This window comes from Miscanthus floridulus, chromosome 2, assembly GCF_019320115.1.
Source record: "Miscanthus floridulus cultivar M001 chromosome 2, ASM1932011v1, whole genome shotgun sequence".
NCBI lineage: Eukaryota > Viridiplantae > Streptophyta > Magnoliopsida > Poales > Poaceae > Miscanthus > Miscanthus floridulus.
The window spans coordinates 172,377,680-172,649,441 of record NC_089581.1 but is presented as its reverse complement, the minus strand read 5'-3'; the positions used below and the strand labels follow the sequence as shown (position 1 = coordinate 172,649,441).

The following is a 271,762-nucleotide window of genomic DNA, read 5'->3' as shown; positions in this document are numbered from 1 at the left end:
AAGGAATGCGGCCTTATGCGCAAATACTTGGCCGGGGGCCTGAACAAGGGGGAGCAGGGGAAGGAGCCTGTTCCCACCACTGACGACATGGAGGAGAAGGACGACACCTTCCCAACTCTACCGGTGCCCTCATGATCTTCGGAGGATCAATGGCCTACGACTCCAGGCGCCGCCAGAAGGTCGCACGTCGAGAGGTCTATACCACTGGACCGGCCACGCCTGCTTTTCTCCGGTGGTCGGAAATCCGCCATAACCTTCGACCGGACCGACCATCCGGATGCCATCCCACACCCGGGAAGGTATCCGCTTGTCGTCGACCCGATCGTCGGTCCAAAGCGGCTCACCAAGGTACTGATGGATGGGGGTAGCGGCCTCAACATCATGTACGCCAAGACACTCGACGAGATGGGCGTCGACCGAACGCACCTCCGTCCCGTCCGAGCACCTTTCCATGGCGTTGTGCCTAGAAGGCAAGCCATGCCACTGGGACAGATTGACCTGCCCGTCACCTTTGGGGATCGATCCAATTACCGGACTGAGACCCTCACCTTTGATGTAGTGGGGTTCCCAGGGGACTTTCCACGCCATTTTGGGGCGACCATGTTACACGAAGTTCATGGCCATACCCAATTACACGTACCTGAAGCTGAAGATGCCGGGCCCCCATGGGGTCATCACCATCGGCACCTCCTTCCAGCGCGCTTACGAGTGCGAGGTCGAATGCTGCGGACACGCATCCGCAGTCATCGCATCCGAAGAGCTCGCCACCCTCAGGGAGGAGGTCATTGAAGGGACACCCGACGCAAAGAAGTCATCTGGATCATTCGAATCAGCAGAAGGCTCCAGGGACGTCCTCTTGGATCCCAGTAGCTTCGAGGGCAAAAAAGTCCAAATCAGGACCGCGCTCTCCTCCGCATAGGAAAGCGCGCTCGTCGACTTCCTCCACGCCAACAAGGACATCTTTGTGTGGAAACCCTCGGATATGCTGGGCATCCTGAGGAAGGTCGCCGAGCATACCCTCCAGATCCTCCTGGGCTCCAAGCCAGTGAAACAACGCCTGCGCCGCTTCAACGAGGAGAAACATAGGGCCATCAGCGAGGAGATAGCCAAACTACTGGCCACAGGCTTCATTAAGGAAGTATACCACCCAGAGTGGTTGGCGAATCCTGTTCTTGTCCGAAAAAAGAGCGGGAAATGGAGAATGTGTGTTGATTATACTAGCCTCAACAAAGCGTGTCCAAAGGATCCATTTCCTTTGCCACGAATAGACCAAATAGTCGATTCCACCTCGAGGTGTGAAACCCTCTGCTTCCTTGACGCATACTCAGGCTACCATCAAATCACGATGAAAGAGTCTGACCAGCTCGTGACATCTTTTATCACACCCTTCGGATCATTTTGCTACATTTCAATGTCGTTCGGTCTGAAGAACGCTGGGGCGACGTACTAGCGCTGTATGCTTAGTTGCTTCAGAGACCTCATCGGGCGAACCGTTGAGGCATATGTCGACGACATCATAGTCAAAACCAAGTGGGCTGACCACCTTGTCGCCGACCTTGAACGCACCTTTGCGAAACTCCAGGCAAACGGCATCAAACTCAATCCCGAAAAATGTGTTTTCGGGGTACCGAGGGGCATGCTACTCGGCTTCATCGTCTCCGAGCATGGCATTGAGGCCAACCCAGAGAAGATATCAGCCATCATGAGAATGGGCCCGATCCAAAACATAAAGGGGGTTCAGCGGATCACAGGGTGCCTTGCCGCCCTCAACCGATTCATTTCACGCCTCGGCAAACGAGGACTCCCCCTTTATCGACTCCTAAAGAAAACTGACCGCTTCGAGTGGACAGCCGAGGCTCAGGAGGCGCTTGACATGGTTAAATGATTTTTAACTAAGCCGCCGGTCCTAGTTCCTACATGCGACGGAGAATCTCTCCTACTATATATATCGGCCACCACCCAAGTAGTTAGTTCCACCTTAATAGTAGAGCGAGAGGAAGAGGGGCACACCTTCAAGGTGCAGTGCCCTGTATATTTCATCAGCGAGGTGCTATCCGACTCCAAAACCCGCTACTCCCAGATCTAGAAGCTCCTCTACACCGTCCTCATCACTAAAAGGAAGCTACGTCACTACTTCGAGTCACACCCCGTGATAGTGGTGACGTCATTCCCCCTCGGTGAAGTCGTTCGTAGCCATGACGCTATGGGAAGAACCGCAAAGTGGGCACTCGAACTGATGGATCAGGGCATTTCTTATATCCCCCGAACGGCGATCAAATCTCAGGCACTAGCTGACTTCATCGCGGAGTGGACCGAGGTCCAGATGCTACCGGCAGCCGTTGATCAAGAATACTGGATAATGTACTTCGACGGATCACTGATGAAGAAGGGCGCTGGAGCAGGACTAGTCTTTGTATCCCCCCTCGGGGTCCACATGAAGTACATGGTTCGGCTTCATTTTCCCTCATCAAACAATACTGCAGAATACGAAGCGCTCATCAACGGCCTATGAATCGCCATCAAGCTAGGCATCCGATGCCTCAACGTCAGGGGTGACTCTCAGCTGGTCGTCAACTAGGTCATGAAGGAATCAGGCTACCATGATACCAAGATGGAGGTGTACTGTCAAGAGGTCTGATGTCTGGAGGACAAATTCGATAGCCTCGAACTCAATCATATCCCCAGGCGCCTCAACGAAGCCGCCGACATGGGCGCAAAAGCAGCATCCAGCCAAGAGCCAGTTCCAACAGGCATCTTTGCCAGTGATCAACACAAACCCTTGGTACGCTACGTGGGGTCGGAACAAACCAACGATGGCCCTTCTAGTCCGACCCCCAAGGCTGATCCGCCAACTGTTCCTCCCGACCCCGAGGTCATGGAGCTTGAGGAAAACCCAGAAATGGAGTCCAATCCTCCCAATGACTGGAGAACACTTTACCTCGACTATCTCCTCCACGATGTGCTGCCGACTGACAAGACAAAAGCTCGATGGCTCACACGACATGCTAAATCCTTCATTCTTGTAGAGGGCGAACTCTACAAATGAAGTCACATCGGAATTCTACAACTCTGTATCCCTGGCAAACAGGGAAAACTTCTACTGAGCGACATCCACAGTGGAGCATGCGGTCACCATGCCGCACCAAGAACCTTGGTTGGGAATGCATTCCGACAAGGTTTCTATTGGCCCACCGCAGTAGCCGATGCCGAGTAAATTGTACGCACCTACGAAGGGTGTCAATACTACGCTCGGCAAACACACCTCCTGGCCTAGGCTCTCCAGATGATCCCCATCACATGGCCCTTCGCGGTCTGGGGGCTCGACCTGGTTGGGCCACTTAAAAAGGCGCCTGGGGGCTTTACCCACTTGCTTGTCACCATAGACAAGTTTACAAAGTGGATTGAAGCTCGGCCAATATCCACAATCAAATCCGAGCAAGCTGTGCTGTTCTTTCTCGACATCATCCATCGCTTTGGAGTACCGAACTCCATCATCATAGACAATGGCACATAGTTTACCGGTAGGAAATTCGTTCGCTTCTGTGATGAACAACACATCCGAATCGATTGGGCAGCCGTCGCACACCCCCAGACGAACGGGCAGGTCGAGCGCGCAAACGGCATGCTTCTTCAAGGCCTCAAACCCAGAATTTTCAATCGGTTAAACAAGTTCGGCGTGCGTTGGCTCGTTGAGCTCCCGGCTATGCTCTGGACCCTAAGGACGACTCCTAGCCGGGCCACCGGCTACACACCCTTCTTCATGGTCTACGGTTCCGAGGCCGTTCTCCCGACGGACCTCGACTATGGAGCACCAAGAATCAGAGCATATGACGAACACGGAGCTGAGGCATCTCACCAAGACGCCATGGACCAGCTGGATGAGGCCCACGACATCGCCCTCCTCCATTCAGCTAAGTACCAGTAGGCGTTACGGCGGTACCACAGCCGATTGGTGCGGGGTCGAACCTTCAACGTCGGAGACCTCATCCTCCGTCTTGTGCAGAGCAACAAGGATCGCCACAAACTCTCCCCGCCCTAGGAAGGGCCCTACATCGTCGCGGAAATACTTCGCCCAGGCGCCTACCGGTTGAAAACCATCAAAGGCGAGGTCTTCACCAATGCCTGGAACATTGAGCAGCTACGTCGTTTCTATCCTTAAAATAAGCTTACACTTTTCCTTATCAGTTTTTGTCTTAACAGAACCCCGATCCTTAGTGACTTCCAACCCCTGCAAATCGCGAGGGGTCAGACCTCACTCGGGGGCTGGCATGTGATCGTAACATATGTCATGTGTAATACAAGTATTACGCTTGCAAAAAATCCTTGTGTTATACTTACAAACATTCTCTAAGTTTTCCATTCGCCTCATAAATGAGTCTCGAGGGCTAAGATCTTGGGAACCAATTCTGAATACAACCGGTAGGACTGCGAGACACCCACGCCCCAGCGGCTGCAACCTCTTTGCTCACCAGTTCAATTAGAATTAGTTCGCCCACGTTCCTAGCTTCCAATGACTTAGACCATGAGAAGAGTTGGAAAGCGCTAAAATTGTTCCTACAGAAGAGAGAAAGATAAAAAATGACTTGCCATAAGCAAAGGATGTAATTTTGTTCATTTTTTGCACAAATTCACCACTTACAAAGCGATGTCATTACAAAAAAAGGAACAATATACTCAGAGGACTATTTACTCGGGGGCTTCCCCACAATGTTATTTCATTATAGTCTTGGCTCAGCTCAAGTTCTACTGTGGTCGCCGTGCCACGCTCTCCATCGGCGACATCTTCGCTGGATCCTCGAAGGCGCCACCATCTATGATGCCTCCGCCGGAGCGTCCGGGGACTATGCCATCGTCGTCAGCCGCAACCCCGGCAGCAACGCCCCCACCATGGCGTCTGGGGACTACGCCATCATCCCCAGCCATAACCCTGACAATGGCGTATGGGCAGGAAACACCTCCCGCCAAGGGTGGAGCGCAGCGAACGACGGCGCAGTCAACGACGTATGACGCCCACTGACGCCTTTTTTCCTTCAGCAGTAGTGACTCCTTAGCAAGGGCCGCGCGCACCATCTTATCTACATTGGATAACCTCCAGCTCGACATCACACACCAGACTCACGAGCAAGGTTGTAAGTTCTCTATCTCTCTCTGGCATTACTCTTCCTCACTCAGGAACTGCCATGACGCACGGACGCGTTCGGCGGAAAGGAAGGAGAGATAGCGGCTCGGAGGCAGAAGGGGAGGTGGGATGAGAACTCCTCTCCCCCTCCCTATTTAAAGAGGAGGTGCTGTAACTAAGGAAAGGCGAAAGGTCGAACAAAAAACCCTCTCCCTTCCCCTTTTTTAATACGCAATCAATGCTGATTGATATCTGAGGGGATACGCCAGAAGTGATGGGACGAACCCCGGTCTACGAGGCGTCCCTCTTTGGTCAAACTGAACACTGCCTGGGTATGGCCCGCCACTGACCCGCTCCGGACGCGGCGATTAAGGCACCCACATAGGCAGACAACTTTTTGCCTCCCTATGCAGGACCACGGACGACCCGATGACGGGACCTTTCAGATCTCCTGGGTCGGCCATTCAGCCCAGAAGACACGACGAACGAACGACCAAAGAAAGATAAGCCTCTCAGCTTTCTCACTTTATGCGTTAAAATTCCTTCGCAAGATTCTGACCCCGTCAAATAGCAGGGACGCGAACATCACTCGGGGGCAGCCAAGGATGACTACCAGTCTAGACATCCTCTTCACCCGACCCCTCTGTACGCTTGAAACTAAGGGCGCGACATATAGGCACAAAGCTTTGAGTAAAACTGGACGAACTAGCAAACCCTACGCCCCGATAGCTACGGTGTTTCTGTTCACCAGAAAAATCCTACTCAACGCCCCTCACGTCTCTAGTTTCGACGTCTGCCTTCTCAAAGAAGGGATTGGAGGGGTCCGCCTATAGAATCTCCCCCAAAGGAGAAGCTGTTAGGCTGCCCAAGTTAATCGAACAGCTCGGATCGTCACCGAGACACAAAAACAAAGAATAGCAATTCTTACGCAGGTTTTTCCAACCTCGTCACAAATGTCAGGGCCCAAACCCATCTGGTAGGAGCTTTTCCGCCACTCATACCACCAAGGTAACATTACCGACCCCACCTTTATTTTCAATTCAATCTTGCATTCAAAACATTACATATGCAGAACATTGCATCCCAACGATTCATGTTGCACCACGAAACGGTTGTTGCCTCATTTGATATAGGCAACCACAGGCTGAGGTTCGAAGGTCGGCCCATAAAGGGCTCGAGGCCGCCTCACGCCGAACAGAGCCAGGGAGAGATAACCGAGATGAGCCCCAGCGGCCCTACCCGACCCCGCTCAGAAGCAAACCGGGACGTCTTGACCTTCTCTCGTTCGATTCTAACCTCAAGCCAAACCCACAGAATCTCCATCGAGGAGAGGCCATCGGGCCCCCTGAGCTTATCGAACGACTCAGGCATCTACCGGGAGGCGGGTTAAGAAGTTGTGGAGTGCCACCAGAGGGCTCTACCGACGCCATCAGCAAATGATGGACCCGGATTCCTCATGAACATACCCGTTAGCGAGCTCGTTGAGCGCGGTACTCAAGCCGTCGAGGCAAGTGTCGTTCACTCAGCCCCTCTGATTGCAAAAACCGAGGACGGGGTAACACGCAAATAACGGCCGACCCCTATTAGAACCTAACAAGGCTCGGGGGCTTGGGCCAAACAATGCAGGGACATAGGTTCGAAGGCCCCACCTTGCCGAGCCCATAGAGTCCCCACTTGGGATTTCTGTTGGAAGACAGGGCGGGGATTATTGCGATGACATCCATCATCACCAAAACCATGATTCCGGTCTCCAATAACACCCGACCCCAGCAAGTGCGGGGGTCGGACCTTACTCGGGGGCTGTTAAGGTACGGCTACCTCCTCAATCTCCTCGCATTATAATCAGCGGCATAATTCAGGGGAACATATTGGTAAGATCATAAAAAATTAAATCACAAAAAATCAAACAAAATGAAATTATTCACATATTACATATAAGTTGTTCTCGAAATTGTTCGATTAATTACTCCCACGGAGGGAGAACCATTTTTTTCAGACTATCTGCTAGGTTCTTCGCAAGGGGAGCGACCATCTTCTCCATTTCCTCTAGCTCTTCATCCTCGTAGGTGGATGGAAAGCCTTCGCTCATCACCTTCAGGTTTATCTCCTTCTCGTAATGGGCGTGGGCGACGGTGAAGGCCTGGGTAATCCCGGCGTGAAAGGCACTCTCCTCAAGTTGGCCCACCCGAGCCGTGATGCCTCCGACACGAGCCGCGAGCGGGCTGGTCTCCACTGGCTCTGTCACATTCAGGGTGTTAAGGACCACCCCGACCGCAGCTTGTAGAAGATCGTGCTCATCGCTCTCAGCCTGAAGGGCCCTTCGCGTATAGGCAGCCTCTTTCTCCAACTTGGTGGAGACGTTCTCAGCACTCAACCTTCCTTTCACCGCGTCACCAAGCTCCGCCCAGAGAGAGCGAACTACCTCGACGTCCTTGTCCACCTTCTGCTGGAGGGCCGTGGCCCTACTCTCAGCCTTCCGCCGGAGGTCATGCTCCATCTCCAGTTCCTTCAGGACTTCGCCGGCCTTCTCATTGGCCGTGGCATTCCTCTGCAGCAGCTCGTCTCGCTCTTTTTGGAGTCTGGTAATCTCTTCTCCATCCAGCTTAGACCTCGTCGATAGGTCCTCGAACATCCCGTGCACCTCCTCCGCATCCTAACGCGCCTGGGCCTCCCGCTCCTAGATGGTAGCAAGCTAGGCGGCCATGTCTGCTCACAGCCGGGTCTCCTCGAAAAGGCGATCCCACTCCGCCTTCTGTTCGCGGAGGAATTGGGATTTATTCCGGCTATGAGCAACAAGAATCTGAGGAGGAAGAAGACTGATATCAGAAATGCGAGAACACAGAAACACACGAAGAAAGAAGAAAGTCTAGAAAATACCTGAGTGGTAGGGATAACGATCTCATGGAGGGCTCCTCTAGCCTGGTCCAGGGCGTTCAGCATGGTCGAGATCCCGATGTCAAGACCCTCCCACTCCATGCTCTTGGAATGATCATCAAGTGAGAAAAGAGCCGACGTCGGGTCCTGAGCAGCCATCCACTGGAGCGGCGGCTCCCCCCGCATAGGGGAGCAGCTTCCTCCCGACAAAGGGGCCGGTGGCGGCTCCCTCCTGACCCTGTGCGGCACCAACGCCGCACTCGAGGACCCTCCGGCTGGACCCTCCTTCGTTTGGACCGCTTCGGGCGCCACGGGCGGATCCACATGGGCACCTGGCGGCGCGGATTGCACCACGCCCTCGGGTGCCACCATGACCGCGCCCGGCTGATCCTGGCTTGGCGCAGTCACAATCACCTTCACCGGCAGTATGCGGTCCTCGGCTGGCTGTTCCACGCCCGCCACGGAAGAAACCGCTCGCTCAGTAACCTCCGCGGGCGTGGGAGCCACCATGGACACCGTCGGTTCGGCCAACGCGGCCCCAACGTCGGCACCACTCCTGCCCAAAACAGGCGTGACTCCAGGCGACGCCATCTGTCCTGCTTGAAGGGCGAGACTCTTCTTGGGCGCCAGCCCCAGGGGGTGACCCGTCCGCAAGAACCTACACAAAGGTAATAACTGTTAAGTCAAAATAAAAATGGAAAAAGGATGAAAACAGAGGAATCAAGAGCTTACGTTGACGTCCTTGGCCGGCGGAAGCATTTTGGGGACGGATCCCCAGATCCCTGCCCTGACTCGTCTGGATGGGACTGTTTCGTGCCTGCCCCCTGCTCCAGGGCAGGGGGTTCATCTCGTCGGGTGCGGCGCCGGAGTCGCTCCCCTCCATCATCTTGTCGGGCGCGGCACCGAAGCCGTCCCCCTCCATTGTCTCGCGGGGCGCAGCACCGGAGCTGCTCCCCTTCATCACCTCGCAGGGCACGGCATCAGAGCCGGGCGCGGCTCCGGTGCCACCCTCCTCCACGATCACCTCAGGGTCGGCGGCAGTAAGCCCGGGGTCCCCCATCCACCGATCCTCGGCTGGCACGCCGTGCGAAGCGGCGGACTCGCCAGCCTCCACTGACCTCATCGATTCACTTCCCTCTGCGTGAAAAGGGAAGGGCCCCTGCATAGGTGGGCGGCCACTTGTCAGTGTTTCCTCATCCTCCAGGACGCCCCAATCCACGTCAACGGCTACCTCGTCGTCGTCGTCATCATCATCATCGTTGTCATCCTCACTACTCACGTCCTCTCCCCGATCCCGTGCCTCCTGCTTTAGTCGTTTCGCCTTCTTCATCTCCTCCTTTGCTTTCTTGTCCTGCTCGGCCGTGAGTCAATTCGCCGCCGCCACAACCTTGTTCTTCGGTAGTGGGGCCGGACTATCCTTGAAGACTAGCCCCCTCAGCTAGCCCCAACATTACAAAAGCAAGTATTAAAAAAGGGAGATTTAGGAGAAGGAAAAGAGTGCAGGAGAAGAGGGCTTACGAATTCAAAGAACCCAGGCTCCGGCCGCATTGGAGGATGCCCGGGCACCAGATACACGATGTCAAGGACACTGCTGGCAGAATCTTTCATCGGCTCCATCGCCTCCTTGATGCGCTGCGCCACTTCTGAGTAAGGGAGCGCCTTATCAACAAGCACCGTCCCCTCGTACGATATCCCGGGCATCATCCGATGCAGGGGAAGCACACGCGCCATCAGGGGTGCCACCCTCCTAGCATGGTAGGCACCGATGATCCCTGTCCCCTTTACACCCTGGCCCTTCAGGGCTTGGAGGGCGGAAAGAAGGTCGGTGATGTGTTTCTTGTCTCTGGACTAGACGCCCTAGCCCCACGACTCCGGAGCATCCACAATAAGACGCCCGGTATACTTCGGTAGGGTGGCACTTGCATCATCCTTAACATAAAACCATTGCGAGTGCCATCCCTTGTTGGATGTTGCTAGACGCATGTATGGGTAACCCTTTGACCGGGTATGGTGCAGATGAATACTGGCACATCCCATCGGCGCGTTCATTTCTTTCCCCCCAATCTTCCTCCTCGACAGACTAATACTAAAGAAATACCGCCACAGATCAAAATGGGGATCGATCCCCAGGAAGCCCTCGCACAGGGCAACAAACACTGCCATATGCTGAATCCCATTGGGAGTTAGATGCTACAGCTCTACCTCAAAGTAATCTAATAGCTCCCGGAGGAATCTATGCATGGGTACCCCGAATCCCCGCTCGTGAAAGATGGCAAAAGAGACGACATACCCTTCGGGCGGCACCGGCTCACCCTCGTCGCCTGGAAGCAACCACTCCTGGACGGCAGACAGTGGGCGGAGAAGGCCACGGCGGACGAGGCCCTCTAGACGCCGAGAGGTGATGCTTGATGTACCCCACAACTCCATTAAAGCAGTAGGGGGGAAGGGCAGGTGTGATCTTGATGGTGGCTGGAATGCGAACACAGGCCGGTCGACGGTGGTGATATGGGCGTGAGAGGCTGGAAAGATTGGTGGCGGATGTTTCAGAACGCAAAGGAAGGGGAGCAAAATACGGAACCCTGGGGGCGAACCCCGCGGTTTTATAAGGGGCGACGGACGTGAGAAGGGCAACCATCTGCCTCGATCTCCGGGCCTGCCACGCGCGCCACCGCATCACGTCGCGGGACACGCGCCCGCAGTCCCTATCTTCTCACCCCAAAAATCTCGGTGGACAGTTCGCCTTCCCTAAGCGAATCTGGACTCTCTACCCACTAGGGAAACACAAGCCGCAAAGGCCTGTTCTTTTCTCTTTGGCCCACCTAGGGCCCAGAAACTCACCGGCCGGCCCAACTAAGAAGGAATCCACGAACGATCCACAATCAAGGGCAGAAGCACCAGTTAGGATAGCCCCGAATCAGTTCCCAGCGAATGGGACGCCACGACCCACTCAGAAAAACATCCAGTTGATAAAAAACTAAGTCCTTCAGCCTTACTCGTGAAGGGGCCGATACAACCCCCCGGGCGACTCTACTCGAGTCACCCGGAGGCTCGAGGGCTACACCCATCGGGTGCGCTCATGCGCACCCTTCGGCAAATTAGCTTCGACGAAATCAAAAACACCCTCCAGGCGGTTCTACATGAATCACCTAGAGTCTCGGGGGCTACTGTCGGGGACCTAATACCAGGGTACCCCAGAAGGTGGAACCAATAACCACCAAATGTGATAAACTTCTGGATGCATAAGGGCGTGATGTCAACCCTTGTTCGAGTGATAGGAGTTCGGTTCCGCCTCGCCCGACACCTTTGGGGCAGGCTTAGTCTCGCCCAAGGGCCGAGGGATTAAACTCCGTCTCACCCGACGCCTTGAGGGCAGGTTCGGTCTCGCCCGAGGGCCGAGGGATAAACTCCGTCTCGCCCGACGCCTTGAGGGCGGGCTCGGTCTCGCTTGAGGGCTGAGGGATGGATTCCGTCTCGCCCAATCCCGGAGGGGCAGGGTCAGCCTCACCCAATGCCTTTGTGGGATAACCCTGCCTCGCCCAAAGGCTCAAGGCTAATCTCCGTCTCGCCCGACGCCTATAGGGCGGGCTCGGTCTCGCCCGAAGGCTAAGGGATGGATTCCGCCTCGCCCGATCCCAGAGGGACAGGGTTAGTCTCGCCCAAGAGATAGGGAATGGTTTCTGTCTCACCCGACGGCCCAGAACGAGCCTCACCCTGATCGATATATATCCCTCATAATGATGGGTACAGGACGAGACAAGATGTTTGGGTCAACCATGGCTCCAACGACCATACCCTGCGCCCTGGCAGGAAAAGGACTGCCAAGGAACAACAGGACTGATGCTTTAGACCCTTCCGGGCACCGCAGAGCTCAAAAGGTATAATAGGTGCGTGCACCTCACCCTGTAGAGTTGTAGGCGTCGCCTTTAGCTCTGGGACACGGAACCCAACAAAGATATACGACAACCGCTACGCTCCAGGAAAGGATTTGCTATCTCCATGGACGACGGATATTCCGTCACCACGCTGTGGACCCAAGGGGGCGGCGCCCGCTTCCCGACCCCTCAGGTCCTCCCAGTCAGAAGGCCTTGGCCACGACGCTACACCGCACCCCGACCCTAAATTCTCCCAACAAGGAATCGTGGGAACCAGAAGGCACACGGAGCAAGGCTGGGAGAGGCTCATAAGTCAAAACCACTGTACTACAGCCCATACCCTACGCGGGGCAGCGCTCTATGACTAACCTGACATCCTATAGAGGCATCGACAATATTGTAAGCACTTATCTTCCTTCGCACTCATTAGAATGGAGGACCTGATTAGGTAGACGTGAGCCACAAGACTAAGTAGAATACGCATCCTGGAGTCCTCACCCTTGTAAAGCCGGCCCCTTCATCTATAAAAGGGGATGTGCTTCCTCCATCAAGGGGGATGGAAAAAAAGAGGACCGAACAATAGAACACACTCATACACACATTCAAGCAGCTACGAAGCTCTTGACCACCTTTCAATCCTTCCATCAGAGACTTGGGACCAGTCCCTCTCTCGGTAGTTTGTATCCCTTACTACAGACCGTTCACGGTGCTAATAACACAAGCAGCAACAAACTAGACGTAGGGACGTTCCGCCCGAACCAGTATAAATCCTATGTCCTTTAGCACACCATCCGAGCCTAACGCGCATTACTATAAATTTACTTGCCGGTGCTTGTACGAAACACCGACACTTCTGCTACTATACAAGACTTGGTCTGTAATAACTATGACTCTGATGTGTTGTAATCTATCTACAAACTATTTGTGAAATATTGTAACATGTGATGTATTATGTTGAATTACTGTGATCTTGGTTGTATGCAAGTTGGTTTGAAATCCTTCGAGGATTTAGTTGACTACCGGGTTTATATGGGCTCAAGTGCGAGAATTTGATCATTTCAGCGATTGTTTTTGTACTTATGCTCTTATAAATTGGATGGTTCTATGACACGCATAACCCAGCAAGCGACGCTTGGGGTCATGCCTATCAAGTCTAGCATAACATCCTATACAGAGGGGATGATCGCCCTTAGTTTGCCCTGGCTATCCAGAACATCGCTGTTGTGGTGATGCTTCTACGTGGCCTCCCTAGGAGTAGGCGATCCACCAGAACCTCCGGGTGCTGGTGGAGACCGCCACCGTTCAGGAGGCGGAGAGCTCCACATTGCGACATGGGCACGTGGCCTCTTGCCTAGCTGGGGATCTAGGGCTGCACCAGTCGAATCGCTTCATCCACTCACCACAGCAGTCGTTGAGCATGGAGCAGGAGGCCGCGACTACGCCGTAGCCTAACTCAATGCTCGCTCCACACCGACCACCTGTACGTGAATGGCTCAGGCCAAACTGTGACGCTCACAGCGTCATCAACAATCGACACCACGCCCAGCGTGATGATGGCGTCCATAGAATGGCGGCGAGAGTAGGCGGCGCGGGCCCTGGCTTGACTATCGAGGAGTGTGAGGACACGCACCCTAGGCATGCTGGCTGACCGAATGACTAGAGTCCTAGCCTAGATGGCTCAGGGCCATGGGCCTTTGGTCACCACATCTAGAAAGCGTTGTTCCCATAGCGCTTCCGACCGCCCACCAACATTGCTAGGTACATCAGAGAGACGAACCTCGGTATATGGCTCGAAGACTTTTGGCTCACCTATCGAGCTAGAGGAGTGGATGATGACTACTTCATCATCTAGTACCTCCCCATCTGCATGGGGAGCATGTTCGAGCATGGATCAAATTCCTTCCAATCGACAGCATCTGCGACTGGGCGGATCTCAAGAGGGTCTTCGTCGGAAATTTGCAGGGGATGTATGTCCATCCTAGAAATTCCTAGGACCTCAAGAGCTGCCAGCAGGAACCCAATGAGTCCCTGTGGGATTACATCCATAGGTTCTCAAAGTAGTGCAACTCCCTTCCTAAGTCATCGACACAGACGTCGTTAGCGTGTTCCTCTTTGGGACAACCTACAAGTCCCTGATCCACAAGCTCGGCTATGTGAAGCCCTGTACCACCTATGACCTACTCGACATCACCACGAACCATGTCTCTTGTGAGGAGGCAGTCAGGGTGATCTTCAGCGATGGTTGGGATAGGGGCAAGTCCAAGCACGAGGACCAAGGCAAGTGCCTCTCCACACAAAAGGGTAAGAAGTGCAAGAAGGATCGGCGCCGACCGGCCAACCCTAGCTTTGGTCACCATGGCCGACTGCACTGGGCAAGCAACCCTAGTAGGGCTAGCCCAACCACTTCAACAAGCTCATGGAGAGTCCATGCACCAACCACGTCTACCCCGTCGAGCACCTCTACAAGGACTGCGAGCTCCATAAACGCTTCCTGTGGCAAGCTAGCAAGCCAAAGGAAGGGAATGCAAGGAGGACGTGGCCAAGAAGGGAGGCATGGCAGGTAAGGATGGAGACTAGCTTCCCTGACCCTAAGGAATGCCTTATGATCTTTGGGGGATCTGACGCTATCCACTCCAAATGCTAGCATAAGGTACTGCTACCGAGAGGCGTGCGCCGCCGAGTCAGCCATCCCCTCTTTCCTTAGCTGGTTGGACTCCTCGATCACTTTTTGATCAGAGAGACCATCCTTCCCATGTTGCCCGACCTGAGTCACTACTGTAATAGAATCGACCAATTATACGAAATTAAGTAAGAAAATCATCCGCCAGAGCAGACGATTTAGCAAACTTAAGCCCGTATAACCCAGTAGTCCGTGAAATCACGAAGGATTTCAAACCAACTTTCATTCCAGCCAAGATCGTAATAAGTTTAGCGGTCACCATCACATATTACATAAAAGTTTGCATCATGGATACATCAGAGTTTCAACATAGTTATTACAAAACCAGTTCGAATAAAAGTAGCGGAAGTCATTTGTTCAAACCACAGACACACACGCGGAGTTCAAATATAGTGCCAGCGAATGATCATCTCCAACAAAAGCATCAGACGAGACATAAGGAATGACCATGCCCATGGTCCTAAGCATCACCCATCGTAGGATAAAGGCAGTTGATACAGTGGCCATAATACATCTGCCCATCTGCAACAAGTGGGAATAAAACCCTGAGTACGAGAAGGTACTCAGCTAGACTTACCCGACATAACCAAAAATAAATGACACCAAGGATTATGAAGGGCTTTATAGTAGGGTAGCTGACTCATTTGCAAAAAGAAGCATTTTTAGCATTTCAAGAACCTTTCTAAAAGCATGATTGCCAAGTTAATTAGTATTAACCTGTCGACTAGGTTTGCACCTATACTAGAGTAACCATGTGATTAAGCAGATAATGATAACCCATGATCATTAAACAACTTCCATACTGTCATATTCATTATAACTATCCAAGTGTTCCATAAACATTTACTACGATGAAGTCACTCAAGTCAAGTGCTCACTATCCAGGAGCGATGGCGATTCGAATCGATTCCTAACCAGCTGGTGATTTATTCCTTACACAAACCTCACTCACCCGCTAAAGTGAGATATTGATCACCGAGTCAACTTTCTAGGTATCTCGAGTTTGCCAGGAACCACATGTACCTGAGGGCCGACCGACTGCACTTTGGTCTTATCATCCCGCCCCCGTGTCCTACCACACCTGCTCCAGCACAGTGCGTTGCGGGCAATCTACTCGGCCCGAAAAATCTCCTAGCTTCACGGTCGGAAGGTACTTTATCCGGCCAGCTAAATGTAAGGCATGCGTTCAACATGACTCGAGGCCCAACAACGGTCGGTCCTTAATCGACACAGACGGAAACACTACAGTCCAAAACTCTATCAAGTCTCCGTCCGGTCTCAACTTCATTTAACACTTAGTTATACCATGACTTCATAGTCATCCAAGCAGATCCAGGTAACCACCTATAGCTCGCAGGTGATAGGAAATCACCCGACTTCTACGGTCTAAGCCAGCTAAGCATTGACTCGACTGCGGGTACCAGGGTAACAAGGATATAGTATAACAAAGGTAAACAAGGTATAATGCAGCAACAGTTGCAAACAACTCCTGAACGTAATGCATCAATTAAAGTAAAGCATTTAATTAATAATTGCAAACTCGGGAGAAAATGCTCCGGGGCTTGCCTCTCTCGAAGGAGCTCGGACGGTGATCGGGGCACTCCGGAAGTTCCTCAACGTCCTCCTCGTCGGCTTCTGGCACTTCCTACGGCTGCACCTCGAACTGCTCCTCGGGCTCCTCGGGTATGATGACGAGGTTCTCGGTTTGCGATCCTGTATGATGTAATGTGCGTAAGTGCTTATGCAATCGGTGCATCGGATGAGATGAAGACAATGAATATGTTTGAATGCAAGGTAGTCAACATCATCCAAGAAAATATACTACAAGCACATGTCATCTACTGCATTCTTTTCTACTACTAATATGTTTAAGTCAACACACCTTATCAAATGCTTCAAAGATACACCAAAGCTATTATTATTAACTAATCTTGTATTAAAGAGGATTATTTTATTTCCTTTTAAACTAGGGCTACAACAGCAATCTATATTTCTGGTGCTTATAAAAATCTGAGAAAATTACAGTAGCATAGTACTACTCTAAGTAGACTACCATCAAATTTTCATGTCATTTAGATAAGTAAAATAGCTTACACAAAAATGACAAGCTATGGCACAAATATGAGCATGAAAATACTTTGCACTATGAAAAGTGTCAAACAACAGGTTTAGTATTTTTCCTATGATCTTCATAGCATACAATCACTGTACAAAAATTATCACATGCATGTTTTATGCAACTTTGGCTCTCTAGTAAAATAATAAAAATCAGCCATTAAAGGTACTTGAACTACACCTCAAAATTTTCCTACAGGACATGCATGACTTCTATTTTTACTGCAAAGTACATCACTCAAGAAGACTAACAAAATTAGAACCATATTTTTCTGAGGTATACTTTATTTACTAGACATTTTCTAAGAAATCAGCATTTAATCAATTTAATTAAAGCTACACAGAAAAGTATCATGAATTGGACATGCAATATTTTTAACAGATAGATCTGGTGATAAGAAACATGACCAAAATTTGTTTCATTAGATTTGGACCAAAAATGACCAAGATATGGTCTTTTTCCAAGCTTTAAACTAAATCTGAAAAATCCTTTTTCTTATAAACGAAAATCGGTTGGATCCTAAACTGTTATGTGCACCCAGATCTGCACCCAAGACTACACCAGAGAGACAGATAGGCGGGTCCCAGCGGGTCAACCGGCCCCACTGGTCAGCCGACCGGAGGCAGGGGAGATCGGTTGACCGGCCACCGCTCGACGACGGCGAGCAGTCCGGTGAAGGGGGTGACACCAACGTGCACAGCACGCTGCCCCACACCTAATGGAAGTATAAAACGGACCCCCTAGCTATAGCGGAGGAGGTCGTCGGTGGCAATGGCGGTCGCGGCGGCGCTGCGCGAGGTACGCCGGCCAACTCCGGCCATGGCGGCCCTGATCTGAGCTTGGCGTGAGCATCAAGGTGACATAGGGAAACTGAGGGAAGGGAGAGGAAGGAGGGATAGAGCTCTGATGGTGGTCGACCACGGCGAGCATAGCCCTGACTCCGGCGGCAATGGCGAATCGCGGCGGAGAAGAAGAAATAGCGCCTACCTTGACTCTCTAGGCTCGGTGGCGAGGTGGAAGAGCTCCAGACGACAACAATGGAGTCGCGACTAGCTGGAGTGAGAAGCGAGGCAATGGCGAGGGTGCACGGGCTCGGCGGAGCAATGGCACGGCGGCGGCTTTTCTCGGTGGCTCCAGCGCGCGCGAGAGAAAGAAATAAAGGGCGAGGACGAGTGGGATGGCAAGCGGGCGCGGCCTTCAAGCGTTCGCCAGCGAGCAACGGCGTCAGGCCGGCCACGGCGCGTGGCGCCACGCGGTGGCTAGGAGCTGTCACCGGTCGGCACTGTGCCGAGTTCAAAATTTCAGCATTCAGTTGAAACAACGAGTTGACTGACAGCGTTACTTGATGGCGCTAGATCTCTCAAATCGTGGCGAATCAGTGCAAATCGTATACATGAAAGTTGTAAAGCTATGTTAGGGCTACAACAATGCTTTAGACTTTATTAGCTAATTCTCAAAGAATAACGAGTTGTATCAAGCCAAAGTCGAGTAGATGAAACTGGACTTTGATTTCTGACTTAGAAAATTCTAAGTGTTGAGTCAGCACCACAATCCGACTTGTGGGCCCAAATTGAACATGTTGTGCTCATTTTCATGAGTTGGTCATAAAACAACTTTTGTTCCTTATAAAATTTGCTACAACTTTGCTTTAGGTTGCTCAGACATGCAAACATTCTAAGCTATACTTTTCAAATAGTCAAACCAAAAAGTCCTAGGGTCAAAACAAGTCAAACCATGATTTGGAACCTTAATTAGGCAAAATGATCAACATGAACATTGTTCCTAATGACTTTCTAAGCATAGCTAAGATGTTTAACAATATATTTAGCCATACTACACATTGGTCATACAAGAATCAAGCACTGAATGTACTAAAACGATGAAAAACAATTGAAATGATACTTTTGTTTCATAATCATGTTTCACATGTTTCAAGTGATATATGCTCATGAATGGATGAATGATGCTCATGATCATGAAATGCAAGTGCAATTAGGCAAGACTAACACCAGGGGTGTTACTAGCCCTCCCCCCTTATAAAAATCTCATCCCGAGATTTGGGTTACGAACCATTTGTTATAAAAATCTTCATAAGCTTTTTGTAGATACTCTCCTGTTTCCCAAGTTGCATCTCCCTCATCATGATGATCCCACTGAATCTTGTATGTTTTCACTACACTATTACGAGTAGCACGTTCCTTAGTGTCTAACACCCAGACTGGTTGCTCATGATACACCAAATCTGATTTGAGTTGGATACCTCAAGGTTCTATTCTTTCCTCTGGAACACGCAAACATTTCTTGAGATGTGATACATGGAAAACTGGGAAAACGGTACTCATTGTCTCAGGTAACTCTAACTTGTAGGCTACTGGACCTCTTCGTTCTAAGATCTTGTATGGTCCTACGAATCTCGCAGCAAGCTTTCTTCGGACTCCGAACCTTTTCTTCTTCATTGGCGTGACTTTCAGATAAACATAGTCACCAACTTCAAACATAAGGGGTCTCCTTCTTCTGTCTGCATAGTTTTTCTGACGTGATTGGGCCACTTTCATATTTTGCTGAATAATATGAACTTTCTTCTCAGCTTCTTCTACAAAGTCAATGCCATAATACCTTCTATCTCTAGGCTCGACCCAATTCAATGGTGTTCTACATTTTCTACCATATAAAGCTTCGAATGGAGCCATCTTGATGCTTTCTTGATAACTATTATTATAAGAAAACTCAGCTAACGGTAACCATGACTCCCATGATCCCTTAGAAGACAATACATAGGCTCTTAACATATCCTCCAAAACAGCATTCACTCGTTCAGTCTGACCATCTGTCTGAGGATGATAAGCGGTACTACGAATCAAACTAGTTCCTAAGCCTTTGTGTAAATGTTCCCAAAAGTGAGCCGTGAACTGTGAGCCTCTATCAGATACTATGGTCTTTGGTATACCATGCAACCTCACAATTTCTGCGATATACTTCTCGGCATATTGAGGTGGTCGATAAGTTGTCTTGACAGGTAGGAAATGAGCGGTCTTAGTAAGACGATCCACAATTACCCAAATCGAATCATGTCCTTTTTGAGTAGTGGGCAAACCCATGATAAAATCCATACTTATATCGTCCCACTTCCAACTAGGGACGGACAAGGGTTGCAACATACCGGCAGGTTTCATGTGAATGGCTTTCACTCGACAACATGTGTCACATCTGACAACATATGCTGTAATTTCTTTCTTATTTTGGTCCACCAATAACGAGATCTTAGTTCTTGATACATCTTACTACTTCCGGGATGGATAGATAGCTTAGAAAGGTGAGCTTCATCCATGAGTTTATTCCTAAGCTCTCGATCCTTGGGAACCACAAGACGGTCGTCAAACCACAACACGCCCTGTTCATCCACTTTAAAGTGTTGAGACGACTTTTCTTTTATTTTCTCTTTGATGTGGAATATCCCCTTATCGGTTTTCTGGCCTTCTATTATCTTACTCTCCAAAGAGCAACTAATCTGAATACTATGTAATACAGCAGGATGCATTAGATCGAACACATCTTCAAGTAATGGCTGCACATTCAAGTAATGTGACTTTCTGCTCAAAGCATCTGCCACTACATTGGCTTTTCCAGGATGATATTGCACATTCAAGTTGTAATCCTTGATCAATTCCAACCATCTGCGCTGTCTCATGTTTAACTCTGGTTGGGTAAAGATATACTTAAGACTCTTGTGATCCGTGAAAATATTGCACACATTACCATGTAGATAATGTCTCCAAATTTTTAGGGCGTCCACAACTGCAGCAAGTTCAAGATCATGTGTTGGATAGTTGACCTCGTGCTTTCTCAATTGTCGTGATGCATAAGCAATGACTCTCCTTTCTTGCATAAGAACACAGCCCAATCCAGTCTTCGATGCGTCGCAAAACACATCAAATGGTTTCTCGATATCTGGTTGTGCTAGAACTGGAGCAGTGGTCAACAGTTTCCGCAAAGTGTGGAAAGCTGCTTCACACTCCTCTGTCCACTACAAACTTGTGATCCTTCTAGTAGGAGACTCGTCATCGGTTTGGCAATCTTTCGAAAAGTCTAGTATAAAGCTGACGGTAATAACCCGCTAGTCCTAAGAAACTTCTAATCTCAGGAACTGTGGTCGGTGCTTTCTAATTCATAACTTCTTGCACCTTACTTGGATCGACTGAAACCCCATTCTCTGACAGAATGTGACCAAGGAAAGGAACTTCCTTCAAGCCAGAATTCGCATTTGCTAAACTTAGGCATACAGTTGATGATCCCTCAGTCTGGTCAAGACAGTTCTCAGATGCTCTTCAGTGATCTTTCTCATTCTCGGAGTACACCAGAATGTCATCGATGAACACTACCACAAACTTATCCAATTCTAGCATGAAAACTATATTCATCAAAAACATAAAGTATGCAGGAGCATTTGTCAAGCCAAAAGACATGACAAGATACTCATACAACCCGTATCTGGTGGAAAATGCAGTTTTCGGTATATCCTGTGGCCTAATCTTGATATGATGATAACCGGATCTCAAATCTATTTTTGAGAACACCTTGGCCTTGGATAATTGGTCAAACAGAACATCAATATGTGGCAAGGGATATTTATTCTTGATGGTCACAGCATTAAGTGGCCTATAATCTACGCACATTCTCAATGTGCCCTCTTTCTTCTTCTTCACAAATAAGGCGGGGCATCCCCTATTCAGACTTGCTTGGTCGTATAAACCCCTTTTTTGATAATTCTTCTAATTGCTTCTTCAGCTCAGCTAACTCATCTGGAGGCATCCGATAGGGTCTCCTTGAAATCGGAGCTGTTCGGGGACTAGCTCAATTCCAAACTCAATCTCCCTATCTGGCGGAAGACCAGGTAGCTCATCCAGGAATACATCTAGGAATTCACACACTACCAGAATCTGATGAATAGGAATGACTGTCGTAGCACATGTAACACTTATCAGGTCTGTTCTCCGAGGTAATGGTACTTGGAAAGTACCCTCACCCAGGGGATCCTTAAGGGTAAGTACTCGACTTCCAGTATCTATGACTGCTCCCCAATCCTTCATCCAATTCATCCCTATAATGACATCTAAGACTAACCCAGGCATAACTATCAAGTTCACTCGGAACTTCCTGCTACCTAATTCAAGGGTTGCCCCTCGAACCATCCGGTTGGTCAAAACATCAGCCCCTGCTGAACTTATACGGTACCCATAACCCAATTCTATGCATAGTTGTCCATGTTTCTGTGCAAATGCTTGACTCATAAAAGAATGCGATGATCCAGAATCAAATAGAACAACTGCAGGGTTTTTGTTGATAGGAAACTTACCAGCAGTGACGGGCTCTCCCTCTGGAATTTCATCCACTGTCGTACTATGCACTCTAGCATTATAAGTCTGCTGCTTCTTCTTGGGTGGGTACGGACAAAACCTCGAGAAATGGCCGGGTTGATCACAGTTATAGCAGGGTCCTCTCACTGTCCCGGCAGACCCCATAGCTCCCTTGGAACTGCCTTGTACGCTAGTTGCGGCTGCTTTGTTGGGCTATACTGCCATCTTGTATGGCTTCTGAGGTCCACAGGAAATTCTGACTTCTTGGCTGAGGTGGCCGGAACCTAGCGCCTAGGTGCCGATGGGCGATATGGAGGATGACCTCCCATAGGTGCTCTAGCTTGGGACAGGACCACCTTCAAAGGCTCTCTTACGTGTCTTGGCTATGGTGCTGGCGTTGTTATTCTTCTCCTGCTTTAGGCAGTCGCTGATGAAGTCGTTGAATCTGACATGGTTGTTGGTACCAACATGCTTCATCATTTTTAGATTGAGACCCCTCTTAAAACTGGCTATTCTTTTAGCATCTGTGTCAACCATGTTGGGAGCATAGCGACACAAGTTGTTGAAGGCATGCAGGTATTGCGTCATGGTCTTGGTGCCCTGGTTCAATGTCAGAAACTCTCCCAACTTCATCTCGGTCAGCCCGGGTGGAATATAGACTCCACGGAAGGCCTCAACAAACTCTCTCCAAGTAATCTGAGCATTTGGAGGGAAGGTGGTGCGATGGTGCTTCCACCACATTCCTACTGGTCCTTGCAACTGAAGTGCAGCATACTCTGTTTTTAGAACCTCAGTCATCCTCAACACACGGAATTTATCTTCCATCGTGTTGATCCATTCCTCAGCATCGAGTGGCTCTGTTGCTTCCTTGAATACTGGCGGCCTGGTGTCCATGAAATCTTTGAAGCTGCTATATTGGTTCACTCCCATGCCACCACCTTGATTGTTACCACGTTGAACGTTGTTGGCGATGGTACGTAGAAAATCCTCCATGTTCTTCTGGGATTGTTCCGCGTTGCGCTGACTCCCGAGCAGCTGTGCGAGGAACATCTCGGGGGTAAACGGGGGAGGAGGTGGCAAATGCGGTTCATGGGGAGGTTCATTGTTGTTGCCGTGGTTTCCACCACCACCACCAGTCCCCGCACCGTTAGCACCGGTCTCAGCGGCCTCATACGTGGTTCGGTGAGTGTTTGTCATCTGCATATTTCAGCAACAAGTAATGATTGAGTGAAGCTGTAATAATTGCGAGTGAAGGAAAAATTATGCCGTACTAAATTTACTGGAGAGAATAAATTCATACAATAAAATAGAGGCACAACAATCGCATCCCAATTAAAACAACAGCACTTAATCAAATTACTTCAACGGCAAACATCGCGTCCATACAACCAATTTGCCAGCATACATACACTAGACTTTTATGCGTTCAGATATCACATTCGAAAATCAGTTCCAACCACATGCCAAGTCTCATACGTTAGAAGCAACATACAATAGGTTACATGCCAACAAAAGAAAGGTCATCACGACATGACCTAGATACTAGCGCAAGGCAACTAGCCTACTCCTCGGGGCCATCATCGGGATCGGAGATGTCACCATCGCCCCTAGGTGAAACTACAGGCTCATCCTTGTTGTCGTCGTCGATGTCCATGCCAGCGGCGTCTGGTGGAGCATATGGGCCAACCCCATTGTAGAGCGCGTGAAACTCCTCGTGCAGGTTGCCTGTTGTATTCCTCTAGCTCATCGACCCTCTACAGCAGAAGGTCCCTCTTGTCCCAGGCTTCATTCCTTTCCTGAACCAACTGTCCAATCATGCGGTCTGCATTGTTGTTGGCTTGAGTCAACAGTATGCACCCGCTGCATAGCTCTATCACCTCTCTCAACCGCCTGATCTCGCTATAAGTTCATATCAGCCAACTGCTCCTGCAAGCTAGCTATAGCACGTGCCTATCTCTTCTTCTACTTTCTCCCCTTGAGCTTATCCTCACTACAGCAAGCCAGTCAAAGTCTAGTAGGTACTCTCGAGACCCTCATACGCTCTGATGGCAGGCGAACATAGCACTCATTGCCTGGTTGTCGCTAGCCTGCCCTTTAGCTGGACCTCTGACCAATGCACTTCCCTGAGGCTGAACCCAAATGGCATCACGAGGATCATCCCTAGGAAAAGTGCCAGCTAGAGCTGCTGCAAGCTCACTGGGAAATCTGCTCATAATGTTCCTGATGACACAAAAGGCTGCTCCCTCTGCACCCTCAGCTAGAGTGCGACCCTCAAACTCCAAATGCCAACCATCCCAATCTGGAGCATCACCGAGAGCAGGAACCGTGATCTCCACCACTGCGAGTCCATCCTCTGCTAACTGGCTCTCATTCCAAGAGTACACCGGCTCTTGACCCTCTGGGTACCCCACATCATGGAGCACTCTCCAAAGCAAAGTTGGCATGCCAAACTCGCTCAAGAAGGTGTCTATGGTGCGGTGCTCCCTCAGGGCCAATGGACGTCGAGGTGCTCTTCCTCCGATGGACTTACGGGCGGTCTGCTTCGTGCGGGCCATCTGTAGCAAAAGTTCTTTTATTACCTCGGGGAAACATATTTTAGGTGATACAACTTTTATCAAAATGAGATAATCAATTTATAAGGGGAGGAATGCATGACATGAATGAAATGCACAAGTAACATGATGTATGTACGTGCCGTACGTTCTCACAAACTTAGGAATAATAATTTCTAACGACGAATTCGGTGGCATACAAACGATCTCTCAAATACGTAACTAATACGTTCTACACGATAGCGTTGTTATGTACCTGTAGAAGATTCATTTCAGCCCAATTCCCAAGGAATGCATAAAAGCAGTAAATTTTATCTACATGCTCTACACGAATCCCTAGATACGTGTACAACGGTAGTAACTACCCGAACCATCATCCTATTGACGGCATCGCCTCAACAGACAGAAGACCCATACATGAGATGCCTTTGTAAAACATGCGTAGAACATGTAATTATTCTAGCATCATATAAGCATTCACCCTAGATCGGCGGTGTATCCGATCATGCTCTCACAACTCACACTTACCGAGGCGTAGAGGCAATTGATCCATACATTACCACTCAAACAAGTGGCACTCATACAATAGCACGCCGTATGAGCGACTGAAAGAGAAATATGATGCAAGAACCCCAGTCAGTACTTAATTAAGCCACCTAAAGTCCTTAACTGGGCATAAGGATATGACCACTGGCACACTTTATGGTTTGGAAATCACGTTTTTCAAATGCCTTTTTGTTTTAAATACACTTGTGAACAGTAACACGCTAAACCATGCTCTAATGCCTAGCTGTAACAGAACCGACCAATTATACGAAATTAAGTAAGAAAATCATCCGCCAAAGCAGACTGATTTAGCAAACTTAAGCCCGTATAACCCGGTAGTCCATGAAATCACGAAGGATTTCAAACCAACTTCCATTCCAGCCAAGATCGTAATAAGTTTAGCGATCACCATCACATATTACATAAAAGTTTGCATCACGGATACATCAGAGTTTCAACATAGTTATTACAAAACCAGTTCGAATAAAAGTAGCGGAAGTCATTTGTTCAAACCACAGACACACACGCGAAGTTCAAATATAGTGCTAGCGAATGATCATCTCCAACAAAAGCATCAGACGAGACGTAAGGAATGACCATGCCCATGGTCCTAAGCATCACCCATCGCAGGATAAAGGCAGTTGATACAGTAGCCGTAATACATCTGCCCATCTGCAACAAGTGGGAATAAAACCCTGAGTACGAGAAGGTACTCAGCTAGACTTACCTGACATAACCAAAAATAAATGACACCAAGGATTATGAAGGGCTTTATAGTAGGGTAGCTGACTCATTTGCAAAAAGAAGCATTTTTAGCATTTCAAGAACCTTTCTAAAAGCATGATTGCCAAGTTAATTAGTATTAACCTATCGACTAGGTTTGCACCTATACTAGAGTAACCATGTGATTAAGCAGATAATGATAACCCATGATCATTAAACAACTTCCATACTATCATATTCATTATAACTGTCCAAGTGTTCCATAAACATTTACTACAATGAAGTCACTCAAGTCAAGTGCTCACTATCCAGGAGCGATGGTGATTCGAATCGATTCCTAACCTAGCTAGTGATTTATTCTTACACAAACCTCACTGACCCACTAAAGTGAGATATTGATCACCGAGTCAACTTTCTAGGTATCTCGAGTTTGCCAGGAACCACATGTACCCGGGGGCCGACCGACTGCACTTTGGTCTTATCATCCCGCCCCCATGTCCTACCACACCTGCTCCAGCACAGTACGTTGTGGGCAATCTACTCGGCCTGAAAAATCTCCCAGCTTCACGGTCGGAAGGTACTTTATCCGGCCAGCTAAATGTAAGGCATGCGTTCAATGTGACTCGAGGCCCAACAACGGTCGGTCCTTAATCGACACAGACAGAAACACTACAGTCCAAAACTCTGCAAGTCTCTGTCCGGTCTCAACTTCATTTAACACTTAGTTATACCATGACTTCATAGTCATCCAAGCAGATCCAGGTAATCACCTATAGCTCGCAGGTGACAGGAAATCACCCGACTTCTACCGGTCTAAGCCAGCTAAGCATTGACTCGACTGCGGGTACCAGGGTAACAAGGATATAGTATAACAAAGGTAAACAAGGTATAATGCAACAATGGTTGCAAACAACTCCTGAACGTAATGCATTAATTAAAGTAAAGCATTTAATTAATAATTGCAAACCGAGAGAAAATGCTCTGGGGCTTGCCTCTCTCGAAGGAGCTCGGACGGTGATCGGGGCACTCCAGAAGTTCCTCAACGTCCTCCTCGTCGGCTTCTGGCACTTCCTGCGGCTGCACCTCGAACTGCTCCTCGGGCTCCTCGGGTATGATGACGGGGTTCTTGGTTTGCGATCCTGTATGATGTAATGTGCGTAAGTGCTTATGCAATCGGTGCATCGGATGAGATGAAGACAATGAATATGTTTGAATGCAAGGTAGTCAACATCATCCAAGAAAATATACTACAAGCACATGTCATCTACTGCATTCTTTTCTACTACTAATATATTTAAGTCAACACACCTTATCAAATGCTTCAAAGATACACCAAAGCTATTATTATTAACTAATCTTGTATTAAAGAGGATTATTTTATTTCCTTTTAAACTAGGGCTACAACGGCAATCTATATTTTTGGTGCTTATAAAAATCTGAGAAAATTACAGTAGCATAGTACTACTCTAAGTAGACTACCATCAAATTTTCATGTCATTTAGATAAGTAAAATAGCTTACACAAAAATGACAAGCTATTGCACAAATATGAGCATGAAAATACTTTGCACTATGAAAAGTGTCAAACAACAGGTTTAGTATTTTTCCTATGATCTTCATACCATACAATCACTGTACAAAAATTATCACATGCATGTTTTATGCAACTTTGGCTCTCTAGTAAAATAATAAAAATCAGCCATTAAAGGTACTTGAACTACACCTCAAAATTTTCCTACAGGACATGCATGACTTCTATTTTTACTGCAAAGTACATCACTCAAGAAGACTAACAAAATTAGAACCATATTTTTCTGAGGTATACTTTATTTACTAGACATTTTCTAAGAAATCAGCATTTAATCAATTTAATTAAAGCTACACAGAAAAGTATCACGAATTGGACATGCAATATTTTTAACAGATAGATCTGGTGATAAGAAACATGACCAAAATTTGTTTCATTAGATTTGGACCAAAAATGACCAAGATATGGTCTTTTTCCAAGCTTTAAACTAAATCTAAAAAAAATCCTTTTTCTTATAAATGAAAATCGGTTCGATCCTAAACTGTTATGTGCACCCAGATCTACACCCAAGACTACACCAGAGAGATAGATAGGCGGGTCCCAGCGGGTCAACCGGCCCCACTGGTCAGCCGACTAGAGGCAGGGGAGATCGGTTGACCGGCCACCGCTCGACGACGGCGAGCAGTCCGGCGAAGGGGGTGAAACCAACGTGCACAGCATGCTGCCCCGCACCGATGGAAGTATAAAACGGACCCCCTAGCTATAGCGGAGGAGGTCACCGGCGGCAATGGCAGTCACGGCAGCGCTGCGCGAGGTACGTCGGCCAACTCCGGCCATGGCGGCCCGATCTGAGCTTGGCGTGAGCATCAAGGTGACGCAGGGAAACTAAGGGAAGGGAGAGGAAGGAGGGATAGAGCTCCGATGGTGGTCGGCCATGGCGAGCACAGCCCTGACTCTAGCGGCAATGGTGATCCGCGACGGAGAAGAAGAAATGGCGCCTACCTTGACTCTTCGGCTCGGTGGTGAGGTGGAAGAGTTCCAGACGACAACAATGGAGTCATGGACTAGCTGGAGTGAGAAGCGAGGCAATGGTGAGGGTGCACGGGCTTGGTGGAGCAATGGCACGGCGGTGGCTTTTCTCGGTGGCTCCAGCGCGCGCGAGATAAAGAAATAAAGGGCGAGGACGGGTGGGATGGCAAGCGGGCACGGCCTTCAAGCGTTCGCCAGTGAGCAACGGCGTCAGGCCGGCCACGGCGCGTGGCGGCCACATGGTGGCCAGGAGCTGTCACCGGTCGGCACTGTGCCGAGTTCAAAATTTCAGCATTCAGTTGAAACAACGAGTTGACTGACAGCGTTACTTGATGGCGCTAGATCTCTCAAATCGTGGTGAATCAGTGCAAATCATATACATGAAAGTTGTAAAGCTATGTTAGGGCTACAACAATGTTTTAGACTTTATCAGCTAATTCTCAAAGAATAATGAGTTGTATCAAGCCAAAGTCGAGTAGATGAAACTGGACTTTGATTTCTGACTTAGAAAATTCTAAGTGTTGAGTCAGCACCACAATCCGACTTGTGGGCCCAAATTGAACATGTTGTGCTAATTTTCATGAGTTGGTCATAAAACAACTTTTGTTCCTTATAAAATTTGCTACAACTTTGCTTTAGGTTGCTCAGACATGTAAACATTCTAAGCTATACTTTTCAAATAGTCAAACCAAAAAGTCCTAGGGTCAAAACAAGTCAAACCCTAATTTGGAACCTTAATTAGGCAAAATGATCAACATGAACATTGTTCCTAATGACTTTCTAAGCATAGCTAAGATGTTTAACAATATATTTAGCCATGCTACACATTGGTCATACAAGAATCAAGCACTGAATGTACTGAAACGATGAAAAACAATTGAAATGATACTTTTGTTTCATAATCATGTTTCACATGTTTCAAGTGATATATGCTCATGAATGGATGAATGATGCTCATGATCATGAAATGCAAGTGCAATTAGGCAAGACTAACACCTGGGGTGTTACAGCTACCCACTCATTATTGACCCCATCATCCACAAGAAGCGCCTCACCAAGGTGTTGATGGACGGAGGCAGCGGCCTCAACATTCTCTACGTCGACTCCCTTGACACCATGCGCATCCCTTGGTCGGAGCTCTGCCCAGTGAGCTCTCCCTTCCATGGCGTGATCTCGAGGATGCAGGCATACCCACTCAGGCAGATTGACATGCCCATCATGTTTGGCGACCACGCCAACTTTAGCTTGGAGGTCCTAACCTTCGAGGTAGTGGACTTTTTAGAGTCCTACTATGCCATCTTGGGGTGGCCATGCTACGCCAAGTTCGTGGCGATCCCCAACTACACCTACCTCAAGCTAAAGATGTCAGGGCCAAACGGCATCATCACCATAGGTAGCACCTTCTTGCACGCCTACACGTGCGACCATGAGCATTATTAGCTTGCCACTACCGTCATCAACTCCACTGAGCTCCTAGAGCTCAAGAATTCAGTGACTCCAGTAGTCCCCAATCATAATGGGTAGACCTCCTCAAGCACCTTCCATCTAACCAAGGAAACCAAGGTGGTGGAGATCAACCCTAGCAACCCAACCAAGATAGTGTGGATCAAGACCAAGCTCCCAGCCAAATAGGAAAGCGAGCTCGCCAACTTCCTATGCACAAATCATGATGTCTTCGCATGGAAGCATTCTGATATGCCAGGCATACCGAGGGAGGTCACCGAGCATGCACTACATGTCATTCTAGGCTCAAAGGCCACCAAGCAATGACTACGTTGCTTTGACGATGAGAGGCGCAGAGCCAAAGGCGAGGAGATCACCAAACTTCTGGCAGCCAAATTCGTTAAAGAGGTATATCACTCCGACTGGCTAGCTAATCCTGCTCTTGTGAAAAAGAAGAATGGTAAATGGAGAATGTGTATTGACTATACTGGCCTCAACAAGGCATGCCCAAAGGACCACTTTCTTTTACCATGCATTGATCAGATAGTCGACTCCACCTCAGGGTACGAGATGCTCTCCTTCCTAGATGCCTACTTAGGCTACCACCAAATCACGATGAGAGAGTTTGACCAGGTCGTGACTTCATTCATCACCCCATATGGTTCATACTATTATGTAACCATGCCTTTTGGTCTGAAGAATGAGTCCCTATGGGATTACATCCGTAGGTTCTCAAAGCAGTGCAACTCCCTTCCTGATGTCATCGACACAGACATCGTCAGCGTGTTCCTCTTTGGGACAACCTACAAGTCCCTGATCCACAAGCTTGGCTATGTGAAGCCCCGTACCACCCGTGACCTACTCGACATCGCCACGAACCATGTCTCCGATGAGGAGGTAGTTAGGGTGGTCTTTAGCGATGGTCGAGATAGGGGCAAGTCCAAGCACGAGGACCAAGGCAAGTGCCCCTCCACACAAAAGGGCAAGAAGTGTAAGAAGGATCAGCGCCGACCGGCCAACCCAGCTTTGGTCGCCATGGCCGACCGCACAGGCAAGCAGCCCTAGTAGGGCTAGTCCAACCACTTCAATAAGCTCATGGAGGGTCCATGCACCAACCATGTCTACCCCGTCGAGCACCTCTACAAGGACTGTGATCTCCATAAACGCTTCCTACAGCAAGCTAGCAAGCCAAAGGAAGGGAATGCAAGGAGGACGTGGCCAAGAAGGGAGGCATGGTGGGTAAGGATGGAGACAGCTTCCCTGACCCCAAGGAATGCCTTATGATCTTTGGGGGATCTGACGCTGTCCACTCCAAACGCTAGCATAAGGTACACTACTGAGAGGCATGCGCCACCGAGTCGACCATCCCCTCTTTCCTTAGCTAGTCGGACTCCTCGATCACTTTTGATCAGAGAGACCATCCTTCCTATGTTGCCCAACCGGGTCGCTACCCGCTCATTATTGACCCCATCATCCGCAAGAAGCGCCTCACCAAGGTGCTGATGGACGGAGGTAGTAGTCTCAACATTCTCTACGTCGACTCCCTCGACACCATGCGCATCCCTCGGTCGGAGCTCCACCTAGTGAGCTCTCCCTTCCACAGCGTGATCTCAAGGATGCAGGCATACCCACTTGGGCAGATTGACCTGCCCATCATGTTTGGCGACCACGCCAACTTTAGCTCAAAGGTCCTAACCTTCAAGGTAGTGGACTTTTTAGAGTCCTACTATGCCATCTTGGGGCGGCCATGCTATGCCAAGTTTGTGGCGATCCCCAACTACACCTATCTCAAGCTAAAGATGTCGGGGCCGAATGGCATCATCACCATAGGTAGCACCTTCTTGCATGCCTACACGTGTGACCACGAGCATTATGAGCTCGCCACTGCTGTTATCAACTCCACTGAGCTCCTGGAGCTCACGAATTCAGCGACTCTAGCAGTCCCCGACCGCAATGGGTAGACCTCCTCAAGCACCTTCCATCTGACCAAGGAAACCAAGGCGGTGGAGATCGACCCTAGCAACCCAACCAAGATGGTGTGGATCAAGACCAAGCTCCCAGCCAAATAGGAAAGCGAGCTCGCCAACTTCCTATGCGCAAATCATGATGTCTTCACGTGGAAGCCTTCTAACATGCTAGGCATACCGAGGGAGGTCACCAAGCATGCACTACGTGTCATTCTGGGCTCAAAGGCCGCCAAGCAATGCCTGCGTCGCTTTGATGATGAGAGGCATAGGGCCAAAGGCAAGGAGATCACCAAACTTCTAGCAGCTGAATTCATCAAAGAGGTATATCACTCCGATTGGCTAGCTAATCCTGCTCTTGTGAAAAAGAAGAATGGTAAATAGAGAATGTGTGTTGACTATACTGGCCTCAACAAGGCATGTTCAAAGGACCACTTTCTTTTACCATGCATTGATTAGATAGTTGACTCCACCTCAGGGTACGAGATGCTCTCCTTCCTGGATGCCTACTCAGGCTACCACTAGATCGCGATGAGAGAGTTTGACCAGGTCATGACTTCATTCATCACCCCATATGGTTTGTACTATTATGTAACCATGCCTTTTGGTCTGAAGAATGCTGGCGCCACCTATCAACGATGCATGCAGCGATGCTTTGCTGACCAAATCGACCCGCTCGACCAACCTAACCAAGTTGAGAGGCCAAAACCAACAATCGTCATCTATGTCAATGACATAGTCATGAAAATGGCTCAAGCTAGCGATTTGATCGCAAACTTAGCCGACACATTTGCAAACCTCCAAAGGTTCAGCGTTAAATTGAATCCTAAAAAATGTGTTTTCAGGGTTCCAAAGGGGAGGCTACTCGGATACATCATGTCCGAGCATGGCATCAAAGCCAACCCCAAAAACACCACACCCATCTCCAACATGGGCCCTATACACAACATCAAGGGCATAAAGAGGCTCATCAGCTGTTTGGTCGCCCTGAGCCGGTTCATCTCCCGACTAGGTGAATAGGGGATGCCTCTCTATAAACTTCTCAAGAAGACAGATGCATTCATCTAGACAAAAGAGGCACAACAGGCTTTAGAAAGCCTCAAAGCATCACTGACATTAGCCCCAATCCTTGTCGCTCCTGAACGGAGAGAATCCCTCCTTCTATACATCATGACAAGCAACCATGTTGTGAGCGCTGCCCTCATCGTTGAGAGGGAGGAGCCAGGACACCCCCTGAAGGTCCAACGACCGGTGTACTTTGTCGATGAGGTACTCACCGACACCAAAATTTGCTACCCCCGGGTTCAAAAGCTTCTTTACGCCGTGTCGATGGTGACCCGAAAGCTCCTACACTACTTCATCAATCACGATGTCATGGTCGTCACCTCGTACCCACTTGGGGAGGTCGTCTATAACCACGCCGCCACTGGCTAGATCTCCAAGTGGGCTCTCGAGCTCATAGGCCACGACATCAGGTATGTCCTCCGGACCGCTATTAAGTCTCAGGCTCTTGCTGACTTCATCGCCGAATGGACAAAAGTCCAGCTCCTGACCCCGGACGTCACCCATGAGTACTGGACGATGTACTTCGATGGGTTGGTCATGGTGCCTAGCTTTGGGGCTGGAGTGGTTTTAATCTCCTCAGATGGGAGCAGGCTCCGCTATGCGATCTATCTCCATTTTTTAGCCTCAAACAATGTTGCAAAGTATGAGGCCCTCATCAATGGACTGCGCATCATCATCGAGCTCGGTGCCACACGACTATATGTCCATGGTGACTCAGAGTTTGTTGTCGACCAAGTCATGATGGAGTCCACCTGCAAGAGCCCTCTCATGGTGGTGTACTACCAAGAGGTGCACAAGCTCGAGGACAAGTTCTGAGGGATCAAACTGCATCATGTCCCTCAAAAGGACAACAACGCCGCTGACTTTCTCACAAAATTGGTGGCTAGATGGGAACTATCTGTCAACGGGGTCTTTGTAAACGACCTCCATGAGCCATCTGCCCGCATCCAAGAGGATCTGACCCATACATGCTCTAACACCAATCTGGCACTCGGGGCTCTGACCCCCCGACGTGCCCCAACCCCAACCAAGCATTCGGGGGCTCTGACCTTGGCACCTCCATGGCAACATCGCTCACTGACATCACTGTGATGGCACTCAATCCGGTTGACTAGAGGGCACCACTACTCACCTACCTCCTCAAGGAGGTTCTCCCACTAGAAACGGCTAAAGCACAATGATTTGCTCAACACGCTAAGACATTCGTCACCATTAGTAACGAACTTTACAAGCGAAGTCCATCGGGAGTGTTCATGAAGTGCATCCCGACCGACCAGGGGAAACATCTTCTCCTTGAAGTCCATATCAGAATCTATGGACATCATGTGGCCCCAAGGTTGCTGGTCAGGAAAGCCTTTTGCCAAGGTTTTTACTGGCCCACTATGCTACGAGATGCAGAGGAGGTGGTCCATAGGTGTGAAGGATGCTAGTTCTATGCTCGACAAACTCACCTGCCGACGCAGGAGATTTAGACCATCCCCATCACCTGGCCATTCGTGGTCGGGGGCCTTGACATGGTCAAACCCCTCAAAAAGGCCCCAGGTGGCTTCACTCATCTACTCTTGACGGTGGACAAGTTCACCAAGTGGATAGAGGTGAAGCCCATCACCAATATTCACTCAGAAGAGGCGGTCAAGTTCTTCCTCGACATCATCTATCAGTTTGGTGTCCCTAACTGTATCATCACCGACCACAAAACAAATTTCACTAGGAAGAAGTTCCTGGACTTCTATGATGCATACAATGTTAGGATTGATTGGGCCTTGGTTGGACACCTGCGTACTAATGGTCAGGTCGAGTGGGGCAATGGCATGGTCCTCTAAGGACTCAAGCCCTGCTTCTTTGACCAACTCAAATAGTATGTTGGATGATGGGCTACAGAGGTCCCAATGATCCTCTAGAACCTAAGATCGACTCAAAACTGGTCCACGGGGTTCACCCCTTTCTTCCTAGCATATGGAGCCAAAGCAGTGTTGCCATCTGACCTCGATCACTATGCCCCAAGAGTAAAGGCTTTCGATCGAGACCGAGCCATGGAGGCTCAGCAGATGTGGTCGACCTGCAAGAGAGGCTCATGAGATGACCGTCATCCACTCTGCTCATTGCCAGCAAACTCTTCGCAAGTACCATGAAAGAAAAATCAGGGGGAGGATCCTCAAGGTCAGTGATCTCATACTCTAGAGGACCCAATCAACCAAGGACAAACATAAGCTCTCTCCACCATGGGAAGGACCATACGTAGTGGCTGAGGTGATCTAACCAGGCGCCTACCGGCTGAAGGATGATAACGGCTACGTTCTCACCAACACATGGAACATCAAATAGTTACATTGTTTCTTTCCCTAAAGCTCGATCTTACCGTTTATTTCCATTCAATGCTTGCTCCTATAGTGCCCCAGCCTAAGCACTCTCGGCTTGGTTGCTCGGGGGCTCCATGGGGGTGCAATACGACCTCCTTTTTTACTATCATGTAGTAACACTTTTTCCCCAAATAAAAGGGCATCGCCCAAACAAAGGGCATCCTGTTCCTTTCATTACCCCACATAACTTGCGCTTTAGCCTCCCGACCGATCACACCCCACCATGACCTATGGTTACGAGCAACTGAGCCCCACGGGCCATGCTCGGGTTCTTAAGGTTGCAGCCTACGGGTCAACAGGCAGGTGCAAAAAAGAAAGGATAAAAACAAAGCTACGCAAGGATAAAAATAAGGGCAGATGGGATAAGCTTCCCCTCACGAGTGATTTCATCACAAAACAAACTTAAAATATTCACGAATATAAAACTGTTCACATGGGGGCTCCCCCACGAATTCATCTTTTACATAAACTGACCATTTCTACTCTAACTCTATTGTGCCCCCCAGCGGCATTGGTTGACGGTGCGGTTGGCGAGGATGGAGGCAGCTCAGTTGTGGTCAGGACGACAACGCTCAACTTTGTTGCGGTCAGGACGATGTTCGGCTCGGTTAGGGGTGGGATGATGCTCGCCTCAGACCCAGCCTCCATTGCATCCATAGGCTGGATGACATCTTCTCGGTGCACATCTATGGCCATGATCGAACAGTGAGCCTCCATCACCCACGGCGCGATGACCTACTCAGCGACCACTTATATGTGTGGCACCAAACTTTCCCCCAGCGCATGGATCTGTTCTGTGCTTTACCCATCAGCATATCATCTGTAGATAGCTGTGAAGTCTAGATCAGGGTAGTGGGTCACCACCGAGGTCAACACCCCCAACATCCTATAGAACATGCCATTGGAGATGCGCGCCCAAACTTCATTTAGGACCTCCACCAGCTAGACGACGGGCGTACTAGTGCTTAGTCCCGACTCGAACACCTCAGAGACCACCACCTACGCAATGTTGCAAAGCTGGTTGAGCTCTCCCTCGAGAGCACATCACTCCTCGAGGGACTAGGCTAGCACCTCTGTGCTCCAACCGACCACCGCTTTGACCATCTCCAGCTCTTTCTCTAGAGAGCCGATCTTTCCACCCAGTTCTAGAAATGGACGACAAATTCAGGAGCAAGGAAAAGAAAAATTCAAGGCATTAACCGAGGGTACAACAGGTACATACTGAGGTGGACGCTTTTGAGAATGGAAAGCCCTTCCTCTTGACTGGTCACCCTCTTTGAGCAGCCAAGTGTTTGACTCCTCTGCCTTGAGCATCTGCCCCCGGAGCACGATGACCTCCCAGTCGGCGTCAGACCGAGCCTTCCACTCTGCTTCTAGAGCCTCTAGGGACTTCTTGAGCGCCGCCTTGGTCTCCACCAAGTGGGCCTTTATTGTGTTGAGTTTCTACTCGACAGCAGTCGCCCGCTCGACAACATGCAGCTCCACCACCTGTGCTCCCATCGCCTCAGCCGCCCAGTCTTGGGACTCATAGCGGGTGGACTCTAGCTTGTGCCTGAGCTCATCGACCTATCACAACGTCACCGCTTCTTGCTCCATCCAACCATGCTCCTCTTGGAGAAACCAAGACTTGCAGATCAACATCATCTCTAGGTCCTACGAGACAAGAAGCAGACATGTTGAGACAACCGTTTAAATGCCAAGGAATCAAAGACAACACTAGGAACATAGAAAACTTACCTCTACAAAATATGGCAGGTCGACAGTCATGGCCTAATGGATGAGCTCAACCCTCTCCAAGGCCTCCTTGAGCTTTGCCTTGGTAAGGGCGAGATCGAACTCCATCGACAGTCCTCTCTCCCTGGACAGGTGCCAAAGCTTCACCTCCTCCTCATTATGAAGGACGAACCAGGCCTTTCCTGGCTCACTAGGGCAAGGCCACACCAGCTCGTGGGTCACCCCCAACCTGCCAGAAGATCTAGCCATCACAGTATTAAGCGACGACCGGATCATCACCAACTCCTAGGACGGTGGGATGGCTGGCAGCTCCACCCTGGTGTATTCCTCGTCGTCGAAGGCGATGTCCACCACTAGGACTCCATGGCTCACCAGTGGCTGCTCTACCTCTAGCCTGGCTATGGCCCCTTCGGCTCCCCCTAGCTATGACCAGGCGAGCGAACCATGTGCCCCTCTACCGGGCGAGATGGGGAGCCCAATTTCCCTCCTCTCCTCCCCCATAACTGGCTTGGGAGGGACCACAAGAGTCACCTCTGACTGGGTATAGGGTCGAGATGGTAGACTAGAGGGGGGTGAATAGTCCTTTCTAAAAATAATTACGTCAGCTAACCGAAACAAGTGCGGAATTAAGACTATCGGTCTAGTCAAGACTACACCCTGCTATTTATGTTCTCTAGCACCTTCCAAAGATACTAATCAAGCAACAAAGGTGCCGAGCTAGTTAAAGCTCACCTAACCAATTCTAAGAGCAAGGTCATACAAACCTATGCCACTAGTACTCTAAGCAACAAGGGAGCTCCTACACATGCTAGTAAGCAAAAGCACAAAGCCACCTACGCTCACTAGCAATGCTCAATAACAAGGCAACCAATGCCAAATTAGAGAGCATAATTACTTAGCTACACAAACTAAGCAATGTGACTAACAAGGTTACACAAACCAAATTAGCCACGCAAGGGAGCTACTTCTATGCTACACAAACAAGAAGGTAACTAGCAAGCTACACAAGCCAACTAATTACAAAAGCGACAACACAAGCTCAATGTATATGAAAATAATCGTAAGCTTGTGTAACGGGAATGCAAACCAATGCAAAGAACAAGGTTGACACGGTGATTTTTCTCCCGAGGTTCATGTGTTTGCCAACATGCTAGTCCCCATTGTGTCAACCGCTCACTTGGTGGTTCGGTGGCTAATTGGCATCACCCGCCAAGCCCACACGTCGAGCACCGCAAGAACCTACCCCGGAAGTAAGGGTAGCTCAATGACACGCTTTACTAAAGTTGCTCTTCGCGGCTCTCGCGGGGCGAGCACAATGCCCCTCACAAGGCACTTCTCCGGAGCGCCACATAAGCTTCTTGCGGGCTTTGACAGAGACCACCACCAAGCCATCTAGGAGGTGGCAACCTCCAAGAGTAACAAGCACTACCGGCTTGCAACTCGATCACCTAGTGCCACTCGATGCAACCTCATGATGCAATCGCACTAGAATCGCTCGCTCATATAATCGGATGATCACTATCAAGTATGTGTGAGATGGAGGGCTCCCAAGCACTACCACACAAGCCACCAAGGCTCTAGTGTGCTCAGCTATCAGCTCAAGGCCAACCATGGCTTCTATTTATAACTTCATGAACAAATAGAGCCGTTACCCCTTCACTAGGCATTTTTGGGTCGACCGGATGCAGCACCGGATGCAGCACCGGACGTACCGATCATGAATACTGGACATGTCTGGTCGCTATACCAAACGTGTCTGGTAGCTACCAGATAGCCATGTGTCCCACTGTTGTCTCCAATGGCTCTCTGACAAGACAACTAGATGCACAGTTCGAAATGACCGGACACTCAGCACCGAAATGACCAGACGCTCAGCCGCTGCTTTCGGTCGAGTCCAATAAGCCTCCAGGGCCAACCAGATGCGTCTGTTAGAAGCTGACCGGACGCTGAGCCTCAGTGTCCAATCAAGTATAGTAAGCACCCATGCTTGACCGGACATGTTCAGTCACTCCGGACCGGACGCTGCCAGCGTCCAATCAACAGATCTACCGAACACCATCTTTGCGGATTCACACCGGACGTGTCTGGTGTGGCGATCAAACATTTCCGATCGCTGAGTACGTCGCCAACTACTAGACTTGTCCGGTCACCATACCAGATGCATCCGGTCACTCTATAACCAGCGTGACTAACTCATTTTCAACTCTATCTTCTTCACCCTTGCTCAAATGTGCCAACCACTAAGTGTATCACCTTATGCACATGTGTTGGCATATTTTCACAAACATTTTCAAGGGTGTTAGCCACTCAACTTGCCACGCCACTCGATCCTAGCGATGATGCAAAGTTAGATCACTCAAGTGGCACTAGATGATCGATATGCAAACAAGTTTGCCCCTCTTGATAGTACGGCCATCTATCCTAAACCTAATCATAAACTTCCCAACACACCTATGACTGGTGAAATGAAATGCCCTAGGTTATACCTTTGCCTTGCGCATTCCATTCCATCTCCTCCAATGTCGACGCAACACATGCACCAACACGATCAACAATGATATGATCCACTTCATATCATCACATGATCATATTGGTTCATCGATCTTGACTTCACTTGCTTTTCACCGTTGCCTTCGTCCATCGGTGCCAAGTCTTGCTCAAGCTTCACCGCCACATGGTCCATCGCTCTAAAGCCTTTGACTTGCCCTTCACGCTTGCAACCGGTCCATCAAGCCAAGTCATGTCTTGATCTTCTCTACCTTTGATCACATGACTCAATGTCATGTCTCATGTGCAATGAGCTCCTTCATCATCACATGTGTGAGCTTTGCAACATCTCCAAGCCATTTTCACCATCATGGGATATGTTGCTCACACATATGTACCTATGGACTAATTACCTATGTATCTCACATAAACACAATTAGTCCACCTAGGTTGTCACTCAATTACCAAAAGCACACAAGGACCTTTCACTAGGCCTTCACTGTCACCATGGGGATCGCTACCATCACCACCGCCGACATGCTCACAACCGGTCAGGAAGATGCAACCCCCATTAAGGAAGGTCACGCCGCCACTAGCCTATTTCCCCCTTCGCTCATTGCAACCTACCATAGGCTGGGTCTCCACTCTTCTCACATGGGAGGTGGGGAGATCCCTAGCCCCACCGACTCTTGGCCGCTGCAAAAAGACAGAAGCGCAGGGGGCCACTAATAGAATCTCCATTGAGGAGAAGCCAGCTAGTCACCCAAGATTATCAAACGGCTCGAGTGGCTACCGAGAAACAGGTAAGGAGCAGTGGTATGCCCTATGCAGGTTATGCCAACTCCATCACGAATGATGGACCTAGATTCCCCTCGGACATATCCGATAGAAGCTCCCCAAAGCGCGTCACTCGAGCCATCAAGACAAGTGACGTTAGCTCAACCCTCCAGTTGTAGAAACTGCGGACGGGGTGATGCACGAAACTAGACCGAAGCTGACTCAGGAATCCAACCGGCCAGGTAGGTCGCGGGCAGGACAAACACAGGTGAACACCCCAATCGGTAGGAACATAGGAGACTATGGCCCTAGGAAAGAGTACTAAGGTGCTTAGCCTCTGACTGACTCACCAGTCAGTTGCAGGCTCGGAGGCTACACCCACCGAATGCGCTCGTGCGCACCTGACAGAAGACGAACTACCGATGAGTTCCTCCCCTTTGAGGACTAGGCACCTATGTCTACTTGGCACACCTCGGCAGCCTTTGCCAGTCCCCTTATCAGGGGTTGGGTGCCAATATCCTCCATGGCGCACCTCTGTGGCCTTCGCTAGTCCTCCCCGTGGAGGTGAGGTGCCTAAATCCTACTTGGTTATCGTATGTGGTACAACAAACCAAGGGGGAATATGCCAAAGTTGTAATAAACAGCCCACCTCCATGGCGCAATGGGCATAGGAATTACAAAGTAAATACAATCTTTCATTAAGCTGAAGACAGAAGCTCTAGGCTTTTACAATAATAGGCAAAGCATGTGTGAACAGCCCTGAGACTGCTCCGCACCTTGGGGCATGAAGCGAAACAAGGGAGCCAAGATCCTTGTTCTCCTGCTACAATGCTCTCCTCCCTCTCTCCGTCCTCTGATCTAGAACCTAGGACAGGGGCCCATTTGTAACACCCCGGTGTTATGATCTTATTTAGCACCACGATTTAGGCCTAAGAAAAATTTTTGAAATAATTTTTCTTAGATTTTTTTATTTAAAACGTACTTGTCGTGATAAGGGAATCGTGTATGATTTAATTTTGTGTACTTGAATCAACGCCAAGTCAAATTACTCTGTGTGTAAAGATATTCAGGAATGTCGAACGACGATTCTGCCGAATGATTTGTTCTATTAAATTATGCATGAAAAGTGACTTTTATAAATAAAATAAATCCATTAATAAATAGAACGATATGTATATATACACTCATGGGTTTATTTTGATAAGCACGAACTGACGAGAGAGAGAGAGCGTAGCAGTTTCATTTATTTTCCTGACGTGCAGTGTACTTGACTAGCATTGTAACTATGCACCATCTCGTCCATGCCACTATGTCTTATGGTCGGTGCCTTGTGTGAGCGTCTTTGTTGCTGCTACGCGGCCGCTGTCTCTTTGCATGCCTTGCGTAGTCTCATCCTTGCCTGCCTCTATTGTCCCTGCGTTGATGGAATTGGCTAAACCCTCACGTTGTTTGCATGCTCTGTCTCTGATTGTCCTTGCCTATCGTTGCTGTCTGCCTCTATGCTGAGCCGAGCCAGACAGGACTCTCACTCCTTCTCTTTTTCCTCTGCCACAATGAGCATTCATAGCATCGCCACCTAGCCCCGTACTCCATCACCTCGGCCTCGCTTTCCTCGCCTCGCCACCGTTTGGGTGTGCGCCGGCCACAGCTTCGCGCCTCCATGCTATTGCCCTGCGGTACCTGTTGTGGCTGCTACTGTCGTTGCACCCTGCTATTTCCTTCCCTGTGCTGCCCCTCGCTATAGCGCAACCACCATGGCCGTGTCCACTGCTGCCGTGCCTGTGTGCCCACAACGTTGCTTCTCTTTGTCATGCGTAGCTCCGCCTTGCTAACCACCCGACGCGCTGGACTCGCTGCTCCGCAGCGTTGCCCTCCTAGGCACCTCCTCCATAGTCTATGTGCCTTGTCTGTGCTAGCGTGCTACCACGTCACGTGTCTCGTCCGGTCACGTCCACAGTCACTGCTCTAGGCGGCCTTCTACAGCACCTGAGGCCGCTTTCTGTCGCCACGCCACCATGCCCTAGGAGCGCCGTCACTTTGGCGTGCCCCTCGGCACGTCCGTGTCATAGCACCATCCCTTCCTTCCCATAGAGCCATGCACGGCTTTGCCTCGCTTGCTCCATGGCGCCGTCCTTCTTAGGTGTCTCCTCCGCCTCCGACTTGCGCCCTCGCCTGCCGCCGTGTGCGCTATGGGCCCATGCTACATGGTCCCGCGCCATCCTCGCTGTGGCCGTGTCACCACAGCACCTCGCCGTGCCTGGTCCACTACCACCGTGGCTGCTTCCATCACCACCACCACAGTGTGCGAGCGCGCCAGGCCCACCCGGAGCCATGGAGTCGTCCTATAGTGCTGCCTTCCCCTTCCCTACCCCGCAGCATCTGCTCAGGGCCACGCCTGCCATTGCTGAGCCACCACGTCATCGTGTTGTGCCTCTTGCCGCCGCTGCCGGTGTGCTCGCCTCCTTGGCTCTCGCGGGTGCCCGTGCTACTCGTCGATCGGCTTCCCGCGATCGCCATGTCCTTCCTGGCTAGGATTGACCGCCGACCGGACCTCCTCTACCGTCCTCTGCTCCTCTGTATGTGGAGGATGAAGAAAAGGGTATAAATCCAAGCAGAAGTTTTATACAGGGTCCTTATTGTGAAATACTTGACTCGTTTGAATAGTGAGCTAAATCATAGGTTGATTAGCTAAAAACCGGGGGTCTTTTCTACAAAAACACACACCGTGACTGGGCCATGCCGTGTTGGGCTGGCCTGATGCTGTCTGGGTCGCTCACGCCCCATCGCACGTTGGGCCGTGCCTAGGCCGAGTGCGCCGCGCCTGATCCGTCCGCGTCGTTCCATCGCCGCGGGCCACGCTCTGGCTAGGCCAGCCTGCTGCCACTCACGTCCATGTGCGCCTAGGCCACGCTCGTCAGTCTTGGGCCGCACTGGAGCCACGCTCGTCGTGGGCCTTTTGGGCCGCGATGTTCTTTTAGTTTTTCCAACGAATTAGTGAAGGTTTCTAAAATATATTTTGAGTTGGTTTTGTTATTTAAATATAAAATCATATAGGAATCCAAAAATAGTAAAACTAGTTTTGTTGAGTTCCTAAAATCATGATCTATCTAATAGTGTATTTTGTTTACATAGATTCGATATGTTTTTAGGGTAGCTCTAATTATTTTAACATGCTTAATAATTGTTAAAAGGTGAACTTATATGAATTTCCATGATAAATTGGTAATAGTGTTGGATCTAAAATTTCTACAATAGGTTCCTAGAAATATTAGGTACTCACTGTAAATTTTATAGTTCCGGAATAATTAGTTTGCTAAATAGATAATGATGTTCGATTGCGAATAAAGATTAAACTGATAGAAGAGAATAAAAAAACAACTTGGGTTTGTATAACTAAAATATTGGTTGGGAAGTAACACCTTATTTGACAACATGGATATGTAGACTAGCGCATTAGAACTATCTCGTTAGCTTGTGAGACGTAATCGGATTTCTAAGCATTTCGGTTGTCGTCGCTTATTTACATCTATGCATTTGCATCAATGCATATTATATATGTACGATGATGGATCAACGGATCAATTGAAGGATGATTAGGAATCCAAAGGTGGTGTAATGGTATTCTCTCCAGGAGTTGATGCAATGGGATTTCTATTCAGTTGATGGTGGATGATCTGAAGATGCAGATACTAACTTTTTAATATATATCTTAACTAGGCAAGCCTCGTTGCATAACCACTACTTTTCTGCAGTTTAAATTATATTTGTGCATTAAGTTTTAAGAAGTTGAATGAAACCCACTTGCATATATATCTTTATCCTATGAGTCTTACTAGTATGACAGGATCATATAAATTGCTATGCTGCAGGACTCCGGTAGAAGTCGAGTGATTGTCTGTCACTCGTGAGATATTGGAAATATATTACTGTATTATTATCACTTGGAATATATAAAAATGGTGGAAAGAAAAAATGGTGACCGAGCAGGGATATGGTTTGGGTATTGGTGGGTGTAAGAGGTTGTGTCGCCGTGGACGCAGGACATAGCTTGGTTACATTGTTTTCTCTGTCTGTGTCAATTAAGGACCGACCGTTGCATAAGGCTCTAGGAAAGTCACAGATTTATTATCCCGAGCACATACTTGGGTATGGCACTTGGAAGACTTGTTGTTCTCTTGTCGTGGATCTAGCTCTTTTCAAACCGGCTGTTAGGGTTTTGTTTTGGTGGAAGAGATCCTTGCACCGCACTGAGTTTGGGACTCAGGGGCAGGGGCTTGGAGTCCTAGTTTGGACGGGGATCTGGACACCCAGGATAGAAGGGTGATGGGTTGGTCTAGCTTATGCCTTGAATACAAGTGGGGCATGTGTTTTTGGGGTACCCAGCTGGAGGCATTGATTCGCGAATCGCCAGGCAATCCGGTATGACTTGTCTACGGTTTAGCATCGTAGTAAGAACTAAAAGATGAAAGATGGAAGATGGAAGATGGAAAAAGGAAATCTGATTTCTTACCACCTGCTTGAAAGTAGTACAGGTGCTTACATAGAATGGTTAGTTAATGAACCAATGTGGCTATTAATAAAAATTGAATATAAGAACGCACGCTTAGTAATGCTTCCTACAAATGCAATAAACCCACAGCTAGATAGCTTTGCATATCCTTGGAGTCTTTTCTTTTCTCCTGACGGATAAGTCTTGCTGAGTATAATTGAGTACTTAGGGTTTTATTCCCCTTATTGCAAGTGACAGGTGGATGCCAGAGCTGACCCTTGTGTGTGGATACCTCCTGGTAGGCTCAGCGAGGATTCCTTTACGCTACGATCATTATTGTTATTTATAACTCTCACCAAATGCTTTTATAAATGAAAGTTTCATAATCTATTGTTATAGTTTATATATCAATACTTCATCATGTCCTGATTAGATATTTATTTCTGCTGTAATTTTGATCACATGTTTATATCTCGCTGTCAATTTAAATTGTTCATAACTCTGATATTATAATTAAATTCCATTGTTACAATAATAAATATTATACTCTAATGTTGTATTAAAAATGATGTAAGAAATGGTTAAGAATGATGTAAGCTTTATTCTCTCATTTGTGATCCTGATGGCAAAAATGTAGATTTTCAGGTTCTCCCCTGGGGTGTGCCCGATGAAACCAAGTAATTTGGTGTTCTCCTTCGAGTGCTTAGTGTCTAATGGAAAACAAGTGCTCCTAGGAGGCAATAGATTAGGTGGTTCTACCACACCATTCGAGACGTACGATGCTCTCTCCTTACGAGAGATCTTCTAGCATCGTACTCCCGTGTGCCCTCAAAAGCAACAATTCAACAGCCCCTTCATGGCTTCATAGAAGCCCCAAAGGGGCTTGAGGGCTCCTGTCGAGTTCATAAACCCAGGGTCTTCAATGGACCCGCTTTCCTGCAATACTTGGCCCAGCAGGCGGTGTTGCGAAAGCGCGTGTCTAGGCCGGTCCAGATACACAATAATAGGCCAAGACCAAGATCCGGTCCCCAACCGACACCTCCAAGCAGGAGACCTGGTCGAAGCCCTAACCAGAAGGCCTGGTCGAGGTGGGACCGTAGTCTGACTCTGACCCCATTCCACTGACTGAGGATATGCTGGACCTTTGCTCGCCTCTCTTTCTCAACCGACATGGTCAGGGCCGACTGGGAATGACCAACTAGGATGCCTGCTCGGTGTGGGCCTAGGGAGCAGGCGAAGCAGATAAGGTAAGATGCTCAAGTCAACCATAATACCGAGGACCACACCCTACCATACCCTGTGCACTTGTAGGATGGTGCCGTCAGGCCATGTCAGACGGACACTATATAGCCTACTAGACGTGGCAGAGCACAAACAGTATTGTGGGCGCCGTCGTTTGCCATCCAAGGCGAATAATGTGCAGCCTACCAGGTCATGAACAGTAAGGTGGGCGAACGCTGTGTAGCCTTCCAGGTCATGAACAGTAAGGTGGCGATAGCATGCCATACCCGACGGCGTGGGCAACAAGACTAGGTAACACTCGCACACACTCTCTCCCTTTTCGTCTTTGACTTATAAGGCTATCCCCTTCATCTATAAAAGGGGATGCACTCTCCTAACAACAAGAGAGCTCGATGGCTACACAGTCTACATGCTCTCAATAGCTGATAAGCTCGGACACACAGAGTATATGCTCTAATACTTAGCGTACGTTTGAGCATCCATCACTCTCTTCCACTCGGTTCAGAGTCCAACTGGGCCTCTAACACCCCCTTCTTATTCCTTACTCGTTTGTAACCCCACAGCAAACTTCGAGCACCTGGGCTCAGGAATAAAGTCACCGACCGACTAAAACTAGATGTAGGGCACGTTGCCTGAATCAGTATAAATCCTATGTCATCGTGTGCTAGGCCACATCCGATCACAACGCATGGCAAAACTACACATATTTACTTGTTGGCCGCATTTTGCACCGACAACACTACTAGCACCTGAACGTCCAGACAGACGTTCACCCATGGCTGTAGTCTGTTTCTGCGCTTGACGCCAGCATCTACTGCTCCTCGGAAACTATGCCCCCACTTCACGCCTATGTCCGAATGCCTCCGCCCTCACTTCGCGTCTTTGTCCGGACTCCTGTGCCCCCTTCGCTTTCTACCTGGGCCCCTCCGCTTGTTGCACCCGCATGCTACGCGGGGATCGACTGCGCCTGCCGCCATCGCCCTTCGCTTCCCATGCTTGCTGCTGAGCAGCGCTCCATCCCTCTGCTCCCCCACGTGCATACACGTCGCCCAAGCAGCTGGAGCAGGCCGTTGTGGCAGGATGGGTCACATTACAACACGTGCAACATCTCGATCTACTTTTGAAACATACAAATGAAAGTTTCAACATATATATGAAACATCTGAAACACTTATAGCATGCGTCTGAAACACTTGTAAAACACTTGAAAACTCTTGAAAACATTTGCAAATATATGCAACATTCAGATAAAACACTTGCAACACATGTGTGAAACATATGCAACATTCAGATGAAACACTTGCAACGAACGTCTGAAAAATAGTTGAAACATTTAGAACATACCCTTGAAACATACGTGTATAGTCACTGCAACATGTGCAACATCAAGATCTAATTTTGCAATATCAAGATTAAACACTTGCAACATCCAAATGAAACACTTGAAACATAAGCTTGCAATATGCGGTGCGCAAATGTCACCTTGCTTCTTGGTGAGGTACTTGAGCAGCACGGGCACGCCGACGAAGGAGAGCGCCATGGTGGCCAGGAGCTTCCAGATGCCGAGGTCGAGGTCCCCGCCAGGGAGGTCTGCATTGATGAGCGCCCAAAGGAGGTCGTCGTTGTCGCCCCCCGCGCCGCCAAAGATGTTCGACTCGTCAACCACGCCAGCGTCAACGAGGTTCTGGAGGAGGAGTGGGCGTGGCGTGGCGGCAGATGCGGCACGGAGCGGGATGGGGCGTCGCGGCACTTGCAACGGTGAGGCGGAGTGGGGTGGGAGCTCGATGCGGTGAAGCCACGAATTTCTATCGGTGAGGGTTCTATCGCGAGATAAAGATGGAGAAGAGAGTGTAGAGAGAAACATGGCCTGTTGGCCTGATCGCTGCGTAAGTCCGAGAACGAAGGCGTCCGGACACACACACACGCTCGGGCGAACGCCTTGATCATAGCATTACAGTGTGTGGCACGTTCCAAGATGTTCCTTCGATTTGGGACGCTTAATCACGTGCACGGTCAGACGTTGCCTTGGAAGTCATCCAAATAGCCCCTCGTGGCCGACTGACTGACTGAAGACCCATTTGAAACGCATAAAGTTTTGCCGAAATAATTTTTTAAAACAGTCAGTTTTAATTTTATATAGGAAAAAACATAGAAACATGTAAAAATTTTGCAAAACAGGATCTATCTGCCTCCTGAGCAAACAGGGCCATGAAACGGGCCCAAGCTGCTGCAGTCGGTGGTCGGTGCTGCAAGATCTGGGCCGGCCCATGTAAATCTACATGGGATCTTATCCTCCCGCTCCACTATCCCCTCCCGGCTTCCCCAGCGTATCGCCGCCCTAAGCGTCTTCGTCGAGCCCGTCGCCGGCGACGAACAGCCAACAGGTACGGCCCCCTTCCTGCCCCCCTCCTGTTCCCTTCCTGCCGTGCGAAATACAAAAACCGTAACCTAAGCGCTCTTGTGTCCGGACGCTGCTCGCGCAGCGGCGCAGGGAAGGGGAAGGGGAGGAGGAGGATGGGCGAGTTCGACGACTACTGGGCGCGGGCGTACAGGGGCGACCCCGCGGTCCCGCACTCCGACCCGCAGCGGCTCATCTCCACCTGGACCGGCGCCTTTGCCCTCGGCGCGGCCGCCTGCGTCCACCACCACGCCTCCGCGCTCGCCTCCCACCTCAAGTCCTTACCGGTGACGTGAGTCCCCGACCCCCGTATCGTCTCTCGGTGTCTCTGTTGCTCTGATGCTCTCGCTTAGGTTTTGTACCAATTCCCGCTTCTCGCTTGCGAGTCAGACCATGTTTGTACCAGGCATTGCAATTCGTTGATAGATTGATATGCTTGGGCCTAGTCTTCATGTGTGTGCGATTTTATGTGTGTTTGTACCAATTCGTTGATAGATAGCAGGGATTACTGCAGACTGAGTGCTGTGTAGCGTGTAGCCTCTTAAAAAATGATCTCAAAGTTTAGTTTTTAGCTTGCGTCTTTATTAATGCACCTGAAGCCAAAAAAAAAAGTTCAATTGGAACGGAAGGGAGTAGTATTTTCTCTTGTGCCAGTCACCATGTTGATTTGAAAATCACAAGGTCAGTCATCAAAACCACCCAAAATTACTCTTACTATAGCTTAACATGATCAGTGTCGGCTCGAATTGATGAAGAGTGGGACTTCAACACTTTCTATATTTAGCACTACTTGAACCATATAAGATATCCAAATACTGTTCACTCATCTATATAAATGTTTTCTACAGTACAGAGACATTTAGAGAGCTTGCATACTGACACCCCAATATGCCGCACACTTACTATACTCCTCCTAATTGACTTTTATTGTTTAAAATGAAATTCAGAGTATTAGTAGATTAACCAATATAGGATTGCCATATGAATTGTTGTCTTTAAAAATCGGAAAATTATAAGAAAAAAGGTTGTCATAATTTCTGTAAATTATTTTCACTAGTAACCTATTTATAAAACTTGCATGGTTTTTGTAGCCTATCTATAGGTTTTACAGAACCTTATGCCATCAAGTTGCGATGTGTATAAATGTTTGGATGGTCTCTTCTGGATTTCAATCTAATTCTTGTTATGGTACCTCTCTGTTTTTTTTTTAAAGTCCCCAACTTGCTTGGGACTGAAAGGCTATGTTGTTGTTGTTGAACGGGGGAAGAGTTTCCCCACCTGATTTTATTAGAAACAAGAGCTCCGATCAAAGCGTGGAGTTTGTCGAAGAGATACAAGATGACAGGAACAAGCGCCAGTGACTAAGTTTAGATACATCACGATCGACTTTCAGCCGTGTTTACCAAATAACTAGATCATCACAAACTCTAGTAATAATACGTCGGCTTGATGACGGCTCGCTTCCGAAGACCTCAGCATTCCTAGCATCCCATATCCGCCAAAGGATAGTAAGACTAAGAAACACAAATGGACAGACTTTTGCATCCAAGTGGGGGAGAGGACATCCAGTCCATACATTTGCATCTGCCAGTTCAGCAACACTGCTCAACTGGAGCATTCGCCATAGCTCGGCACTGGAAGTGCAGTCAAAGAAAACATGCTGGCGATCTTCAACACAACCAGAGCACCGTTGGCAAGCATCGTCATCCAGCACATGTTTTGCGAAGAGATTGCCCCTCGTGCTTAATCTGTCCTTGAAGTAGAGCCAGGCAAAAATCTTGACTTTGTTTGGAAGTCGTGTACCCCAGATATGACGCCCATGCACGTCTGGTGTTTCTGAACGGCGATCAGGTGTTGCGTAAGCATCTCTGGTGGTGAACACTTTGCCAGTATGTTTCAGAAGCCGCTCATCAGCTCCGTCGCCGAGATTGGTTTCCTGCAAGCATAAAAGGAGGTCTGCTAGCTGGGTTGCAGCAGCATTTGTCAGTCTGGACCGGAGGCGCAAATCAAACCTAGCTTGGAAAACATCCTGAACCGATACGTTAGGCCTAGTAGTGTGAGAGAAAAGAGCAGAGTGGGAAACATAAAGAGGGCCAGCAGGGAGCCAATGATCAAACCAAAAAGCGGTAGAAGCACCATCATGAACTTTCACATAAGTAATTGAACGATAGGTAGTAAGTTCATTAATGATCCGCCAAAGATATGAAGTCGAACTGTTAGAGGGGGTGTCAAAAGATGCAGCATCTCGGAGAATCCATTGCTTCCACGGGGCAGGTTCATTGGAGAAAAGCTTATTAATGAATTTCATGAGCATGCATCTATTTTGAAGCTCCAAATTTTTAACTCCAAGCCCCCCATCATTCTTACTGATAGAAACGTTTTCCCAGGCCACTAAACACTTAGAACCATGGCAGACATCATCCCCTGTCCAAAAGAAAGCACGTAGACGTCGATCTATAGCTTTGATAGCTGTTTTGGGGATATTCAGAGCTGACATGTAGTGGAGGGGCAAGGTGAGGCGGGTACCTCTCAAATTTCAGGCTCATGATCTGAGTCTTAGGTGTTGGGACTTGAACACTATTTTCATCTTGCATTATAAAGCATCTTGTAATCCGAATTTGCTAAAGGCCTGTTTGGATCCCATGAATTCATACCAATATCTAGAAAGTGCTTCTCCATTTCATAATTAGATTATTTTTCAATTCCTCTCAATTCCTAGGAACCAAACAGGGCCTAAGATTTCATGGACCATTATTTCATTCTTATAAGGAATTAATAGTTTTCCATTCTTCGTCGTGTCTTTTCAACTGTTTTAATTCTTAGCATCTGAGATGCATAAGAAATGTTTTTCCTCCATTGTGAACGAACAGTATATTTGCTTATAAAATCTCTCTTTGTGTTATGTCTGTAAGTAGATGTACGAAGTCCCTTTTATTAACATTCTGCTGTTTTCCTTGCCCAATACATGTTGATTGACATATAATACCATTTATCTCAGTTGGCAAGACATGACATTGGTCCTTGATCAAAAGCGATGGAAGAAAGCTCTTGAGAAGAAGCAACAACAGGCCTAAGGTGAGCCAATCTCACCTGCTACACTTACATTTCAGTTAATGGTTGGATCAGCGGAATTAACTTTTTATCAGATGATGACAGTTGACATTGATCGTTTCATGTTCTAACTTGCTTATGTTTCTTCTTGTTTGCTACAGCTCATTATTCTTTCCAACTCCTTGGGCCAGTTGGATGAGCATGTGTCTGGTCATCAATTGTGGCGCATGAAATTTCAGAGTTTTCTCTCTCTATATAATATATTGACTAAGGTTCTACTTGATTGTGTTAAGTTGTCCCTATTTTTGTGTTTGCTCCATCTCAGATGACATTCAGAATGATTTGTCCATTCTTAAAATCTCCATGATCTTTTTAACATGCTACTCCCTTCGTTCCAAATTATAAGTTATTCTGGCTTTTTTAGGTACATAGCTTTTGTTGTGCATCTAGATGTCTAGATACATAGCTTTTAATATGTATCTAGAAAAGCTAGAACAACTTATAATTTGGAACAAAGGGAGTACATGATATCTTGCATATGCAGCATTTGTGTGATTGTGTACTCCAAATAAACTCAAACCTCTAGTATAGTATCTAGTCAAACAATCTCGAGTTTGACCAAGTTTATATAAAAAAAATCAATATTTTAATACCAAATAAATATCATTGGACTAGTCTTGAATATGTATTTTCATAGTATACCTATTAAGTATTTTTTTTAAAAACTTGGTTAAACTTAAGATACATTGGCTAGGAACAAAGCTAGAATTGCATTTTTTTTGTGTCAGAAGTCATTTTGCATTTTTTTCTGATGGAAGTAATTTTTCTGACGGAGTATAAGTTATAAATTTTTTTTGGCCTTTCTTTAGCGGAAAGGAAGAAACACACATATGACTGCATGTATGCCATTACATCGGGCTGTGCCCTATTGCTATTTGAAAGACAGCTTAAACTCGACTCAAGTCGACGAGTACTTCTCTTGCTTTGTGCAGACAAAACAGCTTGCCCCCAAGCCCCAAAGCGGTACAACGAGTATATTATTTTGAAACAACAACGAGCATAAGAGAGCTACAGGAGATAATTTATTTGCTTATCTATCAGCAATAACTGTTTGGCTTGCCCCCAATGGCCCTGTTCGGCTTGCTGAATCTTGGCTGAAATTGACTGAAAACACTGTTCTGGCTGAAAAAAAAAATCAAACAAGCCAGATATGGGATAAGCCGAACGGGGTGCGTATCCAGTTCCAAAAGGTGGAGCAGCGCTAGTTGACGACGTGGCAGTCCAGAAAACATGATTTGCTGCTAACTGATAGACATTTATTAAAAAATAAGTGTAGGGGCACAAACAAGACAAGCTATAACCTAAGAGCAAATTATTAGAACAAACTGTCAACTCGAGGGACAACTTATTATATAACCAACTATATGAGCCGGGAAACATGACTAGCCGACAATTGGAGGGACATTTATTAAAAAGACAAGAGTTACGACCTAAAATAAAACAAACTACACTTTGAGAGACAAATTATTAAAAGAAGCATTGCATAGCTACCAACTTAGGGGTAAGTTATTATATAACTGATATGTAGGTTTTAAGAAGGCATTCGAACTTGAAGGGGAAAATGGAAAAAGAAACTCATAACTCATTAAACTAAAACTAAAATAAACATTGAAACAAAAAATGAAATATTTAAAAGCAGAAGTTGAACCACTGAAATAGCTAGCGGAAACTGAAATTGACAAGCATGAAATTAAATTACAATTGACAAATAAGTAGACATAATGAAACATAAAACTAAAACAAGACAAGCATATGAGAGCTACAGCAGAGAATTTATTTCCTTACAGTATCTAATAACAGAAATAATCAAATATAATGCATATCCAGTTCCAAAAGGTGCTGCGCCCGTTAGTTGACGACGTGGCAGTTCCGCCTGATCTCCCCTTGGTTGCCGGCGATGACGCCGAAGGCTCCCAACTTCTGGATGGACGCGGCGAAGGCGGTGAGGAACTTGCCTTGGTCGTGCATCTCGTCGACGAGGCGGGCGGCCTCGTCGTCGTGCAGCAGCACGGCGTCCGTGAGCAGCGCGCCGCGGTTGGCCTTGACGGTGGCGTAGTAGCTGGTGTCGAACGTGAACTCGCTGCCGGGGTCCAAGGCCACCTTGCCGAGCGACGACGACGACGGCGTGGCGGGGCACTGCCGCATGAGCTCCCGCGCGTAGCCCGGGTCGATGAACGGGTCCACCCCGCCGTTGCCTTGGAAGGTGTAGAGCCTCGGTGACACGAACTGGCAGTCCGTCTGTCCCAGCGTGTGCGCGCCGGAGAGCGCGACGAGGTCGCGGACGCTAAGCCCCCGCTTCGCGAAGGAGTCCCTGAGGAGCTTGAACACAAACTCCGGGCTGGGCAGGTCCGTGGCGTGCGCCTCGTCGGAGAAGCGGGTGTCGCGGCGGCCCGTCTCGACTTGCCACAGCGATCGGCGGGACTGGAAGGAGACGGCGTCGCGGGCGGCCAGCGCCACGACGTCCGCGCACGACACGGTGCCGGGGCAGGCCACCTCCAGCGCCGCCTTGGCGGCGTCAACGACGTCCAGCCCGCCCAGCGACTGGTTCGGCGGCGCCGCCTTCTCCGTGCCCCGGCCGTCCAGCAGCACCGACGCGTCGCACCCCTGCGGGAAGCAGTCGTGGAAGTAGAGCCGCAGCAGCTTGCCCGCCAGGCTCGGGTCCGCGGCCGCCCGCGCCCAGGTGACGTTCTGAACGATGGACTCCGCCTGGGGGCAGGTCTGCCGGTAGAAGCCCACCTGGAGGCCGGCGGCGGCAGTCGACGACGCGACGAGCAGCAGCGCGTGGACGAGGAGCAGCAGGCACAGCGACGGCGGCTTGCTGCCGGCGGTGCGGGTACCAGCAGCCATATGCATCTGCTCTGTGCTGCGTCGACTGGGCTGACGACGGTGACTAACAGCTAGCTGATGTTCCCTCCTGTCGCTAGACAAGATCAGATATCAGACTACAACTCACAAGTGCCTCTGTACTCACCGTCACCGAGTGAAACTGCAGTTCCAGTGCTAGCTAGCTATTTATACTACTGCCACTTCACTGGAGTAAACTTAGTAGTACATAGAATATGGACCTCGTGTTTGCGTAATCTCAGCTTTGTTTAGACATGGCCCGGGTTTCCTAATGGAGGCGTCGATGAATTTCGAGAAACCATTCACGTTGCGAGATCAGGACGTTGCTCTTGAAACAGCAAACAGATGCGGTAAATTTCTTTGGAATTCCGCGAGCCTCGATCGCTGGCAACTCCAGTTTTCTGGCCCGCGTGCGCGTTTACCAATTGTACCATGGTGTCGGCTGCAGTTAGATGGGCATTGTTTAGCCTTTCTTGCGACATATCGGTGCAGTGATAGTCGTCGGTATGGCAGACGAAACGTCGGTGCTGCTGCTGCTGGTGCCAGTGCTGGTGCAGGTCGTGCAGGTGCAGGCGAGAGGGAACAACGTCCAACGGCGACGGCGAGTGAGGGCCGCCGGCCTGCCTGCGCTCGCCGCCTGTCTCTTGTGCTGTAATATTCCCTCAAGAAAACAGAGGTGCTGTGTTTCTTTCACTCAAGAAAACAGCATCATGTTTCACCATGACCTGATTCTCTGAATGAAAATTTGTTGCCTCAGGCCAGAATGCTCAGGCAAGTATAATTGCCACAGAGGAAAGCATGTTTGCCACCAGCTCAACTTGTGGAGGTGCAAATGTGCCATGGCAGCAAGCCAGCAACTCATACTCCATGCATGCCTGATGCGTAAGTAAATGAGACTTGAGGCGGCTGGGAACAAGAGCGGCCTCTACAAACTGATTTCTAGAGACGGCTGAAAGCTTTAACCGTCTCTACAAATAGGTTTAACACAGGCGGCTGGGGATCCATTTGCCCTTTCCAATCGCCTCTGATATATTTCCCTCCAAGATTTCCTCTAATATTTCCTGGCAAGATTGAAACTGTGTTTGTGAATTAATAGGCATACACTTGTTCAAACGTTTGAACATACCCCACATTTGGGTGCCAATCATTCATTAAACGCGCTCACTTGGATGCACGGGGACGTTTGATAGTATGAGATAATACACACGTCCATAATAATTTAAATTAAGTCAGTACAGTCATTAAACATCAAACTCGTGTTTGCGTAATCTCGTCTTTGTTTAGACATGGCCCGGATTTGTTAATGGACACGGTCGATGAACTCCGAGAACCATTCACGTTCACGTTGCGAGATCAGGACCCTGCGCTCTTTAAACAAGAAGCAGATTTGCGCGGTGACAGCAAACTTCTTTAGAAGGCAACTCCAATTCCTGCGCCAGAAAGCGTGCGCGTTTACCAGTTGTTGTTTCCATGGTGTCGGCTGCAGTTAACACCTCGAGAGCTCGTGGAGGGTGAACCTGAGCAGGCACGTGGCCGTTCGTCGGTGTGGCAGACGACATGTCGGTGGCGGTGCACCGGCACTGCCCTCTACGCCGTGCAGGCGAATGCTTTCGGCCTGGACCTTTCCGCCGCCCGTTGGCAGTCCTGCGGCCCGCCTGCGCTTGCTGTTGCTGCCTGTCTGTTGTGTTGTAATATTCCCTGCAGCAATGCCGGTTTCACTGAACAAGACAGCACCATATATATCATGTTTGGTTTCATTTCTTTTTCCGAATCTTCAGGCCACAAGCGCAGGCAGCTACTCTCCATGATTGATTCTCTAAACGAATAGGAAGGAGTATTAGTTATTGCCTGCCTGCAGCATCCTCAAGCAAATTGCCAGAGAGGAATGGACAATGGAGTGCTGTCCACCGCTCACAGATACAAATGCAGCACGGCCCAGTGGTCACGGGGAGGTCGGGAGGAGGCCTGAAGCCCTAAAAGTGAGGCCCGTTGGGCGTTGGATTCATGGACAGAGCCGGTGGCGGCACATGGCAGAGCATTCAACAAATCGAATAGGGGCGCGCCTTGCTCGTTTTGGTCCGTCAGTGCGCGCCTGCAGACGGAGCGGTTGAGATGAGAGCGCGCTGAGATCGGCAACGAGCACGTCGTCGCTGGTGCAGTGAAGGCCGCCGCATTGAGGTGCGCCACCAATCTCCGTGACCTCCGCCACCTCTACAAGCCGCCCGCGGCGCCTGCACTCACGCAGTTGGCGCATCATGAATGGTGATCATCGTCGTCGCGGCGACGCTGACGATGGTCCTCGCGGGCCAAGGCCAAGCAGATGTTGGTCCGGTGGCGCCACCGCCGCCAGAGACGGGGATGGTGTCGTGCGGCGACGCGGTGAGCGCGCTGATCCCGTGCGGTGCGTACCTGATGGGCGCGGGCGCCGAGTGGCAGCTGCTGCCGCGGCGCGCGGGCTCTGCGCTGGATGGCCAGCACCCCGCGGCGCGCCGCGCGGTGTGCAGCGCAGGTGCCTCGAGCAGTTCGGCCCGTCTTTGCCGTGCTCCCCTACGACCGAACCGATGTGTTCTTCTGTTATCTTGCAAGTTTGGTCATGTAATAGCATAATTTGTAGCAAATTTTAGCAATATTTTTCTATTTAAGGTACAAATGATAATACAACATATAAATTAAACAACGTGATAAGAGTGATAATTGATATAAACTCACTAAAATGTATATTACATCACTAATAATAGTCTAAAATACACATTATGTCAACAAAATCCAAATATTCTTAGTTCGGTTATCCGAGGCATATAACCGAACTAACCTTAAAAAAATTCGGGTAGCATGGACTCAAGACCGAACTAGTGACCGAAAACTTCGATCTCGATCACTTCAGTCTCGGTCGATAGGGGCGGATGCGCAATAGGTGCATGGGGGTACAGTTCTACACCCAATTTCTTTAAAAATAACCAAGTATATGTACCCTTTAATACCTCTTATATGTATAATACATTGTTAAATATAATTACTAGTCTGCCTAGCCCATACAACAGCCGCAACACTCTACGTTCGTCGCTTTCTAGGCCCAACAACAACCAAATTCCAAATCGCACTCCAATACTTAAATGATTGTTTGATCGCATTTATTGAGTGTGACTTCGTGTAAGCAATAAAGATATCCTTAAATACTTGCAAGCCATGGCAGAACCACGTGTGAAGCTTTAGTTTCTATTATACTATAATTTATAAGATTTAGTTGAAACTTGTAATGGAAAACATGTAACTTGTTCCATTTCTATACAATCACAAATATTTTATCATCATTTAGTGATTTGATTATGTCACATGTCAATGTTGATGAACTATATCGTTCTGATCTAGTACCTCGTGATTAAAATCCTAGATCTGCCACTAGGTCTCGGTCACTAGTAAGTCCAGGTTCGGTCTTGGTCTTTCGCTCAATTATACCCAACCTTGTCCCTGATCGTGCCCGTCAACTGCCTGACGCTACCAGTGTCCCCCAGTTAGCAGCCTACACAAGGGCAGAGCCACCCTAGGTGTGTGGTGGGGCGGCTACCCCAGCTACCTACGGCGTTGGTCCAGACCCCTAGACCCTCTCCTTCCTTACCATTCGGCTGCCAGAGTATGTCGACCAAGCATTTGCCTGTGACATGGCAAGGAGTAGCGCCGATTAATAGACATGCTGAGTATGTCGCAGGCGAATACTTGGTAGGATTATTAATCGGGCATTTCTATTATTGTCGTTTTAGTTTGTCAAAAATTTAATGACCGCATTCTTTTAACTTCATGGTTATATGTTGTTCAATGAATGTTTCTTTTATTTTTCTGAACGAAATTCGTAATTTTTAGAATTTTTAATGAACTTCCTCTAGTAGCATGCATGAATACACCAACGAGGGGTCGTATCCCGTATCATATACACATCTTCATGGTCAATTTATAAAATTATTATTATGTTGATGTAGTTTTTATTGATTAAACTTAATTCTGTTCTTATAATGCTATTGTAGTAGTTTTTATTGATTAAACTTAATTCTATTCATTCGAAGCAAAGCAACATAGCTAAAATTGTTGTAATGTTGTAGTTAGTATGGAGTCTGGTGATGATTCCAAAGGAAAGAAAAGAAAAGAAAAAAAACCTAATGTATAATATGATCTTAATTTTTCATATAATAGATGGTATCTAATAGTTCAATTAGGATCCTAAGTATTTTTATGGACAGAAATTTAACATTGAATTCAAAGTCATTAAGCATGAGGTTATATTTCTTAAGAACACTACTACTTGAAGCTGTTGAAACCGGATGATGAACCATGTGAAGTAGGAGTTAATGATTATCTAAATGTTTGCATTAAAAGAGATGACACTTCAAATGTTACTGCTGGCAAAGAGAAAGACTGGTCGCATTGCGGGACCTTGTTGTGCGATATCTTGGTCCTACTAGATAACTAGATTTGATTTTCTAATATTTGATCAATCTACTCTTTTAAAATCTATGTAGAGAAATCATTGATGGGATTGGCTGCTTGAGAAGGAATGGTTTCTATCACTGGTAACTTAAGTTGGGAGACTACACTTTACAAACATTCCCACGTTGTAAAACTTTGTAACTCCAAAATCAAAAGTTTAATTGTGTATTCACTATTTCTTTAATGTTTAAATTGATATAGTATTTTGTACTCGAATATAAGTGCTAGTTATTTTTAGTGATATGTTACTTGAGATGAAATATATTATTCTAGTAAAGGTCTTCTTCACAAAATAAAAATATCAAAATTCATGTTGGTCTTAGACAGAACATAAGAGAGGTGAGAGCGGAGAGAATGAGAGAGACAAATGAGTGAGAGGCCAAAGTCCTCCACCGCCTTCCCTCTATCCTCTATTATAGGGGAGATGGGAGGGGAGGTTTTTATTATTTCCTCTAGGTGGGGTCTGTATTTACAAAAGAGTCTCTATGGGATACAAATGGGCCCTAAATATTATCTCATAAGTCCCTTGGGCTCTGAACACAATTATGGGGTCCCTAACATACTGATACACCCCAACAGTAGCCCCTCAGGTATTTGGTTTTGATTGGAAGTACAAGATCTAATATCTGAATACAACTAAGTGTAGGAGAAGCCCCTCGCTGAAATGTTGATGAAGCCATAGTCGATGACACCGAAGTCAAAGTCGAATCCCATCACCGAGATGATGGCGTAGGCGATATCGGTGACACCAAAGCTGAATGGAGAACCCCTTGGCCAAAATGTTGGCGAAGGCATTATTGATGATGCCGAAGTCAATGGCAAAGCTCCTCACCGAAATGTTGACAAAGTTGTAGTCGATGAAACCAAAGTCTAAGTCGAAGCCCATCACCGAGATGTTGGCATAGGTGAGGTTGATGTTGCCTATCGTGGGTTTAATTCCACAGCAGTAATCGAGTTGTTCGACCCGGGTCGATGTGTGGGTCTCTGGTGTCTTAAGAACTCAAACATAAGAGATTTATCCTGGTTGGGGGCATCTAAGCCCTACATCCAACAGTGATGTTCTTCGTGTTAGAATGCTCAATCAAGTTCTTACAACAGAGAGAGAGAGAGATCGAAGGGGAAGCGCTATGCTATGGTTACAAGGATTAGGCCGCTTGGGTGATGAGCTTGCCCTAGTGCTCTCTACCCTGGGCCTACTCCTCTCTAGGTTTGTCTTTAGGTCTTTGTTGATCTAATTCGTTCTATAGGAGCCCATGCTCGGCCTTATTTATGGGGGCGATGGGAGTACATGTTACATGGTTGCAGGGGGAGGGGGGTTCTCTTGGGTTTTGGGTCCTATGCTTCATGTCTTCTTTTGGATGGCGCCACACGGTGTCCTTTATCATGTAGCTAAGGACTGATAATGCCCCAACTACCCCCTGACATCGCCGTCATTAGGAGCTGACAGTTAGGCGTTGTCTATTATTGTGCCTTCTTCGGGTTTGCCTTCTCACAACTTCCTTTGCATGCTAGGGCTCCTCCATTCCATGGAGGGAGGCTGCTATGTGGGCCTAAGGCTGCCCACACTATGGGTGCATGGCGGCCCTTGTTGCAACATGTCACGACCTGAGCATGACTCTGTGCTGGAGTGGCCAACATGGACTCACATGAAGGGGAAAATGGGGCCCTAGTGGGGCATGTCACCTTGTGACCCTACCCGTTTGCTAGACTCTGAATGCCTGGTAGGTAGAGGGGAATAATCCTATGGTTGGTTGGGGCTAAAGCTCATTCGGGCTAAGGCTAGGGTGAGCCAAGCGATGCTTTGCTTGGCGGTGGTTCCCCTAGGTCAGGAATCGCTCTAACTAGTCGAGCCCTCGAGCCAAAGCGATCAAATGGGGACTTGGCCTCTTGACCCTTCACCTGGAGTTGCCTTCCTTGGTTGGTACTAACCTCTGGCTCTAAGTGAATATAAGATAGGTTGGCTTTAGATAATTGATGAAACACTAGGTACTAACTTCTAGCTCTAAGTGAATATAAGATAGGTTAGTACACACCAAGTGATGGAGCAAAGATGAAGTCGATGGAGGTGATGATGGACATGTGATGATGGTGATCAAGCTCTAAACTTAGAAAAGAAGAAAGACAAAAACAAAATAGCTCAAGGCAAAGGTATAATTGATAGGAGCATTTTGTTTTGCCACTCAAGACACCAAGTGGGTGTGAGTGGATTTAGGATAGATAGTCGTACTATTAAGAGGGGTAAAACTCATTGTGAAATCTAGTTATCAAAGTGCCATGAAATGTTCTAACTCATTGCATATGCATTTAGATTCTAGTGAGTGCTAACACTATTGAAAATGCTTTATGAAAATGCTAACACATGTTGACAATGGTGATGCACTTGGTGGTTAGCACTTGGGAGCAAGGGTGAAGAAATTGGAGAAAAAATGGAGTTGTTTTAGGGGATCGGACTCTACCTGCCGACAGGACTGGACCCTGAGGGGAGAGTCTGGTCCAGACTCCTCCCCAGGACAAAGGCGCAGCGCTCGCATTGGACTCTGGTCGTGAGAGTGACCGAACCTGATGCTCTCGGTCTGGTTGGGGCTACAGCATAGCATGGAGGTGATGTGGCATTTGGTGGTGCACTAGACCCTAGGTTAGAGTCCAGTCATGAGCACCGAACACGGTCCGGTTGTAATTTGGCGTTCTGGGAGCTCTCGGTGTGATTTTGAGCTCAACCGGACTCGCATGATGTGCAACGACTGGACCCTAGCATTAGAGTCCGGTCCAAAGGTTTTGACTGTTGGCACAGTGCACTCAGACATAGAGAAGGAGAGACCTGGACCCTGCTGGGTTAGAGTCCAGTTCGGAAGCTGTTGTTTGCGCGGATGTTCTGACCATTGAAGATGAACGCTCTTCATTCAAAGGGGGGCACGTGGCAGTCATCTGGAGGACCTAGACTCTGTCTAGACTAGATGCCTAAGGGTTAGGTCAGTGGGTCTAGGTTGCCTCATAGACTAGCCTAATAATAGAGCCAACGGACTCTATTTGTTTGGGACCTCTATAAATAGTGGTTGGCCGGCTTAGGCTCACTCTCTTGGTTATTTCTATTGAGAATACAACTTTGTGAGCCTAGCCATTCCTCTTTAACTCATCTTGCTTGCTTGATTCATTATTTGGTGAGATTGGAGAGCATCCAAGTGCATTGCTTTGAGTGATCCCATCTAGATACACTTGGTGATTGTGTTTCAGCTGCTGATTTCTCTTATTACTCTTGGTGTTTGCCTGACACCTCACTACTACACCTGCACCTTTCACAGTCACGTCGTAACCCACATCACATTCCAATTTTGGCATCGGCAGTAAGTTGTGGGCAGTGATACTCATAGCCATCACCATCGGTATCTGAGACCGACTGGGGTGTACACTACACCGCCATATTGTCTTATCATCCGTCCATGATAAGGTCCTTACTTCTGTCGCATTGGAGCATGACCAATGTGTGTGGGTATGCACTAACACCGCCGCATGGCTTATGCTCCATCCATGATCAGATCCTTATTCTGTTGCATTGGAGTGTGACCCGCCTATGTTGAGGCGAACATCACCATCACTTCAGCATATGAACCGTCTGGTCATAGGGCATTGTCATCGTCGCGCTGCAATACAATCTGCCCGTGATGATCCTTTAGTCGATGTCGAGTTACTAAATAATTTGGTGGTGATGCACTACTGACCCCCGCTACATCAGACGAATAGCGGTGGTGATGGCCGTCTGCTTCACCAAAGGCGAGTGGTACGGCGGTGATGACACAACAACCAACGACCCTTACATCCAACGGTGATAGAATTGCATTCGATTTTCACAATGTATTTACTAATTTAGCTAGGTCTTAATAACTTATTGAACACACATCATATAGATATAATCATTACACATCATTCATCATGTCCACAATGAGGAGTACTTGTTATAACCACAATGCTAGACACTAACAAAACAACTGTGTCAACTGATGAATTGACACAAGCAGGTACATAGATAGCATAATAAAGGTTCTGCTCCTGTCGGAGTCATAACCTCATGGTGTCTCAAGACACCGATTAGTTAGCAAGCCGCACGGCCTACAACGCAATAGTCAGCAAGGGCCCAAATGACTGAGGCCTAGCGAAAGCCGAGCAGAGCAGGCCAGGCGCTGAGGCTAGGGGTGTTCACGACCCCTTCCTCCAACACAGGTCACGCGATGCTCAGATGCGTGACCTCTCCCATGTCACGACCCCTAAAAGGGATGGGGAGAGGTCAGGGCCCTATAACACCCCTAGGTGTTATGAGCTTCTTTAAGCACCGAGATTTAGGTTCGAGAAGGATTAGCCTAACAAGTTTTCGGGTTTTAAAAATTTATAATGTGCATGAAATGATAAGCGAATCCTATGTGACTCACTTTTGTGGTTGAGAAAAATCGAAAATACATAGTGTTAACTAGTGCTCTTGGGAGCTCAAAAAAATCAAATTTGACGTCAAGATAAGCTCTTTTCATTAAGTCGGCAAACACTTGAACTCTTGTTAAAATACCATTTTGGCGAATTATATTGAGCAAAATAGTTAAATGATGCTTAAATATTTTGCTCCAATGGGTTAGTATAAGGTATGGACTATTGCATGAAGTGTTTGTTGGTTAAAGTTAACAAGGTTTAGACCTATTAAAAATTGATGACAAAAGAGTCAATGGTTACTTAGCCCCAACTGAAATCCTTAACTTTTCTAATTATGGAAGGGTAGTAGGCAATGACATTTTGGAAGGGTAGTAGTCACCGTGTGGATGCTCCCGCTCATTTAACGTAGCCTTGGTCAAGGTTGTCCGAGCCTTGAGACCGCTGCCCCCGTCCACCTTGCCGCCAACGAAGTCGCGCCGCTTCACAAGCTTATACGCGCGGTTCATGATACCCCGCCTCGATTTAGTGCTCCAGCAGCTAGGATTGGAGGCTCACTAGCAGCCCGACCCTCACTTTGGTGCAACTGAGCACTACTAGCCACCAATTTGGTGTTTTCTCGCCGCCATCCAGGTGCACTGTCGTGCTAGTGAAATTATGTTAAGGTCTGAATGGGTTCAATTGTTTGTATCCATGAGCTAGCTAGGAGTTCCTTGAAGTTAAGTTTTGGCCTTCTAGTTCTTTGTTTGTCACGGCCTTTACCTCCATCAACTTTATGGGCATCCTTCTTCTCCCCATCTTCATAGACATGCACCAAAGAAGGATCCTTGGTGTAGGATCGAGATGGTAGACTAGAGGGGGGGTGAATAGTCTTTTCTAAAATTAATCGCGTCGGCTAGCCGAAACAAGTACGGAACTAAAACTATCGGTCTAGCCAAAACTACACCCCTCTATCTATGTTCTCTAGCTAAAGCTCACCTAACCAATTCTAGGAGTAAGGTCACATAAACCTATGCCACTAGTACTTTAAGCAACAAGGGAGCTCCTACACACGCTAGTAAGCAAAAGCACAAGGCCACCTAATGCTCACTAGCAATGCTCAATAACAAGGCAACCAATGCCAAATTAGAGAGTGCAAATACTTAGCTACACAAACTAAGTAAAGTGACTAACAAGGTTACACAAACTAAATTAGTCATGCAAGGGAGCTACTTCTATGCTACACAAGCAAGAAGATAACTAGTAAGCTACACAAGCTAACTAATTACAAGAGCAACTACACAAGCACAATGTATATGAAAGTAATTACAAGCTTGTGTAACGAGGATGCAAACCAACAGGAAGAACAAGGTTGACACGGTGATTTTTCTCCTGAGGTTCACATGTTTGCCAACACGCTACATCCCCATTGTGTTGGCCGCTCACTTGGTGGTTCGGCGGCTAATTGGCATCACCCACCAAGCCCGCACGTCGGGCACCGCAAGAACCTACCCCGAAAGTGAGGGTAGCTCAATGACACACTCAACTAGAGTTGCTCTTCATGGCTCCCATGGGGCGAGCACAATGCCCCTCATGAAGCTCTTCTCCGGAGTACCGCACAAGCTTCTTGCGGACTTCAACGGAGACCACCACCAAGCCGTCTAGGAGGTGGCAACCTCCAAGAGTAACAAGCACCACCGGCTTGCAACTCGATCACCTAGTACCACTCGATCCAACCTCATGATGCAATCGCACTAGAATCGCTCTCTCACACAATCGAATGATCACTATCAAGTATATGTGAGATGGAGGGCTCCCAAGCACTACTACATAAGCCACCAAGGCTCTAGTGTGCTCAGCTACTGGCCTAAGGCCGACCATGGCTTCTATTTAAAAACCCACAAACAAATAGAGCTGTTACCCCTTCACTAGGCAAAAGTCAGGACGACTGGACGCTTTGGTCCAATCGACCGGATGCTAGACCTCAGCGTCCGATCATGCGATGCACACCACGTGTCCCCTGCTTCAAATACTATTTGCCCAATCTCAACGGTCATCTATCGACCGGACATAGCAGCTTGAACTGACCGGACGTAGCAACCCCAGCGTCTGGTCGTTTCTAGTAAGGTACCAGATATGACTGGACATGTCCGGTCGATCACGATCGGACGTAGCACCAGCGTCCGGTCACTCTCTGGCCTTTCTGCTCTGCCTGCGTCACCACACGTCACCCTGATCGGATGCACACAGCCAGCGTCCGGTCACTTCCAGCACCAGCGTCCGATCGATGACCGATGCCTGCACGCTGTCTATCGCCATTGACCAGACGCAGGACCCCAGCATCCGATCACTATGTGACCAGCGTCCGGTGCACTCTATGAGGCCCTATCTTTTTGGAATAGGGCACCGGAATAGGGCGCCGGTGGAGTTTCAAACCCTTCTCACCTCTGTTCCATCGTCGAGTTGATCCATATCAACCCCAACTTCATCTCCTTTATAAATGTGCCAACACCACCAAGTGTACACCACTATGTGTATGTGTGTTAGCATTTTTCACAATCATTTTTCAAAGGATTAGCCACTCAACTTGCCACGCCACTCAATCCTAGCGATGATGCAAAGTTAGATCACTCGAGTGGCACTAGATGACAGATATGCAAATAAGTTTGCCCTCTTGATAGTATGGCCATCTATCCTAAACCCGGTCATCAACTTCTCTACACACCTATGATCAGTGAAATAAAATGCCCTAGGTTATACCTTTGCCTTGCGCATTCCATTCCATCTCCTCCAATATTGATGCAACACATGCACCAACATGATCAACAATGATATGATCCACTTCATATCATCACATGATCATATTGGTTCATCGATCTTAACATCACTTGCTTTTCACCATTGCCTTCGTCCATAGACGCCAAGTCTTGCTCAAGCTTCACCGCCACGTGGTCTATCGCTCTAAAGCCTCTGACTTGCCCTTCACGCTTGCAACCGGTCCATCAAGCCAAGTCTTGTCTTGATCTTCTCCACCTTGATCACATGACTCAATGTCATGTCTCATGTGCAATAAGCTCCTTCATCATCACATGTGTGAGCTTTGCAACATCTCCAAGCCATTTTCACCTTCATGGCATATGTTGCTCACACACATGTACCTGTGGACTAATTACCTGTGTATCTCACATAAACACAATTAGTCCACCTAGGTTATCACTCAATTACCAAAACTACACAAGGACCTTTCAATTTCCCCCTTTTTGGTAATTGATGACAACTCTACAAAGATATAGAAATTAAGCTCTTTTGGATTTATGTTGCTTGCCCAAGCAATTTTACTATGTGTAAATGATTTTGGACAAGTACCACAAACTCGAAATGGTAGTATTAGCTCCCCCTACATGTGTGCTAGAGTGTTTGATTTGAAATTCACACATATGCATAGATTGGAATTATGGGAGAGTAGTTACTACCAAATGATGCTAAGGTATATAGAATAAACCTTTGAAGCATGTACTAATCGGAGTTGCACCTTCAAGTTCATCCTTAGCACCATGGTTAGCTAGATATCACTTGGAAATAAAAAGCACTAGATACCTTGTGAGATCAACATTAAAAGCAAGGTACTAGCATTACTTGAAAAGCATACCAAGTGTCTAGCTAACATCCTATGCATGCTAGTTATCAAATCATCATTCAAGTTCTACAACTAGCATACACCACACAAGCATGCATATTAAATTTGAAAGCTTATGCAATGCAAGCAAGTACATGAATATGCACATATCTAATGCAATCAATCAAAGTTCATGAGCTTGCTCCCCCTACTTGTGTGCTTCTCTTGTCCAAGAATTTTGATCCATTTTTTTTCTTCAATGTTGCTTCCTCTTTATCCATGTCCATGTCCAACCTCTATTTCTTTGAGCTTTTATATCTTATCTCTCCCCCTTGTACAATCTCAATCTCAAAGCTTTCATATCTTTGCACAATCTCTCCCCCTTTGTCATCAATTTCCATAAAAGGTGAGCTTCTCATTGATTCAAAGGTATACGTTTGGGGTAGATTGTTGAGGCTTGAATCTTGCATTTTTTATGGACATCACTTGATTGTTGGAATGACACCACTTGTAGATACCACTTGTAACTTGTACCACTTGTATCTTGTGTAGGGCTTCTTAAGGTACCACACATAGGATCTTTGATCTTGATACCAATTTGTGTGACACCTCCCCCTATGTGATAGCATAGGTCATCCATTTGATACACTTGAGCTCTTGTAGGTGAGGGATGTATTCTTTATTTGATGATCACTTAAAGTTGAGGATTACTTGTGGAACCATTTTCTTGCATGATTGATATTATGTGTAGATGTGATATCACTTGAAAGAATCTTCTAGTATGGAACTACTTGTTGGATTTTTCAATAAAAACTATTTCTTGAACATTTGCTATCTTCATGAGTACCACTTATTGGATATCACTTGTGAGTTGATCTAGACATCATTTGTAGATTCTTGATAAAATACTTGAGTCTAGATACCATTTGAAATAAATAAACTAGATATCCATTTGCATTGTTGTCTTGTGCTTGTACACTTATCACTATCATGAGCTTCTATGATTGACTTGAACTAAATTGATTTGCCTAAGCTTCTAAGTCCGGTTTGAACCAATGACAAGCTTCTTCACACCTCTTGCAAGGGTTATCTTGCAAATGTTGTACTTGTCACTTGTTAGCAATCCAAACTGAGTCAAGTACTTGGGTTCACTAGCTCATGAACAAATTTATGTACTAACAACTAGATCAAGTAATCATTCAAACAATAGTGGTAGGCTATGAATTTAAGCATTTCATTTGTTATGCATGATCCTATGAAGCATGTACTATATGCACTAACTGCATACTAGTAAGGGATGAAATGATCATGCACATTACAATGATACCTTTGCTATGTTGGAGTAGAGGATAGTCATATAGATTTCAATTTATTACTCCAATAGCAATGTGAAGTCCAATTATAAGCTTGGTGAAGACCAATAGATACTATGTTGAATTTCATTCTTCACCCATATGAAATGAATACCACTTATGATCAAGTGCACTTTCTTGTTGTGGTTGGGTTGCTTTATCTTTTGATCTTTGCTTGCATGAGAGCATCAATTTGAGAATACCACTTGAAATATCATGACTAGCTCTCTTTTGGGTGTTGCTTTCTTTTCTTGATCACCCTTTTGATTGCTTCAACTAAGCATCTCAAATGTTCCTTGGATCACCACTTCCATGTTAGTCTTTCAAGTACCACACTTGGTTCACCTACACATAGGCGGCAAGCCCCTACACTAGAGAGAAGTGACCTCTCTCCAAGAATCATTCTTGATACTCACTTGAAATGACTTGATTAATTGATCCAAGTGATGGACTTAACTTAGTGGGTAACCTTGATATCTTCTTTAAGTTCTTTTCTTTCTTCTTATTTAAGTCCTTTTCTTTCTACCAAATGATTTTCAATAGTCACTAGAACTTAAACTTCAACTTTATCTTGAGTTTGATCTTGATCTTCCAATTTGAGTACCAAATATATGCAAAGTACACTCCACAATCAAATGGCCTTGTACTCTTTGCTTGTCATGCTTCTAGATCATCTCAAAACCAAACTTAGGTCCCTCAAACACCTGTAAACATGTTTTCAACTGGAGGACCTTGGTTAGCTCATGATTATCCAACTTGCAAGCTTCAACTCAATTATTTGTAAACCATCAAATATATCCAATAAATTACCAACAACTTGAATTTGACACTTGTATGTTGTAGCATATTTGGACTTCACTCAATTTGTCATGACATTGGGACAATGATCATCACTTAGCAATACTTGGCTCAACTACATAATCAACAAGATGAATATCATTTGAACCAAGCCTCCAATGCCGATGGTACCTACAAATAATTATCCATTTTTTGATGATATCCAAATAACTTTGGGTTCTCTCAAGTTAGGTGCAACATACTTAGGCATAGCCTTAGTATGAATAATAGGATATTTTGCAATAGCAACCATAGAGGTACCATTACCACCCTTCCTAAGCATAGAATCATCATTAATTGAAATAGGCTTAGGGGTGTTACCTAGGGGATATGAATGTGCCATGTGTCTCCTTTCTCGGCATGAGTGGCACTTTCTCTTTGATTGAGCCTTCTCTTCCTTGCTCATATGGTGCTTCTTATTGCCTTGCCTCTCATGGATTGCTTGATCCTTTTTCTTAAGCTTGGTAGGCACTTAGAGGCAAAGTGTCCCATACTTCCACACTTAAAGCACTTGATGTGAGCATTATCTTTCTTCTCATCTTCATTCTTGCTCATCATCTTAGCATCTTGAGTTTCCATTGGATGCCTTGCCTTTCCACTCCTTCTTGTTTTCTTCTTCTTTATCATCAAATCACCACCATATTCATGGTTGATCTTGATTTGCTCTTGGGGTGTCTTCTCTTGCTTAACTTGTGGCTTTGGTTGAGGCTTCACTTGTTGCTTCACCAATTGCTTGGTTGGGCACATTGAGGTAAGATGACCCCAAGTGCGACACTTGAAGCACTTTACATGCCTTAGCCTCTCTTCTTCTTTCTTCAACTTGAGCTTTTCTTCATTGGGGCAACCATTTGCAAGATGTTCTACTTCATGGCACTTGAAGCACATGAAATAAGAGAGCTTCTCTTGTTCTTGCTTCTTCATCTTCCTTTCTCTCTTTCTTTTACCCTTTGTCATCTTCTTCTTGAAGCCAAGGCCACACTTGTCACCACAGTTTGTTTGAGTTTTCAACATGTGCTCAAATGTGACTTTTGAGTTGTAGCACCTCTCTAACTTGTTGCTCAATTTCTTCACTTCACTTTTGAGCTCAATGTTCTCCTTCAAAATGTTAGTCTCACAAGACATGAAAGTAGAACAAGCATCTATATGTGAAGAGTATGGCATATCTAATAAATCATCACAAGAGGTGGATACATGCTTCTTGCCGACATCACAAGGGTTAGCAACAATTTGTGATTTATCATTTTATCCATGTGATGAGCTCTTATTATTTTTAAGTTTCTTTGTAAACATTTTAATGAGAGAAGCATGTTGTTTAAATAATTCATCATGAGATGCAAGTAGTGTCTCATGATTTAATTTTAGCTCATCATGTGAAGATTTGAAAGCATCAAGTAATTTCTTATGTTCTTCATAAGAGTTTTTTAGAAATGAGTTTTTGTTTTCCAATTTCAATATTTTAGCTTTCTCATTTTCTAAAGACATGGTCATGCTAGCAAGTCTACTAACAAGCTCATCATATGAATCAACATGATCAACCACATTATCATTTGATACCTTGGTGTCACCTTGTGACATAAAACAATGTGGTGTAGTAGAAGAGCTTGTAGTAGCATCATCATCATGGCTTGAGCATGAACCAACATCGCCATCAAGTGTGCATGGGATAGCATCATCATTTGCAACACTTGTGACATTGTCATCAGCCTTATCAAGTGATCTTGTAGTGTGATCATCATCATCATCACTTGACCATGAGGTGGAGCAATCTTCCACAATTACCAAATTGTGGCTATGCTCAACACACTCATGCGCCTCCTTCTTGGGCTCATCCTCCTTTTTGAATTTGCCATCATCCCATGTGGAGGAATCACCGAAGGTGTCCTTGATGGACTCCCATATCTCATGAGCGGTTCCCGTGTAGTTTACTTGTTTCATCAAATCAAAACTCAATGCATCCATTAGAAAACAACAAGCATGTGCATCAAGTTTATAGAGAACTCTTTGAGCTTTGGTGAGATTTCTATGGTCCAAGACATGAGTGAGACCACTAGTGACAATCCACCAAAACTTAGGCCCTTTGCACAAAAATGATCAAGCATGTGTTTTTTCCAAAGTGCAAAGTTGTGCCATAAAAAATGTGTGCCTCACAAACATCTAGCCCACTAGATGCCATCCTCTCAGGTCGGTGAAGACCACAAATGAGAGACCTAGCTCCGATACCACTTGTAGGGTCGAGATTACGGACTAGAGGGGGGGTGAATAGTCTTTTCTAAAATTAATCGCGTTGGTAGTCAAAACAAGTGCGGAATTAAAACTATCGGTCTAGCCAAAACTACACCTCTCTATCTATGTTCTCTAGCTAAAGCTCACCTAACTAATTCTAGGAGCAAGGTCACACAAACCTATGCCACTAGTACTTTAAGCAACAAGGGAGCTCCTACACATGCTAGTAAGCAAAAGCACAAAGCCACCTAATGCTCACTAGCAATGCTCAATAACAAGGCAACCAATGCCAAATTAGAGAGTGCAAATACTTAGCTACATAAACTAAGCAAAGTGACTAACAAGGTTACATAAACCAAATTAGCCATGCAAGGGAGCTACTTCTATGCTACACAAGCAAGAAGGTAACTAATAAGCTACACAAGCTAACTAATTACAAGAGCAACTACACAAGCACAATGTATATGAAAGTAATTACAAGCTTGTGTAATGAGGATGCAAATCAATAGGAAGAATAAGGTTGACACGGTGATTTTTCTCCCGAGGTTCATGTGTTTGCCAACACGCTACGTCCCCATTGTGTTGACCGCTCACTTGGTGGCTCGACGGCTAATTGGCATCACCCGCCAAGCCCGCACATCGAGCACCGCAAGAACCTACCCTAAAAGTGAGGGTAGCTCAATGACACACTCAACTAGAGTTGCTCTTCATGGCTCCCGCGGGGCGAGCACAATGCCCCTCACAAAGCTCTTCTCCAGAGCACCGCATAAGCTTCTTACGGGCTTCAACGGAGACCACCACCAAGCCATCTAGGAGGTGGCAACCTCCAAGAGTAACAAGCACCACTGGCTTACAACTCGATCACCTAGTGCCACTCAATGTAACCTCATGATGCAATCGCACTAGAATCACTCTCTCACACAATCGAATGATCACTATCAAGTATATGTGAGATGGAGGGCTTCCAAGCACTACTACACAAGCCACCAAGGCTCTAGTGTGCTCAGCTACTGGCCCAAGGCCAACCATGGCTTCTATTTATAATCCCACGAACAAATAGAGCTGTTACCCCTTCACTAGGCAAAAGTTGGGACAACCGGACGCTCCGGTCCGATCGACCGGATGCTAGACCTCAGCGTCCGGTCGTGCGATGCATGCCATGTGTCCCCTGCTTCAAATAATGTTCACCCGATCTCAATGGTCATCTGTCGACTGGACGTAGCAGCTTGAACTGACCGGATGCAGCAACCCCAGCATCCGGTCATTTCCAGTAAGGTACCAGACATGACCGGACACGTCTGGTCGATCACGATCGGACGTAGCACCAGCGTCCGGTCACTCTCTGGCCTTTCTGCTCTGCCTGCGTCACCACACGTCACCCTGACCAGACGCACATAGTCAGCATTCGGTCACTTCTAGCGTCAGCATCCGGTCGATGACCGACGCCTGCACGCTGTCTATCGCCATTGACTGGATGCAGGACCCTAGCATCTGGTCAATGTGTGACCAGTGTCCGGTGCACTCTATGAGACCCTATCTTTTCGAAACAGGGCACCAGTGGCACCATTGGACTATCCGCACACTACGGGCGGACACTCCACCGGTGGAGTTTCAAACCCTTCTCACCTTCGTTCCATCGCCGAGTTGATCTATATCAACTCCAACTTTATCTCCTTTATAAATATGCCAACACCACCAAGTGTACACCACTATATGTATGTGTGTTAGCATTCTCACAATCATTTTTCAAAGGATTAGCCACTCAACTTGCCACGCAACTTAATCCTAGCGACGATGTAAAGTTAGATCACTCGAGTAGCACTAGATGACATATATGCAAACAAGTTTGCCCTCTTGATAGTACGGCCATCTATCCTAAACCTAGCCATCAACTTCTCTACACACCTATGACCGGTGAAATAAAATGTAGGTTATACCTTTGCCTTGCGCATTCTATTTCATCTCCTCCAATATTGATGCAACACATGCACCAACATGATCAACAATGATATGATCTACTTCATATCATCATGTGATCATATTGGTTCATCGATCTTGACATCACTTGCTTTTCACCGTTGCCTTTGTCCATCGGCGCCAAGTCTTGCTCAAGCTTCACCGCCATGTGGTCCATCGCTCCAAAGCCTCTGACTTACCCTTCACGCTTGCAACCGGTCCATCAAGCTAAGTCTTGTCTTGATCTTCTCTACCTTGATCACATGACTCAATGTCATGTCTCATATGCAATAAGCTCCTTCATCATCACATGTGTGAGCTTTGCAACATCTCCAAGCCATTTTCACCTTCATGGCATATGTTGCTCATACATATGTACCTATGGACTAATTACCTATGTATCTCACATAAACATAATTAGTCCACCTAGGTTGTCACTCAATTACCAAAACCACACAAGGACCTTTCACTTGGCCAATTCCCCTTGCCCAATGGGATCAATCAGCCTTTGCTTTGGTTGGAGAGATTTCACCTGCCCCCATTGTCTTCTGGAACTGTGATAACTTTGTTGTCCTATGGAATATCTTCTATTTGCAATTCATCAACAAACAACCTTGTCTTCACTTGAGGGCTCCACATCTCTCTTAGGCATTCAAGCTTTGAGCTTTGAGTGAATCGGCTAATGCATGCCAATTTGAAACCTGTTTGCCATCAAGACCAATTGAATCTAATTGGTCCATCTATTGAGCTTTAGAAAATCTCAATCGTCCTTTATCAATGGCTGATTAGATCACTCGACAAAACACATTGCAATCAGAAGTATTATGATAAAATGAGTTATGCCATTTGCAATATATAAGCTCTTATAAGTTGTTAATAGATGGCAAAGTATTATGATCAATGATTCTAATAAAATTATTCTTGAGCAAGATATCAAAGATATGATCACAAAAAGTAAAGTCAATGGTGTACTTTGATTTGTTTAGCCAATTTTTTTGTGGAGTCGGCTTTAAAGCTAGGCAAATGAATGGATTAGATTTATTATCAATCCATTCGGCCACACCTTTGCAATTGCTTATAGGAAGCTTTAGCTTTGATGAAGTACCACCATCGGCCTTGCCATATGGCACAATGTGTTCGCCGATAGAATCTAAATTTATTTTATCATTAACAAATAAAATGCCATTCTCAATCGGTCTTTTGCAACTACTAGCAAAGATATCTCTAATAGATGCAAAAATTGATATAGTATGCCCAGATTGGAATTTGAGCAAAATATTTGTATTTTCTACCTTGTCGATCATGTTGTTGAAATGCACGTCCTTGATTTGAATGATGTTGCTCTTTATCTCTAGAGAACGGTCAACAATAGGTGCCAAAACATTCGAAGATGCATCGGCGGCTGCTAGAACCAACAAAGTCGGCTAGGCTGACTGGAAATCGGCTAGGCTGACTGGGAAGTCGGCCAAGCTGACTCAGGGCAGGTAGGAATCAGCTTAGCTGACTTCAAAGTTGGATCAGTCGATTCTGAGCAGGCAAACAACCCTCCTTTGTTGCTTGCAGGGGTTTGATCTCCATCAATGATGCGGTAATCACTAGATAAGTGTACAACCCCTTTAACTTCTAAAAAATCAAGTCAAGCTATTTTCTTGCGCTTCTCATGCTTTTCTATAGCAAGACTTGTTTCTTGATATGTGATTGATTCAGAAAGGATATTGTGTTGTTCGGCTTTTATAGCCAAACCTTTGCTCACATCTGAATCAATTTCTTCTTTCATGCTCACTAGCAATCCTCTTTTGGCCGATGACTCAACTGTGATCGGTCTTTTCTCATTGGTCTTTCCAAAGTATTCATAGAATTGCTCCTCTAATTGAGACCATGAACCAACAATACATTGGGGCAAAGGTGCAAACCATGCAAAGGCAATACCGGTAAGGAGTAAAAAAAATTTATAGTCCCATATAGTCTTCTTTACCAGTAAAACCCAACTATGAGAGATATATACTAATGTGTTCCACAACGGTTTTATCATCTTCACCACTAAACTCATAAAAAACAGGTACCCACCAACCATTAGGAGTTTTCAAGTAATCAATGTGTAATAGGTATGGTCTATAATACGCGGGCACCTTCCATTTAGAGGAGCCATATGGATTTCTAGTATGGTCTCAATCTTTATTGATTTGGCTTGATTTGAGAGCAACATATAAAGCCAAATCACGACTGTTTGCTGGTGCACACGTTGCTGAATTTTTATTGATTCGGCTATAATTATTAGCAACATGTGAAGCCGAATCATGAGAATTAGCACTTGAATGCCTTGCTGAAATTTTACTAATTTGGCTATGGTCAAGAGCGAAATATGAAGCCAAATTGTGGGCATTAATCTTTGCATAAGGTGTAGAATTTTCATTGATTTAGCTATGGTTACTAGTAATACGTGAAGCCGAATCATGAGCATTAGCACTTAAATATGCTGCTGAATTTTCATTAATTTAGCTCAAGATGGGAGTAACATATGACGCCGAATTATGAATATGAGCATTGGCATATGATGTTGAATTTTGAGAGCAATTGGCTAAATAATTTGCATTGTCATAGCCAATTCTCTTATTCATCAACATGTCTTATGGTGAAACCACATATTGTGAACTTATAGCTGATAAATAAGGATTTACATGTTGCATGTTGCTAGTAGCATCAAAACTTGAAGAATTTACAATTGACATCGACTCTTGACCATAATATCCATAATTATGATGGATGAGGAGCATTATCAAAAGAATCAGCCGATGCAACATATCTAGTATCACTATGACTAGCAACATCAACATGAGAACTCATAGAACTTGCAAAATAACTATTGGGATCATAAGATGCATTTGCAAGTTGTACCTCGAGGTAATTGTAGTAGTTTTGTGATGAACCACCTTGGTACTCCATGATTTAGAACTTGACCGCATTACTGAATTTTCCAATAAGCAGCACAAGTTCTTACAAAATTGCAAATAAAATCATAAGGGGTCAAAACTAGATGCGATCGGCCTTTTAGGCTAGATGCAACGGTAATGCCGAGCACGAGAAGATAGATCAGCGAGGAGTAAGCCTAGGTCACAAACATTGGCTAAAAGTGTGTTGATATCAGAGGTGCTCCGAATCACACACCAGCAGGGCCTTGGACGTCCGAGTCGCTACGGATTGAAGAACGCAATAAGGATGACACTCTTTCATGGTGAAGAACAGAGAGGTTCACAAGCAAACCACCAAAGGATAACCAACATGCTTGTGTGACGAAGAATCAACTAGTTTTTAGGCAAACTAGCAAAGAAACCGTTGAATCTCTCGTCCAGGAGGAATCCTATGAGGACAAGGATGTCGTTGGGTTGCGCTAGGTCGGCTGGCAAGCCTAGGACGCCATCCTTGGTCGTGGACCAAGGGATGAGAAGCATGGAGGTTAGAGAAGAGGGTAAAAGGGAGTTTGTAGATTAGTTTGTATGATGATTGGATAGTTGAGAACACAATCAGCCATGATCATCTCGTATATATAGAGGGGATGGTGTTATCCTAATAGAAAACAAGTCCAAATCGTAATCTCCAAGTTTTCCACATCCAAAACAGGCCCAAAACTGACTTGGGGGTCAAACCGGCTCAAAAACAGCAGAAAAGTCAGTTTAGCCGACTTCCATGGGCCCATGACATTGTTTCTAAGCTGAAAACAGGGGGAGTTGGCTTAGCCGACAGGGTGACTCGGCTAAACCGACTAGTTACTGGAAATTTCGGGTGAAAAGCTTCCAAAATTCATAATTAATTCATCTGGACTCCAAGTGAAGCAATCCATATATATTTTTCGATCAGCCCGATGAGAGAAACACAATGGTGAAGTCCATTCTTGCATTTGAGAAAGTTGGTCAAGTCAGCTTAGCCAACTTAGGGAGTCGGCTAAGCCAACTCTGGCTGGTTCATCACCGAAAAGTTATTTTCTTTCGCCTAAGCGCCAAATATGATGATCCAAGTGTGCTTTTAGGTCATCTTAAGGACAGAGGCAGTGATGGTGATGTCAATTATGCACTCTGGACAATTTTGGGTGTTAACAAGATGTTTCATACAATACCATTGTGAGCTGCAAAGCTATTTTGCTGCTACCTTTAAATGAAGGGTGGGGAGTACAGTACTTCTCCCCTCCGTTTCCATCCATAAAAACAATATAGCACTTAAAATGCTTAATTCATGTTTTTTCGACTGAGATTGTTCCAACTAGTGTTTAGTTTAAGAGGACCGAACCATCCTTGTTTTCTCTTTGGTTGAGCTCCTTGAGTCAAAAGAGATGGATGTAGTTTTTAACACCGTGATCTATAGTTGCTACGGACCCACCTATCAGAAATGGACCCCTAACACCCAGCCTCATCGGTCACCGCACATCTCTTCTCCTTAGTTCTTCTTGAGGACCCGCACGTCTATGTTCGCCACCCATCCGATCTAACCCTGTCAGCCCGCTTGCATCGCTTGCTGTAGCACCTCCCCCACCATGCCGCTTGCTGAAGCAAAAGCTTGCCTATGTCATAGTCGGAGCACCTCTACACCATGCCATTGCTAAAACATCAGCGTTGCCCCCACCCCAGCGATAGATCTAGCGGTGCCCAAAGCGAAAGCTACAGACGGACGAAGAGGGCATTGACAAGGGACAAGTCTATCCCCTTGTTTTGGAGGGATGAACTCGCCTCGAATATTTAAGGACTATGCCTCCTAGGGACGGTTTCATACTCTACCATTTCAAACCCAAAATCATGGTTTTTGGGACTGCCATCCCCAGTGAGCCCCTTGACTAGAGGCACGCTAGGAGTATCCGAGAGACTCTCCCATCCATCAAAAAACATGTGCTAGTGCCATACCACATCCTACCTAGGCCATGCACGTTTTATCACGGCACTTGACATTTCACACGCACAACTCAAAGCGTGTGCTCGTGGCTCGCCTTTCACGTCTTTCAAGCCTTCATGATATTAGCAACACCTATGGGCTTAGAAAGAACGAACCAAACCACCTAGGCAATAGGACAAGAGAAAAACAAGTGAGAGATTGTTTCTTCTTATCACAAAAATAACACTTTGGACACCTAATCCAGTTTTTTTTGCCATGTTTCCTTTTTTAAGAATTGTATTATTTTGAAGGAACCACATAAAGATCTTTACCTTAGGAGGAACTTTTCGTTTCCAAATCATGTTATGGTTTAGACCTACACCATTCGATGTTAAGGCATTATAAAAAGATTTTACTGAAAACTTGCCATTTTTATCCAAATTCCAACTAATCAAATCCTCATCCTCATACAGAGCAAAGTCATTAACCTCAGACATAACATACTCTCATAGTTGTCTTAGCTCATAATATAGCCGTCTTCTAAAAGAAAGTAGGAAGTTCAAATTCTTATATCATAATATGGCCTCATCCGATATTTCTTGATGTTCACATAAACAAAAAATGACAGTGTAGATTTTTGCATCATGCATACAAAGATCTCTCCAAAAGCGTGTACTGCAACCGTTTATGATCAATACTTTCTTTCCTTATAAGTAGATATTCTTAATCTTAAGCAAGTTAGCACAGACAGGAGAGCCATTCTGTGCTACGATTCATAATAGACTGATTCACAAGATACTTTTGCTTTACAATATCCTACCAAATCCTTTTTCCCCTTTTAAGTCTCTACCACCGTTTTCACAAAATTCTAATATTTTTTTATATCCTTAATACCCAGACTGCCTTTCGTCTTACTCTTATAGATGTTGGTCCATTTGATCAAGTGATATTTTCTTCTTCCATTGCCTCCTTGTGAGAAAAAATGTCTTCTTTGTTCAAGTTTTCAATAACCGACTTTGTGAAGCAAAAAAAAATGACATATAGTAAACTGGGGTGTTCGTAAGCCTGGAATTAATAAGTGTGGTCCTTCATACATGAACATAGTCCCTCCTCTTCACATGTCTATATGAATGTTTTGACATTTTTCTCCTCCGATGGTAGCCAACCAATGATACGAAGCCTACCTATGCTAACAAGGACCCCAGATATTTTATTTTGCCATCCGACATTAAATTGTGGCCTTTGAGTTCAATTTTTTAATTAGAATTTGGCCAAGCCCAAATAATAAAGGAAAAAGTCCACATTATCTAGTCAACCTTCCGCGAAAGTCCAGTTTTCCTCCATGAATTTTCAAAACTGGGCAAAACATCTCCCTCAACTTTTAAAACCGTTCATCTTACCTCCCTGGTCCTGTTATAAGCAGTTTTGAAGATGGTTTTGTCTTATTTATTTATTTATTTTGGCTGAATCTTTGAAAAAGCATAGTAAATCACAGAAAAATCTTAAAATATAAAATCCAATTTTTTTGGACTCCACATGAGCAGAACTACACAATGAACATATAATATGGTATACTTTAGTACAAAGTTTTTGTTGTAGGCTTTAGATCTATGATTTTCTGTAATTAATTGGAATAATTCATAACTGCAGTTTCTATGGCCCTATTATGGTGAAATTTTTATGGTGGGATAATTATTGTATGATTGAACTGTAGTAAAATTTTATACTCATTGGATCATGTATAGCTTAGTTATAGATTTATTTATATTTAACAAGCATAAACCTAAATAAAATATATAACTAAGTTATACATGATCCAATGAGTATGAAATTTTTACTAAAGTTTAATCATACAATAGTTAGCCCACCATAAAAATTTCACCATAATTGGACCATATAAACTGCAGCTATGAATTATTCCATTTAATTACAAAAAAGCATAGATCTATAGCCACAGCAAAAATTTTGTACTAAAGTATACCATATTATATATTCACTGTATAGATCTACTCATGTGGAGTCCAATAAAATTGATTTTTTCATTTTATGATTTTCTATGATTTACTATGATTTTTTAAATATTCAACCTAAATAAATAAAAAAAGAAAAAGACAAAACCTCCTTCAAAACTGCTTATAACAGGGTCAGGGAGGTAAGATGACCGATTTTAAAAGTTGAGGGAGGTGTTTTGCCCAGTTTTGAAGTTTAGGGAGAAAAAACGGATTTTCGCAAAAGTTGAGGAGAGATAATGTAGATTTTTTCCAATAATAAATCCAACACTAACATAGACACATGGTGACCGGTCAAGGCAGCCAGGCTCCATACAAACGAAGTGGGCAGCGAGTCACAGAATGGGTTACCGCCCAATGGGCCTGGAGTCTCTTAGCGCGGGGCGGTAGCAGTTCTTTCTGCAACTGGAGGCCCAGCAAACACTGAGCGGATATATATGCTGTGAAGTAGTAACCCTAACCGAAGCCCCCGCCTCCCACACACGTGAATAACCTGTTGGGCTACCGCCGCCGCCGCCGTCCTTAGCTGATATCATCGCCGGCGAAGAGCGCCCCAGGTATCAACACCCCCCCCCCCCCCCCCCCCCCCCCCCCCCCCCCCTTCTCTCTCTTTCCTGCCCGCTGTGCAAAACCGAATTCTCAAACTCTTAACCTCAAACTATTTGACTATTTGATCCCTACTAGCTTCTAACTTTTTGCAAAAAATTATCGGTCCTTTTACTAGATCCGCCGCCCCTGCTATGGAGTCCGCGGTGAACCCGAAGGCGTACCCGCTGGCTGATGCGCAGTTGACGATGGGTATCCTCGATATCATCCAGCAGGCCGCCAACTACAAGCAGCTCAAGAAGGGAGCTAACGAAGGTACCGGACCAATCCCTTGTGCACGTCTTCTGGTCTCTACTCTGTTAATTCTGGGGCTTTCTTATTCAATTTGTGTCTTTTGTGTTTGCGTGCAGCGACCAAGACCCTGAACAGGGGGATATCGGAGTTCGTAGTGATGGCGGCGGACACGGAGCCGCTCGAGATCCTGCTCCACCTCCCCTTGCTAGCTGAGGATAAGGTACTGATTATTTGCCCTTTCCCCTTTTGTTTTGTTTCGCGTACACTAGTGCTTTATATAAAAAAAAATCATATATAATGGTAGAATTAAAAAAATATATCTCTTGAAATAGATCATATATAAATCAATAAGTCTATTTGGCAATCTAATCATGGCTTGTTCGAGTAGAATATGTCACCGAGGAACTTTACACTTGCACAAAATGCATATCATCTGCAGGGAAAAAAAATCCATATAGTTATTTCTTAAGCAACTATATGTCGTTTTATCAGCTCAAATTTACTTTCAGAAAAATAAATTTGACATTGCACAAGAGTTAGTAGCCGCTGACAATGGAATCTAAAATAGTTCATCCTATACACAGTATCTATTCCTAATCCTTCACCTTTCTGCTGCTGCTAGCCGATTCCATGCTTGTAGGAATACATTAGTAGAACTCAGGTTCTAACCTGCTGCCTGCAGCTACAAATCAGTAGCTATACAAAAGAATACCCAATCAGGCTACTCAAGAAAAGAACAGTGTCGTTAAGATACTTCCCATTTTTTGATCCAGAATATCATGACAGGTTAGAAAGACCCCGGATCTAGGCATTCATATTGTTTATGTTTATTTACTACCAATTTGTTATTTTACTATTCTATAAAAATATTTTCTCATGCATTCCTAGAAAGTTTTAGTTAGTAAAAATTTGGTGGCCGTGACTGTTGTTACATGTAAATCAATTATAAGCTGAACAGACAACAGGCAAAACACACAAATGGATGTTTCAAGGAAAATACATATCCATACCACAGAGGTTAATACACATATAGAAAAGGATCTGGTTCACCTAAATATGGGCACATAGCAATAGCATCCAATGTAAAGCATGCATCTAAGTCATCCTTAAAGCCTACAAGGTTCTATGAGAACTGATAATGGACCTGTTCTTTGGTCTTAAGTTGCGCTTCAAATCAATTGTCCTTTTCTTCCTCGGCGTTGAAATTTGTATTATTTAAAGTATAGCCAACTGGAACACCATAGGATCTTGAGTTACCAGCATCCACATCCTACAGTAGTTGAGGTAAATAACGATATGAACCCAAATAATCGGAGAAACTATTTGAGTGTCATCAGAAACACAAGGTGTCACAATATAACCCTAAAATCAATGATACAAAAACTGGCTGAGAGGAATAGCTCACCGTAATTTTGTTCTTTTCCAATTCTGAGTCCCTTCTCTCCTCTGGCACTGCAGTCCTGTTAGCTGATTTAGCTTGCGTTTAGTTAGTTGTACATGCTTCTTTGCGCTCCCTTATCCTGCTTGGTTGATGACATGAACTACATGTATACATCACTTCTGTTAGCAGGCTTCTTAATGAATAAAATTGGCAACATTTGGCTAATAAATTTGCCCTATGCTATTTGCAGAACGTGCCATATGTATTTGTTCCATCGAAACAAGCTCTTGGCCGTGCTTGTGGCGTGACTAGGCCAGTCATTGCTTGCTCAGTGACCAGCAATGAGGGTAGCCAGCTGAAACAACAGATACAGGGTCTCAAGGTACTTAATATTGTGTCTTTTAGTAGTTGTTAATACTTGATATTTTACTATATATATATGTGCATATTATGATTCTGTAATATTTATATGCTGTTTAATAGTCTTTGTTATCATGTTCCTGTATGCATATCTCTGTAGATTAATCAAATTTAATGAATTGCAGGACTCTATTGAGAAGCTTCTCATCTGATTCACCGAAGACCTTTCAGTGTGATGGGCCTCGAGGACACATTTTTCAGAGGCTTGGACTGGTGATGGTGTCTTGTTTACTAGATTTTACGCTTTGCAAACTATGTTTGAACACTGTTAGGTCGACCCTACTTGAATTGTGCTGTGCCTTTATATTTGTGACTGTCATGTATTCTCAAGATGCCTCTCCATCCTGGTGGCTTGGTTTCTGTTGAGATTCTGACCATCATTGTAACGGTTGATTACGATGGGTTTGAGAATTGGATCGATTGGATGGTTGCAACTTCCATGTGACCACTTGCAGCACAAATAAAATCGCAGTGATGTTTTGTCTCAAGTTTTCTGGGATACTACTTTTGCATAGTTTCTGCCATTGATGTATTAATTGTTTTTCCTTGTTCTAATATTTGGATTTTTGTGGTTAAAATGTTGGTCTTCTTTTACGCTGCATGACCTCTAAGTCCAGTCATGTGTTGCTAGCAAACGTGCCCGTGTTTCTTTGGCACGGAATCCAATAATTAGAAACCGTGCTGCGGTATTGGTGTTGTAATTATGATATAGTTTGTTTTTTAATATTCTAGCTATCTTTGCGTGCATTATTATTATACTATTATAAGCACCACATACAACAATTAAGAGAAACATCACAAGAATACTATGTAGTGTGGTTTTTGCGCGCTCAATTATATGACATGGCACTAGCAGCTTTTCATAAAAACGACATGATACAATGGATTAGGACAAAGACACTACGCTGGTGATCTGCTAGTGCCAAGCATTCAACTCACACAGTTTGAATTTATTCCAAACATAGGATACGGCTACTGAACTACTAGCTCTATGATGACTCATCCTAACCAACTGGGATGCCACCAAAGGCACCAAGCGCTCGCCAGCCAAAAAAAAAAAAAAAAAAAAAAAAAAAAAAAAAAACCCGATCTATAGCTAGCAGTCTAGTCCTAAATCCTAATCCTGCGCGCGCACGCGAATGCATCCAGCTGCCAGCCCAGATGGCGAATGGGCGGCCCTCCTCTTACGGCTCGGCGGCGCCCGTCTCGGTCTCGCGCGACATCTCCTCGAGCGACTTGCCCTTGGGCTCCGGCACCAGGAACGTGAGCAAGAACCCCAGCAAGCTGCACCCGGCGAGCAGCAGCAGCGAGTTGCGCACGCCGAAGCCCGGCGGGTACCCGTGCGCCGTCTTGGCCGGGTCCTGGCTCTGCGCCAGGTACAGGAACCCGAAGGAGCCGATGATGGCGCCCACCTTGCCCGACGCCGCCGAGATGCCGTGGCACGTCGCGCGGAGCCGCGCCGGGTAGATCTCCGCTGGCACGATGAAGGTCGTGGCGTTGGGCCCGAAGTTTGCGAAGAAGAAGGTGAGCGCGTACATCACCACGAACCCCGTCTGGTTGCCGGGGCGCGTCCACTGGCTGTACGGGATGGCCAGCCCCAGCATGAAGACCGCCATCATGAGGAAGCCCACCGCCTGGATCGCAAACCGCCCCACCACGTCGATGAACGCCACCGTGAACCAGTACCCGGGCACCGTGCCGCACAGCGCGATCAGCGTCTGCGCGCGCGCGATGTGGAACAGCTCGTCTAGCGCGCTCATCGTCTCCGCCGCCGGGATCCACCCCACCGCGCTGAAGATGTCCTTCTGGAACAGGTTCTGCGAGTAGTAGGCGATGTCCAGGAGGAGCCACGTCGACGTCGTGCCCAGCAGGTGTTTCCCGTGCCGGTGAAAGAACTCGCAGGAGAAGAGCCCGAACGGCGGCGGCCCCGTCGTCGTCGCTTCTTCTCCCGGCCGCTCCTCCTTATCGGCGATGTCGAACTGGAGCACCCTGGACATGTCGGCCGCGGCGCGCTCCGCGTTCCGGGCCACCAGCGCCGTGTACCGCGCCGTTTCGGGCATCTTCATCCGCGAGTAGAAGGTGAGCGCCGCGGGCACGGCGCCGAACATGAGGATGATGCGCCACACCAGGTCCGCCTCCGCCGGCGTGGACGCCGCGGGGTCGACGTCGTACGCCGGCGCTGGGAACCGGCTCCGGAACAGCGCGGTGACGCCGATGGCGACGGCGCCGGCGGACAGGATGCCGAACCCCTGCATGGCGAAGACGGCGGCGACGAACGCACCCCGCGTCCGCTTGTTGGCGTACTCCGACATGATAGTCGCCGACAGCGGGTAGTCGCCGCCGATGCCGAACCCGAGCCAGAAGCGGAAGAAGCAGAGCGTGGCCATGACGCAGGCCGGCGAGTGCCCGAACGAGAGGCCCGACGCGACGGAGCAGATGATCATCGTCAGGAGCGTCATCCCGTACACGCTCTTCCGGCCCACCCGGTCGCCGAGCCAGCCGAAGAAGAGCTGCCCCGATAGTGTGCCCACGAACGCCACGCCGTTGACGGCCGCGGACACGTGAGGCGGCAGGCTGCCCGGCCTGGGCGAGCCGTCGACGGTGTAGTAGACGCGGCCGATGAGCTTGGTGACGAGGGAGATGCAGAAGAGGTCGTACGCGTCGGTGAAGAAGCCCATCCCCGCCACCACGATCGCCGTGACGTGGTACCACTGCGTCTTGGCGCCGTCCAGCGCCGAGAGCACCTGCATGCTCTGCCCGCCCGCCATTATATTGCCGCGCCGGCCGGGGCGATCGATCGCTGCTGCTCCAATCGAATCCGGCCAACTATATGGTAGTTGTCTTCTCTTGAACAAAAATAGTGGAGACTGAAGTACGCAGCCAATGTATAGTGAGGAGGAAGTGAGAATATTCTCGGCGCCGAGTCCTTCATTCCATGGATGCCAACTTCTTCGGCCACAAACTCTCCCTGCTTAACGGCTTCTTCCATGTTCCATGCAAAGCTTTGACGGGCTCCACCGTCCTAGTTCCATGCGGCACGGGGGACTCGGAACTCGGTGGGGAGCAAATGGAGGCTCAATGGGCCTCGTTTTCGTTACACATAAATAACAAGGGCCTCTTCCTTGGGACAGCAACGAGGCGGGCCGACTCCGGTATTTCCAGAAAAGGCCGGCCCGATGGCCCAACAGAAACTTTGACCTTTGACCTCTCTGACCGAGCACTACCATCAGAAACTTCTCCCGAGGCCAAAGCTCGCGCCGGCCCGATGGTCCAACGCGGCGACGCCAGAAATACTTGGCAGCGGCCAGCGGCTGCCGTCCACCTCCTCCTCCCAAAGAAACCATCCCCTTCCCCTCGCCAAACCACAGGAAGAAGCGAGCAGCCCACCCAGATCCCACCCTCTCGAGCGATAGCGATGGCGATGGCGATGGCGATGGCGATGGCGTCGGCGCCGGCCGCGTCCTCGTCCTACGGGTGCGCGGCGTGCGGGGCGGACCTGAACCTGTCGGCGGCGCACCTGTACCCGGCGGACTTCTACTTCGAGGCCGGGAACAAGGGCACGCTGTCCTTCTCGTGGGTGGACGAGTCGCGCCTGCGGTTCGCGCCCGAGGACCGCATCAGCCCCTTCTTCGAGACCCTCAACTACTGGGGCATCCAGCTGGAAGCCGATCAACAGGCCATTAGCTGCGACGCCTGCGGCGGCCTCCTCGGCTACGTCTACGACGACGGACCGCCGGTCGTGCAGGGCACTGGGCAGTTCGGGATGGGGCCCAGCCAGGTCATCCCACGGCCGCCCCAGGTACCGCTTCAAGATCAAGGCCGTCGCCGCCAGCTCCTCCGCGCCTGCCGCCGCCGCCGCTTATGGAAAGTGATCCTCCGTAGATTTTCGCATCTCGTTTCGAGTCTGGTTGCGTACTTGCGTGTCCTGTTATCCTACCTGCTGTCGTGCATTGGTTCCTGTAAATTCGTATCCTGAGGGAGTGTTTGGAACGTATGATTATCACAGAAATTTTACAGAAATCAGTTCAATTTCACTAGGAAAAAATGGAAGGAATGAGAAAAAAAAATCCCGCATTCTAAACAGGCCCTAAGTTGTTTTTCATCTTGTTCCTATATTTGTTTTTTGGAGAATTGCAATTTCAAAGTAATCTTCGTAATGATTCTCAGAAGTCAGAACATAGAAGTAAAGAAAAATGATTGGAATGACATGCGATTGAAATACTGCCGTGAAGTTACAAAAACTAAGTGTCGGGTACCTTAGAACGGGGTACTCCGAGCGAACATCAAAGGGGTCACTTAAGCCCCATCAAAAAACAAAGTTAGAAGGTAAGTTGTGGACCCCTCACCCGCCACGTCCGAGCCCACTAGGTTCTCTGCTTCACCTCGAACCTCGCGCAGGAGGTCTCAGCGTCCTGACGCAATCTCCGCCTCGCGCGAGCCTCTCGCGGAAGGCCTCGGCAAGGAGTCCGATCTCCGTCTGGCGCGAGGCCTCATTCTCCGTCTCGCGCGAGGCCTCATTCTCCGTGTCGCTCGAGGCCGGTTCGTCCGCAGCCCGTCGCCTCCCGCCTCGACCGACCCTCCCGACAGCGTGTCATGTCTCATTAATACTTCAATCACTCCCGTAATTTCAGTCGGACGATGGCTCGACGCCACAGAATGGCCGACGGGACCCGAGGTCGCATCAGCGCCATACCGGCTGGGACAGGGCACGGCGGGGATTATCGGCCACTGTGTTCTGACAATGTGCCCATGATCAGCGCCCACACTGGACTGTGTCCCGCGATCCCCGCCTCGAAAACAACATCGCACGGACAACTTGGCCCGGGTCATCACTACCTCCAAGCCAGCGCACCAGATCAGCCGCCCTCTCAGGGCCTCGGTACTGTGCACCAAGGACTCGGCTATCTCGGGGTCTGTGCCCGCCGAGACCCCCCACTACGGTGCAGCCTCGGCGCTGACCAAGCCTTAGCCTCGTGAGCAGTCCGTCTACAGCGGCTTGCACGTCCACCACCGCACCCACTCCGAGGCAGTCCCGGGGCTCCCACGATGCGTAGGATTGGATGGGACTAGCACGCCGCCCCAGTGCTCTAAGGACGGACCACTTCGACGACCACGCCGCTACAGGAACAGGCCACAGGGCTTGGACACACCGCTCCTGTTGGCACGACGTTGTATAGTTAACACATGTACTGTCCTTGTCCTCCCTTCAACTATAAAAGGAGAGGACTTGGGCCACTTAGAGGGGGACTGGAAGAGAAGAACACCTTGTAACACACACGCACACATCCTAGCCGCCTGAGAGCAACGTCTCAAGCGGCCCACACGACACCTTGCCGAGACCTGGGACTAGCTCCCTCTCTCCCTAGCTTGTAACCCCCTACTACAAGCACTTCGGTGCAAGGAATACAAGATCGATCTCTCAGACTGGACGTAGGGCATCGATTGCCCGAACCAGTATAAACCTTGTGTCTCTTTGCATCACCATCCGGGATTAGGGGCACGCAGTTCAAATTCACTGGTTGGTTGAGGACCCCCGGTCCGAAACACCGACACGAAGCGTTTGGATGGTACACGTGAATCCTCTAAAATTCATATAGCTTATTCCTAGGAGTTTCAAAGAAATTCGTAATAATTCAATCATTTGTTCCAAAAGCTCTCATATAGGAGAAAAAATCCCTATATAGGAATTCAAAATCCTCCGAAATTTTCTTCACTTTTCGTCCGTTGCAAAGGGGACTAACTTGCGATCAGGCTGTGGCTTGCCATTGCCATGAGTTCAATGAACATGTCAGGTGGCAACACCTCTAACCCCCGTTGAAATAAAAACACCCAATCAAAGACAACTCGTGCACAACGGCACAATCAGGCACATATGATTATCGCACGAGGAAATTAGAGGAATCGCTGCATTGTACTGCAGAGTGGATTGTTGAGTTCAGAAGGACTTTCGGGGGAGGAAGAAATCAATGAATGGGAAGAAAGACTGCTAGATTTGCTTAAGCAGGTTCAGATGAACGGGGAGATCAATGATGAAAACTTTTAGGGGAATAGTAAGCAAAAGGAAAGAAAAAAAAACTCCAGAAAAATAGGATGCCTCTGAAATTGAAAGTTTTCATTTTGCTAGTTGTGCAGAACAGGCTGCAGACAGGTGTGCGTGTGCCTGTTATAGGAGGTAAAAAAAGTGAAAAGGCAATGCGGTTTGCTCTATCTGCTGTACTCTATAAACAGTTGACAACATATTCAATCCTGCTCTCGCTACATCACTTGGGAGTTGGGAGTACATCATCGAGGCTTTGGATTGGGATGAAACCCCAGGTTTTACAGGATATTGTACAGGCTTGGCTTCCTTCGGCCTTGGGGTGTACTGATTACTGATCACGATCTGAAACTCTTCCTTCTGGCACGGAACAAAATGGCTATATAGAAAAGAGTTTCACCCCAAAGCTCCTGTTTTGTTTAATAGCCTTCTGGCACGGAGCCAAGTTGGATAGCCTCGCAAGAACAGTGACGCACCGGATGAAGAATTTCATGAAGCACCGCAAGTTCTCTTCGGCTGCTGAAGAGTTTATTTTGTCTCTGTGGCCTTGGGCCTGTTGGTGCTGTTATTAGCTCTAGTGCTAAATCGCTCGATTTGCTAGCGTGTGTTGGATGCTGTAAAACGCATTATTCGCTTTCTTATCAGCACGGCTACCATTGCACACGCAATGGGAGTTTTGCACAAACCTGCTGCTGCATGCAGCAAGCTCTGTTGGACGATCAGAACGAAGCAAGTGTTAAACAAGCAGAATTTCTTCGTTATTCAGTAAAGGCATAATCATACATATACAATATCATTGATAAACTCTGCTCGAGCAGCAAAAACATGGAATTACATCCGTTTTCTCCTAATTGATTGATCTACAGGACGAAAAACCAGGAAACAATTCCAGCTTCAGACAGGAGCAGATCAGAAGCACATGACCCCGGCGGCAGAAGCCGCGACGTTGTCCTTGAAACCGCCGCTTTCTTCCAGATCCACCTTCCTGAGCTTGGCGCCGTGATCGCCGTCGTCGGAGCCGGACCCCTCCACGCCGGCCCGCTTCTTGTTCCTGGCCGCCTCCGCGGCGGCATCCGCGGCCGCCATGTCGATCAGGTGACGCGCCAGCTCCATGGCGGCGGCCAGCCCCGGGACCTGCTCCTGGAGCAGCCTCAGGGCGTCGGGGCCGTGTCCCTCCAGCAGGCCCACAATCTCCCGCAGCTCCCGCGCCGACCGCGCCGCCAGGAACCGCGTCACGGAGTCGGGCGGTGGCGCCCCGGCGACGAGCGACGCGGAGTGGACGGCGTCCTCCAGGCCGACGGGCTCGTGCTCTCCCAGGGCGCTGGAGCCGCCGCGGCGGCCTGCCCGGCCCGCGAGGCCGACGCGGAGCTCGCGGCCGCGCAGCGCGTGCCCGTGCAGGTTGCGGCACGCGCTGCGCGCCGTCTCGTCGTCGGGGTACTCCACGAAGGCGTAGCCCCTGCGCTTCCCCGTGCCCGGGTCGGCGGCGAGGCGCAGGGAGCGGACGGGGCCGATCAGCTCGCACGCGTCGCGGACCTCCTTCTCGGACGCGTGGAATGGGATGTTGCCCACGTACACCACGCGGCTGCACCGGCAGTTCGCGGCCGCCGCAGCAAGGGACATGCCGCCGCCGTCCATTCTCTCTCGGATGGAAGAGGAGGCTGCAGATGGGTAGCTGCCGCGGCGGCCATCCGCGGTTATAAAGCCGGCAATTCTACGTGGAGTCGGAGTCGGAGTCGGTATCCGTTTCGCGGTCGATTTTTCCTTATTTTCCTACCTGGGTGTGCGCTACGTTGCTTACGGTAGATGACGTCAGCGACAGCCACGAGCCCAGACCGTTCCGCCGCTAACTGACGCACACCCACCCGCGGAACCGCCCTAGCCCGTCCCAGATCGGATTCGGGCTCGACCCAAACAGAGAGGCCGGGAGCGGAGGGCTATGGCCGTAGCCGGACGCGGCGGGCGCGGCACCGCGCTCCTCCTGCGGGCCCTCTCGGCGCCGAGGCCTTGGCCGCCGGCGGGAGCGCGGTGCATCCACGAGGGGCCGGACACCATCGAGGAGCTGCTGGACCGGCACCTCGTGAAGAAGCCCGCGGCGGGCCCGGACGAGGAGTCGGTGGAGGCGCGGCGGAGGCTGACGAGCTCCAGGCGGGAGGCGCTGGCCCTGTACCGGGACATCCTCCGGGCGGCGCGGCTCTTCGCGTGGCCCGACGACCGCGGCGTGCCGTGGCGGGAGGTGTTGCGGGCCAACGCCAGGCGCGAGTTCGAGGAGGCCCGCGGGGAGGGCGACCCGGAGGTGGTGGCGCGCCTCCTCATCGGCGGCCGCGACGCCGTGCAGCAGGCGCTCGACCGCCTCGCCGACGCCTCACGCCGCGCGATCGAGGCCGAGGATGCCAAGCGCCGTGGCGGGGCGTAGATTTGGAGCTGGACATTTCAAACCTACGCGTCCTGTGTGGCTGTGTTAGCATTTGCTTAATCTTGTTGTAAGCGACGATCTCTAATTCTCAATATGCAAATGGTTTACAAGGATCAGGCTATCTTAAGCAATACTACTATGTATGTTTGATTTTCACTTTACAAGAATCTGAGAGAGAGAAACACTTCAGTTTCTAGCATTTGATCCGTAAATGATGTGTCGAGTGCCGTACAATGAATACAATCAGCTCAGCATTTTTACTTTGTATATAAAGGGGAAAAAACAACTTTGTACATCGTCCTACTTTCAATTGCTACAAAAAGTGGTGCTTGGTTCTTGTCCAACGTGTGTAATCAGTTATGGGTTAGAATTCCCCCCCAAAATTGTCTGAAAACAAGAAACAGAAGTTCCTGGAGCATCTGCTAGAGTACCAGGGAATGGGTCTCTCCAGTATGTGTCCTCAACTGAATACATGTTGTAGTAGGCTGCAATCGTGCCTTGTGTCAGTTTTGTGAAAGCCCGGGTGCTATCAGAACACTCTGCATCCAGGTGTCCTGCTCTAGCAGAATCTCATTGAGTTCAGGGATTCCATCATCAATGTTAACTGTTCACCAGTAGTCACCACAGCAACAAGAGCCATCTGAAAATATGTGGTATATCTTTGTGTCACCAACTACAATCTTCCGTCCCGAATATTTTGATATCAACTTCAGTGCATGATGGCAGTGGTTGCATACACGCACATTCTTCTTGACAAGAACAGGGATCCCAGCCTCAGATGATATCAGACCAAAGGCAACAGCCAGCCTTACACTATGCTTATTTGGAAGTACTGTTGTGCCTGAAGCAAAAGGATCTGAATCGCGGAGATTACTTGAGCTATCTAAATCTTCTCCGATATTTCTTGATAGGATATCAGAGAATTCATGAATTTTCTCGCTCTGAGGGTGAGACATGTCCCCATTGACAAAACTGCACTCTTTATCATTAAGCTCGACAAGGCTTCTTGCCTCTGTCCTTCGGAGCCCCTTCTCCTTCATCAGAGATCTTATCCTCTCCACATCCTCCCATCTCCCGGCATCAGCATACATGGAAGACAGAACAACATAACAGCCTGTGTTGTTGTGTTCCAGTTGGAATATCCTCTCTGCTGCATATTCTGCTATATCAATATCATTCTTATTTCTGCTCGCTGTCAGCAAGGAACCCCAAATTCCTGGATGTTGGAGCTATTGGCATGTTTTCGAATAAACCGCAGCACCTCTCTGAGGTCACCTGCCCGGCCCAGAAGGTCAGTCATGCATCCGTAGTGCTCAATCTGTGGAATCATACCATACTCCTGATTGCATTGAATTGAACTCCTTCCAGCCCTCAGCCTCCAGGCCATGAAACACTGCAAGCAGTCAACACAGAGACAAAGGTACTCTCATTTGGTTCCATACCACTTACACTTCATCTCATCGAACATTTCCAATGCAGTCTTTCCCTGTCCGTGAATTGCATATCCTATGAATGATTGTATTCCAGGAGATAACATCCTTGCAGGGCATTTTGCCAAAGATTTCCCTTGAGGCCACAGTATCGCCACACCTTGCATACATATGCATAACGGCATTCATAATGAGAGTGCCTGTCTCTATAGCCTAACTTGACAATGTAGCTGTGCATTTGCCTGCATTGTCTTATTGAACGTAGCAAGACGAATGCTGGTACTACTGTTGTCATGGTGAAATAATCAGGATAAAGAGGTTGATTCAGTAGCTCCAGGAACAATGCGATGGCTTCCTGGTACATTTCCATGTACATGTAAGCAGCAATCATATTATTCCATGATACCAGAGTTTTATCTGTAATCTGACCAAATATCTTTTCAGATGATTCCACTTTGCCAACCTTGCCATACATCTCCAGAAGAGCAGTCTCAAGCACCACGTGAGGAAGAAAATGTCTCCGAACCACATAAGCATGAACACTCCTTCCGTACAGTGAGCTTTCAGTTTGAGCACAGGCGGCAAAGCAAATTGATAGCAGTGACCACTTCCACCTGGAACCCCTCCGCTCTCATTTGCACGAAGCAATCGAACGCATCCACAGGCTGCTCATTCAGCGCATAGCCACCTATCATACAATTCCATGTCACCACGGTCCTCAGCAGCATCTTTGCAAAGACATTCTCAGCAAAGAAAACATTGCCACATTTGCAGTACATGTCAACAAGAGAAGTTCCCACCTTGACATCCTGCTCGAGCCCGTGTCTGACGGCATAGCCATGTATCTCCCGCCCCTGCGCCAGGGCCGACTCCAGGCAGCAGGCCAGCGAGGGCGGCGATTACCCCGACGCTGTCATGCCCCACCCGCAGCTCGTCCTTCATCTCCCGGAAGCACGCCAGCGCCAGCGCCCCCATCCCGTTGGACACGTACCCGTCCACCATCGTGTTCCACGAGACGATGTCCCGCGCCGGCATTCCGTCGAACACCCGCTCGGCGTCCCCGACCAGTCCCAGCTTGGCGTAGAGCGCGACGAGCGAGTTGGCGGTGTACACGTCGGCGCCGAGGCCGAGCTTGATCACAGCCGCGTGCGCGGCGCGGCCCTCGCCCAGCGCGCCGGCGCGCGCGCAGCACTTGACGACAACGGGGAAGGTGAAGCGGTCCGGGCGAGCGCCGGCGGCGAGCATGGCGCGGTACGCCGCGACCGCGTCGAGCGGGAGGCCCGCGTCCGCGAACCCGCGGATCATGATGTTGTGGAGGAACGCGCCGGGGCTCCTGACGCCAGCGAAGGCGTCCGCGGCCTCGTCCATGCGGCCCGCCGCGACGTGGGAGAGGACGAGGGACTTGGGACGGGAGCCGGAGCCGGGAGCTGGGAATGGGGCGGGGAGCCCCTCCCTCGCCGTGCTTGGGCCGCGCGCGGGGCGGAGGCTCCTTGGAGGTGGCAGCAGTGAGGTGCTGGGAAGCGCAGGTGGTGGCGGAGGCGGCATGAGCTGCGCGGGAGGGGAGGAGCAGCGGCGTGGCCATGGTGGGGCGCGTGGGGCGGGGCGGAGGGAAGCGAGATGTGGATATTTTTCTGCGTCCGGGTTTTTGCTCTCGCGGTTTATCGAATCAGGGAAGGGAGAGGAGGGAAGGAACGTGTCGCCGGGAGGAAGTCCTGCGGAACAGGGGCGACTGAATCATGCTGCGGGGTGCTGATTTAGCGTTCGAGAAAAATATTATTTTCATTTCTAAAAAGTAAAGTTGATGCTCGAGCGAACAGGGCCGCACTTCAAATGGCAAACGCGTCTGCAGCAGCTGCCGTGCCGTATTCATGTGCAGTATATATACATCCAAATAACAACTACGTACGAGACATCGCAGATCTGACCGAGTGTAGAGGCGCCAAGCACCTAAGATGAACGAACCAGTTCGTGCGTTTTTTTTTTCAAAAAAAAATAAACATAATTGCATCACAACAGGTTATATAGATAGGGGCCACGTTATCCCAATCAAAATTTCGTAGCATATGCTTGATATTACAAGTTGAAGATTAAGCAAGTGTCTAGCTTCTTGCTTGATGTCCTACTTGGTTTCTTTGCCTGAGTGCTTCGGGGTGTTTATTTGGTTTCCTTGCGTGAGTGCCTCGGGTGTGTGTATTTGGTTTCCTTACCTGAGTGCTTCTGGGTCTACGCAGGCAAAGATTTGGCTTGCTGGCCAGCTACACTGTAACATGATAGAACGCAATGAGTTCAGCATGATAGAACACAGAGTCCACGGTGACACAGCATAACAGCAAGCACGGTGAAGGCCAGTACCTTGTTGTCAGTTAACAGATACTGTAACCTTGTTGTCAGTTAACAGATACTATAACATGATAGAACGCAATAGTACAGTAGTACACGGTGTTAACAGAGTTGCATCCTGGAGATCAAGGAAGCCAACTTTGCACAGAAAGGAGTATGTGAACTTCAGCCTCTTATTAAAGGGTTCCAAGACCTAAGCAATTGCTACCTAGAAAAAAGAAGCATTGGAAATACTTCCAAAAGGTTGAAAGAATGAAAACTCCAAATTCCAGTTTGGTTACTTGCAGCAGAATTTTTAGAGTCAACAAAAGGCATCACAAAGAATCCTAGGTGTTGAGAGAATGAAAACTCCAAATTCTAGTTTGGTTGCTTGCAGCAGAATTTTGAGTCAACAGAGGCATCACAAAAAAATCCTAGGAGCACCGTGAGGGGACCAATTTTCAGCAAAAGATGTGTTGCACCATGTCTTGACAGGACATGCATGAATTTGTGGTTACAAACTATTCATACATACATGGTACAGTTTGTACAGCTACCAAAAAAATGATCTGCCGTTGCGCCGTTGCTATGATTCGGAGAACATTATCTGCGACAGACTCGAACTAAACGAATGTGTAGTTCAGATTTCCGTAACTCGCGAACCATCTCGATCCTCAGATGTTTTCTGCTGTGTGACATGTCATATACATAGTACCGAATCATGCATCAGAAAAAAGCAATTAACCACATTGTTTCCTTTTCTGGGCCTGCGAAATGGAAAAGCATCTATTAGTTCCATGTATTTGAAACATTTTACGTTATTGTCTATCATATAAAGCAAATACAAAGCTACTGAATTCTAAAATGGATCCTTTATTGTCCACAAATGGAGGCACACTACCAATCACAAGTCATAGCTAATTACCTCTTGAAGTTTTCGGAACACCGACGCTTCCAAATCATTAAATCCAGTTCCATCAATATTGCTTGTCCTTGATTCATGTGTTTGTGTTGACCTCGCTGATAATCCACCCGATTCTTGAACAGGAGCAACATTTAATGGAAACAGAGAGAAATGGTTCTGTATTGCTAATAACTGTAAAAAGAGAAACAAGTATTGGTCATTGCACAATGCAAGTAATATAATTCAAAGACAGGAAATGTCATTCAGTAATTATCCCAAATATTTAACAGAGGGGAGGACCCTACTATGATCAGATAAATAAAAACAAGAGCATATGCACAACCATGGAAAGAAATAACATAGTACAACAAGAAGAACCTAGTTGCCTGGTAACTTTTTAGAATTTGGTTTGCTCTCTGGATGACCACTCCAAACTTGTTCATTGAATTCTCCATGCTATCAGCATAAAGATGCATAATTATTAACTTATGCAAGATTACAAGTAATACATAGTTATGTAGCCTTGTGCATTAAACTGGGAATATTTTCCAACAATCCTATCTTATTATGAGTTTTTGCATGTCACTTTCCTGGGATAGTATGAGATGCATATTTGCCCCTACCAACCATTGTAAGATTCAGATCAAAGTAACACTAACACAAAAAGACATAGCTCCGGTAACTGACATAAGTCAAACTATTCTTAGTCAAATATGGAATGCACTCAAATGATAAAGGGTAGAGAAACAGGAATTACTGCAGCTTCTTTGGAGCCCATTACTACAATTGCTGAGCCCTTACTCCTTGATTTCCTTGTCTTGATAACAATGTCTTCAACTTTGCCAAATTTCTGGAAGAGATCCTCCAACTTTGCCGCATTGTACGAATCAGCACTCCCATCCCATGAAACCTTCAAGATCTTGCCCTTGTCCGTTTTCACTCCGTCCTGTGGGGTTCCACCCTTCTTATCTCCATGCGCCTGAACACATAACCAAATTGTGGAAATTGTTAACCAATAAATATCAATGACTCTGTTGGACAACCTCTTGCTTAGCCTTAGCACGGACTAGATAGGTACAGCTACAACCAATTTCCCCTCTGATCAAACTACTCAACAATAGCCTTGAAGAAATGCGATGCTTCAGGTGAACCATAATGTAAATGAGTCACAATTCAGGAATTTTCCCAACACCCAGGATCCAGAACATATTAATTTCTAATCCAATGAAATGGAAAAACAATAGCATGGCAACTGCATTCTATGCAATTCCCAGCCTCTTGCACGTCTTAGCATGGACCAGATAGGTACAAGTACAACTACAACCAATTTCCCCTCTAATCTAATCACACTACTCACCAATAGTCTTGAAGAAATGTGGTGCTTCACGTGAAGCAATATGTATATATGAAACACAATTAAGGAAATTTCCTGATACCCAGGATCCGAACTAGTAATTTCTAATCTAATCTAACTAAATGCAAAAATAATAGCATGGCAAGACGCTATGCATCCTGACCAATTCACTCAACAAACTAACTGAACAGTTTTCCAGAGCACGAAAAATACGAAGGAGAAATCGTTCGAGACACTTACCGAAGTCGATGGGGCACCTGATGCAGAAGCCTGCTTGGCAGCGCGGAACGCTGCGAGCTCGCGCTCAATGTCGACGGCCATCCGCTTGGCCTCGCGCTTGGCGAGCTCGTCGGGGTCGGCGGGATGGCCCGCGGCGGCGGCGCGCTCGCGCTCCTCGAGGTCGGAGACGGCCTTCCGGCGCTTGATGCCCGCGGCAGCGGCGCGGGCGGCGGCCTCGCGGCGTCCGCGGAGGCGCGCGTCGAACTGGCGGCGGAGGGACTCGTCACGGAGGAGCTTGTAGGAGCTCGAGAGGAGTTGGAAGTCGGCGGTGGCGTTGGGGTTGTCGGGGCGTTTGTCGGGGTGGCGCAGCCGCGACTGCGTCCGGTACGCCTTCTCGATCTGGTCGATGGTCAGCGCCGCGCCTTCCTCCCCCGACGGGAGGCAGAGCACCTCGTAGTGGTCGATGTCATCCTCGTCGTGCCCCGTCGCCGCCATGGCGCCCGAAGAGAGACGACGCCGCGGGCCCTAGATTCCGCTTTGTGGGATGGAGGCGCAGGGTGAGGGGTCGGCGCCGTGAGCAAGCGGAGGGTGCCCAAACCCTAGATCGAGGTAGAGAAAGGCAGACAGCCGATGGGGAGTTGCCGAGCTGGGGGCGCGCGTCGGGCTCACTGGCGAAGCAGTAAATTAAGGACGGCGGGACCCGGCCGGCGGCAGGCGTCGGCGGTCGCGGGAGGAGGCTCGGGCGGCGGCGCTGCCAGGTCGCGACTTGCGCCCCTCGTCCGACTCGTGCGAGTCGCGAACAGGCAGACGAATTCCACCCAATTCAATGAGATTAATTAGGAGGAGGGGTAGTTGGTCTTTTCCCGTGTCCTCAACAGATAATTAGTCTGGCTGGAATTATAAAAAAACAGATAATTAGTCTGGCTGGAATCATAAACGAGACAAATCCTTCGTGATGCCAAATATCAAAAGAATTTGAGAGCTCAGGGTTAAGGGTGCGTTTGGAAGCCTGAATCGTTTCCGTTTCTAAGAGGAATCACCAGAAACGGTGCCACACGGTTTCCAGCGCAGAGATTCGGATTGGAAACGTTTCGACCTACCTGGCGCCCAGACGCCCGGCTTCAGGCGCGCGTTCGAATGGACCTCGGGTCCTCCGAGTGTCACGCCCTCCGCACAGAACAGAACGTCGGTCCCGCACCGAACCTCGTCTCGCCCACCGCACGGGAACGGAATAGACTACGGAACCCGTCCTTCATCCGCTCCCCAATGCGCTCATGTCGCCGTTCCCAAACGCAACCCGTTCCCCCGCCGTGTCCCTGTCCAAAAAAAAACATGTAACACTTAAACTGCAACTTTGAAAAACATATGGAAAACTATATAGTGCAACATCGGGTTGTAAATACTGCAACATCAAAAAAATATATATTGCAACATTAAAAAATATACGCTGCAACATCGAAAAATATCTACCGCAATAACAAAAAAATATCTACTGCAACATCGAAAAATATGTACTGCAATGTTGAAAAACATGTACTGCAACATCGAACAAACAATTCCTGCAACATCAAAAAAATATGCACTGCAACATCGAAAATTATGTCCCGCAACATCAAAAATTATGTACTACAACATCTCAAGCAATAGTACTGCAACCTCGCAAAAACATCTGTTGCAACAACCAAAAAAAATCTCATTGCAACATTCGAAAAACATCTGTTGGAACATCCAAAACACCCATTGCAACACGGGAGGAGAAATAGGGACCCTGAACTCGCCGGAACCCTAGCCACCGCTGCACCCCTCAGATCCAGAGGAGGAGCGCTCGGATCCAGAGGAGGATGAGGGCTCAGATCCAGAGAAGACCTGACCTACTCATCGGAGCTGCCGCCGTCGTCCTCGTCTCCGGTGGGGGTCGCATGGAGGTCGCGGAGGGAGAGGGAGGGAGGGGCAGCAGCATCCTGCCGCACGGCACGCGGCGTCCGTCCCGGGGCATATGAGGCGAAAGGAGGAGGAGAGGCAGAGGAACCCAGCTCCCGAAGCGGCCAAGAGCAAGAGCTGCACGACCGCCGAGAAGGGCTGACACGAGGCCCGGAAGGCGAGGAGGAAGTGCGCGGTGGCGGCGCGGCAGCTAGTGGGCGCGGGGGAGAGCGAACGAGTAGGGAACGGGATGTGTGGGTCTATGTGGGTGAGGAACGAGAACGAGCGAACGGCTCGGTCGAGTATGTGCGGGTCTGTTCGGCGGATGCCCGCACAGTATCGTTGTTGGAAACGTTTCGCTTCCGTTCCCGGAACGGTAATCGCGTGGTTTCGCACCGATTCACTCCGTCTTCCGCTGCCCACCGTACATGATTTGTTGAAAATTACAACAACTGCCACCGCCTCCCTGGCCGTTTTTCCATAGAAAAATAAACTAAGATATACAATAGAAATACAAGTATACATATTTTGGCTGTTTTCCTGTAGAAAATAAAACAAGAAATACAATAGGATACCAGCATACATACTTCGGCCATTTTCCCATAGACAAAAATCTATTACCAGCTAAAAATTTCTAAACATATCGTCTGCGTCCGCCCGTCCCCCCCCCCCCAAAAAAAAAAAGTTTCCGAAATAAAACATATACAGCAAAATAAAAAAAACGTTCCTGAAAAAAAAAACTATACGGCAACAAAAAATATACAGCAAAAAATTTAAAAAAATGTTTTGAAAAAAACCCCGCCCTAGACGGCAACAGAAAGTATACGTCAAAATATAACATTTGGCAAAAGTGGACGGTTCTAGGTGAAAAATGCAAAGAAATATAAACACAAAATAAATAGTAAAAGTGAATCGCAAGATTTACATAGACTTCATGTTCCCAATACAAAGTGTTTTGTTAGTTTTTTGTCTTTTTCGAACAATGCACAAATTGACTGAAACTTAAAAAAACTATATAAAATAAAAAACAAATACAAAAATTATAATTCAAATTTATTCAAGTTCCTTTCAACCCCGAGTGCGTGTGAAATATAAATCAAGCCTAAGAGCATGTACAACCAAATGACAAAGTTAGTCTGAAAAGCTTGAAAATTGTCAACTCAAAAGTCAGCATTATAAATCCGTATGTGCGGACCAAAAGAGACTCAATGTGAGGGTCGTAATCAATCTGGAACAAAAGAATTGGCATACACGTGAATTATTACGAATACAATCAAAAAGCCTAAATACATTTGGAAATAGTTTAGGTTCCTCATGCAAAATTATTTAATAGTTTTTAAATATTTTTTTTAAAAATGATCGAATCCTTCACAGTAGACATGGACAAACAAACGTGACCCCGTGTAACGCATAGACACATATCTAGTAAAACAGAAAATATACAATAGAAATACCAATAGACATATTTCAGTCGTTTTTCCATAGAAAAATAAAACAAGAAATACAATAGTAATACCAATGCTCATGTAGCAACTCAAGAAAACCTCATCATATATAAGAGCACTTTGATCTATTCCACCACATTCATCTCTATTCAGAATCTGAAACCAGACAGCCAGCCAAACGGTTCCAACAAGTGATTCTCTCATATCTGAATCCGAAACGTTTCTCCTAAAATCTAGATCCCTACCAAACGGATTCTAAATTTTAAAAGACCTGCAAATTGAATGTCAAATATTGAGAGGCACACGAACTTAGAGTTAAAAATCAAAATTTCTCTAAATTAAGGCGATGGAAACACAAAATCTCAAATCGTAGTCTGACTGTTCTCGTGCGGCTTCCGTCGTTTCCTATAATTATCTTTGCCAAATTTACTGACTTTTTTCTTTTGCAGCAGCCTTTTTCTGACTCAGGTTATTTTGAAAGCACAAACTAGTCTCCAAAAGGCTGAATGACAACCATAAGTCTTGACTTCGTCTAAATTTGTATTAATCCCTTTTCAAGTTTTCCTGGCTTAAATTTTATTGGTCTCTCTTTTATGTTTTCCCTAGAGCAATATCTTGTTAGCTTTTATATTTAACTCGGGAACATAAAAATTGGTCACTACTCCCTCTAGTAAAACACACACACACATCTGACTTTGCATGATTTTCAATATATATTTTGACCACTATTTTCTTCTAATACGGAGTATATTCCAACATCCTTCCAATTCAAGTGATTTTGTAATTAATTTAAATAACGTAACTTACACATTTTCTTTCTTTTTGAACATGGAAGGATTCTCCATTACTCATAAACTGCCGCCAAATCGTCGGCAATCAGTACACGAATACAAATTGGAATGCTGTCCATAATCAGACCTGCACCCGAACTCAAACTCGCCCCCAGGGCAGCGAGGCCATCAGCGGCCATATTACCAGAACGAGGAGTGTGAATTACATCATGGAAAGCAAAGTTGCTAGCTAATAAATCTTTCAGCTCCCTGATGAGGCCGCTCGCCGAAGAGCGCTCCAACTCCGCTGATTTTGCTGCTTGCACAACCATGGAAGCATCCGTTTCCAAAAGCACCCTCTGAATTCCCAAATCAGCCGCTCTTTGAAGAGCTTGTAGGCAGGCTATAATCTCAGCATGAAAGGCTTCTCCTATGTTTTCCAGCTTTCCGTATCCTGAGCTGATCAAGCCACCGTCACATTCACGAATCAGGTAGCCCCATCCACCAGATCGCGTGTTTTTTGAGAAAGCCCCGTCACAGTTGATTTTCATGGTATTTGCCGGTGGTGGCCTCCATGATTTCTGGACCTGTGCTTGGCTTCCCGGTTCCTTCACTGGCTTGAAAGATGACCACTCCGCTGCATATGTACTGGTCAGGTGTGCCAGGCGTCCGCTATCCCGCTGTTGTTCACCTTCCCTCACCACCAAAGATAGAGTAGGGTGATCACATGTCTTTGCACCTCATGTTTCATCTTCAATATTGCCTCCACTGTCTCTCTTGCTGATTGTAGACTCGCCAGCTCCTGCCGCACCCCCTCGAGCTGCAGTTCTGCCCATACATGCCGAACACATTTGCACTTGAAAAAAAGGTGTGCTCCATCTTCATCGAAGCGTCCACACATAACACATGCTGTGTCTAGCTTCATTCCACGTCTTTTCAGGTTAATCCGCAGTGCCAAGCTGTTATGCCCCAAACGCCAAAGGAAGTGGATCATCTTTTTTGGACAACTTAATTTCCATACCTGCTTCCAGAACAGATCATCAACTCGGGCAGCAGTCGCCGAGGCTGAGCCCCCTCCTCTGCGATCTATGCTTTTCTTTTTATCTGCCACAAAGACTTTATATGCCGATTTAACCGTGAACTACCCATTACTATTGAAGTGCTAAGCTGCCAAATCATCCATGCCTTCATGCACTGGGATGCAAAGAATACAGTCAACATCCTCCTCCCAAAATGTGTCCCTGATCAGTGCCTCATCCCAGGAGCCTGCGGCCGGATCTATAAGCTCATCAACACGTGAAAGTAGATTAGAGCCCCTTGGGGTGAAAGGTCTATGTGATTCATCCCTTGGAAGCCAGCCACTCATCTTCCCATATACGGACATTAGTTCCATCTCCGATGTGCCAAATGAGGCCCTTCTTCATCAGATGCAGACCAGATAGTATACTACGCCAAGTGTATGACATATTTCTCTTTGGTTTGGCTTTAAGAATATCACCTTCTGGGAAATACCTTGCTGCAAGCACCCGAGCACACAGTGATTCAGGGTTTGTCAATAGTCTCCATGCTTGTTTTGCTAACATGGCCATATTGAAGGCATGTATATCCCTAAAACCGAGGCCACCATCCTCCTTTGCCTGTGTCAGTTTGTCCCAGCTTAACCAATGCATTTTGTGATCATTGTCTTGCTGGCTCCACCAGAATTTAGCAACCATCGAGCTTATCTTGTCACATAGCCCCTTCGTAAGGTCGAAACACCCCATGGCGAAGGTTGGGATGGCTTGCGCTACCACTTTTATCAAGATTTCCTTCCCTGCCTTGGACAACATCTTCTCTTTCCACCCAAGCATCCTTTGCCGAATTCTATCTTTTAAGTAATTGAAAGTACCTGACTTGGACAGACCGACGTGGACCCGCAGTCCCAAGTATCGATCATTCACAGCTTCATTTGGAATTTGCAAAGTTTCCTTCACAGCCAGCCGGTCAGCATCACTAGTATTGGCACTAAAAAGCACATCAGATTTTCCTTTGTTGATAGTTTGGCCTGACACTTGTTCATATAGGTTTAGAATTCTCTGGATCTGCACTGCATTGTCTCGGTTTGCCCGGACCAGAAGAAGGGAATCGTCTGCAAACAGAAGGTGGGATATACTTGGGGCATTTTTGACATATCCGTACTCCTCTAATCCAACCAGCATTTTCAGCTTCACTTAGCAATGCACTGAACCCTTCCGCACACAATAGAAAGAGATAAGGGGACGGTGGATCCCCTTGTCGCAAACCTCGACCAGGTGCAAAGCTTGTACCGATGTTACCATTCACCTTGACTCGGTAGGACACTGAGGTCACACATTTCATGATCAAGCTAATCCATTCTTGACAAAACCCAACTTTACCATCATTACTTGTAAGAAAGACCACTCCGCAGCACTAGAAGTGTGTAAGCTCATAAGCTATCAATATATTGTCACTGATTCGACGACCCGGGACAAAAGCACTTTGATTCTCTGAGATTATGATCGGCAGTATCTTTTTCAAACGATTTGCTAGGACCTTGGATATGATCTTATATAGCACATTACATAGGTTGATGGGTCGGAGATCAGTCACCTTATCCGGGTGAGGCACCTTTGGGATTAGTGATATGATAGTTTCATTCTAGTGCTGCGGCATTTCTCCCCCGTTGAGGAATTGTATCACCTCTGCCGTGATCCTCCTCCCTACAGTATCCCAAAATCTCTTGTAGAAAACAGCCGCCATTCCATCGGGTCCCGGGGCTTTTAAATCGCCAATGCTGTCCAAAGCACCTTTAATTTCTTCCTCCGTAAAATCCGCCATTAGATGTTCATTCATTTCCGGCGTCACCCGGGTTTGGACAGCACGTAGGAGTTGTTAGGCACCACCATTTACATTTGATGTAAAGAGCTGCAGAAAATAGTTAGTAATAAAATCCTGCTTCTCTACTTCTCCTTCCACCCAACCCCCATCTTCATTTTTGATAGGCCCTATACTATTTCTCCTCTTTCGATCTGAGCAGGCCGCATGAAAAAATTTGGTATTCCTATCTCCCTTCTCTAGCCACCGAGCATGCGACCTCTGCTTTCACAAGATATCTATCTGCTCCTCTACTTTGTCTAGCTGAAATCTAAGCACCGCCTCCCTCGTCACCCCCTCCTCTGAAAGAGACCGTCGTCTACACAACTCCAGATCCTTTTTTATTTTTTTCCTCCGCTTCTCCCAGCCCACTAAGACATCTGAACTCCAACACGGCAGATTACTAGCCACCTGACCAACAAGCTGCTCAACCGTGGAGAGTCCCTCATCTATTCCTTGCTCCCAGCCCTCCTTCACAACCTCCGCACATTTCTCCTCCTCCAGCCAACCGGCCTCAAAGAAGAAAGGTTTACTCCCCTGGACTCTCCTTTCGGCCCTTCTCTCAGTTGAGATGATGACCGTACGATGATCTGAGTGTCGCGGATCACCATTCACTACTTGGACAGTTGAAATTTTATGAGCCAATCCATGTTAGCCAGAGCCCGGTCCAGACGCTCCCTGACATACCCTTGCGCCCTATGATGGTTATTCCTCCATGTATATACATCACCCTCAAAGCCCAAATCTTGAAGATCACAGTCCACGATGACCTCTCCGAATCGGTCCATCTATGACTGTGGTCTCAAGCTACCTCCCTGCTTTTCATGTTGGAACAAGATCTCATTGAAATCTCCTGCACACAGCCAGGGCAAAGCCTCTTGTGAATGCAAGTCTCTCAACAATGCCCAGGTCTTATGTCTATCTTCTGTTTGTGGGTAGCCATAAATACCCGTAAACCGCCACTTGTACCCATCATCCTCCAAAACGTCAACATCAATGTGATTCACTTGTACCCATCATTCCTCCAAAACCACATCAATTATCCCCCGCAGCCAAAACACTATCGCAGCAACCCCCCCCCCCCCCCCCGAAGCACTCCATTCTTCGCTTGTCAAGCTTTGTTTCTGACAAGAAAGGAATATCCGCACTCTCCGTCTTCTGGAGCTTTAGAAGACTACGAACTGTCGGGCGGTTTCCTAGACCCCGGCAGTTCCAAGCAATTAGCTTCATTGGGTCCCGCAAGACAGGTCCGCCGGCCCCACGCTCTTAACAACATTGTCCTGGTACAACTCCGACACCTCTGCCCCCTTCACTTTCTTCACTCCAGCCTCCTCCGGTACCTCATCTATGTCCATCTTCCTCTTTTTCTCAAGCTTCTCCCCCTTCCCACCATCTCCCTTCGCTGGCCTGATTTTGTCCAGCCGCTTGAACTTTCCATTTTTTCCACCTTTCTTCCCACCTTCCTCATCTCCTTTCGCAGCACCCCCACCATTTACTGCAGCAGCAAAATTAGGGTCATTCGGCTGCAACAGCAAGGCCTTCTTAGCCGGTAATTTATCCCCAGTTCTATCCTTCGGACGTCCTATTTGGGGGTGTGATGGTGTATTGACAACACTGTTGTGTAACTGAGCCCTGACCCCTAGGGCGGCGGCGGCAGCAGCAACAACAACAAAGCTTTTAAATCTAAAATAAGTTAGGGTAGACTAGAGTTGAAACCCAGCAGAAACAATCAAGGTTCAGGCATGTGAATAGCTGTCTTCCAAGCACTCCTATCTAAGGCTAAGTCTTTGGGTATATTCTATCCTTTCAAGTATCCTTTTATTGCCTCTACCCAAGTCAACTTTGGTCTTCCTCTGCTTCTCTTCACATTACTATCCTGGCCTAGGATTCCACTACGCACCGGTGTCTCTGGAGGTCTCCGTTGGACATGTCCAAACCATCTCAACCGGTGTTGGACAAGCTTCTCTTTAATTGGTGCTACCCCTAATCTATCACGTATATCATCGTTCCGAACTCGATCCCTTCTTGTATGACCGTAAATCCAACGCAACATACGTATTTCCGCGACACTTATCTGTTGAACATATCGTCTTTTCGTAGTCCAATATTCTGCACCATACAACATAGCAGGTCTAATCGTCATCCTATAAAACTTGCCTTTTAGCTTCTGTGGTACCCTTTTGTCACATAAGACATCAGATGTTTGCCGCCACTTCATCCATCCTGCTTTGATTCTATGGCTAACATCTTCATCAATATCTCCGTCTCTCTATAGCATTGATCCTAAATATCAAAAGGTATCCTTCCTAGGCACTACTTGACCTTCCAAACTAATATCTTCCTCCTTTCGAATAGTAGTGTCGAAGTCACATCTCATATACTCAGTTTTAGTTCTACTGAGTCTAAAACCTTTGGACTCCAAAATCTCCCGCCATAACTTCAATTTCTGATTCACTCATGTTCGACTTTCATCAACTAGCACTACATCGTCCACGAAAAGCATACATCAAGGGATGTCCCCTTGTATGTCCCTTGTGACCTCATCCATTACTAAGGCAAACAAATAAGGGCTCAAAGCTGACCCTTGATGTAGTCCTATCCTAATCGGAAAGTCATCCGTGTCTCCATCACTTGTTCGAACTCTAGTCACAACATTGTTATACATGTCCTTAATGAGCCCGACGTACTTTGTTGGGACTTTATGTTTGTCCAAAGCCCACCACGTAACATTCCTTGGTATTTTATCATAAGCCTTCTTCAAGTCAATAAAAACCATGTGTAGGTCCTTCTTCTTGTCCCTATACCGCTCCATAACTTGTCTTATTAAGAAAATGACTTCCATGGTTGACCTTCCGGGCATGAAACCAAATTGGTTTATAGAGACCCGCGTTATTGCTCTCAAGCGATGTTCGATAACTCTCTCCCATAGCTTCATAGTATGACTCATCAACTTAATTCCCCGGTAATTAGTACAACTTTGAATATCCCCTTTATTCTTGTAGATCGATACCAATATACTTCTCCTCCACTCATCAGGTATCTTGTTCGATCGAAAAATATAGTTGAACAACTTAGTTAGCCATACTATAGCTATGTCCCCGAGACATCTCCACACCTCGATTGGGATACCATCCGGTCCCATCGCCTTACCTCCTTTCATCCTTTTCAACGTCTCTCTGACCTTAGATTCTTAGATTCTCCGCACAAAACGTCTATTGGTGTAAACATTAAAATTTGGAGCTAAAAAATAGCCCTAGCCCCTAGGGCAAAGCTAAAAAAATAGCCCGGGCCCCTAGGGCAAAGCTAAAAAAATATAAAAACAGTGATTATGGTTAAAATTTTATCATATATTAAGGCTGGACGAGAAACTCGAAGCTCGTTAGCTCGCTCGGCTCGTGGCTGGCTCGACTCGGCTCGGCTCGGCTCGTTAAGATAACGAGCCGAGCCAAGCCAAGATTTTAGCTCGTTAGCTATAACGAGCCAACGCGAGCCGCTCGCGAGCTAAACGAGCCAAGCTTCCAGAAAAAAAAGTATTATTTATGATAGTTAGATGCATGAATACTATAGTATTTTATTATACTTGTATATATATTAGCGCATATTAATTTTTTTATTCGATTTAAGGTTGTTAGATTCATTTCTTTTGTATTATTATTATTCTCAAACTTTAGATAAATACAAATATTATATTTTGTATATTTTTTATACCTGGCTCGCGAGCTTAACGAGCCAGCTCGAGCTTTTAACAAGTCGAGCCGAGCTGGCTTTCTGGCTCGTTAGAGCTCGGCTCGTTATCTTAACGAGCCAGAACGAGCCGAGCCCAAATGAGCCGAGCCGGCTCGTTATCCAGCCTTATCATATATGTACCCTTAGATCACAGGGCTATGCCCTCACAAGACAAATGCAGACCTATGTCATCACAAGAATACACCCTAGATCACATGCCTATGCCCTCACAAGGCAAATGCACTCTGTACACTCTCTATCAAGTTGCTCTAGCTTCACAACGAGCTTTATTGCCCAGTATTTCCCTTCTGTTTTTTTTTTTTTCGTATGGAGCAGCTCCAGATTTTGGGGCCTGCATGACAGTTTTACACCCCCTCAGTTGCTTCAGGGTCATTACCAGTCGCGCATGACGTGGTAAGAGCCAAAATACACTCACTGTAACAATCAGCTTTCGTAACAATCGTTTCAAAATTGCTTGAAGCAAATGGAATAATGGCTTCACCTGCCAAAAGGTTCGTAATACAAATCTCAAACAAAATCTGCTCTTCGATTGTTTGCAGTACTAATTTGAGTACCACCAGATAACAAGAACAGCTTTGAACTGCATCAGTGTTAAGAACTAGTGTCATTTACAGCATGTGAAATCATGTACCGAATGTATATTCAGATATTGCAGAAGTTGACGTATTATTAACATAGCGTCTTAAAGAAGGCAAGAGGTTACTATCCCATCCTCATGGCGCTCCATTTCACTAAAATTTCAGACAGCTCACTCTGATATACTCAGAGGTTATTATAAGTACTCCTCAAAAATGGGTTGTGCTAAACAAACCATTTACACCAATTACGATTCACCGCGTCGCAATCCTCTCAATGGTACAATCTATTGTTCCGCAATCTTTCTGGTGACATATGGTAGAATGCCACCATGGTCGTAGTAAGCAAGCTCCACCTAGAGGTGATCAGTAACGGAAACATCAATAACCAGGATACATAGGCAGCATCAGCGGGTAATGCATGGAAAAGAACAATCATACCTCAGTGTCGAATCTGAGTGTGCAAGTGAACGACTTCCCATTATCAGTTGTCACGGTAACATCTTGGCCAGGCTTGATCTCACTCACATTGGTTGGAAGGTGGACAGTGTAGCGCTCATGGCCGGTTAGGCCCAGGGTGTCTGCATCCTCCCCTGCTTTGAAGCATAGAGGGATGATTCCCATGCCAGCAAGATTGCTGCGGTGAATCCTCTCAAAGCTCTTCGCTATCACAGCCTTCACTCCCTGAAGTCAAGTGAAGTAATCCCGTTACCCATTAGTGAGACTCAGAAGGTTAGTTAGGCTGAAGAAACTATTGTGGAAGCAACGTTACCTGCAGCATTGGGCCCTTTGCAGCCCAATCCCGAGAGCTTCCACTCCCGTACTCGGCACCAGCCAGGATAATAGTGTCATGCCCTTCATTCTTGTATTTCTGTGGCAAGCACCAAACAAAATTAGAGGAAATGGAAAATTAGATGTTACTAGTGCATAGATGTAGCTTGTATCACTGGAGTAGAAAATATGAGCTAGAATTATATACCATAGCAGCATCAAAAACTGCAAGTTTCTCCCTAGATGGAACATGGATTGTCTTGGGTCCAACCTCACCCTTCAAGAATTTATTCACAAGACGAATGTTGGCAAAGGTTCCCCTAGCCATGATCTCATCATTTCCTCTTCGGCTACCATATGAGTTGAAGTCCTTCCTTTCAACACCACGCTTCTTCAGATATTTTGCAGCTGGGCTGTCTGGGTGAATGTTTCCGGCAGGTGAGATGTGATCAGTTGTGATACTGTCACCAAAGTTCAGAAGGCAATATGCATCCTTCACTGGCCGCGGGCCAGGAGGAGTCATTGTCATATCCTTGAAGTAAGGAGGCTCATGGATGTATGTAGATGATGGATCCCAGGGGTAGAGAGTGCTTGTTGAGACTGACAGCTCATTCCACATAGGATTTCCTTTGGTGATGGACACATATGTGCTCTTGAACATGTCAGGGAGCACACTTGACTTGACAACCTGGCAGAATTAAAAGCACAATCATAAAGCCTATTCTGACTATATAAAAGGCTGTTCTGACTATAAAAGGTTTTACAGCACAAGTTAAAGGAAATATAGTCAAAGTTACAGTGTTGGGTGCTGACCTCGGCTATCTCTTCTGTTGATGGCCAAACATCCCGGAAGTAAACCTCTTTCCCATCTTTCGATATGCCAATAGGTTCTTTCTCAAAATCAATATTAACCTAAGCAGAAGTTAAAATTTACAAGTTACAAGCAAATGAAAAAAAAAATAAGGAAAAAAGGAAACATGGAAGTTCAAACATTGACTTGGAAAGTAAAATATTTTTTTGATGAAAAAAAAAAACTAAAACTAACTACATGATGATGAATTATTGGAACATAAATAGTAGGTGCATATACAGCTTTGAAGTTCCATTGATTAGTCTGATTCAACTACAGAAGTTGTATTTCTTAATTGTATTATAACAGCATTTCATTTAAAAACGTGTAGGATAGTCAAAACAACAGTGAGCAAGATTCAGTAAATCAGCATTTTTATTCTACTGAAACTACATAAAGGATAATCGAACACTAGAACGAGAACAACATACCGTGCCAGCCAAGGCATAAGCCACAACAAGAGGAGGGGAAGCAAGGTAATTTGCTCTGGTTAAAGGATGCACACGTCCTTCAAAGTTCCTGTTTCCGGACAATACAGCAGCAGCAACAATATCTATACAAAGAAGAGGAACGATAAGCAATGTACTCTATTTCATAACTTTAAACTTGAACCAGCCAATGACGTTAGAAATTACCATTCTCAGTAATTGCAGCAGACACGGATTCATCAAGCTCTCCGGAATTTCCAATGCAGGTTGTGCAACCATAACCAACAATATGGAAGCCAAGCTGGTCGAGATATTTCTGCAAACCACTGCGAAAAACAAAACAAAGAAACAGTCACGAAGCCTAGCCTGGCAGCACAAGAAATGAATTCAATTCAAGGAACCAAGATTTACCTCTTATCCAAGTACTTCTTCACAACACCGGAACCAGGTGCAAGGCTCGTCTTAATCCATGGCTTTACCTGATTGACACAAACCAGCGTTACTAAAGGATGGTTTCCATATAAAACATAGAGCAAAAGCAGCAATGGTTTTAAAATTGTCATGGTAATTGCCAGAGAATTTTAGCCACAGACCACCAAAAAGGAATATACCAAACCAACAAAGAAATTTAGTTGTGAACCAGTGTATCAATATTTTAGTCATGTTGGAAGATGAAGTCCAGAACCAAACCTCCAGGCCTAACTCACAAGCCTTCTTGGCAACCAAAGCAGCTCCCAGCATTACATTAGGATTTGATGTGTTTGTGCAACTGGTTATTGCTGCAATTACAACATCACCATGCTTAATCTTTGCAGGAGTCCCATGGAAAGAAAATTCTGCAACTTTGCCCTGTGATTCTTTGGGGACAGCAAAACCCTGCAATATTGTTGCAGTGAGCATAGCAAAAAGAAACTGGGAAATAAAGTACAGAACAATATCGAGTATAAACTGATTGGATCTATATCCTACTCCATCCATTACAAATGTCCTAAGTTATCTAACTTTGACCAAGTGTTTAGAAAAAAAGCATCAAAATCTACCATATCAAATTAATTTCATAAAATTCTCCATAAGAAATGTCTTGGTGGTGCATTTATTTTAACTTGTAGATGTCAATATATATTTTCTCAAACTTGGTCAAAGTTAGAGAAGTTTGACTCATAGAACAAAGCTAAAGTAAACTATAATTTGGAAAGGCGGGAGTGCTATTCAGTGCAATTGATTAACTTACAAGAGCAAGGCTGTGATTCAGCACATACACAATAAGTTGCAATCCATAAAGGAAAACCTTACCTTGAATCCTACATCGCTGTCCAAGCAAGAAAGCCAATCAGACTTCATATTCTTCAATGTCACTCGATCATGAGGCCTGTCAATAAAGTTCATCAAATTTAATACTAGATGAGGATAAAGATATGCTGATAGCTGAATAGTGTGATTTAATCAAGAACATTACCGTTTTGGTCCCGATAGACATGGTTCTACCTCTTCCAGGTTAAGTTCTAGATAGGAAGAATATACTCTTTCAACTTCAACCTACATCCAAGACAAACTTTAGGTAAAACAATATGCATATACTGAATTATCCGCTTCTGCTCAACATATGAAAGACAAGAACCTGGCTGTGATCAACAAACATCTTATTCGCACGCAGGTAGGACTCAACCATGGCCACCTAAAAATTGAAACAGCAAAAAAATTAGAATTAAGTGCTCAAGACTCAAATTGAATATATACACTCCAATTAGCTTACCGTATCATCACTTCGGCCAGTAAGCTTCAAATAGTCCAGTGTCTTTCCATCAACTGGGAAGAAACCCATAGTTGCGCCATATTCTGGAGACATATTTGCGATGGTCGCCCGATCAGCAAGTGACAATTCACTCATGCCTTGCCCTAAAATATAGAAGTTCAAATATATAATATTAGAGAAGCTCTTAATATAATGAAATCTAGAAGCTCTTAATAGAAGATGTTAATTGCAAAAGGTAAAAATTATGGTTACCATAAAACTCAACAAATTTCCCAACAACGCCATGTTTCCGAAGAATTTGAGTTACTGTTAGAACCAAGTCTGTGGCTGTAACTCCATTTTTCAGCTTGCCTGATAACTTAAAGCCAACAACACCTGGCAAGACCATGCTCATTGGCTGCACAAAGAAACAAACAACAATCAATATGTACGTATGCAGGTTACTGAAGCAGATTAACCAAAAAATAGGCCATACTATAGAGAACAGTACTTGTGCATAATATCTCTGAAGCTCAAGTTTGCGAACATTTGTTCTTTTCATTGAACATAAACAAAGATGAAGAAAACAAATGCTCCACAGTGTCAGAACCACTCTTTAGATATCAAAATGTACTTCACCTGGCCAAGCATTGCAGCTTCCGCCTCTATACCACCAACTCCCCACCCAGCAACTCCAAGACCATCTATCATAGTTGTGTGAGAGTCAGTGCCTACGACGCTGTCAGGGTAAAGGATCCCACCATTGTTAAACACAACCCTGGCCAGATATTCAAGATTCACCTAACAAAGTAAAATGGTGGATTATAAGTTTTCAACAGATAAAATAACCTTGACTGGATTAAGTTATTTAAAAAACAATCAAATGACCAAAATACCTGGTGGACAATGCCAGATCCAGGTGGAACAACAAGCATGTTGCGGAATGCAGAGGACCCCCATTTCAAGAACCCAAACCGTTCCTTGTTACGATGGAACTCAAGCTCCATATTTGCCTGAGCAGCATTTGCTGATCTTGCGACATCGACTTGTACTGAATGATCAATAACAAGGTCTACAGGTACCTGCAACCAGATGCCATATAATATCCGTATCAACAAAAATAAGCAGGTACACACTAACAATATCTATATGCATGCAAGCTATCTTAAGGGAATGAATGGAAAAGGAAGCATTAGAGGCTAAGTTAACAGGGTGGTAAATGGCTTCACAGAATTACTTTCAAAAATGAAAACATTAATAATTTACAGGAGGGTTAAAAAGCTCCACAATCAAGTGAATCAACTTAACATCCAGAGCCTGCCTTCATTGTGGGGGAAGGCCCACGACAGGACGCGCATGGCGAATGCAAACAATGTGGGCGCATGGTCAACCCCAACTGAAAGCAAGACTAACATTTTTCTCGAGCATGCAGGAGAGCTGTGTGTATCATTGCCTTAATACAAAAAGAGAGTTCACACACACACAGGAATCACATTTGTGTCTGAGCAACATAAATAAAGGATAACCCGACCTAGAATTTATCTACTGGAGCTAGGCGCTGTAATGAAAGAGAGTCCCTTAGGATCTGCCATATTCCAGAGCTGTGATTCCTCTCCAACGAGAGATGACTGTGGATAGGCCCTAACTAACTAACATGACACACAGGGGCGGATTTGGGCCTAGGGCCACTAGGGCCACGGCCCTAGGCGTGGGCCAAATCTCCCTTTATAGCCTCTTAATTTTCCCATGGCCCAGGTTGCTATTCCCATGAAATGCCCTAGTCTTGGCCCATCAACACATCAGCGAAGGCCTGCGTTTGAAGCTCAGCAGCTGCCTGCCGGCCTGCTTGCGGCTTGCGGCCCACTGGCACAACCAGGAAGGAATCGCATAGTGGCCCACTGGCCCTAGGCGTGCAAATTGGCCAGCTCCGCCACTGATGACACAGCAAATTTGTTAGCTATACCAGACTCCAGGCCCACCAGAATAATGATGTAGGAGTAATATGCTTGGCACCAACCTAAAAGGACATCAAGAAAGGCTGGCAAATAACGTAAATGCATTAGAAATTTATCAAATCTTGTCTCATATTAAAAAGGTGACACCTATTGTTGGTAACTGCAATAATAATGACAAAAATTATTATTATTAGCTAATACAAAGTCTCATAAACAAGCAAGATTCTTCCAGTCATGGTTCATAGCAGTTCATGAAAAGGGTTTAGCAGTCTACATAACAGGTAGTGTCCACACTGAAATATCGATTATGTCATAAAGCAAAGATTCATATAATAGTAATTGATGGTATATTGAGGGAAAAATGTGAAGCACGTCAACAATCAACACAGAAGAAAGAAACTAGGACAAATGGCAATAAGGAAAATAACATGAATGGCTAAAGAAAATGACAGACCAAATCAAAGATAAGATTGTCAATATCAGCATTGTGCTTAACTTACCAGAGGATTAATTTTGTTTGGGTCACTGCCAAGTTTGCTCATAGCATCCCTCATGCATGCAAGATCAACAACAGCCGGGACACCAGTAAAATCCTACCATTTAGGAAAAGTGAGAAGACTGAGTCATCAGTCAACTAGCCTCAAAGACAATATGATAATACTCCAGGAAGTAGAACTTTATTCCCATCAATTACAACTCGACAAGAAGTAACGCCCAGACTTATATAATCAACTCAACATTAAGAAATATATATGGGAATGCAATAATGCCACCTACACCTTCTGTTGTTGGCTACTATATATTTTTCATTAAACAAGTCAACAAATAGTACCAGTCAGGCACCCTAGAATTGGTGCATGGACAAAAGATAAATCATGGGGAACTCCACTTTCTTGATAGGATAGGAAAGTGGAACTCCAATTGCAAGATTCCTGCCACAAAGCCATTGACAGGAATATTGCCAGCTCACATTTATTCTATCCACAGAAGTTCGACAAAATGGAATAAGAAAAATTGAAAACATGTTGCACGATCAGTACCTGGAGGAGGACACGGGCGGGCTTGAACGGGATTTCAACTAGCTTCGGTGCACTTTTCTCCCAATCCAAGATCTTCTCAACATCGTTCCCGGTGACCTGGAAGTCATCGCAGTTCCTGATTGCCGACTCGAGAAGAATCCTTATAGAATATGGGAGCCGATCTGACAGAAGGAATGGCCAAATACATGGGTCAAATCATCAGTATTTTCAGCTAACTGAGACATACAAACCTACAAAGCTATATGGGAAAAAAAATAATGCGCTCAATGGATACACCAACATCATCGTCTCAGACAATTCGTGCATCCCAACATTAATAGAGATCAGAGACTGTGGGCCTGTGAAACGAACCCACCAATTCATCCACATTACACGCAACTGAGGCAGGAAAACAGATCGGAGGAGACAAACCTCACCAAATTTGAATTCAGCAACAAAAAATCATGATGAAACCACTCACTGCTACCAATCAACTAAGTCACCAAAATTGAGGACGGGAGCGTATCGAAAAAACATCCAAACTAACTCACCAATCCGCGGATCGGAGAGCGCAGGCAGGCTGTAGTACTTGCCGAACTCCTCTCCGCCTCCTGGCCTCTTGAGCCCCGTCAGGATTTCATCGTACGAGTTCCTGGTCGCTGCAGAGTGAGAAAAAAACAAGCCGAGACAGAGACGTCATCAGATGGCGCGACCCAGACCCGATGCGATGATTTGACCAGCAATCCCGCCCAGGTCGTCGCAAACCATACCAGCTGAGGCGAACCGGCGCTCGAAGACGGCGGTCGCAGACGACGCGGAGCGGGCGGCGGCGCGGTGGCCGCCGAAGAGGCGGCCCGCGAGGCCGGACGCGAAGGGCGACGCCGGGCTGGGGCGCAGCCTCGGGGTCGGGGTCGAGCGGGCAGGCGGGGACGAGGAGGAAGGGGCGGCGTCCGCGGCGGGCCTGGAGATCGCAGCGGCCGCCCCCACGCCGCGGGCGGTGGAGCGGGAGAGGAGGGAGCTCGTGAGGGGAGGCATGGCCGCTGAAGCCAAAAAGGGAGGAGGAGGGTGGGATGGCAAAAGTGGTGGGGGCGGGTCTTATATAGACGGCCGCGAATTTTGGGAGACGCGTGGTGGGAATGCGCGGCGCAAGGCGAGCGTGCGAGCTCCCGGTAGGGTTGCTGGCCTTGCGGAGATGGGTTTCGTTTCGTCTTGGGCTCGCGCGGGTTGTGCGGGTCTTCAAGGCCCCGCCGCCGCCGCGGTGGACAGCCGAGCTGAAGCTTCGCTGCGATGTTTTCTTGCAGACGGGGCCAATCGCCGAATGTGACGGTGACGGTGGGAATCTCTTTCGCTCCAAAGTGGGCGAATCCCGTAGGCCCGCGTGGCAGAGGCCATAGACGCTGGGACGGGCCCGCTGGTGCATGGAATTGGCAAGGCCACCGCGAAGCTTACCAGACTATGCGAAGTTGTGAACCATACGTATCCGTCATTATAACTCCAAAGGAAGATCTATTTGCACCTTGATTTTACCTTTTTAAGAAAAAAAAATGCTATGCTATACTGTGTCAGGGTGAAGGTTTTTCTCCCTCAAGCTATTTTTTTTTTATGTTTCATCTATTCCCTTCTCTGATGTATTATACAACTTCGACGGGGTTTGAGGGCTAAGAATATTTGCAAGGAGATATCCGTCTTAGAGGGAGGTTCATCGGCGGTAGGGTGGCCGATGGCGTTGGTGGACACATAGCGGAGCGGCGAGACGATGGTGGTAAGGAGGTCGTCGGATGTGGAGAAGGCTGTAACACCCCGGTGTTAAGCCTACATTTAGGCACTGCAAATTATGCATAGCATGCATCATAAAGCATATTAATCATACATGCCTAATCATGTAAATAACAACTGAAACACTGTTTCGAAACATATGAGACACGCTCGTGAAACATGAATGTTGCATATACTTGTTTAGAATTGTGTTTGCCCGAATTTCTTGCTAGATTAGTAAAACATGGTTGGCTACTATTGTAAATCATCTAGCAATGTTTAGTTCAAATTTTGGAGCAAGGTTTGTATTCAAATTAATTCAAAATTTGGCTTCAAAAATAAATTCCCAAAAATTAGGGTTTTGAGTTAAACATGGACTTTGATTTTTCAATTCAAAATCTAGAAAGAATTTGGCTTTGGTCATAAAAGCAAAGTTGTAGAGAATTAAATTCTAAACAACTTTCATTTTTGGTACATTTTCAAAAGAGGTCATTTTCTTGCTCAAAATAATATTTGAAGGAGGGCATTTAAAAATTTCTTGAAAATATAATTGAAAAAGGATTTTTTCTCCTTCGTGGGCCGCCGCCTCGCTTCTGGCCCACGGCCGAAGCCGGCCCAGCGCGCCAGCGAACCCGCCCGCGCGCGCCAGCCCACCTCGCGCACCGGCCCACGCGTCCCCGCCTGCCGCGCGTGTCCCGCCTCGGCCCAGCTCCCGCGCTGGCCCGCTCGTCCGGCCTGCTTCGCGTGCGCCGCGCCCGTCGCCGCGCCACGCCCTCGACCGCGTCAGGGCTTGCCCGCCGCGTGGCGCCACCCGTCGACGGCGGCCTGACACCGCGTCCACGCGCTGCGGCAGCTCTGGCACTGCTGGCCACTGCTTAAGCTACCGCAGAGCTCGCCCGGCATCGCATTTCCTGCTCCTCCCTTCGTCTCTCTCTCGGACAGCAGCAACGCGCACGCCCGCCATCGCCACCGCGCGCCGCACCTTGCCGGAGCTCGCTCGCCCGGCCATCACAGCTCGCCGGTGACCACTCCGTCTCGCCTAAAGCTCCGCCGTCACCCTGCGCACCCCGTGCTCTCGCTACTTCGCCGTGGTAAACATCCTGTCCTTAGTAATTGCTCGCCGGAGCACGGCTGAGCTTGCTGGTGGGCTCCGCTCCCGTGGATTCCCCCTTTCCGCTCCTCTTCCCGCCTTTACTTCGCGCGCACAAGCACCGCACGACGACGTTGAGTCTCCCGAGCGCCTCCTTTCACCATGCCGTGGCCGGAGATGCTCCACCGGCGACGACCCGCGCCGCCGCTCCGCCATTGCCGTCGCTGAGCCTCTCTCCCCTGCACCGCCCCTCCCTGTTCACCCCTAGCTGACGCGGTTTACCATGGAGAGCACGTTGGTGCCCTCCGTTTCGCCGGGGACCTCGCCGTCGGCGAGAGCCGGCCGGTCAACGGCGGCCCTGCCTTAGCTCCGGCTGACGCGTGGGTCCGGCTTGACCGCGGGTCCCGCATGGCAGCCCCTCTGGGTGTGCAGCACCGGGTGCACCCAGCAGTTTTGTCAGTTAATTTTTTAAAAGGGTTTAAGAAATGATTTTCAGAATTCTGTTTAAGTGCTTTAGAAAATGGTTGTGTACTCATTTTGGCTCCAAATCTGTTGGAACAAATTTTGCTAGGTTCCTTATCATCAGATCTACTTGGAAAAATTATTGCATGTCATTTTTGGGATACTTTTCCGTAGGATTTTATTTAATCATGTATATTGCTGATAACTTGAAAAATGTGTAGAAAAATCTATAGGCTTCAGAAAAATATGATTTCAAGTTTGTTAATCTTCTTATGTCATTTACTTCCTAGGAAAAATATGTTTCATGCATGTACTGTGGGAAAAGTTTTAGGTGTAGTTCAAGTACCTTTAATGGCTGATTTTTGTTATTTTTGCTAGAGAGCAAACTTTGTATAAAACATGCATGTGATAATTTTTGGACAGTCATTATATCCTATGAAGAACCTAGGAAAAATATTAATTCTGTTGTTTGACACTTTTCATAGTACAAAATAATTTCATGCTCATTTTTATGCTATAGCTTGTCATTTTTGTGTAGGATAGTTTACTTATCCAAATGCCATGAAATTTTTATGGTAGTTTGTTTAGGATAGTATTATGCTACTGTAATTTTCTCAGATTTTTAGGAGCATCAAAAATATATGTTGCTATTCAAACCTATTATTAATTAGGGTTTAAGCAAATGTTGCTTTAAGTGTGATTAAGAAATTAGTAAAGCTTTGGTGTATCTTTGAAGCATTTCATAAGATATGTTGACTTAACATATTAGTAGTAGAAGAGAATGCAGTAGATGACATGTGCTTGTAGTATAGTTTCTTGGATGATGTTGACTGCCTTGCATTTAAACATATCCATTGCATTCATCTCCTTAGATGCACCGTTTGCATAATCACTTACGCGCATTGCATCATACAGGATCGCAAACCGAGAACCCAGTCGTCATACTCGAGGAGCCCGAGGAGCAGCTCGAGGTGCAGCAGCAGGAAGTGCCAGAAGCCGACGAGGAGGACGTTGAGGAACTTCCGGAGTGCCCCGATCACCGTCCGAGCTCTTTCGAGAGAGGCAAGCCCCGGAGCATTTTTCTCCCGGTTTGTGATTATTTAATTAAATGCTTTACTTTAATTGATGCATTACGTTCAGGAGTTGTTTGCAACCGTTGCTGCATTATACCTTGTCTACCTTTGTTATACTATATCCTTGTTACCCTGGTATCCGCAGTCAAGTCAATGCTTAGCTGGCTTAGACCGGTAGAAGTCAGGTGATTTCCTATCACCTGCGAGCTATAGGTGGTTACCTGGATCCGCTTGGATGACTATAAAGTCATGGTATAACTAAGTGTTAAATGAAGTTGAGACCGGACGGAGACTTGCAGAGTTTTGGGCTGTAGTGTTTCCGTCTGTGTCGATTAAGGACCGACCGTTGTTGGGCCTCAAGTCATGTTGAACGTATGCCTTACATTTAGCTGGCCGGATAAAGTACCTTCCGACCGCGAAGCTGGGAGATTTTTCGGGCCGAGTAGATTGCCCGCAACGCACTGTGCCGGAGCAGGTGTGGTAGGACACGGGGGCGGGATGATAAGACCAAAGTGCAGTCGGTCGGCCCCCGGGTACATGTGGTTCCTGGCAAACTCGAGATTCCTGGAAAGTTGACTCGGTGATCAATATCTCACTTTAGCGGGTGAGTGAGGTTTGTGTAAGGAATAAATCACCAGCTGGTTAGGAATCGATTCGAATCGCCATCGCTCCTGGATAGTGAGCACTTGACTTGAGTTACTTCATCGTAGTAAATGTTTATGGAACACTTGGACAGTTATAATGAATATGACAGTATGGAAGTTGTTTAATGATCATTGGTTATCATTATTTGCTTAATCACGCGATCTTGGTTGTGATGTTGATTTACCGAGGTCTTTCGGGACACTCGGCGGACTACCGGGTTTATATGAGTGAAAGTATGGGTGTGTCAACGTGTTAGCGGGGACAACCATACTTGATCTTGTATAAATTGGGCGGTTCTGTCACAAAGGCTAGCTGGGTAGGTGATACCATGAATCGATGGGTCGACGTGGGAGTGGGAGTGGGAGTGGGGGGTTCCGTGACAGAGACAAAGAGTGGAGCATGAGCAATGTGGGATGGAGAGGTTCGCCATTGCCAAATTTTATTAAACAACATGTCTTGAAGAGGGGGGGTGAGGCGGAGTATATTTAGAATGTTTCGGTAGCTCTTCAATCTAAGATGCGGCGCTCGATTCATCCACCAAACTTTTTAGCGTCAGTTTCTACTGCACGCTACGATACTTGCAACCATGGTTTATGGCACGTCCAACTTTCGTGCAAGCCAAATGGCAAACTAGATTTGTACACGGAGATTTCGGGATGCAATCCAAATACACCCCAATGCTTCAATGTGCTTTGAGGCATATAAGGATCGTATAATAGCACGATATACACCATATATGATGACCGACAAGTAAATAAGACGGTGCCTAACGTAAGAGGTATTCGTTGTTGAAAATTTCATGATGTGTGGCACTAAAAGCAAATAATAAATGGATCCCACCGCAATATAAAAAAAAGTTAACAACCAAATATGGAGATACTGTGCTGCAAAGAACAGAGACTCGATGTTTTATGTTTCTTACAACCAGATCATGGTACTATTGTCTATTATTTATTGCTTACTTGTTTCATAGTTCCACAACATTATTATCCCGATACGATAATTGCATTTATTTACTCTCCCCTACTTGGTGATTGTTTCATTAATTGCATCTATGTATTCTAAGGATGGGTGATTCCATTCTACTTTAGGGCTTTGGGTGCACTGGCGTCTATCTTGGTGCGCGGTCACATTCTGAAGATTTTTTTGAGGTGAACTTATTCAACACCTGAGAAAATATATACCTCGGCAACAAAGTAAGCACCAGGTATATTAAAAGACATCCACCGGAAGTTTGACGATCGTTCGCGAGTTTTCTCTGGTGCAATAAAAATGGTGCACGCAGGTAAACTTGTGCCTCGGCATCGGCGGTGTGGTATGGTACCCTAGCCATGTGAATGTCGCTAATGCGTGCTCTATGTTCTCTTGCTTGGCTTCTTCCGATACCCTTTTTCAGTTTTTTTTTCTGTACCCATTATCTGGGAATCGTGTGCGCGCCTTGCTCTTTAGTCTTGAGGCACAATTTATTGACTTCTGTTCACAACATAGCCGCGTCACATCGACGTCATATAGGGAAAAAACGTCACAAAAAAGAATTTGCCTTTTGTACGTACTCCGGCCATTTTGTTCTAAATGTTATATACCCGGGAAATTAAATACTATACTGTATCATGGAGCACGGAGCACGCGTCTAAAAATCTCACCGGTTTGCAGTTTCTACTTCTACCGAACGGTAAGCTTACGCCCTATTCGTTTGGGCTGGTTTGGCTTATAAGTCATGACTGAAAGTACTGTTGGTTGATTTGGTGTGAGAGAAAAATATTATTCGTTGGCTGATAAACCATGACCTATAAGCTAAATACGACCGAGCGAACAGACCGTTAACCGGAACCCAGACGCTGGCAGATCCAACGCTACAGTGATAAATCGGTCGTAGGGCCATAGAGAATATGTTCTGCTGACGATGAATGGTGAGGAAAGCAGGCCAGGTCAATCCGCTGTCTTTGCAAGTTGCAACAGTTGAAAAATCAAGGCCATTTGATCGAATGATTTCGAACACAAGTAGTACGTGCTTCACGAGACGCCTTTTTTCGTTCCTGCTTTTAAAATTCAATAATATATTGTACGGTTGCCAATAGATTATTCCAGGCCAAACGGCGATTCCCTCTCGCTAGAGAAGTTTCGGTTGCATAAGAAAACCGAGAGCAGAGGAGAACAAACTCTGTTTCGCTTACTCGATGCCCCAATTCCAGTTGTAGAGGGGATGCAGTGGACTCTCTCTATCTTCTGCTTCCGTTCGTTCCACTGAATTTCTGGTTCCAATTCCAGTCCAAAAGGGGATGTAGACATGCAGTGGACTCTATCTTCTGCTTGCAGCTTGCGTTCGTTCCTCTGAATTTCTGGCTCCGAATTGTCAACGGTGAGTTGCGCGCGGCATCGTATTTGCCCCCCTTTTTTACTGGAGCTGGGAAGTCTATTTAATGGTTGAAATCAATTGAATTATTTGAAGACTGACAATGTGCAGGATCATCTTCATTTAGTTGTCCTGCTTGTCCTTTTGGTCAACCAATAGCCAAGTCAACTGTACTCCTCGGAGGTTATAAAAATATAACGGAGGTGCTAACCATCAACCGGTTGTTTTGGAGCTCCAAAACAACCGGATTCTGGGCCCTTGGATCGTGGAGAAGAAGGTCATCGACATGGACGCCACAGGCGTGCTGGAGAACGACAACTGCATGCTGGGCAACGCCGCAGGGCTGGGTACTGGTCCGCGACGCCGCCGCCTCGTCCACGTACCTGCTCGACCCTCACGACCGCAGCGCGAGGATCCCGCTGCCGCATCTACGGGAGGACGACCTCCCTTCCTTTCTGCACCTGCGTGCTGTCCGACTTTCCAGATCTCGCCGACCCAGGGAGCTGCCTTGTGCTCGATGATGACGCTGGACCTGGACGAACGAAGAAGCCTCCGGGCGGCTGCAACGCGGACTCGCAGTCGCAGAGTGCCGGCACGATCGAGCACGGCATCGGCTTTATCCTGCAGCGGCACTACATGCACCGAGCAAGCATGTTTTTTTTTTTGAAATTTGTGAAGAATTTGTGGAGAATTTGACATGTATTTCTCTTATATTTGCAATCCATAAAAAATTTGTAAATTTAGCTTATATTTATTTGAGATCTGTAATTATGCTCAAATTATATCACTCTATCCAATAAATTACACCAAAAAAATCATTGTGAATTTAATAATAAGGCTATGTAAATATAGCCATAAGACAATGTAAGTGTATAGACAAAAATCTAGTTGTTGGAAGGGACTAAAACAACCGGTTACTAAGTAGACAAACTCAAATATAAATGTCCCTTTTGACATCTCGGTGACTCAAGCCATAGCTGTTTTTCCTTTCTACTTGCAAAGACCCATACACGTACAAACGGCGGCAGCATGTTGTGGCACGCTTCGTACTGGGCCGTCCCGTGCGTGCAGCACAAGCACAGCCTTAGCTCCACGAAACTGTCCATGGACCTGGAACTTCACGGCCCACCATTTAGCCGCCTCCATTGACCAAGCAAAAAGTTTATATTACCTTCCTCAACTTTCTCGAAAGTCCATTTTTCCTTCTTAAACTCCAAAACCGAACAAAACACCTTCCTCAACTTTTAAAACCGTTCATCTTACCTCCCTGGCCCTGTTATAAGCAGTTTTGAACGTGATTTTGTCTTATTTATTTATTTATTTCGGCTAAATCTTTGAAAAATAATAATAAATCACAAAAAAATCATAAAATAAAAAGTCCAAATTTGTTGGACTCCACATGAGTAGATCTACACAATGAACATATAATATGATATGCTTTAGTATAAAGTTTCTGCTGTAGCTTTAGATCTATGCTTTTTTGTAATTAAATAGAATAATTCATTGGATCATGTATAACTTAGTTATAGATTTTATTTAGGTTTATGCTCGTTAAATATAAATAAATCTATAACTAAGATATACATGATCCAATGAGTATAAATTTTTTACTGCAGTGCAATCATACAATAATTAACCCACCATAAAAAATTCACCACAATAGGACCATATAAACTGTAGCTATGAATTATTCCAATTAATTACATAAAAGCATAGATCTAAAGTCACAGCAAAAACTTTGTACTAAAGTGTCGATGTTTTACCACCGATAGCCTGCCACGGGGATACCCGAGGCAGTATGTTCGGGCTTCAGCGTATGCGAAACTCGACGGTGAACGCAAGAGACAGTCGATTTATCCTGGTTCAGGCCCTCGATCGTGGATCGAGTAATAACCCTACGTCCAGTCGGCGTTAGCCTTTGCGTTGGATTGATTGTGAAGTGTTGTGTTGTACAATTGTTGTTCTTTTTTCTGTCCAAGAGCCCTGCTCTCCTTTATATAGTCAGGAGGCCAGAGTCCTAGTCGGTTTACAATGAGAGTTTCTAGTAGGATTACTGAATAGTACTACTACTAGGATTACAAGGGAAGAATCCTAGTTAGACTAGATCTTCTCTCTCCTTTGTGGGGTATCCTGTGGGTCCCGTATCGATAAGCCCCCGAGCACTTCATGGTTGAGCTCTGAAAGTCTCATTTTGCTTCTTCAGATCTTGATGAGTAGAAACAAACGTCATCCGAGTGCTTTCTGGAGTGAAACCTTATAGCGCTTCTTGGGACCTTCGAGTGGTGAGTGCTTTTTTGAAGAAAAAGTACATCCATCTGGTTATAGCCCCCGAGCCTCTTGCTATTTGGAACAAGGAGCTGGAGGATCTTGTCTTGAAGTTGCTCTGTTTGTTCGTTGAAGTTTTATAAAAAAGAACTCGAATATGGCTCGTTCCGGGTTCTTTTTGTCGTAATGTCTTGAAGTAGTCTGCGTTGAGGAAGTCTTTTGGTGACGTGCGCTTTTTCGAAGAAAAAGGGCACTCACTGAGTGTAGCCCCCGAGCCTCTTGCTATTTAGAACAAAAAGTTGGAGGGTCTTGAATCTTTATATTGTTTAAAAATTTATGTTCTGAAGTAGTTCCTGAGAGTTGGATTATGTCATCATCTGAGTAGTTTTGCGACATCTTTCCGAAGCAGCCCTTTAGTCTTGGATTAAACCATCATCCGAGTAGTTTCGTAGCATGCAGCCTCCGAGCGTATATCTTTGTTGTTTTGTTCAGGAAGAACTCAGATGCGAGGTCTTGGCGTATTCTTTGATAGTCTGCTGTTGTCAGATGTAGTTGTATGGTGGTGGTTGAGTGTAAATGCCTTTTGTTCACGGGTTGCACTGTGCTGGTATATTCTTCCGAATATGCCCATCTTCGAGTACTGTTCCCTCTCGCCCGAGTCATCCATTATTGAGTCATGTCTTTTCACTGTGTTCTTTGTTAGGCTTATTTCATTGGTACTCCTAGTCCATGTGCGCCGCTCCTTTGATCTATAAATACTGTCTCAGAGTGCTTGTTTTCATCCATTGGACATTCTGTTGAAACCTTCGTGGTCATGGACATGGTAGTTTGTGAAGTAGAGCAGCCCCCGGGCATATTTTGTAGTTCCTGTATGTCTTGTCGTAGCTGGAGGAAGTCTTGTGATAGGGATTAGAGGTAGGCTAATCCCGCGACAGCATTGTGCTAGGATGTACGTGGCGGTAGTTGGAGGAAATCTTGTGATGTGGGCTTCGTTCCTTCATCTGGCAATTCTGGGTTGATCCTCGTCGCCTGTCTTGAGACTATCCGGTGCAGATCAACACCATATCCAGCATCACATCGGTCTTGGGTAGACAGATGCCCACCGGCCTTCTCTGCTCCATGTTGCCTTGCCGTGCTGCCAATTTCCGCCTTGGATGCACTGCGTCCGTCCTTTGAAGAAAATAGTATAGCTAATGGTGGTTTGTCCTTCCGAGTAGCAATTTGGGACACGTAGTCGTTCTAGAGCCTAGCCGTGTCCGTGTTCCTCTTTACTACTTTGCTTTTCGTAGTACCGAGTTCGTTGAGTCTTGTAAGATTTGTAATCTTCTATTTTTGAAGCCGCTTGTAATGGAACGAATCTTGTCTTCTGAGTTGTCTTTTACTTTTCTACTGTGATCCCTGTCATTCATGAGATTACCGAGTTCTTTCTTAAATAACCGGGTTTCTTTGTTCCTTGCGAGGTAGCCCTTTCTTTCTTCTTGGTTTGATGAGTTGTTCTTGTAGCGATCTGATAACCCTGCCGTGGTGCTGGACGGATAAGTCTGAAATCTGCCCGTTGATTTGTACCGTTGTGTGGATTTGTGCCCTCCGTCGTTTTAGCTGCGTCGGTAAATGGACCGTTGCGTTCTCACACTATGTTTTAACGGGCCTTGTGGGCCATTTTTATTACTGAAAAATCTATTTAAAGACCTTTTATCTTCCTTTCCTTTGCTGCCCAGCTCTTGCCTTTAAACCCTAGCTTTTAGAAATCCGCCACCGTCATCGTCGTTGTCACCTGAGCACCACCATCCTAGCTTCATCTTCCCTAGTGCCTTTTTGCTTCCGCTAGTTCATGGGAAAGAAGAAAACCGCAAGCAAGTCCCAGGTGACCTTCATGGACGAGGAGTCATCCCTTTCTTTAATCGAAAACTAGGAGTTCGTGGCCATGAGGGCTGCTCAGAAGGTTTGGCCGGCTCCAACAACAAGTGAAGATCAGCTGCGCGAGCTCATCAGCGACGGCTTGATCCAAAGCAAAGTCATCGCTGAATGGAGAGTTCCGGGCGAGCATCGGGTTCCAACTCTAGGTCCTGGTGAGATTGTCCTCTTCGTTTCCTTTGTCCGCGCTGGACTTTGCCTTCCTGCTTCCGCCTTCCTTCATCAGTTTCTTGGTAATTTTGGGGTTAGTCTGAATCATCTAACCCCTAATGCCGTTATCCTTCTTTCCGTTTTCGTTCATCTTTGTGAAGCTTTCCTTTGAATCCCTCCTTCTCTATCTCTTTTTCGCTTTTTCTTTCGTCTGAAACCTCAACCCCACCGCGAAGAAACCAGCATTCTTGGCGGTTGTGGGATTCAGTTTCGCCAGGGTCTTAAGATTAAGTTTTTTGACTATGACCTGGTCGATTCTATAAAAGATTGGCGTGCCGAGTGGTTTTACGCTGCCAATTTAATCCCTTCCCTTATCGTTCACTCTGGATCTGGTCCTATGGTGAATGACCGATGGGATAAGAAACTTGAGTCACCTACTGAGATTCAAGTGATCCAGCCACTCCTTGATAGGATTAGTATGCTGAAACAGCAGGGTTTAACCGGCTTCGGTATTGTTTTGAGCTTTCTTCGTCGCCGAGTTCAGCCTTTGAAAGAGCGGGAGCACCTTGGCTTCGAGTATTCTGGGGCCGAGGATCCTTCATGCATGGTCCCAGCTCTTGAGCTGACCGGTGAGGAGGTACTCGAGCGTCTCCAGAAGATGTTGAAAGGAGTGAGCGTTATTCCTCCTGCTATCTCCGAGTTCTCTGCCAACAACCCGCCCCCAGCTGTGAGTTGTCTATCTCTTCATTTAGGTACTTTATGTACTCTTGCTGCATCTATTTTTGCTTAGCTTTTCCTTGTCTTGGTGTTTTATCCTTTTTCGTAGGAGCTTGGGCGGAACTTTGTTGACCCGATCCCTCTTGATGTTCTCTCCGCCATGGCGGAGACTGGGGATAAACTTGCTGGAACTTCTGCAACTAGTAAGTCCCAAACCTCTACAGCCCTTCCTAGGGTTTCTTTCGGATTTGTTGATGTATATGAAGAATATGTTCCTCGTCTAGTCCCTCGCGGTCCTCGCAGTGTCCCAAAGAGGGGGCGAACGGATGGGTCTTCATCTGGCCTGCCTGTCTCCAAGAAACCTCGCAAACCAAGTACTCCCTCAGGTACTCCAGTTGTTGCTAGCATGCTCTTAGGTGAGAACATTTAATACTCTTTGTTCCTTTGTTTTCCTGTTTCTCTCTTGAACCGAGTAATTTTTATTCTTTTTTCAGCAGGTGCTCTGGTTTCCTTGGCTGAGGGAGAGGAGGATGGTGAAGTACCCCTCATCATGCGGCGGTGAGTTGTTTTTCATATTCCTGTTGCATTGAATTTCTCTTCTTTGTCTTGACTTTTAGTCTTGAACTTTTTGAAGTAATCGAACATCGGGTATGAGTTCTTCTGAGGCTCCCGCGCCGACTTCTTCTGAAGCTCCGGTGTCGAGTTCTTTGGTAGCCTCGGTACCGAGCTCTACTGCTCCTCCAGTGTAGAGTTCTTCCACGGCTCCAGCCCCGGCTTCTTTCGTGGCTCCATTATCTGCTATCCTGCTCCTGTCGTCGGGTGGCGGGGACGTTTTCGCCGTCATGGTTCCTCCTGCGAGGCCTTCTTTTGGCTTCACGAAGAAGAAAGTGGTTGGGTGAGTAGATTCTGGCTTCATCTTTTTTGCTTCTATCTTCCTTCTTTTGGTTCTCATCGGTGCTTCTTTTTATCAATTTTTAGTGTTTCGTCTTCTCTCGTTTCTTCATCGACTTCTTCTCAGCCTTCGCCGTGCCATCGAGTTTCGAGCCTCAGGACTCACAACATACTGTTGATGAAGTTGCTACGGGGGCTTCGGAGCTACCTGGCGAAGTTACGGACTTGGCCGCCCTGGAGGTGACTGTAGCCGTCGCGTCGGGTCCTTCTGAGGGATTGGCTCCGGCTTCCCTAGAGGTTGCTTTGGTCGTTCCTTCTTCGCCCCAGCCAGCCTCTCCTTCCCCTTCTCTTGCTTCCGGCAGTCCCTCTTTTACCAGTGACGTGGTGCAATAGTTCGATGACACCCATCGGCTATCGGAGCTGACCACAGCCTGGGGGAGCTTGTCGACCCTCGCGACTTCTTTTGGTGAAAAGCTCCAGGTGAGTTTTACTATCACTCCTCTTTTTGCATGCTCGTTTTTCTTCTGTCCTTACGCCTTATTTCTCTTTGTCTCTTTTTGCTCAGTCTTTCTCTCATGATCATTCTAGCTTCTTTTTCTCATCTGAAAATGAGAGAAAGTTGTCTTCTGAGGTGAACGCTCTGAAAGCCGATCTTGACCTCCTCCAGACTGAGTTGGAGACAGAGCGTCAAATGCACCAAAAGGAGGAGAAGACCCTTCATGCCCGGGTAGTAGAGACGGAGAAGCAGAGGGATGTCGCGGTGGAATCTGCGAGAAAGAATGCAAAGGTGTCGTGGGTTCTGCTTGTTTCTTCTTGTATTTTGACTTCTTTTTTCGCTGACTTGTTTTTCGGTGTCTTGTCTAGTTCTCTGAGTTGAAAAGCAGAAGCTCTCGGAGAGTATCGATGAAATGAAGGCTCTTGTCCGCTCTAGCCATAACAAGGCTGAGGAGGTAATTACTCATGCTGAGGAAGAACTCGCCCTTGCTAAGCTGATTAGGCGTGGAGCTGACAGAGATCTTGTGCAGGCCCAAAAAACTATTGAAGGCTTGTCCGGGAAGCTGGCGACGGCTACTGAAAATTAGAATGTTTTGTGGAAATCTTTTCGTTCAGTAGCTGATATTCTCTGGACTCCAGCGGATGACGGGCAATCTTGGGCTTAGTTCATTCCTCGGATTCCGACTCATTTCCAAGAGTTCGCGAAGAAGTGCGCTCAAGTATGTACCAAGAATGTGCTGGCCTAGGTCCGGGTCCTTGCTCCAGAGGCGCCTCTGTCCAAGATAGCGGAGGAAGCTGATAGTCAAGAATACCTTGATGCCATTGAGAGGATGGAGCCTGAGGTCGAAGATTTAGCCAGTAGGGTTGTAGATAGTCTTAATATTGATATTTCCCTTCCTGATGACAATGCCTGATCCAATTGACCAGCCTCTTGTAATATTATACTCCTCTTCAAATGAAGATTCTTTATTTTTGTTGATGTATTCTTTGCTTCGGTGTGGTCGGAGTTACTTGACTTGCTGAGTACTTTGTCCCGTTTTCGTCTCTGCTCTGTAAACAACTCTGCGCGTTATCCTGACGAAATCCCTCGATTTGTCGAGTACTCTTCTTTTCTTCCTCTTTTGTGACCCATCGAGTGCTTTGTCCGTGCAATGACTTGTTAGATGTAGATCTTTGTGTTGACAACCTTTCGTCTGCGCTATGTAAAACGACTCGGCATGGAATGTTGCTTTGACAAACTTCGGCATCCGAGTGCTTTTTTGAGTGGCGCTTATGCTTTTCTAAGGAAAAGGTATTCCTATCTGGATGTAGCCCCTGAGCCTCTTGCTTTTCGGAACGAAGAGCTAGAGGGTCTTTTGAAGCTCAATTTTGGTCGACTAGTTTTAGGTGTTAGCTTTTAGCTACCCTCATCGGCGTGCTCAAGCGTCTTTTCAGCTATTTTGCTCTCAACTGGGATGCTCAGGCATGTTTTCAGCCATTTTGCTTTTTATTTCAGGTGTTAGCTTCTAGCTACCCTCATCGGTGGGCTCAAGCATCTTTTTAGCTATTTTGCTCTCGGCCAGGATGCTCAGGCATGTTTTCAGCCATTTTGCTTTTTGTTTCGGGTGTTAGCTTTTAGCTACCCTCATCGGCGGGCTCAAGCGTCTTTTTAGCTATTTTGCTCTCGGTCGGGATGCTCAGGCATGTTTTCAACCATTTTGCTTTTTGTTTTGGGTGTTAGCTTCTAGCTACCCTCATCGGCGGGCTTAAGCATCTTTTCAGCTATTTTGCTCTCGGCCGGGATGCTCAGGCATGTTTTCAGCCATTTTGCTTTTTGTTTTGTGAAAACAACTCGTTGAAAGTCATGACAAGACATGCTATGGATGAATATCATCTTTATTGATCATGAATATAAACTAATACATATGTTGTCGAAGAATATTGTCCTTCGTCGATTGTGAACGTTGGTCCCTTGTGGCTTGCATATCTGTTTTTTCTTGAGTTGTTTTTATGCGTAGAATCTTCTTAGCTGGCTGATGTGCCATGTATTGCTAACTTCTCTTCTATCTTCGGTTATTAACTTGTATGTGCCTGGTCCGGTGACTTTTGCGACAATGAACGGACCTTCCCATGGACTGAGTAGCTTATGTCGTCCATCAGTCTTTTGTATCCTTCTTAGCACTAAGTCTTCGACTTGTAATGATCGAGGATGGGTACTCTTGTTGTAGTGTCGTCTTAAACCTTATAGGTATCTGGCTGACTAGAGGGTAGCGTTTACTCTGACTTCTTCTGAGCTATCGAGTTCTAATCTTCTTGTGTGTTCTGCTTCTCCTTCCTCGTATTGTTCTATCTTTGGTGATGTCTAGATCAAGTCAGCAGGCAGTACGGCCTCTGACCCGTAAACTAGGAAGAAGGGTAAGTAGCCTGTTGCTCTGCTTATTTGAGTTCATAGCCTCCATACTACTTTAGGTAATTCTTCAATCCATTTGGACCCATAGTCCACTAGTTCTTCGTATAACCTTAGTTTTAATCCGGTTAGTATGAGTCCATTAGCCCTTTCTACTTGTCCGTTGGTTTCTGGATGTGCAACAGACGCATAGTCTATACTGAAACTATAGTCTTGTGCCCAGCTTTTTAATTTCATAGCTGTGAAGGGGGAGCCTAGATCTGTGATGATGCGATTGGGCATGCCGAAGCGGTGCATAATGTCTTGAATGAACTCGACTGCTTTGGCTACGCTGTATTTCGTGAGTGGTTTGTATTTAATCCACTTGGTGAACTTGTCGATTGCTACAAAGATGTACTCAAAGCTGCCTTTTGCTTTCTTCAGAGGTCCTACTTGATCCAGCCCCCAGCAGAAAAAAGGCCAGGCGGGTGGGATGCAGATAAGATTATGAGTTGGCACATGGGCTTATCTTGCAAACATTTGGCAACCTTTGCATTTTCTGACAAGTTCTTCTGCATCTTTCAAAGCTGTTGGCCAGTAAAATCTGGTGCAAAATGCTTTGCCAACCAGTATTCTTGAAGCGGCATGATTTCCACAGCAACCTGAGTGTATTTCGTCTAGGATCTCTTTGCCTTCTTCAAATGAGACACATTTTAGGAGTACTCCTGATGATGCTACTCTTCTGTAAAGTCTATCTCCTACTAGAACGTAGTTTTTGCTTCTGCGAATAACTTGGGTGGCTTCTGCTTTATCTGCTAGCAATTTATTTTCTTTGATATAGTCGATGAAAACTTGGCTCCATGAAGTGTTGATTACCAAGATATGAATGCCTTTAGCCTGAATTTTAGGGGTTGTCTCACCGGGTTGTTTGATAGAGGGAACTGATAGCTCTTCTATGAATACGCCGGGTGGAACCTTCGCTCTGTCTGATCCGAGCTTAGCGAGGACATCTGCTGCAATGTTAGAATCACGCAGGATGTGTAGAATTTCTAATCCTTGAAAATATTTTTCAAGTTTCCGTATTTCAGCACAGTAAGCACCCATGTTTTCTTTGGTGCAATCCCAATCTTTATTAACTTGGTTGATGACTACTGCTGAATCGCCGTATATGAGTAATCTCTTTATTCCGAGGGTAATTGCCACTCGTAGCCCATGGATGAGGGCTTCATATTCTGCTTCGTTATTTGTAGCTTGCCACAATATCTGAAGGACGTACTTAAGTTGTTTCTCGTTTGGAGAAATGAGGAGAACGCCTGCGCCGGCTCCGCCTAGTTTGAGTGACCCATCAAAGTACATCTTCTAGTGGTCAAGGGTTGTATCTGATAAAGGCTGTTGAATCTCTGTCCACTCAGCCACAAAATCAGCAAGGGCTTGAGATTTGATTGCTTTCCGCAGGGTGAAATCGATGTTAAGAGCTCCGAGTTCAACTGCCCACTTTGATATGCGTCCCATCGCATCTCTGTTGTGTAAGATGTCTCCGAGCGAGAAGTCTGTCACCACTGTGATCTGGTGGCTTTCAAAATAGTGGCGAAGCTTGCGTGAAGTGATTAATAGGGCGTAGAGTAGTTTTTGTACATACGGGTACCATATTTTTGATTCAGATAATACTTCGCTGATGTAGTATACGGGTCGTTGTACTTTATACACGCGTCCTTCTTCTTCTCTTTCTACGACTATTGCCGTGCTGACCACAGTAGTAGTCGCCGTAATGTATAGTATCATATCTTCGTCTTTCCTTGGGGGTATGAGAATTGGTGAGGATGTGAGGTATGCCTTAAGTTTCTTGAAAGCTTCGTCGGCCTCTTTTGTCCACTCAAACTTGTCTATCTTCTTTAGTAGTTTAAAGAAAGGTAACCCCTTTTCGCCGAGTCTTGATATGAAACGGTTGAGGGCCGCCATGCATCCTGTTAGTTTCTGCACATCTTTGATACTTCTAGGTGGGCCTATTTCTGTTATAGCTCGAATTTGCTTGGTGCTGGCTTCAATCCCGCGCTGACTGACTAAAAATCCGAGTAGTTGTCCTGAGGGAACTCCGAATACACATTTATTTGGGTTCAACTTCCATCTCCATCTCTTCAAGTTTTTGAAGGTTTGCTTTAAATCTTCAATCAGAGTGTCTGGGTTCTTTGTTTTCACCACTACATCATCCACGTATGCCTCCACATTTTCACCGATTTGATCCCCAAGGCAAGTTTGGATAGCTCTTTGGTATGTGGCGCTGGCGTTCTTTAGTCCGAATGACATGGTCTTGTAACAGTAAGCACCGAATGGAGTAATGAAAGACGTCTTGCTCTGGTCTTGTTCTTTTAATGCGATCTGGTGGTACCCTGAATAGCAATCGAGAAAGGATAATAGTGCAGACCCTGCTGTTGAGTTGACTATATGGTCAATGCGTGGTAGCCTGAATGGATCTTTTAGGCAATATTTGTTGAGATCTGTGTAGTCGACGCACATGCGCCACTCGTCCATGTTCTTCTTCTGCACAAGGACTAGGTTTGCTAGCCAGTCTAGATGAAGGATTTCTCTGATGAATCCGGCTGCCATCAGTTTTGTGATTTCCTTTTTAATCGTTGTCTTTTTGTCGGGTGAGAATCGTCGTAGCCATTGCTTTACAGGCTTGGAGCTTTCATTAACATCAATTCTGTGCTCAGCCAACTCTCTTGGGACACCTGGCATGTCGGCCGGCTTCCAAGCGAAGACATCTTTGTTGTCCCGAAGAAAATTGGTGTGCGCGAGTTCCTATTTTGCCGAGAGGTGAGCACTGATGGTTGCTGTCTTGGAGGTATCGCTAGTACCCAAGTTGATCTGCTTGACGTCGGCTTCTTTTGGTGGCGTGATGATGCTGGGCTTTTTAGCCGGTATTTCTAATTCTTCTTAGCTCATCTCTGCAGCAATTGTGGCTATTTCTTTTCTACTTTGGTCATCTTGTGCTCTGGCTGCAATCTGGATTGCTTGAACATCGCAGTCAAAAGCGCGTTTCAAGTCACTTCAGAGGGAAAGTACTCCATTAGGTCCTGGCATCTTGAGCAGCAAATACAGGTAATGCGGTATCGCCATGAATTTTGCTAGTGCCGGTCGTCCGAGAATTGCGTGGTATGATGACTCAAAGTCCGCCACCTCAAATTTGATGAATTCTGTACGGTAGTTTGAGGGTGTTCCAAAAGTGACTGGTAGAGTAATTTGTCCGAGCGGCATGGCTGCTTTGCCAGGTACTATTCTATAAAAGGTGTGCTTGTTGGTGTGATCATCCCGGCGAGTTATAGTCTCATCTTCCTTAGTGTTTCCGAAAAGATGATGTTGAGTCCGGCTCCCCTGTCGATTAATACTTTGGTGACAGTCATACCAGTAATAGTTGGATCTAGAACTAGTGGATAATGGCCTGCGTTTCCCACGCTAGTCCATTGGTCTTTTCTGGTAAATTGGATAGGATACTATGACCAATTGAGATATCTTGGTGTAGCCGGTTCTGCTGTCATGATAGTCCGTAGTGCTAGTTTTTCTTGATGTTTGCTTCTGCAATCTAGAGCCCCTGAGAAGATCACTGCTACCGTTCCCCTGGGTTTTTGGAATTGTTTGTCCTCGTGGTTGTCTTCATCTTTTTTCTGATTATCCTCTTTGGTGTTCTCCTTACTATCTTTTCTTGTGTATCGATTATTGAAAGTGTAGCAATTTCCGATGGTGTGTCTCCCATTTGGGTGCAATGGGCAACGTATGTTTTCAATGTCATCATATCTTCTGGGTTTGGAAAACTTCTTTGATTTGTCGGCCATTGCTACAGTATTGTCTGGTCTACGTTTTCTTTCTTGATGTCTGCTATTTCGATGATTTTGCTTATCCGGGTTATCTTGGTTGCTTCTATCCGGGAACCTCTCTCGTATTTTTTTCTTCTGCAGTAATCATCTTTTCTACTGTTCGTCTGAATTCTTCATTGTTTCTCGGATTTTTCTTTACAGAAGTCTTGAAATTGCCACCTAGCCATGATTCCGTGAGAGAAAGCTTCAATTACTTCTCGTTCGGTGATGTCATGCACTTGAGCTCGTAGTTCGCCGAATCGTCGATAGTAATTTCTGAGACTTTTGCCTCCCTTTTGCTTGAGTCCTTTTAGTTCTACATGAGTGATTGGGTGTGTAATGATTCCTGCAAAATTTTCACAAAAAGCTCTTTGCAAGTCCTCCCAATTTCTGATGGATCCTGGATTTAATTTATCGAACCATTGGAGGGGCATAGTTTCTAGTGCCATGGGAAAGAATAGGGTTTTGATATCATCGTCTCTTCCGGCTAGTTCAATTGATTATGAATATATTCTGAGCCATTGCCTTGGTTCAGTTTTGCCATCATACTTGGAGTGGTTAGACGGTTTGAACTTATGAGGTAAACGTACTGATGCGAGCCTGTTCGCGAAGCAGGGGAATCTGTCGTGTGTTCCAGCTTCTTTGAATTCGGATTCGGCACCTCCTTCTGGCCAACTGTTGTTTTGATGGGAATAATTCTGCGAGGCTGTCTGAATAGGCACCCTACTCCTGGTCTTTCTTGGTTGTTCAAATTGGTGGCCTTGATTATGTTCCTTCCTACTTTCTCCGTTATGGCTTCCACCTGGCCCAAGTCTTTCGAAAGCGGACTTCCTTTGATTTTGATCTTCTTGCCTGTGGGTTGTTGTTCTGGCGGGTAGTCTCGATCGGGCTCTCTCTTCATGCGTTCTTGGGATCGTCGACCGGAGCAAGTCCTAGAGCTGTTCATACTTCTCTCCGGGATGTGAAGTTGCCCTGAGTTCTTCTAATGCTTCTCGAATCTTATCGTAAGGCGTATTCGTCGTGCGTCTTTCTTCGACTTCTTGTTGTGATTTTCTTCTGTCGTATTCAGCCAAATCTGACTTGTATCTGATCCATGCTTCCCTGTGCTGCCTAGCACGGTGTTGGCGCCCTTGCTTCAACTTGTTTTTCCTTTCTCTAGCTTGTTTCTGACTCTCGGTTTCTCCATCGTAGCCCTGGGCAAAGGGTGATATGTTGGATTCTGATTCATCTGATGACCTGACATCGGGTGCTTCTGGGGGATTTAATGGTGACCGAGGACGTCGAACCATGAGTACTTCTCGTGCGTGAGCCGCTCTGTTATTGGTGTTAGTTTTTATACTATCAGAGTTGCTATTGACTTCAGTAGATGCCTCGATGTCGCAGATCGAGTCTCCTTCTTGGTAAGGTAGAATAGTTGTTGTTGTGCCAACTAGTTGGGTTCCGCTATCTTCAGGAACGGAACCTGGCCAGTGGATGATACAGTCTTGCGATGTTATCGTTAGCACGAGGCCCTCCTGGGCTCCTGTCAGTGGTATCCCAAGCATTAGATTGAAAGATCTTTTGAACTGTCCCTGATAAGATGTTGCCATGTTTAGGAGTCCAAGTGGAGGAAGATCCGACTTCTTGAAGGGATTCTGCGCATACTCCGAGTTGTATTCTTGATAGGTCAAGGCCGCGTTCTTAAGTCCCATCGGAAAAGAACTCGGTTTCCCGAAAGGACTCGGATAAGACTCCAACTCGAATGCGGAGCTCGAATTCGAGTCGGATGCACAAAGCTGTAGAACCTGAGTTGAATCAGACACTATGAGCTGCGCAAATCTTCTGGAGATTTGATCTGTCGTGGTCGTCGGAATAGAATCGTCTTCATGATGTTTCGAATCTTCGAGGAGACGACTTTGGAGCTTGCCATTGTTGTCCGCCTCGTAGATCCATGAGCCGAAGATGAAAGTGGATCCCGTTGAGAAGATCATGTTGTTGATGTCCATCGAGCTCTCGGATGCTAATTCGCCGAAAGCCCCTACCTAGCGCGCCAGCTGTCGATGTTTTACCACCGATAGCCTGCCACGGGGATACCCGAGGCAGTATGTTTGGGCTTCAGCGTATGTGGAACTCGACGGTGAACGTAAGAGACAGTCGATTTATCCTGGTTCAGGCCATCGATCGTGGATCGAGTAATAACCCTACGTCCAGTCGGCGTTAGCCTTTGCGTTGGATTGATTGTGAAGTGTTGTGTTGTACAATTGTTGTTCTTTTTTCTGTCTAGGAGCCCTGCCCTCCTTTATATAGTCAGGAGGCCAGAGTCCTTGTCGGTTTACAATGAGAGTTCCTAGTATGATTACTGAATAGTACTACTACTAGGATTACAAGGGAAGAATCCTAGTTAGACTAGATCTTCTCTCTCCTTTGTGGGGTATCCTGTGGGTCCTGTATCGACATAAAGCGTACCATATTCTATGTTCACTGTGTAGGTCTACTCATGTGGAGTCCAACAAAATTAGATTTTCTATTTTATGATTTTTCTGTGATTTACTATGACTTTTTGAAGATTCAGCCAAAATAAATAAAAAAGAAAAAGACAAAACCGCCTTCAAAACTGCTTATAACAGGGCCAAGGAGGTAACATGAACGATTTTAAAAGTTGAGGGAGGTGTTTTACCCAGTTTTGGAGTTCAGGGAGGAAAAGCGAACTTTCGCGAAAGTTGACCATTCTGCGACAAAGAAAAAAGAACTCTCGGCCCATGTATTGCAGGCCTCAGCCAGACACGTGAGACGGCGTACATATGTTCTTGCCCCTGTTTTTCCCTGCTAAAAAATGTTCTTGCCCTATTATTTAGTTCTCCATTTTTATCGCAAAATCTAATACGGGACCTGAGCGTGACCGCATGACGGGGCCAGCCCACCAGTCCTCCCCCACCCCACCCTCACGGCCGACGTCGGAGACGGGTACCTCGCCGGCGTTAGGGTTCCGACATCTCTTGCTCCCACGCTCTCCCTCTTTTCTTCTTCATCTCCGTCGGGCTTAGAAGGAAGTTTTGGAGGAGACGGCCGCAACACGGGGCTTAGAAGGAAGTTTTGGAGGAGACGGACACAACACGGCAGCAGGGCAGTGCGGCTAGAGAAGGCAGTTGGACGGAGGCATCATGGCGGAGCCATGGTGACGGCGGGGAAGGGGGTGAAAGGAGGGCCGCTGGCGCAGCAAGAACTCGCCAACCGTGGAGCTCCAGCTAGACCCTACCGTGCCGTGCCGCGGCGATAACGGCGGCGGGGGCGAGGACGAGGGCAGAGCTGAGCCCTTACAGAAATCCTTCGTGTCAAAGTAATAAAACTACTACACAGAAATCCTCAATTGTCACAATTCTCCGATCTGATTGCCCTTAGATAACCCATGTGGACATATTAGATGTAAACCTGAAGAATGAAGTGCGCAATCATTTGATGGCCATTAGGCAAACTGATCTTATACACGACCCCATAAGCTTTACTTGTATCCAAGTGCTTGTATGTGCTTTATGTACAAGGACACCATAATTACATGGAGTACAGGTTAGCACATCCGTTATGTTATCTTACAACAGCACGAGCCCCTCACGCATGCATCAAATCCGCATCTGTTGGATACTCGTATCAGCAGCAAACAGCTCACTTGGACAATATAAAGCTCCCTCTAGAGCGAAATGCAGCATTGGAGGTTCCTTCCTAACCAACACAGCAAATCGTGGAAGCCCTAACATACCCAGTTCTACATGATCGATGGAATCGAGTCATTCTTATCTGAGAAGAATGACAGGTTTCGAAATGCATCGAGGCTATTTGCCATCAGGCGGTTCCAACTATTTTGACTGTCCCCTATCAGCATGTCATCGGCTTGATATCTCACAGACGGTATGTCCAAGTCCAGTGGTCCGAGTGAATCAGGCTGCCAAGAAAGGAAAAAAAAAACAAGGTAAGCTCAGCTAAGATAATGCCTGTACAAAAGAACATTATGATTTCTTCAAGTACCCAATATATGTCAGCTAAAGATTGATCCTTCAACTCATTAGTTTCATCATTTCGAGGTGGTGATTTAGCACACAACTCCTCTTCGTCTTTGGCATCATCGTTATAAGGATTATCAGCATCATCCTCTCCAGTCAAGTCCTAATAAATGAGAAGACACATAAATAAACAAGGTCAAAAACAAAAACATATAAACTTATTTTGCTTCTAGGAGAACCCAAAAGATGTCAGCAGACCTGAAGAAAACCTTGAAATCCTTCCAAATTTGAGGGATGAACTTCATTGTCAGTATCAGGAGAGCTGCTAGGAGTGTTTGAGCCTTCTTGCTTCCTGGAGGCTGACAAATTAAAGGTGAACTCATCACATGTTTCTTCTGCTCCCCATATAGTTGAATGGGGAGCATGGGCTGGCTGCTCGGATGCTTGATAACGAGAAGCATGAAGGGCAACAGCAGCATCAAACGAGTCATAGCTGCATGGGTTCTCAAGAAACAAAGGATTCTTTACACTAGTCCCTATGCAATCCAAATGAGGGCCTTTGGATGCTTCTGTCAGTAAGTGCCCAACACTGATATCTGTAAGGGTGTCTGCCCACTCTACTTCAGATATTGCCACGCAATTCATTCCCTGATCACCCTGAAGTATAAATGCATACTAAGTTATAATAAGAGAAAGGAAGATCGCCCATAGAAACATTTAGTTGTCACAAGGATGCAAGAGACAAAAAATATAACCTCAAAAGCTTGGGTTACAGGAACCTGCACTTGCTTTTGGCTGCCAAACTGAGAGGGGGGCACATTAGCTGGCTGATCTGGAAGCTTAGAGTTCTTGCCTGTACTAGATGGTGTCATATGCAATAACACTGAACTACAAGGATATTGCTCATGAGTGCAATTACTGAGCAAAGTACCATCCTTTTGCACACAAGCCTTATCTCCTGATGGCGATTTGACTTGGATGACTTCTGGTATCATGCAATCCTCAAAATGGGTTAAAGATATTTCACTTACTCCTGCTCCAAGCTCAACAAGGGAAAACCAACCATACCTTAACAACAAAATGTTGACACAACAATTAGCAATCATTATGTAAGTGACCCATTAGGTTGATTTTCTATCAATCAGAGAAATAATATACCTTAAACGGAAAACAGAAGGGCTATTCACAGAAAGAAACACATCAGCTACTGCAACAGTATCTCTTGTTGTCCACCTCTGATATGTAGCCAAATCCTCTTGATTAGCACAATACGGAAAAAGAATAAGCTCTCCAGATGCGATGTTTGAGTTACCCCATTTTCGGTTTAGATGTTCTAGCACAGATGATATTTTCTTCCTAGAGCTTAATGTGAGCTCTAGATGAGGATTATGGTCATCCTGATAAGAGGAGAAAAAGCACCATGTGATGTTCAAATTGCTCAAAGATTGGAGAACTGAACAGAACAACTCAGACCCAAACCAAATATAAAGAAAATTTTTTTGAGCAAAATGCAAAGGGTCACTAATCAAGTTATCTATTCATCATCTTTCATCTATAACATGCATGAATTTGACAACAAGAACCTGAGTGCTTGGTCAATAATTCACCAGTAACAACTGACATGTTAAAAATACAGTGACTGAGGGAAATTGTGATTCATATGCAGTTTGCTAGTAGCAAGAAACCATGCTTTACCTTCTCCAATGCCTTCCGAGTAGCTTCATTTATTGGAAATAACTGTAGCTTCAGCTTCACAGGTGCTTGTGAATCTGCTTCCTTCATATGATTTGTGCTGGTGCCTGCAAATGCAGAATAAAAACATCAGGACAATAGACCTGTATCTGCTACTGTTAACTTCAACAAGTGTGTTCAGCAAAGTTCAGCAAATACAAGAACTAAAATCCAGTTGCTAGAAGCCATACCATCAGCAGTAGAAAGTCTGTCTGATGGTGAAGTCAGTGTTCTTGCATCAACATTACATAAAATGCCTGGGTTAATTGTGTTGCGCTCGAGCTCCTCAGCTGCATCAGCAACTAAAGAAACACCAGCCATGGCCGCTCTCTCCCATTTTTTATATGCAGTAGATGCAATAGCGCCACCTAAAACACAGGTCACCAGCTATCCACATTAATGCAACAAAGGTTCACCATGAGAGAGATCCTCTACATGCTAGTTTTAATCATCAACAATTTCAACAAAAGTCAAATCACACAGATTGTGTGACAATAAGCAAGGCTAGGTCATAACAAAGGAAAAGAGAAGATGCGCACACCTGCCTTCCTTTTTTGTTTCACGGTTCTTGTGGCGGAGAGGTCCCCTTTAGTTGTTCCTGACTTGTTAGAAATTGGTTCAGCAACCCGCTTGAAAATTGTCCCTTTAGGAGATGCTACTCTGCTACCATTTTGAGCATCTACTGACAGGAACTTTACAGGAGGAGTCTCATTTCCAGGAGCCTTGCTGATAATTGGAGATGGACAAGGTAGGCACATATCCACTCGTGAACGCTTTCTCCTGGACTTATTTCTGTCCTTTAGCAGTTGTTTTCCCTAGCAAACAAAAGGAGAGACATAGCATGAGAAAGAAGAAACAAACTGACAACATTTTATAGTGAGAAAAAAAACATGGGGAAAACGCAACTCACCAATGCTTCTACAAATGTTTTGAACCTCCGAGGCTTCAGATGCAGCTTTGATGCACTGCAGCTAAATTTCTCAAGCAGAGACCACCTGCATCAAAACCAGCTAATATTGAACTGCCAGCAGTCGAGCAAGCACATCCTTAAATGAAATTGTCATTATTTATTCGCTTTCTACAAAAGCTAAGTTACCTGTTTTCACAAATTATTAAGAAAAGAGTTCTCTAAAGAAGGGAGGAGCCGTATGAGATGAAACCTCATGTACAATTTGGAATGGATTTTTTAAAAAAAAATTGAATGCACAGCCAAAATGGATGTTGGCTTAATCTAAAAGAAATGATGCAGAAGCATTGCACAATTATTATGAAGCTAAACGACAAGAAATTGAATTTAGTTCGTGTATGTAACACAAGAGTAAGCCAATCACGTCAAAATCAGTAGAAAGGTCCACAACAGATCAATAAATATGACAAGATATCCACTACATAACGGAACTATAATGAGTGGTAGTCAGAGCCTTCAGATATCATAGATGGCTACAATCTACCATCATGATCTGTAATAGAAAGACAAGATGTCCAAATTCCTATAAATATCATATGCCAAAGAGAGAACTCAGAAAATATTACAAAGTAACCACTAGTTTTTGCTCCTATGGTGTATAAATAAAATCAACAATGAACTATATTTTCAGGCAATTTACAGATGATAAGATATATTCAATTACCAGCGAAGCATAGCAGCAATGGTATCCTTGGAGTTTTTTGCATCAAGTGAGAACCTAGGACCCAATAGCTTCTTCATGCGTCGAACAAGACGGTAATAGTAATGCCTGACCTGTATGGCACGTAAAGCATTGAATCTTTTTACATTAGATTCATATACAACAGAATTAAACTTTTAATATAATAAGATAGGCTAATGTTGCAAGAAAAAGATAAAACATATTTATAGTAAAATAATAAAATATAAACTCTAATCATCATAGAAACAGGAACTCCTTAGGACAACTCATACATAACTAAAATCCACGGCCTAATGTGTATCCGAACATCTTGGTTGAAAAATAAATACCTGATCCTTGTTTTTACTCTGAACACGGTGTGTAATCTTGTCGAAGTTCTGGCGGAAACAATACGGGATTATCCATCAATCGATTATTATGTGCTACTTAGATTGCAAATAGCAGAAGAGCATTGCATCCAGAATTTATGCCTCTTACTTTTCCTACTTGCCGCAGTGCATTGAAGAAATTCTCCTCCTCTTGGTGTGTCCACGCAGCCCATTGTCGAGTCTGCTTTTTCGCTATGAAAATCAGACACGGAGCAAAAACTATCACGCAAAACCCAGAACTGTCATAAACAGGGAGTCTAGAAAAAATACAAAAATAGTTCACGAAAACGAACCAGGTTTCTTGTTGGGATCAGAAGGCTCAGGGGCGGACCCAGTGAAGGACATGGGTGTACACATGTACACCCAATAACTTCTGCAAAAAAAAAAAAAAAATCGAATTTATTAGGCATATATATAAACTTGTAATCAGGGGCGGATCCAGTAAAGGGACATGGGTTAAATAGCTTTAGGTTAGGGTTTCGTTGCTCAGCTTGAAGGAAAGGGAAGAGAAGGGGTGGGAGTACCTGGTGGGTGCTCGTCGCCGGGAAGAAACCAACTACTGCCTCAGCACCTGGCTTATGGCGGCGGCCCACCAGTCGTCGGAGATCGAGAGGGGGAGAGAGAGGCAGACAGAACGCACGAGCAGGGATGCAGTCATGCAGCGGACGGAAGGGGAACGCACATTAGGTAGCGAGAAAAAAAAAAACGCACACACCCGAATGGGCCTTCTTCTGGGACGTTTTCTTTTTCACAATTTCTTTCTAAATTTCTGTTTTCTTTATTTTTCTTTCTCTCCCTTTTATTTTTTTTTATTTTTGTTGACTTCATATGTCTTCTCGTCGTGGGACACTATCAATGGCTGATTGGCTGGTACACCATTTGTTTTAAATAACAGAAATAATATTGATATTTATGAGTATATAGTAAATTGTAAATAAGTAAAAAGAACTTTTTATATTTTATCAAGGTTGAATATTTTTTCATAGAAGCTAGAAGCCATTTCACAAATTCACAAGAACATATAACAAATTTCACAACGATTAAATGCATCGGCGGCATATGAACTTAGAAGCATGTGTGACATAGGTCCATAAACTTTGAAAATGTATTTTTGTTTTCTAAACTTGTTAGACAGTGCACCGCAGGTCTATACTAGCCATGTGAGCATTTCTCACTGATGTGGCATGCTAACGTGGCTTGTATTTTTTATTTAATCTCTCCTATTTATTTTTCTCTTGAGAATTAGATCCTCCCTTCTCCTCTCTCCCCTCCCGCAGCGGCACCGAGGCTGCTCTCTATCGTGCCAACGACAGAGTCAATCGGTCGATGTTGCATTATACGCTAAAACCAGCTGAAGGACCTAGAGCAATTATCTGCCAATTTGTTCGTCGATCTATCTAGCTAGGTGGTTTTTGCGGAGTAGCCGACTCCTGGAGTCGGCTTAGCAGGTTTTTGCAGTCTTGAGCACTACTGCTCGTCCGGCACCAGGGGAGTCGGCTTAGCCGACTGGACCAGTCAGCTAAGCCGACTAAATGGGGGAGCCGGCTAGGCCGATGGCTCGCCTCCTTCTCCGCATGTTTTCTTCACTATTTTGTTGCGCCATTTGATCTCCAACATGTCCAAGACATTTGTAACTTGTTGGAGATACCTACGAACCACGTCGAGACATTTTTTAGTGTCAACATATTCTTATACACAGAACTTCTCTCACATGATTCTACATTTTGAAGTTCCTCTGAAACAAAACTTCTAAAGTCGGATTATTCTGATTGTGGGAGATGACAAATGGTCCGATGAGAGAGGATGTCATCTTGTCATAAGCTGGTCTTGTCACTGTATTAGCACGTTCGCTTGTTGGTTTCAGCCTGGCCTTATCAGTTATGGTACAATATTTTTCTCTCACAATAAATCAGTCGTATAAACGAACACAAGCGACTTATCGAACCAGCGAACAGGTTGTATATGGTTTGGCTGTGGCCAATATTTTCCTAAACGGTAAACGGTCTTTACACGGTCAACTTTCGTTTAGTGTTTAGGTTGTTTATACAGTGTTTAAACGAAGTTAAACGGTCTACACGGTTTTGTACTTTTAAATATATATATGTGCATGCAAAAATTCAAGTATTTTAGCATTTATACATATTTATCCGAGTAAAAATCAATTATTTTGGTATGTATATATATTTATGTATGTGAAAAAAACAAATATAGATATTTATGCATGTAACATATCAAATGTACATATTTATAAATATAATAAACTTAAATATACGAATTTATCCATACAAAACTGAACTAGATTTGCTTAAACAGTCGTTTAAACAGCTGTTTAGTCCATTTAATACCGTTTATCTCCGTTCCATTTAGACCGTTTAGACCGTTTTTCCGTTTTTTGACCGTTTAAACGGTCAACTGTTTAATTTCCGTTTATCCCTAAACAAAACAGTTTACCGTTTAGTGGTCGTTTAATCGGACGTTTAGACCGTTTAGACGAACACCGTCTGTGGCACAACATAACAAGAAGCAAGTTGGAGATGCTTTTTAAGATTTTGTACCATCTCTAGAAAGCCCACTTGTAATTGCTGCCATGGAGCCAGTAAGGCCTTGTTTAGTTCCTCCTAAAAAATTTACACCATATCCTATCAAATGTCTGAACACATGCATGGAGTATTAAATATAGACTAAAAAATAACTAATTGCACATATTGCGACTACTTTGCGAGACGAATCTTTTAAGCCTAATTAGTCGAAGATTTGACAATAAAATGCTACGGTAATACATATGCTAATGATGGATTAATTATGCTTAATAAATTAGTCTCGCGGTTTACTGACAGATTCTATAATTTGTTTTTTTATTAATATCCGAACACTCCATACAACACCCGATGTGATATCTCAAAATTTTACACCCTGTAACTAAACAAGGTCTAACTTCTTTCTTATGTATGGCCACGTTATTTGTTAGCATGGCGACGATAAGTTGCAATTTGGTACATTCGGATTCACAAACCTAAAATTCTGATCCATGTTGCCTATCGATATGTTCAACAGAGCGCTCTTGTGTATAGCAGCAGCGGAAGATGATGCCTGACGGAACAAAGGCGAAACATCTACGTCTGGCTTGTTCGCTTGAACTTATCAGCTCGGCTTATCAGCCATAATATAGTATTTTTTTCTCACAACAAAACAACATCAGTAGATTTATCAGCCGTAAAAACCATTAGCTGGCTAATCTAAACTCGAAACAACCTGGCATTAGGGCCAGTTTAGTTCCACCCCATTTTGCAAAAATTTTCAAGATTCCCCGTCATATCGAATCTTTAGACGCATGCATGAAGTATTAAATATAAATAAAAAATAAAACTAATTACACAGTTTAGACGAAATCCACGAGACGGATCTTTTAAGCCTAATTAGATTATGATTGGACACTATTTATCAAATAACAACGAAATGCTACAATAGCACTTTGCCAAAAATTTTGGCATCCAAACGGTGCCTTAGATGAGCAGATGTACTATGCACTATGTTCTGTTTCCTTTTCTGAAAAGTAGTAGAAGTAGCAGAAACTGTCTGCATTGGGTTTTGTTTTTAACAGCTTCAAGTATGAAAATTTTGCCCACCACCCAGGCGGATTCAGCCTTAAAATTCGTTGCTGTCCACAGACTATCCATTGCATCCATGCGTCGCCGAGCATGGAACAGGGCATGCATCAGGGCGATCGATGACGACAGCGATTAGCGAGGCAAAAAAGCCGATGAATCAGCTGCTGGCAGTCTGGCACATCATCACAGCGATCGCCGATCGATCAGCGCAGCGGTAAGCCGGCGGAAATGCGCTCCGCGGGTCTCCACCCAGAGTCCCTACCCTGTAACCGCACAAGCCGCACAGGGATGGCTGTTGGCAACGAATAGGAGATGTCGGAAAGGAGAGGAACAAACGACCCTAGCTGCTTGCTTGCTTCCCATCACAAGTACACACCGTGCGTACCTATAGTTTTGCTGTGCTGTCAGCAGCCCACCTTTGCGCCGTGGGGGGTGAACGGCGCGCGACGATTGCAACGCAGGTACTCCAGGATGCAGCCGTGTCCGTGTGTCACGATCGCGTCCACAGACCATTGAGCACTGTTTAGCTTTTCTGTAATCTTCTGCCATATTATATTGCTAGGTAGCGTGTTCTTGCGTTGCTACGGAATAATTAAATTTTGTATACTAAAAACATACGGATCACACGATAAGATAACAATACTGTTAAATTAAATACTGATATCAAAGTGGCATTTAATTCAAAAAGCAAAGTTCATGAAATTAACACAGTCACAGAGAGCACGATGTTGCAGGCTCACAAACTCTATTGTATAGACTTTTTCGTGATACAACTAAGATAATATTTTATATCGGCAAAAAGAATTCTACGATATCTATTTCTTTCGTGCGTCAATAAATCTATGAATAAGTTCCGCTGCATCTCTATATAACCATGTACACACATGTTCGAGTATATATACAAATAGATTCATGCCCATGCGTTGCTACGGGACAGCAAAACATTTGTACTAAAAACACATGGATCGCACGATAAGATAACAATACTGTAAAAGTATATGACCGACGTTAAAGTGATATTTAATCTAAAAAGCTAAGTTCGTGAAATTTACATAGTCACATAGAGCGTGGCGTCGCAGGCTCACAAACTCTACTGTGTAGATCTTTCCGTGATGCGGCTAAGATCATTTTTTATACCGGCAGGAAGAGATTTTCGATATCCATTTCTTTCGTGCGCCAATAAATTCACGAATAAGTTCCACCACATCTGCATACCATCCTGTACACGGCGCTAGCAAGCGAATTAGCCACAACTTATGTAATTATGTTTATAATTAGCTCATATTTAGTCCTCCTAATTGATATCTAAAAATTCAATGTGATAGAGACTAAAGTTTAGTCTTAGGATCAAAACATTCCCTAACTCTCGACTCCTACTGGCTGCTCACTTGCACCACCATGTCTATGTGCCTGCACATATATACTCTAATGTCAGAACGTGTAAGATGGTATTTATTGTCCACTCTTTAAAAAAATCGTAACTTTAAGATTATTATTTGTGTATGCTGTAGGATTTAGATGCTTTGCACTCATCCATGAGAGTCGAAATTTTTGATACCATTATGATATCTAAGCTTACCAATCATACAAAAACGAACTTGATTGTTAAAATATTTTCAACACTGCTTTCATATACTCCCTCTGTCCCAAGATAGAATTTATTCTTGCTTTCTGATAAGTCAACTTTTTTAACTTCGACCAATTATATATAAAAGAATATTAATATTTATAATACATATTTAGTATCATTACATAGACCATTGAATATATTTTTATAATAAACTTATTTGAAGATATAAATGTTGCACGCATTTTTTATAAATCTAGTCAAAGTTGAGAAAGTTTGACCTGCATACATACCATAACGACTTATATTTCAGGGCGGAGAAAATATATGCTAATAGGAGTAGTCAACTGAAAGTCATTATAAACACAATAATACTTTTATATTATATGCTAATGGGAGCATATAATATACGCGGGGAATGGATCTATATACTAATGGTGGGAATATTCGTTTAAGAAATTGCAGAAGATTCACCAGTCTTACCATGTATAACCTGCACATCTTTTATTTGGCACCACTGATGTTCTAAAGAAGCAGCCACTTTTTAATTTTAGGTCTGCATGCTGGAAACACTAAACGTAATGACCAACCTCATTGAGTCGTCTTGCTTGATCTTTGCCAATTATCTTGCTTGAGCTTTGTGAATAAATTATACCATTGACAAAGACTAACACATAAAGAGGTAGAAGTTGCAAGAATAAAGCTAGGTGGCCTACTATGCACCCAGCCTAAATTTAATACCCTTCAAATTATGAACAATGCCGAGCGAGAGAGGGGCACCGCATGATTGTTTTCTTTCATGCATGTGGTCTCAGGTGATCGATTTGTTTCCTTCAAAGCTGTCGGGTACCTTAGAACGGGGTACCCCGAGCGAACAATCAAAAAGGTCGCTAAAGTCCCATAAAAAATAAAGTCAGAAGGTAAGCCGTGGGCCCCTCACCCGCCACGACCGAGCCCACTGGGCCCTCCTCCTCCTCACCTCGAGCCTCGAGCAGGAGGTCTCGGCATCCTGACATGAACTCCGCCTCGCACGAGGCTCTCTACGAAAGGCCTCGGCAGGGGGCGCATTCTCCGTATCGCGCGAGGCCTCTCGCTGCATGCCTCGGCAAGGAGTCCGATCTCCGTCTCGCGCCAGGCCTCATTCTCTGTCTCGCTCGAGGCCTCATTCTCCGTCTCGCTTGAGGCCTCATTCTCCGTGTCGCTCGAGGCCGGCTCGCCCGCAGTCCATCGCCCCCCGCCTCGACCGACCCTCCCGACAGCGCGTCATGTCTCATTAATGCTTCAACCACTCCCACAATCTCAGCCAGATGATGGCTCAACGCCACGGAATAACTGACGGGACTTGAGATTGCATCAGCGCCACATCGGCCGGGACAGGGCACGGCAGGGATTACCGGCCACTGTGTCCTAACGCTGTGTCCACAATCAGCGCCATACCGGTTGGGACAGGGTACGGCGGGGATTACCAGCCACTGTGTCCTAACGCTGTGCCCACGATCAGCCGCCCACTCGAGGCCTCGGCACTGTACACCAAGGTCTCAGCTATCTTGGGGTTCGCGCCTATCGAGACCCCTCCACTGTGGTGCAGCCTCGGCACCGACCAAGTCTCGGCCTTACGCACAATCCGTCCACAGTGGTTTGCACGTTCACCGCCGCACCCACTCCGAGGCAGTCTCAGGGCTCCCACGACGCACAGGATCGGATGGGACGACCATGCCGCCCCAGTGCTCTAAGGACGGACCACTCCGACGACCACGCCGCCACAGGAACAAGCTACAGGGTCCGGGCACGCCGCCTCTGTTCACACGACACCGTATAGTTAGCTCATGTACCGTCCTTGTCCTCCCTTCAGGCTATAAAAGGAGAGGACTTGGGCCATTTTAGAGAGAGGAGAACACCTAGTAATACACACACACACACATCCCGACCGCTGAAGAGCAACGTCTCAGACGGTCCACATGACACTTTGCCGATACCTAGGACTAGTTCCCTCTCTCCCCTAGCTTGTAACCCTTTACTACGAATACTTCGGTGCAAGAAATACAAGATCGACCTCTCAGACTGGACGTAGGGCCTCGATTGCCTGAACCAGTATAAACCTTATGTCTCTTTGCATCACCATCCGGAATTGGAAGCACGCAGAACAAATTCACTGGTTGGTTGAGGACCCCCCGGTCCGAAACACCGATAGTTGGCGCGCCAGGTAGGGGCCTCTGCGTGTTAGTTTCATCATCCCAACAAGTTCCGGATGGCATACCCCGTACGACCATTGCGTCTCAGCACCGTGGTCTGGTTTGGGAGCCTAGAGTTCATGTCTCTAGGGCATGAGTACGACATGGTACTCCTCACTCCTCGAGCCCCACTGTCCGATGATGAAGTTACGCACCGGCAGCCTAGGCGCAGGCGGCGCCCGGGCAGCCGCTCTCGCCGTGCTCGCCAGGCACGACGCGAGCAAGGCCACCCCGATGCTACGCGAATCTAGGGCGGCACGCCACTCCCCGCCGATATCCTACGATCAGCTATCGGCACAGGGTCCCTAGTTGGGGACCTGTCTAGCCTGAGCTTGGACAAAGGAAAATCGCCGGTGGCACACGGCGATGCCCAGTCGTCAAGCTTCGCTCCACCACTCCCTGAAGAACCGACCCCGACGGAGCAGAATCTGGCGACGGCACCATCCCCATACCCCTTTGGGTTGAGAAATGCCGCCGCCTCTTATGCCTACGCTTACACTGCCGCTCATGAGGATCCCTCGGAACGCCGCCAGTGCTTTGCTCTCGACCTGAGCACCCACGCCGACTCCTCAGATGAGGACGAGTCATGGCCCAGAGTGGATTTCTCCGGACTCCACGACCCTAGGGCTTTTGTGCCAGTTTTTGGCCGCAAGCGACTACTGCCTCGGCTACTCTGACTCCAACGACGAAGGCACCTACAACCCCCACTCGCGAGTGTTTTCACATCGGGCTCGGGATGCCAAGGGCGGGCAAAGAGGACAAGGCGGTAGGTAGCCGTTCCCCGCTTCACCCAGGTGCGAGCGCCGCCACACCTCCACGCACTGTCCTACTGGCCACACGAAATGAGAACGTCGCTCTTGCATGACCTCAGCGCCTAGACCTAGAACAGCTCCGTGAGCTCCAGGCCAAGGTCAAACAAGACCAACTCCTTCTGCAGCAGCTTCGAGACTCTCTCGAACAAGAACAGCGAGGTCGCGGCGAAGGCGGAGGAGCTCGACGGAGGGCCCGCGATGTGCATCACCGCATCTATGACGATGAAGGGAGTGAGCAACCCCCAGTCTTCAATCGCGCTAGCCAGAATGTCACGGTTGTGGCAATGCTGGTCCACGCAATGCCCGAGCCTTCTACCATGGAGGGGTGGTGGGTCTGCGGCAAGCTCTGGGATCTCCTAGAGACCGCCGCGGTTCAGCAGGCCGAGAGTTCCGCCTCCCGACGGCACGGGGGTGCCTCAAACCTGCCCACGGCACCGCCTCGGCAGGACAGGGAAGCCCTGGCTCATCCTGAGCCCGACCGAGCGCCGATAGCCCACAGGGTCCCCGTGCTTCTAGACCGCCTCGGCAATCGACGCGAGGTACAGGGAGACCATGAGGTGGTCAGCAGGCGACGATGCCATGACAACGAGGGGCCCGCTCGGGGCTACCACCCACACCGAGGTGATCGCTACGACAGCGGGGAGGACCGTAGTCCTTCCCCTGAACCGCCAGGCCCTCGGGTCTTCAGCAGGGCCATCCGTGCTGCTCTTTTCCACGCCCGGTTTCGGCAACCAGCCAATCTCGCGAAGTACAGCGGCGAGACCAACCCTGAACTCTGGCTTGCCGATTACCGCCTGGCCTGCCAGCTAGGTGGCATAGACGATGACCTGCTCATCATCCGCAACCTCCCCTTGCTCTTGTCAGACTCAGCGTGAGCCTGGCTCGAGCACCTTCCTCCCTCGTAAATCCACGACTGGCGCGACTTGGTTAGGGTCTTCATCAGGAACTTCTAGGGCACATACGTGCACCTTGGGAACTCCTAGGATCTTAAGAGCTATCGCCAGAAGCCAGACGAGTCTCTTCGAGACTTCATCCGGCGCTTCTCCAAACAGTGCACCGAGTTGCCCAGCGTCGGCGACTCAGAGATCGTCCAGGCTTTTCTCTCCAGCACCACTTGTCGGGACTTGGTTCGAGAGTTAGGTCAGAACGTGCCGTGCTCTACTGCCGCGCTCCTCGACATCGCCACCAGCTTCGCCTTGGGTGAAGAGGCTGTTGGAGCCATCTTCCCCGACACCAACACCAAGGGTAAGCGGAGGGACGAGGCCCTCGAGGCCTCAACCTCCCACCTCCCCAAGAGAAAGAAAAAGGGGCGCCTGAGGAAGCAGGAGGTCCTGGAGGCTGATCTGGTTGTGGTCGTAGAACACAAGAACCCCTAAGGCTTCAAAGGCCCTAGGCCCTTCGACGACATGCTCAAGAAACCCTACCCTTACCACTAGGGCCCGGTCAAGCACGCTCTCGAGGATTGCACCATGCTGTGGCATTACTACGCCAGGCTCGGGCTCCCCGACGACAACACCAAGCAAAAGGGTGCCGGCGGCCGGGACAAAGACAAGGATGATGGGTTCTCCGAGGTACGCAATGCCTTCATGATCTTCGGTGGGCCCTCGGCATGCCTTATGGCGCGGCAGCACAAGAGGGAACACCGAGAAGTCTTCTCGGTCAAGGTGGCCACCCCCCAGTACCTCGACTGGTCTTGAGAGGTGATCACCTTCGATCGAGATGACCACCCTAACCATGTTTCGAATCTCAGGCAGTACCCACTAGTTGTCGACCCGATCATCGGCAACACCTGACTCTCCAAGGTGTTGATGGACGGAGGCAGCGGCCTCAACATCCTCTACGCCAACACCCTAGAGCTCTTGGAGATCGACCGGTCGAGGCTCCGAGGCGACGTCGCACCCTTCCATGGCATCGTGCCAGGGAAGCGCACACGACCCCTCGGGCGCATCGACCTTCCCATCTGCTTTGGCACCCCCTCCAACTACCACAAGGAAGTCCTTACCTTCGAGGTAGTCGGGTTCGGGGGAGCCTACCACGCCATTCTGAGGCGGCCATGCTATGCCAAGTTCATGGCAGTCCCCAACTATACCTACCTCAAGCTCAAGATGCTAGGCCCCAGCGGTATCATCACGATTGAGTCCACATACAAACATGCATACGACTATGACGTCGAGTGCATCAAGTACACCGAGGCTCTTGCGGAGGCCGAGACCCTCATCGCCCACCTTGACCAACTCAGTGGCGAGGCGCCTGACTCCAAGCATCGCGCGAGGGCGTTCGAGCCCGCCGAGGCCATCAAACTCATCCCGGTCGACCCCGCCTGCCCCGACGACCGAGCACTGAGGATCAGCGCTACCCTCGACATCAAATAAGAAGCCGTGCTCATTGACTTTCTCTGTGCAAACGCCGACATATTTGCATGGAGTCCCTCGGACATGCCGGGCATACCAAGGGAGGTCGTCGAGCATGCCCTAGACATCTAGGCCGGATCTAGACCTACGAGGCAACGCCTGCGCCGCTTCAACGAGGAAAAGTGTAGGGCCATCGGTGAGGAGATACAGAAACTCTTGGCGGCCGGGTTCATCAAGAAAGTGTCCCACCCAGAGTGGTTGGCTAACCCCGTGTTAGTCAAGAAGAAAAATGGGAAATGGAGGATGTGTGTAGACTACATCGGTTTGAACAAAGCCTGTCCAAAGGTCCCCTTCCCATTACCTCGAATCGATCAAATCGTTGATTCTACTGCAGGGTGCGAGACCCTATCTTTCCTTGATGCGTACTCTGGTTACCATCAAATCAAGATGAAAGAGTCCGACTAGCTCACGACTTCTTTCATCACACCATTCGGCATGTACTGCTACATGATGATGCCCTTCGGCCTCAAAAATGCAGGTGCCATGTACCAGCGGTGCATGACCCAGGTCTTTGGCGACAACATTGGGCGGACCATCGAGGCCTACGTAGATGACATCGTGGTCAAGACCAGAAAGGTTGAGGGCCTCGTCGATGACTTGAGGATAACCTTCAAATGCCTTAGAGAGAAGGGCATCAAGCTCAATCCCGAGAAGTGTGTGTTCGGGGTCCTCCGAGGCATGCTCTTGGGATTCATAGTCTCGGAACGCGGCATTGAAGCCAACCCAGAGAAGGTCTTGGCCATAACTGGCATGGGACCAATCAGAGACCTCAAGGGAGTATAGAGGGTCATGGGATGCCTTGCGGCCCTGAGCCACTTCATCTCACGCCTCGGCGAAAAAAGTTTGCCTCTGTACCGACTCTTGAGAAAATCCAAGTGTTTTTCTTGGACTCCCGAGGTCGAAGAAGCCCTCGACAGACTCAAAGCACTACTCACAAATCCTCCCATCCTGATACCCCCGGCCATGGACGAGACCCTCTTACTCTACGTCGCCGCAACAACCCAAGTGGTCAGCGCTGCCGTAGTGGTAGAGAGGCAAGAAGAGGGGCATACTCTGCCCACCCAATGACCTGTTTATTTCATCAGCGAGGTGCTCTCCGAGACCAAAGCACGCTACCCCCACATCCAGAAGTTGGTCTACGCCGTGGTCCTGGCCCGGTGCAAACTGTGTCACTACTTCGAGTCACACCTAGTGACTGTGGTATCATCTTTCCCCCTGGGTGATATAGTTCATAATCGGGAGGCCTCGGGCAGGATAGCCAAATGGGCTGTCGAGCTTATGGGGGAAACCTTGACCTTTGCGCCTCGAAAAGCGATCAAGTCTCAGGTCTTGGCCAATTTCGTGGCTGAATGGACAGATACCCAACTACGACCTACTCAAATTCAGACGGAGTGCTGGACCCTGTACTTCGACGGATCCCTGATGAAGACTGAGGCAGGCGCGGGTTTGCTCTTCATTTTGCCCCTCGAAGTACACATACGCTACATGGTGCGGCTCCACTTTGCCGCCTCCAACAACATGGCCAAATACGAGGCCCTCATCAATGGCTTACAAGTCGCCATCGAACTTGGGGCGCGGCGCCTCGACATCTGAGGCGACACGCGGCTCATCATAGATCAAGTGATGAAGGAGTCAAACTGCCTCGACCCCAAAATGGAGGCTTACTGCAAGTTGGTACGACACCTAGAAGATAAGTTCGACGGTCTTGAACTAAATCACATCACGTGGAAGTACAACGAGGCCGCCGACGAGCTGGCAAAGATGGCCTCGGCATGGGCCCCGGTCCCCCTGAACATCTTCGCTAGAGACCTCCACAAACCTTCCATTGGATACACCTCGGCAATAGAGGAGGGCCCACCTGTGGAACCCACGGCAAAGCTTGATGCCCCCTCTGCTGTCGAGACCCCCTCGACCGAGCCTGAGGTCATGGAAGTCAACGTCGAGCCTCCGTAGACTGATCAGGACGTGGATTGGCGAGTCCCGTTCCTCGATTGGCTTGATCGGGGGGGGGGGGCTTCCTGACGACAGAACCGAAGCGCGACGGCTTGCGCGCCAAGCCAAGACCTACGCCCTCTACAATGACGAATTGTACAGGTGAAGTCCCTCCGGTGTCCTCCAACAGTGTATCAGTGCCGAGGCGGGCTAAGCTCTGCTTTGGGACTTACACGTAGGTGCCTGCGGGCACCATGCGGCGCCTCGGACGCTCGTAGGGAACGCTTTCCGCCAAGGAATCTACTAGCCGACGGCGGTCACCGACGCTACCAAGCTAGTATGCTCCTGTGAAGGATGCCAGTACTACGCTCGGCAGACACATCTCCCGACCCTGGCCCTACAAACCATCCCTATCACATGGCCATTCGTCGTGTGGGGGCTCGACATGGTCGGGCCTCTGCGAAAGGCCCTTGGGGGCTACACCCATCTACTGGCATCAATTGATAAGTTCTCCAAATGGATCGAGGCTCGTTCGATCAATTGAATCAAATCCGAGCAGGCGGTGTTGTTCTTCACTGACATTATCCATAGGTTTGGGGTCCCCAACACCATCATCACCGACAACGGGACACAGTTCACCGGCAAAAAGTTCCTGACGTTTTGTGATGACCACCACATCCATGTGGCTTGGTCGGTCGTAGGACACCCAAGGACCAACGGCCAAGTAGAGCGTGCCAACTGCATGATCCTACAAGGCCTCAAGCCAAGGATTCATAACCGGTTAAAAAAGTTTGGCAAGAAACGGCTCGCCGAACTCCCGTCGGTCATCTAGAGCCTGAGGAACACTCCAAGCCGAGCCACGGGATTCACGCCTTTCTTCCTAGTCTATGGGGCCGAGGCCATCCTCCCCACCGACTTGGAATATGGTTCCTCGAGGCTGCAAGCCTATAACGAACAAAGTAACCGCACCACCCGAGAGGACGCCCTTGATCAACTAGAGGAAGCCCAAGACGTCGCACTACTACACTCGGCCAAATACCAGCAGAGCCTACAGCGCTATCAGGCCCGACGTGTCTGAGGCCGAGACTTAAAGGTAGGCGACCTGGTGTTGAGGCTAGCACAGAGCAACAAGGGTCGCCACAAGCTGACCCCGCCATGGGAAGGACCGTACATCATCGCCCAAGTGCTGAAGCCCGGGACCTACAAGCTGGCCAAAGAGAAGGGCGAAGTCTTCACCAACGCTTGGAACATAGAATAGCTACGTCGCTTTTATCCCTAAATTTCCAAGCATTGTATATGTCGTTTCTCAAAATACAATTAAAAAGCGTTCTTTAGTTGGTCTAATTTTTTGAGAAACCCCCCGAGCCCATCGTAGGCCTCGGCAATATAGTAACATGGTAAGGGAGACTCGGTTCTACCTCGGCAGAACCAAGCTTCCCTCGGGGGCTAGATAGGGGACCCCCCCTAGGTGTCCCCTAGGTCCCACGCACCATTCTTCAGTTGTTTTCGCAAAAATTCCTACACCAAGTCCCTAGCAGGCTCTAACAAATCAGTTGTAAAAACTCCTTGGACTAAGGTCTGTTACCTAAGTAAGAGGCTGGTAGAGTCATGAGACGGCCTACGCCTCTGGGCTACGGCACTCCCTCACTACCTCTCGCTCATGGGACAGCTTAGGGCCCAAGGGGGTGTTTTGCAAACGAAATCTGATCAGGAGCAACAGAGGGCAGAGGCTCGGAAACATAAGAAAAACGACTAAGAAACGCAAATACTTCAAAAATAAAGGCCTCGATAGCCACAAGCGTTACGATACAAAAAATAACCCCTATTCTATTTTTACATAGCCCTCGGGGCCCAGATCAAGGCTCAGGGCCTTCAGCACCGACAGATGGTAGGGGAGGAACCACCTCCTCTTCGAAGAGCATCACCAGCGCCGTGCCAGGGCCTTCCACTGCCTCCATCAGCTTCGTGACCGCCACGTCGACCACCTCTTCATCATCAGGCAGAACATAGCCATCACTGATGGCCGGGAGGTCAACACCAAGGTAGTGAGAGGAGATGATGGCCAACGCTCGCTTGACACCCGTGTGCAGCGCCCCTTGGAGCCGCTCGCGCATCTGGCTGCTCAGCGCAATCAAGCGGCTCCCAAGGGAGCTGCCTGACTGAACTCCCTCGACCTCCAAGGCCTCGCAGGTGGAAAGGGCAGCACGTTTCAGCACCTCGTGCTCCCCGATCTCGGTCTCGAGCACCGTCTGCACCGCGCTAGAAGCCTCAGTGGCCCGAATGATCTCCACCTCTGACTCTGCACCACGGAAAATGGAATGAGGTTGAGCGAGAGAAAGAACAACCTAAGTTAGGGACAGAAGCCCATGGAACTCACCCTTGGCCTTCTACTCCCAGCGTCGGGTCTCGGCCTGACAGGCCTCGGCCTTCTCCTTCAACCGCTAGGCCTCGACCCGAGAGGCCTCGGCCGCCCTAGAAGCTTCACTTCCTAGCTCTGCGTCATACAAGGAAGTCAGGGAGCGAACATAAGGAAAAGGAAACAAAACAAGGGGACTGGAACTCATCGTCGACCGTCCCCTTCAAAACCATAGCCTCGATTTGCGAGGCCTCAACCGTAGCAAGGGCCTCGTTCAGAGCGCCTTTTTTCAGCCAGTGTGCACTCTCCTCTGCCCCTAGCTGCCCGACGAGGGCCTTGCCTGAGGCCGTTGCTTCTTTGGCCTAGGACCTAAAGGCATCCTGATCGCTGACCGCACGGGTAAGCTCCTCCTCTAGCTCCTTGACCCGTGCCGCCAAAGGGGTGAGCTGCGTCTGGGCCGTGGCCGCCTCGACCTTTGCGTCAGCACAGCGAAGACAAAGGTCCTCCACCTCCATGCTTCGCGTCGATAGAAGCTCATTAGCATCGGCAAGAAGGCCCTTCTACCGCTGAAGCTGGTCCTAGATGCCCCTCTCCCACCGGAGAAAGACTGACTTCCTGAGGGATCGGGTGTCGAGCTCCTAAGGAAGCAGAACAGAGGTCATCGATTGCGACAAAACCGTGAAAAGAACGACGTCACGCGAGAAAGGAAAACGCGAACCTGGGCGACTTCGGGCAGTTCGTCGACCACCATGGACAAGGTCATCCGCAGCGACCGCTCCACCAGCTGGCGGTATTGCTCGAAGGTGCCCCAGCGCCCGCCCTCGGCTGCGTCCTTGAGGGCAAATAGAGGCTCCCCCTTAGGGTCATCCCGGCTCTACCACAGTACCCACGGGTGGTCCCACCCGCAAGGCTCGGGTCGCGCCTGCACGAGGGCTGAACTTCCCTCGTCCAAGATTGGGGCCTGCTATTCCACGGCACCAGCATCCTCGGCGTCGACCACCTCCTGTGCCTGGGAGGTATCATTGGAAGAGATTGGATAGACCTCTACCTCCCGGGCGCTCTCTCGCAACAACGGCGGCCCCTGAGCCAAGGGCACCACCGAGGCCTCTGTCGCCTTCATCTCCGCCTCCTGGACGGACGGCCCCACCGCCATTACGATGGCCTTGGTGATCTCGGGGGCTCCAGCCCCCACAATTATGGCCTCAACGGCCTCGGGGGCTCCAGCCTCCGCCATCGTGGCCTCGGAGGACGTAGAAACACCGGCCGCGGTCACCGCGGTCTCGGCGGTCTTGGGCGCCCTGTCCTCCATCACCTCAGCCTCGAAGACCCCGGGGGCCTCGACAACCAAAGGCACGCCGGCCCCATCCAACTCGTGAGCCCCACCCCCATGGTATGGGAGCGATCCCTCTCTCGTCAGTGTAGGGGCCGCCTCGGCAGCCCCTCCTTGGGCGGTCGGTTCTTTCAGGTTGACCCTCACCGACGCCGCGCTGCGGTGGATGGTGGCTTGTGCCTCCGCCACCCAGGGGGTGGAGGAGCCTGGGCTCGCCTTAAGCGCCTTAAGGGGCGCCATGGGAAGGTCGTCCGTAGGCTGCTTTCGACTAAGGAAAATTAACCTACAGGGTCAGCGCAAGACCAAAAAAGCGAACGGAAGGCACTATGACCCTGTCAAAAATACACTTACTTTGAATGGGGTGGGAACCGCTTCGCCACGACAAACCTCATCTACAACGGCAGAGGCGGTGGCAGAGGCGTCGCCTCCGTATCCATCGGCACCGGTCGATCCTCAGCGGACCTTGGCGCCCCTTCGGTCCCCTGTAGGGGCGGGGGCGTCGCCTCCACCGCCACCTGCTCCACCACGGCCGCCGAGCCTACCGGGCTGATGGCGCGTTTGCCTAACGCCCATGCCTCGGGCGTGTCGGCCTCAGCCCCGGAGCAGGCAACCGCCGTCCTCGAGTCCGCTTCTCCGCCCCCTCCTGGGGGTGCCGGACTGCTTGCCAACGCCCCAGGCACCACCTCCACTACGTCAGGGAGGTGGTCCAGGGGACCTCGCCCCCCTCGCCCTCGTCATCCCCGTCCAAGGCCTCCGTCGACAGCGATAGCGATGGGGATTCCTCCAACAGGAGGCCATCTTTCCTTTGTTGACGGCGGCGCTAATCTAACCCTTCGCGCGTGAGAATTTACCTCATGCGCTTCGCCATCTTGGCGTCCTTCCGTGTCTTCTACGCGTCGGCGTGCGCCCGGTTGATTGCCCGCCACCTCACATCCTCGGGAACGAGCGGCGGAGAGGAGCACACGTCCCTCATCCCCTGAAGGAACGACAAACGCGCATGAGGGAACAAGGGGTAAGGGGAGACTGAGGAGGTTCAGATGCTACAGCGGCACACGACTTACCAGCGAAAGGAACCCCCGCGACGGCCGCATCGCGATAGGGGTCAAGTTGCCGCCCCTCAGCTTCGCCTCTACCATCTTCCCCACCCGACGAAGAATTTCCTCGTCGGAAAGGGCAGAGGAGGACATCCGGGTGCCCTCAATGGGCTCACCCGGCTTCATCTCGAACAGCTGCCGCCGCCGAGCCATCAGCGGCAGCACCCTCTGGCAGTGGAAGGCGGCCATGACCACAGCCACGGTGAGGCCATGGCCCCACAGCCTCGCCAGCCCCTCCAGGAGCGGCTCCAGCTTGGGCTGGTCGACCTTCGGGACACCCCACTTCCATCTCTCTGGGCAACTCCCCACAATCCGCCTAGTGTAGGGGGAAGCCCTCCGTCGTCGTTGTAGAGGTAAAACCAACTCGTGTACCACCGGCGGTTGGAGGACGTGAGTTGGGCTGGGATGTAGAGGTGCAGGCGGTCCTAACGCACTTAGAGAGTGCAGCCTCCGGCCCTTGCCACCTTCCTCTTACCCGACGTACCCGTCGGCTTGGTAGTATGCCCCACCCGGAATAGATGAAGCCACAACTCCTAATGGGGAGCGATCCCTAAATACCCCTCGCAGATGGCAACAAAGATAGCCGCCTGAGCAATGGAGTTGGGATTAAAATTGTGGAGTTCCACGCCGTAGTAGTGTGGGAGCGCCCGCATGAACCGGTCCGTCGGGATGCTGAGGCCGCGCTCGTGGAAGGAGACGAAGCTCACGATGTAGCCGTCGCGAGGCCTCGGCTCCGGCTCACCGTACGGAGCAATCCACTCCGACCTGGTGGGGTCTGTCACCGGGCGGAGGAGTCCACCGTCGACAAGCGACTGGAGCATCTCCTCGGTGACGTCCGACGGATCCTAGTGGTCTGCCTCGACAACAACGATGTCGCCGGCCATGGGTGCAATGGAGGAATCAGGTGCGGCGGTGAGTTTTTTCTCTCTCTCCCACGCTCTCGCTTTTTTCTTGCTTTCTCCCTAGGCTCGCTCCTCTCTCCTCTTCTTCCCAGCACTCGCTGCTCTAGCGACGGCTCGATGGAGGCGTTGCTAATGCAGGCAAGGTAAGACGAGGAGGGGCGAGACTCTTTAGGTATTTATGCTGGGAGGAGGAGAAACGAACGGGCGACAAAATCAAGGAGGTTTTCCCCTGATCTGGCGCAGTTAACCACGAGCCGATTTCGCCAGCCCACGCGCCCACGTCTCCCGCATTAAATGCGAGGATAGTTACGTCCCATCCACCATGTCACGCTTGGCCACTACGGCAGCAGGCGTCGTTTCGACTCCCCCTGAAACCGCCTCAAAAGGCGCGCCGCCTGTGCCGAGCCAATAGGGAAGATATTCCCTATGGCCTATTTCTTTCGTATGAAGGAACCGGGCTCTGAACCTATTACGATTCAGGGGTTCGAAGGCTGGGCCCCAAAGGGCTTCGACTGCCGCCTCAGGATAATAGAGTCAGGGGCGACCGCGGGCGAGCCCATATGGGGCCGAGGCCCAAGCAAGCGAAATGCTTGGGACGCCCAAAGTCGTGTCTGAGACCGGAGGAAAGTCTCCGAATGGGATCCCATCGTAGGGAGGCACCGAGCCACCAAGGCCCAGTGAACGGCCTCGGCACCCACTAGAGATATCCTCTGGTACTCTTGGAGTGTGTCTCTGGACCGCTAGCCGTCCCCTAGTGAACAGGGTTCGGGCCTCCAGTTGGACTACCCGATAACAGCTCACTGGAAGTGCCACCGCTCGTGCCCGCCGAGGGTAGCGAGGCACATTCCACCCCTCCTTCCGAGCGAAAAGGAAGCGTGAGGGTCGCACAAAAAGTCAGGGGAACCCCTGATAGCCTTCTCGTTTTATGCAGAGGCTAGGGGGCTCTTCCTGCAACCTTACCGAGACCCAGCGACCCCAGCTCGCACTCAAAGGGGCTCAGCAAAACAAACCCTCATTTCGAGCGAAAAGGAAGCGTGAGGGTCGTACAAAAAGACAAGGGAGCTCCTGACGGCCCTCTCACCCTGTGCAGAGGCTAGGGGGCTCTTCCTGCAAATACGCCGAGACCCCACAACTCAGGCTCGCGCCCAAAAGGGGCCTCGACAAACAAACCCTCACACGCGAGGGGCGTATAAAAAGTCAGGGGAAATCTCGACGGCCCTCTCGCTCTGCGCAGAGGCTAGGGGCTCTTCCTGCAACCTTGCCGAGACCAGAATGGGCTCGGCAAACAAACCCTCCGTCCAAACGAAAAGGATATGTGAGGGTCGGATGAAAAAGTCAGGGGACCCCCGACCGCCCTCTTGCTCCAGGCGGAGGCTCAGGGGCTCCTCTTGCACCCGAAGACCAAGACAAACAGTCCAAGCCCACGCTAGATGTTTCATTACAAAACACGATAAAGGGCACCGAGCCCGTTACGGTCCAGGAGTTCGAAGGCTGGGCCTCCAAGAGGTTTCGACAGCCGCCCCAGGGCAATAGAGTCAGGGACGACTTGAGGGCGAGCCTACGAATGGCCTAGGCCCGAGCGAACAGTCGCTCGGGGCGTCCTAAGTCGTGTCCGAGACCGGTAGGGAAGTATCCGAATAGGATCCCACCGTAGGGAGGCACCGAGCCACCGAGGCCCAGCGAACGGCCTCGGCACCCACTAGAGAAACCCTTTGGTACTTTTGGAGTGCGTCTCTGGACCGCTAGCCGTCCCCTAGCGAACGGGGCTCGGGCCTCCACTCGGACTACCCGATAACAGCTCATCGGAAGTGTCCACGCTCGTGCCCATCGAGGGTAGCCTAGCATATTCCACCCCTCCTTCTGAGTGAAAGGAAGCATGAGGGTCATACCCAAAGTCAGGGGGCCCCCTGATGAACCTCTCGCTCTATGCGGAGGCTAGAGGGCTTTTTCCTACAGCCTCGCCGAGACCCCCGCAACCCGAACTTGCGCTTAGGGGCTCGGCAAATGCAATAAGAACTACTCGTTCAAACACAAAAATAAAAAAGCCCCTGGAGGAGTAACTCCACTCCTCCAGGGCCTCGGGGGCTACACCCGGCGGGTGAGCTCGCGCGCACCCACCAAAACCCCAAGATACAAAACCCAATTCCTACAGGAGCGAGTACGAACCAAGCCTAGGCGAACCCTCAGGGAGAGTGCACGCACTCCCTCGGAGGCTCAGGGGCTACTATCGGGTACCTTAGAACGGGGTACCCTGAGCGAACAATCAAAAGGGTCGCTAAAGTCCCATAAAAAAATAAAGCCAGAAGATAAGTCGTGGGCCCCTCACCCACCACGACCGAGCCTACTGGGCCCTCCTCCTCCTCGCCTCGAGCCTCGAGCAGGAGGTCTTGGCATCTTGACATGAACTCCGCCTCGCGCGAGGCTCTCCACGGAAGGCCTCGGCACGGGGCACATTCTCCGTATCGCGCGAGGCCTCTCGCGGCATGCCTTGGCAAGGAGTCCGATCTCTATCTCGCGCGAGGCCTCATTCTCCGTGTCGCTCGAGGCCGGCTCGCCCGTAGTCCATCGCCCCCTGCATCGACCGACCCTCCCGATAGCACGTCATGTCTCATTAATGCTTCAACCACTCCCGCAATCTCAGTCGGACGATGGCTCAACGCCATGGAATGACCGACGGGACCTGAGGTCGCATCAGCGCCACACCGGCCGGGATAGGGCACGGCGGGGATTACCGGCCACTGTGTCCTAACGCTATGTCCACGATCAGCGCCATACCGGCTAGGACAGGAACGGCGGGGATTACCAGCCACTGTGTCCTAACGCTGTGCCCACGATCAGCCGCCCACTCGAGGCCTCGGCACTGTACACCAAGGTCTCGGCTATCTTGGGGTTCGCGCCTATCGAGACCCCTCCACTGCGGTGCAGCCTCGGCACCGACCAAGTCTCGGCCTCACGCACAATCTATCCACAGTGGTTTGCACGTTCACCGCCGCACCCACTCTGAGGCAGTCTCAGGGCTCCCACGACGCACAGGATCGGATGGGACGACCATGCCGCCCCAGTGCTCCAAGGACGGACCACTCCGATGACCACGCCGCCACAGGAACAGGCTACAGGGCCCGGACACGCCGCCTCTGTTCACACGACACCGTATAGTTAGCTCATGTACCTTCCTTGTCCTCCCTTCAGGCTATAAAAGGAGAGGACTTGGGCCGTTTTAGAGGGAGGAGAACACCTGGTAATACACACACGCACACATCCCGCCCGCTGAAGAGCAACGTCTCAGACGGTCCACACGACACCTTGCCGAGACCTGGGACTAGTTCCCTCTCTCCCCTAGCTTGTAACCCCCTACTACGAGCACTTCGGTGCAAGGAATACAAGATCGACCTCTCAGACTGGACGTAGGGCCTCGATTGCCTGAACCAGTATAAACCTTGTGTCTCTTTGCATCACCATCCAGAATTGGGAGCACGCAGAACAAATTCACTGGTTGGTTGAGGACCCCCCGGTCCGAAACACCGACACCGGCGCTCCGATCTGGCCTCCACTTCCCCTCTCTTGCGCTTCAATCTCAGCATACACTGCGCCTTTGAGCACCGTGAGGGCCCCCTCTGCTGTTTCCTTTGCTCTTGGTTGTTTGTGCCCTTCAAGTGCTCGATGAAATGCTCAAAGGGCTCTGCTTGCTAATTTTGTATCCGTTCGGCCAGTCATTAGCTTATCATACTGTCCCGTACTTGATCATTCAGCTATTTATGGAGTAGTTTCGTCGGGTGCAGCCGAAGGCTCCAGGCGGACACCTACTCATGTAAATCAGTCACATCACACGGAGGTAATTTTGTCATTACTGTCTCCATGTCTTCAGTATGCATGTACATAAACATCCATTAGTTTTGCTTTCTGGCGTAGGTAACGTTACCAATAAATAACCAGACAACGCTCAGCCCTTATTTAGTTCGCGAAATTTGGGATTTTGGGCTACCGTAGCACTTTCGTTTTTATTTGGCAATTAGTGTTTAATCATGGACTAATTAGACTCAAAACGTTCGTCTCGTAATTTCCAACCAAACTGTGCAATTAGTTTTTTTTTCGTCTATATTTAATGCTTCATGCACGTATCGTAAGATTCGATGTGATGGGTACTATAGCACTTTTTGAGAAAAGTTTTCATGAACTAAACAAGGGCTCAGTCCTCTACCTCAGCTTTGCATTTATCAATGCCGATTTTCAGAAGCCCTGCGCGTCAACATATAGGTTTTACTGTCGGCTTCGCATTTATGGATGCCAATTTCAGAAACCCTGAGCCAGTGGTTCAGCGATGCATGGTTTTACTTACGTCACTTTGTTTCAAAGTAATATACCAAATAGGTTCATGATTTGTTTTATGATTTATTCATTCAGGGACTCCATCGGGTTGTTTATCGTACTGTCCTTGGCCCTCCAGCTGCTGCCAGAGTAGTTCCTTCAATTATGGATAAACGCCGCAAGCGCAGAGCTACTCATATACATCAGCCGCAAAGAGGTGATGCTGTTACCGTCAAGGCTCATGATTACATTTATTTTGCTGCTTCAATGCCTGCCTTCAGTATGCATATACATAAACTTTCATTTGGGCCATGTTTAGTTCACCCTAAATTTTCAACTTTGACACTAGATTCCCCGTCACATCAAACTTGCGGTACATGCATGGAGTACTAAATGTTAACGAAATCAAAAACTAATTGCACAGTTTGGTTGTACTCTGCGAGACGAACGTTTTGAGCCTAATTAGTCAACGATTAGACAATTATTATCAAATCCAAACGAAACGCTACAGTATACTACAGTGTTTTTGGCGGCGCCAAATTCAGGCAACTAAACATGACCTTGTTTTCCTTTGTGATATAGGCAGCGGTACCAATGAACAACTACCTGCCATTGCTTCATCCGCGTCACCTTCGGATTCAGGTCTCAGAACCCCTGCGGGTCTGGCGACGGCTAGGTGATTCCGTATTTAGATATTTAGCCTCCTGTGATGTTGCCTACCGCTATGTCTCTGATGTCAAGTTTTCAATATCCATAAAGCATTAATTAACATTGACGAAAGTAGGTTTCTACCTCTACCCAAACAATCAATAATTTGGCCCTGCACCTTAAAAAGTTAGCACATCGGTCCCATGTGTTTACAGCAGCCTGCTATAATCCCATATTGTACACGGTTTACTGAAAGCTCATGCAGCCTAAATGTTCATTCCGTTTATGTCTATAATTCTTGCTGGCCTATAGATTAGTGTGGAGCCTCCCCTGCATGTTCCGCCGTATCGCAATAGGAATGCTATACAGGTCTACAACCCATTCTTTGAAAATGGTCACGAAAAAAAGAAAGAATTTCAAGCCACTTATATATCGGATTTACCCATTACTTTTTCCTCCATGCTTTCTCTCCTCAATGTTATTTTGTTGGCAGTCCTGCTTTTTTAACCACTGCTATGAAGCTCACTATATGTATTTGCGACATGGTATAGCCTGACAGGACCATATGGCTCATGAAGCGACTTAAATATTCGAGTGTCTTTTTACTGCAATACAGAGTCTTATCGGTCCATCCATGTTTCTGCCTCCGTGCTCCGTCACATGGTGTCATGGTCAGTGTACACCCAACCAAATATCCGTAAGTTTAATGTGTAACTAATCTCATCAACATGAGTCGCACTACAATTATTAATTTTTCAGATCGCTAATCTTCAGAAACACTGTTTTTTATTGGGTGCATGATCAAAGCATGCTTGCTGAAAAACATATCCTATTTCAGCTTCAAGGCTGGCTGTGACAAGGTAATGATCTGAGCATCGTTAATTTCATAGTTCGATGCTTTCCTCATTAGGATTTCAGCAGGCGTATCATCATTTTTTCCCTGTTGCTATAGAACAATTGGAAGATTCTGTTGTCTTAAAAAACTACGATGATCTCTTTGGTTGCCTCTTTCCTGTATGGTTCCGTAATTGGAAGATTCTGTTCTCTTAAAAAACTATGATGATCTCTTTGGTTTCCTGTCAAATGTTTGCCACCACAAACTGTGCATGTACTTCTTAGGCCTCGTTTGGAACACGGGAATAACGTAGGAATTTTACGGGTACAGGAATGGTAGGAAAGGAAACAAGATTTGTCGTTTGAAACGAAGGAATGTAACCTTCCGTTCCGGAGGAAAGGATTCCATTCACGCACAAAACACGAGAACCAGAAAATCCACTCCGACCCAAGGGAACAGAGGGAACGCTCGGCCGCTCGCTCTCTCGACTCTCCCGCGCCCACTGCCTCCCTCCCGCCACTGCCTCACCCTCCCGCCATGGCCTAAACCCTAGGCACACGGGAGCACGCCGACGCACTCGCCGCCCTCCAGCTCGCACAGATGACGAATCCGCGACTTCAAAGTGCATCTGGGGGACAAAAACGGACTCCACCCCTTCCGTCTGCAGCACCAGAACATGGTCTTGGCGTTCCCCAGTCTGGAGGGGATGGCGAGATCCCACAAGAACAAGGTAGTCAATTTGATAATTTTACTTTGTGACTGTATTGCCGTATTCGTGTATCCCGACGGTAGCCGGCCAAGGCAGCCAGCCGGCCAAGGCCCCGCCCGGTGAGGTCGCGAGCGCGGGCCACAGGCGGGCGCAGCCTCAGCGGGGTGCGGGCGCGGCCGGAGCTCGCGTGGCTGGCGCGGCCATGACTCCCACCCGCGAGGAGCTCACATGGCTCCCGAACGGCCATGGCGGGACGGAGCGCAAGGACGGCGGAGTGGGAGAGCACGACCTCGCGGTGGACAACGTTTGGTTTTCTGAAATACTGATTTTCTGATTTCCCCCCAATTCAAGATTGCATCTGCTAGTTTGGTGTAGCATTCTGAAATTTATTTGCCATCGAAGACATTGCCTTTCCTTCTTTGCATTTTTTTAGTCCGTGGCATTCATCTTTCCCAATATTTTGTTAGGCACCAGAAGAGCTGTTGGTAGAGCAAACTGGAACCACCAGAGGATCCTTTATCTTATTGGACTTTTAAAACAACACGATTTACCAAGATTTCGGACAAACAATGCATGGAGCAAGGAAGCATGGACTACTATGGTTGATCAGTTCAATTTAAGGTTTTCTTTAGCATTCACCGTGGGTCAAGTAAAACAAAAGGAACAAGATTTGAAGAAGGATTTTCGAGCTGTAAAGGATTTGCAAGAAGAAAGTGGTTTTGGCTGGGATTCTAATAGAATGATGGTGACCGCACCAGAAAGTGTCTGGATGGGATTGGCGGAACGTCGAAACAAAGACAGTCTTCTTCGATGGCGTGATAAATCATTTCCATACTTTGATTATCTGTATGCTTTATATGATGGTGAGTTTCAGTTCAGGGATCTAACGGCATATATTTTCATTAAATATTGTTGCACCTCATTATTGTATTGGTCGTCTCCTTCTGGTACATCTTGCATGTTATTTTGATTGATATCTTCGGAGGCACCATGCGCCAATGACATATGTCCATTGTATAGCCGTATAAAATTATGAGTTACACAACAGGCTACAGAGATGTCAACTTGTGTGTCAATATCATATAATGATGCAGCCTTCAGTATGGGGTACCTCATTTTCAATATGCCAATAATTCTCTCTATATGATTTTGAAGTTGAGCATGTCGTAGATTGAATAATTCCTTGTGATTTTGTGGTTTTTGTCTAGCTCTGTCCTGTTCTTGTAGATGGTACCTAGTTCCTCGATATGGAGCAAGAAATTATGGTGTGTTAGCATAGCCTGCATCTACTAGATAGAATTTACCAGGAGGGACACTAAAGCCATGGTTAAGTGCATCCTAGAGAACTCTTGCATCAGAAGCAGACCCCTCCCAACCAGCATGCATGCGCACAAACTTTAGATCAAAGTCACATGCCACCATCATGTTTTGTGATAGACCTTGTTTTCTATTTCTATATGGCTCTTGTTGTCCAAGAGGAATAGTCATAGGAATGTGAGTGCCATCAATGACACCAATACAGTTCTGCATGTATTTGTATGCTTATTAATACTAAAACCATAAATAAAATTAATTTTGCTTTAATATACCAAAGAAATACATTACCTGGAAGTATGGAGCAAATTTAGGTTGTCTTAAGATCCGATGCTGGTGCAGAGAAGGTAGCCGTATGTAGTTGCATGTGAGTTGTGTAAGTGCATTGAGCACTGATCTGAAGTGGCGGCTAATTGTTTCTCTGCTACGCTGAAATATATCTTGCAATGTAGTATTGCTTGCATTTTTGGATATGGCATAAAGGAATATGCCTAGCTGCTCTTCCACGGATACATACCTTGAATCACCAAGAAGGTTATTTTCACGCAATCTGTGTACAAGATCTTGAAAAATCTCTCTTTCCATGTGGAACCGCCTTTTGCATAGGGCCTCATGCCCCGTTAGAGTTTCATGAATAAAGATGGCTCCATTTCGGATAGAATTATGTATTGGTTTCTTTTTGGATGATTGGGATGAGGTGCCTTCTTCTAGTGTTGTGTGGATGAAGAAAATGAAATCATCTTCATTTTGTGATCGTCGGCGATAGTTTGGATCCATAGAAAGGGAAGCACTTCCTATCTCTACAAAGATGGCTGCTAGCATCAGGATGACACATACAGTGTGTTTGTGTGTACTACTTGTCTTGCTAGTCTGCAGGTCCAAGTTATATAGTGACGAGAAGCAAGCAACGGGTAGAATTTTTCAGACCAGACAAGCAAGTAACGGCTACTGGCTTGCATGAGCATCAGACCAGGAAAGAAAGCATCGGCTACTTTGCCATTGGAAAATATGAAGATTCAAATCTATTTCCTGCAATCCAAACAGTCCACATTTTTAGTTCCTATGGTTTGTAATCCTGTAGTTTTTCGCTTTTTGCTTTCCTCCATTCATGCGTTTTCTATCATTCCTCTGTTTTGCATTCCTTTGTTCCAAACATGCCCTTATACATGATCATTGCAAGATCATATTGGAAAAAAATAGTCTGTCTGTGTATTATCAGCAGTTCCCTTCATCGCAATAAACTGGGCAATTAAATTGCGTCGTACATGTAATTATGCTACTGTGATCAATTCTTGGTACACCTAACTTTGTATTTTCCAATGATTCTATAAATTCTATTTTCCTATGTTACCTATATTTAAAATAATGCAGCGTTCGCCATTATGAAGTCAGCAGATTTTGTGGCCATGAATAGTGCTGTACAAATATATGGTCTGCAAACGGAATCCTTCCTTCCAAAAAAATGCCACTTTCTGTTTTTCTTTATTTATTTACATTTATCTTCTTTTCGTCTATCCAATAACTAAATGTTTATTTTCTAACTTTCGAATTTCTCATTCCAATACAAGGTTGTGCGGCAATAGTCTAATAAATTGCACCTCACCTGCTGATTGTACTGCACTATCATACCCCATCGTCACGATTAGTGTCCAACATTGATCTTTTTGCCATTTTAAATTTAAGGAAAAACGGTGTTTTTGCTTCTGTCCAGTAATCTAATTGTGATTTTACCCTTATTTCTTTAACTTTGTGATTTTGCCATCATTATTTTGAAACGAAGGCTCCGTTCGCGCCCTGGTTTGGATGTCCGTTAGATTGGTGTGAAATAAATTAATTTTAAAAACATAATCCATAAAGAATAAAGAGAAAAGACCAAATTGCCCCTTATGTGGAGGTCCTTCCCCATCCGACCAGAAAGAACAAACGCGGTCGGAGTCTCTCGCGGGCGGCGGCTGAAGGTGCGGGTCTGGCGGCGGCGCATCTGGAGGCGGGGGCGCGGCTGCTCGATCCGAGTCCGGACGCGGCGCATCTAGATGTCAGCGTCGGTGCTTCTAGAGGCGTCGGCGCGCGGGCTTGGGCCAACGCGGCGAGCGGGGCGCCGGGGCGCGTGGCAGGCATGCGCCCATGCTCCCATGCTCAAAGAGATCCGGCTCGAGCGAGAGGGCTTGGCCAACCTGGGCGTCTTCTTCAAGGGAGGCTCGTCGCCTCCTCATCATGTTCATGCTGCCGCGGCCATAGCTGCCAAGGCGATTTTTTTAATTTTAATATTTTTTGAAAACTAATTTTAAAACTAACACTTTTGGTCGTGCCTATTGCCCTGCGCGGCCAAATGCCTGTGCCGCGCCATGCATGGTGGCATGGTAGAGGGCTGACGTGGCGGTGGCCGGAATCGCTGACCGCTGACGAGCAGGGCCTGTCGTACCACCGATCTTGGCACGGCACTGCCGCGTCACGGCGCATGGCGCGGCGGTACCTGGACGGTTTACCGCCTCCACCATGCCTCGTGCTTGGAACTCCGACACTTGCCGCGGCCACGCGCCCATCCACCTATTGCGCCCACTACCGATGCCTGTGCCGCCAATGAACTTCGCACCGACGACCACCCCGTCACTCCATGGCATCGAACTCTACGCCGGCGTCGAGCTCCGTGTTGACGAGCCTTTTTGCAACCGGATGTTTCACGCGTTTTAGATGTATGTTTCATGTGTTTTTCCTTTCAACGGCCGCCCATATTAACCACTGTAATGACTGGTCTTCAGTTCCCCCTTACACGCCTCTCGCGTTAATTATAGGTGAGTCAATCGATCACAAGCACTCGTGGCTCGTGGTGTTGCTCCTTAACAACTCATAGGATATATACGTACGCACTCATCGTGCAAGTTCATCAGATGCTTTCGACTTCTGGCCTCCTCTCTGTCTATCTTTTTAGCTCCATAGAATAGATAGAAATGCAACTATAAAGCTATAATCCTCAATTGTTATTCGATGCTCATCTGTTGTGTAGTATCTTGGGATGCCAGGAAAGCTAATCATGACGGCAGTGCTGCCGCGACGCATAGAAACAAATATGAAGCAAATAAATGAGGTCCGTGCATAAGTTGACCGCATAACATTTTTATTGTTTGACATAAGTTTAACATAACATAACTAAATAACCCCACAAGTTTCGGATGCCAATATTCGTTTGACCTAACAAACTAAGACCTAAGAGTGTAAGGATCCCTCGGACGTCTTTGTCTCTTCGGATTTATTGGCAACACATTGGGAGTGTAGCCAACGTCGTCATGGTCGCGTTGACGGTGCATATGGCTCGTACCCTGCAAGTATATGATACGCATGATTACTTATAATTCTTTATGATCGTTAGTTCATGGAACATACGTATTTAAAGAAACTACCTTTGTTAGTACTTGTGAGGCTCATTGGGTAAGCGGGGCACCACCTAGCTAAGACATGTTGATCTCGTCCTGCGCCCAATCGTCCCACTGGTCGTGCTATCTGTGGAAGCCCGAGGGGTCATCCTCGTCGTCATTGTCGTCCTTGGTTGCAGGGTTCTTCCCAGCGCTATGATGTGGTGGTGTACGCACCGTAGAAGTGGCACCTATCATCTACAGAGAAGAGCCGGCTGGTGTCCTCAAAGAGGCTGAAGATGTGCCACCCGATCACGCCGGGAGTGGCGGTTCCTCATAAGGAGTGTCCATACAGCTCAGCTTTCGAGCTAGCTTCCTGCAGCTCTTCTTCACCTTCTACATAAGTAGACGTTAAAGTTAGTGCATTTCTCAAATGCATATACACTGAACAAATATTTTCGGAACGGACAAGTTTATGTTTACCTCCACAAAAGCCACGAGAACACGTCTGGCCCTTGCCCTCTAGACTCGTGAAGCCGAAACGTTATTTTATTGGACAACCTTGACAATTGTGTCGCCTGGGTACAAAAACACGATTGGACAATTTTAGTACACATACTTAATACAAAAAAGATAACAAAGTGTACCATTTAAGTATCTTACCACATATCTTTGAAGTGGGGCTCTCTGTAGCTGTGTGTCCTCCCTAGTGGTAACGTCGTATACATCTTCGATGACATCTTTCTTCGAGTCCTTGTCAATCGCCTCCTCAGTGTACGGAGGCTTGATATGTGTCCTCGTAGACCTGTGAAGCAACCGTAGGTACTCGTTGAAGGTGTGCTGGTCGTGTGGAGGACCTACATGGATCGGATGTCATACCTTGTTCTAACACAAATGGATGTGCGCGTTGTGTGTTACGCGCCAATCCTTGGTCTTGTACCTCTTTCTACGGTTATACCTGCAACAAAACGATGTTAGTTGTACCACACACCTCTAAATTATAGCTTTGTTAGTAATCGATAACACACCCGCGCAATGCTTAGTTGGTGGAGTAAAGCGGTGGTGGGTAGCCTGTCATTCTTCCAAACTGTCTATAGACCCTGATGGGTAAGTGAATCTCGACTACATGGAAGAAAATAAGAGGGACGTCGCAACGATACTCGTCTGACTCGTCTCTAGTGACAGGACTGAGATAGTACTGGAGCTCTGGAGCATCCTAAGGAGTCCAAGCACCTAAAATTTCGTAATTGAGTTAGGTTGTGATATAGTGTACATCGAACAAGACACAAATATGATAGTAAAGAGAGCGTAACCTGGTGCATGTGTTAGGACATCAAGACCGTCCATGTACTCCCTGTACTTGCGCCTCGCATTCCCTCTAACTAACTCTGCTTCTGTCCAAATATACATAGCTGTAGGGAGTGTATTATGCCCGTTTCATTGCTGCATTGAACACGATAATAAATTAGCCATTAATAATCTCATCATATGTAACTGCCTCGAAGAATATAGTGAATCAAAGTACTTACCGGTAAACTATTATTAAGGGGCCTCCTAACGGGCCATCGTTCCCAACACAAAATCTGGAGTAGGTAGGAGCAACCCCCAAGGTTTGCATATCCTGAGGTGCGACGGCAGGCAACGCATAGCTGTCGATATGTCTATGCTAGGACTACGCTATCCCAGCTGTATGCCGCTATGTTCTCCCATGACTGGCGTAGTATGTCAAGGAAGATTTAGCTAATGGTGTTGCCCGAGGCGTCTGGAAAGAGAAAAGCATCAAGAAAGTGCTAGAGCCACACTTAAGCGAACCTGTCGATCAGAGCCTCCTCAGCCTGTGGGTCCAAGTAATCAAAGCGCTCTGTGATCCAGGACGACAAAATACCGGAACTTTTCCTAAAATTAACCAAAGAAAATAAGACCCGATGGCTGCAGAAAAGCAATACAAATATTAAATAGGCTTGAATTACTCACTTATTTTTTTGGAAGCCTCGTCGTCCGGTGGAAGAAAGCCAATAAACCGAGCCACCAGCCCCCTCTAGTGATCGTTGTTAAATATCCCTGTCACTAGAAATCCCCCCAACCGAAGGCCAAAAGTAGCCTTCACATCCTGCATGGTCAATGTCATCTCGCCACAAGGTAGGTGGAACATGTGGGTCTCAGGCCTCCACCTATTATAAGAATAAAACGACGGTTAGTTGCCTTAAATTTATTACAAGAAAGTTTACATACAAAGAATGCGCTCGCACCTGTCTACAGCTGCAGTAAGTAGTGCTGGGTCAAGGGGCGGAAGACCGTGGTTGACAACACGGACAAGCTTGAGGGAGCCGGTACGCCGTATGTACGACGCGTAACGCTCGTCCCACTGATACGCCCTGATATGCATGCGTGGCCTCAAAGGAGGCTAGGCCACCTCTGCGTCCTTGTCACTCAAAATGTATGCTCGGTGAGGTACAACGGGTGCTGCGTGGGGGGCCATCCTGTTACAAATTGATAAACAAAGGATAGAGCGTTTAAATTAACAAAATTCAAATTAACATTATATAGCATTGCAAAATTTGAACTACTTGTTATGCAATATGAAAGCACATGTATATATTTAAAGTAAAATTAACAGACATATCACGCACTAGTAACATAAATAACTTCACTAGAAATATAAGCATTTAACGAAACTTCATAAAATCATCAAAATCGACGTATCACACACTAGTAAGTACCGACATTTGTAAACTAGTATCTATACCCAAAATCTCAAACTAAATAACTAACTATAAACTAAATAATAAATACCTAATCAATCCCTAAACCCAAAATCCTAACCTCAAACCTAAAAACTACCTACGTAAATCATAAACAATTTCACTAACCTAACTATCCTAAATCACTAACTATCATAAATCAATAACAACCCTATATTACTAATTATCCTATATTCACTGACCTAACTATCCTAAAACCCTATCTATCCTATATTACTAATTATCCTAAATTATTAATTATCCTAAAATAATAATAATCAAAATAACATGAAATCGTACCTTAGGAGCGGGCGGCCTTGACGCGCCGGCGTTCGTGGCACGGCCAGCGCGGGCGCTGGCGACGGGCAGGTGCGGATGGGGGGCTCGCTCGCGATATTTATTCGGCTCTGCCGCGCCACGGATCAGGGCGCGGCAGTGCCGCGCCAAGATCGGTGGCGCGGCAGGCCCTACCCCGTCAGCGGTCAGCGATTTCGATCGCCGCCACATCAGCCCTCTGTCGCGCCACCATACATGCCGCGGCACAGGTATTTGGCCACGCCAAGACAATAGACGCGGTAAAAAATGTTAGTTAAAAAAACCCGACCATATTAGATTTAAAATTAATTTTCAAAAAATGTTAAAATTAAAAAAAAATCACTAAGGCCACGCGGTCGACGTCCAGCACGCCGCCGCGCCGGCAGGGCCCGAGCAACAGCAACAGCTGCAGGTGTAGAAGCATCTCTGCCATCTACCACTCGTCCAACAAGGTCAAAGTCGCCCTTTGGCTGATGTTGCTGAACTCGATGGATATTATTTTTCAATATTAAATCTGATGCATTTTGGATAGAGCTAAAAAAAGGTACTCGATGGATATTTTTTTCAATATTAAATCTGATTTAAAATAATTACAAATTGTGTCAAATTTTGACCAAATCTAACCATTATCTCTAAATCTAAATTAGGGGTAAAATCACAAATAGCCAAAAAAACCAAGGGCAAAACCATATGGGCATATTTGTCCTTTTGTACAAAAGTTAACACCGTTAAGGGAGGATGACGGAATATGGTCAAAATGGTGCTTCGTTTTGAAAACATAGGGGTAAATTAATAAAGTAAAAAAAAACAGGAACAAAATCACAATTTTGACATAAAACAGGGGTAGGAATGCAAGAGCCCGGCCACGCTCAATACACATACACTTCATTTATAATAGTTACATATACGAGCCTACACTGCCACAACAAAGCACCTCTTTTGATTTCCAACTATCAGCCTGTTTATTTGGGCTGGTTTGGCTTATAAGCCATGTCTGAAAGTACTGTTGGCTGGTTTTATGTGAGAGAAAAATATTGTTCGTTGACTGATAAGCCATGATTTATAAACCAGATACGAGTAAATGAACATGCTCTATATTGTCGACTGCAGCGATATGTGAGCCGCAGGTTCCATAGTTTTGCCAAATTGCATTTTCCCAATGCCTCAGTAGTAGTGAGCTGCAGGTTGCATAGTTTTGTCACCCTTATGTCCATTTCATTTTTATGTGCTTATTCTTTGTTAATTGATATTTATCTTATGCCTTACTCTTTTTGCTACAGTACCTTCAGTTCCCCATATGTTTTACTTACGGCGTATTCCAGATTGGCTAAGCATGAGCAAGAAGTAAAGAAGTGTTTTTAGTTTACAACAACCACATTGTATTTAATTATGACAAGATTGTGCAATGTGATTAAATGTCAGAGGTGCCTATATTCAAGAGCTCCGATGTCTAATGTATTCTACTGTTTCTAATGACAAACCTTATGTGTTAGGCCTTGTTTAGATTGCAAATTTTTACAATCTGGACACTGTAGCACGTTTCATTTGTATTTGACAAACTTTGTCCGATCATGGACTAACTAGGCTCAAAAGATTCATCTCGTGATTTACAACCAAACTGTACAATTAGTTACTTTTTTTATCTACATTTAATGCTCCATACATGTGTTGAAAAATTGATGTAATAAAAAAAGAGTGAAAAAACTTGGAACTTTAAGGTAATCTAAACAAGGGCTTAGCTTGCCAGGCCGCGCAGTCGCGCGGGGTTCCTGTTAGTAATAAAGATGACGCCCGTGACGCGGACGTACGCTGTTGCCTGCAGGCCACGCCGCACTGTTGGGGTACAGACCATTGACTCCCCAGGCCGCCCCGTCCAAAGGAGAACGAGATCGTCTCCTTGGGGCAGAGCCGCAGAGGCATGCAGTTCCTCCTCAGGCCAAGCCCCCTCCCTCTCAATCCCAAGTCTGAACCGAACTGCTTCGAGTTGATGGGTTGACGATTTCAAAGTCTGTTCAGTTCCACCCAAAATCTCAAAAAGTACGATAGTACCTATCAATCAAATGTTTACGATCATGTATGGAGTATTAAATGTAGACGAAAAAAACTAATTACACAGTTTGGTGAGAAATTGCGAGATAAACATTTTGAACCTAATTAGTCCATGTTTGAACACTAATTGCCAAATAAAAATGAAAGTGCTACAGTAGCCCCAAATTCCAACTTAGTAGAACTAAACACACTCTGAATCGAAATCATCAAGCTCAGGCCCCATTTAGTTCCGGAAATTTTTAGTGTTGGACTACTGTAGCACTTTCGTTTTTATTTGGTAAAAATTGTTCAATTATAAACTATTTAGGCTTAAAAGATTCGTCTCACAATTTCTCGGCTAACTGTATAATTAATTTTTTTTCGTTTACATTTAGTATTTCATGCATGTACCGTAAAATTTGATGTGACAAAAAATCTTAAAAATTTTTGGTTTTTGGCTTACTAAACGAGGCCTCAACGCCTCAACCCCGCCCCTCACGAGGGTCAGCAGATCTCGGCTACGTAACGCGCCGGCGCCAGCACCACCTACTTATCATCAACGTCGTCATGTGCGCGTACGTACACCGGTACACGACAAAGAGGAAGACCGCCGGCAGGTTGCTACTCGCCTAGTACTCCACTCCCCCACGCCTCACTTAGGTCTCGTTTAGTTTCAAAAATTTTCTCAAAAAGTATTATATTAGTCATCACATTGAATCTTATAATATGTGCATAGAACATTAAATATAGACGAAAAAAAACTAATTGCACAGTTTAATTGAAAATCGCGAGACGAACGTTTTGAGCCTAATGAGTCCATGATCCTGTTTGGATACTCTAGCACAGCTAGAGGTTAGAGTTAGTTTTTAGCTCAGGACTAGCCCTGAACTAACTCTAGCCTAAGAGATGTTTGGATACAAGGGTTAAAATGATAATAAATGTGCTTTCCAAATCATTGGTGTGGGTGAAAGTAGAGAGAAAACAGTGGACCTCACCTCAAATAGCCCCAACTAGCCCAAATAATCACCTCTTTGGGGGATAGTTTTTTAGGGTGGGCTAGTTGCAAATAACCCACTCTAGCCCTCCTATTTGGCTACTTTAGGGCTAGTTGAGCTCCAACTAGCCCAAACTAGCTTTAACCCATGGATCCAAACAAAGCCCATGATTGAACACTAATTACCAAATAAAAATAAAAGTGCTACAGAAGCCAAATTCCCAAATTTCACCCAACTAAACAATGCCTTATCTATCTATCTATATATATACCCACACGTATGCCAGTGCTACTGAAAAACGTTCAGTATCACTCAGTACTACATCCAACACCACAAAATAGTGAAATGTGACTACTGAACGATACTGAATTATGTTCAGTATAGCAGTTTGGTGTAGAATAATTCTACACCTAAAATATAGAATAGCGCGTTATTTTTATATATATATATATATATATATATATATTTGTATGTATTACCCTGGGTGGGTGCTGAATAATAATCGGTACCTAAGTCGTATATTCCAATAATCCGACCCAGCCTGGCAGCCTCGTCTGGTCCGACAACCGTCCAGCGTGCCTGTCGTGTCCAGGTCCACACTCCACCTGCCCACAACCGGCCATGGCCCACTAATCCCATGATTCCCATTTTTCTCGCAACCAGCTCGTGCTCGACCAAACCAGCGCCGCGCCGCCGAGCCTCCGCCGCCTCCTAGATGTCGCACCTGCGGGCCGCCTCCTCGATGTCGCACCTGCGCGCCGCCTCCTGGATGTCGCACCTGCGGGCCGCCGCGCCCTGCTGCCCTCCATCCTTGCACCGCACTCGGGTAGAAGAGAAGAATCACCTCGAGCATGCCGGGTTCAGCGCCGGCACTTGAGGTGCCCATAGAGCTTCTCCATGCCTTCGAATCAACTAGCCTCCTCCATTGGTACTTCGATGCCCCACTGCTCCCTTCCAGGCAACTAGAAGGGATCTCGTGCAAGGTGTCTTGGCGGGCGGATTCCCTAGACAAGCGGCCGTGGTGTCCCGAGATTTACCGCCCGGCGAGGTGATTCCTGACATCACGCTCGTCCCCAATGTGGTGCGGCAGCCCCAGCTCTTCCACTACCTCAAGGGATTCAGGTGATTTTCCTCCCGTTTTACTCCTTGCGCTAGTACAGCAACGTTGACCATGACCCCAGCTGGCGTTAATCATATTGTTCTTCTCATTTTGGGAGGAATTAGTGCAGCAGCTATGGAGAAGGAAGAGGATTAGGGAAGCTTATGATTGCCAGCTGCCGTGAGGATAGGTAGGGCTCCTGGTCACTGCGATTTTGGAGACAGTGGAGGGGTTCAGGACCCCATGCTTAGAGGCTGCTTGCTCGGTGGAAAAAAAGAACAGAGAAAATGGAAATACTTGGTGACAGTTTATTTTACAATTGATTTTTTTGCTTATTATCTTATGGTAATCCAATCATACTTATGTAGATCTTTAGAAAACATCCACATGAATTGCATTTGCGTCCATGAAAATATGCTAGCGGCTTCATAGTCGTTCTACAGGCAGTTGGTAGCCTAATCGAACCTTTAATCATGTGTCTAGAGATGTTAAATGTGGTGGATATTTTGGGAGAGCAGCAGGTTTGCGGTGTAGTTTGGAAGGATTCACGGAGTTGTTAATCTAATATTTCTTATCTTCTTGCAGGTACATGCCAGATGTAATTAAAAGGGATATGGACTCGGTAAGGCCAGAAGTGATGGAGTATATTATTCTAATTTGGTAACTACTGTATTTTTTATATGTAGCATTCTTGGTTGAAAATGACAGGCTCATGCTTGGTAGCTGAACCATATGTCAACGTCTGTGTAGATTGAGAACATAGAATTAGTACTTATGGATTCTTCATATAATCCAGAGTCCATTTTTTTTAAATGAATGAATGTGTGACAAATTGGTGATTATTTCAGCTCTGAATTCTTATTTTTCTTATTCTAATTTCCATATTTGATTTGGCGAGTCATTAATCTATTGCCACTACTAATTTGCATGCAGATGGGAGACCCTTTCTGTCAAAGGACTTTCAGCACGCAGCACTGCTGGACTACTCATCTATAAGGTCAATTCTTCCACAATAGTTTATCCTGCTACGCAACATACTAAATCAGAAAGCAGCTGTCATGCTTCCAATCGATCAAATTGGGCATATCCATCACTCCTCATTTGAGTACATGGGAAATTATGCTACATAAATAGGCAAACAGCCATAACCACAAGGTTTGTCCTTGCTAATCATGAGTTTGGGAAGGACCTTAGTCCTTTGTGTTCTTAAGATTTTTCTGTAGTAGATTATTATAGCCTTTATTCTCTGGTTTCATTACAACCATATACAGTTGTAGACCATTGCCCTCTTTTATCTTACCAAATAATATATATATTTCAATATGTGTGCTCCTACTGGTTGTCTATACTTGATTATTATTGCCTTTGTTCTCTAGTTTCATTACAAATATATATTTTGTACAACGATATTTAGTTAATACATAATTATTTAAAACCTGAAATTAAATTTAGAATTAAATAGGAGCTTTTTTTTGTGCAGCCAAGATGTTCTCGAGCAGAGGCTTCTCTGCTTCCCATGAGCGGCGGCTCCTCCCCTCCTTGACCGATGGCTGCTGTTGCTCCCATTATCTAGAGAAGCGGCATCAGATTCTCCCTAACTCTTTACAGGGGCTACCGCTCCCCATCATCCCGAGAGGCGGCGTCGGCTGGTCCCCTATTTCTCGATTGGCAGCGGTGGCCACACAAGGGTTTGGTGGCACCAGCAATCCAAATCTTGTTTGGTACAGTTGTTCCTCCACAATGTGCTGGATTTCTTCGTATGAACTTAAAAAATGGAACTTTGTCAAGTCAGGTAGCCTGCTACCCTCTCCTTTATTCGACTCTCCTGTTCTGTTTTGTTGATGATCAACATTGGTGGCGACTGTTTGTGGTTATCGATTGTTTGGTGATGCTGATGTATGCTCCATGTTTGTGTGAATGTTACTATATTGAGGTCTCTCACATGGTTGGTCCAAGAGTGAGTTTTTTTTTTATACATTGGCAGATTGCTTCTAATATTAAATTGCATGTTTACATAGGAAACAAAATCCACAAAGTTGTCATTAATCCATTTAGATAGTAATTAGGATTTATCCAAATGATAGCATATCCGTTTTCAGTATGTGATTCCATCTTGTATAGACTTCTGTTAGTTGTGTATCTCTCCCATTATTGTTCTGAATTTTCATTTGACATGACTTGGCCTGAAATTGGGGACAGAACAGATATCTTTTTTTGTAATAATGCAGCACAATTATCTCTGTTCTGATAGTTTGTGAGACTGCATTGTTACACCAGTGGAGTTTTAGCTTGTAAGCTGGTATCCCGAAGACAAGGTTTAAACTCACATTTGCTTTCAATGTAAGCACAACGTTTCCAAAACATGAAATGTTCCTGGTTCAATCTTTAATTCAATTTTGTTATTTAAAATTCAGTGTAGTCTGTTTCAAAATAGTCTCATGTCCTGCACTCCTCCGGAAATGGAAATTGTGAGCAAGGGATTGTGATATTCATGTATGCAAAACCTTCTCCATGCTCCTCTCAAGCAGTCAAGCTTATGTAGTTTTTACTGATTATACAGTGGAACTTTTATTTTCTTTTCTTAGCTATCCATTTAATTTGACAGTTTCAAGAATGTTACTCCTGATTCAGTTCAGATCTTACTAGATAGGAACATAAGTGGATATTGTATTTTTGTAACTCCTTGATTTTTTTAAACTTATTATTTACCATATTGCTTTGATGCTTCTGTTTGTGGGTACAGGTATGAACTAAATCTGCTGTCAACTAGCTTTTTCCCCAATTGCTTGTTTGATCATGTAATCCACTGCTGATAATACAACACATATATGCATGCTTACAGCTTACTGAATAGAAAAACATTGTCAGTACTTTTGAAATTGTGTTTGCCACCTGATGAGCAAGTTAGTACTAATGTTTTGGGGAATATTGTCAATTACATGTGGCAGTAGTTATCCACTGTCTATCAGCTACTGAGTAGTATCTTGTGGTTCAGATGACTCGCTGATGAGCCCGTCATTGTGGAGGTTGGGTGCTTCTTCCTGTTGCGGAAATTCATTGGCGTCTCCAGGTTGGCTTTATTTGAGGCTACAATTTATTGGTAAGTCCTTTGTTTCATTGTTTATTCTTTTCTGTTCAAGCTATCTTTTTCTCGATCAATGTTCAGGTTTAAACTCTGTTATTACAAACTCTAGTCCAACCAATATTAGACAGAGCAAACCCTTAAAGGAACTTTGTTTGTAAAATGTTCACACAAAGTACAAACATGGAAACATTTATTTAGCAATATTGAGTGTCCTTCATGTGTTCTGTCATAATGCTTTATACAAATTGTTATGTAGTTTCCCACTATTGTTTTCACCTTTTAACAAATATTTAATGATAGAGATATTAGCTACTTTGCTCTGAGTGTGCTGGTAATTATTATTCAAAGTCCCTGGGTACTGAATACTATTCATTACCCGAGTCACCCCGCCAGCTATCGACTCCGATCCTCCGAGCCACCAACCCAGCGCGATTGACCCCAACTTCCTTTTCCCCCACGATGCCTGCCGGGTTTTTTTCTCTGCCTTTTGTTTCTTTCACCTGTTTATTTTTGTTCGTGGGGTGTTCCTCCTTTTTTTCCCATCGTGGGCAGCAGCAGTTCCTCCTCTGCTCAGCGGTGTGATGGCGCCCTCTGCCCCCTCCGCAACTGGCGACGAGCCGGCGACGTCTAGCTCCACCCACTCCCATCCTCGATCCGCCTCCTCAGCAGTGCTCCTCTGCCCCGTCCTGCTTCCTGGCGTTTGACGACTTGAGCTTTCATCCCCGCGCTAGCAACCGATCTAGCATAGTAGGCCTAGGGAGCAGCTGATCCCCATCATCCAGTCCTCCAGGTGCTCCAGGTTGTCTTCCCTTTTGTTTGCTTTCCTCGGCTTGTTTGGACATGCTGTTGATTCAAATTTTAGTTCCGTTACAGATTATAGTATCAAATCAATTTCTTTTTTGTGTAGTCACATCTATAAATTCTACCTGCCTGTCATCTATGTCAGATCCCAGAGATCTCCATCCTGTTTTCAAAATCCACTTTACTCTGAATATTTTATTAATTATGCTTCCTGATTAGAGCTAATAGTTTCATCAGTGTTATTTATCCTCTTTTTTTCTCTCTTTGTTTTTTGTGCAGATCCCGGTCGCTCGCTATCAAAGCATCCTCCTTCAGCTAGTCCCCATGATTGCTCACATAGTTAGTTTCTTCTACTATTCCTGATTTGTTTTTGTGGCTAATTATGCTTGAAAATTTACAAGAGTATAAATTTTGCATTTGTTTCCATTGGAAATTAGGTTCTTTTCGAGCCTTGCTAATTTTCCAATTTTACACATTTAATTTATTATGGCTTCTTTACCTTCCAAATCATTAGCACTAGTTTAGGCTGTTTTTGCTAATTTTAGTTAGCCTTCTTCACCAGTAGGAGACTTTGGCTTCATCTGCACTCCATCAGCAACAGTGGCGTGCCGCTAGCATGATAAAGGTATACCAAATATTGCTCTTCACTTGTTTGGACTGATCGCTGTCTCCACCAGGCATAAAATTTGGCATTGATTTTATCTATCTTGATCTATGTATGCACTGGTTGGTATCACAGATTTAAGGTTTCTGACTGTTACTAATTGTGGTATGCTTTCGACAACTGCATGTGTGAGCACCTGATGCTCATATGCTCTTGAATCCGAGACCTGATCATTGTTGTCCATATGCTCATGTATTCTAAAATTTGTGTATCCTATTATGCATGCTACTTTGCTTCCTGCAAGACCATTTGTATATTGTTCATATGCTCATATTTAAATATGTACATCACTGCTGCAGGTTAGTTTCACCTTACAGTTAGAATTTGTTTTTTATTTTTACACTGTCAGAATGTTAGTTTCTTTGTTTTTACATGAATTCTACTACCACTTGTTACGATGTTTCTCCACTAGCACTCCCGCGCTTTATGCAGAAACAGCAGTAGCATTGGGCCGGTAGTAATTTAGATGCATTCTTTGCTTCTACAATGAAACCAAATTTCTTCAATTTGCCTATGTCTCGCCTTGGAGGATTTAGTGGTCAGGTCATATTGCCCTGGATTTTGCACAAGGTGAAACAGTGCTCAGTTTGCTTAATTTTTAATATGTTCAATTATCAAGCTACAGACATTATTGTTGTTGTTGTTTGGGACTTAAAGGCTTTGTTGTTGTTGTTGTTGTTGTTGTATCAAGCTACAGACATTATTAGTAGTCGAAAAATCTATTGCTTGGACATATGAAGTGGTGTATCAGCTTACCTTTAACCGTTTCCATTGGAATGTGAGAACATTTGCATTGCAGTCAATTGTGATGATTATTGGGGATTGGGAAATACGTAGCATGATAGTAGGTTTCTCTGATCTGTTCAAAGTCTGATGCATCCTTCTAGAAAATAGTTGAATAAGTTAAATTAATCTGGTACTGCAGTTGCAAGATAACTTCAACATTTAAAGCTGGACTACAGCTAATTTGGCATAATGGATCACACATGTTCTCCTAATTCAATTTAACTTTGCTTAGAGACCACACTTGAACTGCATGGATAAATTAGTAACTGAAATAGTTCCTACGCTTGATTCCACACAAAATTGAGGCCCCATAGATGATGTGCTAGCTAAGCTCAATTGGTGCTAGTATTTACTCTTTAGAATGCTATGACTGCAAAACCTAAGATGTTTTTATGGTCAGAAGGATTTGTGTTGAACAAATGTTTCTTTATGACTTCAATAAAACTGTGTCCAAGGAACCTCGTACCTAAATGGGGAATCATCACACTAACAACATATGATCCCTTGACACAATTTTACATAACAATTAATATGTATGTATTTTTTATTTTACGAGCCCAAATTACCAGTATTCTTTCATTGCACTTCGTCTTATACTTATCTTTCTCTCCTTTTAGATATACGTACTCCTCCTTAGTCAATTATCACTGTTCAGCATGTTTTTCTGAAAGCTCGTAATACTCACAATTTTTTTTGGCCATAGAATCAAAGCAGGGTGGATGAAGTGGCGGCAAGCATCTGGTGTCCTATGTGACAAAAGGGTACCACAGAAGCTAAAAAGCAAGTTTTATAGGATGATGATTAGACCTGCTATGTTGTATGGTGCAGAATGTTGGCCTACGAAAAGACAACATGTTCAACAGATAAGTGTCACGGAAATGCGTATGTTGCGTTGGATTTGCGGTCATACAAGAAGGGATCGAGTTCGGAACGATGATATACGTGATAGATTAGGGGTAGCACCAATTGAAGAAAAGCTTGTCCAACACCGGTTGAGATGGTTTGGACATGTCCAACGGAGACCTCCAGAGGCACCGGTGCGTAGTGGAATCCTAAACCAAGATAGTAACGTGAAGAGAGGCAGAGGAAAACCGAAGTTGACTTGGGTAGAGGCAATAAAAAGAGACTTGAAAGGATGGAATATAACAAAAAAAACTTAGCCTTAGATAGGAGTGCTTGGAAATTCACGTGTCTGAACCTTGATTGCTTCTGCTGGGTTTCAACTCTAGCCTACCCTAACTTGTTTGGGACTTAAACGTTTTGTTATTGTTGTTGTTGATCTACCTTGGTTACAGCCGGAATTTTCACCTTTGTTGTTTATTATTATTTTTGGTTCTTTCCTTGTGTATTCAGATCCAAGGCATTCCCCTTCTAAGAACCTTGCAACAGCTACTTCCCAGGACCACTCGTAGAGAAGGTATTGTTTTTGCACATTATGATCCTTTTGCATACTCTTGCAGTATCGCTTACTAAATTCCTCTCCAATATGTCAATAACTAATCACCGTTTTTTGAGCCATATGTGTACTTTTCTAATTGGTCAATCTGATTGTCCTTTCAATTAACACTTGAGTCATGCAAGACCTAGTTTGTTGACTGTTCTGTTGCCTTTTCTATTCATCCTACCCACGGCAAAGGAAGCAGCATTTTCCGGATACCGCGGAGCTATCTGGATGGGGTGTGCGATTGACGCGCAAAGGAAGCAGCATTTTCCGGATACCGCGGAGCTGTCTGGATGGGGTGTGCGATTGACGCTGGCCAACCTCTCATCTAAATGCTCTTGGTTGTGAGTTCGTAGCCATCTTAATTAAGCCGAAATGAAATGTGCTCGTAAATTTGGTTGAACTTTCAGATAAGCAGTTTCGGCTGAAGCTTTTAAACTATTGTTATTTCTCACAGCGGCGGATCCAGGAAATATTTTAGGGGGGACTGAACAATACCGCTGCTTGATCTTAAGTCTCAGCCCCTCTATACTATATAACTTTGCCTAAAAATTCACGGGGCTCCACAGGAGGTTCCACTGTTTTGGTATGGGTAGGGGGGCTTGAGTCCCCCGCCCCACCGTTGGATCCTCCCCAGATTCCTCAAAATAGCCACAAATGCATGCATGTTTGCTTTCCATTTACTACCTTGAAATTCGTTGAACCAAATATATTATCAAATGAGAGATTTAGATTCTGTGTTGTCAAGTTTGTTGGAAACTTTTGCTCTTCTTGTTTGAGAGTGCTGGAAGCTTTTGCTCATTGTTGTTTGTTTTAGCCTTGTGGAAAATTCTGTTTCTGAGGATCTAGAGATATAATGTGCTAAGAGAGGTGGTGGAAGGTGGTGTAGTACATAGGTCAAACTTTGATGCTTTTTCCTTGCTCAATTACCTAGCATTGCCTAATTTCTAAATGTGACAACTAATGCGTCGAGCCATAATTCAGTACATATTTACATCTAGCGTAGAGTTTACATTTCTATTTTTTTTGGGTAAAAAACCAATTAATTAACTTCAATTAACTTAACAATGGTTATAAGCTTGCACAATACATATGGGTGATGCTAAACCTGCAGGAAGTTGAAGGTGGTTTATGTAGCCTATACACTAGGTCATATTTCTTTCTTGGACTCTTTTGTTCGCTTGCTCAATAAAATGATTAGCCTCTTTTCAGTGAAAATTTTGTTACACTCCGCAATGTCTGTAGGCAGTAAAAGACAAGTATGTGCAGATCCATTCTTTTTCTGTTGATGGAACATATATCTTTGACTTCTCAATGGCTATTGATCGAGTAAGCCATACACTGTTAGATACTTTTGGTAAAAAAGATAGGGAAATTTTTAATTATTTAACGCCAGATCGAATTGTGATAATTTGTCATGGTTTATGTTTGAGATCTAATAGATATAGCTTTCCCTTGTTTTTCTGATCATGTTCTGCTACAGTCAACCTGGGGCAAATGTACCATTCGGAGTCGGCACCATTCCAAAATCGTTGGTACCAATTGCATCGACAAGTTCTACGAGTACTAATATGAACTGTAACAGCGACCACTGCGCAACAGAGCCTGCTTGGAGTCATGCTCCCCCCCCCCCCCCCCATTCTCTTTTATTTTTCAACCATCTTCCTTTCCATTGTAAATGTATTTTTTCCCATTTTAACGCTATCCGTTTTCAATCACGGATATCACTGGTTCATATTCATTGCTTGTAATTTGCACTGTCGTCTATACAAAAAACAGTGGAGGAAAAAAAAATCTTAATCGCAGAACATGACTTTGGATATTTGCAAAACCTGTTTGTGTGAAAAAAGAGAAAAAACCTGTTCACGTGAAAAAACAAAAAGGACCAGATGCATATTCTGTTCACGTGAAAAATAACAGAGAACAATAGAGACGGCGTGAAAAAAATGCAAAAAAAAAACCCAGAGACGGAATAACTGAAAAAAGATATGGCGTGAAAAAAAATGAAAAACAAAGACGGAAAAACTGCAAAAACGGAATGAAAAAAATCAGAGACGGTCGAGGAAAAATCTGTCGCTGGAGATGTACGGACTGTCAAAAAAACCGATGGGAGGAGTCGGGGGTGCCTCGGTGCCGGATACTGATTATTATTTACTACCTAGATACCAATCAGCGTATATATATCGACTATCCTGTGTTTACTATAAAATAACTTATTCTGTAGCCCTTTGAGTTACGATAATTACTATATTAATTTACGAGATTATAGTAACTTCTTACTAAGTGATTTACTATAACGTCATGTTAAATATTCCATGTGTTATAGTAACCCAACTATCATAAATATGTATTGATATTATCGTAAATTAGTATATAAAATTATTATAAATAAAGATGGCTACAGAATAATTTATTTTATAGGTCGCTACTAAATATACTCTCCGCATATTTTATAGCGCGCGCGTGCGTGTGCTTGCGTGTGTGTGTGTACGTGGGGGTTCATCAGCGTTATCTACTATCTTAAAAGGAATGCTTCATGTAGCATGGACGGTTGGACGGGCAGACAAGGGACAAGAAGAGCAGACGATCAGGCAAGGGCAAGTGGCAAAGTTAGCAGTTTCGGAAATGCATGCGCGCGATCCCGAATATAACTTAACGCTGCCCGGCCCGGCCTCAACGTCAACGGCCGGCTAAACTAAATCAGCCTGTTCGGGAGGCCGTAAACAATCGTGGATTATTTACTACTGGCTGATTTGATGTGAGAGAAAAACATTGTTTCCGGCTGAAAATTTACGATCGTTTACGAGCAAACGAACAGACTGAATATTCGCGCGCCCACTTGCATTGCGGTGTTGCTTGTGAATTGTTATAGAACACTCGCACCGCGTGCGCCGTGCGGTGACGCGGCGGCGGCGGCGGCCAGCAAGCAGCGAAAACGCGCCTAGTAGGCATCTCAGCCACGTACAGCCTCTTCGAATAGCTGTAGATCTCTTGTGCACTACAATGTGTATGTGAGTCTATGTGCGTGAATGTGTATGTGAGTCTATGTGCATGTGATGGTGTGAGTTGGTGCGTGAGTTCAGATGCTACGAAGAGTTGAGAAAAAAAAAAAGCTGGTGGTGATTGCCGCTGGCCGAGGCTTCAGCAGCTGCGGCTGATACATGATGCATTGGCCTCATCTCCTATACTTCTTTGCGTATCCAATGCAAATTCCAAATGTACTACTAGTAGTCAAATATGACGTCCATAATATTTTTTTTTTAAAAATTGCTCTAGTAGTAGTTGTCTAGTTGATGATGTGAAAGGGAACTATGACACGGTTTTTTTTGGAAGGCAATATACTGGGGACTGGGGGAGGGCTCGTCCGAGGAAGCGGGCCGCTGCGGTGAACAGTTACAGCGATCCGATTCATATTATATGGATACTTTACTTTCCATCTCTATCTCCAATATTTTACTTGAGATTTAAGTCACGGTGCACTCTATGCGTGATTAACCCAAGAGACCGAATGCAGTGGTTCATCGATCCACATTATTCGTCTTCTCACACATGAACTTACCTTGAGAGCAGGATACCTTAGTATTGGTTTTCAAAACACAGTGTAGCGCACACTTACCCCTATAAATATACATGCACACATTGTACTTCTATATATAATCATCTTCAATTTAAAAACTACGTTAATAGATCTCGAGATTAATAAAGTCATCATAAACGCCTCGATATCAGTGGGCATTGTGACTTACTAGTTACCACGGTAAATAACATTGTTAAATCTTAGCATAAATTCAAAAAAAAAAAGGTACGAGTACACACGTCTAGAACTTGAATAGGAAGACTTCACCGTGATGGCGTAATGGACCTATTCGCGAACTCAGGGAACGCATATATACATACAAGTATACAAAGAGGAATAAAAAAAAGAGAGGGGCCACCACCAGCAGTATGCCTTGGCATGCAAGGCTCTTTTTGTTTGAGTTTTATAAGTCAGAATCAGCTCTATTTTTTCAGTTATAAAATAATATTTTTTTCTCACGATAAATTAACCGCAGCAACAATAGGTCATGCCGAAAAGAGCTCAAAGCTCTAGTACAGGTAGGGTCAGATGGCTGTGTGTTGATTGCCCCCGCCCCATCGCGTATTATTCCCTATGCACTTATCTAATCGTCAGATCTCACGAGGTCATCATATCAATATAATCCACATCTGCTCAGGGGAGGATCGATCGGTCCCGGTGCAACGCACTTGTGCACATGTGGCGGATGTATCAGCAATGCGTGCGAGCAGCTGGGTTTATTTCTCAGCGGGAGTTGACAAAGTATATATAGGAGCGAGGCACACGTACTGACATACTAGGACGAGACGACGGAACTTATTTTTTTACGTACGCCAGTACTAATCAAACTAGCTGCTACCCAGTGCCGGTTTAGTTTCCAAAATTTTGCAAAATTTTTCAAGATTCCTTATCACATCGAATCTTTGGACGTGTGCATGAAGCATTAAATATAAATAAAAAATAAAACTAATTACACAGTTTAAACGAAATTCACGAGACGAATCTTTTAAGCCTAATTAGACTATGATTGGACACTAATTGCTAAATAACAACGAAAGTGCTACAGTACTATTTTTCAAAAAAAAAATTGCCAACTAAACAAGGCCTTACTAGAGAAGAAAATGTCATGTAGCTGGAAAATGTATGGGCAGGGCCAACTTGCTGTGCTGCCTTGCTGGTGCAAACGAAGCCTACCAACTAGGCTCATAGTGTATGTCATATGCCAGCGTTCTTATATATGACCCCTGTATCCCCGACTATCCATGGTCCCTGACGATCGAGCACGATCCATATGCACTCTTTGGAGCGGTGGCTCCTCTCTTGGCGCCGGCAACCCTCTGCTGATGGCGCCTCCCACGCCTCCCAACAACGTCCGCACCAGCCCCTTGATTCTCTCGTATCTAGCACTGGAATTAGTCTATCTTATCTTGTGTCCTGTCTTCTGCTGCCTTGGTTGGTCCATGAAAGAATCAATTCTTGGAGCAAAAATTGTCCACAAATAAGTCGATTCCCGGAGGATGACAGGCCATCGGCCCATTTAATACTCCTCGTATTCCCATCCTATTTACTGTCCCGTTGGCCAATTTTGCTTCAGCCGGTCGGATGAGTAGTAAATGATATGACTAGCGCGTAACCCAAACACCGATTAGTGTGCAACTTAATGGTGGAGCTCAAATGAGTGAAGGGTAATATAGTCATTTGATAGCTATATTAATCTGTCTGAAACTTGCTAGGATGAATCTATTTATTCAGGGACAGATGAAGTAGTATTTTGACATGTAGCTTTAAAAATGTTCGGTTCAGTAGCTCTACGGGATTTGTGGAAGCTAAGAAAATAATGTACTTTTCAATTGATGTTTGGACTCCCTGAACCAATTCAATCGGTTGTTTTCGTTTTTTTTCTTCGGAAGCAGCAAGCTCAAGACCGGAGATGGTTGAGATGGGTGGTCCCTAATCATACAAAACACGTAAGTTTCAGTGCTCAATTCAGTGCTGTAGAAATAGCTTTGACAAAGCACAATTACCTTTGATAGAATTAACTTTGGATTTAACGTGACGTGTACGATTAGCACGGACAAGAGCACCTTCTGCGCATGGAGGGTGGCGTTGGCAGCACGCGAGTGGCATTTGGCCGCGAGACAGCGGCTACGACGAAGAGTAGCTGATGATGGCGAGCGGCGAGACCGACGTCAAAGCGGGACCTTGAGGACCGGGGTTTTCAACGTTGCCGTGACGCACCGTGCAAACGCCCGGGTGAGGGCCAAGGGGGAATCTGGTAGCGCAACCTCGGACCTCCGACGACGCCTCTACATCCAGGGCGTCCGTTCCAGGGACAGCCGAGTCCGGCTCCGTGCCCGGTGCCGCGCCTTGTGTTGTGACACCCCAAGCACGACGGCCTTTTGAGGAGCCGTCCATCTCGTCAAGGGCCCAAACACCAGCTAGATCGCCGAGGTGAAAACATTATCATCTAATGCTACTCTGTGGATCCGACCTTTTGCGCCTCCGTCCGCCTCTGTCATGGCCGTGACGTTTCATGCCGTTCAGGTAAGGTTTGGGCGCGTTGGCCACCACGCGAGGCTGAGTGAGTGAGAGAGCGGAGATAGGGGGAAAAAAATTAGAGGCGATTTCCTTACCCCGCACTGATGGCGGTCGGATCTCAGCAGGTCGATCGCGTAACCGTATAGCAAGCACGCAACACGCCACCGCCTAAAGCCAGTTTTGATGCCAAAATTTTTGGCAAAATGCTACTGTAGCGTTTTCGTTGTTATTTGGTAATTAGTGTCTAATCATAGTCTAATTAGGTTTAAAAGATTCGTCTCGTGGATTTCATCTAAACTGTGTAATTAGTTTTATTTTTTATTTATATTTAATGCTTCATGCATACGTCTAAAGATTCGATGTGACGAAAAATCTTGAAAAATTTAGCGTTTTTGGCTGGAACTAAACAGGGCCCTAGAGTCCCTACCCAGTACGACAGGGATGGTGCTTGGCAACGAATAGGAGATGTCGGAAAGCAGAGGAACGAACGACCCCAGCTTGCTTGCTTCTCATCGATCACAAGCTCAAGTCACACCGTGCGCGCGTGCCCAACTGCCCATCCTGCAACTGACGTCCCGGCTTCAATTCTGCTGTGCTGTCTGCAGCGCAGCTCGGCCGTGCGCTCCTCTATTAAATTCAGGCGGGTTTAGTTCCCAAATATTTTCATCATAAACTATCATATCGAATCTTATGGCATATACATTGAGTATTAAATATAGACGAAAAAAAACTAATTACACAATTTGGTTGGAAATCGCGAGACGAATGTTTTAAGACTAATTAATCCATGATTAGCCATAAGTGCTACTGACATGCACTAATGATGAATTAATTAGGCTTAATAAATTCGTCTCGCAGTCTTCAGACGAGCTATGTAATTAGTTTTTTTATTAGTATCCGAAAACCTCTTCCGACATCCCCGAAACATCCGATGTGATATGTAAAAATTTTCATTTCGCGAACTAAACGCAGCCAACTCTACCTTTTTCATCCCCCCATAAATATGTAGAGTAGATTATATACTATACAGTACTCCTAGGCAGCCTAACAGTGCTGCTGCGCGCTCCGTCCTATTCGCTTGTCTGATAAGCGGCTGAAAAAATACGGGAGCCATACGTCCTATTCATTTGGGCTTGTTTGACTTATAAACCGTATTTTTTCAATTAACAAATAGTATTTTTCTCACACAATAAATCAACTAACGGTACTTCTTGCCACGCAGCCAAACGACCCAAACGAACGGCGCGATAGACTTCACAGTTCACGCACGCACGCACACTCGTACTGTAGAGCGGCCGATGGACGGTGGCAGCAAGGACGAGCCGGTCGTCACGTCACTGTCCGATTCTGATTCTGTTCGCAAGCTGGTGGAGCACGCAGGCAGGCACCCACCCGCGCTGCCTGCCTGGGAGGCCGGCTTTCTCGGCGTCACCACCAGCCTGGAAGGCCGGCCGACGGAGAAGATTCCCTCGCGAGTCCCGACCTGCTGTCTGTTTGTACTGCTCGTGTGCCCGCGCAGCTAGGGAACTAGGCACGCAGGCGCTAGCTACGTTCCCATCCAGCCGTGGTTGGTATCGATCACATTCACATCGCGTACGTCGACCTTCCAGAAATAATAATCAGCCGGATTGACTCATCATATGTCTCCATATACGCTCGCACACATCTAGAAAGGCGGCGTCGTGCTCTGGCTCTGCTCTCCATTTACGAGGTGTGGCATGTAGCTGGTCGTCTCTGAATTCCTAAAATGTACGCAGTGTTCTCCGCTGTCAGGAGTAAAATACGCATATGGGCTTAGGCCCTGTTTAGTTACAACCCAAAAATCAAAAATTTTCAAGATTCCCCCGTCACATCAAATCTTGCGGCATATGCATGGAGTATTAAATGTAGACGAAAAAAAAACTAATTACACAGTTGGCCGAGAAATCGTGAGACGAATCTTTTAAGCCTAAATAGTCCATAATTGAATAATTTTTGTCAAATACAAACGAAAATGCCTACAGTAGCCAAAAGCCAAAAATTTTTGGAACTAAACGCGCCCTTATCTATAAAAATGTCTGTTGTACGCATATTGCGTGTGGTGCGGACCGCGGACTCGCCGCGCTGCCGGCCCGGTGCTCTGACCTTTTGTTTTTTTTGTAGCAGCAAGCAGCGCAGCCAACTCGCTGCCCGCCCGGTGCTGACTGCTGACACATGGACAGCGTAGCAAGGCACCGTGCTATGGTCATGCGCCTTTTTGGTAGTACAGCTGCTCAGGGCGTTCGGCTGGTAGATAGGAGCACTGTAGCTCAGCTGATTTTGGATGATTAAATAGTATTCTGTGAGAGAGAATAAGCTAAAATAAGCTGAAACAATCCAAGACCATACCAGCCGAACGCCCTGGCTATCAGCAAGCAGCCAAGCCAAGCACCACCCTATGCTAGCGCTGGTAGTGGTAGGGTAGGTCAATGCTGTAGGCTGCGCCGTGCCATCGGTTTGTCCACCCCTCGCACGCATCACCCATGCCAATTTCCAACCACACACACACCCATGCTCGTCGTCTCTGCCGTGCCGGCGGGTTCGTGGAAAATGCCTCCGAGCAGTGCTCCCACAGCGACAGCCTCTCTTCAGGGTGTCACCCCTGACCTGTACATTATTCCATTTCCAGACCTATCGATATGTCTCAGCACGTAGCCCGCTGCCCATAGTTGTGCTGTTCTCTTAGTGATAAGCCATGGCTGAAAGTACCATTGACTAATTTGTTGTGAGAGAAAAATACTATTCGTTAGCTGAAAAAATACGGTTTATAAGCCAAGCGGGTTGATCAGGAACGCATTTTTCTTTCAAGAACGTGTAAGTGTTTCTCCAATCCTCGACCCATCATCTGACATGGAGGCGGTTGCCTCGGCCAGCTTTTGTTGCCCAATAGCTGGTCCCTCTGCAGCGTCCAGTCCAGCCTTGCATTGCACCTCGGCCGGCGTCCCTCGCTAGGAGCCTCGGACTAAGGACAGTAGGACCCTTGCATCCGTCCATCTATGCCACGGGCAGCATAGCACGGCAAGGTGAAGGTGTCATGTGTAGGACACCTGCTGGCATCAAGTCACAGCGAGGCCACAGGCCAGCCACGCGTGGCCGGTGCCGGCCGCGAGCAGAGCGACGCCGGCTGGGGCCTGTTGGGGCCGGGTCCAGCGTCCGTGAGCGGCCGAGAAACCGGGAACAGCGCATGCGCCTCCCCTGTCGCCGTGCCGCGCGATCGTCGTCTCGTCTCCAGCGCACGCACGTTTTACATGGACGGACGAGAGAACGAGCGAGCCCTACGTACGTCGGTACGTGAGTTATGACTGGTCGACGGCGACGCGGGTCAGGCTGGCGCGGTGGCCGGTAGCGGCGGCAGCCGGAGCCGGTGTAGGGCACCCGGCCGGCCCCGGAGGGCCGGTCCCGGCGTCGACGGACGGCACCCCGTGCATGCAAATACGACACGGTGCCGGTCCGTGCGGGCGCACGGCGACCGGGGCGGGGACTAGCTGGCGCGGAGCCAAATGGAATGCCGCCAGCACCACCAACCCCGGCAGGCAGAGGCACCTCGGCGCGGCGCGGCGGCACCCCGACCCCCACCCGGCCCGGGCGTCCGACAGGCGCAATAGTCGGCTAGGTGCGCGATTAGGCCAGGCCAGCCATCCGTCCGTTCGACCGGCGCGGCTGGGGCCGGCATGCACGAGCACGAGACGAGTCTACCAGAGGCGCGAGCTGGGTTGGACTTGTGCCGGGCGTTGGGGGGTGGACCACGCCGCACTGTCACGACCTAATCTGGTCGCTCTCGCCATCAAATCCCACGCCTTTTTCTTTCCTTTTCACCCCCGGAACCTTTCCACCCCCCCAACCCATTGACCCCCGGCGAGACCGGCCCTGGTGCTGACCTACGCACGCAACGCAACTCACCGTCGTCGTGGCCGCGTCGATCCAGTGCTTTATACTATTATTACCTTTACTTTACCGCTGCCTGCGTGCGGGCCTTCGTCTAATCGTCAATCTTTAGTCGCGCTCGGTCGCCTGGGTGCCTCCACTTCCACTCCAACCGGATTTGACAACGCAAGGTTGGTTTTTGACTCTGGTGATACGTCGTCGTTCTGCGGACCTAAATTCTAGATAAGCTGGAGGCTTGAATTGGTCTACTACAAATGTTTTGCGTTTTGATTGGTACTAGCAACTATTTCAAACGTAATCGGTTGGTAGCAATTGACTGTAATATGTAGTAGCACTCATATGAAAACAGATCACGAGTACATGTAAATTGTAATTTATCAGGGGAAAAAAAAACTACACTAGGTTACGCTGCTATCTAGTGAGTGCAACCACTCACTCGCTCACACAGCTCGCTGCTCGCAAATGATTTCCGGGCTTGTTTTTCAGCTAGAAAGTTTTTCCACCAAACAACTGAGAACTGGTAGGGGTACTAGTACAGAGGAATGCGATAGGGACCGCAGCGCACACACCTCTGTCTGACCCGTCCAAAGGCCCCCCCGGCCCTGTCCTGTCCGGAGCGAGTCACCATTGCGTACGCGCCCTAGTCATGTTGTTTGGCATCTCCCGGTTCATTCTTATCATTCCCATGCATTCCAATAATAATCCGATGCTTAATAACCATAGCCCGGCTAGCTAGCTCTCTTTTTACAGCAGCAAGTGCCCTGAAATGACACGGGATCGTTCAGTTGTGACGATGAGTGTTTTGGAGCCTGTGCGATTTGGTGTTTGCTAAAAAAGATGTATCCACCCACTTGCCGTTCTGAAATATGTGAGGAAGTACCAATGGCAGTATCATCATAGTACAGAAAGCAACCCTTTAACCTAATTATTAGAGCCTATGCAATTTTGTTGTCTTGCTAAAAGATGGAACCGCCCATTTGCCCTTCTAACATGTGTAAGGAAAGGTTTTTCAAATATAATCGATAGCATCGTACTACAGAAAGCAACCCTTTGACCTAATGCTCAGAGAAACAACATATCATCTGAAGATACTCTCAAGTTGTTTGTACCCTCGTAAATAGTAGAACAGAAATATCTTAATGGTCTATTTTGATTTTTCTCTCTTTTTATAAGCTGCAGTAGTTGCGGAGCTAGCTCATGAGCCCTTTTTATATCTCTACTAGTGGTCGGATAGTTAATATACGTACTGTTTGTATCGGTTACAACTTACCTTGAACTATGTTGGAATACAAAGTCCTGAGAAATGTGACAAGAGAAAGAAAAGCTGATCGGATAACAATAACTCTCACTAAGACCCTTTTTTGGAATACAAACTTACCTTGAACTATGTTGGAATGCATCTGATTTTCTGCAGTATTTGCTAAAAGAGCCTATATGTTACCCCCAGCATCTGATTTTCTGCAATACTATCTGTTAAAAGAGCCGTGAATGTAGGAGTACTATTATGGCAGTGCAAAAATAATACTGCCAGCACCATCAATCAAAATAAGATATGTGAACGCTCAAATCAAGGTGGAAGCGTACACATCAAGTTTTGGAGCAAAGGCCACACTACAGCAGGTGTAGTCTAGGATCTGGGATATCCCAATAGATCAGAGATCCATTAGGACCGTTGCAAAGGTTGGTGGATTGGTTGGCAAGGTGCTTGAGATCGATGAGAAAACAAGATTTAGGCATGACTATGTAAGGGCAAGAATTGCTTGTAGAGATATCACCAAGGTTCCAAGGACTACTGAGAGTTCTCTGGGACTAGCAGTGCATGATTTTCATTTTGAAAGGGAGGTGGAAGTTGAAGGCCCTGAGAAAACTCTTAAGAGTGGAATTAAGATAACTGAAGGTGGCTATCCCCCTCCCCCCAAGAAATTCAAAGCGTCTGAGACTAACAACAAAGAATCTGGCCAAACCAATGGGAAAACCATAACACTTGGAAAGGGTACAGCTGAAGAGAAAAGACTGAGTAACAATGTTACTATGTCTGCACCATCAAAGATTGGTGGGAAATATGGAACTGGGGGAAATCTGGTCATATAGACAACTGTGGGGGATGATCTTGGTGGTAAAGTGCATATTCCAGACTCATTTGAGAACTCTGATTCTGACAGTAAAACTCTTAGTGACCGAATCAGAAAGATTGATGGCTACGGGGATCTTGCACAAGGTTGTTCCAAACAAGGCAACGGTGAAGGCTCTCACCAAATCTGGTGTATGGATAATACTGCTATTGGTGAGAACATCAAACAATATCAATGCAACAAAGAAGACTTGGAGACTTCTATTCCTGCTCTTCTGGATCAAAACAAGGATGTTTCTGTTCCTAGTCAGCAAGTGGTTATCCCTGCTCCTACTGAAGTAGAAATCTCTGAAGATGCTATAGTGAATACTCAAGAGAGTGTGATATCTGGGAAGGATACTGTGGAACAAGATGGACCGCTCAAGAATCTCTCGCAGAATGAAGACGATGCAAAGCCCAAATGAAGATGCAAGGCGAAATCAGGAGGAGTGAACGCCTCAGGAATGACATCACGGTTACAACCAAGGAGAAAAATGAGAGGATGGCCAGGAAGAGAAACTTAGAAGGTAACCCCCTTGCTACCAACATGTTTTCTGATCTTCCTGTGGAATCTATCAATTGTCTTTCTGCTGATATGGGTATTACAGTAGATAATATTAATTTTGGTACTTTCAATATGCTTAAGGACCTTGAGATTGCTAGACACAATCTTCATATTAAGCATACTAAACATGTTGTTAATGAACAAGATGAAGAGGTTTTAGAGGATAATGACCTACATGAGAGACTGATTGAATGGCTGCAGGATGAACCCTCTGAGACAGAGAGTGATATCCTTGCACACTAAAAAAATCAGAGAAATTATCAAAAAGAAACTAAAGATTTCTCCAAAAATAGTAAAAAAAAACAAGTTCAGGAAGATCCTGGCTTGGATAAGAGGGGAGATGGAGGTAAAGTTGGCCTTCACTCGTCCAAACAGAAAAAGAAAAAGTTAAAAAATGGCATTACAAGCTCTAGTATGGAACTGTAGAGGCCTCAGGAAAAAAGGGGTCTCTACATTTCTTAAAAATCTCATCTCCCAATATCAGTTTGATTTCATTGGTTTGCAAGAAACTATGGTAGTTGACTGTGATAATTCTCTGTTCAGAAAGTTTGACAGCCTCCAGCAATATCTCTGGGAATGAATTCCTTCCAGAGGGAAATCTGAAGGGATTCTAGTAGGCATTAAAATGAGTAGATTTGATGTGGGATCTTTTAAAAAGGGTGATTATATTCTACAAATGAATCTTTGGGACAAAGAAATTAGAATGAAGTGGAATTTGATGATTGTTTATGGTGCTGCCCAAGAAGAACACAAAATAGACTTCTTGACTGAACTTTCTAGATTCTGTGATGTTAGCTCAGAGCCTTATTTGGTGGGAGATGACTTCAACATAATAAGGTATATTAAGGAAAAAAGCTCCAATCGGCGGTCCACAAACATTCTGGAGTGTTCAACTCCATCATTCATTTTTTCGAGCTGAGGGAGTTAATTATGAGTGGGGGGTTGTTCACTTGGACCAACAATCAAGATCCTCCCATCCTAGAGAAATTGGATAGAATTCTCGTCTCTAAGGACTGTGAGGATTTCTTCCCTCATGCTATGGTTAAAAAACTTCCTAGAGAAATTTCCGATCACAATCCACTGATTATTACTTGTGGAATGTCAAAGAATCCTCCTCACATTCAGTTTAAATTCGATCCCAATTGGCTAAATAATCCAGAGTTCTTCCCTCTCGTGGAGAAAATATGGACTAAGCAATGTAAAGCTCAAACTACACTCGACAAAATCCAGTAAAGTTAAAATTGTTTAAGCAATACTTTAAGGGGTGGGGATTCAATTTGCAAGGTGAGCTCAGGAAGAAAAAAAAGGAGCTGCAAATTGAGCTATCTACACTGGAAGAATTGGAAGAGATCTCCACTCTGTCCAGAGGTCAGATCATGAGAAAACAATGGGTTATTTGTGAAAACCTTAAGTTGCTGGAACAAAAGGAAGTGTATTGGCTCCAGAGAAGTCATGAGACATGGCTTCTCAAAGGATACTTTCACAAATGTGCTAACGGTAGAAAGAGGAAAAATCTTGTTATATCATTAGAAAAGGATGGGGAACTTATTGAAGGTGATGAAAACTTACTAAAACATGCCTTAGAATACTACTCCGAATTGTTTGGCCCTGTACCTCAACACGATATTCACATGGACTGCTCCATCTGGAATAATACCTTCAAATTATCTGAAACAGATAATGAAACATTGTGTCGGCCTTTTTCTGAAACTGAAATTATTAAAAATCCAATCGAAATTATTTGTCATGCTGCGGCCCTAATGCGATTTTGGACAGGCCTGTTCCCAGAGATGGACAGGGACATGCTCGTTGATGGCGCCAACACTATGCTCAAGGTGGCAACTGAAATCTTCATAGCTCAGAGTGTGGCAGGAAACAGGGTGAAGCGTCTGAAGATTGAAGATTGTCAGGAGGACGATACCTCACATCCTTGAGGGAGAACTGGAGTGCTTCACCAAGAGCGTGTTTGGTTACAGAGTAAGCCTTGAGTCACGATGGCTAGGCTGTACAGGACCGAAGAAGTCAGGTTGATCTCGTGCAGGTGGTCGTATTTGGTTGCCTTTGTTATTGGTTCAGTACGAGACGGGGTTGTGTTTGGTTGTATGCATGCATCAGTATTTTGGGTGTCTGACGTATGGGTCCCTGTATCCTGGATGAATCAAGTCATCCTGCACCATGAGGGAAGAAGAAATCCAGAATACTAAGTCGTGCAGGATGGAGGGGGGCAGATGAATGAAAGGATACAGGCGAAAGGTACGAGTAGGACAACCAAACACACTATATGAATGAGGTCAGACAACTAAATGGTACGAGGCCAACCCGGTTCGGCCAACCAATCACGTCCTAAGATTAGCGTTAGGATATCTGATGCATGCGATGCTCTTTTTGTGCTCGTTTGATGCGAGTAGCTTAACTGGAATCTGTTTTGAAGTTGTCTTTTCTCTCGTTTATGGCTGGTTGTCTAGTAGTCTCTCGCAAACTATGTTGCCTAGTAGTCTGTTGCCTCTGAGTCAGAGTGTAGGTCTACTAGTGTTTCTGGGCCCTTATCTTTCGTTATCTGTTCTATTCAAACAAACTCATGTATTTCCGTTTCTCCGTAAATGAAAATAGGGTTCGACCTCGCGTTGAAAAAAAATCAATCAAAATAAGAAGGGCGTAAAAAAAAGTGCTTTTGTTGCAGTGGGTGAACCCAATGTGGAAACTGATTTAGGGACACAACAAAGGGTAGGCCGCCCTATGCCACCACCAGTCACACACAAATTAGGATTGGTAGAGCCCATCCCTGCGCGCTGCGCCCTTGCCTTGCTGGCTCTGACCTCTCCCTCCCCTCTCTCTCCTCTTGTTGCTCCCCCTTCTTTTATTGGGTTTTTTTTTGTCTTCTCGGATTTGCGCTTGTGCTCACCTGGGCGCATACTAGTCCCTGCATCAGAGAGGAGAGACCTCCGAGCCGGGGCTCTTCAAACATATAGATTGGGCAGAGCCGCCTGCCCGCCTGCCGGGTGAGAGTGAAGGGGGGAGAGAGAGCTCACGGTGGGGGCAAAGGAGAATTTTTTTATCCAGCGTCTTAGCTTGATCCTCTTTGATCCCGGAGAGCAGCCGCCAGTCCAACTAATCCTTGCTGTTGGCGTGCCGGGGCTTTGATTGCTCTCCAGATCTGAGGCACCTGCTCGGTGGATTCCAGGAATCCGAGCACGAACTCGACAGGGGTGTTCTCAGGGAAAAGGTGAGCCCCTTTTCCTTCTCCCTCCTCATCCGCCCACCATTGCCAAACTGTCCGTCCACCACTGGAGTAATCGCGTAGTCTTAGCTCCGATTGTTAAGCTTCAGCTGTTGCCTCTTGATCTGTTTCTGCTGCCTACACTGTACGACGCTTGATGCATACGAGATAATGAGTTGGCCGCAAGTTTTCTTTGATCCTAGCATACGATCCACCAGCTCACGCGCGCACAAAAATTATAGACTTTTTTTTAACTCGCTTTGATTTGATTGCATCTGTTGTTTCGGTTGCGCAGGGGAGGAAGGAAGAGGCTGAAAGGGCGGTGGAGATAAGACTATAAGCGCGAGCTGGGTCCTCCCTTGAGGATGCCGTCAAGAAACCGCGTGGAGGGGAGGGCGATGAGATGAGGGATGCTGGCCGCGGTGATGGACTACTTCAGCTCCTGCTGGGGCCCGCGATCTCGTGCCGGGCACCGGGGCAAGGGCTCCGACGCCGCCGGCCGGCAGGACGGTCTCCTCTGGTACAAGGACGCCGGCCAGCTCGTCACTGGGGAGTTCTCCATGGCCGTGGTGCAGGCCAACCAGCTGCTCGAGGACCAGAGCCAGGTGGAATCCGGATCGCTCTCCCTCGCTGACCCCGGGCCCGCAGGGCACCTTCGTCGGCGTCTATGATGGCCATGGCGGCCCGGAGACGTCCCGGTTCATCAATGACCACCTCTTCAACCATCTCAGGAGTAAGGGCTCTCCATATCTGACAGTTACTGCTGATTGATGATTCCTCTTTTTTTTTTTGGCTGCTTAGTTTTAGAGGTACTGATGATGAAGCAATGATCAAGTCCCAACTTTTTCGTGTTGCTTTGATTCTGGGTTGCATTTCTGTGACTATTGGCATGATGATGATGCTGACTGTCTCAAAAAGTGCATTTGTACTTATTGCCTTCAGAATAGAAATGATAATTGGTTTGGTGGATCTGATTGGTAAGCTTGCATATGATGATCGGATATTGGATGCTAGTTGGAGTTGTATTATGGTTATCCCAGAACAATGAAACACCGATTTATTTAATTATCTAGCTTGCTTCTGATACTGACTCTTGACTCGAGTGTGTTACATTACTTATTCTTAGTTTTCTTATTAATCTGTTCAGGTGTACTAAAACTATTTAGTTTTTTCCAGAATTTGCAACTGAGCACAAGTGTGTGTCAGCTGACGTGATCCGGAAAGCTTTCCAAGCAACTGAGGAGGGCTTTCTTTCTCTAGTAAGCAAGGAATGGTCTATTAAGCCTCAGATTGCTTCAGTAGGCTCCTGCTGCCTTGTTGGTGTAATCTGTGCTGGGACATCTCTATGTTGCAAACCTGGGCGACTCACGTGCAGTTCTTGGAAGGCTTGTTAAGGCAACTGGAGAGGTTGTGGCCATGCAGTTGTCATCGGAGCACAATGCGTGCCATGAGGAAGTTAGACAAGAGCTTCAGTCATCACATCCTGATGATCCACATATTGTGGTTCTCAAACACAATGTTTGGCGAGTGAAGGGTCTCATCCAGGTAGACAAAAATCTGTACCCTAGATCAGGTTGCTAATTTTTCACTCTATGGTGTACACACGTCTAGCCAATTAATCTTTGATTTTTTTTGAACTTTTGACGTCATCTATTGAAGGGCGGGCCTGGTGCAAGCGGTAGAGTCTTACCGCCTATGACCGGAAGGTCTCGGGTTCGAGTCGCGGTCTCCTCGCATTGCACAGGCGAGGGTAAGGCTTGCCACTGACACTGTCATCTGTTGCTCTCATCGTAATCCCACTTTCCTCTTTGTGGGGAGAACGAATAATGTCTTTTATATATGCATTATTTCTCATAAGTTAGGTATCAGGTAAGTTTTCGTTTCTAGAGCTAAAGTTGTCTGCATGCTTTATAGTTATGTCATCATAGGGTCCATCATCAGCTGTCAATAATCAGTGGGATACTTGTCATATATCTCAAAATTTATGGGTGTATGGTAAGATGTAACTTGTGGTTCAATATATTATGCCACTCACTAATACTATCTGTCCCCCCCCCCCCCCCCCCCCAACCCTCATTGTCCAGGCTTTCACTTTAGTGAAAGGTTAGTGCACCAACCATAAACAGGAGAAAACGATGTATTTAGTGCTGCTATTGTTTATTTCTTCATTCACAAAACCATCAAACTAGCTTGCACCCTCAGGTTCTATTGTTGGTTCTTATTCATGTAATCGTGTCAATATACTTTCTATGATATTACTTATGAGGTGAGGTCATATCTGCAGATCTCAAGATCCATCGGAGATGTATATCTAAAGAAACCAGAGTATAACAGAGAACCTCTTCATAGCAAGTTTCGGCTTCGAGAAACCTTCCAGAAGCCGATTCTTAGTTCTGAACCTCAAATTACTGAACATCGAATACAGCCAAACGACCAGGTTTGTTATATTTGCTTCTGATGGTCTATGGGAGCACCTCAGCAATCAGGAAGCAGTTGACCTTGTCCAAAGTAGTCCCCGTAATGTATGTTTTCTTCTCCTGCACTACAACTTCTATGAGTTGAAATCCACTTTTCTTTCAAGGCTTAATGCTGTTCCATCTAATTGGGTCTTTGATGGATATGTCCTGAATTATGTTGTGCTTTTATTGAACTATGTAGTATTTTTATTGATAGCAATTTTCTTAAATTGAAAGAACGGATTTAATTGATACTGTGATGATCTTTTGTGCAGTAAGTGAAATATATAAATCAACTGCAGATTCAGCTTTTCAAATACTAAGTTGACTGAATCGAGTCAAAACCTGGATGGTGGAATAAAATAGATAATTAAAATGTGGATGTAACTCACAGTTTATGGCATGCAAGCTATTACATAATTTGATTGCAAAGCTTAAGCATACCTGATACCTGTGGAAGTATATTTGATTAGTTTGTTCTTGTGAAATCACCCAGTCACCATTGCATTGCAACACCTTCAAGTTTCTAACTGTCCGATCTGTCAGCATTCTTTCGCCTATCGTTCATTTTCTAGTGTTCTTTTATTCACTTCCTCTGAAGCTGTAATTTCCTTTTCCCCCAGGGAATCGCTCGGAGACTAGTGAAAGCCGCGATGCAAGAAGCTGCCAAGAAGAGGGAGATGAGATATTCAGACCTCAAGAAGATCGACCGAGGTGTGAGAAGGCATTTCCACGACGATACAACCGTGGTTGTGGTGTTCCTGGATTCAAATGCCATGAGTAAAGCAAGCTGGAGCAAAAGCCCCTCTGTTTCGATCCGAGGGGGCGGTGTCACCCTTCCCGCGAAATCCCTCGCACCTTTCTCAGCTCCGGCCCAGTTGAACAGCACCTACTGAAGTTGCTACTACTCTTGAAAGGAAGAGCACAATGCAGATCTGCAGGGAGATATGAAAAGCAGCGTTACAGTTATACCTGCTGTGTTGTTGCTCTTTGCAAAACTACTGTCTAGACTCCGCCTGGTAATTAGTGTACTGATAGCGAGGTATAAAAATTAGATTATTTGTTAGCGACGCAAATCCTTCTCTCTTTTCTTTCTCTCTCTCTCCCTTATTCTTATCCCTTTTCTCTCATCCTTGAGAGAACAGGTGGTTGTAAATTGTCCAGAACATGTTTTCCCTAATAGTCCATATATCCCCGCTTTTTTCGTGTTGATATGAAGGCTGGCAGCATCACTGCTAAAGATAATGTTTGGGGGTGCATGATTTGACCAGTTCCGATCAAAGCTTTTGATGATGTATTGTAGCAGCACGTTGCTCTCATGAAGGTAGGTACTGAGCTGCAGGGTTTTCATTTTTCTTGACAATTTTTTGAATGGAAGATCTAGGACGCGTGGCTTGCCCATTCATAGGTTGATCCGGTTCGTGATTTCGCCGAGAACAGGTAGCAGCGTCAGTGATTTGACATTTAAGGAACAATCGCACGGTGCCCACCGATTTTGTGACCCTGATGGCTCAGTGGCAGCCTGGCAGGTCGGCACACGACACTAGTGTAAAGGATAGCCATAAGTGAAGCTGTTTTGCTGATGGAATCGGGCTCGCTCGTCCTGTTCTGCAACACTACTACAGTCCTTATAGTGAACGAATAGTGTTTTCCTCTTACACATTTCAACGTAAGCATCAGCATAAGCCAAAATTTTAGCGAAACTCATAGGACAGTGATCCACAAGATTAGGATCAGCTCAATCCAAAGCCAATAGATGTTCCTTATAAAAAATAGAGGTAAAGAGGTTCCTTATAGGCTTGTGTATATGTGGAAAAAACAATAACAAAAAAAAGGTTAAGATGTTACTTTTTTGAAACTGGGTAGACTTTCATTACTCAGGTGCTAATGAATCATGAGCGACAATTACAGCGACGCATTCAGGGACTAAGCTTGATAATTGCTCATCCCCTTCAGCTCACAAAGACCCCAGCACTGCTAACTTATGCTGTGTGTGTAATGTACGTTGTATGCAACGTTTCAAAAAAAAAAGTTTGCACGTTGTATTCAGCAGGTTGTAGTTTAACATAAGCCCACAAAGGTTGATGCACGAGGAACTCGAGTCATGTGACTTGGAGCCATTCTCGGAGGGCAGCAAACATGATAAACTCTTAATATGAAAGACAACAGACTAACAGAGGCAGAGCGGCAACTGTATACAAAATTCATGTAAAGGGGCTGCCCAATGGCTAAGGTCTCCAGCCAGGAATCAGTACATTCCAGACTCCAGAGTATTAATCCAAGAAATTACATTCCACATTCTGCAATCCATATAGGCTTCTTTCAGAAAGATTGACATCGAGCTTGAGAGAACTAGATACAGATGATCTTTACAGGTGATCTTTATAAGGGACAGAGATGTCCATGTATTGTTTGCTATACACAGCTGCTTTCATCTTGAGCGGAAAATAAGCATTTCCCTGACCCTTTTGAAGTTTGAGCACGATCCATTTCAGTTAATTACATGCCAAGTTGACAGCTTGATTTCAGATCCTACCTAACAAACAGTGATACCAACAATTGGGAGAACAGAATAAATTCACTGACAAGGACGGCAGGGGAGTGGATGCCTAGAAAGGGCACGATATCAACCTGCAGGAAATTCTCCACTGCAGATCCGACAGTCGCACCAGCTGCAAGTCCCCCGACAGTGATCAATGCAGCCTTACCTGGATACAGGACCACAGAAAGTGTTGATTGCATGCTAAATGTACACATGAAGATTGGTAGAAGAGCAGCATTAACCTAAATGTTGAACCAGATTTCCTCTCATAAGCAAACAATGTCATAATAAGCACAAAAGCAGGTAGGGGGTTTCTGGACTTATATGACAGCGAAACCCACATGCTCACCCCACTGTCAGCACTCTATCTACACATGCAATTCATAATCAACTCCAGAGTACAGTAACATTAAATGGCTGTGAGATCAAATATTGAAAGGACTATAGTGCCAAGGTGCTAAAGGATTATTGCAGACATGTGTAGTTCTGTATACCAGAAATCTGACATACTTTCTATTACCGTAACTGAATATCTGTATATGTTTCTGACGGGCTAATACTATGTGCACCATTAAGATTAGCTAACTTTTATTTTCATCAGGAGCCCTTATCTCTTTGAACCAAATCTCACTGTCACCCAAAACTAGGGACACACACAAGGATAATGCCGCCTGTTTGACTTGGTTACCTGTGTATATCTTGGGAAAACCATGCACCTTATCCAAAAGGCTGACATCGCATGGGGCAGACTAGCATTGAATTATGATAGGAATAGCACCCTTTTGTCAATTATATAACCTGATGCGAGCAATCTCCTCTTAATCGCCGCTATAGCCAACAAGGATTAAGTGGTGGATCTAAGTGGCACCTTTCTTAGTAGTACTGTGGTAGAATCTCTGTGTTTTGTTACTATATCAGAACAAAATGTCTCCAATAAATTAAATGCTTGATAGGCAGTATTAGTTTGTATGAAAACTACCACGACAAAACTGCTTCAAAAAGCAAGGGGTAATATAGGTTCCATATATGATGAACAATGCACAACTTTACGCTACAGGCTACACAAGTATTGCATCAGAGTATTGGCAAAAAGGTGAATGATGTGACTGACTGTCACAGTTGATATGAATTAGGAACCCTTGCAGCTTCAACTTTAGAGAAACATTCTTATGCTTCTACAATAGGAATTGTGCAGGTTTAAAAACAGTGGCGTATAGGTTCCAAAACAGATGCCCAAATGTACCAACATAAAGCACTGGATAACATAGCTATAGATAAAAGTGGTGGATCAATTTACCTAAGTTCATATTTTTCTTTGCCAGGAAGTACAGTGATGCACCAAATCCTGTTGCTAGGATAAAACCTGGCACATCAGGGCTAGTGTACGCAGATGGCAAAGACGTTGAGCTTCCACTAGCATAGGTGAAAACCATTAGTGCACCATAAACACATGACTGGATGCCCAAGCTGCTCGAAGATGGAGTCTCGAATGTAATAGGTGCATTCTTCATTGTTGCCTGCATCCACTTTGGGACTGTCCCAGCTCCTGCACTCTTTACAGGTTTAACATCAGCATAGGGGATGTTGTTATTAGCAACCTTTCCAGCCCTCCGCTGTGATAAGCTCTGCATAAGCAACATGTCATAGGCTGCTTCGACCTGAAATGAAGAAGGAAATGGAAGTCAAATATGGTACCAGAGAAGCGTATGAGATTGGATGACTGTTCATTTGAGAAACAGCCGTAACTACTTGTAAAACTGTCTCGAAATAGACAGTTCAGAAATCAGGGAAGGATCTGAGGAACAGCCACAAGCAAGTGTAGTTATCAAGAGTACGACTTGAAGAAGAAAACAAGAAGGAAATAGAGCTAGTTTATTGGAACAAGAAAGGCTATAAATAAATGTCATAAAATAACAGTAAGATTGCATAAAAAAAAATGAGCACTAGGAACATGCGAAAACAAAGTTCCCAAATTTTTTATACTACCTCAGAATATGGCAATTCATATATGACCGTGAGACCATCTCCACCATGGATATGCAAAGATCAATACCTCTTTAAGGGTTAAGCTAACCCACTGCATAGCCCTTTTAGATATCACGCATGATGCATCGCACATCCAAAACGCACGAACCAATGAACAGCCAGTCCATCACCAACCTAATGAGCTATATAAATTCATCATCCTTTACCTCCACTGTAGTACGAATTGCTTTCATAAACAAATTTTGTTTCTGCACTTGGAAAGTACTACGTAGAATATATGGCAACAATCCCCATCTTTTCACACATTCCCGAATGATCCAGGCGGCTTCTTAATAAGTTAATACTAAATTAGCAACTTCAATCGGAGGTACCAAGGACGCAATAAAGAATCGCCTTATTAGTTTTATTCCCCTAGCGGCTGAGCACAACAAAAGGCGGGCGCGAATGGAAGAACAAACGAGTGGGGGGAGGGAGAGTCTCGGGGACCTGGGCGACGGCGTCCTGGTCGTCCTTGCAGGAGGCGAGGACGGAGTTCTTGGCGCGCAGGATTTCGTCGAAGGACGCGCCCTCGGCGATGCCGAGCAGCTTCAGCGCGCCCTCCACCGTCATCTCGAACGGCGCCGGCGAAGAGTCGTCCGCGCGGGAGGCCGACAGGCGCGGCGTCCTCCACCGCGAGCGCGGGAACGCGCAGCACCGCCCCGAGGCCAAGGCCGCGTGCCCGCGGAGCAGGGGAGTGCCGCCGCCGCCGCCGCTGAGGGAGAGGGCCGTCGCCGTGGCCATTATTTCTCGGCTGCGCTCGCTCGGAGAGCCGCTAGTCTGGCGTGCGTGTGCCCTGTTGCTCTGCGCGTCGGCTTCTGCCGTCGCGGATGATTTTTTTTTTTCAAGGCCCTCGGGATAATTTTGGGCCTTTTTTGGCAGGAAGTTTGGATAAGCTTTCCAAGTTCCAAGACGGGACATCATTTTATTCTACTCTAATAATTGCCCTTGGATGCCACTTGGAAATATTCTTCTCCTTAAAAAACTTGAATTGCTCCTTTTTTTTAATTAACGCGGGATAATGTACTAACAAGTAACAACAGTCCAGGAACGACGTAACGTTGATAATTTGCTAGAAATGTGCCACATAAACTACAACAATGGTGATAATAAAATATGTGATTCTGAAACAAATTTTCATAAAGCAAGAAAAAAGGGTATGGGCTTATTTTGTGATATTGAGAAGTTTATAATATGAGATGAGATACTCCATCCATCCAGGAAAACAAGACTTATTTTGAGTGAAGAAAAGACAAATTTTTACCAACAATTACTCAAATTATGTGTAACTATAAATCACCTATTATAAGTTATGTGTCCTAAACTTTTTTTTAGACACATAACTTATATTAGTTGATTTATTAAAAATATATTGTACGACAAATTAATGATAAAAATCCATTTTATATGACTTTTTGTTTGTCAAAGTACCTCTTGCACTTCTGGACGAAGGGAATAGGAAATACAAGGCATAGTTCCTCGGATACAGGGACTAAAGTTGGGATTATTTATATATTTATCATCATTATGATGTGAGTGGTATAAAAAGTACTATGTCAGTGACTCATATGTTAGTTACACAGTGTAAGATGTCATCCGTAATAATGGTAAATATGTAAATACCCCCTAAAGTTGGAGGTGTCACGTCGGGTGTTTGATATTAATTAGAAGAAATAAATATGAGCTAATCATAAAGCTAATTACAAAAAGCCTAGACTAATTCGAAGGACTAATCTATTAAGCCTAATTAATTCATCATTAGCACATGTTTAGTGTAGCACCACATTATTAAATCATGGACTAATTATACTTAATAGATTCGTCTCGTAAATTAGTCTCAATCTGTGTAATTAGTTTTATAATTAGTCTATATTTAATACTCCAAATTAGTGTCCAAACATCTGATGTCAAGATTTAAATATTACAATCATTCATCAATAATTTATTAAAAAATAATTATTGTAATATAAATTGGATATGGTTAGATTCCTAATTGATGTGTTTATAATAATAAACAATATAAATAAATGAATGATTAAAATATAATTTTGAGAGGTTGTGCCATGTCAAATTGTGTTTTATAAACAAGACTAATCAAGAGAGTATAACTAATATATGTTTCCCTTTCAGCCGAGAATTTATATATGCTCTATCCATTATTTATTGCAAGACTTGTTTTGACTATATGTGGGCATATCAGGTTAAGGTCGTCATTTAACCCCACAAAACCCCATAGCTCCTGAGATAGAAGCCGTATCTACGTCGGCCTAAATTTTTCCGTTCGTTGGATCTCCCAATCCTACGGCCAAGGGCCCTGCCCGCAAGATCTTTCTGGAGTCGGCTTCTGATTACACTGTATGAATTCACCTTGCTCTTCGCCGCTTCCTTCTGTGTTCAGTGTATACAGTAGGCTTCTGTGCAGTAACAACGGTCCAGCATATATATACCTAGGATTCCAGCTTCTACCGTCCCTTCCCTGCTCTTCTCGTTGTTTCCGTCCTCATCCGATTCCTTAGAGCCGCCACCTGCCTCTGCTCGCCGTCACCGACCTCGCTGGTTCTGTACCCAGCTCAAGCTGCCGTCTGCCACCCTTCGAGCGTCGTCCAAGTTGTTGGCCGGGGGGGGGTGGCTCCCGCTTCTCCCCCCTCCTCTATCTTCCTCGCTCTCCCTTTTGCCCTCGCTCTCCCACACGGGCATGCGCGATGGCGGCTGCTGCGAGCGGTCCACGGCGGCGCCTACCCTCCTCCTCCCTCCCTCTCCCTTTCTCCCCTTCCCTCCTGAGGCGGCAGCGGGCGCGAGGCGGCGGCGCCCCCTATTGGCGGCGCGCAGGAGCCCGACGGCCCCCTTCGTCTCCCCCATCGTCCGCGCGGTCTCCTCATTGCCTCCTCCGGTCGAGGAAGCATGCTCTCCTATGGTTGGCGAAACCCTAGCATGGCATAATCGTCCAATTTAATCTAATCACAAGTGTACTTGTCAACCATTTCACACTAAATACGCAAGAGATCAAGTTAAGCCCGGTAGTCTATCGAGTACACCCAACGAGAGAACTCAAAAATCCATGTTTTCATCAGGATCATAAATAAGTGAATAAACCTTACAACATTCTTAACCATTTTATACATCACACTTACAAAAATCAGAGTTTGACAGAACTGATAGTGACCGTGACGCCTAAGAGGAGGGGTGAATTTGGTAACTTCAAACTCTAAATCTAAACTATGGCCTCTTTTTCTAACCTTAGCAAAACCTATACAAAAGATAAATTATATAAATGTGCAACTACAGTTTTGCTAGTGTGTTGCTATTTCTACCGCGAAAGGAGTTACGCAAACAATGTAAATGCGGAAGCTAAAGAGTAAGGTAGAGATATGCAAACCTCCGTCGACGATTCCTGTATTTTTACCGAGGTATCAAGAAGCGCGTAAGCTTCCTCCTAGTCCTCGTTGGAGCCTCTCATAAGGAATCCTTCACAAGGGCCAAGCTCCATGTTGGGCAACTCCGTGGATAGCCCTAGGCCTTCCCCACGCGCAAGTGGGTTTCCGGTGTGCCTTCTGGCAAGCCTTTCCCGGACCGCTCCCCGCCGTCTTCACTATCAAGCTTCCGGCCGAATCGCCGTGGGCCTTGTTCCCTCTGGTACATGGTGACAGCCACACCACAAACGAGGTTGGTGTGATCTCACAAGATTATAAGCCCCTCCGATGTACAACAATGGTGCGCGTAAGCACCGAGTGGTAAGAGGTATGCAAACCTCATTAAACACTAGGCCTAAACCTAGAGTAAGCGCATAAGCGGTGGTCTAATCAATCTAAACACTTCGCAAAGCACCTACGCTAATCATCTAATGAATCACTAAGTACTATGCAAGTAGAGATCACTAAAATAGTGTATTAACACCCTTGTTATGTTTTCTCAGCTCTCCACTCCTCAAATGGCCGGTTAGGGGGTCTATTTATAAGTCCCACTGAGAAAGTAGCCGTTAGGGACAAAACCTAGCTTTCTGCTACTGACCGAACGTTGATCACGTCCTGACCGGACGCGTCTGGTCGTCCCAACTGTTGGAGCGCACGCGTTGATCGGACTTGGCTCAGAGTCTGGTCATCATCGTCGCGCTAGCGCCGCTCTAGAATCTCTCTGGACTTGATCAGATGCTACGCTTCATGCGTCCGGTCGTCCAATCTGCTGCGTCCGGTCATGCTAAAAACATTGCCGTGATGATGAATAGTGTCACCAGTGCATCCGGTCACTTTTAGTCCTCAAAGTCTGGTCACTACTACTGACGCCTGCTGTTGCTGAGCATGTTGATCAGACGCATCCGGTCGCTATAAGGACCGCGTCCGGTCACCTCTGTGAAGCTCGTTTCTTCATGATCTTGCGCCCGGCTTGGTTCCTATCTTCGTGCTTGGACTTTGCTTGATATCTTAGATCCTCTCTTTTGCTTCTAGGGTCTTGCTTAAGGTGTTGATCATCAGATCATCATGTCGCCTTCGTCCAAGTCATATCTTGCACCCTATTGAGCTAAAAAACAATTACTTATAAATTCATTAGTCCAATTTGGTTGTGTTGGTCATCAAACACCAAAATCCAAAGTAAATAGGCCTAGGGTCCATTTTCCTTACAATCTCCCCCTTTTTGGCGATTGATGACAACACGACCAAAGCAAGCAAATAATAAGAATTTTGGAATTTAAAAACTAACTACTTGCTAGGATGCAATGCAAAGGGCAAGGTTATATGATGCTAAAAGATACCACATGTAAACATCTTTGGAAACTTATCTTGCCCTTGCAATTGTCCCCATGTGGCATTATGGATTTAAGCCTCACCCTAATTCCATAATTCACTATCCTCCCTTTCTTGGACCATTACCACTTGTATACTATTATGACCGGGCTTGCTTTTGGTCCTACAAATTAGATCGGGCTTGCTTTTGGTCCTACAAATTCCCCCCTTTGGAATCAAACACCGAAAAGGAAGACATTAGTAGCACAAGGGAGGGTCAAACTTTATGATCCTTTGTATGTGAAGTGAAATAGGTCACAGAATTTGACTCTCACATTACATAGACTAAGCTCCCCCTAAATATATACATACATATGATGAAGAATGTAGTTTATGCATAATTGGCAATTTAATGCTCAAGGGAGTTTAATCTATATAATGCATGGAGAAAGCATATAAATACCAAAGTGAAATCAACATGATGATATCGATTTAGAAATACCACATGTGGTAGGTGATGGATATTTGAAGTATGATGCTTAACTCCGAAAACTCAATTTTCCTTGCAATGAGACTACTACACACATGATAAGCTTGAAAAGGTGTTAGTCTTAAGGCATCCAACTTGTAGAGTAACCTCCCCCTAAATTTGTGCACACAAGTATGGAATACTTGTAGGAGACATGCACATTGATTTTAGAATAAAAAATACCACTTGAAAGATGACATCACATGAATGTGAGAATCATTTTCGAAGGTGATATTCAGAAAAAAATATCTATAATTTGGACTTTGGCACATATTAGATGAACAATTGTAAAACAAGCTATGTGTCGTGCTCCTAAACAATTTAAACCATGTAGGTTTACTCTAAGGGTTAAGAGTGAGGCCGAGCAAGCCTACCATAAGATATACCTAGTATATGCATGATAAAGGATTTAAACATGCAAATGCAAACCTAGGCATGAAAAGAAACTAGATGCTAATTGAAATTGCAAGAAATAAAATCTAGTTACCTAACATGGAAAGGGGAATTTGGGTCCATAGTATTCACTAACCTACTTGGCAATTGACATGATCCAATGTGATGCATCCCATAAAATGCACCCATACTTTGCAAGTCTCCAAATTCCCCGAAAGTCCATCGGACTTCTTACTTCTCTTTTGGGATCCAAACCTTCTTGGTGTTCTTCATGTTGGAAATGATTTCCTTTGGCACCTAAATGTGTTTGGCCCCATTGTTGCCTTGCTTGTTCACCTTAATGGCCACCACCTTGTTATTTTTCTTCTTCTTCAAGAGATAAGGTGTGGAGGCCTTTTTGTCCACCTTGTTGGTGTAGGTGTTGGAGAGCTTACTTGTTTGCCTTTTGTTTTTCTCTGTCTTCTTTTCTCCTCCCCCATTCTTCACCTTGCACTCATAGGATTTGTGGCCTTCCTTGTGGCATACGTAGCAAACCACGGTTTGTCCTTCATCAAGCTTCTTCACTCCCTTGACGGTGTTATCTTGATGAAGTTAGGCTTGCTCCATCTTGCCTTTCACTTGTGTCAAGTCCTGGGTGAGGCGAGCCACTTCTTGCTTGAGTTGCTCATTCTCCATTGTGACCTCTTGTGTGCATGTTTCTACAACAACTTTCTTAACACAAACTTGGTTGCACATGGATGAGTCTAAACATAAATTATTACAAGAAGTAGAGGCATCCTTTTTAGGCATGTCAAAAATTAAACCTTTCTTTTTAGGTGCCTTGGTGGGTGTTGTACCGACGGCTTCAAGATTAGCAACTTTATTAGTTAACTCATCACAATGTTTGCACATGGTTTCCATTTTAGTGAGCAAACTTTTATAATCATCTTATGAGCTAGCTAACTTTTCCTTTAATTTTACATTTTTCTTTACAAGTTGCTCATCATTGATTGTGCAATTATTTGTGTTTACACTAGTCTCAAGTTGCTCAATTTTAGTAGATAGCTCCATATTAAGATTGGCAAAAGTTTTATATTGTTCAAGCAAAGTAGCATAAGCTTGTTATGAGATATCTACTTTTTCTTTTATTTTTTCAAGCTTCTTTTGTTGACTAGTGCAAACTTTAGCAAAGTTAAGATTTTCTTGCACAATTTCATCATAAGTAGGTAGCTCATCATCACTATCACTATCATTGTCACTATCACTAGGGATAGGCTTTTTTGTTACCTCGTGCCATAAGGCACACATGTGAAGTGCTTGATGATGAGTGCTTGTGCCTACGCCTCTTGTGGTGGTCTTCTTCTTCACTTGAAGAATCATCCCATGACCTTATTGATGTGAGAGCTTTGTTCTTGTATGCATTCTTCTTTGTCTTGGGTGTGGGCTTGTTTAGACAAACTTCCACAAAGTGCCCCAACTCGCCGTATCCATAGCATCCTTTCTTTCTTTGCTCATTTCTTTCATTGGTGAAGATGAAATCTTGAATTTGGATGGGCACACCCTTGACATTGAGCCTTTGGACCATCTTCTCCACCTTGTTGATAAGTTTGATTGATTCTGCATCAAGGTCGGAGGTTGTAACACCTCTGGTGTTACGAGCTTGTTTAGCACTGAGATTATGGCCTGAGAACTAGATCTATAAGTATAGTGAGTTAGTTTAATCAAATGTGATAATGAAAAACCTAATCCCTAGTTATATGGATAAGTTAATAGTTTGACTTAAAAAGTGATTTTTTATAAAGCAATAATGATATAGAATGTGTGTTTGGGGTTTTAAATGAAATTTGAAGTGCAAGTTTAGTAGATAAAAATGCAACCGTTGATTTGGTGAATAGATGTTGTTCCATGGTATTTCTGATGACTCAAAAATCGAATTGGAAATTAAAATTTGCCCTTTTCGTTAAATCGGAAAAAATTCAAAGTTGTGTTGAAAGTACACTTTTTGGTGATTTATAAAATGAAAAACAGTTAAATAACGCCCTGTTGTTTTGGTTCTATTGTTTGGTATAAAGCGTGTGCTATGTCGTGAAATGGTTGTTGGTGAAGTTTGATAAAGTTTTGACCATTTAAAAATTCAACCAAAAGTGCTTAGGAACATTAGTTCTAACTGAACCCTTGAATTCTTTTAAGTATGAAACAATAGTAGACAATGCCATTTTGGCATTTGATTTCCAACAAAAATGGCTAAGCACTACATCTATGTTTTCGCATGACCGGTTGCAGTTAGGTGTATATTATGACGTGGTGCAGCTCGTAGTTGCGTTGAGGGTTACGATGCTCACTCTAAAATTAGCCAAACTTTGCTAGAATGCATTGGAAGCATGCGATCATGAACCAGCGTTTCAGTGATGAGCTCACCTTGGCACTCGTTTATCTTTTTCTCTAGTTACTCTTTGAGCATAATGAGTGTGTTGTTAGGAATCAGGTAGCAAGAACTATCGATGAATTCAAGTGGTCGCACTTTAGGCAAGGTAATTAGCTGTTTTCGCTTAGCTTTAAAATCCATGCTCATCATTTTTGTGCTGGCTCAGCCATGGGCACGATCACCACACACCCATGTGCGCCGTTGTCGTTGCATGAGGCCACGGGTCGGCGCGTGTAGGCCGTGCCGTGGGCTATCATGCTGCTGCCGCGGCCGCTGCCACTGCCTTATGGTGCTGTGCAGTGCCCATGCCTGTGCCGTGCGTGCTAGGTCATGCTGCTGCGCTGCTGTGCCGCTGCACGCGTGCTGCCGCACGTGAGGCCGCCGTTAGGGTGACATGGCATTTTTCTCACTGCATGAACTACCTACTCATTGAGTAGCCGCCTATCTCCATTGTCCCATAGCATAGCCGCCTTATCACTCTCATGCCAGAGCAAGTCAAATCACGCCCTGTGTCATGCACTGCTACCCGCTATGCCCTGCCGCACCCTCATGCTATTGTCTGTGTGCGCCGTTCAAATTCATGATGCATGGGCCTTCTCAGGTCAATTCTTCGCATCAGTAGCTAGGTCATAGAGCTAGCCAACCACCTGACCCGCATTTAGCCACAATTGTGCTTTAGCGATGTCCAATTTTTGAGTTCCGTCGCCGCTGGTCAGCTCGCCGTAGGAGTAGAGCGTGATTGGGGGTAAGGCTCTAACCGTTGGTAATGGTTTGATTGATGGCACCAGTAGTCGTGATTTGATCCGCTCTATTGGGTGCTCACCCTCCTTCGGCTAGGATTCTCATCGGCAACGTGGTGATACGGCCATGTCCACCTTGGAGCGCCGCTGCCCTGGCCGCTTGCATGTGGCCGAGCCGACTCAACTGTCCTTCGCTCCAACCGTCTCCATAGCGCAGACCGCGGTGAGCCCCTACTGCTTCTCCGTCGTCTCTACCTCTCTGTTAGTATCCTAGGATGCCAACATGCTCGCACCACTGTGGTAGGTGGCTCAGTAGCGCAAATAGAGCGCTAGGACCATTGTTTATCTCCCAACCGCCATCTAGGAGTTCGTCTTGGCCCCATAGAGCTCGTCGGCTTGCTCGAGTAGCCGGTGCCCTGCTCTACTGACTAGCGTAGGTGTGCTGTGCCAGCCGAAGCCTTGCTGCCACGCACTGGGCGTTGAGGGCCGACTTAGTGAGAAGGTAAGGTTCTTGTGGGTGCTCAATGAAAAATGGGTCTCTAGTGTAATAGTGCATGGAGTCATCGTGTAAAAACTACGTAGTACGGGGACACTTCTGCAAAATCGCCGGTGCTCACACGGGCTCCGCACCATGGGCCACTCGCTAGTCCGGCTTGCTATTGTGCGTGGCCGCTCCACGTGGGCCACGTTGGGGCTGCTGGGCCGCTTAGCGGTCGTCAGCCCTTTTCGTTCTAGAAAACAATTTTCTAATTTAGTTTCAAGGCAAAAGTGTAAATTCAAGATAAATTTGTGTAGATAACAAAAAATTATGAAACCAATTTTGTTAGTCTCCTAAAATCATGATCTATTTGATAGTGTATTTTGTTCACATAGGTTTTGTAGGTCTTTAGGGTTGCTCTAATTATTTTAACATGCTTAATGTTGTTAAGACATAAACTTGTAGGAATTTCCATGATAAATCGGTGATAGTGTTAGCTCTAAAAATTTTATAGTAGGTTAAGACCGACTGTTGCATTGGGTTCTAGGTAGGTCACAGACTTATTATCCTGAACACATACTTGTGTATGGGTGTGGGAAGACTCATTTCTCTCTTGTCATAGGTTCTGGCTCTTTCTAGACCGACTGATTGGAGGCAGGGATGGTAGAGGTCTAAGCACCGCACTGAGTTCAGGACTTAGGAGTGGGGGCTTGGAGTCCAAGTTTGGATGGGGACTGGACCCCATGATAGGAGGGTAGTGGGTTGGTCCTGCTTGTGTCTGGGGTATAAGCGGGGCGTGTGTTTCTGGGTACCTAGCTAGGTATGGCTTGTCTACAGTCTAACAACATAGTAAGAACTAGAAGATGAAAGATGGTAAAATGATTCTGATTGCTTACCACATGCTTGAAAGTAGCATAGGTGTTTACATAGAATGGTTAGTTAATGAACCAATGTTGACTGCTAATAAAATCAAATATAAGGACACACTTTTAGTAATGCTCCTGTAGATGAAATAAACCCACAAGCCAGATAGTCTTGCATATCCTTGGAGTCTTTTCTTTCCTCCTATCGGATAAGTCTTGCTGAGTACAATTGAGTACTCAGGGTTTTATTTCCCCCTGTTGTAGGTGACAGACAGATGCTAGAGCTAACTCTTGTGTGTGGATCCCTCCTAGTGGGCTTAGAGAGGATTCCTTTACGCTGCGATCATAGTCTTTATTCATAACTCTCACTAAATGTTTTTATAAATGGAAGTTTCACAATCTATTATCATAGTCTATATATTAATGCTTCATCATGTCATGAATAGATATTTATTTCCGCTGTAACTCTGATCACATGTTTATATTCCGCTATTAAATTAAATTATTCATAACTCTGATAACATGATCATATTCTACTATTATAAATAATAAATATTATACTTTGATGTTACATGGAAAGTGATGTAAGAAATGGTTAATAATGATGTAAGCTTTATTCTCTCATTTATGATCTTGATGAAAAATGTGGATTTTTGGGTTCTCCCTTGGGGTGTACTCGATGGAACTGCGTAATTTGGTGTCCTCCGAGTACTTAGTGTCTAATGGAAGACAAGTACTCCTGGGTGGTATTAGATTATGCGGTTCTACCATAGAGGTGGAGGAGAAAGATTGATCATCATCACTTAAATCTTCATCATCATCATGATCATCATGATCTTCTTCATCTTCACTTGAGGAGCTTGAGTTTGAGCTTGTCTCGACTTGCTTGCCCTTCATCTTCTTTTTCTCACCAAATGTGAGAACTTTGCCTTTGCTTGATGAAGAGGCTTCTTCTTGACCCATCTTGCGTGACATTTTAAATACCACTATCTTGCCAATGACTATGCCCAGAGTCATGGTGCTCAAGTCCTCCATATTGTGAAGGATGGTGATGATGCTTGCATATTTGTTTTGTGGTAGCACGAAGATGATCTTCCTCATGATGTCCGCATCATCTAGCTTTTTTAATCCTATTGAATGGAGCTCATTGATAATTTGATCAAATGAGAATACATATCATGAACAAGCTCATTATCATTCATTGTAATGGATTCATAATTTTGTTTAGCTAGATAATGTTTTTGCTCATAGACATTAGTTGTGCAGTCATGGTGCTCTTGGAGTTTTAACCAAATTTCATGTGTCGTATTTAAAGTAAACAATTGGTTAAACACATCCATGCTAAAAGATTCAAACAAGCAATTTTTAGCTCTAGCATTGAAATGAATTTATTTTTCTTCACTCTTCGTGGGTTTATCGGGATTCTTAATGGGTTTCATCCCATCACAAGTGACTCTCCAAACACCCAAATCTACCATCTCAAGGTGACAAGCCATTCTAGCTTTATAGTAGGGGAAGTTAGTGCTGCCAAAGTGTGGAGGCCTAGAGATAGCCATCCCAACCACTCTAAATAGTGTCAGCTCAATGGCGGTGAAGTCAAAAGTCCAAATTGAGCTAACTTGGCTCTGATACCAATTGATAGTGACCGTGACGCCTAAGAAGGGGGCGGGGTGAATTAGGCAACTTAAAACTCTAACTCTAAACTATGGCCTCTTTTTCTAACCTTAGCAAAACATAAACTATCTAAATGTGCAACTATAGTTTTGCTAGTGTGTTGCTATATCTACCACAAAAGGAGTTATACAAATAATATAAAAGCATAAGCTAAAGAGTAAGGTAGAGATATGCAAACTCCTATCGATGACTCCTGTATTTTTACCAAGGTATCAAGAAGCGCGTAAGCTTCCCCCTAGTCCTCATTGGAGCCCCTCGCAAGGAATCTCTCGTAAGGGCCAAGCTCCCGATCGGGTAACTCCATGCGCAAGTGGGTCTCCAATGTGCCTTCTGGCAAGCCTTTCCTGAACCGCTCCCTGCCGTCTTCACTATCAAGCTTCCGGCCAAACTGTTGTGGGCCTTGTTCCCTCTAGTACACGATGGTGGCGACACCACAAACACGGTTGGTGTGATCTCGCAAGATTACAAGCCCCTCCAATGTACAACAATGGTGCGCGCAAGCATCGAGTGGTAAGAGGTATGCAAACCTCACTAAACACTAGGCCTAAACCTAGAGCAAGCGCATAAGTGGTGGTCTAATCAACCTAAGCACTTCACAAAGCACCTACTCTAATCCCCTAATGAATCACTAAGCGCTATGCAAGTGGAGATCACTAAAATGGTGTATCAACACCCTTGGTATATTTCCTTAGCTCTCCACTCCTCAAATGGCCTATTTGAGGGTCTATTTATAAGACCCACTGAGAAAGTAGCCATTGGGGATGAAACCTAGCTTTCTGCTACTGACCGAATGTTGATCATGTCTTGACGAGACGTGTCTGGTCGTCTCGACCGTTGGAGCATGCGCATTGATCGAACTTGGCTTAGGGTCTGGTCATCATCGACTGGACGTGTCCGGTCGTGCTAGCGCCGCTCTAGACTCGATTGGACACTGCACTTCGTGCGTCCGGTCATCTAGTCTACTGTGTCCGGTCACACTGAAAACACTGCCATGATGATGAACAGTGTTACCGGTGTGTCCGATCACTTTTAGTCCTCAACGTCTAGTCACTGCTGCTAACGCCTGTTGTTGCCGAGCACCTTGATCGGATGCGTTCAGTTGCTATAAGGACCGCATCCAGTCACCTCTATGAAGCTCGTTTCTTCATGATCTTGTGTCTAGCTTTGTTCCTATCTTCGTGCTTGGACTTTGCTTGATATCTTGAATCCTCTCTTGTGCTTCTAGTGTCTTGCTTAAGGTGTTGATCATCGGATCATCATATCGCTTTTGTCCAAGTCACGTCTTGCACCCTATTGAACTAAAAAACAATTACTTGTAAATTCATTAGTCTAATTTGGCTGTGTTGGTCATCAAACACCAAAATCCAAAGTAAATTACTCTAGGGTCCATTTTCCTTACAAGGACAATTTCATAAAAGTAGCGAAAGAAAGATCTTTTTATAAAAGCAATGGAAGTTAACAATTTTGAACGTTGAGACAGAGGTAAAGATGTAAGAGTAAAATTACTATGATTGTAGCAGAAGGATTTCCTCGCTGAGCCCACCAGGAGGTATCCACACATAATAGTTAGCTCTAGCATCCACCTACTACCTGCAATAGTGGGATAAAACCCTGAGTACACAATGTACTCCACAAGACTTACCCGACTAGGTGGGAGTAGTCTCCCGACTCTCAAGGATATGCAGGGGTTATTTGGCTAGCTATTTCACTATTTCTGCATAGAAGCATTACTAATAGTGCACCCTTATATTCAAAGTTTTAGCAGTCACATCAAGTTCATTACTTAACCATTCTAAGTAAGCACCTGATCTACTTTCAATCATGTGGTAAGCAATCAGGACATATTTCATAATTCGGCAGTAGCCTCATTATCATCTCCATGTTCTAATTGCATTAACTATGATAGCAGTGGTGCGACAAGTGGTATCCATATCTGAGGAGGGCGGTGATTGCAATCCATGTACATTGAGCTAGGCAATCCCAAACACATGCACGTACTTCTTGAAGGAGCAAGTACGAGGCTATCTTTCCTCTCATACGACCCAGGTCTAAAAGTGACCCGATCATCCTGGGGAACCCACCCTATGAGGCCCATCTCGCAAACTGGCGATGGGTTTCCCCCTCATATGTTTTACCATGGACATCCCCTGCCTCCAAACAACTCCTCAAATGGTTAGTGTAACACTCCAACAAACTTTTTAGGGGCCCTAAGTCATTGAGAAGTACTTAGCTTCATGGTCAACTGTAACTCAGGCCCTGTTATGTGTTCGGTACCTTCAAACTTGCCACATCGCTACTAACAGTACGGTCCATAATCGACATAGGCGGAAAACGTGTACCTAGGGCCATGCCCTGTTGTACTCACCAATTCCCCAACAAAAATCTATTTTTTCCACATCCCGCCCGGTCTCCAATTATTATCCATCTCTGAATCCGTGTGATAGTAGTAATATTATAACCATCACCTATTTCTTGCGAGTGACCGTCCATCACTCGACTTCTACCATAGCCCTATAGCATGGCATACTACATGATTCCTGTCATACTAGTAGGACTCATAGGATAGAATATTTATGCAGGTGGGTTTCCAGCAACTCCTAAAACTAATTAATGCACAAGCAACATAATAATAAGTGCTTTAAAAATATGAGTTATGCACCGGGGCTTGTCTGGGTAAACCATCATTATACTATGTTAGTATTCTTCCATCTTCATGACATGATCAACATCCTCCATCTTCTGATTTGACCACCATTACACCAGCTTCTGGTTGTACTTCATAATCCACCAATTGATCCATCAACCATCATCGACCTAAGTGATATGCATAGATGCAATGCATGCTTCAGTCAAACAAGCATAACAAGATATTTACAAAACACTACAAGACAAGCAACACGTCATCACGGTGAAGGGTAACTAAATGTTGGAGGTTTGACTCTCATCCTCTCCTAGCGACCTACTTGCGAGTTACTATTATCACACAAGCGAGCAAAACAACCATTTGCATTTCAAACATACAAGTGAAAGCTTATCATAACATGCCAAACACACTTCTACTTACAAAACACACTTTGCCTAGTCATCATGTAAAACAAGTAGTATAGACAACGTATATTAACCCTAATCTAAACACTTAACATATATAAAAGCTTTAATAATTATAAGCAAGGAATAAAATGGTGATGCACCAATCATCTCTTTTGGACATAAAAAAATTATGGGTGATTCATTTTAACTAAACATAACTACTGCATAAATTTCATAATGTTTGTATAAGCAGATTATTTACTAACAGTTGATTAAGATTTAATGGTAATAAAAGCGTGTGACACATGATAAATCAATAACTCAGTAAATAAACATTCATTGGACATGAAATTTTTACCAGAGCACACACACATCCATACTAGTTTACCATAAAAATTTCATTGCATTTGCACTACCCAAACATCCTCTATTAATTATACACATAAAAACTTAGATTATCTATACAACAAAAACCTTACACTAAAGCATGCGATATTATGTCTAATGCATAGATCTAGTCATGTGGAGTGTAACCAAACTAGTTTGACATTTTTATGTGATTTGCTATGAATTATAGAAGTTTCATCCTATTCACGCATGAAAGAAAAAGAAAACATGAAAAGGAAAACACGCTTTGCATCAGGAACACTGGATTTTCTTGAAATCTATATTTGCCCTTCCAACAAAACTTTGTCTCTATTACCTTAACAACTGGAACCCTGGCCTTCTTTCCATTTCTCTTCTCACGCCCTTCTTCTTCTTCTTCTTCTCGATTGCACAGAGTAGAGGACCCGCTCGGGCGGCTCGCCTTCGGCCGGTGGAGCTCCGACGGTGGTGACTTGATGGTCGAAGAGGCGCTCGGGGGTGGCGATGGTCCTAGCCATAGGTGCAGGAGGCCATGGCATGCCCAACCATAGCCCATAGTGATAGGGCCACGTGCCGCAGCGAGCGCAGCGATGGCGGTAGGCGATGGCGGTGCTGCCAACGGCGGTGGAGCAGCCGGCAGGCAAGGTCGTAGTGCTTGCGAGGTCCAAGTGGTAGTGATGCATGGCTAGGACCATGGCGTCAGGTAGAGCATGGCTTCTCGAGCTCGTGCCACGACGGTGGTGGCACGACAGCGACGGTGTGGAGGGACACAGCTGCCCTCTAGCTCATGGTGGCTACGCAGCGGTAGTGCATGCACATAACGAGGAGGCAGAGGGGGTGCCATGGTTGAGTATAGAGTAGGGCAGAGCGGCAAAAATGACAGTGGTAGGAGCTCAAGCTAGAGCTCAGCGAGGCCATGGCAGGTGCTTGCGAGCAGCAGAGCAAGGGAAAGGCGAAAAGGCAGAGGGAGGGAGTGCGATAGAACCGCCTAATCTAATGCCTCCTAGGGGTGCTTGTCTTCTATTAGACGCTAAGCACTCAAGGGAGAACACCAAATTACATGGTCCCATTAGGCACACCCCAGGAGAGAACCCGAAAATCCATATTTTCCCATCAGGATCACAAATGTGATAGATCATGATTTAAAGCTTACATCATTCTTAATCATTTCTGTTACCTTTACAACTTAATGCACAAATATAATTTAAAGTGCAGAAAAGTAGGGGTTATGCACCAGGGCTTGCCTAGGTAAGATTTAATCAGAAGTTAGTATTTGCATCTTCAGATCATCCACCATCATCTGAATAGAAAAGCCCATTGCACCACCTCCTGGAGAGAATACCCTTACACCATCTTCAAATTCCCACTCATTCTTCATTTGATCCGTTGATCCATCATCGTACCTATATGATATGCAATGCAATGCATTGCAAGGACGTAATTAATCGACTACAATCGTGACCCATAAAAATACAATTTATGCCTCTCAAGTTAACGAGCTAGTTCCAACGATGACCGCACTTAGGCTACATATCCATGTTGTCGAATAAGATGTTATGTCCCAACAAATGTTTTAGTTATACAAGTTCAAGTTGTTTCTTTATTCTATTCTATCAATTTAATCATTATTCGAAATAGGGCATTAGTATCTATCTAGAACCTAATTATTCTGGAGCTACCAAAATTACAGCGAGCAACTAATAATATTAGTAATTTTCTATAAATTTTTAGAGTCAACACTATCACCGATTTATCAAGAAAATCCCTTCAAGTTCACCTTTTAACACTATTAAGCATTGTTAAAATAATTAGAGCAACCCTAAAAACATACCAAACCTATGCGAACAAAATACACTATTAGATAGATCATGATTTTAGAAACTTAACAAACTTGGTTCACCATTTTTTGACACCTACGCAATTTTATATTGATTTTACAAGTTTGCTTATAAGCTAACTTAGAAATTGCTCTACAAATCAAAACAGGCCGGCATCAACAACCTTGGCCCAATGCAGAACGAGCACATGCAGTCCAGTAGAGCCGGCAGCCTAGACAGGTGGGGCGCGCGGTCACGGCGCGGGTGGCCCAAATGTGCAGGCAGCAGCGCAAACAGGGGATGGGCGTGAGCGGCCTAGCCAGAACAGCCGACAGACCAGCGACATCCCACGCGTGGCGCAGGTGTGATGGTGGCAGGCCGGCCCAGTGCAGATGAGCCCACAGGCGCGACGCGTATTTTGTAGAAAGGACCGCGTGCTTTTCTCAATTCAACCCGAGATCCACAAGCACTATTCATATGAGTTACTAATTTATGCATCGAGAACCTTGAAAGAGTGCCTATTCTTATACTCACCCTTCTCTCCCTCCCAATCAGTAGAACATGGAGCAGAGGAGCACCGACCGGCGGTCAAACCCAACCAGGAAAGTCACGATGGCGGTGGGAAACCCACCGGAGAGGAGCACAAAAACCCACGTGGCCAAGGGCTGGCCGTAGAAAGACCCAAGTCGGCCCCCAGCGGCCTGCCCATGTGAGCCGATGTGGCAAGCATGCCGGCTATGGGGACACTGACCAGGCGAGGATGGCGGGACAACGTAGATGAGCGATGTGCGCTTGTAGTGCGCCTTGACGGCGGTGGGGACGCTGGCATGTGGGGCATAGGATGAGCTATGGGAGGGTGGCGCTATGGAGTCATAGGGCGGCTTCTTCGGCACTAGCGATAGGGCGCGCGACGACGGTGGGGATGCGACATAGGGCAACACAGAGGACTGCGGCTAGAGGTGGAGCGGCGCGGGGAGGTGCATAGACTTGGTGCACACGCGTGCCCATGTGAGATGGGGGAAAAGCTAGCAACGATGGGCAAGAGGTGTGGCACGGCAACGCGGTGGCTCGGGCGACTGCGCAGCAGGCGCGACTAGAGGTGGCTAGGTGCTGCGGGGTGTGAGAAGGAGTAGCACGGCAACATGGGTGTGCTCGCGAGAGGGGAGGAAACCAGTCCAACATGGTGGCGTGGAGTGGGGAAGGGAGGGGCGGCACTGCAGGCCATGCGTGCGTGCTCGCACGAGAGGGGGGGGGGGAACCAGCGTCCAATGAGAGGAGGCATGGCAACGGTGCTGCAGCGTGGAGGAGAGGAGGCAACGTGGAGCCACACACGGGCCTCGGTGAGTGGGAGGAGAGCGGTGGCGTGGGGAAAAAGCAGGAGCTAGGGCAAGGGTACGGGCACTAGGGTGCAGGGCACGAACGCTAGGGTGCCAAGCACGGTGGTAGGCGAGGGAAAGAAAAAGGACCTGCTGTAGCCAGAATGCTCGGTGATGTAGTAAGGTACCTGCTCGACTAGCGCTCGCATTAAAATTTTGGACATGACGCAAGAGAGGGAGAGAAGGTCAGGAGCGTAGGCAAACAGACACGCCAGGGTGCAGAGCATGCATGGGCATCAACGTGGGCAGTGCATGCAGGGGCACTAGGCGGGCCGGGCACTATGGCAACAGTGAAAAGCGACAGCGGTCTGACCAGAGCTAGACGTGGCCAAGGCGAGAGTGCTCTGCTGGTTAAGTCGAGGCCGAGTACATGCGAGAAAATGATGAGGCACCACCGCCCCTCAAACTAGTGCATATTCGGGACGACTCGAACCTGGCGGGACGCGAAGGCAGCTAGCTCGGCAAATCATCCATTAAAGCGCTCTCAAGCAAGGATGTGAGGGAGCACGCTACAACCAAACACATGGGCAGTTGCGTGGCTCAGCTGGCTACGTGCCTTCGCATGAGACGACGCGATGCGAATGCGAACAACGATACGTTGCTGACAACTCTAAAAGATTTAAATCCCTGTTGACTCACACCAATGAACATTTCACGTGATAGCTCATACTCCATACCAAGCCATGGAACAAATATTAGGGTGGTACATAATTATTTTGCGCAAAACAAATCGCCACAAACAACGCTTTAAAATATAATTTCTGATTTTTACCGTTAACGCGAGAAGCTGGTTTTTAAATTTTAATTTTGATTTTTGAGCTATCAAACATACCGTGGAACAACATCCTCACACCACATCAACAGTTGTATTTTTTAATTACTAACTTGCACTTCTAATTTTTATTTAATTTCTAATTATAAGTTATATTTTATTTTGTTTATAAAATTGTTTTCATGCTCAATCTAACAGAACAAGCCATTCACCTGTTTACTTGCTAGAATCATTATTGGACATTCCTAAATATCTTTACGCACCGAGTAATTTAACTCAGATATTTAGTTTAGTCCACAAAACTTGCGTCACATAGGATTGACCTATCGCTTCAAGTATGTTTTAAGTCAAAATCCGAAGAAAGTCATTTTGGAAATTTTTTTAGGCCTAAATCTCGGTGCTAAATAAGATCGTAACACCAGAGGTGTTACAATCAACCCCCCTAAAAAGAATCTCGTCCCAAGATTCAAAGCAAGAACCAGAAGAGGGGAAACACGATTACATCTCATAGATCAGAGATCACCCAAAAGATTACACGACTTCGAATACTAAACCACATGGGGATTTAGGGATACATGATTAAGAGCAACCTAATACAACCGAGATTTAATCCAGAAGTCGAGATAGACGAGGACAATGAAGAAACAATAGGAAGATGATTATCCAAATCATGGCGTAGGTCCAACAGATCCAAAAATAGGAGACTGAGAAATCAAACATTGTGAACCCTAAGACCAACTAACCAAAGGGAACTTGAACTTCTTCGGAAACCAGATCCTTTCTTCTTAGATTACACCATCACCTTGGATAGACGAACCTAGTTCCACAATGACAACTAGATCATGTAGCTCTGTGTTGGGTTTGAAGGGATGGGAATGGATAAGAAGAGCAAAGACCAGGGGTATCTTATAGTGGTGAATGGAGGTGGGGTGCAACACACTAGAACTAGAGGCGACATGAATGGCATACACGGATGGTCATGCTATGGGGATAAACTCAGCCATGATGCACTTCCTTCGTGAGCGGTAGAGGGGAAATAAATGAGAGGAGAGGGGGGGTCTACTTGGCGAGGCAGGCGTGTGGGAGGCCATGTGCCCAAAAGAAGAAAGAAGGGAGGGGGAAGGGGGGTTCGATATAGGGGATGGGGCATGGGGGTCAAAAGCCAACTGGGTGCTAGGAAATGGAGCAGCGCACAGTGCACGAGAACGACGAGTGTGGCACTATGCCATGGCCATGCGAGTATGGGGTGCTAATGGACCCGACAAAGACGGTGTCCATAGGACATGTGGAGATGGTGACCCGGCGTGCATAGTGCGGTCAACTAAACATAGGGCTTGGGACATGATGTCCACTCAGGCTTTTATAATCACTACCGACTACCCATGGCTAACTCTCCTTATTACTCTTCTTTTCCTTCCCTTCCTTGACCACAATATGTACCAACCTTTGTATGAACTAAGATCACGACATACACGCTTCCTCCAAAACCACCTCCTCTTGTTTACTTTCAGAGAACACTATTTCATCAACCCGTTGTGGATTTCCCATTTGAACACCTGAATATTTCCAAGAAAATATTTTAGCAAAAGTGGTATGGCGGTGTAACTTGGTAAAGGTACTTGGTCAACAACCTCGACACCAGCGCATGCCGAGCAACATCACCATGTGGCAGCTATCTCACAGGGGGCCCTCAATTTCGTTGAGGCACCATAAGCTATTAACCATGCAACTCCTACCAACTTACATGCAATAAAGGTGGTGGGAGTCAGAGACCATAGAGTAAGAGGAGTATTGCAAGGGAAGATTCAAACAACAAGGGTTCCCTTCACAACAAGGGACAAGGAATTCAAATCCAACGATGAATTTGTTTTAAAGAGATTCAAGTGTTCTACTGGGACATCCACAATTAGTCGATACAATGTACTATGTTATCCAATCATGGCTGGTCTACTGGTATCTGAATGACAACTTCTCTTATAACCCACTTAACATCGCCCTTGAAAACCCTAAGCACGTCTAATGGGACTTAAAGTAGATTGACATAATAAACACAGTGAAATAAACAAAATGCATATTCCGAACTGGTCTTATATGGGTACAACATATAGGCATTCAGTCTCCCATTCATGGCACATCATTTACCTTCCCTAATGGTGGATGATCTCAACAACTACGAACAAAGAAAAACTGGCAAGAGTACAGTACCGGAGGACAGCGACAAAAAACACTACTACTTCAGGCATAGCATCCCAAGGCAACTAATCTACTCTAGACCACGCATCTTCATTCCTAGGCTTGGCAGATTCTTCTACTGCCCTGGCTATGGATCTACCTCTTATCTTGGCACTGGCTAAGTGAGAGGAATCAAGGGTTCTACTTCTAACATTTCTGAGGAGGTGCTGGCAGCACTGCAACACTGGTTCTTCTTCTTTCAGGTGGGTGGGCAGGGATCCCCTCCAAGATCAAGGAATCCTACCCTTCAGTAGCCAGCGTCTTTCGCTTGGCCCTGGTGATAAGATAGGCCTCACCTTAGCTAATGGACATGCCGGTCTTCAGCCTCCTTTAGAGCTTCCGACATGGCAGTCTCCTGACTCTCCACGGTTGTCGCACTAGCATGCGCTTCGGTGAGCAGCACCTGGAGCATCCTGAAGAAGATCTTGGCTTCCTTGGCATGTAAGAGGCACGTCCTCAGCTCCGAGGCTTGCCGGTCATACTGCTCATCTAGAGCAAGCATGTACGTGGTCAAGTGCACCATGGTAGGACTATCTTCTTGTGCATCCCGCCCTTACAAAGCCTCCATGCGAGCCCTACATGCCCGCCAATTTTTGTCCAAAGGTGGAAAGAACCTCATGGGGGTATGGGCAATGGGCTCTTCATAGATCTAGCATAGATATCACAAGGCTTTGCGTGCCACAACCTGGTAGGTGTCGATGAAGCAAAACCCGATTGCGGTCACACTCCAGGCTTTAGTGAGGTCGGGGAACTCTTCACTCTTCCCGATGTAGATGGTAACCTCACACCGCTTGGTGCCATGCTTCTCATACTCATGGCCCTCATACTTAGGACGATCTTTGACTCCAAGCTTTTACAGAGTGGCATGCAGGATTCTAGGAAAACCCTCAACCTTCAGGCAGTAACTACTAACCTAGGCGCCTACCATCCCTAGCAGTGGTGGTGAGGAAGGACTGAGCGAAAAGCTTGCTCAAAGGAAAAGCTAGACAACCTAAAGTGCGTTGAGTTGTGGTACCAATGGCTAAGTCAAGCTCTGCTTATAAAGGCAGAGCATTCAGTGGTCCTGGCATGGTTCACCAGGGTTCCTGAGCAGGGATCACTATGAATGAATCGACCAAAATTCTATGTGTTTGAGGCAAGCGATGTTCGAGGCCATTACTAACTAGTATGACGGTAGGGCAAGTGTCTGATAAGAGCGTAGAAAAGAGTATGGGGAGACATGGGTCACGACTGGCATGAACCACAGGCGAACGTGGAGCACGAAGCCATAGTGCAGAAATAAATCTAGAACAGGAACGAGTCAGTCGTGCATAATACAACACGCGTGACACCTATGGAGGGCGTATCTACAATCAATATGGGCACTACAATGCACAAACAAGGTATGCATGAATGCATGTCCTATATGTCCTTCCACTGTTGCCAACATATAGGGCAACCGTTCTTAGATTTTTGGCACATCGTTCTCTCCCTGTAGCTAGTCGATACTATCGAACTATGCTTGGGTCAGTGTACCTGTAGAAAAATTGATTAAGCCTACCTAAGTCAATAGAGTGCCATCTATCCTCGATACATAACCATAGTAATAGGGCTACTTATATAACTTCGCATAAAGACGTCCTAACTTTTTGAAAAGAATTTGTTATCAAATTTTATTTTTGGAAAGGTTTTCGAAGCTTTATTTCCTCATTTATGCTCTAATACCGTCTGTGGTAGAACCACCTAATCTAATGTCTCCCAGGGGTGCTTGTCTTCCATTAGACGCTAAGAACTCAAGGGATAACACCAAATTACATGGTCTTATTGGGCACACCCTAGGGGAGAACCCGAAAATCCATATTTTTCCTATCAGGATCACAAATGAGAGAATAAAGCTTACATCATTCTTAACCATTTCTTACATCACTTTTAATACAACATCAGAGTATACTATTTACTATGGATAATAGCATAATATTATCATGTTATCAGAGTTAGGAACAATTTAATTGAACAACGGAATATAAACATGTGAACAGAGTTGCAACGAAATTAAACATCTATTTATGATGTGATGAAATATTGATATATAAACTACGACAATAGATTATAAAACTTCCATTTAATAAAACATTTGGTGAGAGTTATAAATAAAAACTATGATCACAACTTAAAGGAAAGCCTCTCTGAGTCCACCAGGAGGAATCCACACACAAAGGTCAACTCTAGCCTCCACCTGTCACCTACAACAGGGGGAAATAAAACCCTGAGTACTCAATTGTACTCAACAAGACTTACCCGATAGGAGGAAAGAAAAGACTTCAAGGATATGCAAGGCTATCTGGCTTGTGGGTTTATTGCATCTGTAGGAAGCATTACTAAACGTGCGTCCTTATATTCGATTTTTATTAGTAGTGCATTAGTTCATTAACTAACCATTCTATGTAAGCACCTATGCTACTTTCAAGCAGGTGGTAAGCAATCAGATTTCCTTTTACCATCATTCATCTTCCAGTTCTTACTACAGTGCTAGGCCGTAGACAAGCCGTACTGGATTGCTCGACGATTCACGAATCAATTCCCCTAGCTAGGTACCCTAAAAACACATGCCCCGCTTGTACCCTAGGCACAAGCAGGACCAACCCACTACCCTCCTATCTTGGGGTCCTGGTTGCCGTGCAAACTGGGACTCTAAGGCCCCACCCTTGAGTCCTGGACTCAGTGCGGTGCAAGGACCTCCTACCCAAAAACCACCTTGACAGTCGGTCTGGAAAGAGTAGAATCCACGACAAGAGAGTAACAAGTCTTCCAAGCACCCATACCCAAGTTTGTGCTTGGGCTAATAACTCTATGACTTGCCTAGAGTCGTATGCAATGACCGATCCTTAACCGACACTGACAGAGAAAATAGTGTAACCAAGCTATGCCCCATTAGCCATAGGACACAACCTCTTACACCCACCAAACCATATCCCTGCTCAGTCACCATTTTTCTTTTCCACAATTTATATTTTCCAAGTGATAATAATACAGCGATATATTTCCTATCTCTCACGAGTGACAGGCAATCACTCGACTTCTATCAGAGTCCTGTAGCATAGCAATCTACATGATCCTATCATACTAGTAAGACTCATAGGATAAAGATTTATATGCAAGTGAGTTTCATTCAACTCCTTAAAACTTAATGCACAAATATAATTTAAAGTGCAGAAAAGTAGAGGTTATGCACCGGGGCTTGCCTGGGTAAGATTTAATTAGAAGTTAGTATTTGCATCTTCAGATCATCCACCATCATCTGAATAGAAAGCCCATTGCATCATCTCCTGGAGAGAATACCATTACACCATCCTTAGATTCCTACTTATCCTTCATTTGATCCGTTCATCCATCATCATACCTATATGATATGCAATGCGATGCAATGCAAGGACAAAATTAATCGACTACAATCGAGACTCGTAAAAATATGATTTATGCCTCTCAAGTTAACGAGCTAGTTTCAACGATGACCGTACTTAGGCTACATATCCATGTTGTCGAATAAGACGTTATTTCCCAACAAATGTTTTAGTTATATAAGCTCAAGTTGTTTCTTTATTCTATTATATCAATTTAATCATTATTCGAAATAGGACATCAGTATCTATCTAGCAACTAATTATTCTGAAGCTACAAAAATTACAACGAGTAGCTAATAATATTAGTAATTTCCTGTAAAATTTCTAAAGTCAACACTATCACCGATTTATCACGGAAATCCCTTAAGTTCACCTTTTAACACTATTAAGCATGTTGAAATAATTAGAGCAACCCTAAAAACATACTGAACCTATGCAAACAAAATACACTATTAGATAGATCATGATTTTAGAAACTTAACAAACTTGGTTTCACCATTTTTGGACACCTACGTAATTTTATATTGATTTTACAAGTTTACTTATAAGCTAACTTAGAAATTGCTCTACAAATCGAAACAGGCCAGCGTCAACAACCTCGGCCCAACGCGAAATGGGCACATGCGGTCTAGTAGAGCCGGCGAACCAGACAGGCGGGGCGCGCGATCACGGCGTGGGTGGCACAAACACGCAGGCAGCGGCCCAACACGGGGACTGGCAGCGAGCGGCCTAGCCAGAACAGCCGATGGCCCACGCATGGTGCAAGTATGATGGCAGCAGGCTGACCCAGCGTGGACGAGCCCACAGGCGCGATGCATATTTTGTAGAAAGGACCCTGTGCTTTTCTCTATTCAAGCCAAAATCCACAAGTACTATTCATGAGTCACTGATTTATGCATCGAGAACCTTGAAAGAGTGCCTATTCTTATACTCACCCTTCTCTCCCTCCCAATCAACAGAGCACGGACCAGAGGAGCACCGGCCGGCGGTCAAACCTGACCGGGAAAGTCATGGCGGCGGTGGGAAACCTGCTGGAGAGGAGCACGGAAAACCCACGTGGCCGAGGGCTGGTCACGGCAAGACCCGAGCCGGCCCCCAGCGGCCCACCCACATGAGCCGATGTGGCAAGCACGCCAGCTATGGGGACACCGGCCAGGTGAGGATGGCAGGATGGTGCGGATGAGCAGGCGCGTAGGGCACGGTAGGAGCCGCGGGAAGGCGGTGCTGCAGAGTCGTAGGGTGGCTCCTCGGCACTAGCGGTCGGGTGCGTGATGATGGCGGGGATGTGGCATAGGGCAATGCAGAGGGTTGCGGCCGGAGGTGGAGCAGCGCGGGGAGGTGCGCGGACTCGGCGCACACAGCGTGCCCTTGCGAGATTGGGGAAAAGTTGGCAACGACGAGCAAGAGGCGTGGCAGTGGCAATGTGGTAGCTTGGGCGACTACGCAGCAGGCATGACTAGAGGTGGCAAGGTGTTGCGGGGTATAAGGAGGAGCAGCGCGGCAACACGGGTGCACTCAGCGAGAGGGGAGGAAACCGGTCTGACGTGGTGGCGTGGAGCAGGGAAGGGAGGGGCAGCGCTGCGGGCCATGCATGCACGCTCGCACGAGAGGGGGGGGGGAACTAGTGACCGATGAGAGGAGACATGGCAATGGTGCTGTGGCGCAGAGGAGAGGAGGCGAGGCGGAGCCTGCATGTGGGCCTTAGTGAGTGGGAGGAGAGCAGCGGCGTGGGGAAAAGCAGGAGCTAGGGCAAGGGCGTGGGCACCAGGGCACAGAGCGTGGATGCCGAGGTGCTGAGCGCGGTGGTAGGCAAGGGAAGAAAAAGGACCTACTGCTGCCAGAATGCTCAGTGATGTAATAAGGTACCTGCTCAACTGGCACTCACATTAAAATTTCGAACACGACGCAAGAGAGGGAGAGAAGGACGGAAGCGTAGGCAAATGGACACGCCGGGGTATAGAGCGTGCGTGGGCATCAACGTGGGCAATGCATATAGGGGCACAGGTGGGCTGAGCACTGTAGCAGCATGAAAAGCGACAACAGGTCCGATCAGAGCTAGACGTGGCCAAGGTGAGAGTGCTTTGATGCTTAAGTCGAGGACGAGTACACGCGAGAAAAGGACAAGGCACCACTGTCCCTCGAACTAGTGCATAGACGGGATGACTCGAACCTAGGCGAGATGCGAAGGCAGCCAACTCGGCAAATCATCCATTAAAGCGCTCCCGAGCAAGGATGTGAGGGAGCACGCTGCGGCCAAACACATGGGCGTTGCATGGCTCAGCTGGCTGTGGGCCTTTGCATGAGACGACGCGATGCGGATGCGAACAACGATACATTGCCGATAACTCTAAAAGATTTAAATCCTATTGACTCACACCAATGAACATTTCACATGATAGCTCATACTCCATACCAAGCCATGGAAAAATATTAGGGTGGTACGTAATTATTTTGCGCAAAAACAAATCTCCACAAAACATCGCTTTAAAATATAATTTCTAATTTTTACCGTTAACACGAGAAGCTGGTTTTTAAATTTTAATTTCAATTTTTGAGCTATCAAACATACCATGGAACAACATCCTCACGCCACATCAATAGTTGCATTTTTTAACTACTAACTTACACTTCTAATTTTTATTTAAGTTCTAATTACAAGTTATATTTTATTTTGTTTATAAAAATTATTTTCATGCTCAATCCAACAGAACAAGCCATTCGCCGTTTACTTGATAAAATCGTTATCGGACATTCCTAAATATCTTTACGCACTGAGTAATTTAACTCAAATATTTAGTTTAGTCTACAAAACTGAGTCACACAGGATTCACCTATCGCTTCAAGTATGTTTTAAGTCAAAATCCGAGAAACTCATTTTGGAAAATTTTCTTAGGCCTAAATCTCGGTGCTAAACAAGATCGTAACACCAGTGGTGTTATAGGGAGGGCGAGGGTGAGTGAGTGAGCTAGGTGCATAGAAGAAGGCAGAAAGGGGGAGCAGCGTGGCATGGGTGGCCATGGGCGCGAGCAGGGGCGCGACATGGGCGAGGCAGGGCATGGGCGAGGTCAGAGCATGGGCATGGGCGCGACAGTGGCCATGTGCCCCTCTTTGACGTTCGGTGCAGCGAGTTTGGTTAAGAACAAGGTCCCACGTCCCTATACAAAAGATCTTCATGAAATTGTAGATTACAACTTTCCATAAGGGACCAAGGTCATTAGGTGAGGCAGAACTACCTAAAATAACATACTTACAGAGGCGCTCATCTTCCACCAGACACTAAGCACCCTGAAAGCAAGCTACAGCGAGCGGTATCCATCGGGCACACCCCAAGGGAGAACCCAAAAGATCCACATTTTCCCCCAAGGATCCAATAATGAAAACGAGTTACAATACTTAATCCATTACATACATCCTAGAGTTCTTAAAACTTACATTATTACATTTCCAAAGTTAGAGTGCAGAATATTAAACAGCAGAATTAAAAATAAACATCTATTGACAATGAACAAGGATCTATTTGTGCCCACTAGAAGAATCCTTCACACAACAATACGTCTCAAGCATTACTTGCAACAGGAGTAAATAAACCCTGAGTACACAATGTACTCACAAGACTTATCTAACTAGTGGGAATAATTTTCTGACTCCAAGGGATATGCAAAGCTTTATGGTTTGCTGGTTTCCTTTTTTGCAGAAAGTAATACTAATAGTGAGTTCATATTTATGTTATTATTAGTAGCCATGATTAATTGATTATCTAGCCATTCTATGTAAGCACCTGTTCTACTTTCAAGTAAGAGTTGAACAATCAGTTCCATTTCATCACCTTTCATCTTTTAGTTCTTACTACGGTGCTAGACCCAAAATAATCCGTACCAGATTGCCTGGCGATTCACGAATCAATGCCCCACTTGTACCCCAGGCACAAACAGGACCAACCCATCACCCTCCTGTCATGGGGTCTAGGTCCCCGTCCAAACATAGACTCAAAGCCCCCGCTCCTAAGTTTCGGACTTAGTGCGGTGCAAGAACCTCCACCATCCCCACCTCCAATCAGTCGGTCCAAAAAGATCTAGAACCCACGATAAGAGAGCAACAAGTCTTCCCTACGCCCATACCCAAGTATATGCTCGGGATAATAAATCTGTGACTTGCCTCGAGACTTATGCCATGGTCGGTCCTTAACCGACATAGACAGGGAAAAAGTGTAACCAATCTATGCCATGTTGGCTGCAAAACATAACCTCTTACACCCACCAGTACCCAACCCATATTCTTGTCCGGTCACCATTTTTCCTTTCCACCACTTATCATGAAAGATCATAATTATCACCTATTGTGAGTAACGACAGGTTACTCACGCTACCGATACCCTGAGCATAGTAGCTACTCGACCTATACTAGTAGGACTCATAGGTAGATATATTTATGCATGTAGTTTTCATAAAATGTCTGCAACATAAATTCACATCATATATATATTTAGTGATCATTCAAAAATAGGAGTTATGTACCGAGGCTTGCCTTGGGTAGGCGGTGGGTCAACAAAGTCAGCACCGAACAGCCTCTAGGGCTCCCTCCTATATGAGAATCTTCTCCTCATACTCCTCAATGACCTCTTTGTAGTCATGTTCATCTATGGGCACGAACTCTACCAACTAGTGATCTTCATGCATGATGGTGCAACACTTAGTAATACGACAACAGCAACTCTTAAAATATAAATACATCTATCAAGCTATTAAGCTAGTTCTACCGACTAAGGTGCTAAGTTACCTACTATTACCATTAACAAGTAAGAAGCATGACATATATTATCTTATCAACTAAAGGTATTCTTACACTTAATACTGATTTACTCTATATATGATAAAATAAGGGTACTAGCTATTCTATTTATCAATGTACTCTAGTGCTACAAAAATTATAGTGAGTACATAATAATCTAATGATTCTACTGCTATCATCAATTTGCCATAAAAACTTCTACAAATATTAATCTATATAATACTAAGCTCTCTAATTTGAATTTATGAACCTATCATTATCACAACTAACTGTAAACTAACTACACCAACAGATAGATAGCATTTTTGTGAACCTAACAAATTTTGTTTCACTATTTTTGGATATCTACCAGATTTACTATAAATTATCAAAGTTTAGCTCAAAACTAAATTGAATAAGCATTTATTACCTTACTAGAAAATGGAAAACCTAATTCTACCGTGCGGCCCAAAACATGAGCGGCCTAGCCTAGTTCGGCGCTGATGTGCGCGCACATGCGACACACGGCGTAGCCCAGCCGGGCGACGACGGCCCGCGACGGGGAGGCCCAGCGCGCGCCGGTCATCATGTCGAAAATGCCCTTGGACTACCCCAGTAATAGCATGAGCACTAGAGTGCACTATTCTAACAATCAGCTAACTTACAATTCCACCCCTCCCCATTTTCTTCTTTACACGACCATAACCCTCGGCCTCCCACATGCGCATCGGCGCGCGGACGCTGGCATTGGGCTGGTTACATCCGGCCCACACCAGTCCCATCCCCTGCCTATCTACAGAACCGATACACTACTAGGCTTGAACGCAAACAATGGGCGAAGGAAGCATGAGCTAGGACATCGCAGTAAGGCCGGTCCATAGCAGCGGACCTCCTGCACTAAAACAATGATGTTCTGAGTGAGCTAGAACAACACATGCAGAGAACTTGGGGTAGCGAGTGAGCTCAAGGAACTCACCATGGACCACAAACGACGTAGTGGTTCGGCTGAAGATAGCCTAGCCGAGCTGGCCGTGTGCGTCGTGAACGGTGTGGCGCGTGCATGGCGGTGGCAAGGCTGCGTTAGGGATGGCTAGGAGGTGGTAGCAATTAGGCAAAGGTGTGTAGGGTGATTAGCAGGTGGAGGCGAATTTGGTGGTGCAACGAATTGAAGCGAGTAGCACTAGATTGGGGACTTTGCCTTCGACGCGTGCCACGACGGTCTTAACGACCCGGTAAGAGGAAAGCTTCAAATTGGAGCGTGGCACGGCAATGCCCACTACGAGCTGGGGTTAGGTGGTGGCTGACTATGCTGCAAAGCCATGGACGGGATTAATTGGACTGAGGTGGCTCCACTATGGCAAATTGAAGGCATGGGTCCGGCGACCATGGCGATAGAGGAATAGGGGAAGGTAGGTAAGGCTTGCCTTGGCACTGCCGTGGTGGGACACGGCTGTCAACTCGAAGCACCAATGCGCATGTGCTATAGGATGATTGGGAGCCAGCCAAATGCGCTCAGGACGGTGGGTCCGCACTGGCCATAAACTGCAAACCGACGACGATGGCTCGGTCTTCTACGACGTAGTGGATGGCACCGATCTGAGGAGGCAATAGCATAGCGTCGATGAGCGCCGATGTGATGGCAAGGTAGGTGGGGCAAGGTGATGTGCTGGGCAGAGCCAAGTGTGGCCATGCATGTACAGTACCGCATAGGTGAGCGCGAGGTGGTTGGGTGGCTAGGTAGACATGACAGCGGTGGCAGAGCACACGTGGGCGACTTCGCACAAGCGGCCACGGCTAGCAGCAATGCAGTGTCGTGACGCACAGAGTCAGCGACATGATGAAGCGGTGGCAATGGACTAGCCAGAGCAGCGGACCCACAACGACGGCGATGGTGGCCGAGCATTTAGGTCGCTAGGCGCGGTAGGCGCATGCGTGTGCATGTGCATGTGCGTGTGTAGCGTGCCAAGGCACAGCAATGGTGGCGTGGCCTGCAATGTGGAGCCAGTAGTAGGACTAGCTAGCAGTAGTGGCCCACATGTGGTGTGTGTGTTGGGCAGCAGGCATGACGACACCGAGTGCCTGACACGGTGATCGCGCCCAGACTGCTGCAACTGTGTCAGGCACGCTTTTTAAAGCTACTCAGAAATCCAACTCGATGATCTAGTAGCTAAACTAACTATTTAATGCTCAAGATGGGATGTCAAGCTACTAAAACAAACCCTAAAACCATGCTACTACTTAAATTGATTCTCCTATAAAAATTTCCAAACGTAGCCTCGTCAACCCGCTTTCTAACTTAAGAAACTTAACCACGCCTTGATCGATTTCGCGTCGAATACGATTTCTAAGCTATTAAGTAAGCTAGCTAGCGAATCCCTGTTCTTGACCGTAGGTATTTCACCGTCACCAATGAAGTTTGTACTACAAACTTTATTAAAGTCCCACATGCACATTCTATAGTATTCTTGCTCAATAAAAATTAGTTTAGAACACTAAGTGATACAACGCGACATGAAATATAACATTCGTTTTGCATTTTCGATAAACGTTTCGAGTTACGTATATTGCTTTACACCCTATATTACACACATTTACACATAAGTATGATGCTCATGTAGTGTTTTAGCAAAAGAATGTATAGTGTAACACCGAGGGTGTTATAAATCTACCCCCCTAAAACAAAATCTCAACCCAAGATTTCATGTGCCTAGTGTGGGAAAGGAGATAGGAATTATATTTCAATGAAACTACTCATCAGAACCAGAGAGAAGGTGGGGGTAATGCTTCAATATATAGCTCTCTTGTTCCCATGTGGCCTCATCCTTAGAGTGGTTTTGCCACTGCACCTTGTAGAACTTCACCACACTGTTCCTTGTCACTCTTTCCTTTTCATCCAGGATTTTGACTGGGTGCTCAATATAAGTTAAATCAGGCTGGAGTGGAAGTCCTTCAATTTCTATAGCTTCATCAGTTTCCCACAAACATTTCTTCAACTATGAGACGTGAAACATATCATGTACCAGCCGATAAAATATCAGGAAGCTGGAGACGATAAGCAACTGAGCCACACTATGCCAAAACCTTGTAAGGACCCACATATCGAGGGGCTAGCTTGCCATGGATACCAAACTGATGCACCCCTCTCATAGGAGACACCTTGAGATATACATAATCCCCAACTACAAACTGCAAGGGCCTTCTTCGCTTGTCTGTATAAGCTTTCTATCAGCTCTGAGCTGCCTTCAAGTGACTCTGAATAATGGTGACTTGCTCTTGAGCCTCTTTGATGAAATCCAGCCCAAAGTATCCACAGTCTCCCACTTCAACCTAGTTATGTGGTGTCCTACACTTTCTTCCATACAGAACTTCAAATGGCGCCATACAAATACTCTCTTGGTAGCTATTATTGTGAGAAAATTTAGCTAACTTCAGGCATCCATCCCACTTCTTAGGAAAAGAAATGGCACAAGCTCTCAACATATCCTCGAGCACCGGGTTCACCCTTTTAGTTTGGCCATTAGTTTGTGGATGATATGCTGAGCTCCTGAGGAGACGAGTACCGAGACATTGCTATAGTTGCTCCTAGAAATGAGAGACAAAAATTGACCCTCTATCAGAGATGATAGTAAGGGAAACTCCATGTAGGGTCACAACTCGCTCAAAATATATCTCAACATACTTCTTGGCTGTATATTTAGTGTCCACCAGAATAAAATGAGCAAACTTAGTGAGACGGTCCACAATGACCCAAATAGAATCATAGCCTTTGGATGTGCGGGGCAAACCCACCACAAAGTCCATGGAGATATCTTCCCATTTCCAAACAGGAATGGACAAGGGCTACAAATATCCTAGAGTACGCATATGATCTGCTTTAACTCTCCCATAAGTGTCGCACTCCACTGACATACTAGGTGATGTCCTGCTTCATGTTGGACCACCAGTACAAGTGGCGCAAATCATGGTACATCTTGTTGCTGCCAGGATAGATAGATAGCTTTAAATGATGGGCTTCATTCAAAATCTTCCTTCTCAGACCCTCATTTGATGGAACCATCAATCTATCTTTATATCTCACTACTCCTTGCTTATCAATACTAAAGTGAGGACCCCGCCCTTTGGCAATTAATTTATGGATGGGAGGAATTTCTAAAGTGTCTTGTCTTTGCTGTAGAATAATCTGCTCTAGCAATTCTGAGGCCAAGGCAATGTGAGCCAACACCTTTGCATGGTTGAGAGACAAAGGTGTTTCTTCAACCTGATGTGACTTTTGGCTCAAAGCATCTGCTACTACATTGGCCTTTCCTAGGTGGTAATGTACCTTCAAGTTATAATCCTTAATCAATTCCAACCACCTCATTTGCCTCATATTAAGCTCAGACTGAGTGAAAATATACTTGAGGCTCTTATGGTCTGTAAAGATGTGTACTTTGTTGCCTAACAAATAATGCCTCCAAATTTTTAGAGCGTGGACCACAGCAGCCAGCTCTAAATCATGAGTGGGGTAATTCACTTCGTGCTTTTTCAGTTGGCATGAAGCATAGGCTATCACACGCCCATCCTGCATAAGCACACATCCCAACCTCATCTTCAAGGCATCACAATATACATCAAAAGGTCTATCAATATCTAGTTGGGCCAACACAGGAGCAGTGGTCAGAAATGTCTTCAAAGTTTGTAAGGCTTCTTCATAGGCTGGGCTCCAATTAAACTGGGCTTCTTTTTGGAGCAGCTTGGTCATTGGTTGAGCTATCTTGGAGAAATCTAGGATAAAACACCGATAGTATCTAGCTAGACCAAGGAACTAACGAATCTAGTGCACAGACTTGGGAGACTTCCAATTCAGCACATCCGATGGGGTCTACAGAAATGCCATCCGATGTCAGCACATGCCCCAAAAACTACACTCGATCTAACCAGAATTCACACTTGCTGAATTTAGCATACAACTTGTGTTCCCTCAATCGAGTCAGTATAATCCAAAGGTGTTGGGCATGCTCTTCATTGTTCTTGGAATATATCAGGATATCATCAATGAATACCACAACAAAGTTGTCCAGCTCTGGCATAAAGATTAAATTCATCAGGTACATGAAGAATGCAGGAGCGTTGGTGAGACCAAAAGACATTACTAGGTATTCATACAGCCCATACCTAGTAGAAAAAATTGTCTTTGGTATATCATGTGGTCTAATCTTGATCTGATGATAGCCTGAACAGAGGTCAATCTTGGAGAACACCTTGGCACCAGCTAGTTGATCGAACAAAGTATCTATGCAGGGCAAATGATACTTGTTCTTAATGGTTACCGCATTAAGAGGGTGGGAATCCACACACATCCACAGAGTGCCATCCTTCTTTTTCACAAAATGGCTGGACAACCCCATGGTGAAAAGCTAGGATGGATGAAGCCTTTTTCCAACAATTCTTCCAACTGCTTTTTCATTTTAGCCAATTCCTTTGGAACCATGTGGCACGTGCATCGGGAGAGAAGAGCAGTACCAGGATCTAGCTCAATGGAGAACTCCACCTCTCTATCTGGTGGCAACCTAGGTAGATCTTTAGGAAAAACATCTAGAAACTCATATACTACCAAAATAGAGGCAAGATCAGGAGAAGCTTCAGCATGAGTAGCAACAGGTAAGACTAAATCTGAGGGTATAAGAAGAGACATCCTATCCTCAAAAAAAGGAAGCCATAACTCAACAATTCTCTGCTTCAAATCCAAAACTACTCCATACACCCGCAACCAGTTCATTCCAAGAATTGCATCAATGACTTGTTTAGGCAGTACCATGAACTGGAGGTGATAAGTGTGAGTGGCTAATACCAAGCTTACTGTGTCTGTCCGAGTATTAATGCACATCTGCGCACCCGGAGTATAGATTCTATAGGCATACGGTATAGCTATAAGAGGTATATTGTGCCGATCTACAAATCCTATGCTCATAAATAAATGTGATGCACCAGAATCAAACAACACATAAGCTGGATAGGAATCAATGGTAAACATACCAGCCATCACCGGTTCCTGTTGCAAGATCTGCTCAGCATCCATGAAATTCACCTGTCTAGATCGGCTGACTGACACTTTCTTCTTGATCATTGTCCGCTTGGCTAGCCTAGAGTTAGCCGATGGTTGAGCAGACTAGGCTAACTGGTTTTGGGGACACTCTCAGGCATAGTGGCCATCCTTGCCATATTTGAAACAAGCACCCGACTTGTTTCCCTGTCCCAGACGAGGTGGGGCTAGCTATCCTTGGGGCTGCTGAGGTTGCACCTGCTGAGTGGGTGCACGGTACTATGTGGAAGGAGCCTGGAAAGTCTGCTGGGGCTATCAAAACGAATGCCCGCCTAATGATTGATAGGGCACACATTGAACAACCTATACTTTCTGAGTACAGGGGTGGCTAGAAGACCTCGTAGCCACCTGCTTCTGCTTCCATTATACCTAGGAATCCCGCTGCAAGCCCTAGTTCCCAGTATACAATTCCTTCTAAAGGCTGCAAGAGAGGCCACGATAGAAGCGGTCCCTCTTCTTCTCATCTATGTCCACATGAGTTCTAGCATACTGGGACAAGTGGTTGAACTTATTAACATAGTCCATCACAGACATACTCCCTTGCCGTAGGTCTAGGAACTTAGTCAGCTTCCTATTGAGGACACCAACAGGAATATAAAATTCTCTGAATGTTGCGATGAACTCCTGCCAGGTCACCCGGTGATCTAGCTATTGTATGGCATTGAAGGTATCCCACCATGCACTCGCGAACCCCAACAACTATTGTGCTAGAAAGCGCACCTTCTGCTCATCAGTCACATTGAGCAACATGAACTTCTACTCCAAAATGTGAAGCCAATGCTCTATATCTAGGGGCTCAGCTGATAGTGTGAACGTGGGTGGGTGGATCCTGAGGAAATCCTGGTAAGAGCAAGATCCCTTAGGACTGCAAGCACCACCCCCGTTCCCACCATTGCCTTCGTGGCCTCCATGGGCGAAGCCACCGATAGCCTATGCCAGCAGCTCCTTGGCATGGGCTGACTTGGCGAGTTGCCATCATTTCCGCCATCATCTCCACATGAGTCATCGGAGGCGGCGGTGGTGGAGGAGGAGGAGCTAGAAGTGGAGCCTCATGGCTCTCCCCGCCATGCTCATTGGCCCAACCACTTTCACCTTGGCCTTCTCCAAGACCATGGCCCGCACCGGCACTGGTGCTCCCATGTTCGGACCTCAGATTCATCTATAAGAGATAGGAACCAACCACTTAGGATAACCTTCCCGATCAGAAGCAAGGGATTAGGAAAATGACATGACATTTATTAAAGCATTCTTTTAGTTATCCTATCAATTTACTAATCCATATTATACGTGTAGGGGGAAACTTTAGTTTAAGCAAGATTCTATTATCATGATGCATGTATCGGCCTATACGCTCACTCAAGCTGGAATATAGCGGCATTCGTAAAATTTTGGCACATCGCACACTCACTTTCTGTATGCTAAGCGATTTTTTACGCAACGTAAGTCAGTGTACCTGCAAAAATTTGATTAGATAAAACCAGTGCCACTATCCTAGATAGACCATATTGCTAGGGCTGATACTTATTTACATAATTTTTGCGCATCCTACTTTTCATAAACTTTTGTTGATCAAATTTTAAGTTTTTGGAAAAGAGTGATAAACTCATAAACTCATTATTGGCTCTAGTACCAACTATGGTACAACCGCCCGAAATAACATACTTACGGAGGCACTCGTCTTCTACTAGATACTAAGCACCCTGAAAGCAAGCTACAGCGGGCGGTATCCATCGGGCACACCCCAAGGAAGAACCCAAAAGATCCACATTTTTCCCAAGGATCCAATAATGAGAACAAGTTACAATACTTAATTCATTACATACATCCTGAGTTCTTAAAAATTACATTATTATATTTCCAAAGTTAGAGTGTGGAATATTAAATAGCGGAATTAAAAATAAGCATCTATCGACAATGAACAAGGATCTGTCTGTGCCCACCAGAAGAATCCTTCACACAACGATACGCCTCAAGCATTACCTACAATAGGGGTAAATAAACCCTGAGTACACAATATACTCGTAAGACTTATCTGACTAGTGGGAATAATTTCCCGACTCCAAAGGATATGCAAAGCTTTATGGTTTGCTGGTTTCCTTTTTTACAGAAAGCAATACTAATAGTGAGTCCTTATTTATGTTATTATTAGTAGCCATGATTAATTGATTATCTAGCCATTCTATGTAAGCACATGTTCTACTTTCAAGCAAGAGTTGAGCAATCAGTTCTATTTCATCACCTTTCATCTTTTAGTTCTTACTATGGTGCTAGACCCAAAACAAGTCATACCAGATTGCCTGGCGATTCGTGAATCAATGCTCCCACCCTCCTATCATGGGGTCCAGGTCCCCGTCCAAACTTGGACTCTAAGCCCCCGCTCCTAAGTCCCGAACTTAGTGCGGTGCAAGGACCTCCACCATCCCCACCTCCAATCAGTTGGTTTGGAAAGAGCTAGAACCCATGACAAGAGAGCAACAAGTCTTCCCTACGCCCATACCCAAGTATGTGCTCGGGATAATAAATCTATGACTAGCCTCGAGACTTATACAATGGTCGGTCCTTAACCGACACAGATAGGAAAAAAGTGTGACCAAGCTATGCTCTATTGGTCGTAAGACACAACCTCTTACACCCACCAGTACTCAACCCATATCCCTACCCGGTCATCATTTTTCCTTTCCACCACTTATCATGAGTGATCATAATTATCACCTATTGTGAGTAACAGCAGGTTACTCATGCTACCGATACCCTGAGCATAGCAGCTACTCAACCTATACTAGTAGGACTCATAAGTAGATATATTTATGCATGTAGTTTTCATAAAATGCCTATAACATAAATTCATATATTCAGTGATCATTCAAAAATAGGGGTTATGCACTGAGGCTTGCCTTGGGCAGGCGGTAGGTCAACAAAGTCAGTACCGAACGGCTCTGGGGCTCCCTCCTGTATGAGAATCTTCTCCTCGTACTCCTCAATGACCTCTTCATAGTCCTGTTCATCCGCAGACACGAACTCTACCAACTAGTGATCTACATGCATGATGGCGCAACACTTAGTAATACGGCAACAGCAACTCTTAAAATATAAATACATCTATCAAGCTACTAAGCTACTTCTACCGACTAAGGTGCTAAGTTACCTACTATTACCATTAATAAGTATGAAGCATGACATATATTATCTTAGCAACTAAAGGTATTCTTACTCTTAATACTGATTTACTCTATATATGATAAAACAAGGGTACTAGCTATTCTATTTATCAACCTACCTAGTGCTACAAAAATTACAGTGAGTACATAATAATCTAATGATCCTACTGCTATCATCAATTTGCCATAAAAATTCCTACAAATATTAATCTACATAATACTAAACTCTCTAATTTGAATTTATGAACATATCATTATCACAACTAACTATAAACTAACTACACCAACAGATAGATAGTATTTTTGTGAACCTAACAAATTTTGTTTCACTATTTTTGGACATCTATTAGATTTACTATAAATTATCAAAGTTCAGCTCAAAACTAAATTGAATAAGCATTTATTACCTTACTGGAAAATGGAAAACCTAATTCTACCGTGCAACCCAAAACATGCTGACGGGGAGGCCTGCGCGCGCCGGTCATCAAGTGAAAATGCCCTCGGACTACCCAGTAATAGCGTGAGCACTAAGCGCACTATTCTAACCATTAGCTAACTTACAATTCCACCCTTCCCTCTTTTCTTCTTTACCATGGCCATACCCTCGGCCTCCCGCGCGTGCACCGGCACGGCGGCGCTGGCATCGGGCGGGTACGCCAGCCACACCAGTCCCTCTCCGCCCTATCTACAGAGCCAATACATTTATAGGCTTGAACGCGAAGCACTGGGCGAAGGAAGCGCGAGCTGGGAAGCCACAGTAAGGCCGGTCCATGGCTGCGGAGCTCCTGCACTGAAACAACAACGTTCTGGTGAGCTACAACAATGCCAGAGAACTTGGGGTAGCGAGTGAGCTCAAGGAACTCACCATGGACATAGACAACGTAGTGGTTCGGCTAGAGACAGCCCGAGTCGAGCTGGCCGCGTGCGCGCGGACGGTGTGGCGGTGCACGATGGTGGCAAGGCTGCGTTAGGGATGGCTAGGAGGTCGTAGCAATTAGGCAAAGGTGCGCAGGGTGATTAGCAGGTGGAGGCGAAGTTGCCGGTGCAACGAATTGAAGCGAGCAGCACTAGATTGGGGACTTTGCCTTCGACGCATGCCATGACGGTCTTAACAACCCGACGAGAGGAAAGCTCCAAATTGGAGCGTGGCACGACAATGCTCACTACGAGCTAGGGTCGGGTGGTTGGCTGACTATGCTACGAAGCCGTGGATGGGGTTAATTGGACTAAGGTGGCTCCACTATGGTGAATTGAAGGCGTGGGTCTAGCGACCATGGCGACAGAGGAACATGGGAAGGTAGGCGAGGCTTGGCTTGGCGTTGCCGTGGCGGGATGTGGTTGTCAACTCAAAGCACCAATGCGCACGTGCTATAGGACGATTGGAAACCATCCAAACACGCTCAGGATGGTGGGTCGTATGGCCATAAACCGCAAACCGATGACGACAGCTCGGCCCTACGCGCCGTAGTGGATGGCGCCGGTCTGAGGAGGCAACAGTGCAGCGTCGATGAGCGCCGAGGTGATGGCAAGGTAGGTGGGGCAAGACGATGTGCGGGCAGAGCCAAGTGTGGCCACGCGCACACGGTACCACATAGGCGAGCGCGAGGTGGCAAGGTGGCCAGGCGGACGTGACGGCAGTGGCAGAGCGCACGCGGGCAACTTCACACAAGCGGCCACAGCTAGCAGCAGTGCGGTGTCATGATGAACAAAGTCAGCGACACAGTGAAGCGATGGCAATGGACTAGCCAGAGCAGCGGGCCCACGATGATGGTGGTGGTGGCCGAGCGGTCAGGTCGCCAGGCACGGCATGCGCGTGCGTGTGTGGTGTGCCAGGGCGTTGCAATGGTGGCACGGCCTGCAGTGCGGAGCCAGCGGTAGGACCGGCCAGCACGGTGGCCCATGTGCGGCGTGCATGTTGGGCAGCAGGCGCGGCGACGCCGAGTGCTGACATGGTGATCGTGCCCAAACGCTGCAACCGTGTCATGCACGCTTTTTAAAGCTACTCGGAAATCCAACTCGATGATCAAGTAGCTAAACTAACTATTTAACGTTCGAGATGGGATGTCAAGCTACTAAAACAAACCCTAAAACCATGCTACTACTTAAACCGATTCTCCTATAAAAATTCCCAAACGTAGCCTCGTCAACCCGCTTTCTAACTTGAGAAACTTAACCACATCTTGATCGGTTTCGTGTCGAATACGATTTCCAAGCTATTAAGTAAGCTAGCTAGCGAATCCTGTTCTCAACCGCAGGTATTTCACCATCACCTATGAAGTTTGTGCTACAAACTTTATTAAAGTCCCACATGTGTGTTCTATAGTATTCTTGCTCAATAAAAATTAGTTTAGAACACTAAGTGATACAACGTGACATGAAATATAACATTTGTTTCGCGTTTTCGATGAACGTTTCGAGTTACGTATATTACTTTACACCCTATATTACACACATTTACACATAAGTATGATGCTCATGCAGTGTTTTAGCAAAAGACTGTACAGTGTAACACCAAGGGTGTTACATTAGGACAGCGGATTAGTGGTTAATTAGGGCCAAAGTTAGCGGTGTCAGCGAAAACACTAAGCACTTAGAAACTTTCTAAGTCATCCAAGAAACAATATTTTATTTAAACTTTGAAGCACTAATTAACCTACCAAACAATCAAACTAGGCACAAACAAGCACTCCACCACAAGGTGCAAAACTTAAACTAAGTTTTTCACACCAACATATTTTATAGTTTCTATATAAAATAATTATTTATTTATCCTCCAAAAAGCTATTGAGCAATTAAAACAAGATAAGATTTTGGCATTTTTAATTATTTTCTCCACATTTTTCCAACATGAACCCTAAATAACTTTTGTTCACAAACTCATTTAGAGATGTTTAGGCACAAAAATAAAGTTGGTTGACATCACATATGTTGACCTTATATTAACAAATGGTCATTCAAACAAATAAAGCCTTGTCATTTTGTACTCTTTTGATTTCAAACATTATGCAAACACCACATACGATCAAAATACACTTAGGGTCTGTTTGGTTGGGCTTTTGGCTTTGGCTTTTGGCCCAAAAAGCCAAAAGCCTAATCAAATAGGCTGTTTTTGGGGGCTGCTTTTTCAGAAGCAGTTGCTTTTCCGTAGTACATTTTTGAAAGCTGGTTTGACCCTGCTTTTGGCTTTTGGCTTTCTGCTTTTTGAAATTGATGGAATAAAAAGCTCTTTCATAGTTGTTTCAAGAAAGAGAAAGATAGAAGGTATATTTTATACTTGTTTAACCAAACAGCTTTCAGTTTTTCTACAGCTCACAGCTCACAGCAGCTTTCCCACAGCTCACAGCCCATAGCAGCTTTTTTCCACAGCCACAGCTCAACCAAACACACCCTTAGGTTCATGCAAAGCACTTAAGCAACACTATTCATGCACATTTTTATTACTGACAAAAGATTTGTTTTCCCCTAAAAAGATTTGAGTTGGCTATAATTTAAAAGAACTTTTACTCCACATTGTTAGTATTACAAACAAAAGATCATTATAGAGCACATGAAACTTACTAATCAAGTTTTATTATCTTTAACCTATCTCTAATTAGGTATTTAACACCAGGGGTGTTACACCTAGGTATCATGCCGGACGGGCCAAACCCTAAACTCCGGCGTGTGCTCTCTCCCTTTCTCCCTCCCCTTCCTCCTATGCAGAACTGATATCCTTCCCTGTATAATGATGATTAATTGTTTCATTCATGTTATGTACTGAGGCTTGGGTATTGTGCAATGATGATCTTTTTTAGACTGAGACAATGGAATTGTGCAGCGATGATTACATAATTATTTCATTCTTCCATGAATCTTGCTATTTTCGGTGCCTTTGTGGTGACATTGTCATTATATTAGTTGCACATTTTTATCCATTTGTTAGTCAGCATGCATCCATTGTCAATGATGTCTTTGCTTTATCGGTTGTTCTATTACTGAGCACACCCCATTGCCAATGATGTATTTGCAGTTGGGCTTGCTAGCAAGGTAATTTATTACCCTATAGTTCTTACAATGAATATGACTCTTCTATCTGAAAACGCAATAGCTCCTAAAACAGAAGCCATATCCACGTCAGCCTAATTTTTTTTCGTTCGTTGGATCTCCCAATCCGACGACCTAGGCCCCTGCCGCAACATTCTGCTACAGTCGGCTTCTGATTACACTGTACGAATTCACCTGTCTCTTCGCCGCTTCCTTCTGTCCTCAATGTACACTACTGACTTCTGTGCAGTAACAAAGGTCCCGCATATATATACCTGGGATTCCAGCTTCTACCGTCTCTTCCGCACTCTTCTTGGTGTTTCGTTCATGTTATGTACTGAGGCTTGGGTATTGTGCAATGATGATCTTTTTTAGATTGAGACAATGGAATTGTGCAGCGATGGTTACATAATTATTTCATTCTTCCATGAATCTTGCTATTTTCGGTGCCTTTGTGGTGACAATGTCGTTATATTAGTTGCACATTTTTATCCATTTGTTAGTCAGCATGCATCCATTGTCAATGATGTCTTTGCTTCATACAATTTATCGGTTGTTCTATTACTGAGCACACTCCATTGCCAATGATGTATTTGCAGTTGGGCTTGCTAGCAAGGTAATTTATTACTTGGTGAACTACAATATCAGGGTCAGTTTTTGCCTTAAATTTCTAGGCTATATCTATGCATTGGCTTCATTCTTTGATTCCTATCATATGGTTCTTACAATGAATATGACTTTTCTATTTGAAATATGATTTTGCTCTTACCTAATGTCAACTCTGTCGCTGGAATCTGGAGTATAAGTTTACAACCTTAATATAACTTTGGATTGCGCTCACCCCTACTCATTGCTTAGTAGGAGGCATCCAGATATTAGGGGTTGTTATCTCTATGAAGATTTTTGTCTCATAAACATCATTTTGTCAGCATTATACATATACATGTTAGAACTCCTCAGCTGTAGAATTGTGGTTTCGTTTGTCTTGTGTAGCCAGAAGCTTGCCTATCAACTTTACAGTATATATATATGCGGCCAGTTTTAATGCGGTTTAATATATGCCTGCTTCTGAGGTTAGCATAGCTGAAATGTTTACAGTATATTTTCTTGTTTCAAGTTAATGTGTACGCGCGTATGCATGACCAAACCTAAATAATAGATTGTTCTTGTTTGAATGGTTCCTTCAGATGTTTTAAATCCTATTTGTTCTTTCTGGCTAACGTAGTCAATACGTAGCCTCCTGGTACTATGACTTTCTTAGGCAACTCATTGGTATACTCTTTGTGAATACATATCAGAGATGGAAAATAAAGAGCAGATTTTAGCTGCTCCCAATGTAGTGAGTACGTATTCTCCTGATACTATGACTTTCTTAGGCAACTCATTGGTATACCTTCAGGAGCTTGGGGGGGACACCAGCATAATCAACTCAAGGTACGATTCTTATGTGCATAAAGTTTTCTTTTATTGGAATCTTGACCAACAATTCCTCATTCAAAAAGCTGTTGACCTTTGTTCCAATGTCAGGTGAAGGAGGTTCAGATGAACCTGCAGGATGGAGAAAACAAAGCTGGTTCTACATAGTTGTGATACTAGGTTTGTTCCTTTGGGTATGTCCTTTTCTAATAATAGCATGTTGCTCTTCATGTTTTCAATACTCAGGATGCTAATTGATTTGAATAACTCTCTTTCTCCGAAGGTTGCTTTGCTAAATCTCATTACAATATTGTCAACATGGGCAAGGGTAGTTGATGCCATGGACACTGAGGTACCCAGTACTGTTGCAGCAATATTGGCAACTGAAGTAATTCTTCTTACTTGCTGCCTGATCAAACCTTCTCTTGTTCTTCAATATCTTTTCCTGAAGGAGGTTCAAGATTATTAGATTTTGCTGTGGCTGGTGCTACGCTACGGCAACTTTTGGATGCATTGTTAGCTGCAGGTATGCCTTGCCTAGGACCCGCATATATCATTCGCTTGAGTAAATTCATGAGTTAGTCTCCAATGTTTCATGGAATGCAGCTACACATCTCCGGTTGTTCCTCAGTTCTGCTCCTACATGGCGCTGTCATCAAAAGGAATTTGTACTGGTGGAAATCGTGCTTCGGCTGAATTATGTCAAACAGGGTATAAAATCCTTTTCGACACTAACTACAAATTATTCATTCATCTTCATCATCACTTTCAACTGACCAGTTCCAGTGTTTTCTACAAAACATACGTCTATTCTGTTAGCCCACAGGATCACCGGCTCAGGTGAGTCGACCACTCACCAGTCTTGCCGACCACGGCCGAGTACGACAGAGGCTGTCCGACCACACACACTATGGCCAGAGGTAGAAGAAGAAGGAGAACAGAACATACACACACAGTACAAGCACCCGCGTTGGCCGGAGCCCTGTATAGAAGATGGTAAATCTGAACTCTCTTTGTTGAGTTGCAGTGGTAAACTATATATACAACTCTATCCATCTAGTCCTAGCACAGCTCCTATACTGCAACAGTTACTAGATAACACAGCAGGACTGACTTCTGCGCCTGTCCCTGAATGTGGCTACAGTACGGCAGATGAGCCGTTCGGCGCCTGCCTCTACAACGGCTACAGTACCACAACAGGAGCCTTTTCGACGTCGTCTTCCCTTGCGGTGTGTTCACACAAAGAATCAGTAGATTATCTAACATATTCCCATTAACAAACTTTGGGCCACAAATGTTGTCCTTCTATTCGTGGTCAATGATATCTTTGTGAAAATCTGAATTAATCTTGACTCGGCTTTTGCAACAGATATATAGGCTTCATTGATCATTTTGTTTTATCCGTTGCTGATTTCCAATAGTCATGGGTTCCAATCTAAGACATCACAAATTATTGCTAAGTGCAGGGAACGAGGAGCTCCTAATACCGTGCCTCATGGTGAAATGTCTTCACTGCTCACTTCACTCCGACCAGCTATATCTGATCTCAAAATCCAAACCTGAATTTTTCGTAGTGTTTGAAGGTTCCTACCTGATCTTATGATCACCCTACCTGATATAAATATCCCTGTTCCTGTGGTTAAGTGCAGTATGCTTGCAGATAAACTAAGTTAGCGTGCCATCTGTCTCATTTTCGATTATTAGTGTTTATGTTGTTACGAACACTTCTCTGTTATGGTTACTACCTAATATTTATTTCTTTCAATAACTTAAGATGCCGAGTTGTCATACAAGTTTACTATTTTTCTCCGCCCTATGCCTATATGAATCAACCAGTTTACATTGCTTGCTGCTGTTCTGCACATTCCAAATCATAGGGACCATGCCCTCTTAAAATGCTGAGTGTTAATACAAGTTAACTGTTTTTTTCCCGCCCTATGCTTACAAATCAACCAGTTCATATTGCCGGCTGCTGTGCTGCACATGCCAAATCAAAGAGACCATGAACTCTAACGGCTCAAAGAGCTTTCACATTATTCTCTGTACTATAATCATGCTATCTTATATTGTCAGCCACTTTCCATGGCCGCACCTGTTGTTTCAGACTGGTTTGCAAGATGGCAGCCATATTATAGAGATGTTTAAAAATATTAATTATCTATGGCCTTTGCAAGTATTTTCCTTTTTGCATAGAAAAGGCTTTCCTCAGCTGATTTTGTGTTTGTATTTATACTCTATCCCACTAATATACACAAGTCTTTTATCTAATAACTCACAGGCTAACAAAATACTCTATCTCATTGTATTGCCTATTGTTGCTGTGATTTTATTTTTAGAAGTGATTTTACTTTTTTTTGGGAGATGTCTTCTTCTACCAGTTGTTTGGTTCTTGTACCAATGAGGGATTAGAAGAACAATATGTCAGCAGCTCAGAGTGGTATGTGTTTACACAGCAAGCTGGTTTACGTTCTCAAATATTTATAGAAAACAATGGAAAGTGCATGATTTGAGATAACTTACAGTTTGCATGTAGTTTGGTAACTATTTAATGCCTAAAATTGGAAGCACCAATTTTTTCCCCATATCTTATATTTGTAATCTTGCCGTTACCGTGAATCCATGTAGCAAAGCAAATATTGACGCACAAGCAATACTCAGATCCAAGCAGTGCAATTTTGATTTAGGCAGGCACTTGGTGTTCCTCATAGGTTGCTGTGCTGCCAGATCGAAATTGGCCAGATCGGTTTGCCTTGTGTTAGATAGTTTACTCAATGTGTTAGTGGGGTCCCAAAAGTGCCAAATCAAAATTGACCGGATCGATTTGCCTTGTGTTAGATAGTTTACTCAATGTGTTAGTTAAGTCCCAAAAGATCTGGTCTACACTTTAGTAACCTACTCCGATCATATTAGTTAGCTGTTTTCTATGAGTGCCATCTTGGCAACCTGCATTCTTAGATTCTAATTTTATTTTTTAGTTCTCGCTATTCACAACTAAATACCCACCTTATAAAGTAAGAAGTAATGCTTCTCAAAATCTCATTCCATCCTTTGTTTTAGTACATGGTTGTCTCACACTCTCTTATATTGCTTTATACTACTATTTCTTATGGGGAAATAGTTTTAGATTGTGGCCTCACTATTCTCTATTTTGCTGTAGGTTCATGGGAGGTGCTCTTTTAATCCCAGTAACTGAGGTATGCACCAGTTTGAACTTTAGCTCTGATAATCTACCTGTCCCAATTAATATATGAACCTTCCTCCTATTTCTCTTCTATTAAACAGCAGCCAGATTGTCACACACCATTATCCTTTCAATCAGTTGGTGCTCATGCTGGATACTTGATACTCAAACAATTTTAAAATCAACTCTTTAGTTGTAAATCCTCAGTTCCTACTATTTATTTGACATATGAAGTCACACAGCACAGCTCATACCTGCCAGTATTTCCTGTGAACTATATATAGTGTCTTCATAGGCCATTGAAATTTCTTGTTCCACAAAAACGTTTATGGTGGATCAACATAATAGTCCTTCCAATATTATATCACAAAAATTCTTTTCAGGACTATTACAGCATGATCACACTCAAAAGTTTCATAAATATTTAAACCAATACCATTTTCTTTGATTTTCCTATTTGGATTAGCTACGAGATTGGATGGACTGACTGCTTGTGTTTTTAGAGTTCTATCGCCATCCGTCTACATATAATCTGCATACTTATTGTGAGTATCTACGTATAATTAACCTTCCAGTCCACAAACTGATTGTAGCTGCCCACTGAAGCTCTTTGTTTTTCCATATTTAAATTATTGATTTTTCGCCTTTCAAAGTTGTGTTCAATACTTAGTGCTACGTTGATAGTGTGGCTATATTTACAAGTTCAATGATTTTGTATTATGCACTTCTGTTATTGTTTTTCCCTTTAAATTTTGAGGCAATAGACTAAGCTGATCAGCCTACTTCTATTGTCACAATATAATACTGCAAAACCATATCAACTTCTACCTACTTGCTTCTAAAAAAAATCTACTTGCTCAAAGAAGCAAACAAGAAGATAGACTCAGATTACCATCATCATCAAATATAATATTGCTAGCTTAGATGTTGTTATGCCAAACTTCTTTGGAAGAAAACTGTTTTTGCACATCTCTTTTCTTGTTGGGATTTACTTATCCCTGTTGCATAATATACAAGCATCTATACAGTGCATAATAACCTAACTATTTCACTCAGCAGCCCAGCCCAAGACGACGAGGCAACCTCCCATCCACGAGGTATGACATTTCAATGCTCATCATGTTCTCTAAAATATTGAAAAAGAAAAGGCCCAGACCACGATTACAATTCACACTAATCTATCTTTCATATATCCTTCATCTTTTATTCAACAATATAAAAAGATAAAAAAAAACTTCTGCAACTATATACTCCAATAGTTCATACATTCACATTACTTGCAATATATATAGGTTTCTTCTTCCTGCTTCCTTATATCCCCCACACACAGACGTAACATCATTTAGCCTAGAACCATAAAACATGTTTACCTCTATACAGATATTTCTACCGATTCCTCGCTCAACAACTCGGACGACGATGAACATGGCTGGGAGTCTGGTCGCAGCTAGAAATACTACTGATCATTCCTGCACCCACGTTCAAGTGATCTACGAACCACTCCACAATGCTTTTGTATTAAGTGCTAGAAGCCCGACTGAAGGCTCCAATCAACTTGCTATTAACCTTGTACTGAACAACCTGTAATGCTTTTGTATAGCTACTTTACTCTGCCATCTAGCAAACCAAGTCCTTGTTTATTTCTAGACTAAGATAAGACACACGTGCAAGTGCTGCATGAATGACTCCATGTATAATACCTGTATAATTATCCTCCAGTGGGCTCCTATATTAGTTCGCATTATGCAATGGTATGCAATGTCCAAGTTACAATCCTATTTCCTCAAATTCGCGCCTGCATGTGCGCGCGATGGCGTGCGCCCCGACACTACTAGTAAACGATCAAACGAGAATGCTAGCGAGTGATATGACACTTGCGATTTTCAGAAGAATACGGGTACAACTTTTAGTGGATTTTATCTAATATTTGGTGAGTGTTGCCTTGTCTTCTTTATTTATTTCCACGTTTTCTTTTGTTTTATTTAAATAGCAGAGGAAGACGGGAATGCTTGCTTTATTTGCTTACACGCATGAGAAAACTTGTCACAACGGCGTTTATTTTACGCAAAAATGGAAGGCTTTCGATGAGGCCAAATGCAAATGGACGCTTACTTCAGCAGTACTTTTCAGCGAACGAACGGTGTTTTTCTCTCGCAATAAATCAGTATAAGCATCAGCATAAGCCAAGTTTCAGCAAAACAAAGACAAAACCTGAATGATAACATTGGCATCATTGATCATTGTCCAAAATGCTTTATACATACATTATTTTTACTATATATTTAGACATAGTATATATCTAAATGCATAGAAAAAACTACATATATCTAATAAAGTCAAAACGTCTTATAATTTTGAACGAAGGGAGTAGTTTATACATTTGGTGACTAAGAACTTCTTTGTCACAACTCCATCCCTAAGATTCATGTCAAAGTCAGAGTTTGCTGGTTAAAATAAAGTTCTAAATATGCATATTTATAATCGCAAAAAACATGCATATTTATAAATATACAAGAAAATTGTACATATAAATATCTACACTATGCGCACAACCCTACTTATAAAAACTTACAAGCCTTAGGACCACTGCCTTTAAATGTCACTGTTAATATTTGGTTTATGCCGAACAAGTTCTAAGCAATCGATACAAAAATGATCTTAGTGTATAACTTGTTACTTGCCATCTTTGAAAGATGATATTCATGTTTTCTAAAAAAAAAAGAACTGCATCAAGGACTAATCTTGGTAAGAAAAAACTTGCTCGGAGTTTCACATGAGAAAATAGTTTGAGACAAAGAAAATAAAGGGTTTCACGTGAGAAAACAGTAAGAGATAGAGAAATTATTTAAAAAAGTATTTGGTTGGTTAGAAATAGTTCAGGGTTGCTAATGCAAAATGGTTTAGGAAGCTATCATAAAAGATTATTGGGCCCCGTTCGTGTGCCCTGGAACCCGGTTTGATCCGTTTTTTTTATCCGAAACAGTGTTTTTCTCTTATAAATTCCTCCAGAATTTCTCCCAACCATCCAAATTCCTCCGGAACTCATAGATTTACTAGTTTAGGAAGTATACTATACTTAACACCTATACACACTCTAATCAAGAAGTTATTGCGCAGCTTACAAGTTTGGCATGGCATACCGAGATTTGCTGCTAACCATAAGCAAAGTAACAACTTATAAAAGAAACCTACTCGTTTTGACTGGATAATAATAAACGAAATACAAGTGCAAGTTTCGGAGGTTCCTTAACCACGCACGAGGTATTCGCTAATACGGTACCGCAGATACTCGAAAAAATACTTCCTCTCCGCCTCCGCGTCCCCACCTCCAGCGTCACGCAACTCGACGGCCAGCGCATGGCGACACGGCTCGCTCACGGCCCCCTCCCCTGATCTATAGATCTATAGCCTGTTCGTTTGCTCGTAAATTTTTAACTGAGAACAGTGTTTTTCTCTCTCACCAAATCAGTCAACAATAAATAATCCACGATACGATACGGTCTCCCAAACAAATAATCCACGATACGATACAGGCTCCCAAACATGCCTGCTAGCCAGCCGCACCCCGATCGGTTGCCCGTGCCGCGCGCCCCACGCGACCCCCACGACCAGGACCACGATCCGCGGCAAGGCACCTCATCGGCGAACGGAATATTTCGCGGCCGGGCTCCTGCTCCCCCGGAATCTAGGGTTCGCCTCCCCCCGCCCCGCGTCGCCCTCGATGGGCCCGGCCGCGCAGCCGCCGGACGCCGGCGGCGGCGGGGACCCGGAGGCGTGGTACGGCAGCATCCAGTACCTCATCAACATCTCCGCCGTGGGGGCCGCCTCCTGCGTCCTCCTGTTCCTCCTCGTCAAGCTCCGCTTCGACCACCGCCGCATCCCAGGGCCCTCCGCGCTCGCCGCTAAGCTCCTCGCCGTCTACCACGCCACCGCGGCGCAGATCGCGCTCCACTGCGGCGCCGACGCCGCCCAGTTCCTCCTCTTCGAGCGCGCCTCCTTCCTCATCCTCGCCGCCGTCGCCGCCGCCGCCGTCGCCGCGGCGCTCCCGCTCAACCTCCTCGCGGGGGACGCCATCGTCGTCGACCAGTTCGCCGCCACGACCATCTCGCACATCCCCAAGTCGTCCCCGCTCCTCTGGCTCCACCTCCTCCTCACCGCCGCCGCCGTCGCCATCGCGCACCTCGGCATCTCCCGCATGGAGGACGCGCTACGCATCACGCGCTTCCGCGACGGCAACGGCAACCCCAGCGACCCCAACTCCAGCTCCGTCGCCGTCTTCACCATAATGATCCAGGGCATCCCCAAGACGCTGGCCGCGGACAAGACCCCGCTCAAGGACTACTTCGACCACAAGTACCCTGGCAAGGTATACCGTGTCATCGTGCCATTTGATCTCTGCACGCTGGAGTATCTAATCGAGCAATTGGGGAAGGTCCGCAACAAGATCTCTTGGCTGGAGGCAAGGTTGGGCGCCCGTGACCTATTTGATGACATTGTGCATGACGACAGCGAATCAGTTCAGTCAGAGGAGCATTGGTTTGTGCGAAGATGCAAAGAGCTGTGGGCAATGGCAGGGGAGAGGCTAGGGTTCACTGACGAAGAGAGATTGAGGAAGTTGCAGACTAAGAAACTTGTGCTCACAAGCAGGCTATCTGATTATAAGGAAGGGCGCGCCCCTGGTGCTGGTGTAGCCTTTGTGGTGTTTAAGGATGTCTACACCGCAAACAAGGCTGTAAGGGATTTCAAGATGGAGAGGAAGAAGACCCCAATTGGCAGGTTTTTCCCAGTGATGGAGCTCCAGCTCGAGAGAAGTAGATGGAAAGTGGAGAGAGCACCACCTGCATCAGATATCTACTGGAATCATCTAGGTCTTAGCAAGATATCTTCGCGGCTGAGGAGGATTGCAGTCAACACCTGCCTAATTTTGATGCTCTTGTTCTTCAGTTCACCCTTGGCAATCATCAGCGGGATGCAAAACGCGGCACGGATCATCAATGTGGAGGCTATGGATCATGCCAAATCATGGCTTGCCTGGCTTGAAGGTTCAAGCTGGTTCTGGACCATAATCTTTCAGTTTCTTCCCAATGTTCTCATCTTTGTGAGCATGTATATCATCATCCCATCGGTGTTGTCGTACTTCTCCAAGTTTGAGTGCCATCTAACGGTGTCAGGGGAGCAGAGGGCTGCATTGCTGAAGATGGTTTGCTTCTTCCTTGTCAATCTCATCCTATTGCGTGCTCTGGTGGAATCGTCACTTGAAAGTTGGATACTTAGCATGGGGCGGTGCTACTTGGATGGTCCAGACTGCAAGCAGATTGAACGCTATTTGAGCCCCTCCTTTTTGTCAAGATCATCACTTTCTTCCCTGGCGTTCCTGATCACATGTACCTTTCTGGGAATATCTTTTGATCTGTTGGCACCAATCCCTTGGATAAAGCATATAATGAAGAAATTTAGGAAGAATGATATGGTCCAGTTGGTCCCTGAAGAGAATGAGGACTACCTACCCATGCAGAATGGTGAAGAAACTAATAATTTGACAGCACCTCTAATGCCCGAGAGAGAAGACAGTGCCCATTTGGATAGTATTGAAGGGCATGATCTTTCCCTGTACCCACTAAACAGGAGCTTCCATATGCCAAAGCAGAAATTTGACTTTGCACAGTACTATGCTTTTGACATTACTATATTTGCCCTCACAATGATCTACTCCCTGTTTGCTCCGCTTGTGGTTCCTGTGGGCGCGACATACTTTGGCTACCGTTATCTCGTGGACAAGTACAACTTCTTGTTTGTTTACAGGGTTAGAGGGTTTCCTGCCGGCAATGACGGGAAGCTGATGGACAGAGTGCTGTGCATCATGCAATTCTGTGTGATCTTCTTCCTTGCTGCAATGTTGCTCTTCTTTGCTGTTCAGGGTGACTCAATGAAGCTACAGGCTATATGTACTCTTGGGATGTTAGTGTTCTATAAGTTGCTTCCTTCTAGAAGTGATCGCTTCCAGCCATCTTTGTTAGAAGGGATGCAGACAGTGAATAGCTTTGTAGATGGTCCCACGGATTATGAAGTTTTTTCACAACCTGACCTGGATTGGAATCTGTATCAATCCTGAAGATCAATACACACTTTTGTTTATTACAACATCTTTCTTGACTTGAAATACCTGATCGCGACCCTGGTGTATCAAAGTCATTCATTCTTCTTGTACAGCTATGTAGATTAACTTTTATCTCCTTAGATATGTATTTGTTTTGTCGGATATGACAAGCAGATACAGTTTTGATGATGAACATGGTGTCATGGTCTATCTAAAACTTTAAATTATACATGATGTAGTCATTTTCTTTTCTTTTTTGTTAATATAATCTAAGGTCCTAGAACCAGAAGATGTCATGTTTATGCATCCTTGTGTTTTAGATTTCCTATTATAATTGATGGCAACTAGAAGAGATAATTTATATGGTTGAGATAAGAAGCAAAATTTGCTACTGGAAGTTATTATGCATCACAAGCTGAGCTGTGGCACGATCTTTTGAAAGTTTAACTTTGGGCTTTACAAACCACAAGCAGTTTTTGTTCTTGTAACATGTGCTGTTGTACTAGACACTGAAGCTTTTGGCTGCACCCTGCGAAACAGCCAGAAAACAATTCAGATACACAACTAGTGGTGAATATCTGAATAAGGGGTGCTGGGATTTAGCACGCTGGTGGCCTTTCAGAGTTTCAATTGAAGAGCTGGTACAGTTAAGTCTGAGATAGTAACCGTGCCCGTTGTTCGCTTTGTGTAGACCGCTTTAGTACTGCAGTGTCAAAACTCAAGCTTGCGGAAAGTGTTTTAAAATGAGGAACTCTATCTGTATTGTTATATTCTTTGATGAAGCAGTAATACCGTCTTACGTTCTGATCCAGGAAAAACAGTTTTTTGATTAGATACACTTGAAGCTACAGTTCTTCCCATATCTGAACCTACTGAACATACCATTAACTAAAGAAATTCCAATGCTTCTTTCGTTCTGATGACCAATGTCCTTCATCAGGGTAATAAGCAATCATATCTGAACATACCATCAACTAAAGAAACTCCGATGCTTCTTCTCTTCTGACGATCAATGTCCTTCAGGATAATCTTCTACAACTAAAAAGAATAAAGCGTGGACATCTTTTGGTGCGACATTTATTTTGGTTCGTCCGTCTGTCCACCCCGTGCGATACCCCGCGCGATAGAAAAAGAATTTATCATCCCTGCGATCCCCGTCTGCTTTAAAGGAAACAAATCGATCACCTGAGGTCACATGCATGGAAGGAAACAATAATCATGCATGGAAGGAAACAATAATCATGCATGGAAGTAAACAATCATACATGGAAGGAAACAATAATCATTTACTCTTTTTTCAAATAGTGGTCTTCATTTCGGAGCCCTTCATGTAGTTTAATAATGGCTGGGGAGCTAGACTTGTGAGAACTTACTCTTAATTGGGTTGCGAGCTAGGAATGTAACACTTCAATGGGTGTCTTGATTGAGTTCTACAATTACCAAAAATTGATGCTGTTGATAAGATTGACAATCATGTAACTCTGCAGTACCTTTCTTTTTTTTCAAAATAAAGGAGAGCAAATGCTACTTATGGTCGAATCTATGTTCTTTTTGTTGTTTTGATTTGATGCCCACAGCCCACATGTTAACTTCCAGATGTGTTTGTAAAGAATCAAAAGGAGTTGGCCTAATGCCAATATTTCTTGTCGTCTTTTTCATTCTTTATATTTATACTAGGTAGCGTGTTCGTGCGTTGCTACGGAATAACTAACAATTTATACTAAAAACACACGGATCGCACGATAACATAACAATACTGTAAAAATTAAATACCAACGTTAAAGTGACATTTAATCCAAAAAGCAAAGTTTATAAATTTAACACAGTCACGGAATGCGCGGCGTCGCAGGCTCACAAACTCTACTTTATAGACCTTTCCGTGATGCGGCTAAGATAATGTTTTATATTGGCAGGAAGAAATCTCCGATATCCATTTCTTTCATTGTAATCCATTTATCTGGACAATGTTTGAGGTGAGGGCACGGTTACAGTTTTTAATAGCTTTACGATATTGTCCGAAGCTATGAAATGATTGATGTCTTGCAATGATCCTTTCATTAATTTAGTTTTCTATCTATGTTTAATTGTTTATTCAGTCTATTTTATAGGCATGCTGGTAGATAATGGATGACAAAATTTAAGCATCCATAATTTATCTCTTTGACTTTGAGCATGAGTTTTGTTTTTATTTTTTAATTGATATATTGTTATTTTGTTTTTTATCGTAGCGTTAGCACGGACATGCATGAAAAACGAAGATGTCTTTACACTGCAGAAATCTTTCAAGAAGACATGCATAGATTATTCTTGTATTGAATATTATATATATATATACAATCATCTAAATATTCTAATTAAACTACAAAATTTTGAATTAGGATACGAGGTAAGACATGCAAACAGATATTTCAAAAATATCTGTAGAGTCCAAAGAACTTAATAGATAAATTCTTTTGGAGGCAATGCAAATTCTCTCTAATCTTTCATTTGGTGTAGTTAGTGTTATCATAGTACCCGCATGTATTCATGGGAAATAAATCGTGGACAAAACGTGGACATTTTTTGGTGCGACATTTCAACATGGGTCCATCGTTCTGTCAATATCCTTGAGGCAGATCACATAAAGGATGAGAGTCCCTCTATGAGATTGCTCACAAGAAACTCAAACTTATATCTGATCATGGTAATATTGAATTGCTTTGCATCTAAAACATCGGCAATTATAAACGGGGACATATGTTTTAGTATGTATAGTGGAGGAAAACTCAACTTTGGTCTTCTCAGCAGCTTTTCTGAGCCTTTGCAGTACTAACTTGTCCTTACTTAGATAGTCAAAAGGTGCATCATAAAATTATGCACCACTAAGAAAATTATCACCATTGGTTGCCTTGACCTGAAAAATGTGTCGAAATTAAGAATTACAACACCTAATTCAACATCTTGGAACAGACACTCAAGTGGATACCTTATTTTACAATATATGCCTGTGTGGAATAGTCCTAAAGCCACACATATTTATACGATGAGTATAACATACTTTATTTTAAAATTTTATGAGAGATTTTTTAAGACACGCAGTATTATCTATGTGACAGACACTAATATTTACATATATACCCAAACCTGTGTGTACAGGATTATATGGAGATACAACGGAACTTATTCATGGATTTATTGACGCATGAAAGAAATTGATATCGGAGAATTCTTTCTGCCGATATAAAATATTATCTTAGTCATATCACGAAAAAGTCTATACAGTAGAGTTTGTGAGCCTACGACGCCGCGCTCTCCGTGACTGTGTTAATTTCACGAACTTTACTTTTTGAATTAAATGTCACTTTAACGTCGGTATTTAATTTAACAGTATTGTTATCTTATTGTGCGATCCATATGTTTTTAGTATAAAAAATTTAGTTGTCCTGTAGCAATGCACGGACACACTACCTAGTAAACAATAAGCATCTCTGTCATTGTGGGTACATTTTTGCAGAAATCTCAGAGTTCCAATCCAGCTTGCATGCATTTCCATTGCATGCCTGGAAAGCATTTTAAATTATAAGACATTTTGTTTTTTAAATACATAGCTTTTGCTATATACTCAAATATATATTATGTCTAGATACATCTATTATACCACATAAAAGGGGAGACGAGGTTTCGTTCACAAGGTACATCGTGTGCGCGCTCGCACGCTCGCCCCCCCCCCTAGGATACGGTGTACGCGGTGCATGCCCACATGCTAAATTCAGATCGGTCTTGGACGTGCACTCACAAATCCGCATCAGCCTTGGACGTGCGCTCGCCCCCTAGGATATGGTGTATGCAGTGCATGCCCACATGCAAAATCCGGATCGGTCTTGGCCTGCTCGCCACGTCCACAGAAGTAACTCGTGTGTGCGCGCCTGTGCCCCTAGGCTGCTACGGTGCATCGCCCCCTAGCAGGCTACGGGTCCGATCGTGTGCGCGCCTCCGTGACCGTTTTGGTTTCCTCCGTGAAACTCCGAGTGGAGTCTAGGTGACCGTCCGCACAACCTCGCAAACAGAGCCCTATACGCTAACGCCGGAGCTTCGGGTGCACCTGCCTCCCCCTCTCCACGTCGCTGCACTGAAAGCACACGGGCATCACCTGCGTGGCTACGCCACAACGACGGTGCACGTCCCACCCGCCGGCCCGCCCAAACGCATCTCTAACGGACACAGCAGATTCTCAACTCTAGCCCACATGAGAGAAGACAAGATCAGCAGCACGTCAGGTTTAATCTCATGGTGATCGAATCAGCAACAAGCTACACAGGATGCGTGTCGCTTCTCCAACGTCGTGCTGCACCAGAGGATCGAGGTCGAGGAGACCGCGGGCATGGGGGCGAGGCAGAGCACAGGTGCGAGCGCGATGGTGAGGCGTGGGCGCAGGGATCCTCTTTGTGGCTCCGTGCATGCAGAGGCGAGTGAACAAAAGAAGCTCTACAACAAAGATGCGGAGACGAGGGAGAAACAAAGCTCCCGAATAAAGAGACGGCCGGAGTGACAGAGGTGAAGACAAGGAAGACGCGCGTGTGCGCTGTGGAGACTGAAGACTGAAGAAGATAAGTATAGGCGACAGAATAGGTACTAAAGTAAAGAAAAATAATGAAAGAACAAAAATATAAGGGTGTTGCTACCCTTAATACATGGATTACTATTGTTGTTTCTTATATGTGATGTCTTACATGGATACTAACAAAACAAATGATTGGTTGCATAGGAACGATTCCGTGCAACGCACGGGCATTTATCTAGTAGTAAAGACAATTGTATCTAGAAAAACCAAAACGCCTTGAAATTTAGTTACATAGTTAGGCCCCCCTTAGAACTAGGACCATAATTTTTTTTTCGTTCCTGCATTTTTCCTATAAAAAATTAATTGAATCATGTGAAATTCTTGCGTTCCAAAGAGCCCTTAGAAATACAAGGGGGTAGTAGCCCACGAAATTATGTCATATTTACGGATTCGTAGATAAACCCTCTTCCATCTTTATTACTAGTAGATCCTCGCCTTTTTACCTTCAGCTAAATGGTCAAATGTGGCCCCAGAGGATGGAAGCAGACTAGCAGAGCAAGGTGTCGACGAAATTTGGTCGGCAGTCTACCGAGGAGTATGCCTATGGTAGTAGATGAATCGGTGGAGGTGTGCAAGATACGAACTAGATGGTAATACAAGCACCGAGACACAAGATTTAGACAGGTTCGGTCGTCACTACGACGTAATACCTACATCCTGTGTTCTGATGTATTGCATTGAGATATGTGTAGATGCCCACTAGGAGACCCATGCCTCTCCTTATATACTCTAGAGGGGTAGAGTTACAAGAAAAATATCATATTTGATATTATACAATAAATCACATCTTCTTATAGCCATGCGGTGCACGCCTTGATCTTGTGCCCACACCTTTGGGGCGTGACCCATATCTTGTCTTGTGGGTACTAGGGGTATATCCCCCACAGCTAGTCCCCGAGCATCTTATATCCTTTGAGCAATGACATCTTGAGCTTGTCCGAGTTGTCCAACTTGCTGCTGATCACTAGAGACATGCTTCTGACTAGTTTAACTAGGAGCTGAGCTGTTGAAACAAGCATCCGAGATGTTAACCAGGCGTCTGAGCAGTTGAAAACGACGTCCGAGCAGTTGAAGAAGACGTCCGAGCAGTTCAACTGCGAGCTAGGCTCGGACTTACTCGAGTAAAGTTTGATAGAAGGATGTAAGGGGTACAACATAAAAATAAAAAATTCTCTATCTTAGGTAAAGTATAGCCACTTAGACTCCTTAGTCAATAAGAAAGGTAAATCGGGAAAAACACTACATTCACTATCAGGTGAAGTGTAGCCACTTAGTCCCCGAACCTGCTGAAAGATAAAGAAATAAATCTTATAGCAGGGTCAAAGGAAATAAATCAAAAAGCTTGTAGACGCCATCTGTCATGTACTTATCAAGACCCCAGACGTGCTGTCCAAGATCAGCACCCTGATCCGAACAACATGGAGCAACTTGAAAAGCACAACGATGAGACGTAGCAAAATCTAAATAGCTAGCGACTCTTACACGAAGAATCCGAGGGCCGAGGAGTCCCAGCATAGCTAGCAAGTCCTCAACATAGCTATCGATGAAGCCAAAGCGACGAGCAATCACTCTGTTCGCTTGATCATTTCTATAGCTTATAAGCCGACTGATGTTGTTTTATTGTGAGAGAAAAATATTGTATCATTGCTGATAAGCATGGCTGATATGATCAAATGAATAGGGTGAATATGACCAACAGGTTGGTGATGAGCGCTGAGTAGTCCAACTAACTGGTCGGCGGTGAAGTGAATGTCTGAGCGGAAGTGAGCGTCGAACAGTCCGACCGACTGGTTGGCAATGAAATCCATGGACCGAATGGTCCGACCAGTTGGTCGGTGGTGAAGTCCGAGTGCTAGGTGGCGCGACCACCCAGACGATGATTCTCTTGTCCTTCCTGATGGATCTAGTCCCCGAGCATAGGCTCGTTGACTGAACCAGGTCTCTGAAATAAAAATATGTAAAACAGGTAGTTCATGATGTAAAAATAAAATATATGAAATCTGAAGGAAAATCAGAAATAGCGTATGCAGCTCTACGATCAGTTGTAGATGAACATTGTGTTTGATTTTGGATGAAGTGTTTATATTTAATATAAACCATCTGAACAGTTAGTTTGTAGCTGAGTCTCCAGCCCTGGCTAGCCCGTTAACCATAACGCGGAGCGCAGAACCTGTGTGCATATAGGAAGAACAAAGCGTCATCAAGGAGCCGTTGCTGACCACCACCCATAACGCAGAGGGCAGACACTCGTGCACGTGTAGGGAGAAGCTGGAGACAGGGCCGTCTCTAGGGACATCCGAGCGTCAGCATGAATGTTCAAGGATTTATTGAGTCGAAAGTGTGTGTCATCTTTAAGATGGTATACGTGGAGAAAAAAGTCATTTGGAGAATGATTATGAAGAAAACAACATGGAGAGACATTGGAGACGTATGAAGATTAGAGAATATTTAGAAGAATATTAAAGCGTGACTTAGCTTGATGACGCCAAGTGGAGTAGAGGAGTCGGTGAGTCATGGTGTCAGAGTAGATGGGTGTGATTTGGATGGCTCGCTTGATAGCTGGGATGGCTCGCTTGACAGCTCAGACGGTTCGTTTGGCAGCTCGGACGGCTCGCTTGACAACCCGGACGGATACGCGGAGTCGTAGGCGAACGGGCATAATCGGAGCCTGACGGAGTCAATCCTTGTGGGGAGACAAAGCCCTTAAGCGTGTCCGACTGAGGTGAGGGCGTAGTTCAAGATCTTCCTTGCATGCCTGACATACGTGAGGTTGCTTGCATGGTGGTGTAGATCCTGATGTATATGTGCTTATATATCTCTTCAACTACTCTAATTAGCTTGTATGGCTGACCAGCATCTTTGGTGGAAAACACTGCTCCACATTGCGTTATCACCAAATGCCTTTCCTAATTGCTGTTTGTCGTGATCCGTGGAAATGATCTTGCATATCCGATTAGAAATCATGAGCAACAACAAGATGCGATTAGGTTTCTCCCAACTGAAATCATGCAGACATACGGGTATACCTAGAAGTATAATAATGATATTTGATTAAAAAGCGATTTGACTTAGTTTTCTTAGATTCCAATCTTGTTGTCACATGTTATGTCTGATGGAGGCGCATGGCAAGGCGTCGGACTCTAGTATGTGCAGTCGTTTGCCGAGAAAAGCAATCTGCTACGTGCCAGCGTCGAGTTGCCACCGAATGCTGAGTTGCCGGCGACGTTGGTTGAAGAAAAGATTCACATCTGGTTCACCATAGAATCAGCATGCACACCCCCTATCTGGCATGCCACTATCGATGAAATCTAGTCGGCAGTCTACCGAGAGGTATACCCATGGTAGTAGATGAATCGATGGAGGTGCACGAGATACAAACTAGATGATAATACAAGCATCGAGACATAAGATTTAGATAGGTTCGGCTATCAGTACGACGTAATACCTACATCCTGTGTTCCGATGTGTTACATTGAGATATGTGTAGATGCCCACTAGGGGGCCCCTGGCTTTTCTTATATATTCTGGAGGGGTAGGGTTACAAGAAAAATATTATATTTGATATTATATAATAAATCACATCTTCTTGCAGCCTTGCGGTGCACGACTTGATCTTGTAGGCTAGACCACCTTTAGGGCGTGGCCCATGTCTTATCTTGCGGGTACCAGAGGTATATCCCCCACACAAGGTTAGCCCAAAAATCTTTACACACTACACACATTTTTAGATCGGCAAGAACATCTAAATACTAGGGACAAACCTAGCTATGTCTTTGGGCTAAACATCTGCACAAAGTATCATCAAAACTTAATAGTCTCTTAATCATGGTCATTCAATACACCAAACCTAGCTAGGCCTTCATGCACTTTTATTTTCACATTAAAATATATAAGATATAAAAACAAAACTGGAAGATGCTTTACCTTCACGGGAATATGTGCTAGCTTATAAAAATAAAATGTTCGAACTTAAGAACAAAAAAAAATTCCTACTTAAAATAAAATTCATTCTAATATCACAAGAAAGACGTTCCAATATCATCATAACAAAAATGCTACCAAAAGTGCTCATGGCATATTTATGTAGAATAAAAATACTATAAAAATGATTTAAATCACAGCTAATAACAAAATTTACTCCTAGGCTAGTGAGAAAAACGGGGAAAAGCTTCCAACATCGTAATGAAAATGCTACAAAAAGTGCTCATGACAACTAATAACAA

The 271,762-nt window shown here is 45.9% G+C and overlaps 11 protein-coding genes, 1 long non-coding RNA gene and 5 pseudogenes across 14 annotated transcripts; 8 read left to right on the top strand and 9 right to left on the bottom strand.

Moving 5' to 3' along the window:
- Positions 1-29,457: 29,457 nt before the first annotated feature.
- Positions 29,458-29,832, top strand: LOC136537462 (uncharacterized). Its single transcript, XM_066529428.1, has one exon. The coding sequence runs from the start codon at positions 29,458-29,460 to the stop codon at positions 29,830-29,832; it is 375 nt and encodes a 124-aa protein (XP_066385525.1).
- Positions 29,833-48,226: 18,394 nt separating this feature from the next.
- LOC136540693 (uncharacterized) lies at positions 48,227-51,760 on the top strand. Of its 2 annotated transcripts, none has more exons than XM_066532704.1 (4): positions 48,227-48,337; positions 48,437-48,643; positions 51,350-51,426; positions 51,564-51,760. In XM_066532704.1, exons 2-3 carry the CDS (start codon positions 48,468-48,470, stop codon positions 51,423-51,425), a joined length of 252 nt encoding a protein of 83 aa, XP_066388801.1. In that variant the 5' UTR covers positions 48,227-48,337; positions 48,437-48,467; the 3' UTR covers position 51,426; positions 51,564-51,760. The 2 variants fall into 2 exon arrangements, with proteins under 2 accessions (XP_066388801.1, XP_066388802.1); XM_066532705.1 differs by having other exon boundaries at positions 48,274-48,337; positions 48,445-48,643.
- Positions 51,761-53,266: 1,506 nt separating this feature from the next.
- LOC136540692 (cationic peroxidase 2-like) lies at positions 53,267-54,422 on the bottom strand. Its single transcript, XM_066532703.1, has one exon. The coding sequence runs from the start codon at positions 54,313-54,315 to the stop codon at positions 53,311-53,313; it is 1,005 nt and encodes a 334-aa protein (XP_066388800.1). The 5' UTR covers positions 54,316-54,422; the 3' UTR covers positions 53,267-53,310.
- Positions 54,423-80,480: 26,058 nt separating this feature from the next.
- LOC136535723 (uncharacterized) lies at positions 80,481-83,153 on the top strand. The gene is made up of 5 exons (XM_066528093.1): positions 80,481-80,581; positions 80,749-80,885; positions 80,981-81,084; positions 82,496-82,627; positions 82,791-83,153. The coding sequence occupies exons 2-5, from the start codon at positions 80,765-80,767 to the stop codon at positions 82,815-82,817; spliced, it is 384 nt and encodes a 127-aa protein (XP_066384190.1). The 5' UTR covers positions 80,481-80,581; positions 80,749-80,764; the 3' UTR covers positions 82,818-83,153.
- Positions 83,154-83,739: 586 nt separating this feature from the next.
- LOC136535724 (probable inorganic phosphate transporter 1-7) lies at positions 83,740-85,695 on the bottom strand. Its single transcript, XM_066528094.1, has 2 exons — positions 85,542-85,695; positions 83,740-85,509 (listed from the first exon to the last, which is right to left on the bottom strand). The coding sequence occupies exons 1-2, from the start codon at positions 85,652-85,654 to the stop codon at positions 83,850-83,852; spliced, it is 1,773 nt and encodes a 590-aa protein (XP_066384191.1). The 5' UTR covers positions 85,655-85,695; the 3' UTR covers positions 83,740-83,849.
- Positions 85,696-85,910: 215 nt separating this feature from the next.
- LOC136535722 (uncharacterized) lies at positions 85,911-86,672 on the top strand (annotated as a pseudogene).
- Positions 86,673-89,461: 2,789 nt separating this feature from the next.
- LOC136540690 (cleavage stimulating factor 64-like) lies at positions 89,462-90,390 on the bottom strand (annotated as a pseudogene).
- An 82-nt stretch (positions 90,391-90,472) lies between these two features.
- Positions 90,473-91,246, top strand: LOC136540691 (uncharacterized). The gene has a single exon (XM_066532702.1). The coding sequence runs from the start codon at positions 90,639-90,641 to the stop codon at positions 91,113-91,115; it is 477 nt and encodes a 158-aa protein (XP_066388799.1). The 5' UTR covers positions 90,473-90,638; the 3' UTR covers positions 91,116-91,246.
- Positions 91,247-91,395: 149 nt separating this feature from the next.
- LOC136540689 (pentatricopeptide repeat-containing protein At4g35130, chloroplastic-like) lies at positions 91,396-94,202 on the bottom strand (annotated as a pseudogene).
- A 469-nt stretch (positions 94,203-94,671) lies between these two features.
- Positions 94,672-98,150, bottom strand: LOC136540688 (uncharacterized). Its single transcript, XM_066532700.1, has 4 exons — positions 97,363-98,150; positions 96,526-96,747; positions 95,790-95,960; positions 94,672-95,631 (listed from the first exon to the last, which is right to left on the bottom strand). The coding sequence occupies exons 1-4, from the start codon at positions 97,834-97,836 to the stop codon at positions 95,605-95,607; spliced, it is 894 nt and encodes a 297-aa protein (XP_066388797.1). The 5' UTR covers positions 97,837-98,150; the 3' UTR covers positions 94,672-95,604.
- A 10,508-nt stretch (positions 98,151-108,658) lies between these two features.
- LOC136535721 (putative aconitate hydratase, cytoplasmic) lies at positions 108,659-116,532 on the bottom strand. The gene is made up of 20 exons (XM_066528092.1): positions 116,198-116,532; positions 115,979-116,086; positions 115,449-115,609; positions 114,909-115,001; positions 113,350-113,535; positions 113,093-113,254; positions 112,727-112,871; positions 112,475-112,617; positions 112,340-112,396; positions 112,178-112,257; positions 112,015-112,090; positions 111,412-111,597; positions 111,133-111,200; positions 110,929-111,047; positions 110,725-110,846; positions 110,257-110,355; positions 109,652-110,131; positions 109,445-109,543; positions 109,114-109,356; positions 108,659-109,028 (listed from the first exon to the last, which is right to left on the bottom strand). Exons 1-20 carry the CDS (start codon positions 116,460-116,462, stop codon positions 108,960-108,962), a joined length of 2,961 nt encoding a protein of 986 aa, XP_066384189.1. The 5' UTR covers positions 116,463-116,532; the 3' UTR covers positions 108,659-108,959.
- A 22,409-nt stretch (positions 116,533-138,941) lies between these two features.
- LOC136540687 (TSL-kinase interacting protein 1-like) lies at positions 138,942-143,874 on the bottom strand. The gene is made up of 14 exons (XM_066532699.1): positions 143,700-143,874; positions 143,469-143,548; positions 143,285-143,367; positions 143,137-143,184; positions 142,790-142,899; positions 142,069-142,153; positions 141,700-141,973; positions 141,350-141,526; positions 141,123-141,226; positions 140,586-140,824; positions 140,183-140,495; positions 139,686-140,084; positions 139,453-139,590; positions 138,942-139,369 (listed from the first exon to the last, which is right to left on the bottom strand). Exons 2-14 carry the CDS (start codon positions 143,530-143,532, stop codon positions 139,193-139,195), a joined length of 2,211 nt encoding a protein of 736 aa, XP_066388796.1. The 5' UTR covers positions 143,533-143,548; positions 143,700-143,874; the 3' UTR covers positions 138,942-139,192.
- A 21,730-nt stretch (positions 143,875-165,604) lies between these two features.
- Positions 165,605-166,366, top strand: LOC136535720 (uncharacterized). Its single transcript, XR_010779041.1, has 3 exons — positions 165,605-165,672; positions 165,820-165,940; positions 166,306-166,366. It is a non-coding gene; the product is annotated as an uncharacterized lncRNA (long non-coding RNA).
- A 2,419-nt stretch (positions 166,367-168,785) lies between these two features.
- On the bottom strand, positions 168,786-170,006 carry LOC136537461 (uncharacterized; annotated as a pseudogene).
- Positions 170,007-201,954: 31,948 nt separating this feature from the next.
- Positions 201,955-206,004, top strand: LOC136535717 (probable protein phosphatase 2C 28; annotated as a pseudogene).
- Positions 206,005-207,062: 1,058 nt separating this feature from the next.
- Positions 207,063-210,301, bottom strand: LOC136535718 (protein CHAPERONE-LIKE PROTEIN OF POR1, chloroplastic-like). Of its 2 annotated transcripts, XM_066528090.1 has the most exons (4): positions 209,894-210,301; positions 208,719-209,079; positions 207,511-207,587; positions 207,063-207,415 (listed from the first exon to the last, which is right to left on the bottom strand). In XM_066528090.1, exons 1-4 carry the CDS (start codon positions 210,185-210,187, stop codon positions 207,371-207,373), a joined length of 777 nt encoding a protein of 258 aa, XP_066384187.1. In that variant the 5' UTR covers positions 210,188-210,301; the 3' UTR covers positions 207,063-207,370. The 2 variants fall into 2 exon arrangements, with proteins under 2 accessions (XP_066384187.1, XP_066384186.1); XM_066528089.1 differs by having other exon boundaries at positions 207,063-207,587; positions 209,894-210,296.
- A 50,086-nt stretch (positions 210,302-260,387) lies between these two features.
- Positions 260,388-263,173, top strand: LOC136540686 (CSC1-like protein At4g35870). The gene has a single exon (XM_066532698.1). The coding sequence runs from the start codon at positions 260,564-260,566 to the stop codon at positions 262,952-262,954; it is 2,391 nt and encodes a 796-aa protein (XP_066388795.1). The 5' UTR covers positions 260,388-260,563; the 3' UTR covers positions 262,955-263,173.
- The last annotated feature ends 8,589 nt before the right edge of the window (positions 263,174-271,762 follow it).

What these genes read in the sequence shown, in the direction of transcription:
- LOC136537462 (XM_066529428.1), top strand. Translation starts at nt 29,458, where the DNA reads ATGGACGGAGGCAGCGGCCTCAACATTCTCTACGTCGACTCCCTTGAC.
- LOC136540693 (XM_066532704.1), top strand. Translation starts at nt 48,468, where the DNA reads ATGGGCGAGTTCGACGACTACTGGGCGCGGGCGTACAGGGGCGACCCC. An exon ending in CTCAAGTCCTTACCGGTGAC is followed by an intron (nt 48,644 to 51,349) that starts GTGAGTCCCCGA and finishes CATTTATCTCAG; the next exon opens with TTGGCAAGACATGACATTGG.
- LOC136540692 (XM_066532703.1), bottom strand. Translation starts at nt 54,315, where the DNA reads ATGCATATGGCTGCTGGTACCCGCACCGCCGGCAGCAAGCCGCCGTCG.
- LOC136535723 (XM_066528093.1), top strand. Translation starts at nt 80,765, where the DNA reads ATGGAGTCCGCGGTGAACCCGAAGGCGTACCCGCTGGCTGATGCGCAG. An exon ending in CAAGAAGGGAGCTAACGAAG is followed by an intron (nt 80,886 to 80,980) that starts GTACCGGACCAA and finishes GTTTGCGTGCAG; the next exon opens with CGACCAAGACCCTGAACAGG. An exon ending in AACAGATACAGGGTCTCAAG is followed by an intron (nt 82,628 to 82,790) that starts GTACTTAATATT and finishes AATGAATTGCAG; the next exon opens with GACTCTATTGAGAAGCTTCT.
- LOC136535724 (XM_066528094.1), bottom strand. Translation starts at nt 85,654, where the DNA reads ATGGAAGAAGCCGTTAAGCAGGGAGAGTTTGTGGCCGAAGAAGTTGGC. An exon ending in CCTCACTATACATTGGCTGC is followed by an intron (nt 85,510 to 85,541) that starts GTACTTCAGTCT and finishes TTTGTTCAAGAG; the next exon opens with AAGACAACTACCATATAGTT.
- LOC136540691 (XM_066532702.1), top strand. Translation starts at nt 90,639, where the DNA reads ATGGCCGTAGCCGGACGCGGCGGGCGCGGCACCGCGCTCCTCCTGCGG.
- LOC136540688 (XM_066532700.1), bottom strand. Translation starts at nt 97,836, where the DNA reads ATGGCGGCGACGGGGCACGACGAGGATGACATCGACCACTACGAGGTG. An exon ending in TGGGCTCCAAAGAAGCTGCA is followed by an intron (nt 95,961 to 96,525) that starts GTAATTCCTGTT and finishes CTCTTTTTACAG; the next exon opens with TTATTAGCAATACAGAACCA. An exon ending in TGTTCCGAAAACTTCAAGAG is followed by an intron (nt 95,632 to 95,789) that starts GTAATTAGCTAT and finishes TCCATTTCGCAG; the next exon opens with GCCCAGAAAAGGAAACAATG.
- LOC136535721 (XM_066528092.1), bottom strand. Translation starts at nt 116,462, where the DNA reads ATGCCTCCCCTCACGAGCTCCCTCCTCTCCCGCTCCACCGCCCGCGGC. An exon ending in CCGCCCGTGTCCTCCTCCAG is followed by an intron (nt 115,002 to 115,448) that starts GTACTGATCGTG and finishes CCTAAATGGTAG; the next exon opens with GATTTTACTGGTGTCCCGGC. An exon ending in CTTATGCCTTGGCTGGCACG is followed by an intron (nt 110,356 to 110,724) that starts GTATGTTGTTCT and finishes ACTTCTGCTTAG; the next exon opens with GTTAATATTGATTTTGAGAA.
- LOC136540687 (XM_066532699.1), bottom strand. Translation starts at nt 143,532, where the DNA reads ATGTGTACACCCATGTCCTTCACTGGGTCCGCCCCTGAGCCTTCTGAT. An exon ending in AAACATTTGTAGAAGCATTG is followed by an intron (nt 141,974 to 142,068) that starts GTGAGTTGCGTT and finishes TTTGTTTGCTAG; the next exon opens with GGAAAACAACTGCTAAAGGA. An exon ending in GAAACAAAAAAGGAAGGCAG is followed by an intron (nt 141,527 to 141,699) that starts GTGTGCGCATCT and finishes CCTGTGTTTTAG; the next exon opens with GTGGCGCTATTGCATCTACT.
- LOC136535718 (XM_066528089.1), bottom strand. Translation starts at nt 210,187, where the DNA reads ATGGCCACGGCGACGGCCCTCTCCCTCAGCGGCGGCGGCGGCGGCACT. An exon ending in ACCAGGACGCCGTCGCCCAG is followed by an intron (nt 209,080 to 209,893) that starts GTCCCCGAGACT and finishes TCTTCATTTCAG; the next exon opens with GTCGAAGCAGCCTATGACAT. An exon ending in AAAGAAAAATATGAACTTAG is followed by an intron (nt 207,588 to 208,718) that starts GTAAATTGATCC and finishes TCCTGTATCCAG; the next exon opens with GTAAGGCTGCATTGATCACT.
- LOC136540686 (XM_066532698.1), top strand. Translation starts at nt 260,564, where the DNA reads ATGGGCCCGGCCGCGCAGCCGCCGGACGCCGGCGGCGGCGGGGACCCG.